The 277,649-nt window shown below is 41.7% G+C and overlaps 4 protein-coding genes, 1 long non-coding RNA gene and 1 pseudogene across 10 annotated transcripts; 3 read left to right on the top strand and 3 right to left on the bottom strand.

Annotated features, from left to right (window-relative positions):
* Nucleotides 1-20,499: 20,499 nt before the first annotated feature.
* Nucleotides 20,500-23,439, bottom strand: LOC124465389. The gene is made up of 4 exons (XM_047017148.1): nucleotides 23,129-23,439; nucleotides 22,663-22,901; nucleotides 22,214-22,398; nucleotides 20,500-21,599 (listed from the first exon to the last, which is right to left on the bottom strand). The coding sequence occupies exons 1-4, from the start codon at nucleotides 23,301-23,303 to the stop codon at nucleotides 21,452-21,454; spliced, it is 747 nt and encodes a 248-aa protein (XP_046873104.1). The 5' UTR covers nucleotides 23,304-23,439; the 3' UTR covers nucleotides 20,500-21,451.
* Nucleotides 23,440-77,152: 53,713 nt separating this feature from the next.
* Nucleotides 77,153-193,849, top strand: erg (ETS transcription factor ERG). 5 transcript variants are annotated; one of them, XM_047017131.1, is made up of 12 exons: nucleotides 77,153-77,440; nucleotides 90,116-90,254; nucleotides 104,916-105,007; nucleotides 139,522-139,739; nucleotides 155,845-156,008; nucleotides 158,549-158,752; nucleotides 160,865-160,945; nucleotides 161,486-161,557; nucleotides 191,766-191,828; nucleotides 192,262-192,318; nucleotides 192,400-192,447; nucleotides 192,696-193,849. In XM_047017131.1, the coding sequence occupies exons 3-12, from the start codon at nucleotides 104,969-104,971 to the stop codon at nucleotides 193,214-193,216; spliced, it is 1,467 nt and encodes a 488-aa protein (XP_046873087.1). In that variant the 5' UTR covers nucleotides 77,153-77,440; nucleotides 90,116-90,254; nucleotides 104,916-104,968; the 3' UTR covers nucleotides 193,217-193,849. The 5 variants fall into 5 exon arrangements, with proteins under 5 accessions (XP_046873087.1, XP_046873086.1, XP_046873089.1 ...); XM_047017130.1 differs by lacking the exon at nucleotides 90,116-90,254; XM_047017133.1 differs by lacking the exons at nucleotides 90,116-90,254; nucleotides 160,865-160,945 and having other exon boundaries at nucleotides 77,154-77,440.
* A 1,214-nt stretch (nucleotides 193,850-195,063) lies between these two features.
* Nucleotides 195,064-197,272, bottom strand: kcnj15 (potassium inwardly rectifying channel subfamily J member 15). The gene is made up of 2 exons (XM_047017140.1): nucleotides 196,971-197,272; nucleotides 195,064-196,585 (listed from the first exon to the last, which is right to left on the bottom strand). The coding sequence occupies exon 2, from the start codon at nucleotides 196,547-196,549 to the stop codon at nucleotides 195,521-195,523; it is 1,029 nt and encodes a 342-aa protein (XP_046873096.1). The 5' UTR covers nucleotides 196,550-196,585; nucleotides 196,971-197,272; the 3' UTR covers nucleotides 195,064-195,520.
* A 52,730-nt stretch (nucleotides 197,273-250,002) lies between these two features.
* On the bottom strand, nucleotides 250,003-254,932 carry LOC124465386. 2 transcript variants are annotated; one of them, XM_047017142.1, is made up of 4 exons: nucleotides 254,816-254,932; nucleotides 253,288-253,354; nucleotides 250,950-251,167; nucleotides 250,003-250,327 (listed from the first exon to the last, which is right to left on the bottom strand). In XM_047017142.1, exons 1-4 carry the CDS (start codon nucleotides 254,930-254,932, stop codon nucleotides 250,319-250,321), a joined length of 411 nt encoding a protein of 136 aa, XP_046873098.1. In that variant the 3' UTR covers nucleotides 250,003-250,318. The 2 variants fall into 2 exon arrangements, with proteins under 2 accessions (XP_046873098.1, XP_046873097.1); XM_047017141.1 differs by lacking the exons at nucleotides 250,003-250,327; nucleotides 250,950-251,167 and having other exon boundaries at nucleotides 251,388-253,354; nucleotides 254,816-254,904.
* LOC124465390 lies at nucleotides 253,645-254,920 on the top strand. The gene is made up of 2 exons (XR_006955790.1): nucleotides 253,645-253,699; nucleotides 254,832-254,920. It is a non-coding gene; the product is annotated as an uncharacterized LOC124465390 (long non-coding RNA).
* Nucleotides 254,933-257,192: 2,260 nt separating the features above from the next.
* Nucleotides 257,193-260,471, top strand: LOC124465347 (annotated as a pseudogene).
* The last annotated feature ends 17,178 nt before the right edge of the window (nucleotides 260,472-277,649 follow it).

The raw sequence follows: 277,649 nt of genomic DNA, 5'->3' as shown, positions 1-277,649 counted from the left end.
AGTCATATCATTTTCAATAAACTCATGCGGATAATTAACTTGTCTAGAACCATTTCCAATAACATTATTCAGTATCTTCCATAGACCTTTAATATTGTTTTTATTATTATCTATTAATTTTCTATAATATTCTTTCTTACTAATTCTCATAATGTTAGTTAGTTTATTTTTATATTTCTTATATTTATGTTCAGCATCTTTGGTTCTAAGCTTTATAAACTCTTTATATAGTGTATTTTTCTTTTTGCAGGCATTTTGTAATCCCTTGGTTATCCATGGACTATCTGAATATTTTAATTTCATTTTAAAAGACACATCATAAAAGACACACCTCTGGGCACTCCCTGTTTGAAATGTTGCCTTCAGGTAGACCATACAGATCAATCAAGGCAAGGACAAACAGACTAAAACACAGTTTCTATCGAACTGCAATCACCACTGTTAATGCTGCCAAAACAATGTGCACAATGTCATGTTTTGTATTATGTAATGACTGTGTGTGGTTGTTCACAGTACTGTCTTAGGTATATTTATTCTTATTTGTTTGAGTAATTTTAGCACTTTAGCAATTTTATCCTTTTTATTGATATTGAGTCAATGAATGATGCACTGACCGGAAGCACTTTAATTTCGTTGTACCTGTGACAATGACAATAAAGATCTATTCTCTTCATTTGTATAGTATGAGATTGTGTTGGGGGCACAGCCTGGCCCAAGGAAAATGGTGTATACTGTAGTTACATGGAGATTTTTCTTAATGGACCCAGTAGTGTTTGTTAGGGGACAATTTATACATTAGATGATTAATAAAACTACCATACTTGAGAAATCCCCAGAACGATATAATTATCTATTCTTGCAACTGGCTGAGCCTAAAATATCAGAACAACGGCCATTTGGTCTCATAAACACAGGTCCTTGTATTCCACACCTACACTGGTACAACATGATGCTAGTGTGTCCACTTCTCTCAGGCAGACAGTCTAAGAGGTCAAACAGTCCAACACATATTTCCTACAATTGCATGACGTCTGACGCGGGGTCTGTCCGTGCGGAGGAGACACCAGAGAAAGAAGACAATATATCTTAATGATTATTTGTATTTTCCCATGGGACCAGTGTGGTTTCATCCCTGTATAATTAATATATCTCATATGTATTTTGTCCAAGAATAACTGGTGGAAGTTGTGGTTCAATGGCAAAATTTACAAGCCAGAAGTATCAGCATTACAACAAGCTGGATGATTATCAATGACATTTTCTGTTTTGAGTACATTTTAATTGAATAGCTATTTCTTGATGCTATATATGAAGGCTAAGAGAATTCATCATGAATTGTGTTGCCGATGATGATGTCTGTGCAGCTCCCGTACCACACTGATGCAACCAGTCAGTATGCTCTCTACAGTGCATCTGTAGAAGTTAGTGAGGATGACTGAGTCCATGCTGAACTTCTTCAGTCTCCACAGGAAGAAGAGGCGTTTACGGGCCGCTTTGACCACCTTGTCAGTGTGAACAGACCAGGTGAGATCATTGCTGATTGTAAGGATGAGATCTCTGTCTCCAAGCAAGCCGGAAGGAGGCACGACAATTAGAAAAAGGTTGACTCGGTTTTATTAGTAACAACGTCGGATCATGCCATCAGTCCATGACAGAGGGATAGCATGAGAGAGAAACAAGTCTCTCAGAGGTCCATTATATACATGAGCTGGCCCATACAGATATAGTAACCACCAAAACATGCCCTTAAACAGTACACATTTCACAACTTAATGCACAGGAGAAATAGCACACAAGTGATGCGTCATAACTCATTGTTTGTACTTTTCTCAAAGATTAAACAGAGCACATTCCCTAATCTATATGGGTATTGTCAAAGGCCCACTGCGTGACCTCTTGACCACAGCAAGAAACAACCTCACATATGTATAGAAAATCTACAGATCACTGATGTTCACCCCGAGGAACTTGAAGCAGCTGACCTTCTCCACTTCGGATCCGTTGATGTGTAGGGGTGCATGCTCTTCTTCCTGCCGCCTCCTATAGTTGCTGACGTTGAGAGAGAGGTTATTGTCCTGACACCATGATTTCAGGTCATCAACCTCCTCTCTGTAGGCTGACACTGTCAGAGATGAGGCCCACGATGGTTGTGTCGTCAGCAAACTTAACAAGGAGGTTGGGGCTGTGCGTTGCCGCACAATCGTGAGTGAACAAGGTTAAGCACACAGCCCTGGGGGGTGCCTGTGTTGGTGATCAGTGTGGATGAGGTGCGTTCACCGATTCTCACCACCTGTGGCTTCCCCGTCAAGAAGTTGAAGATCCACTTGTAGAGGGAGGTGCTTAGTCCCAGGTCCACAAACTTGGAGACAAGTCTGGAGGGGATAATGGTGTTGAATGCTTAGCTGTAGTCAATGAACAGCATCCTCACATACGTATTCCCTTTGTCCAGGTGGGAGAGAGCGGTGTGCATTGTCAGAGCGATGGCATCGTCTGTAGACCTGTTGGACCGGTATGCAAACGGCATTGGGTCCAGGGTGGGGGGCAGCGAGGAGCAGAGGAATTATTTGACTAGCCGCTCGAAGCACTTCATGATGACAGAGGTCAGTGCTATCGGGCAATAGTGGTTCATACATGTGACCTTGGTGTTCTTGGGCACAGGGATAATGATGGTCATCTTGAAGCAGGTGGGGGGTACAGACAGGCTGAGGGAGAGGTGGAAGACGTCACTGAAGACCCCTGCTAGCTGGTCAGCACAGCCCAAGGGCCCTACCTGATACACCGTCTGGGCCAGGAGCCTTGCGAGGGTTGATCTGCGCTGCCTCACCTCAGCTGCAGTTAGTGTAGGATAATGTAGGAAATATGTGTTGGGCTGGTTGACCTCTCAGACTGTCTGCCTGACAGAAATGGACACACTAGTATCATGTTGTACCAGTGTAGGTGTGGAATACTAGGGACTTGTGTCTATGAGACCAAATGGCCATTGTCTCCAGCTACATCCAGCACTGCATTGATGACGTTGTCCCCAAGAAGGTTGTCCGGTCTTTCCCAAATCAGAAGCCCTGGGTTGATGCCGCGGTCAGGGCCAAGCTGAGAGCCCGTACTGTCGCCTTTAATTCTGGGGACCCTGATGAGTACAGGAAGGCCAGATACGACCTTCTGAAGGCCATCAAAGCAGCGAAAAGGGCTTACAGGACCAAGGTGGAGTCCAGCTACCATGGCTCTGACCCCAGGCGCATGTGGAGTGGACTTAAAGCCATTACAGACTACAAAGGGAGAGGCTACAATGAGACCCAGTCCTCTGTCCTACTGCCAGACGAGCTGAACTCCTACGCTCGCTTTGAGAGGGACAGTGACCCCCCTGCAGTGGAGCTACCTGAAGGCCAAGCCAGTGGTGTGCCTACACTAACTGTAGCCGAGGTGAGGCTATGCTTTAAGAAGATCAACCCTCGCAAGGCACCTGGCCCAGACGGCATATCAGGTAGGGCCCTAAGGGGCTGCGCTGACCAGCTGGCAGGGGTCTTCAGTGACATCTTCAACCTCTCCCTTAACCTGTCTGTACTCCCCACCTGCTTCAAGAGGACCACCATCATCCCTGTGCCCAAGAACACCAAGGTCACATGTCTGAACGACTATCGCCCAATAGCACTGACCTCTGTCATCATGAAGTGCTTCGAGCGGCTAGTCAAATCATTCATCTGCTCCTCGCTGCCCTCCACACTGGACCCTATGCAGTTTGCATACCGGTCCAATAGGTCTACAGACGATGCCATCGCTCTGACTATGCACACCGCTCTCTCCCACCTGGACAAGGGGAATACATATGTGAGGATGCTGTTCATTGACTACAGCTCTGCATTCAACACCATCATCCCCTCCAGACTGGTCTCCAAGCTTGTGGACCTGGGACAAAGCACCTCCCTCTGCAAGTGGATCTTCCACTTCCTGACGGGGAGGCCACAGGTGGTGAGAATCGGTGACCGCACCTCATCTGTACTGATCACCAACACAGGCACCCCCCAGGGCTGTGTGCTCAGCCCTCTCCTGTTCTCCTTGTTCACCCACGACTGTGCGGCCACGCACAGCTCCAACCTCCTCGTTAAGTTTGCTGACGACACAACCATCGTGGGCCTCATCTCTGACAGTGACGAGTCAGCCTACAGAGAGGAGGTTGACACCCTGACATCATGGTGTCAGGACAACAACCTCTCTCTTAACATCAGCAAGACCAAGGAGATGATTGTGGACTATCGGAGGCGGCAGGAGGAGGAGCATGCACCCCTATTCATCAATGGATCGATAGTGGAGAAGGTCAGCTGCTTCAAGTTCCTCGGGGTAAACATCAGCAATGACCTCACCTGGTCTGTTCACACGGACAAGGTGGTCAAAGCGGCCCGTAAGCGCCTCTTCTTCCTGAGGAGACTGAAGAAGTTTGGTATGGACTCAGTCATCCTTACTAACTTTTACAGATGCACTATAGAGAGCATTCTGACTGGTTGTATCACAGTGTGGTATGGGAGCTGCACAGACCGGGACCGCAAGGCCCTACGAAGTGTGGTCTGTTCTGCTGAGTTCATCATTGGCAGGAAGCTCCCAGCCCTACAGGACACTTACCACACACGTTGCCTAAGGAAAGCCAGCAGGATTCTAAGAGACTGTTCCCACCCATCCTTCAGTCTCTTTACCCTGTTGCCTTCTGGCAGGCGTTACCGCAGCATCCGGTCGCGCACACGCAGACTGGACAACAGTTTCTACCCAAGGGTCATCAGGCTTCTAAATGGACACTGATATGGACATTTTACTGCACACTAGTCACTTATACACTGTCACTTTCAGCTACTGGTTGCTCTTTCAGTAACATTGCACTACTGTACCTCGCCACCAGGCCCGTTTGGTCATTGACATAGTCACTGATCTGCAAATTTGCACTACTGCACTGTACTCCACTTAGGTTAGATTAGGTTATAGGGTTGTAACAGTTTTTTTTTTTTTTTTTGTGTATTAGGGTTAGTATAGCGTACTATTTATTGTTATCTGTAATTTAGGAAGTTTTAGTGTTAGGGTTAGTATAGTCGTTATTTATTGCTATCTGTATATTTAGGAAGTTCACTTATCTAAGCTCAGCATAGATGTACATTTGTTCTGTGTACTTATATGTTATGTTATGCCAGGTGCTTGCGTTGTCTTTCCTTAAGAATTTCAGTGCCTAGTCTAACCTTGTGTTGTTCTGTGTACCTGACAAATAAAAGACTTGAACTTGAACCATTGTTCTGATGTTTTAGGCTCAGCCAGTTGCGAGAATTGATCATTATATTGTTCTGGGGATTTCAAGTATGGTATTTTATTGATCATCTCATGTATAAATTGTCCCCTAACAAACACTACTGGGTCCATTAATAAAAATCTCCATGTAACTACAGTCTACAGCATTTTCCTTGGGCCAGGCTGTGTCCCCAACACAATTGCATACTATACAAATGAATAGAATAGATCTTTATTGTCATTGTCACAGGTACAAAAAAATTAAAGTGCTTCCAGTCAGTGGATCATTCATTGACTTAAAAATCAGTAAAAAGGATAAAATTACTTAAGTGCTAAAATTACTCAAATAAATATACCTAAGACTGTACCGTAAACAACCACACCCAGTCATTACATAATACATAACATTGTGCACATCATGTTTTGCCAGCAGCAACAGTGGTTATTGCAGTTGGATAGACACTGTTTTAGTCTGTTTGTCCTTGCCTTGATTGATCTGTATCATCTGCCTGAAGGCAACATTTCAAACAGGGAGTGCCCAGGAGTGTGAAGTGTCTTTTATGATGTTCTGGGCATTTTTGAGACAACAGGATCTGTGTAGGTCTTCCAGTGCGGGGAGAGGGCAGCCAACAATGCTGTTTATGACCCTCTGAGCCACTGTACAGCTGGTATACCAAATGCATATGGAGTATGTGAGGATGCTTTCAATGGAGGCTCGGTAGAAGGACCCCAGCAGTCTTTGTGTGATGTTATTCCTGCTGATAGTTCTCAGGAAGTACAGTCTCTGCTGGGCCTTTTTCAGCAGCTCAGAGGGGTTCACACACCAGGATGGGCTGTCCTGTATCTGGACCCCCAAGAAGCGGAAGTCCCGCCACCCTCTACACACTTCACTCCTCACAGGTGAAGTGTAACAAGTTTACTTTGTACGGTGTGTTGGTTGACTGTGTCGGCAAAGAGCACTGCCCAGCTTCCACGTCCAAATCTGTGCCCACGCCATTTTCAAATAGCAGAGCACAACCTGGTGAGCAGCAGAGGTGGATAATGTCAGTCGTCCTGCTTCGCGGAGGTCATCCATGTAACTGCAGTAATGAAAAACAGGACACAAATTTGGAACTACAGTCAAATAGTAGCCTTTGCCTCAGATAGGACAGTGGGGAGCGACAGGACACAAATGTAAAAGAGTGTGCCCTAGCCAGCTGCAACACATGTAAGGGCACCATCACAAACTGTTTAATGACACACATTTTGCATATTCTGATTGGATAGCCAATAACTTGTCATGCAACACCATAACCATATATTGGCCCTTATTGTTAGAACTAAGCTAAGGTAAATGCAAGTTCCATTGTGTAGTAATTGCCATGGTGATTGTTTTGTTAAGGTCTCAAGGCATAAAAATTTCACATTACGAGGTTATTTAACATTAATATGAGTTCCCCTAGCCTGTCTTTGGTCACGCAGCCAGTGGCTAGACATTTGGATAAGTATAAACTTCTAGATAGATAACATTAGCGCTCGCCAGCTAGCAAGCTAGTTTAAGTAATATAACCTACGGGGATCTCTAATACAAGGTATATTTGGCTAACCACCATATTACCATTGTACGAGTAATGTTATTCTAAAAGCGAAATCCAAAAGTTACCTGATGGCATACGAGGGTCTGAGAAGGCGTCTTCGCTGTGCTCTCTTGACATCGAGTGCGTGGTGACGAGAGCTCGGAGTTCTGAAAGACTAGCAACAAGTCCTATCCATCGATAAAATGCCTTCGAGTCTTCTTAAATTCACGTCAATAACACGTATGTGCCATTTCTGAAATCGGTTTGCGTCGATATTTTCTCTGTAGTGCTGTCCTCTGTGAGGGGTAGTCTTCAGCAGCTAATTTGCATGTTAACTAGATGTCTTCAAAAACGAATATGCATGTTAACTAGTTATCTTGTAAAGCTTATTTGCATATTAACTAGATATCTTGTAAAGCTAATTTGCATCTTAACTACATATCTTCAATAACTAATTTGCATGTTAACTAGATATCTTGTAAAGCTAATTTGCATGTTAACTAGATATCTTCAGAAGCTAATTTGCATGTTAACTAGATATCTTCATGACATAATTTGCATGTTAACTAGATATCTTGTTGGCAATAGTTACTAGTACTTATTGGTTTCGGGATATTTCTTGTCGGAATAGTTACTAGTAACTAAAGAATAGTTACTAGTATCTATTCCCGTTTTACTAGTAACTATTCATTAGATACTAGTAACTATTCTTTAGTTACTAGTAACTATTGCCAACAAGATATCTATTTAACATGCAAATTAGCTGCTGAAGACCACACCTCACAGAAGATCGCACCATTTTTTGTATTTTTTGTATTCAGCCAATGAAATCTCCTAGCTCAATTCCCGCGCCTTTCTGGAGCCTAACTATTCACCAGCACAGGCTGATCGGAGACACGTTCATCGACGAACACTAACCAAGACACTAATGAGCAACCAGTTGCAGCTGCAGCAGTGTTTGACCAAGTGTTTAATGCTCTGCAACGTGCTAGGCACGAGTTGACGGTGGCTCCATCGGCAGGGACTTCTGGCACCAACATTTTGACATTGACCAGAAATCTTTTCAGAAGACGTGGAAATCGAGTTCAAGGTTAGTAGCTAGCTAGCTCTATCCAGTTCATTCAGTGGTGGCACAGGCAACTATGTAATTTGGCTAATTATGGCTAACGATAATTACAGAGATCATTATTTTTTTTACTTTCGTTGTACAATATTTCTACCTAAATGCACAAATATAACTAGTTATCGATTCTGACACGTTATTTAGCTTAAGAAATTGTGCAGTGCAGCTTGAAAACCTATCGGTTGGGGGTGCACATGGTGTTCATCCATGACATACGTTAGCTCAGCGATTACAAACTTGTATTAGCCGCACATTTTTTTACATTGGAAAAATCTTGCAGCACACCACCGACCAAAAAGTTTCCAAACTGACACTGTAGCCTAATACAATAACATAATTGGGTGTGCTCAAGGCTTCGGCGAGTAGGCCTACAACCATTGTTCTCTCGTATATGCATTTATTTTCCCACCCCTTAAAAGTTTAGCCTGACGTTGTCATACTCATAATTCTAGTCAGAATATGAGTCTGAGAACTCTCCGTTGGGCTTTGACTACAGGGCGTGTTTCAAACGAGCCTGGAAAACAAATGCCTCTTCGCTCAATTGGATAGATCTACAACCAATCAGAGCAACAGAGTATGTGACGTATGTTAAGCACCGCATAGTTGTTGTCAACAGAACTAAACTACAAGCAGACTTGAAGTATGCTTGAAGAATGAATACAAACGATTTTTGCCGGTGTTGTAAAATTAATTTAAGGGTAGGGAGAGTACTTGTTCACACGGTCAACCTTTTTGAGCGACACAATAAAGGGCAATGCATATACGAAGTTCTCCGTTTAGGATTACAACTCCATCGGGGCCAGCTGATAAATTAAACTTTTACCGAATCCCGTAGGAAGGACGGCAAAAACATATTTTCCATCGACAAATGCCTTGATTGCGTCTCTCTGTTCCTCTTTCAAAATTAATGCGCTGTCGATGTCTTCTAAAACAGACTCGATGGCAGAATCACAACATCCCAGATCTCCAGCGGTAGCCATGTTTGTTCAAAACAAATTCAACTTAAGCGCTCTTTTGTGACGTGGGTGATTACGTTACTGTTGATCATCTGTCCATCATCGTATAAAGCCCGCCCTGGCAATTTCATTGGTTCGCCCAGATTCTGGTTTTCTGTAGTTGGTCCCCAATACGAGACCCTCCAGACCCAATTTCCCGAACAAATTTCTTTTGGGCGGGGAGAAGTTGGGCTGGCAGCCAGGCTATTAAAAGTTGGTCCCGCTGGCTAAACTGCATACGAGTGAACCTAGATATTTAAAACTCATTTGACATGCTGGCTCTAAATTAGATTGCTATAATACCACAGCTGGAAGTTTGCTTTGCAAATTGCCTGACAAGTATTGAAATTATTCATTCATAAAATAAATCTCGATCTTCCTGAAACTTTGATTTAGGCACGTCCTCCAGAAGGGGACGTTCGACTTGGCAGGTGGGCCTCTTTCTGCTCCCAAGACCAGATATCCAGTCTCTGCCATCAACTTCTGCACGTCAGGCTCTAACAAATAATGGATAAGGTACATCATGCACTGTTATTAGGTAGAAGCAATGAAATGTGTTTGACAAAAATGTATATTAACTTGTATGACATTGGTAATACAATAGAATAGAAACTTTTGTAATTCAAAATGATCAAATGGATAATGCATTTGCAGTTTGTCAATCCTTAAAAAAAGATAATGTATATAATCAAACTAGTATTGCAAGCCAACACAGGCATAGTCAATGTAGTGGATGGTTTGTCAGTTTTAGAGAATTGTCTTTCATTCATTTGTTTTCAATATTCTTTTAGGAGTACCAGTGCAGGAGTCAGTGGATGGACAACTGTCCACCATTGAGCTGAATTGGAGTCTGGCAGAATTGAACCACTTTGTTTGTCAGAGATTCCCAATGATTAGCTTGAACCTGGTGGAGTTTGAGCTGGCAAAGGTAGACAAGGGCAAAAAAATCAAAAAGGTCCAAGCCAACTCTGTGAGAGCCTTAAAGAAAGTGATGGGAAAGAGCAGATTCTACATTGTCCCCTGTGCTGAAGTGGGGCAGGTACAGTGCAGTTTCTATTCACTGTATTTGCGTCCAAGTGCATAATTAATAAAATATTCTGATTTGTCTCTTCAGACACAGGATCTACCCATACCACCTGACACCATACATGAAGCACAAGGCAACCCAGCACTTGAGAGGCCTCAAAGTCCAAGAGCAGAAGTCCTCACTGTACCTGCGATAACTAATGATGTAGAGGTAGGTAACTCGCTGTCTTAATTCTTCACTATTGGACTGGATTTCATCAGTGACTATTTATATCAAATCAAATCAAATCAAATTTATTTGTATAGCCCTTTTTACACGCAAGCATGTCACAGAGGGCTTCACATGCGCCCATAGAACTGCCCCTCAACCAACCTAAACCCTCAAGGAAGACAAGGAAAAACTCCCAGAAAAACTCCCACCGGGAGAAAAAATGGAAGAAACCTTGGGAGGAGCAATTCAGAGAGGGATCCCCTCCTCCAGAGACGGTTGGTAAGAGAGAGGAGCAGAACACAAGCTAAACATAGTCATACAGTGTCAATGGGTTTTGAAACACCAAAATCCATTGTTCGGCTTTATAGACGTTGGATGGGACCGGGAAACTCGCTGTTGGCCGTCATGGAGACTGGATTCCGGGTGACGACCTGGTTCAGCGTTGGCAGACCGACGACCAAGCAGGTCCTGACAGCTCAAACCCCCCACACCACAGGGAATGTGTGGGGGGGGGACAGAGAGGAGAGCAGGGATTAGAGAATGCCAGGAGCAGCTAACAGTTACAGTCAAAATAGAATGAGATCCCCACCGGTCAAGTGTGGACTAGTGCAGCAATTTAACAGAGCAAAAAGGGTATTTGATGCAGCCCCACACACCAAAACAACGACAGCCCCCCTCAGTTGGAACATGAAATCTGTTCCAGGGGAAAGAACTCTAAAGTAGGTTATACTTATACGAATAAGGATGAAAACAGCCAGTCCCCCGTTGTCTCCAACTAGTAATAAAAACTATAACAGTAACAATATACAGCAACGGAACTATAATAATAATAATACTAACAATATACAGTAACAGGTTTACTTTATTTGTAACATCTAGCTGGGCAATGTGAACATAAGCTATAATTAAAATTTAAAAGTTACATGTGATACACACATAGGCAAGCACACATCCCAGGTTTACATAGAAAGTACACACATACTTCCCTTTAACAATCATAGAATTGACTAAACAAGAACGTTTTTAATCTAGTTTTAAATGTCGAGACAGTATCAGCTTCCTTAATTGAGATGGGTAATTTGTTCCAAAGAAGAGGTGCTCTATATGAGAACGCCCTACCTCCAGCAGTTTTTTTCTTAACTTTGGGTATTACCAGATAGCCGGCATTTTGAGATCTTAGAGACCTTGCGGGGCAATAGGGTGCAAGGAGACCGGAGAGGTACAGTGGTGCCAATCCATGCAGAGATTTGTAAGTTAGTAGTAGAACTTTGAAATCAGCTCTGGCTTGGATAGGGAGCCAGTGTAAAGAGATAAGAGTCGATGTTATATGATCAAACTTTCTAGTTTTAGTCAATAGTCTAGCAGCAGCATTTTGCACCCGCTGTAAGTTTTTTAGGTAGGTAATTGGGAGGCCAGAGAACAACACATTGCAGTAGTCCAATCGGGACGTAACAAAAGCATGTTTTAGTTTTTCAGCATCATCCTTTGAGAGGAATTTTCGTATTTTGGCAATATTACGTAGATGGAAAAATGCTGTTCTGGTGATTTGCTTAATATGGTACTCAAATGAAAGGTCTGGGTCCATTGTGACTCCCAGATTTTTTACCAGCTGGCTTTGAGATACTTTGACGCCGTCTAAGTCTAAGGTTAGATGGGATAAATTATTTCGGTGTTTTTTCGGACCAAAAATTTGAACCTCGGTTTTATCCGAATTAAGAAGAAGGAAATTTGCAGTCATCCAAGTTTTCAACCCGGAAACACAGGTTTCCATAGCATGTGGAAATTCTCCCGGCTTTATAGACATGTATAGCTGAGTATCATCTGCATAGCAGTGAAAATCTACCCCAAAACTTCTAATTATGTTTCCTAAAGGCAACATATAGAGTGAAAATAACAGAGGGCCTAAAACTGAACCCTGTGGTACTCCGTATTTTACAATGGAGCTCCTGGATGAGCAACCATCATAGTGGACATATTGTGATCTATCAGATAGATACGATCTGAACCACTGAAGTGAAGTACCAGAAATCCCAACATAGTTCTCCATACGTTCCAGGAGAATCTCATGATCTACAGTGTCAAAAGCTGCACTTAGGTCTAGAAGAACAAGGACAGAGCTAAAGCCCGCGTCAGAGGCTAATAATAGATCATTGACTACCTTGGCTAATGCAGTTTCAGTGCTGTGGTGAAGACGAAATCCAGACTGGAGAGGTTCATAGAGCTGATTTGAGGAGAGGTGCTCAGTGAGCTGTTTTGCCACAGCTTTTTCCAAAATTTTGGAGAGAGATGGCAAATTTGAAATGGGCCTGTAATTGCTAAGACAACCTGGATCCAGGTTTGGTTTTTTAAGAAGGGGCTTGATAATAGCTTGTTTGAAATCGTCAGGGACTTGTCCAGTTACAAGAGATTCATTAATAATACTAAGCATGGGCGGTCCAATAATATGGAGAAGTTCCCTACAAAGTTTGGCAGGGAGGGGATCGAGAAGGCAGCTAGTGGGTTTCGAGGAATCTATCAGCTTGATGAATGCTTCCATAGAAATAGGGTTAAAGTGAGTGAGAGTCTCAACATGCAGAATGCTGGGTACAGAGGGAAAATCAGTGTTGATGGCCACTCCTCCAGGACTAGTCTGTAGTTTGTCCCTTATTGCATAGATTTTTTGGTCAAAGAAATCTAAGAAATCATTGGGAGAGAGATCTGAACTAACACAGAGTGTACTTTTCTTAGTGAGTTTTGCAACAGTATCAAATAGGAACTTAGTGTTGTGTTTGTTCTTACTAATCAACTTAGAGAAATATTCTGATCTGGACCTGATGAGGACTTGCTTGTACTCTATTTGGCTGTCCTTCCAGGCCAGGCGGAAAACCTCCAATTTAGTGGTACGCCACTTACGCTCTAATTTTCTAGTGGACCTCTTGAGAGTGCGGGTTTCCTCTGAATACCATGGAGCCAGTTTCTTGTCTATTCTTTTCCTTGGTTTGAGTGGAGCAACAGAATCTAGGGATTGCTGAAGAACCAAATTCAGATCCCTTGTTTTAGCATTTAATGATTTATTCGGGACATCAAGTGCTTCTAGTGCAGCGGGTAGAATACTAGCCAGTTCCAGAGCTGTATTTGGGGTTAAGCAGCGGCTAATAGAAATATTCTGGGTGCCTCCAAGGCTCTGGCAGAGATCCATTTTAAAGGTTACCAGGCAGTGGTCTGATAATATAGGATTGTGGGTATGAACAATGACATCACTAATCTTGATTCCCCGCGTGAGAACTAAATCCAATGTATGCGAGTGAAGATGGGTAGGTTTAGAAACCACCTGAGTGAGACCTGTGGAATCCATAAGAGCAGTAAAGGCCTTACTTAGAGGATCTTTTGGGTCATCGACATGAATGTTAAAATCACCCATAATTAAGATATTGTCAGTGTATGTCACAAGATCAGCACTAAAATCAGCAAATTCCTCAAGGAAGAGGGAGTATGGGCCAGGGGGCCGGTATAGAGTAACTATACAAAACGAAGGAGGGGGGGCAACAGTAGTAGAATTAGTCCTTTTTAAAGTAGTTGGTGGTTTCATACAAATTATCTCAAATGATTTAAAGGTATTGACAGATTTTAGGCTGAGGTTGAAGCTAGCTTTATATAACATAGCAACACCACCACCTTTCTTTGAAACACGAGGGATGTGTGAATACGCAAAATCAGGAGGCGAAGCTTCATTCAGGGGGAAATATTCATCAGGTTTTAGCCAGGTTTCGGTGAAACCAATCAGGTCCAGGCTGCAGTCAGACATCAGATCATTAATCAAAACGGCCTTTGTGGATAGAGATCTGATGTTTAGGAGCCCAACATTCCAGTATGGGTTTTTGGCAGCTTTAGACGTAGATAATACTTCTGAAAAGGTGGCACTGTTATCAGGAAACTGAGTTGGAAGAGCAACGGGTGAGCAAGGCTGAATATATATTAAATTGGTATAATTCCTAATAATTGAGGGCCGGAATTTGGAAAAAGGGCGGGGGGCCGACACCGTCTCAATGGGAAAAACAACATCAGCAACCACCCTGGCTACACTACAAGCTGAGCTATCGGGGCCCCAACAGCTCACAGCATGCCTATCAACATACCTATCAGACTCTCTAAGAGACTGTAGCCCGGCTTGTTCTAGTGAGTGTCAGGTCTGCTTTAGAATAGCTTCAATATTCCTAGACAAAAGAAAAGCACCTCTCCAGCTAGGATGGAGCCCGTCACTTTTCAACAAGCCAGGTTTGGCCCAGAAACGAGACCAATTGTCTACAAATCCTAAACCCTGTTCTGAGCAAAAGCGAGCCAACCAGCGGTTGAGAGAGACAAGCCTGCTGTAGATCTCGTCAGTCCCCCTAGCAGGTAGTGGGCCAGAGACTATTACTCGATGCCGACTCATCTTTTGAGCAAGGTCACATGCCCGAGCAATATTAACCTTCGTGACCTCTGACTGCCTCAGCCTAACATCATTGGTGCCGACATGAATGACAATATTCTCATACCTATCATCAGTGCGTGCGCCATGTGCCTTAGCTTGGGCATTTGCCTTAGCCCTAGTGCTAGCCAGCACCCTAAGATTAGCTTCTATGTCGGTAGCTCTGGCCCCAGGTACACAGTAAACTGTCGCTGGTCCCTCCAATCTAATGTTACGAGTGATGGAGTCACCGATCACTAACGTCTGCGGAGTCCCACTCCCACCATGCTGCAAAGGTGAAACCGGTGGGGCTAAACTTGAGTCCTCACTCACGCTAGGACTCCCTGTCTGTGATGTTGCGCCAGTCGCATCTAAAGTTACTAGCATACGTTCTTCCTCAAGCGACTGAACGCGACTCTCTAATAGAGTCAACTTTTCGAACAAAATGACACATGTAGGACAATGTGAGTGGGTGTGAGACATTATAATTAACTTACGTTAATAGTTTATGCCAGCCAAGATAATTCGTCAGAACGTTGAATTGGCTAGTTCAACAGGAACAGTAGCGTCGAGCTCCAAGGAAAAAAGCCGTGCCGAGTAAACCTATAATTGAGACAGTAGATGTATAGATTACATCGGTAACGACACAATAAATGAATAAATGAAGTAATATATAAAATATAGCAATAAACAAGACAAAAAAGTTTGGGAAAAGTTTGGAGCAGCTCAGGTGCAGCGCGGTAGGTCGTCAGACAGGAAACAGTTCAACTTGCAAAAAAACACATATATATATATATGTGTTTATATATATATATATATATATATTATATGAACACAAGGGAGGTTGGAGGATCAGAGCAAATGCGTAACCACATGTCCTCTTTGCTTTTCTGAATTGCAGGGGTACACCTCTGACTCGTCCAGTCATCATCAGTCTACATCCGACCAGCACTGAGACTGTAGAAAAACTTGAGAGAGCTCAAAGTCCAGGACTGGTTGTACTGCCTATACCTGGAACACCACATGATGTAGAGGTAACTTGTTCTTTCCTAACTTTACATAGAGGGGTTGGAGGACCTATCCAAATACATTTATCTGCTGTGTCAAGGTTTTCTTTTTTTTTTCTATGACTCATTGTTGTCTCTATCCTTGACTCTGGTTTGTTGTAGTAATGTACAACTTGAATTAAAACCCAAGCAATTTCAATTAATTGTTAACTATTGTCATTTAAACAATTGTGTTATAAAAAAGTGTTGTAGCATTTGCTTCCTGGTTTTAATAATTGTCTTAACAGGAGTGGAGGACTGTACGGCAGCAACAAGACATTGAATACAGTCTGTCATTGAGAGCTGACCAAGAAAAGGTATGTTTTTTTTTTACTTTTAACTGTAGGTATTTGCCTTTCCCCTCTGCTCTTCTCCTTGTAAACCAACAGCTGCACCTCCAGTCCCCACAACCTTTTATATCGTGTATTAACTATATACATTATAATTTATTTTCCATAGCTTTCCCCTTAGTAGTTGGTTTTAGGTTGGCTTTGTACCTTAGATTTGTTTAAACTTAACCCCACTTATGTATTCCTATATGTATGCACCTTCCTGCCAACATCAATTCCTTGTCTGTGCAAACTTTCATGGCGATTCAAATTTCTGAAGCTGATGGTTTTTATTTGATGACAGGATCAGAGCAGACGAGCTGTCTGCGACTACGAGGAGAGGCGTTTGAAGGTACTATATCTCCGTAAGCATCTATTCAGTAGAAGGCACATTTTCAACCTGTTACATACTCACTGTCAGACAATAGATGAGAGACTGATGAGGACAACTGAGGAACCTGCTGGTGGCATACCTCTGAAAGTCAGTTTTCAAGATGGCACAATGAAGATCAGACGGTTCCATAGATCTGATACTATGCAGGTAAACATTGTTGAATGTACAGATGTATAAATGCTTCATTTGCTATATTTTTTTTGTGATTCTTCTGGATTTGTCAAATTTGGGATTTTCCAAACAAAAACTATGACCTATCTGAAGCATGTCGATCTGTAAGGTTTTGCATCTCCAATATGAAAACGGCCTTTAAAAGAAAAGGCTGTTTTGACAGAAGGCAAAATCATCCAATTGAGTGCTTAGCATTCCGCACTGTATGAGGTTACCTAATTAAACCTCTGAACACATGATGACATTATGTAATATCATATCAATTTCCTCATCCCTACATATACGTGGTTTGTCCTTGTCTAAATTGACCATCTACTGGTGCCTGCAAGCAGGCCTCATAACTCTGGAAACTAAAAACCTTAACATTTTACTACTCGCCCTCCACTGGTGTGTAAATGAGACTGCGTTACCTGCTACTGACTAGACTATAAATATGGTACTATGTTTCCCACATTTTACATATAGAGCAATTGTATTTTTTTGGTTTAAACAATAGTCTTATATATTTAAAATCTATAAGCACAGCAAGGATTTCAGGTCAAAACGGCAGTCATAAACCTTGATTGTCATTGTACTGATATTTTCCGGGTAGTAAATAAGTACATATTTTTTATTTCAGGCCTTGTTTGACTTTGTTGTTAGCCACAGAGTATTTTTACATCAGAGAAACTACGTCTGGCACCACAATCATCAACATAGTGTCTGGGACTCTTCTGGACCACAACATCACCTCTCCATTGAACCTCCATGTTCGATGGATGGACATGGAGGAAGTGCAGGTGAATAATATAATAAAAGTAGTGGGGTGGGTATTTATCACTTGTGTTTTGGACAGCCTCATTTATGTTACTGTGAAATAAATTTGAACACAGGATTTGCAATGACGCATGTGTAACATACCTTTTGGTATTAAAGCAGCAGTTACAACTTCATTCAATGCTTGTTTAATGCATTGCATGCTAGACCTCAAAGCTCATTTACCAATTTGAAAGTGTGATTTGGTTAACATTTGTTGTGGATAGAACTAAATTAGATTACATTTGAATGAAAATGTACTTTTTGAAAGTCAAGATTTACAAAGGTGTTGTTTTTTGCTCCGAAATCAATGTAATCTACAAGTCTTTCATTTTCGAATAAGAGCCCATACATAAATGCTTATAGATGTAATCTTTTATCTTTGTGTATTTACAACTTATCACTTTCTGAAGACCATTTACAAGCAGCAAAACGGAGTTTCTGCTGAAGTGCCTGATTTGATGGCGGTTGTCCAAAGTGATTTTGGGCCTACAGTGTGGATCTGCAGGGGAAATCTACATAGATTACCTTGACATCATGCCAGAGACTGATATGTCAGAGCCAGATGAGACGCAGCTGTCAGAGCCAGATGAGATGCAGCTAACAGATAACATCGAAATTCAGTGAGTTGTACATATTTTGTTGTAACGTTTCCAGTCTATGGTCAGTTGTTTCTAGATGAAATATAGATTTTGGCATGTGACTTTGAATGCATTTGGGGGGGGGGTGGACTTTACTGCATTTACAATATTAAAATGTTTGCAGATGCACAGAAGATTTTGACTGTTCCCCAAAAGAGATTCTTTTGGAACTTGGGAAAAATATAAACTACAACTTGAGCTGCAGGTTCAACATTAATCGAAACAACGTACTAGATGGTGCATTTAGAGCATTCAACCGGAAATCGTACAATCCATTTAAGAGAATTTCTGTTAAGTTCTCTGATGAAACTGGACATGTTGAGGAAGGAGTAGATTTGGGAGGTCCAAGACGAGAGCTTTTAAGTCTACTGATGGAAGAAATTGAGCGCTCCCCGATGCTGGCAGGTCCAGATTGACAAAAAAACCTTGCTCTTGACTCGATTGGTGAGCCCTTTTGTCAACTTTTTCAGTTAACTTTTTCATTTCAGTAGCACTGGCAAAAGATAGAATGGTTGCCTTGGAAGTTTTGTATAAAATAAAGTAATTTTCATAACATGGCTAATTGGCTATTACATGTAAGACTACTTTGGAGTAATGTTATCATGTCAATTTTACTCTCCAGCTGTCAGAGAAGACAAGTACTATATCATGGGGAAGGCTATATCAGTCAGTATGGTTCATGGGGGGCCATCACCGGGATTCTTTTCTCCCACTGTATTTGATTGTATTGTGAAAAATAACGTCTCACCCACCATTGATGATGTGCACGACTTTGACTTGCGAGCTAAAATCATACAGGTAATTTAATTTATTTTTTACCTGACCTATTCGTGACCTATTCGTGCTAAAATATCTGATTTTGCCAGGTATCAGAGGCCAAGTCCATGGAGGAGTTGCTTTCAGTTGTGTCCTGTCACAGTGACTACCTGTCTAATGCAAGCTGCCTACGAGCTGTAAAATGTCTGGAGGACAAAGACCTGCTTTTGCAGGACATCCTCCAGTTCCAAGTCGTAAACCGACTCCATTGTCCACTCGAACGGTATAAATTAGCATCGTTTTAAAATGTTTAAAAGTGCTGTTTGTCGATTTGAGCTCTAACATTGGAACTAACATTCATTGTAAAGCAACCAGCGTACAAATGCTGTAAATTTAATTTTTTATCCGATGAAAGATATTTATACGGGATAATGATTCCCTTCACTATGCAGTGCCTGGTTACACAGTAACACAATGTGAAATGTTCTTACAGTACACAATTTTAGTTTGCTTTTCAATGCTACATGTTATAATGTGACAATTCAGACTTGAGCTGACTCACCTACTGGATCTATCCACTTTTAATTCTTCAAGGTTCAAGGAAGGCCTGAGGACATTGGGATTGTTGGAGGAGGTTGTCAAACAGCCAGAAGCCTTTCGTCCTCTCTTCTGCAGCCCACCACAGACCCTTAGCTCAGATGGTCTCGATCACCTGTTTGTCATCTGTTTTTCCAGTGCAGGAAGTAACAGACGAGTACAGGAAAACATTGCTGTGGGCTTTTGGAGAGACTACCTTCTAGATGTAGAGGGCAAGTAATAGATCAGTTAGCTTTTTATTTAGTTTACCATAATTTTACCAGGCAAGTTGGGCCTGCCCGTGCATAGTTTGAATGTCACATACATGATCCAAACCCCGGCCACTGTGACGAGTTAGACAGACTACAGCTCGCTGACGCTTGACTTAATACTCTAGTGCATGATTCTGAACACCACTTAAACCTGCACTAACTTTTTGAAAACCCCCCCCCCCCAAAAAAATAAACTGTGTAAATGGTAGGAACTAGTATATTGGAACCAGTGGTTGAAAAATACAAATTTGACTGCCGTATTTTCCGGACTGTAAGGCACACTTAAAAGCCTTTAATTAAAAAAAACTGAGCTTTATAATCCAGAGCGCTTTATATATGAAAAATATCGAAAATGGACCATTCATTGACAGTGCGCTTGATAGTGCGAACAATACGGTCATACAAACTATAGACGACAATAAAATGGCTAAATCGACATCAACTTGAAAATAATGCATATTATGGAAACATTTATAATGTGCATTTTCAGAAATTGGTTATTGTCCCTGTATTACCATGTTCAGTAATAACTAGTATAAAAAAACTAAACATTTGGGCTGACAAGATCACTTTATTCGCTTCCTTATTACACATATTTCTTTCTTTAAAGAAGGTAACTCCCCCTGCTCGTTGGAGAACATTCTAATGTTTGCGACCGGATGCAGTGCGCTACCTGCCATTGGCTTGAAGCCGGAACCATCCATCGAGTTCCTGCACACTGACAGTCTTTTACCTGGGGACACTCAACAGAGGGCGAAGTTTCCAACGGCAAACACATGTGTGAACTGCTTGCGTCTACCTTTGCACAAGGATTACACTGCCTTTAAGTACAATATGGACTTTGGTATTTGCAATACACAGGGCTTTAGTCAAGAGTAGGGCTTAGAATTAAATGGTATAAGGAAACTGTCAATTGGCTTTTTGATTTTTGGTACTGTTCATCTTTAATTCACATTCAAACCAAGCTTTTTTTTCTGAACCTCTTAAAAGTAATTTACAATTGTACAAAAATGTTCAAATAAATGTGACGGAAGGGTTGTACAATAAGTGGTCTTTCTGTTACTATAACATCAGCTAGATCTATCAATCAAGCACATTGCAAGGCAAATCTAAAGAGCATAGACATGCATTAGTCATGTGATTCAAGGCAGTCCCCTGGCTGGCTCATTCAACTTGTTAGAAATTTCAGTGCAGCATGTTTGGTATTTCACTTTCAAGTCCACAATTCCCTCTATGGCCCTCGAAACGTCTTGCTGTTGTTGAATCAGAATCAGAATGGGATTTATTCGCCATGAAAGTTTGCACAGACAAGGAATTTGCTTTGGCAGGAAGGTGCATACAGTAAACTATGTGTGTAAAATACATTGGTGGTTAAGGTTTACATTGAGTTGTTGGACAACTACAGCTGGGAACTGTTCTTCTATGTCGGTTAGAAAGTTGTTAATGCCATGTTGTGCCAGAAGGGCCTCTAAACTGTCCTCCCTATATGGGTCATCACCAAATACGTTGTTGATGGGAGTGCTGTCTGTTGGTCAGCATGCCCTCTGTCCAGATCTGTGAGGGTGTTCGGTTGTTTTCTGTCCTGAGACTGTGCTGATTCCAGGCCTCTCTAAACATGCTAAACCTACGTTGAATTTCTGGTAGATAGGTCAGGTGTAGTGATAGCTTGTGGATGTCATTTTCTGGATCTAGTATGGCAGCATCCTCTAGGCTGTAGAATTCATTGTAGAAGTAGTGTAGAACTTGCAGAAACACGTCTCTCCAGAGGCGCTCTATCCTCTGGTTGTGGACAGATTCCCCTGTTATGTGACTACTGCGCTCTACACCCTGGACAATATTCATAACAATGCTACTTGTGTGTTTTCCCCACCATGATCAGAGTGAACTCTGGATGGGAGTCCATACAGGCATGTTGCTTTCAAAAACTGTAAGTACAGTGACAGCTTTGTTGTTTGTATTACAGTTTAGGTATGTTACTAGGCGTGAGTATCCATCTATGGCTCCATGAACAACTAAGCCCCACCTGTAAAGGGAAAACTATTGGTCAACAACATTTGTACTTTGCAGGTATATACAATACATCTTTAATGGTGCCATTTGTAGAATTTGAGAAGAAACAAACTAGTTTCTCTTTCCAGCTGACCAGCTTATAAATGCTGAATTTCTGATATTTCTGATCAAGAAACCCCAAAAAATGATATGGGATGGTTCCTTACACTATGCAGTGTTTACATACAAAATCACAGCCTAAAATGCATAATTTATATCAAAGCCGGAGCGGCGCATGCCCATTGACAAAAACTATGGACACACAACTCCTGTTCAAATGGCAAAATATGCATAATGAAGGGACATCCCTATTTCACTCTGGCCTTCGAAGACAGTGGCAATCCATTTTTTCATTGCAAAGCTGTGATCTGATGAGGTAGAACAGAAAACCAGCAGGCTCTGGACTTGTAGTTTAAGAGTTTAAAACCCCAGGTGTAGGAATTCACTTACTCATCTGAACATCTTTTTCACCTTTTTTTAAACATCAGGGAATAAATGTTCTACAGCTTTTGGAAGCTGGTTACTGAAGAAGAAAGTACTTTGCTTGGCACTACAGTGCATATTTAATTGTCAAATACAACTGAATACCTGATGAGACGCGTGTTTCCATCCATATGCCACAGACTGTTGGGATATGGCACATGGTATGTTCTTCTTGCCACGGTAGCGCTCCATCTTCGCGCAGCAGCCGCTGGGTCAATATAAGTCAGCATCGCTCTCACTCTCTGTCGTGTTACAAAGAATCCTTCTGCTCGCAGCAATGCCCTCATCATCTGAAACCACAGGCAACTTACACTTATGGTAAAAATGTTTATTACTAAATTGACATGTGTTTTGATACACAATTGAATCTTCATTCCCCAAGGTGGCATTAAACATTAATAACCCCAGGTGTTCTTAAACATTTGAGCGGTAGTGCATGAACACGGTCTATTTATTAATGCAAACAAATAGGCCTACAAACTTTCACAATGAAAACGTGTAGGAAAATGTTACAAAAATACTGATTAGTTATAATACACTTATAACAATGTCACCTCATTTCCAGATCTCGGAAACTGTCTGTGAAGTCTTCTTATATGATCTTCAAGTTCCTCATTGGTTAGGGTTCTTGACCTGGAACTCCTAATTGGTAATCCAAGCGCTCTGGTTTTCTTATATAAAAAAGATGCTGAACATTTCAGCAACTGTCTCATCCGCTTGAATGTGTAGCCTTGACCCACGAGGAACTGTATTTGCTGCCTTGTTATGGCAATTTTAGGTCTCCCTCGCTGGCCTGAGAACATAAGTTAGAGATACAAGTTGGGCAGAGATGGTCAGGAAACGTTAGCAACTAATAAAGACAATACTGTAAAGTCAAGGTAGATAACATTGGCGCTCCACAGTTAGCAAGCTAGCTTAAGTAATAACCTACGGGGATCTCTAATACAAGGTATATTTGGCTAACCACCATATTACCATTGTAAGAGTAATGTTATTCTAAAAGTGAAATCCAAACGTTACCTGAGGGCATACGAGGGGCTGAAAAGGCGTCTTCGCTGTGCTGTCCTGACATCGCCTGTGTTGTGGTGATGAGAGCTCGGAGTTCTTCAAGGCTAGCAACAAGTTCTTGCATTGTCTCAACCGATAAAATACCGTCCAGTCTTCTTAAATTCACAAGTGATGACTCAATCGGCATCACTTAGGCGTGGCTTGTGTTAGCTTGTTGGAAAGCTCTTTCTAATGCTCTGCATTTTCGTCCTTTCTCAAATCGGTTCGTCGATATTTTCTCTGTAGTGCTGTCTTCTGTCTTCTGTGAGGTGTGGTCTTCGGCAGCTAATTTGCATGTTAACTAGATATCTTCAGAAGCTAATTGGCATGTTAACTAGATATCTTCTAAATCTAATTTGCATGTTAACTACATATCTTCTAAAGCTAATTTGCATGTTAACTAGATATCTTGTTGGCAATAGTTACTAGTACTTATTGGTTTTGGGATATGTCTGAATAGTTACTAGTAACTAAAGAATAGGTACTAGTATCTAATGAAAACTTACTAGTAAAACGGGAATAGATACTAGTAACTATTGGATTAGTTACTAGTAACTAAAGAATAGTTACTAGTATCTAATGAAACTTACTAGTAAAACGGGAATAGATACTAGTAACTATTGGATTAGTTACTAAAGAATAGTTACAGTATCTAATGAAACTTACTAGTAAAACGGGAATAGATACTAGTAACTATTGGATTAGTTACTAGTAACTAAAGAATAAGTACTAGTAACTTTAAAATAGTGACTAGTACGTTTATAGAAATAAATGTTAAAACGGCCTGCCATAGATATCCCTAAACCAATAAGTACTAGTAACTATTGCCAACAAGATATCTAGTTAACATGCAAATTAGCTTTAGAAGGTATCTAGTTAACATGCAAATTAGCTTTAGAAGATATCTAGTTAATATGCAAATTGACTTTAGAAGATATCTAGCGTTAGTTAACATGCAAATTACTGCCGAAGACCACACCTCACAGAAGACAGCACTACAGTGAACATATCGACGCAAATTTATTTCAGAAATGGCACACACGTGTTATTGAACAAATTCCAACAAGGCAACATACGCCACGCACAATTTATTGCCTATTGATTCATTACTGGTGAATTTAAGAAGACTCGAAGGCATTTTATCGATGGAGACATTGGAAGAAGGTGTTCTGTTGCTAGTCTTTCAGAACTCGAGCTCTCTTCACCACGCACTCGATGTCAATAAGAGAGCACAGCGAAAACGCCTTTTCAGACCCTTGTATGCCATCAGGTAACTTTTGGATTTCGCTTTTAGAATAACATTACTTATACAATGGTAATATGGTTGGCCAAATATACCTTGTATTAGAGATACCCGTAGGTTATATTATTTAAACTAGCTTGCTAGCTGGCGAGCGCTTATGTTATCTACCTAGAATACCAGGGCTTAGCTTTATCAAAATGTCTAGCCACTGGGTGACCAAAGGCATGCAAGGGGAACTCATATTAATGTTAAATAACCTCTTAAAGTGACATTTGTATGCCTTAAGACCTTAATAAAACAATCACCATGGCAATGACTACACAATGGAACGTGCATTTAGCTTAGCTTAGTTCTAACAATAAGGGCCAATATATGGTTATGGTGTTGCATGACAAGTTATTGGCTATCCAATCAGAATATGCAAAATGTGATTAAATGTCATTAAAGAGTTTGTGGTGGATCCCTTACCTGTGTTGCAGCTGGCTAGGGCACACTCTTTCACACTTGTGTCCTGTCGCTCCCCACTGTCCTATCTTAGGCAAAGGCTAATATATGACTGTAGTTCCAAATTTGTGTCCTGTTTTTCATTACTGCAGGTACATGGATGACCTCCGCAAAGCAGGACGACTGACATTATCCACCTCTGCTGCTCACCAGGCTGCTGCACTGCTTTTTGAAAATGGCGTGGGCACAGAATTGGACGTGGAAGCTGGGCAGTGCTCTTTGCCGTCACAGTCAACCAACACAGCATACAAAGTAAACTTGTTACACTTCACGTGTGAGGAGTGAAGTGTGGAGAGGGTGGCGGGACTTCCGCTTCCTGGGGGTCCAGATACAGGACAGCCCATCCTGGAGTGTGAACCCCTCTGTGCTGCTGAAAAAGTCCCAGCAGAGACTGTACTTCCTGAGAACACAGGAATAACATCACACAAAGACTGCTGGTGTCCTTCTACCGAGCTTCTATCCTCACATATTGCATATGCATTTGGTATACCAGCTGTACAGTGGCTCAGAGGAAAACGCTCCAGAAGGTCATCAACAGTGCTCAAAAGATTGTTGGCTGCCCTCTCCCCGCACTGGAAGACCTACACAAATCCTGTTGTCTCAAAAATGCCCAGAACATCATAAAAGACACACCCCTGGGCACTCCCTGTTTGAAATGTTGCCTTCAGGCAGACGATACAGATCAATCAAGGAAAGGACAAACAGACTAAAACAGTTTCTATCCAACTGCAATCACCACTGTTAATGCTGCCAAAACATAATGTGCACAATGTTATGTTATGTAATATGTAATGACTGTGTGTGGTTGTTTACAGTACTGTCTTAGGTATATTTTCTATGTAAACCTGGGGTGTGTGCTTGCCTATGTGTGTCTCACATGTCACTTTTAAATTGTAATTATAGCTTATGTTCACATTGCCCATCTAGATGTTACAAATAAAGTAAACCGGTTACTGTATCTTGTTACTATTATAGTTTTTATTACTAGTTGGAGACAACGGGGCACTGGTTGTTTTCATCCTTATTCGTATAAGTATAACCTATTTTAGAGTTCTTTCCCCTGGAACAGATTTCATGTTCCAACCGAGGGGGGCTGTCGCTGTTTTGGTGTGTGGGGCTGCATCAAATACCCTTTTTAGCTCTGTTAAATTGCTGCACTAGTCCACACTTGACCGGTGGGGTTCTCATTCTATCATGACTGTAACTCTTAGCTGCTCCTGGCATTCTCTAATCCCTGCTCTCCTCTCTCTGTCCCCCCCCCACACATTCCCTGTGGTGTGGGGGGTTGGAGCTGTCAGGACCTGCTTGGTCGTTGGTCTGCCAACGTTGGACCAGGTCGTCACCCGGAATCCAGTCTCCATGACGGCCAACAGCGAGTTTCCCGGTCCCATCCAACGTCTATAAAGGCAAACAATGGGTTTTGGTGTTTCAAAACCCATTGACACTGTCTGACTATGTTTAGCTTGTGTTCTGCTCCTCTCTCCTACCAACCGTCTCTGGAGGAGGGGATCCCTCTCTGAATTGCTCCTCCCAAGGTTTCTTCCATTTTTTCTCCCATTGGGAGTTTTTCTAGGAGTTTTTCCTTGTCTTCATTGAGGGTTTAGGTTGGTTGAGGGGCAGTTCTATGGGCGTATGTGAAGCCCTCTGTGACATGCTTGCGTGTAAAAAGGGCTATACAAATACATTTGGTTTGATTTGATATTTATTCTTATTTATTTGAGTAATTTTAGCACTTAAGCAATTTGATCCTTTTTATTGATATTGAGTCAATGAACGATGCACTGACCGGAAGCACTTTAATTTTGTTGTACCTGTGACAATTGAATTGAATTGATGTTTATTGGCCATGAAAGTTTGCACAGACACGGAATTTGATTTGGCAGGAGAGCCTACCTAGGCAGCCATCAAAGGCGCCCACCAGAAAGATTACAGCAAAGCATAACATGAGGAGAGAAAAAGGCAACCCCCATACAATGCTCCTAGAGGAGTACAGTATGGGAACAGGCAAAAACCTCAGCACATAAGCCCACAAACATTAACAACACAACATTACACTTGCAATGGGAAAGGGCGGTGGGGTAGACCAGCAGCATCTGGACCTGCGACCGTAATAGGCGCTGGACACAGACAATGACAATAAAGATCTATTCTCTTCATTTGTATAGTATGAGATTGTGTTTGGGGCACAGCCTGGCCCAAGGAAAATGCTGTATACTGTAGTTACATGGAGATTTTTGTTAATGGACCCAGTAGTGTTTGTTAGGGGACAATTTATACATGAGATGATCAATAAAACTACCATACTTGAGAAATCCCGAGAACAATATAATTATTAATTCTTGCAACTGGCTGAGCCTAAAATATCAGAACAATGGCCATTTGTTCTCATAAACACAAGTCATTGTATTCCACACCTACACTGGTACAACATGATGCTAGTGTGGGGGTCTGTCCGTGCAGAGGAGACATCAGAGAAAGAAGACAATATATCTTAATGATTATTTGTATTTTCCCATGGGACCAGTGTGGTATCATCCCTGTATAATTAATATATCTCATATCAGAATCAGAATCAGAATCAGAATGGGATTTATTCGCCATGAAAGTTTGCACAGACACAGAATTTGCTTTGGCAGGAAGGTGCATACAGTAAACATATAGGAATCTTAAATTTAAATATGTGGTCTAACTATACTAAGGATACATATGTACATATGTATTTTGTCCAAGAATAACTGGTGGAAGTTGTGGTTCAATGGCAAAATGTACAAGCCAGAAGTATCAGCACTACAACAAGCTGGATGATTATCAATGACATTTTCTGTTTTGAGTACATTTCAATTAAATAGCTATTTCTTGATGACGCTATATATGAAGGCTAAGAGAATTCATCATGAATTGTGTTGCCGATGATGAACTCAGCAGAACAGACCACATTACTTAAGGCCTTGCAGTCCCTGTCTGTGCAGCTCCCATAACACACTGTGATGCAACCTGTCAGTATGCTCTCTATAGTGCATCTGTAGAAGTTAGTGAGGATGACTGAGTCCACGCTGAACTTCTTCAGTCTCCTCAGGATGAAGAGGCATTTACGGGGCGCTTTGACCACCTTGTCCATGTGAACAGACCAGGTGAGATCATTGCTGATTGTAAGGATGAGATCTCTGTCTTCAACTAAGCCGGAAGGAGGCACGACAATTAGAAAAGGCTTGACTCGGTTTTATTAGTAACAACGTCGGATCATGCCATCAGTCCATGACAGAGGGATAGCATGAGTGAGAAAAAAAGTCTCTCAGAGGTCCATTATATACATGAGCTGGCCCATACAGATGCAGTAACCACCAAAACATGCCCTCAAACTGTACACATTTCACAACTTAATGCACAGGAGAAACAGCACACAGGTGATGCGTCATAACTCATTGTTTGTACTTTTCTCAAAGGTTAAACAGAGCACATTCCCTGATCTATATGTGTATTGTCAAAGGCCCGCTGCGTGACCTCTTGACCACAGCAAGAGACAACCTCACATATGTATAGAAAATCTGCATATCACTGATGTTCACCCAGAGGAACTTGAAGCAGCTGACCTTCTCCACTTCGGATCCGTTGATGTGTAGGGATGCATGCTCTTCCTCCTGCCGCCTCCTATAGTCCACAATCATCTCCTTGGTCTTGCTGACGTTGAGAGAGAGGTTATTGTCCTGACACCATGATTTCTGGTCATCAACCTCCTCTCTGTAGGCTGACACTGTCAGAGATGAGGCCCACGATGGTTATGTCATCAGCAAACTTAACAAGCAGGTTGGGGCTGTGCGTTGCCGCACAATCGTGAGTGAACAAGGTTAAGCACCCAGCCCTGGGGGGTGCCTGTGTTGGTGATCAGTGTGGATGAGGTGCGGTCACCGATTCTCACCACCTGTGGCCTCCCCGTCAGGAAGTTGAAGATCCACTTGTAGAGGGAGGTGCTTAGTCCCAGGTCCACAAACTTGGAGACAAGTCTGGAGGGGATAATGGTGTTGAATGCTTAGCTGTAGTCAATGAACAGCATCCTCACACACATCCTCCCTTTGTCCAGGTGGGAGAGAGCGGTGTGCATAGTCAGAGCGATGGCATCGTCTGTAGACCTGTTTGACCGGTATGCAAACTGCATTGGGTCCAGGGTGGGGGGCAGCAAAGAGCAGAGGAATTATTTGACTAGCCGTTCGAAGCACTTCATGATGACAGAGGTCAGTGCTATCGGGCAATAGTGGTTCATACATGTGACCTTGGTGTTCTTGGGCACAGGGATAATGGTGGTCATCTTGAAGCAGGTGGGGATACAGACAGGCTGAGGGAGAGGTGGAAGATGTCACTAAAGACCCCTGCTAGCTGGTCAGCACAGCCCCGGTGTGGAATACAAGGACTGGGGATTTCTCAGGTATGGTAGTTTTATTGATCATCTCATGTATAAATTGTCCCCTAACAAACACTACTGGGTCCATTAATAAAAATCTCCATGTAACTACAGTCTACAGCATTTTCCTTGGGCCAGGCTGTTTCCCCAACACAATCACATACAGTACTATACAAATGAATGGAATAGATCTTTATTGTCATTGTCACAGGTACAAATAAATTAAAGTGCTTCCAGTCAGTGGATCATTCATTGACTTAAATCAGTAAAAAGGATAAAATTACTAAAGTGCTAAAATTACTCAAATAAATAAGAATAAATATACCTAAGATTGTACCGTAAACAACCACACACAGTCATTACATAATACATAACATTGTGCACATTATGTTTTGCCAGCATTAACAGTGGTTATTGCAGTTGGATAGACACTGTTTTAGTCTGTTTGTCCTTGCCTTGATTGATCTGTACCGTCTGCCTCAAGGCAACATTTCAAACAGGGAGTGCCCTGGAGTGTGAAGTGTGTTTTATGATGTTCTGGGCTTTTTTGAGGCAACAGGATCTGTGTAGGTCTTCCAGTGCGGGGAGAGGGCAGCCAACAATGCTGGTGATGACCCTCTGAGCCACTGTACAGCTGGTATACTGAATGCATATGCAGTATGTGAGGATGCTTTCAATGGAGGTAGAAAGACACCAGCAGTCTTTGTGTGAGTCTGCTGAGGCCCAGTCTCTGCTGGGCCTCAGCAGCTCAGAGGGGTTCACACTCTAGGATGGGCTGTCCTGTATCTGGACTGTGAGGTGTGGTCTTCAGCAGCAAATTTGCATGTTAACTAGATATCTTCAAAAGCTAATTTGCATGTTAACTAGATATCTTCTAAAGCTAATTTGCATGTTAACTAGATATCTTCTAAAGCTAATTTGCATGTTAACTAGATATCTTGTTGGCAATAGTTACTAGTACTTATTGGTTTCGGGATATCTCGTCGGAATAGTTACTAGTAACTGAAGAATAGGTACTATCTAATGAAAAGTTACTAGTAAAACGGGAATAGATACTAGTAACTATTGGTTTAATTACTAGTAACCCAAAAATAGGTACTAGTATCTAATGAAAAGTTGCTAGTAAAACGGGAATAGATACTAGTAACTATTGGAATAGATACTAGTTGGAAACAAATAGTATTTATCTGTAAAGCAGAGCCCCATAGAATACAATTGTAAAAATGTGCAATTTGTTACTAGTAAAACGGGAATAGATACTAGTAACTATTGGATTAGTTACTAGTAACTAAAGAATAGTAACTAGTATCTAATGAAAAGTTACTAGTAAAACTGGAGTAGTTACTAGTAACTAAAGAATAAGTACTAGTAACTTCAAAATAGTGACTAGTACGTTTATAGAAATAAATGTTAAAACGGCGTCTTCTGTGAGGTGTGGTCTTCAGCAGCTAATTTGCATGTTAACTAGATATCTTCAAAAGCTAATTTGCATGTTAACTAGATATCTTCAGAAGCTCATTTGCATGTTAACTAGATATCTTCAGGAGCTAATGTGTATGTTAACTAGATATCTTGTTGGTAATAGTTACTAGTACTCATTGGTTTCGGGATATGTCGGAATAGTTACTAGTAACTAAAGAATAGGTACTAGTATCTAATGAAAACTTACTAGTAAAATGGGAATAGATACTAGTAACTATTGGATTAGTTACTAGTAACTAAAGAATAGGTACTAGTATCTAATGAAAGTTACTAGTAAAATGGGAGTAGATACTAGTAACTATTGGATTAGTTATTAGTAACTAAAGAATAAGTACTAGTGACTTTAAAATAGTGACTAGTACGTTTATAGAAATAAATGTTAAAATGGCTTGCCATAGAAACACAGTCTACTGAAGATGATAATCATGGACATCACACAACCATGGCATCCGTTTCTGAATCTGTACTTTGTTGTGGTATAGGAACAATAAGATTTATCTTTGGGAATGGTGTTACTTATAGTAGGAATTCAGATTTTCAAGGATGAAGATATTAATGTGTTTGCTTCTGATGTTCTGAATATAAGGGTATGTTTAGATTGATGGGAATACATTTGCTTTGTGTATGTTTGTATTTGGTATGGATGCTTTTTACAGATTTTTATTGCATACTTATGTGGATGTTTGATTCAAATTTTTCTTAATGTACTGTTTGGGTTATGGTGTTGTTAAAAAAAAAAGAGTAGAATGTGGTAGAAATTTTTGTCATATGCATAGATGTATGTAAATCTATAAGCTTCTATGGTCATTGGTAAGAGACAGGAAGGATAAATAATTAAGTTGAGTTCAAAGGAATGTGAGGTGCTGATGGCTCTGTGGGCAGCTTGCCCTTGGGGATGGGTGAAGCATCTTACATGGCCTTCTGTCCTCTGGTTAGTGTAAAGGTGCCAGTAGGGTACTCAGAGTCTGGGCGGGCCGCCGGATAGGACGGATTAATTAGCATTTCTGTTGCCTTTATGGTTCTCCCAAGCCCGGCTTGAGGCAACAGCCCCGGTGGATGTAGGTGGTATTGCATTTCTGATTTTCTACCCGACTCGTCCGGTTGTTTTTATTCTATTAACTCCAGTCAACATATCTAAAACTATCTCCCCCAATAATTTTTGTTCGATTCTCGAACCTGGCTCATACTACTAGCTTTTTCATAGAATAATTTTTCCTGATTTTTGCTAAGTTTGAAACCAATCCGAAATGGGTAAACTAGTAGCCCATTTATTTGCTTACGTCAAGAAAAGTTGCCTGGAAACGTGTTCGCGGATACGAACAGGGGACGCGCACAAAAGGGAACATCAGCAAATCGCTGATTTACCTGAGCTGAATGCGAACAAGGAGAAAGGATTTGATAATCTACAGCTACCTGCCTTTATTGTAGCACGTTTTACAAATGGCTGCACATACATGACGGTTGTTTGTAGAGTTTATGTCCGTTATTTTAAAGCAGATTTAACCATTTCGTAATGAACAAATGATTATGCTCACGGCATGACAAACGTAATTAGAGCATCATATAATTAGTTGTGATATCGTGGCATGTTACGGCGTCATTATTGATTGTTGACATGTTATTCTGGAGCAAAGACGAATATGAATAGCCTAATATGTCTGATAGCCACAATATGGTCGTTATATAGTTAACTTTGTCAACACTACAACGATGGCATTAACAATAAGCTAGTAATAGTAAACAACACTCATCATCATTATAATAGTAACATAGGTAGGCTATACAGGCTTAATTTAGCTTGCTTTGCAAAGCTAGAACAACGACAGAGCCAGATATATAAGTTTACAGTTTATTTATCCAACACAATACAGCAGTCAAACTATAAACACGAAGCAAAAAGAACAACGTATAGGCCCTGCACGTATAATACTACAGTACTAATGGTATTGATCTTCGTAACGTTTACATGCATCTGCTTCTTGATCGGGCTTGTACCACATTCTGACAGTTTTCTGCTATGTACGGTGGCCCTGAAGTGCAAATGACACCCCCTAATATGAGTACGTCCCCCAAATGAAAATACTCCCCCCCAATACGAGTCAACTCCCCCCAAATCGGATGACTTGCTCACCTCCCCCCAAAAATGAAAATACTCCCCCCCAATACGAGTCAACTCCCCCCAAATCGGATGACTTGTTCACCTCCCCCCAATACAAAAACGCGCTCCCCCCCCAATACGAGTCAACTCCCCCCAAATCGGATGACTTGTTCACCTCCCCCCAATACAAAAACGCGCTCCCCCAAATGGAAAACGACATTACATTAACTCAAAAACACATTACATTAACTCTGAATGGAAAGGGTAGGTACTACACTTTAGCGCTGATTGGATGCAGTAGGCTAACTAACAAGAAGTAAGAAATTGATCGACATAAGTACAAAATGCAATAGCCTGGCAGAGTTACGTGCACCAGAACATTTGTTTGGCTATCGAAGAATGTAGCAAATAGTAGGCTTCTTAGGCAAAAGTATTTCGAGTTAAATGTAAAAATCGATCAACTATCCTGGTCCACGTTACTCTGTCATTGTGGCATTTCATTCTTTTGTAGTGGACTATTAGTTTTTTTTTCTGAAAAGTCCTGATTCCTTCAACTGCGTTTTTAGCGTGCGCATAGGCTAGGCTACTTATATTGTAAAACGTTAACAGCAGATCTAAGATTATTTCATAGGAATTACCCTGATTAAAATAAAGAGTAGTGTAATGACTCTGAATTGTAAACATTAATGTTTCCTCTTTCCTTCAAATCAAAACGATTAATTTCATGATAATGACAGAGTTACGTGGACTAGTTGTTTGGCTATCGATGTTTACGTTTAACACTGCAATTTATGCTTTTGCATACATAGCCTATGCTACATGCTTCGATACCCAAATAAATGTCCTGGTGCACGTTACTCTGTCAGGCTGTTGCATTTTGTACTTCTGTCAATCAATTTCTTATTTCTTGTCAGTTAGCCTACTGCATCCAATCAGCGCTAAAGTGTAGTACCTACCCTTTCCGTTCAGAGTTAATGTAATGTGTTTTTGAGTTAATGTAATGTCGTTTTCCATTTGGGGGAGCGCGTTTTTGTATTGGGGGGAGGTGAACAAGTCATCCGATTTGGGGGGAGTTGACTCGTATTGGGGGGGGGGAGCGCGTTTTTGTATTGGGGGGAGGTGAACAAGTCATCCGATTTGGGGGGAGTTGACTTGTATTGGGGGGAAGTATTTTCATTTTTGGGGGGAGGTGAACAAGTCATCCGATTTGGGGGGAGTTGACTCGTATTGGGGGGGAGTATTTTCATTTGGGGGATGTACTCATATTAGGGGGTGTCATTTGCACTTCAGGGCCACCGTAGCTATGCCTTAGCTCCAGCTCACAAGCTCGCGAAACGTTTATGTGCATCTGCTTCTTGATCGGGCTTGTACCACATTCTGACAGTTTTCTGCTATGCCTTAGCTCCAGCTCACAAGCTCGCGAGTGGTTGTCGCAAAGTATGACGTATACAGCTAGTTGCAAGCATGCACGAGTTTCGGAACTAGGAATAAGCTTCTGCGCAAGACCGGACGAGTCAGTCTGGAAAGATGGCGCGGTCCATTTAGCGCTCTCGCTTGCCTCACTGCGCCACTGAGCACTTTTCATAGAAATGAATGGGGACGCCATCTTGGAAGACAGAAGTAGCTGTCTCTAGTTATATTAACTCTATGGGTACTCTTCACCCAGTTAAACTTTGCGTGTAACACTTATGTGCATACACTGCTTTTTAGAGGCGGGATGTCGTCACTTTGCCGTAACACAATCGAAATGCATGGTGAGAGATATCGTTTACAACATACATATTACCCAGCAATCATCATTGCTAATCACAAAAATACCAAAGAAAATAAGAACGTATTCATTTCATGGAATCGTTTTTTAATAGTTTCTATAGTGTATATAAGATAAGCATATCATTTTGTTATAGAGTGCTACTATTTTCCCCACAAATAATACCTACCATGATAGAGATAAGTTTGCTCTTTCAGGTGGTTATACTGCATTAGACAGTCTATAACATAATATTATGTGACTGCACCTGCTGCACTCATCGTCTGACTAGGTACAGTTAGTTGGAGGGTCACACGTGTGATGAGAGGTGGGAGATAAACAACGACGATTTCTAACTTACAAAGACGCAACAAAGCAACGTGTTTTCGACAAAAAAACGCTTCTCCGCCTACTGTTCTGGCGGTGAATTGTTTTCAGCACCCCAAGCCTTCGGAGAACCATAAAGGCAACAGAAATGCTAATTAATCCGTCCTATCCGGCGGCCCGCCCATCCGTAACGGAGTCTGAGTACCATACTGGCACCTTAAGATGTCGCCGGATCCATTATCAAAAACAACTGTTGCTACTACTGCTGACTAAGTACATATTTTGGAAACATACAGTGTGACCTTTTGAACTATTTAAATGGAGCATAGTCTGCTCAAACACTCACCCATTGTTTCTCAAAAAACTGACAATAGGCCTTGTCTAACTGTACAAAGAAAACATTGACTTGTCACTTGGCATCGCATCGTCTTGTGTTTTGCATTTGTCTCCGCTCAAAGTGATTCATGCCCAAATTTGGAGTGTAGGCCTATTACATTTTGCATTTGTCTCCGCTCAAAGAGGTTTGTGCACAACATTGGAGCTACTGACTAGAGGCTCCAAATCCACCCATAAAACACTTTAAACTGACAGCTTAAAAAGGCAATGTATTTCAAAGGGTCATAACACAATGTTAAAATCTTAAATTAGTCTTTATTAACAATTCTCGAAATAATTAAAATATATGTAGCCTATATCTAGGCAAACCCTAACCATAACATATTGTTTTTCAATTCTATATTGTCATGAGATTCTATTGTTGATTGGCCTACTTTTGTATGTGAAAAAATAGTCGGTAACACTTTACAATAAGGGTGCATTAATTAGCATTCATTAATGCATTAACTAATGCATGAATCATCATCAGTTAATACATCTCCCCAGAAAGTACTTAATGATGCACTGATCATGAACACATCATTTGGTAATAGGGAGTCACATATGATTTACTATTAATTAAATCTGGAATCATGTATCAATTCCTATTGACATTAACACATTAACTGATAGGTGAAACTATGACTGTTAGTTAACTGTGTGAACTAAAACCCTGAGTTAACCGGGTAAACTAATGGTAATACCTTAATTCATGTGTTAATTACTACAATGGCGGCATCCATGGATTGAGACGGTACTTAATCATTTGTTAATAGTAATGTGCCTCCTCAAGTAAATTCATAACATGAGATACATTCACTAATCATTAACTAATTATTCACTCACCAAATACTTACTTTTTTTCAGAGAGACAACTTTTAAATAAACTCTATCATGAGTTGGAATCCTGCATTACAGTCAAAATAACTTTTTGACGAATGGATGACTACCATGCCGTTTGCAAAACGTTTTATTTCACTCAAACAACACATGCATGTTATGTATCCTTAGTATAGTTAGACCATATATCTACATTTAAGATTCCTATATGTTTATTGTATGCACCTTCCTGCCAAAGCAAATTCCTTGTCTGTGCAAACTTTCATGGCGAATAAATCCCTTTCTGATTCTGAAGTCCACTCGAATTATCGACCAGATCTTCCGTAGAAAATGCCTGGCTGCAACAGATCCTGGACTGATTCATGACGGTGAACTTCTATCTTCGAATGTTAACTTTCCACTATCCCCTAAGCTCAGCATTATACATCAACTTGAAAATGGTGAAAGCTAACAGAGAATAATTTAGAATTTAGAAGACTGACCTCACTCATACAAACTTAACAATGCTTTTTTACCCATTATAGTTATACCTAGAATAGCTAGCTAGTCAGCCAGCTGACAGGCTCTAACCTATCTATTTGAAGACGCTGAGGTCATTCTCGAAATGATCAAAAACAGTATGTACTAAAATGAATGTGGCTAGCAATTTCGTCAAGCAAAAAAACAGAAATAAGTTGCAGAAGTTTGTCTCTAAACTACAGTTTAAAAATCCTCGATGGGACTAAATTGAACCCTCTGTAGGTTCGGCTACTTTTTATACTACAAAATCGCTGTAAATCAAAAGGAGATGCAGTCTTTCGACAGACCTTCCAATCATCACGCAGAAGCCCAGCGTCCAGGCCAGCCCACTCCTCCATTCACCCCAAGCCCCCACCCCTCGGCTTGAAGCAACGGCCCCGGTGGATGTAGGTGGTATTGCATTTACGGTTAGATTTCCGACTCTTCCGGTCGTTTTTATTCTATTAACTCCAGTCAACATATACAAAACTATCTCCCCCCAAAAAATGTTTGATTCTCGAACCTGGCTCATACTACTAGCTTTTTCAAAGAATAATCTTTCCAGATTTTTGCTAAATTTGAAACCAATCCGAAATGGGTAAACTAGCACCCCATTTATTTGCTTACGTCAATAAAAGTTGCATGAAAATGTGCTCGCGGATACTAACAGGGCACGAGCACAAAAGTTCACATTGGCCGATAGCCAATTTACATGGAGCTGAATGAGCCATAGACTTATATTGAATGAGCACAGGGAGAACTGGCTTGAGTTGCCTGCCCTGTTGTAGCAAGTTCAGCAAATGGTTGTCACACATACATGAAATGTTGTTAATATAGTTTATTCCCCTTATTTAAAACAGATTTGATTTTTCGTAAAAACGGTCATGACATGATGGCAAATATATTATTTTAAGCGCGAGCATAGATTGTTGACGTCTTTTTGGAGCAAAGACAAAGATTAATACTTTAACCGGTAACCACAATAGGAAATTATATAGGCCTTTATTTAAATAATATTAGTCTTGCCTTCAGAAGCTTTTGTTAAACACACCTATTATTCTTTTTTTGATCGTGTCATCAAGCCAGACTGCTTTGTGGGACAATGAAGGTCCTCAGTGACTATGTTTCACCCCCACTTATATCTGATGGAAACGTCTTGTAGCCTATATGGTTCTGCGAATATTTCCCTTTCAAAGGCAAATGTTCCTTAAAGTATATTTTAGACACAGTTGTCAAGCTTTTCTTTATTACATTTTTACCAAGTCTTGTTAGATCACGTTATATCCATTAATAGGCGTTTGGTTTTGTAGGATGAACATATAAAACACAGGCCATATTTCTACAGTTATGTCAACTTGAAGGCAGTGTGAATTTCGTGGCATTTCGTTTGAATATAAAGTTGACAGTAAGCTATGGTAAGTCTCCATTATGGAAGATTTCGGTTACCAAAATAACTATTAAGCTTTCTTTGCCTGGCAAGAACAACGACGGAGCTGTTTATGTTAACAGTTTATTTCATCCGATACAATGCGTTGGAAATCATACTCATATTACGAAGAAAAAAAGCAACATATGTGATGAGTTCCATCTAGAATAGCCCTATATGTAGCCCTATAGCCTATTTCTAAAAAATAAGTGAAAGGAATACCATACAGTGACAGAATACATTTCCGTTAAGTTTGCATCATGTGTCTGATTCTTATCGGACTTGTACCCCATTCTGCCCATAAATTCTGCAACTGCAATGCCTTAGCTCACACGCTCGTAACCATATAAATCTATGCTCGCGACTGGTTGTCGCAAAGTATGACGTGTACAGCTAGTTGCAAGCGTGCACGAGGTCTCTGAGATAGGGAAAAAAAGAGCCACTGTTTAAAGCTAGACCGGAAGACACGGAAGTGGAAAGACGGTCTCGCGCTCTCGCATGCCTCACTGCGCCACTGAGCACTTTTCATAGAAATGAATGGGGACGCCATCTTGGAAGACAAAAGTAGCTAACTCTAGTTATATTAACTCTATGAATCACCCCCAGAGACGCTGAGCGTCCAGGGCGGGACATAATTGCAGCATTTATCCAATGAGCGTATATTTTGAAACACTGAAAAATCTCTTCAAAGGAGCCTCAAAAACAATTGAACGTGCTGTATCTAACAAACTGTCTTACTTTCTCTCTCAGAACAACCTGCTTGACCCCAACCAATCGGGTTTCAAGACTGGTCACTCCACAGAGACTGCCCTTCTTTCAGTCACCACTGCCCTCCAGTCTGCCCGAGCGGCTTCCAGGTCATCCGTCATCATTCTGCTGGACCTTTCTGCAGCGTTGGATACGGTTAACCAACAGATCCTGCTCTACAGACTTTCTGAGATGGGCATCACTGGCACTGCACTCCAGTGGATCTCATCCTACCTGTCGGGAAGATCCTACCAAGTCTCCTGGGGAGGCAAACTGTCAGGCCCTCGCCAGCTCTCCACTGATGTCCCACAGGGCTCCGTCCTTGGCCCCCTCCTCTTCTCTCTGTACACCACCTCACTTGGACCAATCATCACCTCCCATGGCTTCTCCTACCACTGCTACGCTGACGACACGCAGCTGTACCTGTCGTTCCCCCCGACTGATCCGGGGATCTCAGCTAGGATTGAGACCTGCCTCACAGACATCTCCGCCTGGATGACCGAGCACCACTTCCAGCTGAACCTCGCCAAAACAGAACTTCTCATCATCCCGGCTAAACCCTCCATTTCCCATGATCTGTTCATCACCCTGGGATCTGCGACGGTGACCCCTTCATCCTCTGCCAGGAACCTTGGGGTTACCATGGATGACGAGCTCTCCCTCACGGCCCACATTGCCGCAGTCACCCGGTCTTATAGATTCACCCTCTACAACATCCGGAAGATCAGGAGATACCTGTCTGAGCACTCCACCCAGCTGCTAGTCCAAGCACTGGTCCTCTCCAAGTTGGACTACTGCAACTCGCTGCTCGCTGGTCTCCCAGCATGTGCAACCCGCCCTCTTCAGAGGATTCAGAACGCAGCGGCCCACCTGGTCTACAATCTACCCAGACGCTCCCATGTTACCCCGCTCCTCATCTCTCTCCACTGGCTACCCATCAACGCCCGTATCAGATTCAAGACCCTGGTACTGACCTTCCGAGCAGTGAACGGGACTGCACCCGACTACATCAAGTCTCTCCTGCAACCTTACACCCCCACCCGTCACCTACGGTCTTCCTCAGACAACCGCCTGGTGGTCCCACCGCTCAAGACTGCCCGGTCCGAACACAAGCTCTTCTCCTGCCTGGCCCCCCAAAGGTGGAACCAGCTCCCCACCTCCATCAGGGACACTGACTGTCTCCCCACCTTCAAGAAAAGGCTCAAGACGCACTTGTTCCCTGGAGTACAACGGCACTTAGGAATGCTTGGCTGGACCTGTTGTTAGTTTCCTCCAGGATCACAATGACTCTCATTGAGTGTCTTGTTGCTCTTGTAGGTTAGTTATAACGAAGTTAAGTCTTGTACTCGCTGTGAAATATTTTACTGTTGATTGTTCTTCTACAGGTACAGTCCCGCACTTTTTTGTGGTTCATGTTGTTTTAATTTGTAACTTGTATAACTGCATGCCCTTATGGGTCTTCCCTTTTGGCACTTGTTTAGTTTTTTCACAATGTATGCTTCATGTTTTGGCTGCTTGAAATGTTTGGGACTACCTCGTAGTTATGATCAGTGACCTATGCTCTTTTGTAAAGCTCTCTCTTGGAAGTCGCTTTGGATAAAAGCGTCTGCTAAATGCATAAATGTAAATCAGTCAGTCGACCTGCTACTATACGCAGCTGATTCTGAACTAATTTGTCTTCGAGATGAACGTGTTCTAACACATTTAACATTTTAACACAATAGTAAATATTTTACCATACATTTTTTGATATTTTAGGGGAAGCTGAGCTTCCTTTTCAGTCTTAAAGAAATCGCCACAGGTGGAAAGTTAACATTTGAAGTTAGGAGTTCACCGTCATGAATCGGTCCAGAATCAAGGATCTGTTCATTTGTCTTTTTCTGTCCAACAGAAAAGACAAATATAAACAAACATCACACATCATACAAAAAATGTAATACAAACCTCACCCAGAACAGACACCCTCCCACCACAACTCCTAGGAGTGCATTTTACTTGGGTGTCAATTAATATCTCTATCAAGATGAGAGATCAAAGGTTGCCAACATTTCTGAAAGTCCCTCAGCTTGTCTTTCAGAATGTAGAGTATCTGTCAAGTCAGTCAGCCAGTGTTTAAAGGCGGGTACCCAGCTAACACAGTTACGTTGTCCTTACGTTGCCGCAACGTCACTCGAGGACCAAACATACGTTGCCGCAACGTCGACGTTGCGGGACCGTGCATCTGTGGGACGCCAGAAAGTAACCGCAACGTGATTTTCCGACGTTGCCAGTCGGTAACCGCGACCTCCTTGCAACGTTGTTTTGTGACGTTGCCAGTCCGTAACCGCGACCTCCTAGCAACGTAATTTTGTGACGTTGCCAGTCCGTAACCGCAACCTCCTAGCAACGTAATTTTCCGACGTTGCCAGTCTGTAACTGCAACGTTAATTACTAACCTATATTTCTCAATTCTATTGCTTATATTTGGGCGGTTCATATGCAGACCTCATTTGCTCCAAATGCTACTTGTTCTTGTATAATAGGCTACATTGCCAACTTCAGGAGGACTATGTCAGAGCTGCCAACTCTCACGGTTTCGCCGTGTGACACACGCATTTCACCCATTTCTCACGCTCTCACGCCACACCTTGTATATCTCACGCTGAAAAGGCAACGCCAAACAAGTAGCCAAGCTAACGTTGTAAACATAAACGGACAACGCACAGGTTAACCGAGTGAAGCAACATTGATGCGCAAACAGCCGTGCATGGCCGCGGGAACTAGGGGTGCTGAGGGTGCTGCAGCACCCCCTGACAGCGCGAGAATTTAAAATGATAAGCAGTGTTTCCCACAGATTAGAAACGTAATTGTGGCGGGGAGGGGGTTGTCAGACCGGGGGGGGGGGGGGGGGGGGGGGGGGGGGGGGGGGGGTCGTAATAATTCCTTCGTTAATAATTCGTTACACAGTTAATTTGTTGTTAATTTGTTACATTAAATATTAATCCAAAATGATTCACACCTTCACAAATTAACAACAACTAACATATCATTTCTGCATTATGCATGTAGCAACGCTAGTGCTAAACAACTATTTAACTGGTCGGCTCCATGACGCCGAGTAAGTAGCTAGCTTTTGAGACTTCTCACCAAAAGAACGAAGGGGAAACTTCGAGTACTGTAAGTCGCTCTGGATAAGAGCGTCTGCTAAATGACTAAATGTAAATGTGAGTAAGGTACCTAGCGAAAAGTAGCCTCAACTTTCCTCGACTTTTAGCTACGGCACTAATGCTGAAGGCTCGCTGATATAGCTGTCGGTCTTACTAGAACGGCATATGTATCCATTGTTGCTAACGTGTGCTGACGTTGTGACTGTGTGCATATGTGGGAAAGACGCATGAGTGACAGAGAGACGGAGGGAGAGCAGGGGAAAGGAAATGCAGCTGAATATGCTGCGTGTTTTAACCTAAATAGCGATAAAAACCTTTTGCGTTTTACGAAACGCAATGTGTGGCGGCCGGTGTTGATTCTGTGGCGCACCGCCACAAATTAGTCTATGTGTGGGAAACACTGATAAGACTTAAAAATCCACCACCGTGGCACAGCTCCGCAGTAGCGGACTGGCAATCGGGAGCACCGGGAGAAGATTAACGATGGAAAACCAGGCTAAGAAACGTAGGGTGGGGCTGAAAAATTAAGAGACAAAGAAATCACCTTCACCAGACAAGGTTTTACCAATTGAAAAACGGCTATGTTTATTTTACATGAAGCTCAACTATTTTGCACTCAAATAAAGGCCCGAAAATTTTGCATTAAGGATAGAACTCTCAAACTCGCATCACATCGAAGAAAATGCTTGCATTAGCAGGGCAGCTGTGGTGGCGTATATGGGGGCCAGTTCTGGTGGCCCGGTCTGGATCAAAGTCCAGGGCCAATTTTTACTTCCAGTTCCTCCCTGCCGCCCCGCAACATTAAGCCCCCGCCAGCACCCCCCTGATAAAATATGTTCCCGCGGCTTTGCAGCCGTGTAAACTCGCCTTTGGGCGGAGTGAAGCTCTCGAAAGCTTCACTCCAAATCTCACGCCAAGGTTTTTGGAAAAGTTGGCAGCCCTGCTATGTTTGTGTGGTGTGTAGCATAACTCAAGCTAATCATAAACAAGGCAGCATTTCCATGTAACATTCAGTCATTTTATTTCAAACAAAGTGCCAAACAGTGAATGAGCATCTTTTGCCAGTCCCCGCTACAGGTCCTGTCTGTTGGCCCTGACAATGAAGCACAAAATAAGTTAGTGTCCTATCAACATAATTGCACGTATGAAAGGGGCTATACAAGTCATAAAAAAATCACATCTAGAATAATACACATCATCAAAAAAATATAATGGGATTCTAGTTTTTGGTCACATAGCCATGTGAAAGTTTGGATTGGGAAGCTGCAATCATGATTCATTCACCTGGCTGGTTTTGAATGGGCTGCCGGGGCGTGTTTGAGTGTCTACGCTGTGAGGAGCTCTACAGCCTACTCTCCCAGTCCCGTCTTCCACTTCATCACAGCATCTGCAATTAGAAGTCATGCATTATTGTGCACCAATTTGAGCGTTGAACACTGTGTGCAAACTATAGTTCATGGCATCTCAAAACACCTACCACTCTCTTTCGTAACTCCAGCACCTTAAGGCGCTCCTCAAGGTCTTGGAGTTCAGGCCACCTGTAGGTCCATCACTGGCACCTCTTCAGTGTCTGCCCTGTAGTCGCCTGAATAGAAGAACCTCTCGCTGGTTCTCCTCCAATATCTCCATCTTCCGGAGCATAACCTGTAATGTGTCTGTCATTAAAGACAAGTAAAACAAATTTACAAGAGTTAGCATGATTGGCATACACTGTGGTTTGTCTAGATTAGCTGTAACATTGATGTAAATAACAAATGTTACCTTGAATGGTTGTATTCAAAGCATTAGTAGCCGCATTAGTACAGTCCCTGACAATAGTCTTGTCACTTATCAATTTTGTAGAAATAACTATTTATAACCTGACTTTTAATTAATAAATTCATTTTTAGAAATGGCTTGTATGAAAGCTAAAACCCTCCCAAATTTTGTTTAATATACTAAAATAAATTTGCTTCACTGAAGAAAGATTGATCATTTAATGAACACAGAAAGGTCAGATTTTGGCAAGACAAAAGTCTTGTCGCCTTGTCATATAATGCACCCAATCTTAGATTACAGTCTTACATGTGATCAATAATTGATCAATCAATTAGTGGGTGTGTATAAAAAGAACCCCAGCACACCAGACCTTCACATCAACTGCAAGTTGACCTCTGACAACATGCCTAAGATTCACCCTAAGACCAAAACGTTGATTGTCAAGAGGCTGAAGACCAGATCCACTGCTGAGGTGGCTGACACCTTCAATGTGTCTCAGCGTCAAGTACAAAGAATTAAAAAAAGATTTGAAGAGACTGGAGATGTTTTTAACAAGCCCAGGTCCGGCAGACCCCGCAAGACAACTGCTCGGGAGGACGGTTTGTTGGCTCAAAAATCCAAGGACAGCCCTTTTTCACTGCAGCAGAGCTCCACCAGGCCTGGTCACCTCAAGTCTCCGTGTCAACCAGGACAGTTTGTAGAATTCTGTCTCGAAATTGCCTCCATGGTCGAATCAGTGCCCAGAAACCAGCATTAAACTAAAGGCAATTAAAAAAACGTGTGGCATTTGCCAAGGCCCACAGCCTGCTAAAGAATGGACACTGGAAAAGTGGCAGAAGGTGGATTTCTCAAATGAATCTTTGGTTGAATTACATCACAGCCGCCGCAAATATTGCAGGAGACATACTGGAGTGCGCATCGATCCAAGATTCACCCAGAAAACAGTTAAGTTTGGTGGCTGAAAAATCATGGTCTGGGGTTACATCCAGTATGGGGATGTGCAAGAGATTTGCAGGGTGAAAGGCAATATCAATAGCCTAAAATATCAAGAAGTATTAGCTACATTCCCAACCACAAAAGGGGTCAAAAAAGGGGAGCAGCAGGATGGTGCTCCATCACATACTTCCATCTCACCAAAGTTCCTCAAGGCGAAGAAGATCAAGGTGCTCCAGGACTGGCCAGCCCAGTCACCCGACATGAACATCATTGAGCATGTCTGGGGTAGAATGAAAGAGTAAGCATGTAAGATGCAACCAAAGAATCTTGATGAACTCTGGGAGGCGTGTAAGACTGCTTTCTTTGCTATTCCTGATGACTTAATCAATAAATTGTATGAATCATTGTTGAACCGCATGGATGCAGTCCTTCAAGCTCATGGAAGTCATACAAGATATTAAATATGGATCTCACAGCACCACAACTAATTCACTGATGTTATGCAACATATTTTTGTATTTGAAGTAAATTATTTCTTTAATTTTCACATTACTCTCTGTAGGCGACAAGACTTTTGTCTTGCCAAAATCTGACCTTTCTGTGTTCATTAAATGATCAATCTTTCTTCAGTGAAGCAAATTTATTTTAGTATATTAAACATAATTTGGGAGGGTTTTAGCTTTCATATGAGCCATTTCTAAAACCAATTGATTCATTAAAAGTCAGGTTATAAATAGTTATTTCTACAAAATGGATAAGTGACAAGGATTTTGTCAGGGACTGTAGTAGAACGGTCTTCGGAAGTTTAACGTAAGAAATTAGACATATATGATGTAATTTCTTTGTAATGATCCAAAATAATGTGTATAAGTGTATATGTGTATTTTTCCAAGTAGGCCAATGACTGGTCAATGCGTGCGATGCATTGAGTGGACAACACGCCGTGTTTTGAGTGGGCTGCGCGCCGTTTACTGAGTGGGCTGGTCTGCCAGTATAACTCCCGGGCCACTTTTCCCCCCCAGTCCGTCCCTGGTCGGAAATATTTAGAACTCCCTCATCTAAAGGTTAAAAAGAATAAACTTATCTAAAAACAGATGTCATGTACAAATTGGAAGAATTAGTGACATGATACTTTTACAGACGCCATTGCTGTGCATGCCGTGACCAACTGTGAACGTGATCAGCCACGCGCTAGCTCCAGAGTCTTTGAAAATTCCGGGCTAAATCCACTATTTTGGGACAAGGTTTCCAAACAGTCCTGAGCGTTTATTTTCACAGATTCTTTTGTGGGTGATTTGTGAGACGCTAAACTTTGATAACATGTATGCATTTTCAGGATTTCAACATAGCTTTCTGGAGGGTTTAACCTAGCTAGCGAAATCCTAACGTAAACGATGTGAATCTGATAGCACATAAACAGGCTAATTAGCCTCTATTTCAAACTTATATGCCCCATCCAATTTCTGAAAATATGTTTATATATTTAAAACTATTTCAGTAAAGAAACTCACCTTTGAAGTAACTTATTTCCAGGTAAAATCCAATGCGTGAAAGACTGTAATATTCTGTGACGACTTGTCTTTGGAAATGAAATTCTTAGGAGTCGCTTACCTTTTGGTCACATTGAACAATTTTGTTTTACAAAATTATTGGAGCACAAATTTGCATTGTGTGTCATACAGCGTTGGTGTGGTATACAAAGAATGTTTGCTTAATCATGTTAAACATGTTATCATGTTATCACACATTGATTGCTTTTGTACATGTTTATAGTAAAGAATGAAAGACTAAATTATATTCCAAATTCAGTCTTTTATTTACTTCAGTTATGTTTCTGCATATGAGAAAATTGATGACCAATGACATGCTGGGGCTGAGCTGCACATGAATTACATGCATTGTCTACATTTATACGTGCTGGGTGCAACATCTATTGTGTGTGATTGAAATTCATATAGACTATACGTTACAAAAGTGTAAGAACTGAGAGCAGTCCAGTGTGATCTCTCCATCTCTGGACTGCACTCGAGATCCGTTGTCCTGTGACCAAAGAGCGACTTAAAGGCAACTTTACCCATGGTACCAAAATGAATGTATTCAGCCGACCAAGGTACAACGTCACGGCAACGTTGTCCACGGGACCACGGGGCTCGCGAAAGCTCGCCCCTCGCACCAAATCTCACGCCAGGGTTTTGGAAAAAGTTGGCAGCCCTGCGCAATGTTGTCCAGGGGACCAAAAAATTACGTAACCAGCCAACCAAGGGACGACGTCACAGCAACGTTGTCCACGTGTCTAAAAATAAGGTCACAAGCCGACAAAGGTACAACGTCGTGGCAACGTTGTCCATAGGACCAAAATATAACGTAACCAGCCGACCAAGGTACAACGTCACGGCAACGTTGCCCACGGGTCTATAAATAACGTAACCAGCCGACCAAGGTACGTCGTTGCCAGAAGGTAACATCGCGGGTTACCAACTGAGCACCTACTGGCAACGTTGCCGCAACGTCATGTGTTAGCTGGGCACCTCTTTCTCTTTCCAGAGAAGTAAGATCAGCTTTTTTGCAGCTATTAGACCATATGCCAGAAGACGCTGTTGTGCTACATTTAATTTCCTTAGATCTTCAGATATTCCCAAAATTATTAAAATAGGTTCTGGCTCTATCTGAACCTTCAAGATCACAGAAAGAAACATATACTAAGAGCATAACTATGTGATACGGTAGCCTCCATGGACTCACATTTATCACACAAAAGTGAGACTTCTGGAAAAATGTTATGCAATTTTGTCTTTGAAAAGTGTAGCCTGTGCAGGATTTTAAATTGTATTAAACAGTGTCTGGCATTAATGGAACAGTCGTGGATGTATTCTAAACTCTCCTCCCACACATTAGGAAGTATAACGGCCCCAATCTCTTTTTCCCACTCCTCTTTTATTTTGTCCATTTTGGGAAGGCACATGCTTTGTAGTGTGTCATACAGTGTGAAATTATGTAACGAGAGTTAGCTAACAGTTTAATAAAACTCTCTAACTTGTCTGCCACTGCCTTCTCGCAGCCAGGCATTTTCTACGGAAGATCTGATCGATACTTCGAGTGGACTTCTTCTTAGAAAGGTGGCCTTGCATGTGTTGTTCGAGTGAAATAGAACGTTTTGCAAACGGCATGGTAGTCATCCATTTGTCAAAAAGTTATTTAGACTGTAATGCAGGATTCCAACTCATAATAGAGTTTATTTAAAAGTTGTCTCTCTGAAAAAACAGTAAGTATTTGTTGAGTGAATAATTAATTAATGATTAGTGAATGTATCTCATGTTATGACTTTACTTGAGGAGGCACATTACTATTAACAAATGATTAACTACTGTCTCAATCCATGGATGCTGCCATTGTGGTCATTAACACATTAATTAAGGTATTACCACCATTAGTTTACCCTGTTAACTCAGGGTTTTAGTTCACACAGTTAACTAACAGTCATAGTTTGCACGATTAACTAAAGTAGTTAACTCACCTATCAGTTAATGTGTTAATGTCAATAGGAATTGATACATGATTCCAGATTTAATTAATGGTAAATCATATGTGACTCCCTATTACCAAATGATGTGTTCATGATCAGTGCATCATTAAGTACTTTCTGATTTATGTATTAACTGATGATGATTCATGCATTAGTTAATGCATTAATGAATGCTAATTAATGCACCCTTATTGTAACGTGTTACCGAGTCTCATCCACGGTTGCTGTAGTTACATTCATGGTAGCCTTTGACGGCTTTGGTTTGGCTCAACACATCGTATTGTGTTTTGCATTTGTCTCTGCTCAACGTTCGTGCGTAAAGTTTGTGCGCAACATTGGAGCTACTGACTGGTGGCTCCAAATCCACCCATAAAACACTTTAAACTGACGGTTTAAAAGACCTAAAGGGCAATGTATTTCATAGGGTCATAACACAATGTTAAAATCTTAAATGAGTCTTTATTAACAATTCTCGAAATAATTAAAATATATGTAACCTATATATAGGCAAACCCAAACCATAACATATTGTTTTTCAAGTCTATGTTGTCATGAGATTCTATTGTTGATTATGTAAAATAAAAAATAAAGGCGTAAATATTAGTGAAAGCCAGGCGATTGCAATGTTGTTTTCAATTTAAAAAAAACATTTGCAATCCGATCCACTTTTCCATGTCGATAAGAGCATTAAAATTTGAAAAAAGAATGGTTGAAAAAGAAATCAAGGGACATTTAGAATAGATAAACATGTGCGATTGATTGAGATTAATCGCGAGTTAACTATGACATTAATGCGATTAATCGTGATTAAATATTTTAATCGTTTGACAGCTCTAGTAAATATATAGCCTACACTTACATGCAATTCATACAAAACTAGAGAGGGTACAATTTCTGGGGAAATTGTAGGGTGTGCTTGTTTGCGTTGGTTGCAGGTGGGTCCGTTTTCCCTTACAGTGATATTTTCAAGCATTTAGCCTACTCATATTGCATAATTAATTAAGAACACCCTTTGAAACAAGTGAACACCCTTTGAAACAAGCTACTGTAACAACATTGTCACTGGCAGTATTTCAGATTGAATTGCGATTCAAACAGTACCGTCTGCTAACTGAAAATAAGCCCCCCAAAACGTAAATAAGTTTGATATAAATTTAGGGGGACATGGCTAATTCAAAAGCAGTTTGCTAGAGGCAAGCTAGCTGCTGTTGCTAGCCACACTTCACTGATTGTTTGAAAGCGCGGGAAATGAGAATGTTTCTTTTGACATAATAATAGCTGTGGCATTGAAGACAGTACTGTAGCCTACTACTACACACTGCCAGTGGGCGAGCCGAGTCTGACTCTGAGGCCAACATCAAAACAAGACGCTCAAATTCCAAGTTTTACAGCTGTCTTTGCATTCGCCATATCTTTAAAACACTGCTCTCCCTTTTGATGTAGAATTGACCCTGGTACGAACTTAAGAAAATACTCATCAGACGCTGATCGACAACAGCTGCCACAATCGTCCATGGAGGCTGACGGGGCTCTCACGTAGCAAACAAATCAAAGTTTTTACAGCAACCTACATTAAAATTTCACCACCTCGCTGTCTTCACAATAGTTTTATCATCAATGTCATAACATTTCCCTCTTTCTGGTTTTTCGTGTAAAATTGAACTATAAAATTACGAAAACACTACTATGACGCTTTCTAGCATTGCTGCCGTCTAAAAAATCGCTTTCTCAACAAAGTCCAATGGTTGGGAATTTTTGGGGGTGGTATTTTTCATTCATAATCCAAGCTCCAACTTACATGCTAGAACGTCTCTATCACCTTGTATCCATGCATCGTTGCTAACGTGTGCTGACGTAGTGACGTGGGCTAGCGAGTACCCTTCGTTGACAGAATGCACTTTTTTGCCACAAAAACATTGTAACCTCCTAAACTGTGCAACGGAACGTAAATCCCAATAGAAGCAACGCAATCGTGACCAAGACGAACATTTTGACACCGACGTTGTCTATGTAGTCCAAATATTGACTGAGCCTTAGGGGCGCAAAAATAAACAATAATAAATAAATATATATGTGAGATAACAATGGTTTGTGCTCTTGCCGAAGGCAGGCACACCCCAATAACGTGACAAAGTTATTGAGTCATCCAAAGTTAATGTAGCTAGGTACATGCTATGGTAGCCTTCGGCAGTTCTGGTTTAGCTCAACAACTTGCTAAACATGGCCATTGTTCTCAACCATTCAAGTGCTAGCGCCGTCCATGCTAATCAGGGACGGCACTCTGAACAGCATGGCTGTCCATCGCCGTCCATGCTACTATGCTCCCTCTAGCAACGGACGTCCCTGCTACAGCATCGCCGTAACATGGCCGTAGCATCGCCGTCCATCGCCGTCCATGCTCTATGCTCCCTATATCGCTGGACGTCCCTGCTAATCCATCGCCGTCCAAAATCAATGCTCCCTCTATCGCTGGATGTCCCTGCTAATCAGGGACGGCACTCTGAACAGCATCGCCGTGTATGATCTATGCTCCCCCTAGCGACTGACGTCCCTGATTAGCAGCATCGCCGTCCGTCCATCCATGCAAAGATCAGCAGCCATCGCCGTCAGTCTATGGACGGCCATATGGACGGCCATGATGCTCTCAGAGATTTAGCTCCTACTGGCTTGGTCAGCACACCATTTCCAGAAAGGATGTGTGTGCGTCTCGCCAAGCTCTCGCGTGTGTCAAGTAGGTTGACCACCTGTCCCTCTTTGCGCTGCATCGCACAGCATTTTCAATATGTGACGTGCGGAACAAGGGGTGAAAATGCTGTGCGACACAACGCAAAGCGGGACAGGTGGTCACCCTGGTGTCAAGGGGCAGGATGAGTCTGTGAGAATTTGGAGCGTGCGCTGTGGAGCAATTCAATTGAATTCAATCATGTATTACATACAAAGGTGAAATTGTTTATGGTACTTCAGAGTGATGTCGTCTTGAACCCTAATAATCAGTCAAAATTATATTAGATTTATTGACACAAAGATATTGAGGCAATGTGGACATTTACATAAATACACCCCTTTCAGCCATTTTGTATTGCATTTCTTATTCAATTTGACCATTTATAAAAACAAGTATTCAACACATCTGTAAACAAATTTAAGTCGATTGGACCTTTGGTTCATGAAGAGAAGGGTTTTGAAGGTTGTACCAAATTTGGACTGTAGAGCAAAATCTATCATGGTGCACCTATGGGTTCTTGAGGCTTTTTTGTTCCCCATGACAAATAAGGCATGTATACCAATTTTTATGCATTTTTGACTAATGGGGCGCTGGGGAAATCACATAGACTTTGGGCGTGTTTTATAGCGCCACCTATAGGCGTACATGGGCCACTAGCCGTCTGGGAGTAATGAGTGACCTGTTGTATCATAGTCCAAATTGGAAAAAATCGGGTCCAGGACTTTTTGAGCTATTGAGCCATTTAGCGGAGAAGAAGAAAAATAATAATAATAGGAATACTAACAAAAACAATAGGTTCCCTCCTACCGGAGGAACCCTAATTATGAGCTTCAGTTTTCCACAACAAATGAGTATCACAGGGATGCAAACGGCGCGCTTTTCGGCGCCTCCCACTTTTTTCACGTCAGTTTGGGTGACTTGTGTGAATCGTGCAAATCCGCAAAGTTTTTTTTAGGGGGGGGTCTGATTATAATTGCACCAAAAGTAATTCTGGATTGCCTCCACCAAACAAGTAAATAGGAAATAAGCAAATCAGCAGTATGCGCGCAAGCGTGAACTAGCCTACTCGTGTGTCTTCTTGTTGCGTATCTTTTACTGTCTATGGCGAGGTGACTCAATAGGCGGATCCGGACCTAAACGCAATACAAGTAAGTTTTCATTGGTGCGTGATTTTGTGCTATAGCCTATATTTTTTTATATAGGCTATAGCCAATATCTATCCAATCTAAAGCTCCATCAGGAATCACTCACTCAACGTTGGCCGCAACCTCTGTGGGTCACGCAGGTTGTGTGTGTCACTCGCAACAACGCAGGCTCATCGATTTGCCAACGGTACCTGTTTCTTCTTTAGCGAAAATCATGGCGAGACAAACCCATAAAGCGAAAAGTTGATTCCAAAAATCGCAAATTTCAGACAGAGTGGGCTGACAAGTATGCATTTGTGCTGCCGGTGGGGATGAATTAGGATAAACATCGAAGGAAATGTGGTTGTTAACTGTCTAAGTGTCCTTGAGCTGGCCACAGCAAGCTCTTCGTTCTGAAGAAAACGGAAGGGGTTGAGTGCAGTAGTATGGAGTACGTGACTGAAGGATACTGACTGTACTATACTTTGCCTGGACAATCACTTTCCCTGTGGCGTATCTGTTTACAGAGTATATTTACATTTAGATTTATTCATTTAGCAGACGCTTTTATCCAAAGCTACTTCCAAGAGAGAGCTTTACAAAGTGCATAGGTCACTGATAATAACAACAAGATAGCCCCAAAGCATTGCGGGTAGCCAAAACAAGCACACATTGTGAACAACCAAAACATAAGTGCCAAAGGGAAAAACCATAAGAGCAAGTAGTTAAGCAAGTTACAATTTAAACAACATGTTGGTGAGGAAATAAAATAGTGTATATGCAGCTAGTTGGTGCGTTGTGTTCGCTCCCGATGTGTCTGTCAGAACACAAATCTTCAAACGGCTTTCTTTTTGCTGATTTATTGCTAGCGGCTACATGACAGTGAAATGAGAGTGGTGCTGAAACAACACAGAACGTAAACAATTACCATCATGCTCCCGACACAGCATATGACTGAATGTAAAGACTAATATGTTACCTGTTATTATTAAACAAGTATTATATTCTATTGTCATCATATCAATGAATTCTGATCGCTGTTGAAAACGAAACTAAACATTCCGTATACAATGATCCAACTTACCAAGACTATTTATAAAGTATATAGATTGAAATATGTTTAAACAACCAGAGGACAACAAACAAACAACCAACAAACAACTTACTTTTGGTGATGAACGCACTCTTTCGGCTACTAAAGAAACGTATAGATTACGAGTGTAAGAAATAAACCCAACCGTCATTCTCTGTTTCTAACTGACTCTTAACTGATACATTTACTAAGACGGTTTCTTAATGGCTGATACCCGCCAGCCTTTCTTACAGCTGCCCCCAAATGTACATGGTATATTTGCACCCTGGAAAGGCTGATTATTATGGTGCCACTGTACTGTCCTCTTCTCCCTCCAGTATAGCTGGCAGAACAACCAACCGTGCAATGGGTCTTGTGTACACCCGCTCCTTGATCTTCACGTCCACTGATCGGACATGACCATCTACGCTGGGATGTACCTTGATGATACGACCAATAGGCCAGAGGGCTCTGGGCTGCTGAGGTTCTACTAACATAACAACTGAATTCTCAGCCAGTTCTACTGGACTGGAGTGCCACTTCTGTTGGGCCTGCAAACTGGGGAGGTAATTCCGGGTGAAACTAGACCAGAAGTGGTCTGCTAGTACTTGGGAGTGCCGCCATCGTCGTCGGGTCAATAGCTCAGTCTCTGAGTAAACAACTTGAGGCAGGGATCCATCTGGCCGCCCCATCAGAAGAAGGTTAGGTGTCACTGGATCAAGGTCAGTGATGCTGGAAGACACATAGCCCAAAGGCTTTGAATTCAGGATACCCTCCACTTCAATGAGGACTGTCCCGAGTACCCGAGTAGTAGTGTAGAGAGCAGTCTTGACAGAACGTACCTCCCGCTCCCAAACCCCACCAAAGTGTGGTGCACCTGGGGGATTAAAACGAAAGCTAATTTGTTGCCGCGCGAGCGACTCCTGCAATTCAGGAGAAGATGTCGTGCAGTTCCTTCTCTGCTCCCTTAAAGTTGGTACCTTGGTCGGAGAACAGTTCAGCTGGTGTCCCTCGCCGGCCACGCAGGATCCAGTATGTGCGGCGTATATCTGCAGACACCCTTTCTGGACCGGGGTGGCATAGACACCTGTCGTAGTCCTGGATCAATAGTCTGGTAGACTGGTGCTTGGGGTCCAGAACAATGGGATGCACAGTAGTCTGGTCGATATCTACCGCTCGTCGCAGTCGTCCCCCTACTCGGTTGAGTTCTCTATCCTTATCCAACTCAGGTGCCAGTGTCAGTAACCGACTACTGGAAGGAATAGGGTTGCCCTTCTTCAGGTGATGGAGCTCACCTGCAAAGCTATCTTGCTGAGCATTCTTGAGGATGAGGGTTTCAGCCTCTCGGTATATTTGAGAAGTCGGATCCCCATCTGAACCTGCCGCCCCGTGCAGAATGTGTGCTGTAGCCTCTAAGAGGTCCTTCCAAGTCTTATACTGGCTCACATTGGGTACAGATGGACCACACCCGGTCGATATGAGGCCACAAAAGGCTGATTTACGAAGCTCAGAGATGTCTTCCCCTGGTGCTGTAGAAGGTTTCACTGGCCACGTGTCTGAACCTTCCAGGAGGAAAGGTGGTCCCTGGCTCCATCTATTGGGCTGCTCAAGCTCTCTCAGAGTCTTGCCTCGTGTAATGTAATCGGCCGGATTCCTTGCCGAGTCTATGTTGCGCCATGTACTGGGTTCAGTGAGCTCTTGAATTTCGGCCACCCTAGTACCCACAAAGACTTTGAACCGGCACGACTCTGACTGTAGCCATGTCAGGACTGTAGTTGAATCAGACCATAGGATAGTCTGGTTGATCTCCAGGGTGAGCTCCCTTTCTAGGAGTCTTGACAGCTGAGCTCCAGTGACTGCAGCACAGAGCTCCAACCTTGGTATGGAGTGCAGTCGCTTGGGAGCAACTCTGGACCGGGCTAGAAGGAAAGACAGATTAATCTTACCCTGGTCATCTTCTGTCCGGAGGTAAGCGACAGACCCATAGGCTTGTTCAGAGGCGTCGCAGAACACATGGATCTCTCTGGTGACTCTGGACTGGCCGATATGTTTCGGTACATAGGGCCTGGGTAGGGTGATACAAGGTAGAACCTGCAGCTCCTCTTCCCAGGTATTCCATGCAGCCGACCATTCTTGCGGGAATAAGCGGGTCGTCCCAGTCTCTTTGCAAGAGGATCGTATTGGGATGCCATCACCTTGTACACATTCCGCAGGGTCAGTACTCTGTAGCTGACTGGCCTATGTTCGTACCTTAGGCAATTAGTTTGGATGTGCCAACAAAGTCCAAGTGCTGATTCAGTGGCACTTGACTTATCTTCGCCAGACTGAGCTCGATACAGTTGGATCTGGCTTCCTTCGGCAGATGACTGACGACGCTTGGCTCATTGCTCATCCATTGTCTGAGGTCAAACCCACCGGATGACAGAAGGGCTCTTAACTTGTCTATCAACTGCTTAGCCTCTTCTGGGGATGGCAGACTCTGTAGGCAGTTATTAACGTAGAAGCACTGTTCTACGGTGTACCCCACGTCATCACCGGGATGACTGTGGTCCATGACATGGCGTTGCAGTGCGAAAGTGGCACAACAAGGGCTACAGGTTGTGCCAAATGGGAGCACCTGCCATTCATAGATATCAGGGGGGTTGTCTTTCTGCATGCCACGCCACACAAACCTTAGAAAGGGACGGTCTTCAGGTAGCAGGCGAACCTGATGGAACATTCCCTTGATATCCCCACTTATGGCCACAGTATGCTCCCGGAACCGCAGTAGCACTCCCAGGAGTGAAGCACCAAGGGTAAGTCCGGGCAGCAAAGACTCATTCAAGTTCAGGCCTTGATACTGGTGAGAACAATTGAAGACAATTCTGTTCTTTCAATTGTGGTGTACCATATGGTGAGGAATAAACCACGATTTGGTGTTATCGTCACGTTCATCTGGGTTGAACCGAGCCACGGAACCGGCTTGGATCAACTTCTGGATCTCCTCACAGTAAGCCGTGGCACGCTCAGGGTCTTTACTGAGTCTTCTCTCAGTGCTCCTCAGGTTCGGCATGACCGACTCTTTCGGGGCATGGAAGGAGGGCATGTTCTTCTTGCATAGTAAGGGGGTAGCATACCGGAGGACCCCATCTACTTCGACTCGGGTGGTTTTAGTCTCCAGCAGGTCAATGACGTATTGGTCCTGCCGAGAACGGATCACCAACTTTTCACTCCGATAAGGAAAGATGTCCATCTGCCAGAGCTTTTCGACATTTTGCCTGAGCTCTTCCCCCTGGGCGGTCAACGCTGTGTAGAGACACTGTTGTGGCCGCAGACCCTGCTTAACTAACCGCGTAGGGCCCTGTAAAGTCCAACCAACCTGGTCCTGACAGCTGCAGGACCCCCTGGAGGACCTAAGCGGACAAGTTCTACAGGAGTGATCAGGTGTGGGTGATCAGCACCAATGAGCAGCAGAGGTTTAGCGCCAACAAACTGTTGCAGAGGGAGTCCAGACAGGTGCTTGTACCTTTTCTGCAGACTGTCAATGGGGTAGGTATGGTCTGCTAGCCCTAGACCAGCTGCGGTGAAGGCCTCAGTAATGATGTAGCTTCTGTTATTAAAGGCTGGACATATGTGAAATGACACCGAGGCACCATGTAGGGTCTGAACGTCATGGCGAATAGTCCTAAGTGCCATGTCCTCTGGTCTTCCCTGCAGTCTAAGTTAACGAGCAGCTGCTGGCAGAAGCATTGTTCGTTCTGAACCATCATCCAGTATGGCGTAAGTATCGAGGCTGCGTTCCCCATGGGTCAGAGTGACTCGAACAACCTTCAGCAGGACGCGGTCGCTGGAAGATGGTTTGTCCAGATACAGCACCTCTGTTGTTGGGCTGACCGGACAGTTTTCTGTCTTTGTTGTTTCCTTTGGTTTCCTTGTGTTGACCTTGTGAAGAACGCTTAAGTGCTTACCCTGGCAAAGACCACAGGGCTTTTTCAGGTTACACTGTGCGGCTTGGTGGGTCCTGGCACAACGCCAGCACCTTCGGTTGGATCGAATCCAATCTACGACCTGGTCTTTGGTCAGTTCCTTAATGGCTATGCACTGGCTAAGGTAGTGTTCAGACTTATTACAGTAGGGACAGTAAGGCGTAGGCTTTCCCTTCTTCTCTACGATATTATTTAGTGCAGCACTGCTTTGCATCTTGGCCTCTGAGCTGTCTTTGGCCCCATGGAGAATGGTGGTGGCCCTTTTCTTCTGCGGTCCCTCTTTCTTAGTCTTGAACTCAACTTGACCACCCACATCTTGGCACCAGGACTCATACTGCAGCCACTGGGAAAAGTCCAGGAGTGTGTGGATAGCGCCTGGTTTCTGGAACATAGCTTGCCTGAAATCTGCTCTCTTCTCCTGAGGTAATTTGCTCAGCAGGCGGGCTACATGTGATCCGCAGTTCAACTCTGCTTCTCCCTCTGGTCCCAAAGGTTGGAGCATGCCTACCAACGACCTGATCTGAAGAGCAAATCTGTCGAAAGCGACTGTATCTCCACGTCTTATGTCAGGCGAATCCCTCGCACTGGCTATCTTTGAAAGAGCAATCTGGTGTGGCTGACCGAATCGTCCATTGAAGGCTGCCATGGTGTCAGAGTAGGGTGTGGGTGAGTTGGCGTCCTCCAACTGCAAGTGGTCCACCAGGATCTGGTACTTGAAGAGCTCTGAACCATCGGCTGGCAGGAGATTATCCAAAGCCATCTTCAATCTGGCAAACTCTCCAGGGTCGCGATGGTTGAATTTGGGGATGGATGGTCTCGGCCCCCTGTAGTTCTGTTCAGCTGAAGCATAGGAACACTGAGTGCAGGCTTGTGGCTCCATCTTTGTTTGCTGCCGTGAGAACCAACCACTGTCAACTGGCTGATTCTCTAGCTGGACATGACCAGTGACTGCTCTAGACTGATTTACATTTACATTTATGCATTTTAGCAGACGCTTTTATCCAAAGCGACTTCCAAGAGAGAGCTTTACAAAAGAGCATAGGTCACTGATCATAACAACGAGGTAGTCCCAAACATTGCAGCAGCCAAAACATGAAGCATACATTGTGGAAAACTAAACCTTGATAATCTTGCCCTGGACTAGGGTAGCCGTATGCAGGCGTCCCAGTGATATGTTATGGAGTGAGAGAGCCTGGTTGCTTGCACGAAGGTTGGAAGGGCACACTGGTGGTCCTCAGTGGTGATGGATCTGGGGATGAGGTAGCTGACATCACTGAGGATGGTTTTCTAGATTCAGCTGCAGATTTTGTGTGCTCTTTCGTGGTTTGAAGTTCCTTTATCATCCTCTCTACCAAGTCTGCAACTGGATCGTGAGGTGGGGTGGGTTGCTCCACCTCATCTGGATCAGGACCTGAGGGCTGTGAATCCAAATCCTGCTCAATGTCCTCCTCCTTTGATTCCTGAATGAGAGGGGGAGAGAAGGCACATGCTTGTAGCTGTTTGCAGTTTCCAAGGGCTCTCTCTCCAGCTGCAGACTCTGGGCTAGCTGTGGTTCAGGCTCTGGGGATTTCTGACTGGGGCCCGAATGGAGGTCAGATGTGTCTTCATAGAAATGATTCCACTCATCTAACGTAGCATCCCATCTTATCTGACTGGTGGAAGAGTCACCTGGAGGAGTGAGGGGTGTCATCTCGGCAGCTCCCTCCGTGGTAGAAAGGAACTTTCCTTCTTGATTATGTTCCATAAGCAGAAGTGTTGGGTTAGGACGTCTCAGGGTCGTATGGTCCACCTGGAAATCCGCTAGTCGTTGAGGCAGACGTGTCTTGCGCTTCGGTCTGGCGACTGGGTCGTTTTGCATATGAATCCGGGAGTAAACACCTCATCCGGCTCAAAGGACCAAAATTGTTGGTGAGGAAATAAAATAGTGTATATGCAGCTAGTTGGTGCGTTGTGTTCGCTCCCGGTGTGTCTGTCAGAACACAAATCTTCAAACGGCTTTCTTTTTGCTGATTTACTGCTATCGGAGTTTCTTACATGACAGTGAAATGAGAGTGGTGCTGAAACGACACAGAACGTAAACAATTACCATCATGCTCCCGACACAGCATATGACTGAATATAAAGACTAATATGTTACCTATTATTATTAAACAAGTATTATATTCTATTGTCATCATATCAATGAATTCTGATCGCTGTTGAAACGAAACTAAACATTCCGTATACAATGATCCAACTTACCAAGACTATTTATAAACTATACAGATTGAAATATGTTTAAACAACCAGAGGACAACAAACAAACAACCAACAAACAACTTACTTTTGATGATGAACGCACTCTTTCGGCTACTAAAGAAACTTATAGATTACGAGTCTAAGAAATAAACCCAACCGTCATTCTCTGTTTCTAACTGACTCTTAACTGATACATTTACTAAGACGGTTTCTTATTGGCTGATTCCCGCCAGCCTTTCTTACAACATGAATCTGTAAGTGCAAGTGAACCTGTAGAAAAAACAAGCAACAGTAAAATAAAAATATAAGATTAACTAAAAATATATATGTATATGCACATATCCCTGTCGATCTCTTACTCCCCTTGCTGTCTGCGCCTGGCTCTCCTTTTCCTTTAAACATATTATTTTCTTTCCGAAAGACATTAATTTGGTGAATGTTATTCATTTCTCAACTTTCTTTTCTGCATTCTCCTGCATCAATGTTCATATAATCATATACAGTGCCCTCCAAAAGTATTGGAACAGTGAGGCGAATTCCTTTATTTTTGCTGTAGACTGAAAACATTTGGGCTTGACATCAAATAATGAACGTGAGACCAGAGATCAGCGTTTCAGCTTTTATTTCCAGGTATTTACATCAGGATCTGATGCACAACTAAGAAAATATCACATTTTGTTTGAATCCACCCATTTGTCATGTGATCAAAAGTATTGGAACAGATATACTTAAAACATATTTAAGTGAATAAGACTTAATATTTAGTTGCAAATTCTTTGCTTTCAATAACTGCAGCAAGTCTGTGACCCATTGACGTCACCAAACTTTTGCATTCTTCCTTTTTGATGCTTTCCCAGGCTTTCACTGCAGCCTCTTTCAGTTGTTGTTTGTTTTGTGGGGTTCCTCCCTTCAGTCTCCTCTTAAGCAGGTAAAATGCATGCTCTATAGGGTTTAAGTCTGGAGATTGACTTGGCCAGTCTAATACCTTCCATTTCTTGCCCCTGATGAACTCCTTTGTTGTTTTGGCAGTGTGTTTTGGGTTGTTATCTTGCTGCATGATGAAGGCTCTGCCAATCAGTTTGGTTGCATCTTTCCTTAAATTGGCAGACAAAATGTTTCTGTAGACTTCCGAGTTCATTTTGCTGCTGCCATCATGTGTTACATCCTCAATGAAGATTAATGAGCCCGTCCCAGAAGAAGCCATGCAAGCCCAAGCCATGACATTACCTCCACCGTGTTTCACAGATGAGCTTGTGTGTTTGGGATCATGAGCAGTTCCTTTCTTTCTCCAAACTTTAGCCTTTCCATCACTTTGGTAAAAGTTAATCTTTGTCTCATCAGTCCATAAAACTTTGTCCCAGAATTTTTGAGGTTCATCTCTGTACTTTTTGGCAAATTCCAGCCTGGCCTTCCTATTCTTCTTGCTAATGAGTGGTTTGCATCTTCTGGTGTAGCCCTTGTACTTTTGTTCATGAAGTCTTCTGCGAACTGTAGATAGTGATACCTTCACTCCTGCCATCTGGAGGTTGTTGCTGATCTCACTAACAGTTGTTTTAGGGTCTTTCTTTACAGCTCTCACAATGTTTCTGTCATCAACTGCTGATGTTTTCCTTGGTCTACCTGTTCGACGTCTGTTACTTAGTACACCAGTAGTTTTCTTCTTCTTCAGGACATTCCAAATGGTTGTACTGGCTATGGCCAATGTTTCTGCAATGGCTCTGATTGATTTTCCATCTTCTCTAAGACTCACAATTGCTTGTTTTTCACCCAAAGACAGCGCTCTGGTTTTCATGTTGTTTTCACCTCTGAATACAGTCTGCATAGACAAAACCTATCTTACCCAATCTGAACCTGAGTGTAGACATTCAGTGGTATTTATTGATTGAATAATGTATGTAATAGGACACACCTGGGCAACAAAACACACCTGTCAGTCACATGTTCCAATACTTTTGCTCACGTGACAAATGGGTGGGTTCGAACAAAAAGGTGATATTTTCTAATTTGTGCATCAGATCCTGATGTAAATACCTGGAAATAAAAGCTGAAACGTTGATCTCTGGTTTCACATTCATCGTTTGATGTCAAGCCCAAATGTTTTCAGTCTACAGCAAAAATAAAGGAATTGGCCTCACTGTTCCAATACTTTTGGAGGGCACTGTATATAATCATGTCCATAATCATATCCACAGGTTTGTTCTCCCAATGTAGAACCTGTTTCTTACCTTCTATCTGGAGTTCAGGAAACAATCCACATATGAACACATGACAAAGTGGCATGGGGATGCAGCTGCTGTAAAATCTGAATGTTTTTTTTTTCAAAAACATCCTAGTAAGTATTTCCAGATAATCTTTAGGATCCTCATATTTTCTCTGTTTGAGATCATACACTTTGCTCCAGTCAAGCAACACCCCTCCAGTATTACTGCCATTAAACACCATCAGAAATCTATGCTTTAAGTTTTCTCAACATACCGGTCTGGAGTTCACCCTCTAACCCTTGAGTCAAATCAATAACCGTAGGTATATTAGCATTGATAGCTATTTGCAAATCTCCTAGAATATGTTGCTGAGTCCTCTCATGTCAGGAAATCCCTTACCTAGCTCCCTCAGCTCAGTCATGGACCATGGGCGTTAAAGGTACAGAGTCTGTCATACATCAGGGCCTGGATATGCAACCATAGGGTTCATTGATACCTGGGGGTTCAACTGATAGTTACAGGCCTTCCTGAATAACCTCACCAATCATATTTGTTGTGATATGAACCTCGACATTCTCTTGTAAGTTCTGTGCTGGCTGCACCTGACCTGCTGCTTCTCCTAACAATGCATTTTCCCTGTCTCTGGCTCTCCTCTGCATAGCCACAGCTATAGACATTACATTACATTACATATATCAACAACATCATCTTCATCGTCGGTAAATAGGCTACAAATCTTAAGTAGACTCTCTTGTTTCCCTTTAGAATTAATGCTACCTTCAGCCTGTTTCACAACTATTGACTTCTCAAAAGTTTTTTTTTACCCTATTAGTCTGTTCAAGTAACTTCATGTTAACATGTTCAAGCATTGTATTGAGTTCCCTCACTCTATGACTTTGTTCAGTCTGATCACCTTTTAACAATTACTTTTCTGTTCATCTCGTCTCTGTCTGAATCAGTTTTAGCTTGATCTGACCGTAATTTCTCAAGACAATGCCACATCGTCTCTTAGATTCAGTTAACCATATCATTAACATTTGCCAGCTGACATTGTTTACACTTCCGACTTGTTTCCTTGTCTTTCAAAATGCCCTTTTAAACTCCAATATTTTTTTTACATCAAACGTTCCCTCCAGCGGAAAACAATGTCTCGGGTCATGATTAATCCACACATGCCATCTCTCAATACTTGACACTGCTTGAATTCCATGTAAATCAAACATATATCGGGCTGGACTAACAACGTCTCTATCGCTCCCGTACTGGAAGCTAGATTACCCATTCTAAATTACAATGTATCTGAATACAAAGCATCTGTAACAGATCTCATAACTGTAGGCTATGTAGCCAACTCTTATGATTTACTGCGGCAAGAATCACACAGCACTTTAGAATATCGTCACAAAATCACATAGCACTGTAGAACAGTCACAATATTGAAGAATAAAAGAACTACAATATCATGTGGTATTTAAACTACAAATATGGCCTTTTTAAAGCCAAATTATCCTCGCCCTCCGGGCGCTCCATCATGGGACACGCCTACAAAGACCCAACTTTTAAGGAACGCGCATAAAATAATTTCCACAACTCTGTTACCTCATAAGTAACAAAAACCACAATTTGTGCTTAAAAGAGACAAGTTTATTCATAAACTGCCAGTCTATCTTTCCCCTTAGTATTTGATAGTGTCCCTCGCTGATCAATAAATGCTAAGCTTGTCAGTTAAAAGCCTAACTGATCCTTTACATTGTCAAAGTATCCCTAACTTGTATAAAACCACTTTACCCTTAAAATGTGGTCTCTCGCATAAAGCCTTTGACCCTAATACATTATGACGGCCCACCTACTGTGCTTGGTCTTAAGAAAAACCCAAAACAAAACTTAATACAGTTACCACTTGTTCAAAAGAGAAAAGCCCAACACAAAACTGAATACAACCCAGTTAAACTTAATACAATTCAAACCAACATAAGATCTCTGTTCAACTAAAGTTTTCAGCTGTAAACATGCATAATAAAAATAACACATACCTTTCCTTGTTTGGTTCACCCCTGGTCTGTATCTGTAAAACCATACTCTCTGTTAACAGATCTTTTTCCTCAGATCAAAAGTATGGTCCGTATTCTCTGTTAACAGATCCTTTGACTCAGATCAAGAATACAGATTATATTGCATACTTTTTCAATACTTCACGCAACCAGGGTTCTTGTATGCTATCAGAGTTTGCCAACTCTGACCTTAGCAAGTCAAATAATGACCCACATTTACTAAACCAAAACTCTAATTTTATCTTCCTCCTGTTGAGGCCTAGCAGACTCTGGCTGCTAAGACCAGGCTCCCAACTGAATGTCACAATAAAAGGTTCTTAAATTGTTTACGTTACCAGCATCGCAGAGGGACAGCAGGCGCACCAAGCAAAAGCAGTCCATGAATGGGGTTTTGGAAAAGGATCTCCTTACCATTTAGTTTTGTGCACCACAGGTTCTGCTTTATACTGGTGCCGCCGTGGGTCTCTCCTGGATCTGGTTCTGCAATCCTGCTGCTCGACAACGCCAATCGATGAAGATAGTGTTTTGTCCGTCTCTTCATAAACGGAGTGACTACGTTCAGTTGAGTTTTGGATTTTAATAAGTATTTATCAATCTGCAGATTGGGAGAGAAAACCAGACCTCTGACAATAAAATGACAACACAACACCAGGCTTAGGTCTCAATCATGTCTCTCTCGGCTCTGAAGGCCGGAGGACCATCTTTTAGGGAGCCAGATGGCTGAGCGGTGAGGGGGTCGGGCTAGTAATCAGAAGGTTGCCGGATCGATTCCCCGCCGCGCCACATGATGTTGTGTCCTTGGGCAAGGCACTTCACCCTACTTGCCTCGGGGGAATGTCCCTGTACTTACTGTAAGTCGCTCTGGATAAGAGCGTCTGCCAAATGACTAAATGTAATGTAATGTTTTATAGGGCACAAGAATGTAAACATAGACAGTCAGGCAGTAATGACGTTGCAACAGTCTCAGAGAAAGAGATTCACAGCTCCCAACACATGACCACTCAGACCAGAGAGTTCATAGTTGGAGCTCTCCTTGTAGTCATGACAAGGAACATTTAGCCAGTACTTTCTCCTGATCCCGAACATCTATTAACCCTGACACATAGACACAATCTACTCTTATTAATAGCAAGCTTACATGAAAACATACTAACTAGTATCCAATGACTAGTTCTATTGATTAGTGAATCATGTAAGCACACAGGAAATCGCAATTTCTTCGACAAGTGAATGTGAAGTTAAAAAAGGCATTACATGCCTGCATAAGTGCACCCATTTTGTTTGTCAGTAGCTGTTAAGAACTTTTAAAGCCTACTGGTTAACAATCAAGATCTGTTCTTTGGATAGAAAACCTACAGAAATTGAGTAAGGAGGCTAGAACAAAACTGGGGTAAGTTGTAAATCCAGTCAGTATTAGGTTAGATTAGGTTGATTTGAATGTAATCAAAGTATAGAGACAGCAGGCACATAAACCACATACGTGTGCATGTTTTCCAGCCAATAATAACACACTAAGCCCAACTTATAAAATATAAACTAGTCATGTAAGATGCTACAGAAAGGTGATTGAAGATGTATGTGTCAAACAAATGACTTAATACAGTGCCACTATAAGGCCTAACTATACATTTAGTTACAAAGGAGTAAATTGGAATATAGTTGCCTTAGCAGCGGTATATCAAGGTTTCTAAAACTGGTTGTTCCCATCCTTGATTGTGATTGGCTATATGGCATTCCATGCCGTTGTAAACTCCAGCATAACCTCACAGGTTGTCCTCATAACATTCTTTAACATTCCATATTAATGCGCATCGAATATTTCAAATTGAAAAAGACGGCAAAGATGTCCATCTGGCTGTTGCGTGGCAACGATTTATGTTGGAACTATACTTTGTAGTAGCGGAAGAATGACGGTTTATTATTAAACTATTTTGTTTTTAATTGTTTTTATTGATGAAACCATATCAAATATTTGTAGTCCCCTTACCTGTTCTAAAATCAAAGTAAACCACGGACTTGCGGGGCTTATTGCTTAAATATATTGAATGTTTAGTCTGTTAGATCTTGCAGTGCATTATTCTGTTAGACCCTATGTGCTGACACCCACAACACCGACCGGCAGTAAAAAAAAAAAAAGAAATAGGCTTTACTAGGTTTGGAAAAATCATCATTTTAGAGAATTAATCCATTGCTTTGCATCTAATGTAAATTAAAAAGTGCCCAACATCAAAGGTTATCCTGAACAGCAACTACAGGGAAGGTGACCCAAATGTATTGGGGGAATTTAGTCAAAATCCTCCTTTGTAATTGTACTCTTACATAAAACACCACACTGTGTCCTTCAAATGAACCCACATGTTCATCTTGATGCACATGGGATTGAAATGTAAATTGCTGTTGCACAAAAGATGTAGAGTGCATGAATGTCCATGAAAAAAATCAACCTTGATATGATAGAGTAGACAATGCCGTGGTCTTACATAAATCGTTATCATCACCCAAGGACGGCATGTCCCAGTTTTCATTTTCTGCTCTATTCAAAAACAACCAGTTGATTCATGCATTCATAAAACAATGCCCCTTAACAGTATTGCTTAATTTCTATAGACCCAGAACAGAGCATTATGACCACTATGAAATATGTTTATATTAGATAACACACAATTAATTTGAGCATGTATTACACATTATTCGACAAAATGAAAATATCAATACATCCTACTGTATATGGAAGCTAGTGTCACAGTGGTAGAGCAAGTAGCTACAGGTCTGCAGAATGTGTTTTGGTTATTCATTGCATCCACTGTTGCTTAGCAACACAAGACCTCTATCACAGCTCCTTGTGTGAAAGGAGAAGGAAGGGAGAGGGATTGAATACAGGCACTGAAATATGTTGAAAAGATGTACCTTTGAAAAAAGAGGTTCAGGGACAGCAATACCTGGCTAAAAATTATTAAAGTATGTAATGAATGTACATAGTTACTACATCAGTACTACATCAACTTCACAAATGTAAGGTTAAAGGTTCATATTCCATCTTAGTCAGACTATTTATTTATTCATTGGGTGGCGGGCACCACCATTTTTCTTTCATATATACTTATTATAATTAGTGGTGGGCCGTTATCGGCGTTAACGTGATGCGTTAACGTGAAACTCTTATCAGGCGATCAAAAAAAATATTGCCGTTAATCTATTCTCAAAGTCGGGTTGGGAGCTGGGTCTACTACCCAAGCTATGATGACTTTCACCTTGATATTTTAGCGCAGATGTAGCCTATACCAAACCAAATTGCACTGTAGGGGGCGAGAACGAGTCTTCGAACCTGTGTGTATGCCTTGTGTATGAAATTACCACATCAAACGCGACGTGCTAACATGGATGCAGCTATGCAGCCGCCGGGTTTGCTTCAGGGAAAATTTATTTTTAGAAGCTTCCTGATGGAAACCTCGACAACACTAAGGTTGTTTGCACCTTGTGCGATGCGGAATTAGTTACTGTACGAGGTCTTCCAGTCTCAAATACCAACTAACCGCAAAGCATCCCTCAGCTGATGCGGAAGATGCCGGGCCAAGCATTGATGTAGCGCAGTTGTTGTCGTCAAACTACTATGTTTGTGTGCAACCAAGGCAAGCCCGTCAGCACAGCTTTATCAGCCAGCTAACTATTCTCCTCGCTCACCTGGCTTGAGAAACCCGTTCTCAAAGACTTACTTTTAGTGATTATTTGGGTAGCACACATATTCTGAATGCCTTCGGCGGAATTCAAATGAGCCATTTTAATCTAGATTTATCTAGATTAATTTCAAGATTACAGTGAGATTAATCTAGATTAAAAAAATGTATCTATGCCCACCACTAATTACAATTTGTGTTATTATTTTCGAAGGATCCATCAATATTTGGACTACATAGACAACGCCGGTGTCAAACGTTTCAAACGTCTTGGTCCCTATTGCATTGTTTGTATTTGTCTTTACATTCCGTTGCACGGTTTAGGAGCTTACAACGTTTTTGTGGCAAAAAGTGCCTTGTGTGCACAAAGGGAACTCACAACGTCAGTACAGGTTAGCAGTGATGCATAGATACGACGTGCATTCGACATGCTAGTAAGACTGTTGCTCAGCAAGTATCATGGTGTACTAGCAAGCATCGTACATTTAAGCAATTCAAGACTTGTATGTACAGTAGTAATGTCACATAAAAAAAAATATTTAAACTAGGGCTGTCAAAGTTAACACAATAATAATGCGATACATGCGATGTAAAGCACCTTGAGCTGCAATTCCTGTATGAAATGTGCTATATAAATAAAGTCTTACTTACTTACTTAACGCGATAAAAAAAAATCTGCGTTAACGCAGGTTTCTTTTTGACCCTGGGAATCACCTGTCGTCACATGACTTTGACTGCCGACGGTAGCTGAATGATGGCGAGTATGGCATTTTATCATTTAACCAATGAATTCTTGATATCCAAAATTCAAATTTTGGACATCAAAAATTCAAATTTTGGATATCAAGAATTTCATTTTGGATATCAAGAATTCAAATTTTGGATATCAAGAATTGCATTTTGGATATCAACAATTGGAATTTTGGATATCCAGAATTGAATTCTGGATACTGCTTATGACTTTCATGTGGGCGGGAGTAGGCAGGCTATGTAAATTATGTTTGCAAAGGGCAAAAACTTTCTACGCTAACTCTGTATTCACACTGCAGCGACGCAAATCGCTTGCCATCGCTCGCCTTCCCACAGTTCACCACGCTGGGGGGCGTTTCAAACAGATCAATGTAGAATGTAGTTCTCTAAAGTCACTGTTGTAGTTGTCATGGCCAAGTGTGCAGACTTGGGTTTACGTAGTTGCAACATCAATCAAAATACAACTTATATACGAAATACAAAACTGTTTAATAAACATACACGTTGAGAAGTGTAAAAACGTATTATATTACTCTGTCTTCTATTAAGTCTCTGCTAATCTGTCGATACAACCAGGGAGTTCCAGCCGGGCTACTACTGTAACTAGCTAGTAGTGATGTGTCGTTCGTGAACGATTCGTTCATTTTGAACAAATCCTTATAAGGACTCGGGAGTAACGAGTCCTCTCAACGAGTGATTCGTTCATTTCCCGACTCGGTCTTTCTACGAGTCTTTGGATCATTTTTCACGTGACCTGCATAGGCTCTGTAGCTAGAGGAAACGAACGATTCGTTCCTTTCCCGACTCGGTCTTTCTACGAGTCTTTGGATCATTTTTCACGTGACCTGTATAGGCTGTAGCAAGAGGAAACGAACGATTCGTTCCTTTCCCGACTCGGTCTTTCTACGAGTCTTTGGATCATTTTTCACGTGACCTGCATAGGCTCTGTAGCTAGAGGAAACGAATGATTAGTTCCTTTCCCGACTCGGTCTTTCTACGAGTCTTTGGATCATTTTTCACGTGACCTGCATAGGCTCTGTAGCTAGAGGAAACGAATGATTAGTTCCTTCACCGACTCGGTCTTTCTACGAGTCTTTGGATCCTTTTTTCACGTGACCCGCATTGTATTTTTTTGTAGAGGAAACAGTTTCCTTATTCCCTTTCGCGTGGCCGCTGTTTTAGTAAGACGTGAATGAATGATATTCGCTCAAGTCATCATACTGACTGGTTTTGTTATTTTCACTTTACATTTACACTTACAGTTTAGTGCAGTGTAATTGTTTGACGTGATAATTAAATGCTAGTGTGATAATACATGACCAAATCATACAAACTCATGATACATTATTTTAATGCAGGAGTTTATTTTGAAATAGTATTTGCTGGTGCACATGTCATGCACTAACCTACAGTGGACGTATAGGGGCTATACGTCCTTTGCAGTGGACGTATAGCCCCCAACCCCCCCCCCCCCCCCCTCCTGAAATGAACAAATGACTCGAAAAAAGATTCGTTCATTTTACTGAACGAGATTCAAAGAACCGAATCAGTAAAAAGAACCGAACTTCCCATCACTACTAGCTAGAACAAAGTTACATAATGTGACGAGAGACTGAATTTGGAAGTAAAAAAATAAGACCAGGAGCACCAAAAACGTCGGCAAACCTGCGCCAGGCCTCATTCTTTTTATTAATGTCTTTGTACAAGTACAGGGACGTATTGTACAGGACTGGATATGCAGCCACACAGGCGATTAGCTTCTCCTCCATCTTAAAAACTGAAAGCTAGAAATGTTAACCATGGTTGCTACGTTACGAGAAACAAGAAAACACTGTGATTGGCCATCGCTAGCGAATATTCGCTCCTCATTTGCATAAAGTTGAGAAAATCTCCACTCGATCGCGTTGCGTCGCTGCCCACAATGCACCACGCAAGCCATTCGCCTGGCTCCATAGAAAATGAATGGAAAACATGTTGTCGCTCGCATCGCGTCGCTGCAGTGTGAACGCACTGTTGAGCGTTGCCCACTGTGGCCATTGTAGACTTTGCAATCCGTTAGCATTCGGTTTAGTTCAACATTGATTTTGAAAATGGATGAAGTTGGATGTTTTGAGACCCCAAAAAACGTAATCATTGTCCTTTTTTTTTTTTATTAATGTATTGTACGTGTAACATAGTTATCTGGGTTCAGGTCAAATTCCACTAAATTGGCAGAACTACGCTATCTACTGTTCAAATGTGTACCTGCTCCGAGTAGCCTATGTTGTTCATGTGGGAGGGAAACGGAAGGCATTGTGTTTTATTATTTCACAAATATGTTGAAAGGATGTGGTTCATAACAAAAGATACAGACATTAATTCCTAGGACTTAGGCATTTCCAATGGGTGTTATTAAGCATTCCAATTACAGTCCTAACTTGGACACGGGATGTCCCATGTACTTAAGTTATTCACTAATCAATAAAACTTTCACAAATCAATAGGAAATGTCATACTAAGGTAATATGTTCTCATGTGAGTTTGGTTTTGATAAGAGTAGATTGTGTGTAGTCAGGTTGAATAGATGTTCAGGGTCACGAGAAAGTCCTGGGTGAACGTCCCTTGTGATGACGGGGAGAGCTCCACCTATGAACTCTCTCTGCCCTGAGTGGTCAAGGGCTGGGAATCTTTCTCTGTGACTGTTGTAACACCATTCATGCCTAACTATCAGCTATGGTGACTTTATTTGGCCCTATAAAACATGATCCTCCGACCTTTGAAGATGGGAGACATGATTGAGACCTAAGCCTGGTGTTGTGCCGTAATTAATATCTGGGAAATAAGAATCAAGAATTGCATTTTGGATATCCAAAATGCAATTCTGGATATACAGAATTTGAATTGTTGATATCCAAAATGCAATTCTGGATATACAGAATTCGAATTGTTGATATCCAAAATGCAATTCTGGATATCCAAAATTCGAATTGTTGGTATCCAAAATGCAATTCTTGATATCCAAAATTCGAATTGTTGATATCTACAATGCATTTGTTGATATCCAAAATTCGAATTGTTGATATCCAAAATGCATTTCTTGATATCCAAAATTGGAATTCTTGACATCCAAAATTTGAATTTTGGATGTCAAGAATGAATTGGTTAAATGATAAAACGGCTTGCCATAGGAGAGAGGGCTTTTAGATGGGAAGTTCCGGTTCAAAAGGTTTGCCAGACGGCCAGGTTGACAAAACCAAAGCTGTGTGTACTGATTGTCAGGCTGAGTTTAGTCATCACCAGAGTACTTCCAACCTAAAATATCATATGCAAGCAAAGCACACAGCTAGCAGCAGCAGCGTTAACAGCAACAGTGTACAGCAGCAGAGTTTGCTGCAGTAATATACGGCAGACAACACTCGACGATGTTAAATTTCAGATTACATTTCCAAAATATATAACAATGTGTATGTTCAATATTGTACAGACTGTGTGAGTGAATAAAACACAATCACAATTTCCTCTTGTTATCCTCCAGTTATTTGAAGATAAGTACGTCCTTTTAATGTTATTTCACCAAGAAATCTTTTATTGGGGTAAAATTTGGACAGATAAATACATTTGCGATTAATCACGATTAAATATTTTAATCTCTTGACAACCCTAATTTAAACTCAAGGTTGTGTGGTGCGTCGCTGTCTTCAAGGCCACAGCCTAAACTTGAAGTCAATCTGTTTGTGAAAACGGCTAACATGCCCTGCGCTAGCACTAGTTAGCTTGCCATAGGCATTTCTCATATGGACAGATGAGGGGAAATTGTGTCTCGTTTTTGCTCATTTAATCCGTTCGACCTCATAATCAATTTCTATCTGCAATGGACCCAAGCACTTGTACCCTCTCTAGTTTGGCATTTAATTTAACTCTGACTCAGGGACGGTCACGTGGGGTTGCACGAGCATCTACAAAAACGAAATCGCAGTGCGGTTTTCTCTTATCTATCATTTCACTTTGTGGTGAATTGGCATTTTGGCGCCCCTTTCAGGCAGCTGCAGGCACCCCTGCTTGCTGAGATGGTGCCATTTCCCTTCGTTTGCTCTGCCAGGTAGTAGCGGTCCTCGTTCCGTGTTCTGTCGGGGGGCGGCCGACGGGGTATGGGGCAGTACAAGATTTCTTCGTCTTGGGGGGGGTTGCAAGTGATAAACTCGCCTGGGGCACACAATGTGCTACGACCGGCACTGGTCTGACTAACTGTATGAGTTCCTACTTAAACCTGGACATCGATATCACATTGCTTGTCCTTGGTTATTTGGGGGAATGGCACTTCCTGAACTTCTGTAATGATTTAGTAGCTTCATTACAGTTGAAGGAGATCCTCATTGTTGTTTGTGAAAATCAGAAAATCTGAGACAGTTCTCACTGAGTCATACACTCAGCACACTCAACACACTCAGCACACTCAACACACTCAGCACATTCAGCACGCTCAACACGCTCAACACGATCAGCACATTCAGCACGCTCAACACGCTCAACACGATCAGCACATTCAACACACTCATCACACTCAACACACTCATCACACTCAGCACACTCAGCACACTCAACACACTCAACACACTCAGCACACTCAGGACACTCAGTCCTGAAGTCAAGGACTTCAAGTCACAGTTTGTGAACAAAACACATGATCGTTTTTCTATGCATATGTAACAGATCTGAAGTATTACAGTTTTTTTTTTCCGCTTTGGTACTATTTTCACAAGTATGTGGTAAAACTTCACAACTGTTAGTGCAAAACTCAAAGCAGATCATCAAAAAGTCAGTTTTTTCAAACATGTAATCACATGTTCAATTGACAAAGTACAATGCACAAAATACACAATCACTTTTTCACCACACCTAATCAGTGTGTCATCAAAGAAATACCTTTCACATGAAGTAATTGTCTTTCACAATGCAATGCTCACGATACTTTTGATATGCTTCTTTTCTAATTTGCGTAAATACATTTGACCAACACTTAATCCAACTGATCTTAATGGTTAATCACTGAACCGTTTGGTAAACCTATAAATATTCATTTCAGCAATAAACAGTATATCGATTTTGAGAACTACAGAAATAAATGTGTTTTTGTACGAACATATAAATTAGTGTAACCACACATGATGAATATTCGTTATTGCTACTTGATTTCAAATTGGGGTAACCACAATTGGTCATTACATGTAGATATATATATGTCAGAGAGGTGGGCATGGGCACCAAGAGAGAGGTCAGAGAGGTGGGCATGGGCTCCAACAGAGATGTCAGAGAGGTGGGCATGGGCTCCAACAGAGAGGTCAGAGAGGTGGGCATGGGCACCAAGAGAGAGTTCAGAGAGGTGGGCATGGGGCCTTTACAGTAAATGTTATGTTTTGTTCTCATTCAGTTACATAACAGAAAGTATACCTATGTTACACGTTTATCAGAAAAATACAGTAGTATAAAAAGTAATTTGGCCAAATGATTGTAGACAATGTCTTCATTGATCCTTCACTTGATTACACATAGTATGGATATTTTGGAAGTTGTAGATATGTAAATGTCAGTAATGTAAATGTATTGCCTAATGTGAAACTATAATCTGTCTTTTACATAGTACTGTAGCATATTACGTAATTTCAGCACTTCTAAGGCCGATTTGAAACATGTATCTTGCATTGTTTGCTGTTGGATGAACTGATTGTTAAAAGTACTAAACTGAAAGAAGATCATACTGTTGTGTTTCGGTGATTAAACCAAATGTTCCTATTACATATTACAATAATCTTGTATTTGAAACAATGACTATGTGAACTGAAAGCATTCCATCGGGTTTTGAAAGAATGACTAGTTGCGTGTGATCAGTTTGGATCTTTGTACTAAGAGTTTTGAAAATGTACACCTTACTTGTGAAAATAGTACCAAAGCGAATAAAAAAAACTGTAGTACACTTTGTCGAATTGATACTGAAATGCTCTATCTATTAGGAAGTCACGCGCTGTATTGAAGACTTCTTCAAGAATGAGTTATCTCAAAACTTTGAGCTGTGACACTTCACCTGTCATACATTTCTATGTGTGTTCATTTAGCAGATCCTTATATCCAAAGTGATAACCAGGATTCAAACCTGATACATCTTGATTGGGGGTCCAAATATTTACCACTGAGCTATACCCATTCCATTTCTTCCATTAAGGGTAGACGCATAAAACCAAAATAGCAGAACCATAGGGAGGCATTCGTCCATCTTATAAAATAACTAAAGCATAGTGGGTACTGACAGCTATACTAATCATTGACAATGATATAAATCTGTTTAATTTGACCAACTTTTTCCTTGAGTGAAAAGTTATTTCAGTTTACAGTAAACTGCATTTGCTTGGCTACTGCTCCCTCTGCTGGGCAGATGAAGAAGCTTAACCCTGCAACACATGTTTGCTGTCTAAATATTCTTTAGAAAAGAGTCATACGAAAAGCAATACTCAGACAGCCATCAATAATAAAATGAAATTGGATTTTCATTTTTCATGTTACACATTTCTTGGCGAAGAGATTGTGTACATACACATGTATAACTACAATACATGACTAAGTTTACTAATACCACCATAGAAAACCTATGACATTCACAAAAACTAAAGGTTTGTTGGACAGAAAAACAGCCCAGTCGAAAGGCTCCGAAGCTGTCTCTTGAGTACAACAATTTTTCATGTGTAATTAGGCAGTGAAATGTGATCCCTGACTGAAGCACAGCAGAGAGAGAGAGAGAGAGAGGCAACCCTGAGTATTGAGTTGGAGTCAATGGCTTCCAGATCTTCCCTGTCTAGACTCGACGTTGCTCTTTCTCCACCCCAACCCCGTTTGCTTTCTCTCTCTCTAATTCTCCATCTGAGAACACAAAATGCCTAGAGGCTGGGAGTTTTTTTGCACCTCTTCTCCAATCCACTACAACCACTCACACACAGACACACAGACAGAAATCCCTTTCCCTCGTAAGTAGAAGGCAGGCCCAGATGTGGTGGTAATGTCTCTCAATCGCTCTCTCCCTTTCTCTCTTCAGACACCACCCGTATCATCTGGGTGAGGTGTATCCTTAGTATAGTTAGACCACATATTTAAATTTAAGATTCCTATATGTTTATTGTATGCACCTTCCTGCCAAAGCAAATTCCTTGTCTGTGCAAACTTTTATGGCGAATAAATCCCTTTCTGATTCTGATTCTGAGAGGGACGTGTCCCAGGGGCTATGACCAGGTCACCCACACACGCACAAACACACACACACTCACACCCAAGTACCCATCACTAAACCCAGAAAAGCGCAGTAGTATATTAGGATCAGCAACCATCACAGTAATTATGGGTGACACAGCTACTGAGATATGATTACTACTACTATAATGTCAGAAACATTAAAGCTTAGTTAAGTAAAGCTACAGTTGCAGATCTAAATCCCTGTGGTTTTGTTGGGATGTCCCAAGACTTGCATGACAGCATTCAATACAAAAAACTAAATACAGAGGGGTCAGATGGCTGAGCGGTTAGGGAGTCGGGCTATTAATCAGAAGGTTGTTGGTTTGATTCCTGCTGTGTTGTGCAGTTGGTGCCTATGTCTTCTCATTTTAAAATACTGCATACAATTCTAATCCTTTTGAAATCCAATGAAATTGACTTCTGATGCACACACATCTGATGTGCAACCAATGACTGTGTTTGGGCCTACAGTAAGTAGGTAGAATAAGTATCCAAAGAGAGGTTTGAGGATGACAGAGTGAAGGAGGAGGAGAAGGCAGAGGCCATTCTGCCCCAAACCTTCTCCCTTTACCCAGACTTGGGGGTATCTGTGTGTTTCTTTCATATTCTACCTTTTCTTCCTTCTCTCCCGTTTTCTGGCAGACTGATGGAATGTCTGGGTGGGTGCAGAGGGGATTGGGCCTTAGCTCGTGGTGCAGCATTCTGAGAGAGGGAAAAAGAGGGAAAAGGGGAAAGTTAGAGACTAGACCACAGAAATGTAAACATGTCTGGAGCTAAAATAACTCAGCTTTCATTGAAAACACCCTTCTGTCACAAGCAGACTTCTGTGTGCTACACCCTGTCCAAAACTGTCACCAAAAGGGCTCCTTGGTCCTGCAGAAGGGGTATTGTTTTGCAAATAAAAACACCTTCTGTATTTTCATGGCAGAACTTTAAACCTTAAAAACAGAACGTTCTGCGCTGAAGTGGATATAATTTCCTCATTTATCTGCTTGTGCATTATATTAGGTAATATTTATCCTTGGTCCAGATTTTAACTATTTGATCAACAAATCAATCATTTTCACAAATGTTCACTTTCAAAATCAAACATTCATGATTAGTATCAAATATAATGTAAAATGTAAATACCTATAGTTTAACAGACAATTTGGGAGCCAGTCTTTTGCAAGCAAGGCTATTATATCTGTTTTGACACTCTTTTAAGATTATTTTCCAACATGAAAATGTATCAATTTACCTGAAATCTCCACTCTCACTTCAATTTGAGGTTTTTCCATTTCTCAACTTCTCTTTTTCAGTTATTTTTTCCACCATAATAATCAATTGTTTTGATCATGTTTTAAGCAAAGGTAATGTTTACATCAAACGTCAAATCATTATTTAAAAAGTGTATCGCAAAAATGATATTCCGGTCGTGAATCTGATATGTTCAGGTAGTAAATCTAAAAAACAAATAGCAATATCCAATCCTGAGCAATTTCCCCACCCTGAATGTTGTTGTTTTAATGTGGAGCAGGCTAAACTGAAATAACGTATACTGTTGGGTCATTATTCTTCATGCAGTCATTGTGACATTTCTACTGGTATTCTGAGATCTCTAAACTACATCAATAAAGTGTTTGTATGAAAGCTTCCCAAAAGGATTCTGCAATAGACAAGCTGTCCCACTGTTCTTCTGATAGAATATACAATATGCACATTCGAAGCCATCAGCTGCTATGGTAAAAAAAAACTGAATAACAAAAAGAAGAAAAAAGGGACACAGATCACACAGCTATGACCAAGGATTCATTATTATCTCCCTACATTTAATTGGGGATTAATCAATGTGTGGCAATTTAGGAATAAAGCACTTTGCCGAGTGTTAGCTCTTAAATTGATGCTACCCCCAAGTTGACAGCTGACCTCAAATAGAACAGAATTTGAACACATTCATAAGGAAATCTCTCTCTCTCACTTTCTCACTTGCTCTCTCGTGTGCGCACATTTAATAGTTGCGTTTTGTATTAGGGGTCTGTTTTCTTGTGAGGTATAGTTTTTAGCAGATGCCGCCTGGCGACCGGCGACGTAGGTTAACAAAGCAGTTCACCATACAAGAAAACGGACGCCTATTTCTTTTTTCCTGCACCTTTTCGACAACTTCATCACCAGCATCGACAACACAGTATAATACCGAACCGTAAGTCAAATTGTTGTTACAACTTAACTTTAAAAAGTTGATGAATGTATATAACGTCGCTTTGTTCACTTAAACTGCATGCACATGTTCTTCAGAACGGATCCCTTTGATATAGGCTAGATCTGGTGACAGGATGGCTGGTATGAAGACAAATAACGAGGTAATGTGACGCTATTGCTGGTCCTATGGCTATTTGGAGGTTCTTCTGTGATGGACAGCTGACAGTAGCCTATACTGTATACGCGCACATGGATTCTTTGTTAAGACACATTTCAAGTATGCCATGGGGGTAAAATAGTCGACGAGTCATAAACACGTAGTGAAACAGTCAGTCTAATGTGTTAAAATTAAGATATTTACTTGTAACTATTTGCCATTGATACTATATTTGAGGGATGGAGGTAGGCTACGTGCACAACTTTTGAAGTAGGCTACACGATATCAGTACAATAAATAGTTATAAACACCGACTTGCAGTTACACTCTTTTGGTCATTTAGTTGAGTAATTGAGTTAGTTCACTTTCACATTTACTTGTTTTGGGCGCATATTTCCCCACCCATTTCCCACTCAGCCATACATTCCCTCAATATTCATATAATTAGTTTGATACTACCTAGCCTCACACCAGCTAGGTTGTTTTGCTGTGAGAGCCATTTATTGTTAATCAACACTAAACAATTATTTTAACAAAGCTACCATCTTCTCTCTGTTACATCATAGTTATTCTATATTAGCAATAACATTTGGCTAAATCTTCCAGAAGATAGTAGTTCTGTCACTTCAAGCATTCTGAGAGTATGGCAACTTTGAGTACATTATAGGCCAGACTACCTGCAGTGTAATGGAATGTTTAAATTGATAACATAATAGTCTGAAGATCAAAAACTTCAATAATTGTGGACAAAATTAAAACAGAATATAATTTACTAATATAATTTGCCATTTTTAGCACTACTGATATTGACATTTGAGTATCACATTATTCTTCTGAGCTACTATGAGTGTGGCAGTTAAGTGTGGCAGTAGACCTGTAATGTTTGGTAAATAAATAATCACATTGTTTGATTGTAAGTAAACATTTTAGTTAGTATAAATTGTGGCCATGGTTACTTTCTATGCCCCAATTTTTTGGGGGGAGATTATTTTTGTTTTTACATTTGACAAATTATGTATTAATTACTGTGCTGTGTCACAATACCTCTCCTTCAACATTTTGCCAATAAACAAGAATGTTTGTGTCATTGATTTGACTTTGCAGGCATAATTAAACAGTTTGCTTCTGTTTGGTAAGCTCATGTCCCAGTGATTTATGTGGTGAGGATCATTTTTGCAACATCTGGTTTGCTCCTCTGTCATATCAAAATGTACATCACCATTCCAAAGGCAACATTTGATGTTGGGTTGCCAGGTCTTTTCCGTATCGAGTGTCGCATTTTCTATATTAGATTTTGACTGAAAAGTTTCCCTTCAGCTGTTTTTCTTTTGTCTGAAAGAAGTGATCTTACAAAGTTCATATAGCATAATCTTTTTCATTCACACCTACAGTACATAATTTCTAACTTGATACTTAAAGAGTGTGAGTGGTGTTACGTTAACAATATTTATTGTTAAAGGTGTGCATATTTTTCTACATTCTTAGATAAATGTCTCTGTGCCTGGTAAGGACAGTTGACCACATACATTTTCAACTTGCCTCGTCACATATAACCCCTAACCACTTGCTATACAATCGTTTTTTAGATACTATGAACAGCTCTTAAGAAGATGCACTGCATTTCTTAAACATCCTTGTGTATAGAGTTGGATTGAGCCTTCCAGTGCTGATTACAGCAGTGCTCTCTGTTGGTCAGAATGGAGTGCACACACACCAGATTGTATCAGACTCAGCAGAGGAAGGGAACTGAGGAGTTTGATTTGTGAAATGTGGACTGAGTCTGATGGGGTTGAACCAACCTAGATAACACCTAGACAACACCAGGAGAACTTTTGAAAGCTGACTCTGCTGTAGTTTGTATTTGGGAGAGAGGGCGTGTCCTCAGTCAACAAGTCAACTGTGCTACAATCACTTACCAAGTTAGATGGACACACACGGTCAGCCAACATTGAATTTAAAAAGAAGAGTATAAATACTTTAATGTATGGTTTTATTTGTAATTGTCTTAGTTTACAATGAGCCATTTGTTTGATATAGAAACATGAAAACAGTATTCGTTACAAATATGGTTTTTGAATGTTCAAGTATTCTCATGCTTTTCACTGACTCTGCCAATGGGAAGGACCTATGATACATTTAAAGAAAACATGACAAGTCAGTAGTGTGTGGGATCATGTGTGAATACTCATGGATTATTATGTTTCTGTGTGCGTGTGTGTGTGAGAGAGAGGGAGAGAGAGAGAGAGAGAGAGAGAGTGAGAACACAGACAGCACATTGTCACTGCTGTCAGTCCAAAGTGGATCCTCACAGCCAGAGATGCAGTCAAAGCACTGTACTGTGTGTTAGTGTTTTTTGTTGTTGTGAGAACAGACACACACACTTGAATCAACACTAGATGTTTGTAAAGTAAAGCAGCAGCAGTGTTGCAGCCATTACTAAATTCACTGTGACACATCAGAATGTGAGCGGCTTCCGTATAAAAGTGGAGAAATGGTGCTTTAGACAATCATAAAGACCAGGCTTGGCTGAACCAGCGGTAAGGAATGAGCTGGTAAACCCCACACTTGGCCAGCACACATTCAACACTCAGGCCTGGCCGCCTAATTTAAAACGTTTGTGTGTGGGTAAGCATGAACATGTGGAGTGTGTGTATATGCGTTTATATCCGTAACACACATTCATGCCAGCTTTGCAACCCCCAGTAAGTTATATTAAACACACCGATGCCCTCTTAACAATCTTGCCCATCTAGCAAACATCCAGACGAACACGGAGTGACCCGCGCCTCTCTGTTTTGTTTTTTCACAAGCTGCTGTTTCTTCGCCTAGAGACTGCAAATTAAACAATCCTGTAAATTTTCCATTATAGGTAGTAAAACCTAATTTTAGATTTCCTACCCGGTGCTGCGTTGTGGCTGATTGCGTGCACCCCAGAGGGGCCAGAGCTTTACTACGATTACGGCTTGCTCGAGGAGTTAAGAAGTATCCTTTACAGGTCGCTCCTCGCCCATTAAATCTTTTAAATGGCAGGTAAAGCTGCTAACTGCTGGATCTATAACCGTGGGCTAACTAGTCTACGGGCCAGTTATCACTGCTGTTTTAGGGCAGCTACCAAACGATACTAAAGACACTAAAAAGTGATGTCAATTTTTTTTTAGGACACCAATTTTGAGGTATGGTTTCTTTATCTTTTTTGTTGCTATTGGTACAACATTCATTCAAAGCTTGCATATTTGTGATTATCAAGTTCAACTGCATCAAAATTCTGAATATGGCCTCCTGTCCTGACTATCAAAATGCCACAGTAGATTTGACCAATGTAGCTTTCACAACTTGTACCAATGTAGCTGCCAACGTTGCAACATGTACATGATCCGCAAAGCCAATAGAGCTTTGAGGTCTGCCCTTGAATTCTGCCCCATTCTTAACTCTGATATCAATGTCAAAGGTCAAACTTGCAAGTTGCTCAATGTCGCACAAAGAGAAAATATGGACATTGATATTTACGCAAGATGTACTCATACAGCTGCTAATAGATTGAAATCATCAGCATTATAAAAAAAATATGTATATGGCTGTCACTGAGACGATGGCAAGATTAAGAAAAAATCTTTTCTTTTTTTAAGAAAAAAAAGAAAGAAAGGTCAACAAGTCCAGTCATAGATGTGTAATGTACTTCGCGTAAGTAAGTGAGTGCGTGAACTAGTACATGAGGGAGAGCTACACCTGCAAGTAATCACAATTTCACCGCCCACACCCTTTTGGACTCACCTCGTTGACCGGCAGCATTAGTGCATTTATGGTACAGGTTATCTTGATCCAGATGTGAGTGCTGAAAGGTGGACGTGTTCTATTAGATTGGTTTGGAAACATAGAGATATGTGAGCTGCCAATGTATCCCTGCTATTTCATATACCACACAGTACCGTGGTCTGGTTTATTCTGTGGGAGGGTTCTATAGGTCTAAAGATCTAAAGTTGGACCTTGTTGTTAACTGTTCTGAAGCGATCTACCAATGACAGTCTGAGTTCTTGCCTAAATGATTGGAATACTCATTAGTTCAACACTCATACTTAATTAATCAGCTGTATATAAATAGTGTTTGGTGCCTGCCGAAGATATGCCCCCCTCCCCTCCTTCACTATTTTGAGGGTTAGAAATACCTTTTGTGGCACAGTCTACTGGTCAACATGAGCTACCAAAATTATTCAGACCTTTAAGTTGTCCAGGTAAGTTGCACTTAATTTCTAACTTTGCCACTGTCTTAAATGTTATTGAGCATTTGCAATTGTCTTTGGTCTATCAAGCATCTAGTATTGTACACACAGGCTATATTACATATACAAAGTATATACACCCAACACTAAAAGTGTCATTTGACCCCAGTAAAGATTTTTTTTTATGTCTTCGAACTGCTGTCTTGACTCTTCATAGATATGTGTGTTTTGTCACCCTGTATTTTTTCATATAAGGCTTATAAATTATAATAATTAGAGACACAGATAGACTGAGACTATTGGGCTCCATGAGTCCTCTATTTGGCCGGTGTTGTAAAGAAAATTTTGCTTGTGGAGTTTGCTATAGTAATAATAATAATAATAATAATAAGACTTTATTTATATAGCACATTTCATACAAGAATTGCAGCTCAAGGTGCTTTACATAAAATCAATAAAAACAATATTATAAGTAATAAAATTTATAAAACAGTTCTGAACACAAGTTACACAGTCTTTGCGGTAATCCAGAACACACAAGCCGCCGTCTTTGCTATATCTCGAGCCACAGTCTTTGTGGTTTCCCAATATAAATAAAAATGACAATATATATACAATATATATAAAACCCAAGCTCAGTCCAGAACCTATGTTGCTCAAGCCTTTTGATTCACTTCGTAATCAATTTAGCCAATGTTTCGCTGTTTTTACAGAATTTTATTTTCTCATCGGAGTCCTTTAAGACAAAATTTGGTTGTTGTTAGTTATAGAAAAGAATTGTGGCAACACATATAATGTGCATTTTTCTCAAGCTTATTCGTCTATAAATAAATTTGTTTATACAATGTATACGCCTTATTTCCGCATATCTTAAATTTGAAAGTGCGTTAAGTTTATCATCTAGACAATATTCCTATTTATAGATGACTGTATATAAATAGTGTTTGGTGCCTGCATAAGATCACCCCCCCACCACCACCCTATTTTGAGACTTTACGGTCTGTATCATTTTGGCAGCTCATGTTGACCAGTAGATTGCGCTTTTTGGAATAGGCACTTGAATCCTTCCATTTATTGTTCATGTACCTCGTCTGCCCCTGTTTCAGTTATTTTCTTTGTTAAATACAATTTATGTCATTATCTGTTGTAAATCCTTTATAAAATAAACAGAATTAAGACAGATTTAGATTCCATTTGAGTGGCTTGTTGAATGTGCAACACGTAGGTCTCAATATAGCTATCTATAAATATATTGGCTAGATGATAAACGTGCTTTCAAATATAAGACGTGGGGCGATAAGAGCGTATAGGCCTACTTTGTATAAACAAACGTATTTATAGACGTATAAGATTACACTACATTTACATTTAGTCATTTAGCAGACGCTCTTATCCAGAGCGACTTACACTACTACAACAACCAACAACAAAATGTTGTCTTAATAAAATAATAAAAAAAATTATAATAAAAAATTAAGAACAGTTAGAACAGTGAATAGCACAGTAACTCCACAAGCAAGCCAGTCGCAGCTATGCAGAAACAGTGTGTGCACGTTCACAAGCAAGGGAGTTAGATTTAGTCAGGAAGTTGATTTTTGGCACAACCCGGCCATACTTTATTGTCTCCACTCTGTTCGCAATGTTTTCCTCCTTCACAATCAAAGTCCCTTTTTTATACTATTGCCTAACATTACATAACAACCCCACTCAATGACATAGAAACATATTTAAGTGAATAAGACTTAATATTTAGTTGCAAATCCTTTGCTTTCAATAACTGCAGCAAGTCTGTGACCCATTGACGTCACCAAACTTTTGCATTCTTCCTTTTTGATGCTTTCCCAGGCTTTCACTGCAGCCTCTTTCAGTTGTTGTTTGTTTTGTGGGGTTCCTCCCTTCAGTCTCCTCTTAAGCAGGTAAAATGCATGCTCTATAGGGTTTAAGTCTGGAGATTGACTTGGCCAGTCTAATACCTTCCATTTCTTGCCCCTGATGAACTCCTTTGTTGTTTTGGCAGTGTGTTTTGGGTCGTTATCTTGCTGCATGATGAAGGCTCTGCCAATCAGTTTGGTTGCATCTTTCCTTAAATTGGCAGACAAAATGTTTCTGTAGACTTCCGAGTTCATTTTGCTGCTGCCATCATGTGTTACATCCTCAATGAAGATTAATGAGCCCGTCCCAGAAGAAGCCATGCAAGCCCAAGCCATGACATTACCTCCACCGTGTTTCACAGATGAGCTTGTGTGTTTGGGATCATGAGCAGTTCCTTTCTTTCTCCAAACTTTAGCCTTTCCATCACTTTGGTAAAAGTTAATCTTTGTCTCATCAGTCCATAAAACTTTGTCCCAGAATTTTTGAGGTTCATCTCTGTACTTTTTGGCAAATTCCAGCTTGGCCTTCCTATTCTTCTTGCTAATGAGTGGTTTGCATCTTCTGGTGTAGCCCTTGTACTTTTGTTTATGAAGTCTTCTGCGAACAGTAGATAGTGATACCTTCACTCCTGCCATCTGGAGGTTGTTGCTGATCTCACTAACAGTTGTTTTAGGGTCTTTCTTTACAGCTCTCACAATGTTTCTGTCATCAACTGCTGATGTTTTCCTTGGTCTACCTGTTCGACGTCTGTTACTTAGTACACCAGTAGTTTTCTTCTTCTTCAGGACATTCCAAATGGTTGTACTGGCTATGGCCAATGTTTCTGCAATGGCTCTGATTGATTTTCCATCTTCTCTAAGACTCACAATTGCTTGTTTTTCACCCAAAGACAGCGCTCTGGTTTTCATGTTGTTTTCACCTCTGAATACAGTCTGCATAGACAAAACCTATCTTACCCAATCTGAACCTGAGTGTAGACATTCAGTGGTATTTATTGATTGAATAATGTATGTAATAGGACACACCTGGGCAACAAAACACACCTGTCAGTCACATGTTCCAATACTTTTGCTCACATGACAAATGGGTGGGTTCGAACAAAAAGGTGATATTTTCTAATTTGTGCATCAGATCCTGATGTAAATACCTGGAAATAAAAGCTGAAACGTTGATCTCTGGTTTCACATTCATCGTTTGATGTCAAGCCCAAATGTTTTCAGTCTACAGCAAAAATAAAGGAATTGGCCTCACTGTTCCAATACTTTTGGAGGGCACTGTATATTAGCAGGTCGACTGACTGATTTCCTTCTCATACATTCCCGTAGTGCCACCGTGCATTTCCCTGTTGAAGCTCAACTTCCATGGACTTCCGTGGAGCTGCTTTGAACAGTTTTTTTCAGTGCTTCGAAACTATACGGTCATTGGATAAATGCGATTATGTCCCGCCCTGGACGCTCAGTGTCTCTGGGTGTGAATGGAAGAGTGGGCTGGCCTGGATGCTGGGCTTCCGCAAGATGATTGGAGCGTCTGTCAAAAGAATGCATCTCCTTTTGACTGACAGTATTTTTGTACTATAAAAAGTAATCGAAGCTATTGAACCTCAGTCCCATCACGGATTTTGCAACTGTAGTTGAAAGACAAACTGCAGAAACCTATTTCTGTGTATTTGCTTGGCGAAATTTCTAACCGATTTTCATAATACATTTCATAAAATTATACACCACGTTCCTTGTTTCAGTTTAACCTCATTTCCACATTTCCTCCTTCGAGATAAATATTGTTTTGTTAGATCGTTCATTAATTCATTCAGTAAGTTAGGCTAGTGTCGTAGGGGTGAACTACATTTACATTTAGTCATTTAGCAGACGCTCTTATCCAGAGCGACTTACAGTAAGTACAGGGACATTCCCCCCGAGGCAAGTAGGGTGAAGTGCCTTGCCCAAGGACACAACGTCATTTGGCGGGGCGGGGAATCGATCCGGCAACCTTCCGATTACTAGCCCGACTCCCTCACCGCTCAGCCATCTGCCTCCTAACTAGCCAGTGAACTAGCCAAATAAATGGAACGTTTTTAGGATTTAGGCCGAAAATGAGCTTCCCCTCTTTGAAAGACCAGCAGCCGCCTCTGCTGTGGAAGTGTGGAGACAGGGAGTCAGCCAGAGAAATACAGTTAGACTGGCTGTCAGATAGACCCCTGTAGAAAGATGGAAAGTCTAAAAGATGTGCTTAGGATGCTATGAGGGTGGGTAAGTAGGGTTATCGGTCACTTGGCAGGTGTGTAGGTAAAGTAAGAATAAATTATTAGACCATAAGCAGAAATCCCGGTAGGGACAGGGGGGAATGACCCTTGCCTGACGTTGTCATACTCATAATTCTAGTCAGAATATGAGTCTGAGAACTCTCCGTTGGGCTTTGACTACAGGGCGTGTTTCAAACGAGCCAGAAAACAAATGCCTCTTCGCCCAATTGGATAGATCTACAACCAATCAGAGTATGTGACGTATGTTAAGCACCGCATAGTTGTTGTCAACAGAACTAAACTACAAGCAGTCTTGAAGTATGCTTGAAGAATGAATACAAACGATTTTTGCCGGTGTTGTAAAATTAATTTAAGGGTAGGGAGAGTACTTGTTCACACGGTCAACCTTTTTGAGCGAAACAATAAAGGGCAATGCATATACGAACAAGTTCTCCGTTTAGCATTACAACTCCATTGGGGCCAGCTGATAAATTAAACTTTTACCGAATCCCGTAGGAAGGACGGCAAAAACATATTTTCCATCGACAAATGCCTTGATTGCGTCTCTCTGTTCCTCTTTCAAAATTAATGCGCTGTCGATGTCTTCTAAAACAGACTCGATGGCAGAATCATAACATCCCAGATCTCCAGCGGTAGCCATGTTTGTTCAAAACGAATTCAACTTCAGCGTTCTTTTGTGACGTGGGTGATTACGTTACTGTTGATCATCTGTCCATCATCGTATAAAGCCCGCCCTGGCAATTTAATTGGTTCGCCCAGATTCTGGTTTTCTGTAGTTGGTCCCCAATACGAGACCCTCCAGAATCTGAACCTTGCCAAAACGGAACTTCTCATCATCCCGGCCAAACCCTCCATCTCCCATGACTTCTCAATCAACCTGGGATCTGCGACGGTGACCCCCTCATCCTCTGCCAGGTTACCATGGATGACGAGCTCTCCCTCACGGCCCACATTGCTGCGGTCTCCCGGTTGTGTAGATTCACCCTCTACAACATCCGGAAGATCAGGAGATACCTGTCTGAGCACTCCACCCAGCTGCTTGTCCAAGCACTTGTCCTCTCCAAGTTGGATTACTGCAACTCGCTGCTCGCCGGTCTCCCATCATGCGCAACCCGCCCTCTTCAGAGAATTCAGAACGCAGCAGCCCGTCTGGTCTACAATCTACCCAGACGCTCCCACGTTACCCCGCTCCTCATCTCCCTCCACTGGCTACCCATAACGGCCCGCATCAGATTCAAGACCCTGGTACTGACCTTCCGAGCAGTGAACGGGACTGCGCCCGACTACATCAAGTCTCTCCTGCAGCCTTACACCCCCACCCGCCACCTACGGTCTTCTTCAGACAACCGCCTGGTGGTCCCACCTCTCAAGACCGCCCGGTCCCAGCACAAGCTCTTCTCCTGCCTGGCACCCCAGTGGTGGAATCAACTCCCCACCTCCATCAGAGACACGGACTGTCTCTCCACCTTCAAGAGAAGGCTCAAGACGAACTTGTTCCGGGAGTACAATGGTACTTAGGAATGGTTTGCTGAACCCAACGCTAGTTTCCTCAAGGTTCACAATGACTCTTGCTTAGACTGTTGCTCTTGTTGGTTAGTGGTAGCTGATTTAAACTGTTGTATTCTTTTTTTAGTTAATCCTATTTTTATTGCTTTCCTACAGGTACACCTGCACTTAGAGATTAATGTTGTGTAATTTTAACTTGTTTAACTACATGCTCTTATGGTTTCTTCCATTTAGCACTATTTTTTGGTTGTTCACAATATGTACTTCTTGTTTTTGACTACCCGCAATGCTGTGGGGCTATCTTGTTGTTATTATCAGTGACCTATGCACTTTGTGAAGCTCTCTCTTGGAAGTCGCTTTGGATAAAAGCGTCTGCTAAATGAATAAATGTAAATGTAAATGTAAACCAACTTCCCGACCAAATTTTTTTGGGGGCGGGGAGAAGTTGGGCTGGCAGCCAGGCTAGAATGACCCCCCCATCCTGGGAAAAAGAGCATTTGTCCCCCCCAATAAATCACTGTAAACATAAGTAAATTTATATAATATTAATCATATACCTTTAACATATTACAATTTAGGCGTGTGTTACAGCAGTAATTTTGGTGTCCCCTCAGGAATTGCTCTTGAGAAAATGTCATATAATTGCCCCCCCCCCAAAAAAATGATAGCAGATTTTCGCCACTGTCTTAGACATTTACATTACATTTAGCAGACGCTCTTATCCAGAGCAACTTACAGTAAGTACAGGGACATTCCCCCAAGGAAAGTAGGGTGAAGTGCCTTGCCCAGGGACACAACAGCATTTGGCATGGCCAGAAATTGAACCGGCAACCTTCAGATTGGTAGCCCGATTCCCTAATCGCTCAGCCATCTGACCCCACAGAAATAATGATAGAAAATGGAGGTGGGTGTGTCAATAGTAGGGTAGGTCAGTCGGTGTGTATGAAGGTTGCTATAGAAAGTCAGCAATACAATAAAAAATATGCCAAAAGATGGAAAGACGTACTGTATAATTAACAGAAACACAAATGGCCTGTAAATTCATGTCTGGTATTGGTCACCTTAGTCTGTCATCTCCACTCACACTTTAACCATTAAAGCACACAATCTAACCAATAAAAATAACATTTTGCACAACGTTCTATTTATTTTGCAGAATCTTTAATCCAAAGCAACATTTACATTACATTACATTTACATTTATTCATTTAGCAGACGCTTTTATCCAAAGCGACTTCCAAGAGAGAGCTTTACAAAGTGCATAGGTCACTGATAATAACAACAAGATAGCCCCACAGCATTGCGGGTAGTCAAAAACAAGAAGTACATATTGTGAACAACCAAAAAATAGTGCCAAAGGGAATAAACCATAAGAGCATGTAGTTAAACAAGTTAAATTACACAACATTAATCTCTGAGTGCAGGTGTACCTGTAGAAAAGCAATAAAAATAGGATTAACTAAAATAGAATACAACAGTTTAAACCAGCTACCACTAACCAACAAGAGCAACAGTCTAAGCAAGAGTCATTGTGATCCTTGAGGAGACTAGCGTTGGGTTCAGCAAACCATTCCTAAGTACCATTGTACTCCCGGAACAAGTGCGTCTTGAGCCTTCTCTTGAAGGTGGAGAGACAGTCCGTGTCTCTGATGGAGGTGGGGAGTTGATTCCACCACTGGGGTGCCAGGCAGGAGAAGAGCTTGTGCTGGGACCGGGCGGTCTTGAGAGGTGGGACCACCAGGCGGTTGTCTGAAGAAGACCGTAGGTGGCGGGTGGGGGTGTAAGGCTGCAGGAGAGACTTGATGTAACATACAAACACTGTTGTACATAATAAGTACAGCAAACAATTATGAACCAATAAACACAGGTAACAGTGTTTCAGGGGTTAGTGACAAGGAACGGTCTATGTTTTAATTAGACTCAGTGCAACAATTACATTCTTTGTCTCTTCTCCAATACTTGATAAAGAGATAGTGAAATTTGTTGCGTGGTTAGTGGTCCATAGGGGAGTGTGTAGCCTGGATTCCCTGTCTGTTTTTAGATTGTATGTGGATGTCACCACAGAAGCCATCAGGCCGCAGGCATGTGTGGGGATAGCAGGTTAGGCTTTAGAACGACACAATGTCGTAGTATGGCTGGAAAGCCAGAGCAGCCAAAGTTATTGGTGCTCATTATACATGTGTTTGTTGTGTTCACTGCATCAGCATGTTCTATTTTAAAGGGGATGATGATTCTACAGCTTGAAAAGCAAACAAGAACAAGAGAAAGCAATCTGTTGCAAGATTGCTTCCAGGACTTCCCACATACAATCAAAGTAGCAGAGGAAAATTATCCTAAATGATGTTTGTCGCTTCAGAGCACCATCAGGGCCTTACACTTGTGTTGTGTGGCAAACACCTCTGGTCTACACAATTGAAGAGTGAGCCAACAACTGAGAGTGCCTGTGCGTGTCTGTCTGCTGCGGGGTGTGTGTGTAAGCCAACCTTTCTTGACAACCATATGTGCCTAATTTGCTGAAAATATGCTAAGTAGTGCAATTCTTTAAGGACTATTAGAGTACTCTCTGATAAGACCACCCGTTCTATTGCTTTGGGTTGGTTTCTCCCGCTGAGCATGCTGAACTTGAAACTTTAATAAGGACTGTTATACTCTTTTTTTTTGCAGAAACACAGTTCTCCCAGAAAAAGGCAGGCAGGCATGCAGGCAGACCTGCAGACAGACAAACAGACTGTGAATTCTCCAGTACGTTTTGCTGTAAATCAACATAGGGACATGCTCCAAGATGCTGGACCATTTTTGAAAAGTAAGAAATAAATTATTAATTAGATACAGATGACTCCAAATACCAGAGATCTTTGCCACATGGGACAAAATGAATCCAGATCCTTTTTAAATCTTTCAAAGGACATATAAATTATAAAGAGGGTCGCGCAAATGGTGTTTTATGTGCATGTGGGTGGGTTAGCGAGACTTTCTCGAGGACTTTAAATAGGGCTTTAAAATAGCCAAAGATAGTATGAGTGGGAGAAGGGATTAACCTCCTTTTGTTGTTTTCAAGCTAATGTAACATTAAAATGTAGAATTGTGGTCAATATTCTAATGATGGCATTGTTGAGAATGTCTCAAGAGGGTGAAGTCATTGTGACCACTAGCTGTCCATGCCCTTTAGCTCAGGTAGTAAATCTAACAAGGTGGTTAGAGGTCATATTTATGAGACGTCATTTCATTAGAAAAACACCAACTGTAATACCAAAATTATTTGACAAACCAGAGATATTTTTATGCAATTCATTTCATTGTAGGTAGCATCTTGCATCAAATCAATTAAAAAATCCTCTGTTCAGTAAACTGTTTTTCTATCAGACAGACTCAGAGCAAAGCACTGGGATAGACATGTGAATGGGAAGCCATAGTGCTGGTAAAGACTGTAATAGAGTCAGAAGAAATTGAACCATTACAAAATAAGTCTGTTACATAACCCACAATTGGTCACTGAATTTTACATATTGATGTGATTTCTAGTGCTAATGTTTTGAATCACCATTTTTCAATGTAATACTTGATCTCAATCTTAGCCACTTAAAAATCCATTACCCTATGATGTCATTTACCACTCTACTCCTTGTCTTGGGGTGTCTTTTGCTCTCTGTAAAGTTTTATTTAGGTAAAGTAAACAGTGCATAAAAGTGTCTCAGGCTGAAATGGCATGCTGCTGTAGGAGCTGTAGTTCTCTTAAGGCCTGCCACTCACTTCACACCTAGGGTTACATGAGCAGGCGGGCAGGATTTTGGGACGACTAGAAATCCCCCATAAATCCTTCCAGAAACATATAAAAGTTGGCATTCTAGTCGGTGAGAGTAGAATGTTTTTTAGGATTCCTCCGTCAGGAGGAACCCTATTGGAATTGTTGATATTATTAGGGTTCCTCCAGTAGGAGGCAACCTATTGTTTTTGTTAGTATTATTAGGGTTCCTCCGGTAGGACCTTCTACAATGTAAATCTTTATAATATTTTGCCATTTTGCGGAGGAACCCGCATCGCCACTTGCAGCTATATTTATTATTATTATTAGGGTTCCTCCAGTAGGAAGGAACCTATCGTTATTGTTGGTATTCTTATTCTTCTTATTATTATTTTTCTTCTTCTTGCGCCCCAATATCTCAAAAAGTCCCCGGTCATACATTTTCTAATTTGGCACATTGATACTTCATCCAAGTGGGTACCCCCACACCAAATATGGGCCACATCGGACCATAGGGGGCGCCACAGGCCACGGCCAAAAGTCCAATTATAAAAGTGATGGTATTTCCACCCCATTGCTCCAATTTTTCTGAAACTTGGTGTGCATGCCTAATTTTTCACGAGGAACAAAAAAGACACGTTGACCCATAGGTCCGCCGGGATGGATTTTCCTGTATTGTGATAATTTTGGAAAACATTCAAAATTCCTCTGCTCTTGAACCAAAGGTCTAATTGACTTCAAATTTGGTACAGATATGTATCATTGACGTATTGAGAAATGTTACGTAAAGCAATTGAATCAAGTACAAAATGGCTGAAAGGGGTGTATTTATGTAAATGTCCACATTGCCTCAATATGTTTGTGTCACTAAATCAAATGTATTTTTGAAGGATGCTTCAAACCTAATAGGCTTTAAGGTGACATGCCTCCGAAGTACCATGCAAAGTTTCAACTTGATATGTAAAAATATGACTGAATTACAGCTGTTTGAACTTGGACCAAATCTGACAATGCTCGCCATTGGAGAAACAGCTTTTTTTATTATCCAGTTATTGAACTTTGTGTATTCCATGCCTGGGAATGACTCAATTGGCAATTGAATCAAAAACAAAATGGCTGAAAGAGGTGTATTTATGTAAATGTACATATTGCCTCAATTTATTTGTGTCAATAAATCTAATATAATTTTGACTGATGTTTTTTCAAACCTAATAGGGTTCAAGATGACATCTCTCTGAAGTACCATGAACAATTTCACCTTGGTATGCCAAAATATGATTGAATAAGAGCTGTTTCAACCTTGGCTGAATCTAACAACACTTACCATAGGAGAAACAGTTAACTTTTTTGTACAGTAACTGAACATTTACATTTACATTTATGCATTTAGCAGACGCTTTTATCCAAAGCGACTTCCAAGAGAGAGCTTTACAAAAGAGCATAGGTCACTGATCATAACAAAAAAACTAAAAACTAAACAAGTGCCAAAAGGGAAGACCCATAAGAGCATGCAGTTATACAAGTTTACAAATTAAAACAACATGAACCACAAAAAGTGCAGGACTGTACCTGTGGAAGAACAATCAATAGTAAAATATTTCACAGCGAGTACAAGACTTAACTTCGTTATAACTAACCTACATGAGCAACAAGTCACTCAATAAGAGTCATTGTGATCCTGGAGGAAACTAGCAACAATACATATGTGAGGATGCTGTTCATTGACTACAGCTCTGCATTCAACACCATCATCCCCTCCAGACTGGTCTCCAAGCTTGTGGACCTGGGACTAAGCACCTCCCTCTGCAAGTGGATCTTCCACTTCCTGACGGGGAGGCCACAGGTGGTGAGAATCGGTGACCGCACCTCATCTGTACTGATCACCAACACAGGCACCCCCCAGGGCTGTGTGCTCAGCCCTCTCCTGTTCTCCTTGTTCACCCACGACTGTGCGGCTACGCACAGCTCCAACCTCCTCGTTAAGTTTGCTGACGACACAACCATCGTGGGCCTCATCTCTGACAGTGACGAGTCAGCCTACAGAGAGGAGGTTGACACCCTGACATCATGGTGTCAGGACAACAACCTCTCTCTTAACATCAGCAAGACCAAGGAGATGATTGTGGACTTTAGGAGGCGGCAGGAGGAGGAGCATGCACCCCTATTCATCAATGGATCGGAAGTGGAGAAGGTCAGCTGCTTCAAGTTCCTCGGGGTGAACATCAGCAATGACCTCACCTGGTCTGTTCACACGGACAAGGTGGTCAAAACGGCCCGTAAGCGCCTCTTCTTCCTGAGGAGACTGAAGAAGTTTGGTATGGACTCAGTCATCCTTACTAACTTTTACAGATGCACTATAGAAAGCATTCTGACTGGTTGTATCACAGTGTGGTATGGGAGCTGCACAGACCGGGACCGCAAGGCCCTACGAAGTGTGGTCCGTTCTGCTGAGTTCATCATCGGCAGGAAGCTCCCAGCCCTACAGGACACCTACCACACACGTTGCCTTAGGAAAGCCAGCAGGATTCTAAGAGACTGTTCCCACCCATCCTTCAGTCTCTTTACCCCGTTGCCTTCTGGCAGGCGTTACCGCAGCATCCGGTCGCGCACACGCAGACTGGACAACAGTTTCTACCCAAGGGTCATCAGGCTTCTCAATGGACACTGATATGGACATTTTTACTGCACACTAGTCACTTATACACTGTCACTTTCAGCTACTGGTTGCTCTTTCAGTAACATTGCACTACTGTACCTCGCCACCAGGCTCCTGTTTGGTCATCGACATAGTCACTGATCTGTAAATTTGCACTACTGCACTGTACTCCATTTAGGTTAGATTAGTTTATAGGGTTGTAACAGGTTTTTTTTTTTTTTTTGTGTATTAGGGTTAGTATAGCGTACTATTTATTGTTATCTGTAATTTAGGAAGTTTTAGTGTTAGGGTTAGTATAGTCGTTTATTTATTGCCATCTGTATATTTAGGAAGTTCACTTATCTAAGCTCAGCATAGATGTAAATTTGTTCTGTGTACTTATATGTTATGTTATGCCAGGTGCTTGCGTTGTCTTGTCTTAAGAATTTCAGTGCCCAGTCTAACCTTGTGTTGCTCTGTGCACCTGACAAATAAAAGACTTGACTTGACTTGACAACAGGTCTAGCCAAGCATTCCTAAGTGCCGTTGTACTCCCGGAACAAGTGTGTCTTGAGCCTTTTCTTGAAGTGTTGAACACGTCAATATTCAACATTGAGAATAGCTCAACGAGCTGGAACGGTAACCTGCAAAGTATAAGGTCGTAGGTTCGAATCCAACTACACTGTTTGAGTCTGTCTTAAATTTGAATATATGTTTAGTAAAACAGGATGACATCGTTCTGAAGTACCATGCGCAATTTCACCTTGATATGTCAAAAGATCATTGAATTACAGCTGTTGAAACTTTCGCCGAATAGAACAATCCATGCTACAGGAGAAACGGCTTTCTTTTTTTATACAGAAACTGACCCAAATTTCTCAGCCTTGCGGGTAGCTCAATGGGCTGAAACGTTGTCCTGCAAAGTGCAATGTTACAAGTTTGGATCCAGCCACAGTCTTTGGCCTGACATAATTTTGATTACTTGTTTAGTTAAACAGGCAGACATCCTTCTGAAATACCATGCGCAATTTCATGAAATTTCACCTTGAAATGTCAACCGTTTCTTAACCTTTGTTCCAAAGCTGACCAAAAACGAATACTCATATCACGCAGTCTGAGCACAGCTAGATAATCAGCGTCAGCACCCTTGGGTACCCAGCATGCAGTGCGGCATGTCAAAAAACGCTAAGACTTGTGGAAAATAGTTTGGTTACAACAGCCTTGCGAGGGATTTCAGTTGTTGTGTTCGTTCAGTTAGATGTTTGTAATGTTATTGTTGGTTAGTTAATATAATCTTGTTGGTCACCCTGATTGTGAATGTTGTGTAGTTTAATCTCAAAAGAGAGTCGGCTACTGTACCTTAACAGATTATTCTTGCAAGCACCTGAACATGAGCTCTGCCCAGCCCAGCCCCGTTGCCCACATGACTACTGTTAGTTGTGCTTTGGCTGAAATTCGGGAAAGACATAAACTCCAGAAGACATTCAATAACCTGTAAAAAGCTAATACGCTGCCCTTTCTATTTATAACATTTCAACAGTTGGTGTATAGCAGAGAGGATAGAGAGACTGACTTATAACCTTATGCTCATGAGTTCCATTCCCCATTCAGCCTATTGTTGTTGGCCAAACATTAAGTAGTTTTGCTCTCTTGTTGTCCAACTCTTGACCTTCTACAATGTACATTTTTATAATATTTTGCCATTTCGCGGAGGAACCCGCATCGCCGCTTGCAGCTATATTTATTATTATTATTAGGGTTCCTCCGGTAGGTAGGAACCTATTGTTATTGTTGGTATTCTTATTATAATTTTCTTTTCCTTGCGCCCCAATATCTCAAAAGGTCCCCGGTCATAAATATTCAAATTTGGCACATTGATACTACATCCAAGTGGGTACCCCCACACCAAATATGGGACACATTCGACTGTAGGGGGCGCCACCGGCCACGCCCTAAACTCTGATCACCAGAACCGCATTTTTCCATCTACGTAATATTGCCAAAATACGAAAATTCCTCACGAAGGATGATGCTGAAAAACTAATACATACTTTTGTTACATCCCGATTGGACTACTGCAATGTGTTGTTCTCTGGCCTCCCATTTACCTACCTAAAAAATTTACAGCGGGTGCAAAATGCTGCTGCTAGACTATTGACTAAAACAAGAAAGTTTAATCATATAACATCTATTCTTGTCTCTTTACACTGGCTCCCTATCCAAGCCAGAGCTGATTTCAAAGTTTTACTACCAACTTACAAATCTCTGCATGGATTGGCACCACTGTACCTCTCCCGTCTCCTTGCACCCTATTGCCCCGCTAGGACTTTAAGATCTCAAGATGCCGGCTATCTGGTAATACTCAAAGTTAAGAAAAAAACAGCTGGAGGTAGGGCGTTCTCATTTAGAGCACCTCTTCTCTGGAACAAATTACCCATCTCAATTAAGGAGGCTGATACTGTTTCGACATTTAAAACTAGATTAAAAACGTTCTTATTTAGTCAATTCTATGACTGTTAAAAGGAAGTATGTGTGTACTTTCTATGTAAACCTGGGGTTTGTGCTTGCCTGTGTGTATCACATGTCACTTTTAAATTGTAATTATAGCTTATGTCCCTGTGGTGTGGGGGGTTGGAGCTGTCAGGACCTGCTTGGTCATCGGTCTGCCAACGTTGGACCAGGTCGTCACCCGGAATCCGGTCTCCATGACGGCCAACAGCGAGTTTCCCGGTCCCATCCAACGTCTATAAAGGCGAACAATGGGTTTTGGTGTTTCAAAACCCATTGACACTGTATGACTATGTTTAGCTTGTGTTCTGCTCCTCTCTCCTACCAACCGTCTCTGGAGGAGGGGATCCCTCTCTGAATTGCTCCTCCCAAGGTTTCTTCCATTTTTTCTCCCATTGGGAGTTTTTCTGGGAGTTTTTCCTTGTCTTCCTTGAGGGTTTAGGTTGGTTGAGGGGCAGTTCTATGGGCGTATGTGAAGCCCTCTGTGACATGCTTGCGTGTAAAAAGGGCTATACAAATACATTTGATTTGATTTTGAAAGTGATGGCATTTCAACTCATTGCTCCAATTCTTCTGAAACTTGGTGTGCATGCCTCATTTTTCATGAGGAACAAAAAAGCCCATGACCCATAAGGTCCGCCATGATGGATTTTCCTGCAGCGTGATAATTTGGGAAAACCTTCAAAATTCCTCTTCTCAAGAACCAAAGGTCCAATTGACTTGAAATTTTGTACAGGTATGTAACATTGATGTATTTAAAAACGTTACTTAAGACAGTTGAATAAAATACAAAATGGCTGAAAGGGGTGTATTTATGTAAATGCAAACACTGCCTCAATATGTTTGTGTCACTAAATCAAATGTCATTTTGAATTATGGTTTTTCAAACCTAATAGGCTTTTCACCTACCAAAGTTTCACCTTGATATGTGAAAATATGACTGTACAACTGCAGTTTGAGCTTGGACCAAATCTGACAATGCTGCCTTATTTTATTATCCAGTTACTGAAAATGCAAGATCTGGGAATGGCTCTATTGGATGAGATGTTGAGCTGGTAAATGTAGGGGTTGTAGGTTCAAAACCAGTCAAAGGCAATATTTTTTTGGGGGGACAAAACTGTTTCTATTCTTCCGGTCAATCCTCCGGTTGTAAAACATAGCCATGAGTGTTTATTTGAGCCCATAACAACACTCCGATCATCTGTTTAGCAAGACTGTGTAAACCACTGCAAAAGCTGAGCCCAGCCTATGATTAACACACTGGTGTTAGTAATTACAGCCAACTTCCATTGGCCACAGGGCTGCTGTCTGTGCTACTGGATGGCTCCCAGATGTGACCAATAGGGACAGAGGAGACAAGATGGCCTATCAATCCTGTCAGTTTTTCTCAATTGCTAAAACACTAAGGGCCCTATCTTGCACCCAGCGCAATTGAGTGTCATTGCTAGTTTGCACTCGACGCAAAGCCGACTTTTCCCTCCACAGACGCACGTCGAAATGACTTTGCGCTCCCGTGGGCGGTTCAGCGAAAAAGGAAGCGTGTTCCGGCGCAAACGTTCCCTGGTGCTATTTTGCAGTTTCCGAAAAAAAATTCAGTTACTGACCAGGAAAAAAGTGGTCTAAAGTCAATGGCGTGTTATTCAGATGCTATTTTAAGGGCGCAAGATTGGTCCGTGCGCACTGCTGGCGAGGCCAGGGTTTTCTTTCATGTAGCTAATTGTGCAGTCTGTTGTCAATACCTTAAACCATTTCCCATGGTATAACACAATTTGCAGATCTTACTTATTGTCAGAAATAATAATCTATCAAGTATTGCACAGTCAGTCGGTGAACAAGTTTAAGAAAGTTTATTGCTTGCGACCGGCCCACAAGGAGACAAAACATCACACGCCATTGTGCTGCTAGCATGTTGTGCTAGCTAGCTATTTAAGCAGCCCCACTCTTTACAGTCATTGGTTAAGACAAAGGCATGCAAATGTTTCATGGCTCTTCTTCATTGGCTCCTTGCGTAGACCTGGTGTGCGTGTGTGCGTGCTTGAGTGTGTGCGTGCTTGAGTGTGTGCGTGTGTGTGCCTTTTGACCCCTGTAAGCTTGACCACATGATTAACCCAACACAGGTAAGGCCAAACATCTTTTATGGCCTCTCCAGTAAGAGAGAGTGGTCAGCCCAGGTCACCTTGTTTACATATGCCTCATGTTACCCAAAGTTCAGATTTGGGGGTAGGCTTCTCTATACACACAAGGAATGCTAAACACATAATCATTTTTATACAGGATAAATGTGTTACATCTTCAATTTTTCCAAAACGTATACTTTTTAGCAAAACTCTAAACACATTCTCATTCTCAAAACACATTCTGCACTCTAATACACATGTCATCCATACTGGTAAACACAAATGGCAACAATCTAATACAGAAAACATGTCATTGACAAAACACAATCACTCAAAATTGATTTCACTTGTTTCAAATGATGTGACACAACCAATATAAGCCAGTTCAGAGAGCAAACAGGTTGTTGAAGGTGGGAAAATATTCCTTGTGATGTCGACGAAGTGCGACATCACAGTCGACGAATTTTGGAAAACCTTCAAAATTCCTCTGCTCTTCAACCAAAGGTCTAATTGACTTCAAATTTCGTACAGATATGTATCATTGACATATTGAGAAATGTTACTTAAAGCAATTGAATCAAGTACAAAATGGCTGAAAGGGGTGTATTTATGTAAATGTCCACATTGCCTCAATATGTTTGTGTCACTAAATCAAATGTATTTTTGAAGGATGGTTCAAATCTAATAGGCTTTAAGGTGACATGCCTCTGAAGTACAATGCAAAGTTTTACCTTGATATGTCAAAATATGACTGAATTACAGCTGTTTGAACTTGGACCAAATCTAACAATGCTCGCCATTGGAGAAACAGCTTTTTTTATTATCCAGTTATTGAACTTTGTGTATTCCATGCCTGGGAATTGCTCAATTGGCTGAGATTTTGTGCTGGTAAGCAAAGGGTTGTAGGTTCAAAACCAGTCAGAGGTATGGTTTTTTATTTTTTATTCTGACAAAACGGTTTCTAGTCTTCCGATAAATCCTCCGGTTGTAAAACATAGCAATGCGTGTTTATTTGAGCCCATCACAACACTCCAATTGTCTGTTTAGCAAGACTGTGTAAACCACTGCGAAACAAACCAGGTTCACCACAGTAGCTAGCTACTGGAGGTCAGATGGCTGAGCCGTTAGGGAGTCGGGCTATTAATCAGAAGGTTGTTGGTTCGATTCCTGCCCGTGCCAAATGACGTTGTGTCCTTGGGCAAGGCACTTCATCCTACTTGCCTCGGGGAAAATATCCCTGTACTTACTGTAAGTCGCTCTGTATAAGAGCGTCTCCTAAAATGACTAAATGTACTTGTAGTCTACGCATGGTAGAGATAATGCTAATGGTTATCTCTAATGAAGTAAAATTGATGATTCATTTCAGTAACCTAAGCCAGGACACATCCCCACTGATGCTAGGCATGATTCGAAATTCCCTTCCATGACAAGTTAAGGCACTCCAAACAACCTTTTATAAAAACTATAAGTAAGTTATTCTTTACAGCAGCAACCCAGTCATCCTGTTGTCCCATTTTTATAGGAAATTTATAAGCAGTTTCAACTTTGGCTGAATCTAACAACGCTTACCACAGGAGAAACAGCTTACTTTTTAATACAGTAACTGAACATGACAATATTCAACACTGAGAATAGCTCAATGGGCTGGGATGGTGACCTGTAAAGTATAAGGTCGTAGGTTGGAATCCAGCCATTATCTTTTGGCCTGTCATCATTTTGATTATCTGTTTAGTTCAATAGGATGACATAATTCTGAAGTCCCACAAACAATTTCACCTTGGTATGTCAAAATATGATTGAATTGGATCAGTTTCAACGTTGGCTGAATCTAACAAAGCTTACCATAGGAGAACTAAGAATTGTAATTGTTAGTTTTATTATTATTAGGTTCCTCCGGTAGGAGGGAACCTATTGTTATTGTTGGCATTCTTATTATTATTTTTCTTCTCCTTGCGCCCCAATATCTCAAAAAGTCCCTTGTCATAAATTTTCTAATTTGGCACATTGATACTACGTCCAAGTGGGTACCCCCACACCAAATATGGGCCACATCGGACCATAGGGGGCGCCACAGGCCACGCCCAAAAGTCCAATTTTCAAAGTGATGGCATTTCCACCCCATTGCTCCAATTCTTCTGATACTTGGTGAGCATGCCTCATTTTTTATGAGAAACAAAAAAGCCTCAGGGACCCATAAGGTCTGCCATGATGGATTTTCCTGTACAGTGATAATTTTGGAAAACCTTCAAAATTCCTCTTCTCTTGAACCAAAGGTCCTATTGACTTGAAATTTGGTACAAATATGTATCATTGAAGTATTGAGAAATGTTACTTAAGGCAATTGAATCAAGTACAAAATGGCTGAAAGGGGTGTATTTATGTAAATGTACACATTGCCTCAATATGTTTGTGTCACTAAATCAAATGTATTTTTAAAGGATGGTTCAAACCTAATAGGCTTTAAGGTGACATGCCTCTGAAGTACCATGCAAAGTTTTACCTTGATATGTCAAAATATGACTGAATTACAGGTGTTTGAACTTTGGCCAAATCGAACAAACCACGCTACAGGAGAAACGGCTTTCTTTTTTTATACAGAAATTGACCAAAATTTCCAGTCCTGTGGGTAGCTCAATGGGTTGAAATGCTGTCCTGCAAAGCGCAAGGTCACAGGTTCGCATCCAGGCACAGTCTTTTGGCCTGTCATAATTTTGATTACTTGTTTAGTTAAACAGGCAGACATCCTTCTGAAATACCATGCGCAATTTCATGCAATTTCACCTTGAAATGTCAACCGTTTCTTAGCCTTTGTCCCAAAGCTGACCAAACACTAATACTCATATCATGCAGTCGGCACCCTTGGGTACCCAGCATGCAGTGCGGCATGTCAAAAAACGCAAAGACTTATGGAAAATAGTTTGGTTACAAAAGCCGTGCGAGGGATTTCAGTTGTTGTGTTCGTTCGGTTGGATGTTTGTAATGTTATTGTTGGTTAGTTATAATAATCTTGTTGGTCACCCTGATTGAGTATGTTGTGTAGTTTAATCGGACCAGTGAATCGGCTGCTCTACAGTCACAGACCTTGCAAGGAGCTGAATAGAAGCACTGCCCTAGCTCAGTTGGCAACATGACTATTATTAGTTGTGCATTGACAGAGCCTGGAAATAGATCAACTCAAGAAGAGTTTCAATATCCTATAAAAAGTAAATACTCAGCCCTTCCTAATTATACAGTCTCAGCAGGTGCTGTAGAGCAGAAAGGCGAGAGAGACTGACTTGTTACCTTATGCTCATGAGTTCAAATCCACGTTCAGCCTATTGTTGATGGCCAAACATGAAATCATTTGCTCTCTTGTTGTCCAAGTCTCGATCTTCTACAGTGTACATGTGTATAATATTTTGCCATTTTGCAGAGGAACCCGCATCGCTGCTTGCAGCTATATTGTTTGATATGATTTTGTTTCTTATTTTATGTATTACATGCTAGTAATAATTTTTATACTGTAACATATACAGGGTTTACAGAGTTTGTGCCTGCAGCAGACCAACATGTGTTTAACATATTCCCTTGTCTTGCAAGGGCACCACTTGGTCTACTGCAGCCTTGATTAATGATCCAATTTGAATTTGTATGTGTTAGACAACTTTTCAGTCATGTGACCGGTGTCCCCATTTTAGTCAGGTTTGGGTGTATATAGGAACACGTTTTACAAATTACTTCGAGTTTTGTTTACGATACAGCTCCGGTGCGTTAGGCGCCTAGTCTTAATTGTGAATACCTTTGTTAACCATTGATCTGAAGGTATGTTTTGTATTTGATGATATTTCATTATCATTGTATTGATTATCCTACTATTTAGATAATAAACTATTATTGTGCATTTTGGCATTACTTGTTCTCCTTGAAACGTATTTATCAAGCTACGGCAGTGAAAACGTTGATCTAGTCTGGTTGATGCGGCTAACTGATTATAAATATAGACTTTTGGAGTAGGTTTTAACTTACAGTTTTTTACGATTGGATAAACACTAAAATCAAAAGTATTACACAATTATCAAAACCTTCACTCAAGTCGCAAAACAACGGCTCTGATTGGCACCACTATGAGCACATGTCCACATCACACTTTTTGCGAAACAATACACACAAGTGATTTGCAAAACACTAAACACACTTGTATGCATTAGACACAGAAGTATATCAAGATGTCACTTCTTTGCAATTCCAAAGCACTGACAGTCAAATTACCACACCTATGTGGCAATTGGTTAAACACAGCCATTAGGTGTGCAGACACAAGATTGCTTAATTGTAGACACACCAATCAGGTTTAAGCATTATAAAAATGCAGCAGGTGCGTTCACCTATCTTCAACCAAAATGGAAGAAATCAGAGGGTGACATTTTACAGCAGGTTACATGTATTTTGTTCTACATAGGATTGAGGGTCTAGCACGACAAGGAAAATGGGCGCCATATTCAACCAACAGCAAGAAAGACAGATTGTTACTGTAACATGGTTCTAGCCAATAATGCAATAAAGCTCAGAGAAATCCAAGCCAACAATATTGGCGACCATGCCATTTTCCATGATGTCAATCAGGTCTCTCTTTCTACATTGGCACGCATCCTGACTAAAAATCAGGTTGTGATGAAACAGATATATCGAGTGCCTTTTGAGCGTAACTCAGAGAGGGTCAAACAGCTGCGGCATGAGTATGTGGAGGTGTGTATTGTTCACTTTAGCACTCTAATGTTGCATACCTTTTTACATGTAAATGTACCGTATACTAAATCTATGCTGAACTACACAATCTAGTTTTACAGATGGATGCTGAGGCAATCCCTCAGGAATTTATATATATAGATGAGGCAGGGTTTAACCTCACTAAAGTTAGAAGGAGAGACAGAAATATAATAATACAACAATAATCTAAATACAACAATAATCTAACCTAAAGTGAATTGTGGTTCCCAAGCCAGGGACACCAAGCGTCTCTGGCCTTTCAATTCACCGCCTACAATAGTGTATATCATTTGATCACTTTGTTTATGATTTGAGAGCAGTGTTTTATTTTGAGCACAGGTAAATCTGTTTTGAGGTGAAAGTTTCATTTTGCAAAAGGATTCAGAGGTTTTGTAAAAAGTACTTGAAGATGAGGTTTTGTGTTTACAGTTTTGAGAAAATGGGTGACTGTTTCAAGAAATGTGTTTTAGTAATAGTGAAAAACTGTAAGCATAATGTCTGAGTTTGTTTAGGCCCACTCTCATAGGGGCAACCCTCACGGAAAGAAAATGTATTCATTCCACAATATATTGAACACATATCTGTACATTTATTTAATGTATATCATTCCATATAATTAGGATTCCCCCGTCAGGAATAGGCTTTAAGGTGACTTCCCCCTGAAGTACCCTGCAAAGTTTCACCTTAATATGTGAAAATATGACTGAATTAGAGCTGTTTGAGCTTGGACCAAATGTGACTATGATTGCCATAGGAGAAACGTCTTAATTTATTGTTCAGTAACTGAACACTGCAAAGTCTAGATCTTGGAATGGCTCAATTGGATGAGAGTAACAGAAGGGTTCCAGGTTCAACTCCAGACATAGGCGTTTTTTTTTTTTTACAAAACAGTTTCTAGTTTTCTGGGTAATCCCGATGTAACTATTATATCAATTTTACAATATTTTGCCATTTTGAAGGAGGAATTCGCCATTGCTGCTTACAGCTATATTTTTTTACATATAATTCAAATATATTCTACCATATATTAAACATACATGTGACACTATATCTTTACGTATATTACCAATACATTTTCCCATGTAAATCGGAATACATTATGGTGGTATTTATAGATTTAAAATTGCATATATTTTGGGATATATAAACAAATATATCATATATTCATGTTGAATATGTTGCAATATATGGAAAACGGCAATCATTGCTGTATTCTGCAACATATTGCAATATATTACATGAATATATATGATAGTTTATAATATATTAGTAATATATTTATCATCAATATATTATCCCATGTATTTCCGTACAATATAATTATTAAATCCCATATATGGACATATATTGCCTAATATATCACATCATATTTTCCAATATTCTGCAATATATTTTCCTTCCGTAAGGGAAGATTTTTGATGGAATGAGAAGGGGGGACATATTCACAAAGGTAAACAAGGGGATGTGTTCAGCGTTGATCCTCAAAGGACCAATCGGCACCAGAGTGGGGGAATTTTATGGGGGAGATTGATGGGATAATACCCCTATGTCATGGGATGCCATATGTGTCAATAGCACAACATTTGAACTCCATGCAACATGAGTGGACATTTTTGTGATTTAAGAGAATGATTATTGAACTATTTCTAATGCCCCCCCACCTTTCTCCCTCTCTCCTTTGCACTGTCTCTCTCCATCCCTCCCCCTGTGTCCCAGGGATGTGTAGTGTGAGGCTGTGTTGTCTAGGTGTCTGATGTCTACCGGGGGTCATGATTCAGACTGGAGCAGATCCTGCCGGACCAACCAAAGTAAGTTCCTCACTCTACTCACTCACATTGTCGAACTACACAGCTCCAAACCTGCCGAATCTTAATTTATGGACTAATTGCTTGACTTTCAATCAAGAATTAAATATATAGTATAGAGCAGGGCTGCACAATTACAATTCAAAGCGGTCCTTTGACTAACATTTTCTCCCCCCAAAGATCCAAACCATTGGGAGGGGAGGGGTGAGGGGTGCTGGTGTTTCTGATTGGCTGGTAGGTGGCATTTAACTCTGACAGCATAAACTCGACAGAAAACCTCCCTCCATGTGCCTGTGCCTCTTCCATAAATGTTATATAGCGGGACAAGTTACCCCTTCTCAGCGTGAGAAATACAAGGTGTGGCGTTTGAGATATGAACTGGTTGAAATACGTGGGTCTTTCCCCCTTTTCATAGCCTAAAATTGTAAAAGAGGTGAAGTGACGTTAAGTTATACGTAACCTACAATGGCTAAGTACAAAACATTAAGTAGTGAGTCTGTTGGAAAAAAGCATGGAAATTATACGTGTGCTTTATATGGTTTATAGCAGGCCTGGCCAACCCGCGGCTCCCGAGCCGCATTCGGCTCTTTGCCTGGTCTCGTGCGGCTCTTCCATTCATATCGAATTTTGTGTTTGTGTTTTTTTAATGTGTGTTCAATGTTCATGTTGAGTTCAATATTTTCATCCCAAGCAAATGCACCTCTGACATGAAGTCAGTCTGTATACATTCACTTTGTATCTAAAATAGACACGCGAAACGTGTTTGGTGTGGACCAACATAAAACTCCACACTGAGCTTGGAGGGAGGGAAAACTTTCTTGTTGAGTAAACAATTGGTGTCAAGTTCGCTCTGAAAATGGCAGGGAAAAAATGCTCAGCAAAACCCAAATATGAAGATGAACACAGGATGTTTTTAACAGATTGTGAGAGTTTATATTTTTTGTTGAACGTAATGGCCATTCTGCCTTATGCCAGGCATTATTAGCACATTTAAAGGCTTCAAATCTTCAGCGCCACTTCAGCTCACTCCATGCTAACATTGACCAGGAATTTCCAAAAGGGACTTAATTTCGCAAGAACAAGGTAATCACTTTGAAAAGTCAGGCAGAAAAGCAGATACAGTTGTACAGTTAATTGTTGTCACGTTAGTCGTATCTTTTCTTAAAGTAGGCTACACAAGTTCCGCATTCTGACACCTCAGCCTCTGCATGGGTTGTACCATGTGAGGGAGTTCTCCCCTCCCAAATAGAGTTGGTTGGGTCCATAGCCCGTCTTTTCCCAAAGGTTTTCTCAGATAGGCCACCGATAGCAGGGCCGGGGGGCCCCTACCGTAACGATATGCGTCAGCGAGGATGGATGGGAGCATGGCCAGAGTGATGGCATCACTAGACAAGGTTTTACCAATTGAAAAACGTCTGTTTATTTTGAATGTAGCTCAGTCCCTATCTTGCATCACATCAAATGTATACGTCCTATGGGGCCCAGAATGTTTACAACGTCTGGCTCCGCGTGATTAACACTGATCGTTAAGCAGTCTAAAAAATGGTATCAATATAAAAATACGATCCCTTTCTGTAATCATGATACCCCCCAGAAAGGTTCACTGCACCCCCAGTCAAAGCAGACTGCATCCGGCTCTGTTTGGTATACAACAAAAGTGGGCCGGTCTTGGGCCTGAATTTCCTGGGCTGAAAAGTGGCCCCACTCCGGCCCTGGTGACATGTACAGTAAATCTGTCTGAGCAGAGGTCTGTGTCTCTCTGTCTGTCTCTGTGTGTGGTATGTATGTGTGTGAGTGTGTGTGAGAGAGAGAGTGAGGAAGGGATGGGGCGATGTTCACGTGTGCCCATGTGTAGGATGTGGCTCTTTGCAGTAACAAGGTAAAAAAAAATGTCTCTTAGTCTCTGACTGGTTGGCCACCCCTGGTTTATAGGGAACATTGAACAATGAAAAGGAGACGTGAAATTAAAGATTCTTTACTTACATTTAAATTCACATTTATTCATTTAGCAAATAAAACGAGTAGCCTCATAAAAGCATGATTCGCTGTTTTTCTGATAAAATGACGTGGTCTCAATGCAGGCAGTCACTGTCTCTGAAATTATACTATTCCTTTAGATCTAAATTCAAATGGTCAATGTAGTCCTTGAAACTATGTTCTAAATGTGCAAATTTTCATATATAAATATTGAATTGAAGGCAATGCACTTAACAAAAAAAAATATGGGAAAGGGTATTCATTTGGACCCCCCCAATGTCTAACCCATGGTTACGCCCTTGCCTGGCATAGAGCCTTAAATAAGACAAACACATATTTCATGTTGGTCGTAGATGGTTGAGTTGAATTTAAATGTTTTTTGTTTGTGTTTGTGATTTTGGCTACAAAAGAGAATGTCCACTACTGCCTCCTGTGTTACTGCCAGTGTTGGGGTAGTTATTCCAAAAAAGTAATAGATTACACATTTTGGTTACTTAAAAAAAAAGGTATGCTTTACTTTACTAGATTACTCACTGCTGAAAGTAAATAGTTACACTACTAGTCACATTACTTTTGGATTACTCCATAACATTACCTGACATGCACTATAACTTACTTGCCAAATAATAATATATTAACCATATATATGCCCAAATCAACTCAAATTCTTATTATAATGAGGACATACACAATGTCTCTCATTCATCCTTTTTAATACCACAAAGCTGACAAAAAAGATGTGAACATCAGCCTTAAAGTTATCAAGCATAACAAGGCTACAGTACTGGCAGTAAACAAAATGTCTCAAAATAAAATAATGCTTAAAACTTTAAATGGAAACATTTCTTTAGAGGGCGATTTCACTGTCGAAACAGGCAACATTTCCTCTACTATGTATGCTGCTACAAGCCTGTTTATCTCTGCCTTCAACCTTGGTTGGAAGTCAAGTCGTGGCTGCTTGGCTGGTGTTGGCAACAATGGCATATGGCAACTTTTTGGCGTCAGTGTCACTCAAGATCCGGGGATCTTTAGTTACTAGTCTTGAGTTAGCATGTTGCCGTTGAAGATGCTTTGACAGATTAAAGGTTGTGTTTGCGGCGGTGGAGAGGTGTTTTTGGCCAGGGCACAATGTACATTGTACAGTTAAGTTTTTGTTTTTATTGCGCAACTAATACGAAGTAATGTGCCTACATCCATCCTTTAAAATACATCCTAAGTGGCTCTGCCATTCTTGTTTCGCCTCTTGAACTCTGGCGCTAAGGTCAAAGTGACGAGTGCTATGCAAACACACACGTACTATAAAGGGAGGTTTGATTTGTTGCTTTTTCTCCTCCCGATATGCAGATCGCAGTAATGCACGTAACGCAATACATTTTTTCATTAGTACCTGTTATAAGATTACTGAAGTTATCAACAGTAATGTGTTACATGACTGCGTTACAGACAAATGTAATCTTATTACAGTAACACGTTTACTTTGTAACACCCCCCAACACTGGTTACTGCGGTGAGATTTCTGATGACAAGGGAGTTCTTATTTTTCTTTCCCTCCCTCCTTCCATCTTCTCTCACACAGCACTGTATTTACTGCTCCTCTCTACAGAGCTGGATAAATATTCATATTTCAGATTCTGGGGGTGTTTGTGTGGGTGTGTGTAAACCTCTGCTGTGTGTCCAATCCATCCATCCCTTTCTCTCTGAACACAAAGTAAATAACCCACAGGTGTATCAGACCAACAAGTGGTTTACTGCAATCTACAGTAGATCTTACCATACAGTGTGTGGGTGTGTGTGCAAGTGTCCACACTGTTGACAACTGTATGTGTGTTTGGTCACTCTACTGTCTCCTTCTGGGGTTGACTGTCTGGGCTGCTTTTCCCATTCTCTTTCAAGTTGAAGGGGTTTAGCTTCTCCTGTTGTTATGTCTTGCCTTTAAAGCAGCCATGACAGCGTACAAGTCAGGCATTCATTTTACTGTAAGTGATAACTGGCAGGTCAGAGACCTTTTCAACACCATAAACTCCTCCTTTCTCCAGGATACTAGACAGAGCAAGGCCAGATGGGGATCCCTCAGGGTCCCAGTGAGCAGGATTGGGTTTCATATCAGTCCTGGGGACCTGGGCTTGAGAGGATATAGTTCATGTATTGTGTGGTGAATGGACCATGAGGCAAAACCTTGGAAAAGTCTGTAGTCATAGTTCCACTGGAATGAGGAATTTTGAAGGCGCAACTGCATGTTTTTAGCAATGAGAACGTGTATTTTCTGTCTCCATTCAAGTGGGTACCGCTACATTTCCATATACCTGCATTTTATCTCTCATTTCAACACAACTGTCATAGAATTGTATTTGGGCAGTTCAATGCACCCTTTTTGCATACAATACCATCTCACCTGCTTATGAAAATAAAGCATCACCATCGCAATATTTCTGCTTACTCAAGTGCAAGCTGGCTGTTCCATACTGTAGGTCAATCATGAACGTAGGTGTGTAAAAGACGTGGTCTTGCAAGTTCCGTCAGAGGCACTGTCCGCGCTGACCAGGAGTCGAACTTTCGCGCCACCACTACCAACTACGCCAACGAAAAGCTAGCAATTTGTTGGCGTGGGTGGCCTGTTACATACTTGAGGAGTGAGTTTCATCACGCACCGGCTACATTCACCCCTCAAATTCACTCCAGCCGGTTAGCTTATGCTAACCTAGCGATCCGGGTCACGGCACCAGTGTAACAGACGTGGTCTTGCAAGTTCCACCAGAGGCACTGTCTGCACCGTCCAAGCGCCACCACTACCTTCTCCTCCGAAATTTAGGGTTAGGGTTAGCACTTTGTTTTTGGCTGGGGGGGATGGGGGGTGGAAGACCCCTTTGTTTTGAAGAAGAGTTGTGTTATGTATATCTTACATAACGCATTTGACTGCAGATAGACTTTTCTCCCTTGCCTTAATGAGTGAATGGAATGATACAAGTTGATTTGTTAAATTATCTCCAAACTGTGTGGATAGACAGCAGCATTTCCGTATCTTTGTATTTATGTAAATCCTAAAGGGTTTTATGAAATTATGTTTGCAGGACTACTGTGATAAACCCTGTAGATTCAGTGTTTCCTTTAGGATTTTTTTTTGCAGTGAGGGCAGGTCTTCCACCCCCCCCCGCCCCCGGCCAAAACAAAATGCTAAACATAACCCTACATTTCGGAGCAGATTAATGCAATAGTCTAATAGCTAATGTAATATTACACATTTTCGTCCTGTTTCCCCTAAAGAAATAAAGTTAGCATACTTAAAGATACCTTACAGCAGGGGTGTCCAATCCTGGTCCTCGAGGGCCACTGTCCAGCATGTTTTAGATGTTTCCCTGCTCCAGCACACCTGATTCAAATGAGTGGTCATTACCCGGCTTCCACAGAACTTGATAACGACCCATTCATTTGAAACAGGTGTGCTGGAGCAGGGAAACTGTTGGAGATTAATACTTCTGACAGAAACATCTAAAACATGCAGGACAGTGGCCCTCGAGGACCAGGATTGGACACCCCTGCCTTACAGTATGTTCTAAATGGCATAAATGCTGCCAATTAATAATTGATGTAACAACTTATTGTAAATGGTCAGTGGCCTATAGGCTATAGCCTATTGATTAAGGTAGGCCACTCGGAAGAATGTACACTGTCTGCTTCATTTGTTCTTGATAGGCTAAGCATTCTGTAGCAAATAATAACAATACCCACTATTTATTCATTAAAACCACTTCAGCATAATAATGCACCTAAAATACAAACGTGAGCAAGGGCAGCAATCGCTATCGAATCAACAGACGTGCAATTTCGCTAGCAGGGGAAGAATACAAACAACAAAAATCACCAGTTAATTTAAATTTGCAAGAACTGTAGACTATTACAATAACAGGCTTAAATACATAAGTTATACGACTTACAGTTCTCAAGGACCCACACGCGCAATCTCAACTGCGCTGTGAAGCATGTGTTGCTATTCTCCGACATACGCTCTAACAATCACAGCTGATAGACTGACATTTTTTTTTTACAGCCCTATTTCTGATACCGTGGCGGCAGAATGTAACCGTGGCGGGCCGCCACTGAAAAATCAACATAGCGGAAACACTGAGATTATCACTTGCCTTTAGTGTAATTTCCCATCTACAAATGTATTACATTAAGACAAGGTTATGTGTTTCAGAGAATGTGTGTGATTTATTCACGGAGCTAAGTATGAGTGTGTGTGTCAATATGAGGATGTTACTGTGGATGGGGCACTTACCAATTGTCTAAAGGTCTAGAGCAGCATCTCATCTGGGATTGCTCCTGTTTGGTTTGGCTCTAGGCCCAAAGCCATTGAGCAGAAACTGCTGATCCTTGTCTACAGTTCTACTGCACATGCAGTACCTACCCAAAACACTCTTGAGAACCCTGTCATACGTGACCTAGCCTTGGTTATAACAAGTAACTGCATGTCAATGGCAACTAGAAGTTACATTTGTGTCAGCAGACAAAAGCTATGGGGCATTATGTAATACTGGACTGCAATTTTATATACAGGTCCATGTCTCTCATCTCCTTCTAGTGATTTGTGATTTTGTTGGCTGGTGGTCATAAACATGTCACTTAAATTGATTCAGAGATTTGTGTTCAGAGACATTTACATTTTGTCATTTAGCAGACGCTCTTATCCAGAGCGACTTACAGTAAGTACAGGGACATACCCCCGAGGCAAGTAGGGTGAAGTGCCTTGCCCAAGGACACAACGTCATTTTGCATGGCCTGGAATCGAACCAGCAACCTTCTGATTACTAGCCCTATTCCCTAACCACTCAGCCACGTGACTCCCTTCAGACTCTAGAGACACAAGGTCTCTAGAGTCTTTAATCTCAAGGACTTCAAACTGTCCAACTGAGAATGGCTGAAGATCTACGTACTCGCTGACTGTCAGTCACTTTAAACAGAAGGGCTCTTTGCATGGCAAATATTTAGCATTGAGCAAATGGAATCTGTAAATTGGAGGAAGAGACGCGGTGTCCTCTCTACACAAAGACAATGTGTGCCTCAATTCTTTAATGTCAGTTCCCAGTTTTACTTCAGATGGTCTGCAGCATCTGTGGATGGACCTGTAGCTCCAATACCATTGGCAAATACAGCAATCAGCCATAACGTTATGACCACCTGCCTCATATTGTGTTGGTCCCCCTTTTGCCACCAAAACAGCCCTGACCCATCAAGGCTTGGACTCCACTCGACCTCTGAAGGTGTGCAGTGGTATCTGGCACCAAGACATTAGCAGCAGGTCCTTTATGTCCTGTCAGTTACGAGGTGGGCCGCTATGGATTGTACTTGTTTGGCCAGCACATCCCACAGATATTTGATTGAGATATGGGGAATTTGGAGGCCAAGTCAATCCCTTGAACTCATTAATCAGTCCCCCCAGGATTTCGCAGGCCTTTGTGAAAGTTGCAGGCAAAAATTCCTGATTTTGCGCTAGCTTTTCCAAATAGTTGCGATGAAAGTTGCTGTGTTTTTTAGGTGTTTGTTAAGATTAAATTGCGGGCGCAAGTGAAAGTTGCAATAAAAAGTTGCGAATTTCCCTCTTTGTAATTTTAATTGAGTTATTGGTTGAAAAATAAGTAATTAATAAACAAACATTCATTTAAGAATAAAACCATTGACAAATGGTCCCCTAAATAACCTTACCAACATGCCAAACAAAAGATAACCAGGACTACAAAAATGTAGCAAAATAGGCTTTACTTATCCACAACATGAAACAGAGACCTATGGATCAACAAAATTCAAGTATACAAAAAAGTCAGTTCAACTCGAAATCAATACTGAAGTGAAGCGGAAGGGAGAGAGTGAGAGGACACTTCTCACTCAGTATTCACTCATGCAATTGGCTGTTAACGGCCACCCGCCCGGCCATCCACATGTGCAGTGTTTCCCACACATAGACTAATTTGTGGTGGTGCGCCACAGAATCAACACTGGCCGCCACATATTGTGTTTAGTATTTTTTTTTTACAATATTTAGGTTAAAACACGCAGCGTATTCGTTCAGCTGCATTTCCTTTCCCTGGTCTCCCTCCGTTTCTCTGTCACTCAAGCATCTTTCTCACATACGCACACAGTCAGAACGTCAGCACACGTTAGTAACGATGCATACCTACGCCGTTTTAATAAGACCAACAGCTATATCAGCAAGCCTTCAGCATTAGTGCCGTAGCTAAAGGTATAGTAAAGTTGAGGATACTTTTCGCTAGGTACCTACGAACATGTCTTAATCGAAGGTTCCCCATCGTTCTTTGGGTGAGAAGTCTCAGGAGCTAGCTACTTACCGGCGTCATGGAGCAGACCAGTGAAATACAGGGCGACCAATTTGGTCGCATATGCAAACAAAATTTGTTCGGGTGCGACAAAAAAAAATCCTAGGTCAGGCAGCGGATGTGAGGAGGTTAGGTGCACCGCTGCGCACCTAACCTCCTCACATCCGCTGCCTCTCCAGGAACAAAGTGTTTGTTTCCAATTTGACGGAACTCACACTCATGGTTGGATCATATCGTGGTCTAAACTAATCAGAGACAGAGATGGGGCAGGTCTTTGCCTCTGATTGGCTGTAGTCCAGATATTCCTGTAGGCCTACACTGTTCCGTGCTGTGTGATTGAAATTACGACCTGAGCACCAGAGAATCAGTTATGGCAGACCTGGCCATTGTACGGCCCGCGGGCCACAACCGGCCCACAGACTGTCCCAATCCGGTCCGCGTGAAGTAAATAAAAAATTAATAAATGTGTTGAGCGGTAGTGAATATGTAGTCCTGAAAGACTAGTGATCAAGCAATTTACATACATACATTGACAAAACTAACGCGGACATAATAAGAACTTGACAGATTCAGTGGTCGCGGGCTGATGGTTTGCTAGTTAAATAACTAGTTACAAATAAAATGAAACACTGATGTAATGATTATTTTAGTTTTTACTGTTACTTCGATATTCTTTTCCTAGTTGACCAACATGTACAATATTTAAACAAATATCTACAGAATATCCTTATTCTTCTGATAACCAGTAGCAGCTGATCAAAATATATACTTTACTGCTTTTTACAATGGGAGAAAATGAATAGTGAGCAGAAACAAGTTCAAGTTATTGTTGATGCGGCCCTCCAACACATTTCAAGTTTCTCATGTGGCACCTTGTCAAAATTAATTGCCCACCCCTGAGTTACGGAGCTGGGCCATGGAGCTAACCCATGGAGCTAGGATTTTGATGCTAGGGAGAGTGGCAAGTGGGTTTAGCCAAGGCCATAGGGCAAGAAAGCCAAATTACAGGTGTTGGCCATCTGAAGGTTATGCTACAGCAAGGGGGGACCCGCTATAAAGGCCAATTTATACTTCTGCGTTTTTACGGACACGCACACAGGGAACGCCCTCTCCGTCAAGGAACTCCCTCTCTGTGCCCTCTCCGAGCCCCTCTCTGAGCTCTGCGTGCACCTCCTGATTTTCCTAACTATCCGTCCATCCGTCATTTTACGGATACCCCTTGAATGTGATTGGTCCGTTTTAAGAACTGCTTGAGTCAGGGGCGGGGTTACCGTGACCGACAATAGAACAGAATCCTTTGACCGCCATGGTTGTAAGTTTTTACAATTCATATTTCAGCTAAACAGTGAATTGCTTTCAGCATGCAGAGCCGTCGGAGTAGTATAAATTCAACCAATCCGTCCGACTCCGTGCGTGCGTCTGTCCGTAATGGAGTCAGAGAAGTATAAATCGGCCTTTAGACTTTGAGCCATGAAATGTTAGGTTTCAGTTCAGGCAAGTGCTTTTAAACAGTAGCACTTTTATTTTGAAATGTTTTATTTTGCTTGCAATGTTTTAGTTTGGCAGCTCAGTGAAGCACTTAAAATATTTTTATTTGTATATACAGTTTAATTGTGCTTCAAATAAAACCAATATTTACCTAGACCTTATTCTTGTTTAAAATCATTTAAATAATATATATGAATGTATATGGAGCGTGATAAAAAGGTGACCTTGTAATTGTGGCGACGCAAGGAACATTTTTGGTGCACCTACATTTTGTGCTGGTGCACCTAAATAAAAAAGTTAGGCGCACTAGTGCAACCAAGTGAAAAAGTTAGTCTGGAGCCCTGAAATAGTTATTTAGCACTAGCGTTGCTACCTGCATATGCAGAAATTATTTGTTTGTTGTTGTTGATTTCGTGAAGGTGTGAATCATTTTGGATTAATATTTAATATAATAAAGTTCTGTGTAACAAATTATTATTAAATAAATTATTTCGAACCCCCCCCCAGGGGCGTGGTTAGACCCTTTTTACTGGGACACTTGCCCCAGTATAAATCTGATGTGCCCCAGTAAAACACAATTTTGAGTTTTAACAATTTACTTTATTAGTCAGTGCATTCATTTAGATTGATAATCCTGGAAAAAATAAACCCAGTATCCCAATCAACGCTTGTAAAAGTGTTTAACCGAAAACACAAACCGATGCATGCAAAATTCCATGTCAGAGCGCTCTTCTGAGCTTGCCAAAAGCCACTGCAGCACGCACACAGAAGTCCAGGGGTCAGACTCGGCACACAAGTCAGAATTGAGGTAGGCTAAGAAAACATTTCAAAACTAAAGATAGTTTCTAAATGATAGGCCTAGTGATCATCTTATTTTGATTAAAACACAAAAACGATATTACATGAAGCGCTCAAATGAATGTGAAAAAATGTGATTCATCAGACCAGACCACCTTCTTCCATTGCTCCGTGGTCAAGTTCTGATGCTCACATGCCCGTTGTAGGCGCTTTCAGCAGTGGACAGGGGTCAGCATGGGCACCCTGACTGGTGTGCGGCTACACAGCCATACGCAACAAACTGTGATGCATTGTGTGTAATGACACCTTTCTATCAGAACCATCAAGGACCTTTTCAGCAATTTGAGCTACAGTAGCTCTTCTGTTGGATTAGACCACACTGGCCAGCCTTTGCTCCCCACGTGCATCAATGAGCCTTGGCCGCCTATGACTCTGTCACCCCTTTTTCTTCCTTGGACAACTTTTGATAGATACTGACTGCTACAGAACAGGAACACCCAAGAGCTGTAGTTTTGGAGATGCTCTGACCCAGTCATCTAGCCTTGTGTATTTTTCCAGCTTAAATTTTAAGGATAAAATGTTTACTTTCATGCCATGTATATCCCACCACACTGACTGGTGCCATGATTATGAGATTATCAATATTATTCACTTCCACCCATCAGTGGTCACAATGCTATGGCTGATGGTGTATACTGTATAATTAACTCAGCTACATCAAACGTCAAAATTACTAATACAGCCTTCAATGATCTCTCCTCTCAATTACCCCTTTATTGAATGGTATCCTAACTCTGAAAGTTAGACTATGTATTTAGGAATGGTGCATTTGGAGACCATGAATATGGGGACCATGTGTTTGAGTATCACCACTTGAGGGACCTCTGTCTGCGGTTGAGGTGTATTTTAGGGACTGTGTGTCTTTCAGTGCCTTCTCCACTCGTCCTCTCAGGCCAACAAGAGAAGAAATGGAACAGACCAGACGCCTCCTCCCCCGTCCTACTGTTCCAAGAAATCTGGCATCCAGGAATTGTATTTGCTCTGGGATCACACCATAGCCCCTTTTTCATTCTTTGTCACTCCTTCTCTCCTCCAGTTTTTTTCTCCCTCTTTTTATTAAGTGTATTTTTTTCTTCAGACCAAATGGGGGAGGACAGAAGACGATAGGAGGGAGGGGATGAGGGGGGGGGTTAATGTGTGTGAGGTGTGGGTTGGGTGGGCGGGAAACAAACCTAAACTTGCGGTCTGGTCACGTTCGTTCCTATTTCTCTGCACAGCCCTGACATGTGGAGCAAAGCTGGGTTAGATAGTTCAGTCGTTTGTTACCCAGCAGCCTCGGCAGGACTGGGGCTGAGGCTGGGGCTAGGGCCGAGGCAGATTGCCAAGTTGTGACCGTGGCTCTGACACACGCTCACATGTGTGCACAGCCCCGGCAGCAGCCTGCCAGGCCAGATGTGCTACTCAGAGTTGCAGCCGGCAAAAGAGACAGGCTCCACGCAACAACACACAGAAGGTAAACTGCACCGCTTTAAGTCCATCTCCTCTGATCTGCCTCATACTCTTCTACAAGCTTCACTCTTCCTCTTCCTTTTATCTATCCCCCTGTTCGCACTCATGCTCTTTATCTCTCACCTTCTCTTCTCCTAAGCATGTACGAAGACATTGTTAGTATTCGTCAGTAGTTTGTATCTGTGTGCAGTTTCTCTTCTATAAGAACTGAATTGAAGCCCACAGTTGGTTTTATATGTTCATGTGTCATTGAGAGATGTATCTATGTCTGTAGAGAGATCACTTCCTGGGCTTTTTTAGGTAGTATAAAATGGCAGGTGTGGAAATAAGAACCACAGTTTAATGATAGATCAAACATTTGTTTTGTAAAATGAAATTACACTCAATTTAATATGTGCATGAAACATTGAGTAGGATCTCAGTATCTGAATGTGGGACATGTCCTGTACTGTGCTGAGGCAAATTATATTTGCCACTTCCAAATGATATTTTCTGGTTCTTAACAACATAGGGAACCCTAAGCCTATGTTAAATGCACTCCACAGCCAGACTAACAGAGTTATAAGATCAGTAATAAAAGACGTAGTCTTCATTTTTATGTTAGCAGTGGCCACTACCTGGCTGGCTTGCTAGCAACAGCAGCAGATTCTACTGCCAGTCAGCAGTGACTGTTTATTTCCACCATCAGGATGACTGATGCTGTCCCACTGAGGGCTCCAAGTACTCAGCACACTGTGTGCAGTGTCTTAGAGTCCAGGCTTAGTCTCAGCTCAGCTTAAAACATTAAGTGCTCCATTGCTGGCATGGACAGCCAGGGACCAAAGCAGAGGCCCTGTCAGAGAGCCAGCCTGGCTGCAGGTTGCACTCAAAAGCACACTTGTTGCGGTGCACCAAATGACTCTGTTGGAGTGTCTGTATAAGGGACAGCCCTCTAGACTGAGGAGAGATGGGTACCACTGCTGGGAAATTGCACTGGTGAAGTTTGGCTTGGTTGGGGCTGTGTTGACTGGGGTTTTGTCGTGGTTTGAAGATGTTACCTCTTGGCGAGTGTGAGTTGTTTGTGCAGTGGCTTAAATTAATTTGAGCTGTGGAGCTCTATTATCAATAAGGTGTTTTGACGTTGTTTGCTTTGAATTTTGAGTATACTTTGTAAAGTACTTGAAGCTGTAAGTTTTACAGCACCGCCTTACCTAACTGTCACAAATGTGTGCTTCAGTATGGGCTTCAAAAATGATACATTTGGACGTATTTGTCTCGGGTGTGAAATCCAAATTGTGGTGATGAATCCATTGTAGTTATCAAAAGTTCTGATGAAAATCTATATGCTTATAAGTCAATACTTTAACATTTTGCACAATTATCATAACCTTAACTTCATATACCAATTGCTCGACCCAATTTGGCACTACTTCACACTCCCTTATCTGCATTAGACTCTGACTTTCCTTGTTTACACACTGATGTCGATTACACATCGCCTTGTTGTCAAAACACTACACACAATGTTCAGTTGTTGCACACACTTCCCAAGTAAAGTCTCAAAGTGTAGCCGGTGTGTGGTGAAACTCACTCCTCAAGTATGTAACAGGCCACCCGCGTCGACGAATTGCTAGCTTTTCGTTGGCGTAGTTGGTAGTGGTGGCGCTTGGAAAGTCAGAGGTGATGAGTTTGACTCCCGTTCGGAGCGGACAGTGGCCCGTATACCTCTGACGGAACTTGCAATACCACATCTGTTACACTGGTGCCGTGACCCGGATTACTAGGTTAGCATTAGCTAGCCGGCCGGACTGAGTTTGAGGGGTGAATGTAGCCGGTGTGTGGTGAAACTCACTCCTCAAGTATGTAACAGGCCACCCGCGTCAGCTAATTGCTAGCTTTTCGTTGGCGTAGTTAGTAGTGGTGGCACTTGGGAAGACAGAGGTGGTGAGTTCAACTCCCGTTCGGAGCGGACAGTGGCCCGTATACCTCTGACGAAACTTGCAATACCACGTCTGTTACAAAAGCATCAACCTACAACACACAAATATTCAAATCTCTAAACACCAGTGGCGATTTCTTTAAAACTGCAAGGGAAGCTCAGCTTCCCCAAACATTAAAAAAAAATCATGGTCAAATATTTACTATTCTGTTACAGTTTTTTACAATCACTTTGACACAAATTTCAGAACCTTGATGTCCTTTTACAAAACTCTTGACAAAAAACTCACAACTGATGATCAAAATGCACATTTTTCAAAACGCTAACGCAATTTTCAATTGCTTGGATACAATACACATTCACCTTAGATCATTTGTTCATTGAACTATAATCATCTGTTCAAAATGACACAACTAAATGTCAAAGTATCACCATTTCAAAATGCAAATTCACACATAACATCTGAAATGTCTGTCATTTCCTTACATTACAATGATCTAACGGTCAATTGATACTACTGCTCAAAATGATAAGTAACTGTTGCATTACTCTTACGTAATGCATAGTTTTATAGGAACTGACAAACAATATTCCAAGTTTAGAAAATGAAAGTTTTGATCCATTGACACCAATTACTATGAAACATTAACAAATTGGACTAAACCATAATGTTTTCAGGTTTGAAAACCAGCAGCACCTGTAGGTACTGCTGGTGCTGCTGTAATGAACTGTAATTGCTTCGTCAATTTATAGCTTTGTACTTGACCCCATACTCTCCCTTCCTTAAACCTATTGAGGATTTGTTCTTCCCATGGAGGTGTACCATAGGCACCCTCATGAACAAGTTACTCTTCTCCAGGCCATGGATGAGGGATACAATTACATCAGGGCAGACCAGTGTCAGGCCTGTATTCGCCATGCCTGGAGATTCTTTCAGAGATGTTTGTCTAGAGTTTTGAAAAAGGACATCAAGGTTCTGAAATTTGTGTCAAAGTGATTGTAAAAAACTGTAACATTTTAAATGCGTTAGGACACGTTCATATCGAAGACGAGTTCGTTCTGAATCAGCTACATATATTACTGTATATTACAGGTCAACAGACTGATTTCCTTCTCATACATTCCCGTAGCGCCACAGTGCATTTCACTGTTGAAGCTCATGGACTTTAATGGGGGCTGCTTTGAACAGTTTTTTTCAGTGCTTCAAAACTGTCATTGGATAAATGCTGCGATTATGTCCCACCCTGGACGCTCAGCGTCTCCTGGGGTGAATGGAGGAGTGGGCTGGCATGGACGCTGGGCTTCCGCATGATGATTAGAGGGTCTGTCAAAAGACTGCATCTCCTTTTGATTGTCAGCAATTTTGTACAATAAAAAGTTGCCGAAGCTATTCAACCTCAGTCCCATCACAGATTTTGCAACTGTGGTTGAAAGACAAACTGCTGCAACCTATTTCTTGGTATTTTCTTGGCAAAATTGCTAGCAAATTTTCATCATACATTTAATACAATTACACACCACGTTGTTTGTATCAGTTTAACCTAATTCCCACATTTCCTTCAGGTTTAATACTTTTTTTTAGATTGTTTAGTCATTTATTCATACAGTAGGCTAGGCTAGTGTCGTAGGGAAAAACTAGCCAGTGAACTAGCTAAATAAATGGAAAATTATGTAGGCCGAAAATGAGCTTCCCCTATTTTCAAGACCAGCAGCCGCCACTGCTAAACACTCAGGTCTGGTGACCAGGACTGCAGCATAAAAATGGCCTTGTGCCTCTGTTTTGTTTGGTGAACAATGGAGAACTTAAAACATATCAACAACCAGAGGAGAGGGGAGGAAGAAGAGGACGAGGAAGAGGATAAGGAAGAGGACAAGGAAGAGGAGGGAAAGGATGACAAGGAGGAGGACGACAAGAAGAAGGAGGATGAGGAGGAGGAAGAGGAGAAGGAGGAGAAGGAGAAAAAATAAGGAGACCGGTCATCTCTAATGAGATTTGGGCCACCGTGGTTGACCATGTGCTCAACCATGGTTTGAGCATGAGGGAGGCTGGCCAGAGGGTCCAACCAAATCTCAGCTGCTCCACATTTGCTGCCATCATTAGAACTTTTAGAATGGAGAACAGGTATTAATTATATTTGCCTTGCAGGACTGAAAGAGAACCAGACTGTGGAGGAAGAACATGCACTTTCACAGCCGAACAGGAGACGTGAAAACAACACTATCACACTCCCCACAGATACAAACCAGGATCCTGGCTGACCATGCCACATTCAGAAACATACAGATCGTCAGCCTTTCTGACCTCTTCACCACTACCAACAACAACAACATCAACATTTCGAGAAAGACGGCGAACGGAGAGAAAGGTGAAGCTACGTTCCTCTACATTTCGTGCATGATGACAATAGGAGTACTGCGAATCCAAACGGCGCTATTGGCTCGCGTTGTTTGTTTGTTTCTGCCGGGCCAGCTCCCGGCATCGACAGCTTATCGTCTTTTTCGACTTCCAGGTCACGACCTGGGAGGGAGGGCGGCGGGATCTCAAGCATGCGCAAAGACGCAGAGTCCAGTTCATAGTCCAATTCACCGTTTACAAGCATGCGATGTCTGAATTATCAACCGACTCGGATCAAGTTATCTCGGGGTGTCGATCGGATTGTAGTCGGACCGAAATTATTCGAACAAAGGTCATTACAAGAAAGGGATGATTCTATTTCAGTACAAATAAGCAAGAAATTCGAATCCATGCAACTACAGTGACTGTACCACACTGTGTTGACCCATCTGCGTCCATACTATAACTTGCATCATCATGCTGTCTGTTTCAGTGGATCCAGGAGCATGACACATCTAATGAGCAATATGAATACATATTCATTGATAAGGTTGGATTCAACTTGGTGAAGAGGAGGCGCCGGGGCAGACATTTCATTGGCCAGCACGCCATTGTTGAGGTCCCTGCCGAGCGTGGTGGGAATATCACTTTGTGTGCTTCAATGGGTTGAGCAGGCCTGTTGACAGTACTGTACTGTTCAGAAATAAAAAAAATGTTGGCGCATATGTGTGCTGTTTTATGTTTGACTATGAAAACATTTGGCCTACACTGAGACATTTTACAAAAGTTGAAATGGCTCATTCTCCAGAGTCATTGTCATTCAAATGGTGTGTTCCATTTCTAGAATTGTGTTTTCAATTTTGCACTGCTGTGTGCTGTGAATGCTTGGTAGTGTGCAGCAAATGCTTATTGTGTGTACTGTTATGAATGGTATGTGTGTGTCATTTGAAAATATGGCTGTGTGTACCAAATGAGACCACGAGTTGCATTTTGTGAACAGGTAAGAGATTTGATGGCAAAGAGTTATCTCGCAAAGGTTTCAGGTGTCAGGTTTAGCATTTTGTGTGTCAGGTTTTCAGTTTTGTGTATGCAGTTTTGAGAAAGCCTTTAATGTTTTGAGAAATGCATGATATGATATAACTCATTTGAAATCAACACACGGACTAAATTTGACTGCCGACTATGTGCCTGCTTTGTGCAGGCTTAGTATATTTATTTTCTGTGACGTGCAAAGGGAGGAATCCTGTCACTCGCTTTCTCTCTCTCTGTTTTCACCTCGCCACGGACATTCTTTCTGCCGGTGATTTCCTGTGCTGTGGCTTCGCCCGCCAGTCTTGTGGCGTGACTCACAGGGAGCTGGCGTGCCAGTGGTCTGGTCGCGGCCAAATCTATCACAGAGTGGCAAGAGTCTGGGTCCCTGCCCTTGATAATACAGGTAGACTAACTGGGATGGTTGACTGGTGTGTGATGTACTGCTCACACATCTGTAGAAAAGGATCTGGAGAAAGAGCAAACTTGTTCAACATGCTGTGGACTCCACCTTAAGAATGCTGTTATCCTTCCTGAGTTTGAAGGTGTCTACATGGGGAAAAACAGGTTTACTGATACAAGTGATATCCAATGAGTGAGTATCTACTTCCATAAATTATCTTTTTATGTATTTTGCTCTTACAAATGTCATACCATTTTCTTTTAGGCACATGGAGAATCTAGATGATATAAATTATATAAATAAGAAGATGAACAACTCTAATTCAGGACAAACCTCTTTCAGGTTAATGGTTGGAGAAACCCTCACTCCCCTCTCACCCCACCCAATTCCCAGTCCTTCAGCAGAGGAAGGTCATGTGGTTGACCACTTCCTGGCTTGCCCACACATCTAGAGTGAGATTATGCCTTCACTCTCACTCTGCACATCACGGCTGCCGTGTGTGACATCGTTTCAAATCTGGAACCAGCTATTTATGGGTTTTTACGTAGTGTACCTTGTAAAGTGTGTGTATTTTCAGATTGGTTGTTTGAACAACATATCAAACCATTATATGTGAGAAGTTCCACATGCCTGGCTGGATATTTTATACATTCTATTTTTAATTCAGAATGTATGCATATGCATACATGTTGCTTCTTAATATTTTTTATCGTGACTTTAGCTCTGTCCTGTAATTTCATCATGTTGATGTAGAGTACCAAGATAGGTCCTCCATCTTTGCAAAATCCAAAAACCTTAACCATCAGCTACCGGCCAGTGTTTTGCCAAGCAACAGACAACCCTCATGACCAAAGGCAAAAAAGTATGTTATTTTTAATATAGCTGTCTAGCCAGGGTGAATCATATGGTGTTTTCTCCTCTCCTTCATTTTCTCCTTTTCTGACATACAGAGACAGGCAAACACACACACCACACTGAAACTTTCTCTCCTTTCCACTAACCATCCTCATTTATGTCTCTCTCTCTCCATCATCGAAGCCAATACTGGGAGAATGCTAAGTGAGCAGGCAATACAGGGCAACAGGATACTGTCAGTCTGTTGGGATCTAGATCCTCAAATGTCCCCCTTTTGCTAATCTAGGCTTCAAAGGCTCTCTGGGTCAGCTGGGGTTCAGTGCTCAGTCAGCTCTTTTCACACTGGTCCCCCTTGGATCCCAGAAGAAGTCACTGCTGAGCCAAGCTGACTGAGTCATAGCCAATTAGCTTAATGTTACAAGCCTACATTTTTGTTTATTGGAATATAATTAACATTTAGCAATACAGTTTTTCACGATTGCTAAAACACATTTCTTGAAATAGTCATCCATTTTCTCAAAACTGTAAACAAAAACATAATCTTCAAGCACTATTTACAAAACCTCTGAATCCTCTTGCAAAATGAAACTTTTGCCTCAAAACAGTTTTACCTGTGCTCAAAATGAAACACTGCTCTCAAATCACAAACAAAGTGATACAAATTCTATACACTATCAAGCAGTCAGTAAACAATACACCAAAAAATAGAAAACACATTGTTCAAAACATATAGTTCTCAAGGAGAAGTAAATTTGTTATCTCAAAACAAATGCCAAATTAATCCGTCATTGTCTTTTGATGAACGAAAACATGTTTTATCAAAGTAGCTAAAAATTGATCAGAAATTACTACTCTGCTTTGCTCTTTTACTGGAAAGTACTGCAGTAGTACTGTACCCTGCATCTCACTACTCACAACTCACTCTTGTCCTTTGTTAATATGAACCTGCAACCAGTCCAAATCTATTGAGCAGTCAGTACTGTTACTGTAACAAAATGGAAAGCACAATGTTCAGGGCCAAACAATTTGTTCATTGTACAGTATATAGTCTACAATGCACTGTACTACTGTATACAATACTAAAAGGGACCAAAATCAAAGGAGTAAACATCAATATCCTTCTTTTTGTCTTCGGGCTGGGTCAGGCCAGAGCACTTCGTCGACATCACAAGCAATATTTTCCTACCTTCAACAACCTGTTTGCTCTCTGAACTGGCTTAAATTGGTTGTATTACATCATTTGAAACAAGTGAAATCAATTTTGAGTGGTTGTGTTTTGTTAATGACATGATTTCTCTATTGGTATTTGATTGTTGCCATTTGTGTTTACCAGTATGGATAACATGTGCATTAAAGTGCAGAATGTGTTTTGAGAATGAGAATGTGTTTAGAGTTTTGCTGAAAAGTCTAAGTGAGATCTGCAAATTGTGTTTTACCATGTGAATCATCTGAATCAAATGTTCAGTGAACTAAACCAATTTGTCAAATCAGACACTTTTGGCAAACCTCTAAACACATTCTCATTCACAAAACACATTTTGCACTGTGATGCACTTGTGCTGCAAAATGGTAAACACAGGGGGCAAACAGTAAACACAACTACAACACAGTTGTCATCTGTAAAACACAATGACTCAAAATTGTTCACACTTGTTTCTAATTTGTTTGGGACAATGTCAGCTTTCACCGTGGTGTCTATATACAAGAATAGTTCAACATCAACCAGCATTTTTTACTGTAAATGTTTACCTTCCACCATACAGCCCTTTTCTCAACCCAATTGAAGAGTTTTTCTCTCTGTGGCAGTGAAAGGTCTATGACCGAAACCCATATACCAGGGTAAAACTATAGGCAATTGAATTGGCCTGTGGTGACATAGGTGTGGAGTGTTTTCAAGGCTGGATCCAGCACACCAGAGGGTTTTTACCCCGTTTTTCATTATTCTTTGTTGACAGTACTAATTTGTGATGGTTACTGTAATACTTTCAAACCAAATCAAATGCACAGTATTTGTATAGCCCTTTTTACAAGCAATGTCACAGAGGGCTTCACATACAGTGATAGAACTGCCACCCAGCCAACCTCAACCCTCAAGGAAGACAGGGAAAAACGAACTATAGAAAAAAAAAAGAAAAAAAGAAACCTTGGGAGGAGCAATTCAGTGAGGGATCCCCTCCTCCAGAAATGGTTGGCAAAACAGGTGCAGAACACAGGCTAAATATAGCCATACATCAGGAAAGTGTCAATGGGTGTTGAAACAGTGTTTCAAAATCCAAAATCTTTTTTTTTTATTTATCTATGTAAATGCATTTACTGTGTATACATTAACAAATTTGTCTTTACATGGAACTAGGTGGCCTGGATGTTGTGTTCTCCATTTTAATGTGTTGTGTCTAATGATTTCTCCATGGTGTTTATATATTGATTTGCTGTGTTTATGATATGACAGCATTGTTTGATTTTGAGCACAGGTTACATGGTTTAGAGGCGAGCGTTTGATTTTGCCAGAAGAGTCAGAGGTTTTGGAAATTGAGTTTGAATATTTGGTTTTGTGTTTACCGTTTTGAGAAAATGGTTGACTGTTTCAAGAAATGTGTTTTAGCAATCGTGAAAAACTATGGTATTGACAACAGACTGCTCAATTAACTACATGACTTCATGCAACTGAGAACTTTGTTCAGCCAATGGGTATGTTTTAGCAATTGAGAAAAACTGTAAGAAAAGTGAATTGCTGTTTCTGTTTTTTGATGGATAGAACTGAATTGATTGCCATGGAGACATTTTACAAATTCAATGTTGTATGTGCAAGAAACAAAAGAAGGTGGTATTTTGTGTTTAAGTATTTTTTAGCTGAACGATGGTAATTAATAAACTGCTGAACGTTTATTAAGTTGAAAAAAAGTAAAAACCGGATACAGGCTCTTGGGCTGTCTGGTACTGGAGTCATTAATTGGTCAACATCAACCATAATAGAATCTTCAAGAATGATCCGTTACGCCACTTAGAAGCCTCACTAATGTGAACGACAGCTCAAAAACACGCTTATAAAGCTCCACAATGGAAGTAGTCATGCTGTAGGTATCTTCATAAAAACCTGTGGCCCCTAGGCATCAGAGGAGAAGAATATTCATTTAACTCTCTATCACCATCTCTCCCCCTTATTTTCTCTCCTCTACCTCTTACTGCCTATTTCTCTCAGATACACGTGTACACACACTCCTGTTCTTACTTAATCTCTTTCCCTCTCTTTCCCTCTTTATCTCACTTTTTCTCTTACTTGTGACCACCTGATCAACCCACAAGGCGACCACAGCAAGACCACAGTACACAAAGTCAGATCTGTTCACACAACAACCGAATCCCCCACCAGGGGGTTACTGGAGACTGCTGACTGCTGAGTTTATGAGCTTGTGCCAGAGTAGGCCCACCTGATAATTAGACAATTTCAATAGTTTGGTCCAAGTTACGTTAGATCATCATATTTGTGTGGAGGGACTGCCAAGACTTGTCCTGTTTTGCATTGTATGAAACAGGACTGCATCCACTGGTTTGATGACAAACACAAATAATTCTATGTGACTATAAACTCCTCAAAAAAAGTTTGGAAACGTTATTTCCGTCGATTATACCTCCGCTTCAATAATAAAAATTGGTATTCTATTTGATATCGTTGGAAAGCCTGATTAGGCCCCTTTATAATGAGGTACAACTTGTAAGGATCGTGCATTCATGGAATGAGAAACAGCTAAACGTGTGGGTAGCGGCCCAAATAAATTGCCCAAAATCCCCTGCAATATTCTTCTGTTGGTATTAACTGTCGTTTTGAGTTGCTTGGTGGATTGGATGATTGCACTCTCCCACAGTAATAAGGAAAACACAACACATATGGGCCCTCATGCTGGTCACCAGCCTGGTCACACACTGCTGTGGGATGGCATCCCATAACTCAACCAGGATTTGTCACAAGTCAGCCAACATGTTTGCATTGGTCACTCTGGCACGTACAGCACGCCCAAGCTGATCGCATGAGGAGGAGGTGCCAAGCTGTTGTGGCTGCGTAGGGATCTTCCACACGCTACTGAGGTCCCTGACAGTTTAAAATGAATAAAGTGTAAAAATGGCCAGTGTTGTTTTTTCCTTATTACTGTGGGAGAGTGCAATCATCCAATCCACCAAGCAACTCAAAACCGAGAGTAAATACCAACAGAAGAATATTGCAGAGGATTTTGGCACAGGCTGGTGCAGTTTTCGCAGCCCTTGGGTGGGATTGTTTACAGTAGATCAGCAGCTAGCATCAGCATCCTTGTGGCCTGTTGCGCCTGTCAACAGACATCAGCATGTGACAACAATGCTACTCACGCTATTCCTCTATTGTTCAACGGCCAACACACTAAACACAACACAAGACTGTCCATGTGCCTGACATCAAGTGTTTAGTCAAAGTCTATCAATCTGGCTTTTGACGCACACAATTCAATAACATAGTTTCCTTAATTGTTGGAATAAGCTATTTATAGCTTAGCCAGACAAAAAAAGATGTCTGTGTGTGTGTGAGTGTGTGTTTGCATGTGTATGTCTGTGACAGGAAGTTCCTGGAGGATGTCGCAGCCCAGCTTCCCAGCCCCCTGCAGACAGAGCACTTTTAGCATGTAGGTTGTGGGACAGGAGGGATGTGATGGGACTTCGGCAGTACATATGGAGGAATGAGTACAGTGGTGCTCTGACATGGTGTGCGTGTTTATGTGTGTGAGTGTGGACCGCCCAAATCTGGTGTGAGAGGGGAACAGGGGTTGTATCTTACTAACTTCCTGCAAGAGACCATAAAGCCGAAAGGCATTTGTGGAGAGCACAACGAAGAGCAAGAGAGAGAGCGATGGAGAGAGATTGACGACACAGTAAGAGAGGAAGAGTGAGAGAGAAGAGAGATGGAGAGAGATTGACACAGTGACAGTGCCAGCACAAGCAAATAGTTCTTCCTCTATTAACACGCGGAACATATAGCCTCTATATGCTCACATTTTTTTATTGACCTCTCTCAATATTGTTATCACATCTTGAAACTGGTGTTTTTGTGTGGGAACATACTGGTTCTTGTGTCCAAAAATCTGATTTTAGACATATTGGGGCCGTATTCTTTGTGTGACCTAAATCAAATGACCTAGTCCTTACAAAATTAAACTGTTTGCAATTACTACTTCCTCTTTGTAATCTGATGCAACGCAGTTTGTAGTTGCATTTTGAAACCCAACTCAATCCCCTGTTGTTGTTTTCGATTGCAACATCTCAAGCAGTCAGAGGAACCAAACATGATCAACGGTGGGATGTTCGATTTTGAACCTGAAGGGGACCTGAAGGTCACAGGTCACGGTGCAGGTGGAGTCCGATCCAGTGTTTGTAATCTGGGTCCCGGGGTAGTCACAGGGTGTGTTTTGACAGAGGGTCAGTGGCAGGATGTGCGAGGCTGTGCTCTGATTTCCTTTCCTTGACTTTCTCCTTGACTTCACCTCCTTATCTGGGTCATTCAGCTTTGTGGAGCTCTCACCTCTGATCCTCTCTGGGAAGCCCAGCCAGGGTCCCAGACACCTTGGAAGGCTGCTCGCATTCCAGCTCCTCTCCTCCATTCAGGCATCGTTCATTCATTGTGATGGTCAGTGTGTGAGAGAATATTATGTAGGGCGTTTAAGCTTAACTCTTTCTTGAGCTGGAGGGTGTGTAACCTAGAAAAGGAGTATTGGATGACCACAGGCTATCCACTCAGCAAGTGTGGAAAAAACAGTTTTAAGTGTGAAGCTCTAATGTGTGTAGTGTTTTTGTCTACAATGCTTTACAAGTGTTCAGTATTTTGTGTTCAGAGTTCAGTGCCAAGTCTTACCATGCAGGCTGGGACTCCCCTCACTGCTGCCGCCTGTAACTGGTAGCCCTCCTGGGGGCCCAAGGCAGGCAAGCGTGTCAAGTATGGACTGTACCATCACACATCTGCATCCTGTCACCGGTTTTAGTGTACAAGTGTGATACACACACACACACCTGCATTGAAGTGCACCCTGGTGTGCATGCTTCAGCAAACACATGTTGTTGCAAACTTTCACAGAGAAACCCACACACTCACACAAACATAAGATAAGATATACCTTTATTTGTCCCACAATGGTGAAATTCGGGATACACACACTCAAACAAAATTTTGACATTTTGCACCTGTCTCCTGTCTCAAAGGGGGACCCTACTGTTAGAGTAGTCTTCTTGGTAACCCCCACCTCCATCTAAAACTTACCCCCTCCTTAAAATCTTCTAACACACCATCATCAAAAATAACAGCATTGTTATTAGCCATTCTTATCTCCTCACTCCCAAATATCCTGTTTCTTCGAGTTGCGGCAGCCAGAACCAATAGAAACCTCTTCCTGCTATTGGCTGACTTCACTTCCCAACGTTAGCACAATCTCATCCGCTCCAAACAACGCTTAGTGGAACCTCAACTAGCTTGCTGTTAAGAAAAAAAAATAACTTGAATTCACATCAGTGAGTTTTTGCCAGGACTCAAACGTCCTGATCAAAAATGGCCAGCACCATCAAGGTGAGTCAATTTTATTGTGCTTTCACTGATTATTATGTATAATTTGTAAATTTTGAATACATGATTTTATATATCGTCTTTAGTTTACTCTGAAACTCAAATGAAGCAGGCTAAGGGAAACACCCTTCTGCCATAGCGGTGACACAAGATTTCCTTTTTCTCCTTTGCAAATTTCCTTTTTCCTATTCGAATTGGTCAGCATAGATTACCCGAATATCAGGGTATTGACCTTATCTGGGAGTGAGGTGATTGGAATGGGTTATCTCATCCACGAAACAACAATTGAAAGAGTGACATTAATCATTAATAACTGAAAACATACTTACAAATGTAGACATTTTTGCAGATTAAAAAAATAAGAACACTATCCACTAACTGCAAGTAAGAATGGTTATAGGACAACATAGGTTTTTCCTTCATAGTTCTAATTCTCATACGATATGAAGAAATGCTATATTAATTGCATACAGAAGTCATTTAGCGGACGTAGATTTTCTGCTAATGTATTTTTTGTGTAATTATTGATACAAAAAAAAATCTCTACAATGCTATATACTTTACAAAAGCTTTCAAACCAACTTGCAATGCAAATCTTGTGATGAAAGGAGCAGTGTTCCCAGAATAATTGACTGAAGTGGTTTTGCAAATTCTTACTCCCTCTCAAACTGGTACAGTAGGTCAGGGATAACCAGTCACCTGGCAACTTAACTGAACATGGCACTCTTAAAAAGATTATCTCACCATGCCAGTGAGAAACTCTTGTCAGGGATAACACAAAGATGTTTTGCAGCCAGTCTGAACTCTTTGTGAACACAAAAAACAATGCCATAATGACATAATCAGTTGTCCTACAAATCAATAGATGTAAACACCAAAGTTTGGGAGCAGAAACCAAATGTTTAGAGAGAGAAACCCACTTCTTTGTGAACCGAGATATTGTTGCGTTGAGATCTCAGGGAGAAAAGGAGAGTAACCGCTGTTTATATATTTTACCCCTTGAATGTCTTTATATGAAAATGTGGAGACCCTAACAAACCCTCATCTTTAAAACGTTTCTTAGTAGAAATTCTAGCAAAAACAAGATTTGTGAGTCTTTTATTCATCGGCATGCAATGCCAGTAAACCTTTGTACCTTTTGAAGAATCTAAGGCTTGCACTACCAAACTATAAGAAAAAAACAGCTTGTTGTCATCTTTTGGAAAGTGCAATAGTGAAGTTCATGTGGAAAGTACTGTCTAGTTCCTCTGTCACAACAGTCCTGGTTAGTTGCACAATGGTTTCACTGGTGTTTAACATTGAGATTGAAACATGTCATAGTCGTCAACGGTCAATTATCAGAAAGTAAGGATTTGGTTTAGTAAGTACTGTCCTGGTTACTACGAAATGTTTGTAATGTGAAGAACATAGTCTGGCCTTTACATACTATATATCTTGACGGCATGTTCCTTGAACTCCTGGAAAGTCAGAGAAATGGGAAAGTTGTTCTCCAACAAATGTTTTGGAAAGGTTCTAACTTAGCATGGTCAGGATTTGCACTTTACAAAAGCATGCATAATTACGTGTAATGGCTTGACTTGTATAAACACTAGGGTCATGGTATGTGGTTGTGGTTTTGTCTGTGTCAGTTTGTGGCCAGTATTTTTTTATTTCAGAACCTTAAAGCGCACTATTGCCATATTTTGACATTAGCCGCTCCAAGTTGCACCCTGAACTAGTTTCATACATCATAAGTGTTCCGTACCACACATGACAGCATAACATACGCTACTACCAAACCAAGACCCTGACAATGATTCATTGCTTGCTTGCTGCAGAGACACCCACTCACTATTGTGTCCGATTTCAAAACAATGCATTTGTGTGTGCCGACATAACTGGTATAATGAGTGCTCGTGTAAAACAGAGCACTACTTTTTGTCCTGTTTGTTAATAATATGAAGCTTTAGAATTAAGTATTTTTTGCTATACTAAAGAGACTCTGACATCTCTGTCAGTTACTAGTGTGACATCCATTCATCCTGTTGTCTAACCACCTGGAAAAGAATGAGTTGAATGTTTGGTGGAATCAGGGAGGGGGCTGCTGAAACAACATGCAAAATGATGCCCCCGATGAGCCACAGGCAGCGCCATTGACGTTACTGGGCGGTTTACTACCCAATGTCCTGTCCTTTTATAAATGGATTTGTGCTACCCTAGCTTTTGCTTTTTTCTCCTGCCTTTCCTCCCTTTTCATTTTCCTTTCCTCGTACTTAACATCCATTTCTTTCTTTCTCCAATTTGCTCTTTCTCTCACTCTACAGGACCCACCCCTATTCTCATTTACTCCCTCTTTTTTTGTGCTCTCATCTTTCTTGTATCTTTCTCTCAACTTTCTTACTTTGTCTTTCTATTTTCTGTCTCTCTCTCCCTCCATTTCCCTTTTGCCTGGCTATTCCATTGGCTCTCTGCAGTTGCAATCCGGAGGCCGATGGACAAGCGCTTCCTTTTGACCTCCCCCTCCATCTCCGATATCCCTCATTATCTGGAACTTTCAATGCAGAAAATGCTTAGAGGGGCTGCTTCCTGTCTTTAGATCCACAGCTCATTAGCATCTCTCCAGTGTGGTAACCTGCAACTGCTTTGTGTGAATAGCTACAGTATCTTTCAGTGGCATAGATTTGGAACTGCCAGAGTTGCTGATACTGGATTATGAGTTACACAGAGACACTGTAGCAATCCTGTGGTTATTTCTCTTAAAATGTGTCCCAATTTTGTGTGGTAAACCTTTCTATTCTTAGAAGGCTAAAGCGCAGTGTGAAAGCATCTCCTTTGTGGAAAAATCTTCTAGGAAATGTAAATATGGTATGTATAATGTATATATCAGTATATATGGACAACATTTCCCTGAACTAAGATTTTGAAAGGATTGAAAATGCTATATTGAAGGATTTTGAAAAAAATGACCACCAACATGTTTGGCAGGATCGTCCAGAAGAATATAACTCTGATTGTTGTTAAATGTGATTTACACAGCATTATATTAGTTGAAATTAACAGTGCACCATATCACTTTTCCACTATAAAAGCTCAATATTTATAGTGGCAATTTCCAATGAGTGCCTCATGGTGGCCAAGGGTTTTTATTTGAGCCAGCTGCCCTCTGGTCAATAGTTCATTTTCCTTCCCAGAAGGCTATTGTGCTGCCTGCTTAGTAGTGTCAGTTAGCTTTTCGCTAAAACACAGTACCTCATGTACGTACATTTACCAATGTAACGTTATTAGCGCCATGGCCAACACGCAGAAAGCGCACACTGTGATACTTCAGTTTCTGTTGTATTTACGAAACCTGCAGGTATTCGGGTAATCAGCGCCTTTCTCCGCCCACTATACCGTACATTGCAAGCATTTAAACGCACAATTGAATGGGCACCCTTCTCTCTTTCTATCATGGATCAGCCACCAAAGTCAAAACAGCGATGACTGTTTGAAATGATCCTGATACCAATATTTGTAATGTAGCGAGGAGTTTAACACGTAATGATTTTGTGTTCACTCAAATTAAAAAAGTGTGATCCTTGTGGCAAAAATCCTTTGGACTATGTATTCGTCTTGCTTGGGTTCCTGCTGCTATTACACCAGGAGGCATCATTTACGCCTGCTTTTAATAGGCGGAGAATTTTCACCGCAAAATAGAGGTGTGCTTTCACAGGCGGTTTTTGTACATACCGAGGAATACATAATTAGGCGCACTTTACGCATCCCCTCCCATCTCTTTATGGGAAACTCCCACTTTCCCCTGACCTTACCGTGAATGCATATGCATGACACGCAAAAGCGCAATTTGCCATTTTCAGTTCCCGCAAAAGGCAGTCTGCACTTTTCCCTCAGTGCGGCATGTTTGTACATACCTCACCATGCTTTTACGCGCAAATTGCTACACAAATACGCCTGAAGTTGGCGTAAAAGCGTTCATGAGTTCAAGAGTACATGAGGCCCAGAGTGCTAACTTTGACTCAGGACCTCCCTTCATGTGTGTTCTCCACAGGGGCGGACTGGGGAAAAAAAGTGGCGCGGGACATTACTGTCAAACCGGCCCACTCACTCAATACACGGCGCGCGGCCCACTCAGTACACGGCGCGTTGCCCACTCAATGCATCGCACGCATCGACCAGTCATTGGCCTACTTGGAAAAATACCCATACACTTAACATTATTTTGGATGATTGCAAAGAAATTACATCATATATGTTTCATTTCTTACGTTGAACATCCGAAGTCTGTAAGAAAACATTTCAGAAGACACTTCAGAAAAATAGGCACCATGAGTGTTAAATACAGATCGCGAGGAGTATAAAACTCAGTCAGCGATTGTAGACTACTTAAGGTCTTCGAGCAATTTATACGTGTTCAAGCTGTGTAATATGGAAAATAGGTGCTGGCGATGTCAGAGGGAGGGCCGGTTGGTGATGGATGTGGGCCGGTATTTTAGATGGGAACATTTTATTTTCCCATCCTTACGTAAAGAAAATATATTCACCAATATATGACTTGAAATGTATTGTAATATATTAATTTCTAATATATTATATATGGAAATACATGCGATAATATATTGATGATAAATATATTATACACTATAATGTGATGTATATATGTAATATATTGCTATATATTGCAATATATTGCAAAATATACAAATTGTTGCCGCTTTGAATACATAATATGAATTAATATATAACATGAATATATAATATATGGGGTTATATATCCCACAATATATGCAATTATTTATTTCTAAATAAATGCCGCTGTATATGGGAAAATGTATGGATAATATATGTAAAGATATAGCGTGACATGTATGCTTCATATATGGTTGAATATATTTTATATATATGTAAAATTATATGGAAAGATATAGATGAAATATGAAAAAATGCACATATAATGTATGTACATATATGGTGATATATACATTTACATGTAGTCATTTAGCAGACAATCTTATCCAGAGCGACTTACAGTAAGTTACAGTAAATACAGGGACATTAGAGGGCAAGTAGGGTGAAGTGCCTCGACCAATGACCCAGAGTCATCAAACCGGCAATTTTCTGATTAATAGCCTTGATTCCCTAACCGCTCAGCCATCTAGAAGGTATCCTGATGATGTTGTCACCGGCAGTATTTCAAATGGAATCGCGATTCAAACAGTACTATCTGCTAACTGACAATATGCCCCTAAAAACATAAATAAGATTCACATTTATTTAGGTGGAGATGGCTAATTCAAAATAAGTTTGCTGGAAGCAATCATTGTCAGTATATACTGTATTTCCAATATCTTTCCATATAATTTTACATATATTGTTATATACGTCATCGTCGTCATCTGCCGCTTGTCCGGGGGTCGGGTCGCGGGGGCAGCGACCTAAGCAAGGAGGCCCAGGCTTCCCTCTCCCCGGCCACTTCCACCAGCTCTTCCTGGGGGACCCCGAGGCGTTCCCAGGCCAGCCGAGAGACATAGTCCCTCCAGCATGTCCTGGGTCTTCCCCGGGGCCTCTTCCCATTGTTATATACATTAAATATATTCCACAATGTATTTTTCTTCCGTAAGGGCAACCCCGTCAGCCCACCGGGGATTCTCCCGGTATTCCCGATGGCCAGTCCGCCCCTGGTTCTCTATGTCTTATCCTCCCAAGGAATGGGTGTCAAGTAGAACTTTGCCTTGCTCCTCTCTCCTCTCTCCATAATTCTTTTTTTTTTTTTGCAATGACGCCAAAGGTTGTGAAACAATCTTTCACTTTTCCTCAGCAAAGAATAATGGGCCGTAGAGGAATTCTCAGTTCTGGGCAATGTTGTTGACTTGGCCAGACCTTTCTTGTTGTCCTAACTAATTTATTTAAAACCATACATTATTATTTTTGCTTTTTTTTATCATGGTGTTGATGGAATATCTTAATCTCTTCTCAAAAGGAACGTGGCATGTTGTCTCAAATCTAAAGTTTTGTTTTGGGTTTATTTTATATTCAATTCATGATTTTCCCCAACATTTTCCATAAAGATTATCACCTAGCCACAATAGGCTACACTGGATACACATAATAGATTCCAATTTGGAAATTCCAAAGCAATTCCCAACAATGGTTTTAATCAACACCACTATCAATGATCTACATAGCAATTGGTTCTCTGCTTTATGGCCTTTTCTATAGGATCAAAGTTCAGGAAGTGTGAAGCTGTCTGGCCCTCCATTAGCCATGAGTGGATATGTTTTTCTTTTGTTTGGGCTGGACAAACAAAAGCTGCATGTGCTCCTAGTTTCACTAGGATCATCAGGGATTTGATCTGGTCTCTTTTCTCCTCTGTCTTCATCCATCCCTCTTGAGCTTCCTCTTTGGTGTTTCTGGATCTAAACATATTAGTTTTTCTCGTATCGCGTTCCCTCCCTTTCATATTCCCTCTGTCAGGTGAGGGTAATGTGGTTTGCAGCTGAGACAATGTATCAGGAAGGACCAGGACCCCACCACATTAATCTGGTTTCCCACACCGTTTCCTTTTCCTCATAACTGATTTGAGGTCAGGCTCTTGACCTGCCTCAAGATCAGGGCGGTTCACTCACACCAATAGGCTCCAGAGGCACTCCTACTACTTACAAATGTGTTTGTGTGTTTGTGTCTGTCGCAGAGGGAAAGAGAGAGAGGTGAGGAACAAGGAGAGAGTGGCTTTGAGAGACAACTATGGTGTGAGGTGCTTTAAAAAGGCAAGGCCACATCCTTTTTTCTAGAGAGGCAGAAAGAGAGAGAGAGAGACAAAGAGAGAGAGAGAAAGAGAGGGATGGAGAGAGAGAGAGAAAGAGACAGACATGAGAGGGATTTGAGAAGCGGCAGGGCAGTTGAAGAAATGTAAGATATCCAGTTTCAGTTTGGTTGTGTTTGACAAGTTTGTGACCAGGGGGCTTCCAGGTAGCGGGTTTAGTGAAAACTTTGAGTTGTTTAACCCTGAAAAGAGGCTTTTGAGAGTTTTTGGCACTTTCTTCACGAGGTGCAGTTTGTACAACTAATTTACTTGTAGCTGGATATACATGAGATTACATCAGCTACATTTCACTGTTCCACATGCAAAATTCACCTGCCATTAAATGAACATCTCACTCTATACAGCATACCATGTTGTCAGAATGTGCAAATCGTTTTTATATTCATTATTCACATAATGTCAGTGTAACTGACAATTACAAAAAAAAGCCTGTAAATAAAAGTACATGGAGAGAGAACTACCAGTAGCTACCATACATAATTCTCTGCATCCATTTCTGCGGCAGCAGTCATTAATGTCTCTTCGTCATCATCATCCTTTGATAAAAAGCATTCTGTTGAGGGAAACTGCTACTACAAGTTGAAATAGGCACCAATTGATATTTAAACTTTGTATCATGTCGAATATGATTAAAACCATGGTCGAGGCTACAATCACAAGAGTAGCCTATAAGCAAAATATGCATTACCTGTTCGTAATATGTTTTTATATAACATTGAACATGCAATTTTATTAAGTACACCACTTTTTCTCCTGTAATATTAACGGACAGTGGGGTTAAATGTTCAATGTATGGACTGGCTATTGCATTCGAATAGTAAATGCATTGAGTCGGCAACAATTGTCTCCCACGCCAATTATAGCTATAGGCTACGCTGCTACAGCCATGTTTCTTTTTTCCGGAATATGTGCTCAGATTGACCATAAACACGAAATAAAACTTATATCTAAAGTGTGGTGAAGTAAGACAACGTTTTTTGTCGTCGGAGTTCCATAGATGTTGGCTTTTGGTAGTATTCATGCACGCGCTAAACTCAGAGTTGCCGTACTCCGAGTTGAGTTAACAAATTCATATAAGCTTTTCTGGAACCGAATTTTCGGAGTTTCCCATGTTAGAGTAACTCAACTCAGAGTTCAGGGTTAATCTCAGAGTTTGTTAAACCCGCTACCTGGAATACCGCCCAGAACCGTATGCTTCACAACACTAAACAATACTGGGAACAAATCTGTTTGTTGTGAGGTTTGTGTGAAAAGGTGTGCATGCGTCATAGACAGTACCGTCGTTCCTTCAGAGTTGAATTCCAGAAAGGACTTTGAAATCAACTCCTCCTGAGCTTAAAAAAAGCACTTTCTTTCCAAGTATTCAGCCGCATGTTTTTACCATGTGAGATGGTGATCTTTCTTAGAAGCTGTGCAATCTCACGCTGTGTATATGAGAAGTCAAACCTTTAGACCAGTGTGGTTTTAGGGAGGATATCCACAGATGAGATAACCCCCTTATCAGCATGGTTGTGGTCTCTGCTGTGGTCTTCTTACATCAGACTTAACAACCTCTTGACCATATTTAAGTAAAAATATATGGTTGACTCCTAGCATTCAAATCTAAAGCAATACAATGCGTAATTACATAAACATGTATTTACTGTAACTTTTTTAAACAAGTTATTCTTTATTCTACTATACATACACAATTTAAAGAACGTAACATTATTAAAACTATTGCAAAAACAATGTCAGTATACATTTGTCCACAGAGTAAGAATAAGGGGACCCCCTCAATGTCAGACCATGAATATATAAACCTGAAAAAGGTTCCTCCCTGACTGGTAGGCGGCAAAGTCAGCCTTGAGATGCCAGTATATGTCTATTGTCTTGTGGGGAAGAAAGCCTGCAGAATTAACTGAATGCCTTTGCTTCTCAAAGTGGTTCCCCTGGGTTAGCATATGGTAGCTAATTTAGCAAGTTTTTGTTGTGTTTGCCAGTTGAAATCTAGTGTTTGCTCAGAGTTGTGGTTTTCAGATGGATATTTACACCGATAATAACATACGGTACATGAATGGTAGAGGAAAGAAAAAAAAGAGTTTTGAATGTATGGCATTTCTGTAAAAATAACAGTAATTGATGTCCCACAATGTACTAATAATCATGACATTCTGCAGCTGTATTATGAAACGTGAGAACTTTAATTCAACTTTTTAGATGTATGATACTATTCACAACTTTTAGTCTTCCAGTTCTATAGCAATATAATTAAATGCATCCAGCTACAGAAAAACTCTTGAGACTCATAAACAATGTGAAACACATTTCACAACAAGCATTGTACCAAAGTATGTGACAGACTGGACTTTACACTCTTTTAGAAGACAGTTGTTTATATCTTCATATTTTGTTGTTTAAATGTATGGCATTAACCTTATTTCAGTTGATTGCAAGCATCTATAGGAGATTATCAGGGTGTCAGTAGATTTGCTAACCAGCATTTTCCCCCCACTTTGCACAGGAAGCGTTGTCGGTGGTGAGTGAAGACCAGTCACTGTTCGAGTGTGCTTACGGAACTTCCCAGCATCCCAAGACGGAGATGACGGCGTCTTCGGCCAGCGATTACGGCCAGGCAGCCAAGATGAGCCCTCGGGTAAACCAGCAGGACTGGCTGTCCCAGCCCCCTGCTCGTGTCACCATCAAGATGGAGTGCAACAGTGGCCAGCTCAACGGAAACAGGTGAGGGGGTGGATAAACTAGTGCAATTGTCATTCGCAGTAACAGTTGTTTATTCGATCTTATTTGTTGTTGTGCCTTAACACAATCTCTTGTTTTGATATCAGATAATAGTAATGAGTAATGAGTGAGAACACTAAAGGTCGATATATGCTTCTGCGTTTTTCGAAAAACGGACACATGGGAACGCCCTCCTCTCCGTGGAACACCCTCTACGAGCTCTCCGTCAGTCCTCGGAGAGCCTCGGAGAGCTTGACGTGCACCTCCTGAATTTTCTAACTATTCGTCGTAGCTACGGAGAGCTACGGAGACCCCCTTGGCTGTGATTGGTCAGTATTAAGAACCGCTTGCGTCAGGGGCGGGGGCAGGGTTGCCGTGATAGCAGGACGAACAGAATCCTTTGACCTCCATTGCTTGTAAAGTTTTTACAATTAATAATTCAGCTAAACAGCTATGTAAATCAGCATCTGAATTCAAATGTGACGAGAAATGGGCAGTGTAGTTGCTGAAAATGTGCGTATTTTATTGATGAAACGGCTCATTTGTAAATTTGCTCCGACTTCTCGGTAATCTAGGTAAATAAACACTCGACGACGTTTAAACAAAAAAACCTACTCTTCTGCCGGTGAATTGTTTTCAGCACCCACAGCCTACGAAGAACCATAAACGCAGTCTATCCGTTCGTATCCGTGCGTATCCGTGCGCCCGCCCAAAGGTAAACGGAGACGCAGAAGAATTTTGGCCTTAAAGGTAGAACCTTAGTAAATCTCTGGAGTTGTGGCACTGATGCATTTCCATGCACTAAAATAACATATTTAAACAAAGGCTACACTTATGACCTTGTTTGAAGGATAGCCTGCCTGGTTGTTCACTGCCCTGTACACTACACATCTGTCTGGACAGGGGAATCCAACTATAGCAACATGATATGATATGTCTGAGTAACATACTTGCCTCATACCATGGTCTGGGTGAATACTCGATTCTGATTGGCTGCAGGGGTTTCCATTATTGGGTGATAACGGACACCTACTACGTCATTGTAGCAAAACTGTCTTTTCACCGTTCTAAATTATGCAGCTGGCTACATAGTATATGAGCCTGTACAAAGTGTCATTAAGTAAACATAACAACATGGATGGAGTTAAAGCCTCCATTTACAATTTTGAAAGACCTTAACAAGCTAACTTGTATTTACAACAATGAGTGACTTCAATATTTATTTTAACCTATTTAAAAAAAAAAACTTTTCTGAATGTAGGCTACCTATGTCTATGTAGGCTACTTTGTCAGTGTCACTTAACCGCTCATCTCACATCCCATTCGCCATTCACTTCGCTAGTCAATCTACTTTAGACAGGTTGCGGCCAACACGACAGTAACCTCTACACATGGCCGATTATTTTCTTCTTAAAAATCTTGATTTTATTTGGGGACAATTACATGGCTCGATAGCTGGCTAGTCTTGTTGTTAAACATACTGTCAAATTCTAATCACTGTTTGTAGAATATGTCAACTTTGATGCGGTCATCTCACATCCATTTGCTATTCAACTCGCTCCACAGGCTGCGGCCATACTGTAGCCTAGTACTAGTATATGGCCGATATTGTTCGTGAATCTTGATATTGATTTTGGGATAGTGACATGGCTGGTTAGCTAACTAATCTTCTTGTCAAACATACTTTAAAATTATATTTACTGTTTGTAAACCGTACACAATGTTATTGCCTTTGAATCTTGCTAGCATTACGTTAGCTAGTTTGGCTAATAGCCAAGGGAAAGCCGGAGTTGGTTCTGTGAGCTGAACGGACTATAAAATATCAGAATTGGCTAACGTTAAAAAACTTTAGATTTCTTTTGCAAAACGCCTGAAAACAAATTAATGTTTGTAAAAAAAAATCATTGGAAAGGGACCATGGTATAAGCGGGATAATGCCCTTCAAGGTGTCCAATATCACCTGATAATGGACGATGCGGAGGCGTAAACCGTCCGACGCACAGCGGAGCTTCCGTGGAGTCAGGGCCGGTGTTTGCGCTATAGGCGAACTAGGCAGCTGCCTAGGGCGCCATGAAGAGGGGGGCGCCAAATACCGAAGTGTGTCCATTAATTAACCGTCCCGCACCACCAGCAGAGGGCGCTGAGGCTGGGTGGGGGGGAGTCTCTCCGATTTATGCTCCGGGGGGGGGGGGGGACATTTTGCCTAGGGCGGCGAAGGTACTCGCGCCGGCCCTGCGATGATATTGGACACCTCGTCAGGCATTATCCCTTACTTAACAGAGAAGGCTTGCTAGTAAACGGAGGGTGTGTTCCAGGGAGACTCCTCCCCCGAGAGGTCAGAGAGCAGCAGCCAGGGTGCTGCAGCCCAGGGTCTACTGCTGGGCTTGTGTGCTGCAGGCGGGCGGCATGCTGGCCACGGTTTCCTGTCCATTGTCTGGCATTTCTATGAATGCTGCTTCAAAACAGGTCTGTCCACTGCAGGCTGCGACGCAAAACCACCAGTGTAAACATTTTCTAATAAACACTGCAGACAGGGTGGATGGGTTTAGCCCAGTTAAGGGTGGGGGGGCATGTTGTTTTACACCCCAAGGCCGCTCATCACTCGTCAGTGACACAGCCTGGGACATCGGAGTGCCTACATTGCCAAACCAAGTCAGGGCCTGACTAGAGGAGAGGAGGGAAAAGAGGGGCCTGACTAGAGGAGAGGAGGGAGCAGAGGTTGCCTGACTAGAGGAGAGAAGGGAGCAGAGGGGGCCTGACTAGAGGAGAGAAGGGAGCAGAGGGGCCTGACTAGAGGAGAGAAGGGAGCAGAGGGGCCTGACTACAGGAGAGGAGGGAGCAGAGGGGCCTGACTAGAGGAGAGGAGGGAGCAGAGGGGCCTGACTAGAGGAGAGGAGGGAGCAGAGGGACCTGACTAGAGGAGAGAAAGGATCAGAGGGGCCTGACTAGAGGAGAGAAGGGAGCAGAGGGGCCTGACTAGAGGAGAGAAGGGAGCAGAGGGGCCTGGCTAGAGGAGAGAAGGGAGTAGAGGGGCCTGACTAGAGGAGAGAAGGGAGCAGAGGGGCCTGACTAGAGGAGAGAAGGGAGCAGAGGGGCCTGACTAGAAGAGAGAAGGGAGCAGAGGGGGCCTGACTAGAGGAGAGAAGGGAGCAGAGGGGGCCTGACTAGAGGAGAGAAGGGAGCAGAGGGGCCTGACTAGAGGAGAGAAAGGAGCAGAGGGGCCTGACTAGAGGAGAGAAGGGAGCAGAGGGGCCTGACTAGAAGAGAGAAGGGAGCAGAGGGGGCCTGACTAGAGGAGAGAAGGGAGCAGAGGGGGCCTGACTAGAGGAGAGAAGGGAGCAGAGGGGCCTGACTAGAGGAGAGAAAGGAGCAGAGGGGCCTGACTAGAGGAGAGAAGGGAGCAGAGGGGCCTGACTAGAGGAGAGAAGGGAGCAGAGGGGCCTGACTAGAGGAGAGAAGGGAGCAGAGGGGCCTGACTAGAGGAGAGAAGGGAGCAGAGGGGCCTGACTAGAGGAGAGAAGGGAGCAGAGGGGCCTGACTAGAGGAGAGAAGGGAGCAGAGGGGCCTGACTAGAGGAGAGAAGGGAGCAGAGGGGCCTGACTACAGGAGAGGAGGGAGCAGAGGGGCCTGACTACAGGAGAGAAAGGATTAGAGGGGCCTGACTAGAGGAGAGAAGGGAGCAGAGGGGCCTGACTAGAGGAGAGAAGGGAGCAGAGGGGCCTGACTAGAGGAGAGAAGGGAGCAGAGGGGGGGAAATAATGGGAAAGTTTTTCTGACTGCTGACTGAGACCCCCGCCACCACATACAACACCCAGCCAATGGCTAGCTGCTGCTGTTGGAATCCCCTAACTCAAAACATCTGTACTTCTGCCACCCCCCCCCATCCCCCAAGTCTCGTCACACAGGTCATATTAATGACACGTCTCGCACACTCTCCAAAGGCCCCACCACCAGACCAGCCCTCCAGCCGTCCTCCACACACACACACACACTCCCCTTCTTCTATCTTTGCAGCAGGCCTCTCTCCACAGGCACCCAGGGAGAGGGTCTAATTTATCTGGCAGTGAGACACTGGGAAAGATTGTTCCAATTAGTGACGAGTCAGGGAGCAAGAGAAAGATTTACAAGGGAGATCAACACTCAGACAGGACTGCTGCTCCTGCTCAGTACCTCCCCCCTCAGCCCACCCCCTAGTTCTCCCCATTCTCTGGAGCTACTATAAGATGGCCATTGCACTGCCAAATAGAAATACAGTATGCGAGCTTCGAGGACAGAGAGTGATCTGAGGGCTGCAGGTGTTTTGATGCACAGGGCATGTGTGTTTGTATGTACATGTGTGTACGTGTGTGTGTGTATGTGTGTATGTGTACTACAGGGGGTTAAGTATTAACCAAACAACCAAAACTATTGCCCTACGGTTTAAAGGAAGAGGGAAACTGAACAGTACATTAACCAAATGATGCCAATACCAATGGAATTACAGTTATTTGACTATGGGTTCAATCAGAGCAAGAATTATCAAAGTAAAGTTAAATGAAATAGATATTTAATAACATTGCAAATGAATTAAATCAATTACAAGGCAAACATTACTAAGTGAAGGTTTAAACTCTCACATACTATACCTTGATTATTGTAAATCAGAGAGAGAAAGAGTAAGAGGTGAGCAAGGAGTAGGAGACAGAGCTGAGGAGAAGCTCTCAGGAGATTAAGAATCAGACCACATCTTGACCCTTACTTATCGTCATATGACTAGCAATGCTACAGTAAGTTACACAATGAGGTGTGAGATCCATCAAGCAGAGACTGTCCTGCAACTCCAGATTTTAGCATATGAGAGGCGGGGGCAGACATCACCCAGCCTTACAGTACGATGTATGGTGGATGTTCAGCCTGCATACAGTAGATCTGTCACTGTGTATAATATCTGGGGAACCCGAATTCAACCCAAACTTTTCTCTCGGAAATCAATCCGCCAACTCTCCAGAATAGATCTTCCTTCAGATCAGGTAACATGCCCCAGCTTTGTTTCTCCTCTTGTGGAGTTATGGTTTAAGGTCTTGAACCAGGAGTTATATGAAGGGAAGGGGCGGGTGATGGAATGTATGCAGTATGTTGATGTGAAGCCAAGGTTGGGTCCTGGGGTGTTGAACTCTAATTATCTGGATATAATGGGCGAGCAGAGGGTGTGGATCCCTGCCCAGAATCTGAAGCATGCGCAAAGACGCAGAGTCCAGTTAATAGCCCAATTCACCGTTTACAAGCATGCGATGTCCGAATTATCAACCGACTCGGACCGAGTTATCACGGTGTCGATCGGATCGTAGTCGGACCTCAATTATTCGAACAAAGGTGTTTACAAGAAAGGGATAATTCTATTTCAGTTCAAATAAGCCAGTAATCGAATCCATGTACATTTACATTTAGTCATTTGGCAGACGCTCTTATCCAGAGCGACTTACAGTAAGTACAGGGACATTCCCCCCGAGGCAAGTAGGGTGAAGTGCCTTGCCCAAGGACACAACATCATGTGGCGCGGCAGGGAATCGATCCGGCAACCTTCTGATTACTAGCCCGACTCCCTCACCGCTCAGCCATCTGACTCCCTAACCACGGTGAGTGGTAGGCAAGGTTGTAATAGGATGTGGGCCCTAGAGCCTTGGTTCATGGCAGATTAGTTATCCTCAGCCAAGGCTGGAGAACAATGAACAATGTTAGCTTGGAGTCACAGGCTGCGCAACGTCTGCCTGCTCACCCAAATTGTTTACTTTTTCTCTCTTTCTCTCTCTGTCCCCGTTTGTTGGTCTGTCACACAAATTGTCTTTATGTCCTTAATGCCTCCATTATTTCTTTGTCTCTTTTCGTTGGTTTCGTATGCTGTTTTTCCTGTTTCCTTCTTAGTCTCACTGAGACTTGTATGCTTCAGTTTGCAACAGCTTGACCACAGCACAGACACAGCTGTAAACAACACACACACACACTACTTTTCTTCTGAGATGTTTCCACACCGACATTGACATCCAAAGGAAAACACTTTAAAACACATAAGTCTAATGTTTCCCTAACAAACAACAGGAATCCTGTCAGTTTAACAGTGCAATATTTTTTTGCGGTTTGGTATTGACTAAAATTTGCATCACATGCTCCTTTGAGTGTGAACTCAACACATTTCTCAATAATAAATAACATCCACAGATTTGTGATATGTTTTTCAATAAGAACATATGGCGACATGGCTAGTTGCCAAACTCGAACGTATGACAGATACTTTGAAATGAGTGCTTGGATAGCTGCAACAGTATGATCTTCTGCAAACTGTTAACCTCAATCAAGCATAGATTGATCACAGAATGGCATTCTGGTCCTTTCCCTCTCCATTGGGTAAATAAATAAAACCAAACCCTTGAGATAAAACATTTCATTAAAAAAAAAAAAAATAGTACTGGCATGTTAAGTTGTTTTATATCATTTTTATATTCATTTTATCCTGAAAAAGGATAAAAGATAAGTGATGGGGCTTAACTTAAAAGTAATAAAGAGTATAACCTTCTTCTTCCTGTACATATTTCATGTTTAGGCCTAGTTTGGCATCAAGGCTTCTTTTGCAATAACTTGAAACTTTACTCTCATGCACAATAGTTTGATTGCACTTTAATTTTAGCTCAAATTGGCAAAAGTTGGAGCATTCCGTGGGATTTTTAACATGTATGTCATCTCTGACCCTTACCTCAACCTTAACACACTGTTCTAATACCCTAATTGATTACGGATGGATTCTTTCCATTGTCTCATTTGATGAGGAGAGAGAATGTCACTGCTCAACATTCAGCAAAAAGTCAATTTTGAACAACCAAACCTTTCCTCAGGATAGCTTTCAGGTGATTAGGTTTATTTTGACAACCTGTGCCCCAGTGATGGGTGTCTGCTGTTTCTGAGGCCCAGTTGCTAATAGTTACAGACATGTGTAAGGGAGACACCCTTTGGGAGTTCCCATTTTAGCCAAGTTGAAAAAAACAAGGTAGTTCATACTGAAGCAATGTTATCATTTCTTTCCAACAAATAAGGTATCAAGGTTTCATTTTAAAATTCCAATCTGGAAACCATATCCTGCTGGTTTTTTCTAAATTCTGCTGTAGAAAACAAGGCGACCACTAAAAATGTGTTATTATTGCCCAGCTTTGGGTCTTTGTTGTCCCTTATTACCTCAAGTGTACTGTTCAAACACAACATTTTTAATAATCCAACTTGGCCAAAGAATAACATTTCTTTTAAGTATATTTTTGAAGTCTGAAGCCTGTCCTCGAGTCAAATGGCTGTCCTGCTTGTAACCATGGCAAGGCCTGTCTCTATCTAGGGCCGGTTGAGGCCAACAGTTGGTTGACACATGACAAACTTTGATCACATTAAACAGTCTCTAAATTGTTCTTATCATAGCTGTGGCAGGTTGATATGAATTCATGTGACATTCCAGCTGTAATCCATCCCATCTGGTGACTGCAACCCTCAGGGAAGTTCTAGCCATCCAAACAGGAGCCTGGGGCCTTACAGGTTCTCCTCCACTTCCTCCTTTTGATTTTGGCAAAAATATGCACTTTTTATGTGGCTTGAGGAAAGCTGCGGGGCAGTGGTTTCTGCCGCAGCTGGGATATACTAAATAATGAGAGGTCTGGATGATAAGAGAAGAACGATCTGAGACTACTTTGTTTTCGGGGGTTTTGGCGAGAGAAAAACCCATCTGAAATGGGTAAACTAGCACCCCATTTATTTGCTTACATCAACAAAAGTTGCCTGCAAATGTGCTCGCGGATACTAACAGGGCACGAGCACAAAAATTCACATTGGCCGATAGCTGATTTACATGGAGCTGAATTAGCCATAGACTTATATTCAATGAGCACAGGGAGAAATGGCTTGAGTTGCCTGTCTTGTTGTAGCAAGTTTAGCAAATCGTTGTCACACATACATGAAATTTTGTTAATATAGTTTATTCCCGTTATTTTAAAACGGATTTGATTTTTTGTAAAAACGTTCATGACATGATGGCAAATATATTATGTTAAGCGCGAGCATAGATTGTTGACAAGTCTATCTGGAGCAAAGACAAAGTTTAATACTTTAACTGTTAACCACAATAGGAAATTCTGTATATTTACATAATATTAGTCTTGCCTTCAGAAGCTTTTGTCAAACACACCCATTATTCTTTTTTTGATCATGCCAGATTGCTTTTATGGGACAATGAAGGTCCTCAGTGACTATGTTTCACCCCCACTTACATCTGATGGTAACGTCTTGTAGCCTATATGGTTCTATGAATATGCCCCTTTCAAAGGCAAATGTTCAAACAAGTATATTTTAGACACACTTCTCGAGCTTTTATTTATTACATTATTAACACGTCTTGTTAGATCACGTTATATCCATTAATAGACGTTTGGTTTTCTAGGTTGAACATATAAAACAGAGGTCGCATTTCGACACTGATGTGAAATTGAAGGCAGTGTGAATTTCGTGGCATTTCGTTTGAATATAAAGTTGACAGTAAGCTATGGTAAATCTGCATTATGGAAGATTTCGGTTACCAAAATAACTAAGCTTTCTTTGCCTGGCGACAACAACGACGGAGCTGTTCATGTTAACAGTTTATTTCATCCGATACAATGCGTTGGAAATCATACTCATGTCACGAAGAAAAAAAGCAACATATGTGATGAGTTCCATCTAGAATAGCCCTATATTTAGCCCTTTAGCCTATTTCTAAAAAACAAGTAGAAGGAATACTATACAGTGACAGAATACATTTCCGTTAAGTTTGCATCATGTCTCTGATTCTTATCGGACTTTCTGCCCATAGATTCTGCCTTAGCTCACACGCTCGTAACCATATAAATCTATGCTCGCGACTGGTTGTCACAAAGTATGACGTGTACAGCTAGTTGCAAGCGTGCACGAGGTCTCGGAGCTAGGGAAAAAAAGAGCCACTATTTAAAGCTAGACCGGAAGACACGGAAGTGGAAATATGGCCGCGCCCAGTCTCGCGCTCTCGCTTGCCTCACTGCGCAACTGAGCACTTTTCATAGAAATTAATGGGGACGCCATCTTGGAAGACAAAAGTAGCTTACTCTAGTTATATTAACTCTATGATTCGAACAGCCCTCACTGATTTCACAAATGCGTTCAGCATCAAGCCTACGGCAACTCCCGAGGGACAAAACACTGTTGTCCATTGTCACATAGAAAGGTCTGCAACAGCAGGTTATCCTCAGGAATTGCAAATTAGCTAAACTTATAGTATATCTAAAATACTTTTGTAGACATAACAATGGATTCTGCCACTAAATGAGTGACTTGGCTTTATTGGCTTGGTTTGGCACCAAGTTATTTATATTTTTCAAGTCCATTTCTGCTTGATTTCTACTACCTTTGTTTGGGTGTGTAAATTCACTTTGTTTTGTAAATAAACTATGCACTGGGTTATTTCTGTAACACAGAAATGCTATTATAAGTCCCTGGTGCTTGAGCTTTTTTTCCCAAAAATATTTAGGATGTTCCAGCACTTATAGACCCAGATTATACTGTAGATATTAATGAAAACAGTGACCCAAGACTCCGGACTATGGACCCCCTGAAGTAGCCTTGGTCACCCCTTGGCCACCCCATGTATAAAACTCTAGTTCCGCCACTGATATTAAATATATTATAAATATTTTTTTTCTGTGTGAGAAATACAATGTGTGGCGGGAGGGCTTGACTAAAGACCGAAATGAGTGACTGTCACTCAATGCGTGACACTTGAGAGCCTTGTGGTTGCATTTTGCGACCAGTTTTGAGACGGTGCAAGCAGAGAATGTCTAATAAAGAGAGAACTCCCACTCTCGGGAAACTTCTGGGTTCTGAACTGGTTGCAGTTCCACTCAAGTTCCATATGAGGGCGCTAACGGTCGAGTGCAGAATGAATGGAGGTCTATGGAGCTATACCCCTCAAAATCCACTTTTCTCAGGATATAATTTTTTGTCTGGTAATTTGAATTCTGAAATCGAAAGGGGAGGCAAAAAAAATACACACCGCGGGGTGTTGGATTTTTTTAAGTCGCCTTTCTGTTCTAAAAAAAACTTTGAAAATGGCATTGACGTCATACACAACGTACAACCAGAGCTACTGCTTGACGGCAAGCTCTGGTTACTTCCACTTTTCTCTCGAGGCATCGACAACACAGCTGACAGGTTAGGCTCTCCCTGTCAATACACATGCTAGAAATAGTTTTGGCTTGCTAATGTTGCTGCTAATGTTGCTAATGCTCTGATGCTCTGACATTCTGGTTCTGCTTCGGATGCCATCAAGCGGGATCTCTGGTCGTAGTCAGTCCTTCACTAACCAATCAGCATTCGTTAGCAGAATGCTAGCGTGTTATGGGCCACAACGACTTACCATGTAAGAAATCAAAAGGACATAAGTACTCGTTCATTCAACTTTTGACTTGTAATTTATGTTGAACATGCAAAAACTAAAATCAAATCTGAGATTTATCAACAACAATCAGGCGAGAGAGACAAATTTAGCCGTTTAGCTCCATAGACTCCCATTCATTTTGCACTCGACCACGATCACTCCCAGTGGAACTCTGGTGGAACTGCAACAAAATTCGGTACAATGGGGCTTAATAGACAACTTTACGCGCCAAAACTAGGGGGCTGCCATAACTCTACAAATATGCAATTCATTTCCGCCGGAAGTGGTTTTCACAGCGTCTGCCGGTGTAAACACAGCGATTTGTCTATGCTAGCTTGGGATCAAGGTTCTACTACTTTGACATACTTGTCGTTTGACATTTACTACTGGATAAGTTGCCAACGTTGTGGCATGTACTTGTGGATAAAGTCGTCGCCATACTTTTAAGTACATTTAGAGTAGATTTATAGTTATAAAGCTTTTGCCAGTCCATCATTTTGGAGCTTTTAACATGGAGCAAAGGAAATGTCAGAAGATGTCTTTTAGTCGGTGATTCATTAGAACATTTGTTGTCTAGCTTTTCAATCTCTCAGCAAAATGTAGGCTAATTATTTGGCTAAAGGATGCCACACGTATCAGACAGAAGTTGTTCAATAAATTCGTAGCCCGACATTAAAACCATTTATGGTCGGTTGACTGATCGCGTTGTTGTACCCAATCAATGGAATAAACACACAGGAACATCATGAACATTCAAATGGTCTTGCCAGTTGTCCTGGCAAAACATGTAGCATAATGTTCTTTATTTATTGCCAGGACACGGTACAAGTAGGCTAGCCTAGGCATACGTAAAATTGAAAGCTAACGCTAATTCGTTTGGAATTTCTAGGCTATACTTGATGCGCTCATGTTGATGTTCAGCCTATTCAATTTAACAACTTCAGAAGGACAAGACAGGCAGTACACTGTTATCCTTATTTATGTTTCAATTGTCACTGCCTGAAGTGCCAACGTATCTATTCTTCCTATTAACCTGGTTATGACTGCTTTAAACAAGCACCGGTTGGCTACACACCTCATGCCGGGCTTATATAGATGTGTGTATTGGCACTTTGAAAGGTTTGAATTATTATATCCACATATCAATGTATAATTATTAAATCCACTGCAACAATAGGACAAAGGAACACCAACAAAATGTGAATATCCTACAAACAATACTGTTGTATAGCCTAACAGTAACAGGCTAGAGGCGATTCTAGAGGCGATTCTAGGTTTTAAAACTGGTCGTAGCACTCTATCCCACCACTCGTTCAGGTGCTTTCTCGAGTGTTTGCAACCAACTACCGCACACGTCGTTCCCAAACCACTTTTCTTCATGTTGTAAATGTTATATCCTCTTTGTCACTGCGATATCAGTGCTTTGTCGGCACAACGGATCTAGCTAGCAAAACAAACCCAGCCCGCCAGAACGGAAGTGGATTGCATATAGGGGAGCAGTTCAGGAAGCAGAGTGGAAACGGCTCATGAACTTGTCTATAGGGAGTGGGCAGGGTCTCCTTAAACAGGCTGTGGTGCAAGCATTGTTTACAAGCACTCACGACCTACAAATTTTGAATTTGTTGGGTGTGCACAACGTCAGCACACGGTAGCAACGACGCATAGATAAGACGTCCTTGTACAGCGATATCAGCGAGCCCTCAGCATTAGTAGCCTACCGTAGCTGAAAGTCTTGGAAAGTTTAGGCTATTTTTCACTAGGTATATATAAACCTAGCTCAAAGTCGAGGAAAGTTTAGGCTACTTTTCGCTAGGTTCCTACGAACATGTCTTACGTAATCTGCCAAACTAGTGGGTTTCCCTTCGTTCTTTTGGTGAGCAGTCTCACGAGCCCTTCTCATGGAGCCGAGCAGCTAAATACCTATTTAGCATTAGCGTTGTTAGCTACTGTATCCCTGCCTGTGTTTGCGCTGTTGCGCTGTTATAATCAGAAAGTATCGTGTCGTGGTATAGGAGGACTGTTTGAAAAGCGCTGCATCATACATTTAAGTCATTTAGCTAAGACTTGCATGTACAGTACGTTATGTAACATTAAATAATGTATTCAAACTCAAGTTTGTGCGGTGCGTCGCTGTATATCAGTTGTAAAATGTCAGTAAAAAAACAGACCCATATGCAACCGACGCAAGCACACACCAGAATTTCCCCAGAAATTGTACCCTCTCTACATTAATAATTGCATTGCAGATCGATATAAGGTGTACCCCAAAATGTTCTGCTTGCGCTCCAAAAAAAATCAGTCAGGGGCTACTGTGCTCCTAGTAAAAAAAGTTTATCTGGAGCCCAATAAGGTATACGCTACTGTGTATTAACGTTGGTCATAATGGTGGTACTTAGAGTCAAATATATATATTTTTTTTTTTCTTTCTTTTTTTAAACTTTTATTTGATCAAGAGGGACAGTATACATTCATAAACATTAAAATGTAAATGCACCCAATTATAGCCAAAAGGCTTTTCCATTGGCAGTCCCTCTGCCAGAGGGAAAAAGGCTATACAATCTAAAAAAGGCATTAACGTATATCAAACATAACATTAACAATAAATAAACAAAATAAAGGTACTGAGGTGGTACGGGGTGTAAAACGTTTGAGAACCACTGGTCTAAGCAACTGGAGAATGGAGACACATGCTAGGATTATGAGCGATTATTGGGGTCAGCCTTTCTGGTGATAAGTCCATGTTGAGAGGTTTACCTTCCAACCAGGGATGTAATAAAGCATGTTTTCTGAGAAGCCCCAGTGACCAAGGTGCAAATTTTACAATGACAATCGGGGGGGTCAACTTTCTCCAGGGCGTAAAGGATACCTCGTACAGCGCAGGCACGTGCTTCAGTGAACTGAAGTCTTCCAATCCCTACAGTATTTTGCTGGTTTAACGTATTGTCTGCAGTATGTTGATGATAATGAATCCAATCCATTCCACAAGCTAATGGGGCATGTACCACACAACAACTGTTGTAGTCAGGGGTCACCAACAAAGTAAAACTGGCAGCAAGTCAGACCCACACACACAATAGCAGTTCATAATTTACGCTCAAACACAGACCCACACAAAGCTGTACCAGAACAAAAGACACTTTCAACATTACGGATAACAATTTATACATTTTTAGACCCCAACCTGTTGTTTTTACCTGTTTTTGTGGGGTCCAAGTCTTAATTTGTCATTCAAACCCGGCCCGTGGGTCAACCTATCATTGAATTCTGCAAACCAAGTCAAAGTTTGAAATAATATTTTTGATTGTACTTGTGAGTGTGATAAAGAGCATATACAGGTTATCTGTTGCAGAACTCTCCAAAGTAACATTATTTTTGTAGTTTTTAATGACCTGTGCGTTTCCCGAAAGCATCGTAAACCTAAGTTGATCGTAGAGTCCATCGTACGATGGATCTTAGTTGTACGGGCCGTTTCCCGAAACCATCGTAGCTAAAGAGGCACTTGAAAATCGTCGTAGATCAACGAGAGCTCCAGACCAGTCGTAGATCGCTAAGTGCATCGTAGCACAGAGACTCAGTGGAGACACGCGTAGGCCGACCATAAAAACTACATTAAACTCATGCTGAAAGTTAATTCCGATGGAAAATAAGATTTATTTGGTCCTCTTTTTACATCAGTTACGCTGGAACTGGGATATTTCTTAGTGAACCATACAAGTTTAACTGCCGAAAAAATATCAGAATCCGGTTTATCCTCAAGTAAATTTAGGTTACACAAAATAATTTGATTTAGTGGGTTTGGCGCATGCAATGAAGGTATTTAAAAAAACAAATGTCAGTCTTATTCAAAATACTATAACATTGAAATATGGCTGTTGTAATGTGCAATAGAAACTAGAAATGAATTAACGTAACGCTTTTACGAGTACAATAACACAACAACAATTGAACATTGAAGATGTTTATTAGAATTATAGGGCTGGTAGCACGCCAGTGGATGAAGAGGCTGGTGGCAGAGCCGAGCCTGATGTTAGGAGATGGTGGCGCCCAGGAAATGGAAAGACTCCACAGGGTTGACTAGGAAGTCACACAGGGTGAAGTCATAAAATCATAAAAGCCATTGAAGATAGCCTAAGTCCTGCACTGCAGACTTGTCCCCTCTGATATGGGGAATTGGATGTGGTCTGAGATGTGGCAAAGTAATGCAGTTGTGACAGCCTGCACAGATCTTGACACTGAGGCCTTGGCGAGCCCATGTCCATCTCCAATAACCTCCAGAAAACTGTCAATGGCATAGAACCTTAACACTGCCAGTAATTGGGTTACAGGGGTCAGTGCAAAGGACCTCCTTGTTAGCCTCTGCAGGTCTGCTTCTATGTGGTTCAGGAGCATCATGATATCATGATGTCATCTGACATATCTTACACTCACAATGAGTATAATTGATCAACCATCAATTAAAGTAGAGTTGATTATTCATGTCAGAAACAATGATTCCATGTTGAAGACATGGGGTATTCATTACTTATGTGTTTGTCATTTGTCACAATGTCATTTGTGGCCAATATGTGATAATTATGAGATTGCAAACATGGTCTTGGGAAGCTGTTGGCCTATGCAAGATTGTAGATATAGTCAGCACTAGAAAATAAGACAGTAAATATGTTGGATTGAGATGCTTGTATTTGTACATTGAATTGTTTAGGATGCTAGCTGGGACATGCCATGTGTGATACCATTCATATGCATGGTTTTTAACCTTATAGTTCAATCAAGTAGTAAATATAGGACTCATATATATATGCCTATGGAAAGTGGAGTACCAAGAAGAGTTAAAAACCAAGGCACAAGTAATTTGAGAAATAGTTGTTTTATGGGAGTTTGTTCTCCCTGCTCCTGCTCCTCACATGGATCTATAAGGTAAACATGTAAGGATTGGACAGGCAACACTGAATATATGATACAATACACAATTCAGCCTTTACTTAATTTAAATAAACATTGTATGCTTTAGGCTATAAGGTAACCTAAATGTGACACTACCTTGTTGATTGGGCAGAAGAATAGGCACAGAAATGGAGGGCCTTGTGAACTTCATCTCTTCAAACAAAAGCTTCCTCACCTCAATTTGGAGACGAGCCCACTTAATTTCCAAGACCTCCTATTGGTATTTAGCATCCTGTGTCGCTGATTGCAAGGTCCTAACACCGGTGTAAAACTCAGATGCAGCATAGTTTGCACGTTCACCTTATTGTCTTTACCTTCATGTAGCATCACATTGAAAAGTACTCAAATAAGTAGCCTATAATAAATGTAAAGTTTTCTATAGCTACAGAAAATATTTTTTTGTGTACCGTAATTTGTCAAATATTTTGGTTAACGTTTTAATTTTAAAGTCTTCAAGTTGCGTCAGAAGAATCACATTTCAGTACAATGGACAGCGTCTTGTTAAGTGCAACTTAAGAGACACGTACGAAAGAAATAACGATGGATCGTTATTTTCATCGTAGAGAACCCTCGTAACAGCTACGATCCATCGTTATCGGGAAACGCACCCCTGATGATCTCATTGTGATCTATTGAACTTGTTTCGTTGCATCATTAAGCTATACAATCGACTCTAACACTGTTTGAATGTGTGTTTGTGTATGTGTGTGACAGGACCTCTGCGGACAGCTGCGGAGGGGGGAAGGTGGCAAAGCTGGCCAGTGGAGGAGGTGGGGCAGAGAGCACAACCCCTGTGAGCTACGGCAGCTACATGGAGGACAAACACATTTCTCCTCCAAACATGACCACCAACGAGCGTAGGGTCATTGTTCCCGCAGGTAACACCACACTTACAGCAACCATGTCACGTAGGGAAAGCATCGTTACAGAGTTTTGCAGTTATTTAGACGTGACAAGACGTGTAATACAGGTACAATACAAGCGTAATATACCCTCCCTCCCTAATAGGCAAGACATTTTGATCTATTCTACTCTATTGTAGCCTCGTCTAGTTCGGTCCAGTAAGTGAGTCGCATTCTGATAAGAAGAGTGTTTCTCCACTCTCATATGTCAAGAGGAGGGACAACTTCCTCTAATCTGCAGAACAGAAGCCCCCAGCGTTAGTTGCTGAGTGCGCTGTTCCTAGTCTAGACCATTTCCTAGGAGGAGAGAAGGAGCAGGGGGGAGAAAGAATTTGTCTACCAAAGGCAGAAAGGTATTCTTATCAGCTCCCGTTTAGATGAACACACCTACATTCTGGCGCCTTAGTTGGGAAGAAAACAATGTTGGCCAAAGTTAGTCAGCCAAAAAGAAAGCCTTGTACTCTCCTTGTTTTCAAAGTAAATAGATTTGAATATTTTGTACATAGTTTCATATATTGTTTTTATTATTACAAGACTATTATACTTACAGTATTACACATTACTATTGAGGTTGATACTTGAGGTTGAGTAGAATCATTTTTGTCCCATCTTGATCCTTGACTCCACCGCAAGATGGAACAATAATGCCGAATACAGTCACCAATTTTTTTTTGTGGAATTTTCCCACAGTGACTGTTAGCATCGACTATGTAGCATTTTCACAGTGTCCACTCTCAACGAAACTGGGCTTCAGCTGCTGTTTCTCTGGCGTAGCGCAACTTCCTATTCAACTGAAGCTGACAAGGACAATAACGAAGCATGTTAAGAACATCCTGTTTTTGCTGTTCACTTAGGGCAGGACAATAGACGCATGCTGCTCCACAGAATGGAATGGGAGGTCGCCGTCAAACTGTATCTTTGCTCGACGTATGGGAAATGCACAAGACATTCCTAATATGTTAGTTTTCAGGGGGAGTGGTATTTCACTTTAGTGATTTGGCATGTAGTCGCATATCTGCCCAGCTGCCCACATATAAGGATGGCTTTTCCATAACGTGCGGGGTCGCTTATTCCCTGTCTCACTGATGCATTTCCTGCTGTTAAAGTCACTGTTATACAACCCACCCTACATACTGTCCCAAAGTTACAGTACCGTCCGGGACTATGTTTTAACCAAGTAAATAACATCCAAAAATTGGAAGGAGGGGAAACATATTGAACATGGTCTACTTGCAGACGCCTCTCAGTTTTTCTCTTATCAATATGAACTTCACCTTATCAAACTCTTATCAACAAGAGCATTGTTGAAGCATATTTCTGGTATAATCCTAGCCCTTTATTGTTTCTTTCCTTTCTAAATCCTGTCCGCATTAAGACACAATCACTACCTAAAGCAACATCTAGAACATTGTTTGAACGGTTAAGTCCTCTGATATTGCATCATGATCTTAGGACACATGGAACGGCAGTGGTCCTCCTTCTGCATTATCCCTGCTATCCCTCACTCGTGCCCCCATGTAGCAAAACAACTCTCCCAGTTAGCGGTACCCTCGAGTCTCTGAGCCTGTGGAAGTGCTCCAGTTGAGCCTGGCCAGATGCCATCAGTCATGGGGAATCACCAGGGGCTTGTAGTCTCCTCCAGCCCCTGCACAAAGCAGCTCCAGTTACAACAGTCACACACTGCTGCTGCTAAATATGGCAGGGAGGTTGGGGGAAGACGAGGGGAAGAGGCAGACGACTGTGTTTTGTTTTTGTGACCGTCAGCCATATTTGGATACTGCTAAGGTTGTTACAGTAAGTGTGTGAGCGAAGTGAGGGGGGAGGGGCAATCTTGTGGGTTCTTATGTGTGGAAGATTTGGTGAGACAGCAATTGTCTGATCTTAGGGAGATATTAAAGTAATGCACTCAGAACACCATTTCAGCCAAGTCAGAGAATCCTGCCCACTCAATTCTGAAGAAGCGATAATGACCACCTTTGACAAGTTTCTGAGCGTGCCTCTTGAGTGCAACTATTAACCTTACCTTTAGTCTTTACCATCATTTGCCTCCAATATAGCGAGATTGGGGGCGTTCCCGCAGTGGCGGCGCCAGATAATTTTTTATGCAGGTGCTGAGGGGGTGCTAGATCATTGACAGGGGGAGCTGCGCAATTATATATATATTATATAAATACTACCAAGGCCAGAGTGGGACACATTTTCAGCTGGAGTGTTATGGCCAAAACCTAGATTTATGAAGTGACAGATCTTTCTTTTTTTTCATGGCTTTTTCAGTTCCTCCTGGCATCATTTTCCCATCCATTTTATCATTTGCGAATCAGCTTAATCTTGCTAACTCCCTCCACAACAATAAATGATGGTTTAAGGTTCTCCCGATGGCCACTCCGGGCCTGATCACTAATACTAAATGAGCAGGGGGTGCTATCGGGGTGCTTTAGTCTTTCTTGGGGGTGCGTTCCCAACATTCTTCGAAGACACACATTCACATACCCCCACCCCACCCCCCCCGCCTCCAGACCCTACTCTGTGGTCCACGGAGCATGTGCGCCAGTGGCTTGAGTGGGCAGTGAAGGAGTACGGCCTGCTGGATGTGGACACCGCTCTCTTCCACAACGTGGATGGCAAGGAGCTCTGCAAGATGAGCAAGGAGGACTTCCAGAGGCTCACGCTCAGCTACAACGCTGACATCCTGCAATCCCACCTGCACTACCTCAGAGAGAGTGAGTTCCTCCACTCCCGCCCCCCTCCCCCCACCTCCTGCCTCTCCTCTCCGTCCGCTCTCTGTCCCCTCCCTGCTCTTCCTCTCCTTACCTGTGCCTCCATCTCAACCTCCACAGGCCTGTGGAATTATGGGCATTTGAGGAGGAAGGGACCACGAGGGCATACTAGAAGGCTGTGACTAGTTATTATTATTTATTTTTTAATATATATTATTTTTAAATGAAACAAAAAAGCTGGTGATATTCAAATATTTTACCTTCAATTGTGTGCTGAAGAATAGTATTTGAATTAGGTGCTGGGCTTTGACCAAGGCCAATACACAGGGTTTCTTAACTGCATCGGAGTTGCCTCACCCTGCCCCAAGGTAACTTATTGTACTGTTTCTGTAGCTTGTCAAAATAAGAGTAAAGGTTAGATTCTACAGCCTTCCAGTAGCAAGCCTGTGCAGTCCTGTTCACAGTCTCTGCATCACATCAAGCTCTCACTGACATTTTTTTTTGGGGGGGGGGGGGACTTACAACACACTGCTGTGCTGCAGAATGAAGGGTCCCTGACGTCACCTCCCACTGCCTGCCTGCTGCTTTGGCTGTACAACTCTATGCTTCTTACTTGCGCTCCTTGGCCAATCCTATGTAGCTCTTTGCACAAACACACGCACAATCATGCTGCATAGAGGATCAGATCAGGCTCAAGTTTATGTAAAAACACAGCTAATGGTGGACATCTAAGAATCACATCACATATTGGCAGATGGGTATAGAACACTTATCTGGTTATAATCAGAAAATGGCTGTCAGACCAGATTTTGGAGAGGATTTTGATTATCTCTGACATTCTTTGTATTGTCTTCCAATACAGAGGAGTCCAATATCCACTTGCTCTCACTGAGACGAGGCCTCCAACAATCCCTTCCTCCCCCCATAATGACTCCTCATGTTTGTTTTCTATCAGTGTTGGTTTGGGTAGCGATCACGCCACTCCAGATGTCCTGGAGAGGTGACTGATGGGTATTGCTGGCTGGCAGACAAAGAAAGAGAAGCAGCAAGCAGGCATGCACAGAGAAAGACAGGCAGGGAGGTAGGTCTTCAGGCAGGTCAACAGACATGCAGGGATGTAGTTCGACAGGGAGACAGGCAAACTTAGAACCAGAAAACCAGACAGCCTATAGGCAGATGTACTGTGGAGTAAAATTGTCTTCTTAACTTCTTCTGTCCCTATATTTACATCTGATATGACCAGTACTGCAAATTACAATAAAAAGAATTGACTGTATATTTACTAGGACACTTATATGGTGACATTTTGTTGTTTAAAATACATATTAGAAACCATAAGGGATTTTACAGGAGTTAACAGAGATGTACAAAAGTAAAAAACATAAAAACAAATCACAGCCTGAGAAGGAAAGGACTTTCTTTGGCTTTAAGCTCCTCTCAAATGGAAAAGACACCAGGGATGAGGGGTAAAGGGAAGAATGACCTTACAAGCTTTCCTTTCACCCCATCCCTTCCTCTCTTCTCCTTTGTTCTTGGCAGCAGCCCCTGCTTCTTCTCCTGATATGTACACACGTTTGCCGAATTCATCCTGGAGGAGGAAAAATTGTGAAAAGCAATGGATTCTCACGGACGTATGTGGGCACGAGTGACTAACTATTTATTTGGGCTGGCCTTCCGTGCAATTGTCTGTTCCTCCCAGTCTGGCGACGTGTGCCACACTCACACAAAAGTTTTTCCCTCTCTTTCTCTCTTTTTTCTTTCTCTCTTTCTCTCTCTATAGCAACCCCCTCTCTTCCCTTCACTATGTATTTTAGCTTTAAAAAAAATCTTTCATACAGCTTTTGTCTCCGATGCCATATTCCTCTCCTTCTCTTATCTCACTCCTCATCCACTCGCTATTCCAGTCAGTTTCCTTGTTGCTAGCCTGTTTGACATTGCTGCTTTCAGGACAGCTTCTCCATAGTGCATCCCTCTCCTGGGTTCTCACAGTAAGAGCCATTCCGGCTCATAATGCCCATCGCTCCTCTTTCCACACATCCAAGGATGTTTTTATTTATTTATTTGGGGGGAGTTGGTCTCTTCTTTTTTCAAAAAAAAGAATGTTTTATTTCTCAGCTCCACTTCCTCACTTGACTTCCGATGATGTTGACAAAGCCTTACAAAACTCGCCACGGTTAATGCATGCTCGCAACACAGGTAAGGAGACCCCCCCTTCCTCCACCTTCTCCTCCTCTTCCACTCCTTCCCTACATCTGGCTTGGCCTCCGCCACCACACGCCTTACCGTGGCACCCACTGTAGGACATTTACTGGCCATCTATACAGTTCATTCTTCACACTGTATACAGTACGTGCAGCATACTGCTTTTCTGTTCAAAACAACATTGTGATCAAAGTTGTTGCTATGCTACGTTATAAGTGTGAGCCTTTACGACTCTCTTCTTCCTGGGTCTGTTGTCTTTTGTGATGTGTATCCATGTGATGGGACCACAGAGTGGTCTTTTAGAGACAGAGATAAATGCATGTGCTTCAGTATAACCTTGATCCATAATGCTGTAATTGCCTGTGCACCTCACACACTTGATATTATGTAATATTAGCCCCAACCCCGCGGATATACTATTCGCCCATACAATTAAAATGTCAGCATTGGGGCAGTGTATCATGAGATGTGTCATGAAGGTTTAATCATAATTGAAATTATTCATTAATAAACACTCTTGTTCACTCTCGGTAGGAGGGGCGAGTTTCATCTTCCCCAACGCTCCAGTTTATCCCACTGACTCCCCCAGAGTGCCTGTCAGGGCAGGTGGGTCTTTCAAACTAATGTTACACACAAAATACAGGACAAATACGGCGTTTTGTTACTTTTTTAGACATATATATTAACTGTACATATGGATATGTATCTAGGAATACACGTTTTGTGCATTTGTACATAATTGTCTATAACTGTCTACAAGTGTTCTAGAGATACCATCTCTTGTTTGTATCTCAACATGTCAGAATCCACATTAAAATAAAGCTACTTTCGTCAGTTTTCTGTGTTGAGGTTGCGTGTAGAGTGGGAGGTCTTTGGCAATCCAGCACCATTGCCTCAGACCAACGTGGTGAACCACAGTAATGCTCTCCTCCCTCTGTGTGTTTTTATACCGTCCTCTAGGGGGCATGGTGGGTAACTGCAAGGCAGGCAACAAGTTGGGGAGCCAGCTAAATCCCTCAGAGCGTCATGGATGTCCATATGGACGTCCTTGCTAGGGGGAGTTTGGCTGCCTGATCTTTGCATGGATGGACGGACGGCGATGCTGTTCAGGGTGCCTTCCCTGATTAGCAGGGACGTCCGTCGCTAGGGGGACCATAGATCATGGACGGCGATGCTGTTCAGAGTGCCATCCCTGATTAGCAGGGACGTCCGTCGCTAGGGGGACCATAGATCATGGACGGCGATGCTGTTCAGAGTGCATAGAGCATGGACGGCGATGGACGGCGATTCTGTTCAGAGTGCCGTCCCTGATTAGCATGGACGGCGCTAGCACTTGAATGGTTGAAAAGGATGGCCATGTCTAGCAGGCTGTTGAGCTAAATCAGAACTGTCAAAGGCTACCATAGCATGTAGCTAGCTTCAGCAACTTTGGATGACTCAATAACTTTCGTCACGTTATTTTGTATGAATTGCATTTAAATGTAGGCTATATATTTACGCCTTTATTTATTTTATTTTTTACAAAGTAGGCCAGTCAACAATAAAATCTCATCACAATACAGATTTGAAAAACAACCATAATATATTTACGGTTATCCTAGATATAGGCTACATATATTTTCATTATTTAGTGAATTGTTCAAAAAACTTGTTTAAAGATGTACATTGCCTTTTCGGTCTTTTAAGCCATCAGTTTAAAGTGTTTAATGGGTGGATTTGGAGCCGTCAATCAGCCACTCCAATTTTGCGCACAAACCACTTCGTAGCGGAGACAAATGCAAAACACAAGACGAAGCGATGCCAAGTGACAGTGGCAGTTTTATTTACGTACGTAAGGGGAGGCCCTCAACATCCCTGCTGTTGGCCGTCTGTCCAATGCGAAAAAGGGCCTATAAAGTTTTGTTTCTGCTATTGTAGAGTTGAAATATACAGTGTTCGTTTGTTAGTTATAATCAGTGTTGTGCCTGAACGCGTTCATTGAACGAAAGTTCATGAACTCGTTCATAATTTTGGTGAACGCGAACTGAACGTACTGTATTATTGCCTTATGTACGATACTGTGAATGCGTTCATTCTGGTGTCTGTGAATGGCACGTTCACTCTTTTTAATTTCATTCAATAAGGTGCCAGATTTCTAGAGACTTCCAGGCAAAAAACACGCCGTTAACTGTCCTGTATCCAGGGTTGCCCAACCAGTCAATCGCTGCGTGTGCTTTCTTCTACTGTCAATGCCTGGCAAGTGTGAGAGCGCCGAAGTTGCGTAGAGGCCGAGAGGGGTATTGCAGACAGAACAAATGAGGGAAGGCTGTCCCTTCAATGCGAATGTTGGATAAGGATTAAAAATGGGATATGAAGATGAAATTTGACACATAGTTTCAGCATTAAACTAATAAAATAATTGCTGTCTCTGATTCTATATGGGCTGTGGAAATAATTCAAAATTATATGCATAAATGTAAATGTAAATTATAGCTCGCAACATATTGGAGCTGTGAACTTAGTTTCAAAATGTTGAATTATGAACTATGAACTGAAGCAGTTCATTTTGAAATTTGTGAACTATGAACTGAACTAGTTCATGTAAAAAGTGAACTTTCCCAACACCATATTTTTGTTTGTAAACATTCAGGATGGTGCACAATGTGGTGGCATTAAACTGGGAAAGGATAGCATTTATAACGGCAAAAGGACCACACGGATCATACAAATAGTTAGATTTAAAAAGACCAAAAAAGTCGAGGAGGACAGCCTTTAAGAGAGCAAGCGATTCCCCATTGATCTGTAGCATCAGAATTTTGATATGGGTCACGAAAATCTTGAAAAGTGAGTGAGAATGTCGCCCGGTACAGACAGCATACTGTAGTCGAGCGGCAACCATGTCTTCACGTCATGTCACAGAGTTCATAATTTTACAGTTTTACAGTCAATTAAAAAAAGGTTGAGCAGGGCAGCTTCAAAAGATATGGGAATTCTGCTTTTAGCCAGCTGGTCCTATTATTTTACTGATTTGTTTAAACTGGAAATCTGAGTGAGAATGCGTCCCCGTTACACTGTTTTTACTTTAGCCTCAGTCAGACTCGTCGCTCACTGGCAGTGTGCACAATGTTGTATTTCACTCCATTCTACACCAGAAACGTCAGGGAGGACTGAGTTTTGTAGCTACGAGCCTGCTGAAGATAGCCAGCGTATTGGATTATTTTTACTGAGCCTGTTTCATTCGTCATTTGCCTGAGAAAGCGACCTCCGTTAGCCAGGCTAGTTTTGCCCGATCACTTGGTCAGGCTATTTAAAGGTATCGGGGTCAAAATACTTCAAAACCTAAAATAAGTTAAACCAAAATGTACTTGTCCAAAGGACAACTGCCTCAAAAAGTTAATGTCAAGCCCTGTAATGGACAGAAATATATGATGACCTGATCGACATTCCATGTGTATTATACCCGGGAGAAGTTCGTCTATTGCAACCGACATGCGCAGTTCAGCCGCTTGACAGTCGTGTGACGTATGGTGAAAATTGGTCCATTATCAGAGCCTGTTAAAGGAAAGCCTTGCCACTCCCTATTAAGCCCCATTGTACCGAATTTTGTTGCAGTTCCACTGGGAGTGATCGCGGTCGAGTGCAAAATGAATGGGAGTCTATGGAGCTAAACGGCTAAATTTGTCTCTTTCGCCTGATTGTCGTTGAGAAATATCAGTTTTGATTGTAGTTTTTGCATGTTCAACATGGATTACAGGTCAAAAGTTGAATGAACGAGTACTTATGTCCTTTCGATTTCTTACAGGGTAAGTCATTGTTGCCCATAACACAACAGCATTCTGCTAACGAATGCTGATTGGTTAGTGAAGGACTGACTACGACCAGAGATCCCGCTTGATGGCATCCGAAGCAGAACCAGAATGTCAGAGCATTAGCAACATTAGCAACAACATTAGCAAGCCAAAACTCTTTCTAGCATGTGTATGGACAGGGAGAGCCTAACCTGTCAGCTGTGTTGTCGATGCCTCGAGAGAAAAGTGGAAGTAACCAGAGCTTGCCGTCAAGCAGTAGCTCTGGTCGTACGATGTGTATGACGTCAATGACATTTTCAAAGGCTTTTTAGAACAGAAAGGCGACTTAAAAAAAATCTAACAACCAGCGGTGTGTATTTTTTTGCCACCCCTTTCGAATTCAGAATTCAAATTGCTAGACAGAAAATTATATCCTGAGAGAAGTGGATTTTGATAGTACGGTGGCCCTGAAGTGCAACACACAACGGCAAATAGCAAAACACAACAGCAAATAGCAAAACACAACGGCAAATAGCAAAACACAGGGAAATAGCAAAACACAACGGCGAATAGGAAAACACAACGGCGAATAGGAAAACGCAACGGCAAATAGGAAAACGCAACGGCAAATAAGAAAACACAACGACAAATAGGAAAACACAACAACATTAACTTCTGACGGAAAAGGTAGGGCCTATCTAGCAGAAGATGGACCCTCCTGATTGGACAGACGGACTGTCTGTCTTTTGACAGGAAGGAGAACGCCTATTTTGAAAACATGAATCCCTCGAAAATACTTTCTCTATTTGCAAGAATGATTTTGATGCAAGGCTACATACGAAGTGATAGTTGATATGTTGTCAACTAATCACAACATCAGGATGAGTATAAGAACTTGAAGTCACGTTTGTAAATAAGTTATAGTTATCGGTGTTCGTTGGCATACAAAGTTAGTCTTCTCTTATTAGCGTAGTTAGTGATTAGAGCTAGCAACAATTAATTGCAGATCAAGGGTTCCTATCGTCCAGCTAGCTCTCAACGCTCGGCAGAAAATTCAGGCTCACACACTAAAAACAATGACCCCCTCACTGGACATATTGTATAATGAAAAAAATGTATAAATGCAATTGGTTGCCTTGTACATTCTGTTCTATCTACCAAACTCCTTGTTTTAAATTGAGCAGTTGCTGGTGTGATTGCTATCTAGATTAGATTAAACTTGCATCAAGTAGGATACTACAAATATAAATGTTCAAGTTCAAGTCTTTTATTGTGAGGTGCACAGACCAACACAGGGTCCGACTGGGCACGGAAAGTCTTAGGACAAGAAGCAAAGCAACCTGGCATAACATAAGCAGTGATGGGCAGTAGCTTCGCTACTTGTAGCGACATACTAGCTTAACTACATTTGTCAGTAGCTTGGCTGGAACGTCGCTATTTATAAAAACTAAGTAACTTTTCAGTAGCTAAGCTCTTTTATTGATCAAGTAGCGCAGTAGCGTCCTTGAAAGCTAATTTCTCAACAACAAAAAAAGCAAAGCACGGAAAAAGCATCTCACATATCCGTTCTGCAGTTCACGTTACAACCGATCTCACTAGAACTGAGTACAGCGAGGGCTATGATCGTCTCATCTCCACTCACACAGTGAGTGGAGTCTGACTAGATAACAGCAATTGTCATTAGCATTTTGGATTAGGCTATTGTTCCATAAATATATCTTAACATATTTTAGCCTTTATCTGGCTGACAATTGTGTTGATCCCTAAAATGGTATTGACTTGGCATGCAGTTTGTTTAACTGAAAGTAGCTACTAATGTATCAAGCTACTTTTGACAGATTTTTGTAACTTGCTAAATTTTTATGACAGCTTCTCTGTAGTAAAGCAAAAGTGTTTTCCTATTTGCTGTTGTTTTTCTATTTGCCGTTGTGTTTTGCTATTTGCCGTTGTGTGTTGCACTTCAGGGCCACCGTACCATAGACCTCCATTCATTCTGCACTCGACCGTTAGTGCCCTCATACGGAACTTGAGTGGAACAGCAACCAGTTCAGAACCCGGAAGTTTCTCGAGAGTGGCAGTTCTCCCCATAGATATATATATACACACTAGATGTCTCATCCGCGTTGCTGGACAACGGAGTTGAATGTCCGCACTTTCTAGAGTCAACTCGCTCACCCATAACATTGTGTTGATGCTACATGTACTTTTTAAATGACCATAACCTGCTCAATTTTCAACCGATTTTTTTACGGTTTGGTTTGTTATCAACGTCAGAGATGTCGTTATGCCACTGCATACTTCTATTATATATTAAAAAAAGAATATTTATAAGTATGCCGTGGCATAACGACATCTCTGACGTTGATAACAAACCAAACTGTTTAAAAAACGGTTGAAAATTGAGCAAGTTATGGTCATTTAAAAAGAACATGTATCATCAACACAATGTTATGGGGGAGCGAGTTGTCTGTAGCAAGATGGCCGCCATGTGCGGACGTTCTAGAGACATCTAGCTTTTATATATACGGCGCCGCCGTAAGACATCTAGCTTTTATATATATCTATGGTTCTCCCTATATTAGACATTCTCTGCTTTTATGTTGTTGCTATGGCCGGTGGCATGTTGATGACGTGTGGAGAGAGTGATGGAGTGGAGAAGTGTGGAGAAAGAAAATAAATGGAGATGGTTATGAGCTCCAAGAGTTATCAGTTCTATGAGTTTTTGTCTAATGCTACGAGATATTCAGGCCTTACACTTCGGATGCTACACTATCATTATTGAAAAACAATGTCAATTTATGATGCTTTAATAACTGTAGACCTTCTGGCTCAATGCTAACTTTACCGTGTAAGATAACATGTCGCCGGATCCATAGTCAAAAATTACTTTTGCTGGTGCTACAAGACTAAATGCATATTTTCAAAACTTGACTTGTCGCATAGCATAGTATTGCAACGTTTAGATTTGTCTCTGCTCTAGTGGTTTGTGCGCAAAATTGGAGCGACTGACTGGCGGCTCCAAATCCACCCACAAACACACAAACCTATATGTAGCCTATATCTAGGAAAACCCTAACCATAATATATTGTTTTTCAAGTCTATATTGTCATGAGATTTTATTGTTGATTGGCCTACTTTTGTAGCCTTTGTAAAACAAATAAATAAAGGCGTAAATATGTAGCCTACACTTAAAAACAATTCATACAAAATAACGTGACAAAAGTTATTGAGTCATCCAAAGTTGCTGTAGCTAGCTACATGCTATGGTAGCCTTCGACAGTTCTGGTTTAGCTCAACAGCCTGCCAAACATGGCCGCCCTTCTCAACCATTCACGTGACGGCCCTCTGAACAGCATTGCCGTCCATGATCTATGCACCCCCTAGCAACGGACGTCCCTGCTAATCAGGGACGGCACTCTGATCAGGCAGCCAAACTCCCCCTGGACGTCCATGACGCTATGAGGGATTTAACCCCTACTGACAGGTTGCAAGTCATCATGAATGAACATTAAGGGCCCTATTTTAACAATCTGAGTAGTATCAAAGTATTAAAACGCGAAGCGCAAGTAACTTTGAGGGCGGGACACCGGCGCTGTTGCTATTATACCGGCGGGATAAATGACTTTGCGCCTGGTGCAAATCTAAAATGGGTTGGTCTCACACATTGTCTTCAGTTGAATACCGGTGTAAAGGGATTTCCAAATCATTTAATTCCAAATGCATTTTGAGTTTAGTGTACACAACAACCCAACTATTTAGCTAGCTAACTTTAAACCACTACGACCTCGATACACAACAAACTATGTCAAACTGATCACTTTAGAGTCTGGAGCTATTTTGGCCGTTTTTGAGTACCTTTGATTTGGCCTTGATATACTACATAAAGCAATTTTTATCATACCAATGTTTGGTATCTTTTTTTTCATGACCTGTTAATTAAGTTTTTCACTTTGGCATACTTTATCAACATACTGGACCCAAACACACAAAAAACACAAGCCCCGTATGGGAAATTTATGTTTTCTTTTACCATAAAACACACACACATGCTCAACCAAGCATTTCAAAAGTTTGAAATTCAAGCACAAGTTGCATATGTGAACATATAAAGGTAAAGTTGAGATATATTCAAGCTATATATAACTATTTACAAAGAAAGCAGGTGCCTGTACTACGAATCAAGATTTGGCGTTAGCGAGGTAACTTCAGGTTCAACCCAGGGTTTTCTGTACTACAACGGTGGATCACTTGTTACCGGGGTAGATTGCCATGGTAACACATGCTAAACGGCTAACCTACGGTGGCCCTGAAGTGCAACACACAACGGCAAATAGCAAAACACAACGGCAAATAGCAAGACACAACGGAAAATAGCAAAACACAACGGCAAATAGTAAAACACAACGGCGAATAGAAAAACACAACAGCAAATAGGAAAACACAACGGCGAATAGGAAAACACTAAGGCAAATAGGAAAACACAACGGCGAATAGGAAAACGCAACGGCAAATAGGAAAACGCAACGGCAAATAGGAAACGCAACGGCAAATAGGAAAACGCAACGGCAAATAGAAATACACAACGGCAAATAGGAAAACACAACGACATTAACTTCTGACGGAAAAGGTAGGGCCTATCTAGCAGACCTTCCTGAGACAGACTGTCTGTCTTTTAACAGGAAGGAGCGGTGAAAAACACGTTTGAATGGTTTTCGACGGGACAGACAGCAGCACTATCTCCATTTACTGACATTTTCTGTATACTAACACATAATATCAACTGGTTACTGGTGTGTTGCATCATGTATATGTCTCATACTTTATTAACAGTCATGTATTACATGATTAATCTAATAGGCAGCCATATTGTGAAGCAGAGCTAGAAATGGCTATGCTAGCTGCGTACTGTAGCCTTTTGATTGAGGACTATTGTTCTACTGAACATTTAACTTTCGACTGTTGAAGTGAATGGGACATGTTAAACACGTTTTTTTATTCATCAGCCCACTTACAATTTACAACGTTAACAACGTGTTACGTTCTGTGTACTTATATGCAGTGATGGGCAAGCTACTTGATGTGTTGCTCTTGTAGGTTAGTTATAACGAAGTTAAGTCTTATACTCGCTGTGAAATATTTTACTGTTGATTATTCTTCTACAGGTACAGTCCTGCACTTTTTGTGGTTCATGTTGTTTTAATTTGTAACTTGTATGCTCTTATGGGTCTTCCCTTTTGGCACTTGTCACAATGTATGCTTCATGTTTTGGCTGCTTGCAATGTTTGGGACTACCTCGTTGTTATGATCAGTGACCTATGCTCTTTTGTAAAGCTCTCTCTTGGAAGTCGCTTTGGATAAAGGGCAATTCCAGCGTTATGGATGTGACATTTGTACTCAAAATTACGAGAAAATTGTCTCAGTAAAACAAAGCTTCTTACAATATTTAAATTAGTCATGCATATTCTGAAAGTACTCAATGGGTAGAATAGAGGAGGAAAACTATTTTTTGCAAAAAATATTTTTCTGACAAAATTATTACAAAAACACCTGCGTTACGGATGTGATGAGAAATGGCAGTCATTTTCTGGAGACTGTACTTTTTTCTGTAACTCTGTGAACCCTTAAGTCTAATGTAGAAAGTTTGATATTGACATGATCATGGAGTTTTAGGTGAACATAAAAATATATTTTTTTAAAACATGCAGTCTTTTATGCAGAATTTTATGAGGAAAAACCTGCGTTATGGATGTGACGTGTCTGAAATACACGCAGAATCTGTTGGGAAATCAAGAATCAAACTTTCACAGCGCTTTTCTCAACATCAAAAATAACTTGTGAATTAGTTTTAACATTAAGAAAACCATCTGAAATGTCACTGGAGATTTTCAAGATGGCCACCAAAATAGCATTGATAATGGCATTTTGGGCCCTATTTTAACAATCGTAAGTATCAAAAAGTGAAACGCAAGTGACTTTGTGGGCGGGACTCTGGCGCTGTTGCTATTATACCGGCGGGATAAAGGACTCTGCACCTGGCGCAAATCTAAAATGGGTTGGTCTGAAGTAGCTACATTACTCATAGGTGTGGTTTAGGCGTAACGTGCAATAAACCAATCAGAGCAACATCTCATATTCCCTTTAAGAGCAGGCGCGCTTGTTTTCTTGAGTTGTGCTTTTAACTCAAGCTGAGCATACACAATGCTCTATCATTCCCTTGTCAATCAGGAAAATGCTAAATGGTAACATTTTATTGAAAACTGGAGTCAATTTACCACGTTCTTGAAATGGTACAAAACGGCCATTTGACAAATGTTTTTTTTGCATGAGTGCACAACTTGCATATTATGTAAAAGAGTGCAATTGTCTATACATTTAGTTCAGAGTGGTTACATGCAACAAAATATAGACCTAAGTGAACATTTTAACAATAGTTATATTTGTGTGGGCACAACTTTTTTTTTCTATGGTAAGGGTGACCTTTGCATGGAATTGCCCTAAAAGCGTCTGCTAAATGCATAATTGTAAATGTGTAGTGAGCTTCACTACACAGAAGCTGTCATAAAAATTTAGCAAGCTAAGTTACATAAATCTGTCAAAAGTAGCTTGATACATTAGTAGCTAGCCTACACTCAGTTAAACAAACTTCATGCCAAGTCAATACCATTTTAGTGATCAACACAATTGTCAGCCAGATAAAGGCTAAAATATGTTAAGATATATTTATGGAACAATAGCCTATTCCAAAATGCTAATGACAATTGCTGTTATCCAGTCAGACTGGCCGCGCAGGCACTGTGTGAGTGGATATGAGACGATCATAGCCCTCGCTGTTAGTGATGGGAAGTTCGGTTCATTTTACTGATTCGGTTCTTTGAATCTCGTTCAGTAAAATTAACGAATCTTTTTTTGAGTCATTCGTTCATTTCAACGGGGGGGGGGGGGGTTGGGGGCCATACGTCCACTGCAAACACGTATGATATTCTCATGTAGGTTAGTGCATGACATGTGCACCAGCAGATACTATTTCAAAATAAATTCCTGCATTAAAATAATGTATGTTTGTATGATTTGGTCATGTATTATCACATTAGCATTTAATTATCACGTCAAACAATTACACTGCACTAAACTGTAAGTGTAAATGTAAAGTGAAAATAACAAAACCACTGACTTGAGCGAATATCATTCATTCACGTCTTACTAAAACAGCGGCCACGCGAAAGGGAATAAGGAAAGTTTCCTCTACTAAAAAATACAATGCGGGTCACGTGAAAACTGATCCAAAGACTCGTAGAAAGACCGAGTCGGGAAAGGAACGAATCGTTCGTTTCCTCTAACTACAGAGCCTATGCAGGTCACGTGAAAAATAATCCAAAGACTCGTAGAATCGGGAAATGAACGAATCACTCGTTGAGAGGACTCAGCATTTACAGGAAACTAGTAATGAAAACATTATTTGACCTACTATTGGTTTCATGTTGATATGTTATCCCTATTAACTGGGGTGTCTCCCTTTAACCCTTTTGTCCTTGGGTTGCTTTGACACATTTCCTAATCCTTTCCATATCAGAAATTGGAGTTTCTTTCAACCAAAACCTTTCAAACCAAAAATAACAATGGGTATCTGTACAAAGCTCTTCACAAGTGATACATAAATGATAATTTCACTAGTTTCATTCACTTTTATAGCATTTTTCAAAATAATAAATAGGACATTGACAGACTGAAGTGGTGAAAACCCCCACAAAAGATTCAAAAGGCACAACAAAAAAGCCACAAAAAGGTATAAAAAGATCAAAACGTAGCCAAAAGTTTAACAAATACATCTTCATGTGTTCTCCCTCCCCTAGGAACACAGAAAAATATGTCAGTGTAACTAAGTTTAGTGTCATTCATTCAGTCATGTACTATCTATTTTTCTGTCTCCAGCCTTGTTTTTTTTTTATTAAAAGCCTCTTATGATCGAGCTCCAGGGTTCTTTTATACAGGGCCCTCACATTGTCTGCTCCAACCTGAAACAAATGAAGAACATTGTCCCTTTGCAAGGCACACTTGGAGAAAGTTGAAGGTGTCCATTTGACTACTGTGGTTCATTGCTTATACCTTGTGTCTTTGTCTTGGCCTTGAAGTGGAGGCCCTAGGCTCAGGGGGAGGAAGAAGTTCCTCTTCCTGCTAAGTTTAACACCATAGCAATTTAATCAATTGAGTCATATTTGAAATGAGCACTTTAAGGACTTGTGTCTTATCTTGAGACCACCACCATTAGTACGTCATTACAGACACTTCAATCACAGCCACACGTTCACACACTCTCACCATCTGTGTTGCAAGTGGTAGATAAAACCCAAAATGAGCAGGCAGACATAGTTTCCTGATCATCTAGGACAGAGGTGGGGAATGTCCGGAAATCATTTGGTCCGGCCCGCCATGGCACTGCAGGAATTGAAAATTGTAGGATACAATTCGAAACACTGAAGGCCATGGTTGCACTTGATGTGGGCTAATAATGTTTTTGTCTTCACATCTTGAACAAAATCTATAAATTACTTAAAAATAACTTTGCCACACGCATTTATTAACTGATAGGCTAAATGCTGAGCTTTAAGATAAAATGGAAAGATAACCATGACTAAAATGGGGATTCACTGAAATGACTAGTATTGCACAGATCCAGCACTGACTTTTAGATCAAAAGGTGACCCAAACTGCACACTTTGCTTGGCAGAACAGTCATTTAAAATTGCTCAGCATGACTATCATTATTATATTACGCATATTTCCAATTAACATAGTCTGCCTCCACAGATCCAGAGGGGGCTTGGACAGTGACAGACTGTGGCTGTGCCAAGTGTTGTCACAGCCTCACTTTGGGAAAGCATGCTCTACTGGGAACATTAGGGGACACTGTTGGGCACAGCATCTAATTGTCTTCATTGGAAAGGGCAACATTTTGGACCCTGTATAAAGGGGCACTTCATAACAGCACCCTTTTCCATTGGAAGTAAAGGCATGGGAACTGTCCAATTTAGGCCATTGTAAGGGCACCTTATAGGGTACTGCATCACATTTTCTATACTATAAAGGAACTCATTAATAAACACCCTCTAAACTCATCTAAATGGGCTTTTTTGACATAGTTTAAAATAAAAAGCCTACTATTAATTAATACATCATCCAGTAGCCCAACTTTTTAACATGGTTTTTGTGTCGGGGAAATGGAGGGCAGATTTAGGTTTGTTTTGCAATTGTAGGCCACTGTTAACAATTATATTGCTATGATAATTATACTCGGATAATTTAGATTGAGAGATAGGCCTATGCCTGATGCCTAAACATTTGAAATCACAAACTAACATCCATACATTAACGGCTATGGTGTGTAGCCTATCAAAGCATTGTTCATCATTGTTTAATGCATTAGGCTAAATGTTGTAGGCTAATTAAGTTGATTTCTATCCTTGTTGAACATATTGAACAGATGAGAATAAGAAAATGAGAATATAGGTGTTAAAACATGGTTTTCCCGTTGGATCAGTGTTACAGGAACGTTTGGTTAAGCACCAAGTCACGCTAAGCCCGACAGTTAGTCTTACCCTGACCAGACTAGTTTTGCAGCCAAAGTTGCCATAGTAACCGAGTTCGAACTACGTTGAGCTAGCTTTATGGAACCGAATGAACTAGAAATTAGTCAGACTAACTGACATTAGTCTGGCTTATTTGGTAAACTCGCTTAATGGAACAGGCCTCAGGGGGGTGTTCCATCAACGTCAATTAAGGAAAAGCGAGACTTATTTCGCCAAGTCTCACTTACTTTAGCGAGAGTCCCGTTCCATTAAGGTGGATTATTCTAGTTCCAAGGTTCGGAACTAGCCTGATCTGCGTCAGGCTAAAAGTCAAGCTAACTAAAATGTGTTGCAAATAATTTCAAACAGGCGGAAACAGAATCTCAAAAGATAGTTCCGTCGAGTAAATTCCTGCGGGCAAAGCACTTTAGTCTGTGTTCGGAAACGTAAATTCTGACTTTTTGAAGTGCATACATGAATGATTAACGTGTTTAGGCCTACTTCATCTCCCAAAAATATATTAATTTAAATACACAAATTAAGAAATAATGTAACTTTATCTGTTTTCAAAAGCCATTGGTTAATTGACATAAAATAAGGCCTTAGAAACTAAGCAGAGCGTCAAGACAAGTTACAATCAATTATGGCGTATCCGTTATTTGACAACCCTGTGGTGGATGAAGGTGCTCAGATTATACAAAGAGCGTTTATCCCACCAGCCCCAAGAGTCTTCAGACCAGAAATAATGCTTCCCTGACCAGTATCTGTGGAAGAAGTATAGGTTCAGCAGGCCCAGTATAGTTTATCTAAATAGATTTAATTGTAATTCTTAAAAAAAAGAATACATATATATATATATATATATATATGTATAAAATGACACTTTAGCAACTCTTAAGGATGGCAATGAACACATAAGAGCAGCCTACCATTTACATTTATTCATTTAGCAGACGCTTTTATCCAAAGCGACTTCCAAGAGAGAGCTTCACAAAGTGCATAGGTCACTGATAATAACAACAAGATAGCCCCACAGCATTGCGGGTAATCAAAAACAAGAAGTACATATTGTGAACAACCAAAAAATAGTGCTAAAGGGAAGAAACCATAAGAGCATGTAGTTAAACAAGTTAAAATTACACAACATTAATCTCTAAGTGCAGGTGTACCTGTAGGAAAGCAATAAAAATAGGATTAACTAAAAAAAAAGAATACCGTCCTTCATAGAAAGTAATAGAGAGGAAAGTAGACTATAAAGGAGGGTGGTAGACTGCAGTTTATGTAGGTATGCCTAGACCATGTAGTCTGCTGGAATCACACACAAGGAAGCAAATTACCCACTGTAGCCAAGCCTTGACACTGTTCAGTCTGTCTGCATCTGTCTATGTCTTTGCATGTGGGACGTTCTTGAACTATGCCAGGAAATATGAAGGGTATACTTTGCTCCAAGCAGTACCCGAATATTATCATCAGTTTTTCAGGTAATCTTGAAACACAAAGAATCAAGGAGACTTTTTATTCAATTGTATAAAGTATTTTCATTGTTTAAAGTAGCCTATATGTTGACAAGCCTCTATATTACCTCTCCTCTGGCTTCCCCAATATTATAGGTGCAATATACTGTCCCCATGGGTGTATCCAGGCCCAGTGGAAGACTCAGGGGGTGACTACCTGGTGCCCCCATGGTTGAAAGTGTTTCTAAAATGCCTTTGAGTGGCCAAAATTTGACCAAGTGCCCTACTGTCTGCCATTCACATTGTGAAATATGCTTGAGTGCCCAGGATGACCCACGCAATAAATGACAGTGTGCCCTCTATAAGTGTAAAAACATGTCTTAATGAGTTCCTTTTTAGTATAGAAAATGTGATTCAGTACCCTATAAGGTGCCCTTAGAATGGTCTAAATTGGACTGTTCCCATGCCCTTACTTCCAATGGAAAAGGGTGCTGTTATGAAGTGCCCTTTATGCTGCCCCTACATTACAGTGTCCCAAATGTTGCCCTTTCCAAAGAAGACAATTAGATGCTGTGCCCAACAGTCTCCCCTAATGTTCCCAGTAGGGCATGCTTTCCCAAAGTGAGTCTGTCACTGTCCAAGCCCCCTCTGGATGTGTGGAGGCAGACTATGTTAATTGGAAATACTCATGATATAATAATGATAGTCATGCTGAGCAATTTTAAATGACTGTTCTTCCAAACAAAGTGTGCAGTTTGGGTCACCTTCTGATCTAAAAAGTCAGTGCTGGATCTGTGCAATACTAGTCATTTCAGTGAATCCCTATTTTAGTCATGGTTATCTTTCCCTTTTATCTTAAATCTCAGCATTTAGCCTATCAGTTAATAAATGCGTGTGGCAAAGTTATTTTGAAGTAATTTAAAACATTATTAGCCCACATCAAGTGCAATTAACCATGGCTTCTTTCAGTGTTTTGAATTTTATCCTACAATTTTCAATTGCTGCCACGGTCTCTTTTGGGCTAATATTATTCTCAATCTCCTGTTGAGAATATCTGCCATAGGCTTGCCTACTGTCAGAACGGTTTCAGACAGCTCATCAAATTACGCTAATTATAAGTAGGCCTGAATGCATAAATATATATATGTTAAGTCGATTTGGTAGGTCTACAATTTACGCATGTTAACGGTCGTAATGGTTTGACAAGTTGTCTCCCTTGCCATGTTAATTGTGGCAACATTGCCCTTTTTGGGTATAACTCCCAAAAAACTCTTAAAATCAATTTACGCTGCTGAAACAACACCCCTCTGCTGCTTTACGCTTTACTTTTTGCGACATAACTCCTCTTTTCGACGATCGCCTGATCTGGGCTGTCTAAGCTTATTGAGGTCTAGCTTGAATTAGCGTTGCCTGTTAGTGGAACGGAACGTTAGTGGAACGGCTTGAGGCTTAAGTCTAAGTTGACGTTTACCCAAGTGAGACTTATTTGTGTAAGCGCGAATTGCGTTAGCGACGTTGATGGAACACCCCCCTGGTCAAACTACAAACATCATAACACACTCAAGGCTATCAAGCCTTATGGTTCAATATCATTTGTTTCCAAAATGTGGGGAGGAAGAATATCAGACAAGGAGATCAGTGCACCGTCTGACTTGTACACTAACATCAATTCAGGAGATAAGGTTATGGCAGACAGGGGTTTTTTGATTGTTGAAGAACTGGCTAAATGTGGTGCCACACTGGTCATGCCTTCATTCCTTAAGGCAGGGGTGTCAAACTCATTTTCACCGAGGGCCACATCAGCATTATGGTTGCCGTCAAAGGGCCAGTTGTAACTACGATGTAATGTCAGTAACGATGTAAAAACATGGTGTTTTTGTTGTAGCTTTTGTGAACATAGGGCCTATTATGCTGCAATTGAAGCCCAGCTAACAAAATGACATCCCCAGGACGTACCCTGAACGTCCCCGAATGTTATCAGGACGTCGCAAAGGAACGTCCCCAGGACTTTTATTTCTAGGGTCCCCTGAAAGTCCAGGGGACGTCGCAGACAAACGTCCCCGTGACGTCCATGTAACGTCCTCATAACATTTAGGGGACGTTCAGGGGACGTTTGTCTGCGACGTCATGGGGACGTTCCCTTGCGACGTCCTGATAACTTTCGCATACCAAATGCAGAATCAATTTCTCAACCTTAATTTATAGTCACATTTATACATTTAATGGATATTTGTTGTATAAAAAGTATAAAATGCATATTAGCCTATAGTACAAAACTAAACTGAATGTGTTCACTTAAACTCAGCAAGGTAATTTGACATCTTTATTTTTTTAAATCAACTTTAAGTATAACAGGCTGCTGCTAAGTATTGTGTATTGTAACTTATTATGTGTATGCTTGTAGAAGAAAAAACACGATTTATAGTATAAACAAACACTTTATTTAAATACATTTAAAAAGCCTGAATTAATTTTCTTATATTTTAATTGTGTCAACCCCTCCTCATTCCCTCCCTACTCCTCCTAATCGTCCTCCACCAGTTCGTCCGGAATCAACACCTTCGACATGAATTAGCTACAGTTAGACAGCAGATCAAATGCAAAGAACATTAAGTGGAAGTGTATCTTATCCATATGCTCCTGGAGTTATTTTTAGGACCGTAACAAGTGAAACGGAAAGCATCCCTGTGTCGTAAATAATTATTCCAGTTCCCGTGTATAGTGAAAATTAATCAGAGTGTCGAAGTGAGGAAAATCCTAAGTCCGTACAAGTCAAAAATAAACTAAGTCCAAAGGTTGAAAATTATTCCAAGTGTAGACAAGTGAAAAATAAACTAAGTCCAAACGATGAAAATTATTCTAAGTGTTGACCCGTCAAAAATCAGGCTAAGTCCCAACGTTGAAAATTATTCTAAGTCCAAACCAGTCAAAAATCAGGCTAAGTCCCAACAGATGCACTGAAACTCAGAGTATTGATGCAAAGGTTTATTCCAACACAGGGTAAAAAAAGGTATCCAAGTGAGTAAGCTCCCAAGAGCAGACTGGCAAGTTCTCTCCAAACGTCCTCTTATATACTGTATTTTCTGCCTATTATTTGTGTCATTTTTTGCTATTGGTACAACACTGTTGGTCACAGATACATTATGCATCCTCACAATATTGGTACCTTTCTGTTGATGACCATTTCTACGCTTCGTCACCCAATTGGCCCCTATACTAGAGTTTCTGATTACAGAAGTTGTGTCACGTTGGCATCTCTGTCCTTACATAAATCTGACCATGTCCAGGCTCGTGTTGGGTGCACACATATCTTAGACTTTCTTCTAGTTGGTATGGGATGCTTGTGCTTTATAAACATAGAAAATCCCTTGACACAGACCTAGGCCTGACCTGGGTGACAGTTTCAGACTTGGTTTGGAGGAGTTTTCCTGCAGCTTGGCCCTGTGTACGTTCTAATTTACGGCTAGGCCTCTGAATTCCTTAGAGTGGTACTCCCCTATCTTCCTTTGCTAAAACCAACATTTCACACCTCTATTGTTTTTACTCAGTCAGAGCTTAGCATCACATTTCCCATAATACAACTTAGAGTATAATATAAGGAATAATTGAGACATTCACTTTTCAATTAGATAGTTCCATAAATGTAACCCATCTCCATCATTTTCAGCAGGGTGACGTAATTTTCTTCATCACCTGACCTTCAGTATCCAGATATTTACAACCATCTAGCTAGTGCTAATCAACTTTCCTTCATCTACTCATCGTGAACATTTGTCCGACGTAGCATATGGTAGCATATATAAGCAAGTAGCAAATGCTACTTTTCTTGCAAAACGTCTTGGTTTATTGTAGCTCTACTGTAGTCTAACTGTCCAAAAGTAGCTTGCTACTCTATAGTAGGCCTACAGTAGAGCTAACGCTACTTGACTAGCTAGAGCTGTAGCCTTCACCTGTCCAAAAGTAGCTTCAGCTGTTTTGTATTTTCTGTATCCTTAAAGAGACGACACCACTAGTGTGTAGGCATCCGATTTAAAGCTAGCTAGTGGTCCCATTATCGTCCACCTAGCTCTCGACGCTCGTTAGCAATGTTACTAAAATGTCGTTATAATACAAATTAAAAACGTTATGTCACAACATTGTACTTTAATATATAGATACACACCTATAATATAACATTTCGGTTTTGAAATCCAACCAGGATATGCCTAGAAATGTTACTTTACTGATTTTAGCAGTTAGCCAGGGGGTCCCCTTATCGTACACCTAACCACTTTCAATGGAGCAATGTCAGTTTGACGCTGCGGAAGGCTGATGCTACACATACGGTTTGAGAGCGTATTTACATACTCAAATTTCAAAGTAAGAAGCTGTAATTTGGTGTGCAGCAATATAAGATGTGTACATATCGATGAGTTACTTTCTTTCGTTGCTGCTGCATATCTTCTTTAAGAAATTAACGGAAGAAACGGTTGTGGATGATAATGGGGCCCCGAACGTTGGAGATTTAGAGTGGACGATAATAGGGCCCTTTACACTAGTGCTATCGAGAACATTAACTACTGTACGTTGTTAACTACTGTACAAATTAAGATGATACTGTACGACGCATCAATTTAGCCGACTTCGAAAACTAGTGCCAACTCAAATTGGCTAGAAATTAATACACATTAATTTTCGATATGGCTATTTCACGTTGGATAAACATACAATACATAGATAGTAGTTTAAACATTGTATTAAAACATATTTACCTCAAATTCTGTCCTTCAGGTGGCCCACGTTCACAGGAGTGCGCTAAATCTTATTCTAAACTAGCCAACTACACAAAAAACACTATTAAAAACACAAAAACAAAGAACTAAACTATCAACACTAAAACTTAAGTTGAAGATATATCTACACAAATTGATTATCGAACGGTATTATAGCTATAAATGAAGGATGCGGGATCAAAAAGTTTTGCTGTCTCTCAACGACTTCGACTTCACTCAACAACAGGGTTCACTACACGAGCGGTGACGTCCGCAAGGAACATTTCTAGAGACACAACTGGTGCTTGGATAGGCTGGATCCAGCTTATATGCCTGGAACGTCCCAAATGTCCCCCAATTTTTTTTTACATAATGTCATATCATAACCAACCAGGGACGTTCCTAGGACGTTCCTGGAACGTCCCGAATGTCCCCGATTTTTATTAAACATAACGTTGTATCATAACCAACCAGGGACGTTCCTAGGACGTTCCTGGAACGTCCCGAATGTCCCCGATTTTTTTTAACATAACGTTGTATCATAACCAACCAGGGACGTTCCTGGGACGTTCCTTGAAAGTTAAAAAATAAATGTCTAAATTGTGACCTTTTAGGAACTTTAATAACGTCCTAAGGACGTCTTGGGGACGTCCTAAGGATAACGTCACGGTATGACCTATAGGGGACCAAATAGGAACGTCACCGAACGTCCCCAGGACGTCCCTTGTTAGCTGGGATGGCGGATTTCGCGCTCCATAACACCAACAGCAGAACGGTTATCCAAATAACAAAGAAGTGTACAACACTCGCGTTACAGCGTTTGTATTCACACACACACACGATGCCATCTACCTTTACATTAGCGACAGTAACTCAGCTGGCTTGTAGCCCTGTTGCTGTAAGATCAGTGACGTGCAGTCAGGGTAGGCAAGGTAGGCACTACCCTGCCAAAATTCAAACGTAAAAATGTTTATTAAGTAATTGTATTTAATAAACTTGTATTTGTATTTTTACTGATTATTCTTGTGATTTATATATGCAATATGTGTGTTTTGTTTAGACGTTACGATGACAAATGTAGCAGTTACGCATAATCAAATACAACAAAATGGTATAATAAGCAGTGCTTTTACTGTCCATTCATTGCGGACGACAACGGAAAACTCATGTTGCGCATGCGCACTTCGATCCTGTATTCTTTAACATGTACGTCGAAAAGCACAACCAGAGAATGTCTAATAAAGAGAGAACTCCCACTCTCGGGAAACTTCCGGGTTCTGAACTGGTTGCAGTTCCACTCAAGTTCCATATGAGGGCGCTAACGGTCAAGTGCAGAATGAATGTAGGTCTATGGAGCTATAACCCTAAAAATCCACTTTTCTCAGGATATAATTTTTTGTCTAGTAATTTGAATTCTGAATTCGAAAGGGGAGGCAAAAAAAATACACACTGCGGGGAGTTGGATTTTTTAAAGTCGCCTTTCTGTTCTAAAAAAACCTTTGAAAATGGCATTGACGTCATACACAACGTACAACCAGAGCTACTGCTTGACGGCAAGCTCTGGTTACTTCCACTTTTCTCTCGAGGCATCGACAACATAGCTGACAGGTTAGGCTCTCCCTGTCAATACACATTAGGGATAGGCATTCGACTAAATAGTCTTAATCGATCGTCGGGAGAATTAACGATCGATTGTCGATTAATCATTAAAATTGTTATATTAAAATGTACTATTTATAGGCTATATTAAAATGCGGTGAAAATAGAAAAAACAGCGTGTTTCCGCATTGAGATCTGTAGCTATTACAAGAAAAACAACTATTTCTGTAACTCCTAGAAGCAGCTAGAAGCCTGTGCTCAAACACAACTGACCCTCGTTTTTTTTCGGCTAATTAACAAAGCTTCATAAAAACCTTTGCCCTCAACAATACTTAAGGGTAGCATATCCATCTCGATGGACTTGCAGATCCGTTGGGTAATTTTCTCTGCTCGTTGTGCATCGCAGCTCCTAGCACAGCACCGAGAGCAGGATGCACCGCCACTAACCAGGGTCGGATTTACGTTCTTCAAGTGGTACATCATTTGAGTCGTGGAGGAGTTGTATTTATACTCAGCTTTGCAGTGTTGGCAGTGAACAAAGTAATTTTTTAGTCAATATGGTCTCACGCTACACTTCGCCGTGAACTCTTCATGTTTACTTTTGAAATACATGGAAACTCGCCGGTAACTGAGTAGGCATGTGGCGTTTTGGTAAAATGTTTACTTGCTGCCACATAGCGAAATCCATTGCATTCCTTCAAGACTCACACTACGCAACAGAACACTCATTAGTTTTATCGATGAACAAATAATGTCATCGACTAAATTCTTAATGATCGATAATCGATCGTCGATTAATTATGCCCATCCCTAATACACATGCTAGAAATAGTTTTGGCTTGCCAATGTTGTTGCTAATGTTGCTAATGCTCTGACATTCTGGTTCTGCTTCGGATGCCATCAAGCGGGATCTCTGGTCGTAGTTAGTCCTTCACTAACCAATCAGCGATCGTTAGCAGAATGCTAGCGTGTTATGGGCCACAACGACTTACCATGTAAGAAATCGAAAGGACATAAGTACTCGTTCATTCAACTTTTGACTTGTAATCTATGTTGAACATGCAAAAACTACAATCAAATCTGAGATTTATCAACAACAATCAGGCAAAAGAGACAAATGTAGCCGTTTAGCTCCATAGACTCCCATTCATTTTGCACTCGACCACGATCACTCCCAGTGGAACTCTGGTGGAACTGCAACAAAATTCGGTACAATGGGGCTTAATAGGGAGTGGGCAGGCTCTCCTTAAACAGGCTCTGGCACAACTCTGCTGTGCCTTTGCACGTAAATATGTTATGCCAGTAATCATCTACGTTACGTATCAAACATGGACCAATTAAAATCGAGATATTACTGGAAATTTGCGCAGCTAACGTCATTACACTGGCTACGTTGTATGCGTAATCCCCGCAAAATTCAAGTCAAAATGACAGCAGCGGTGTCTGCCGACATCAGAGTTGAGGAATTTCTCCAAGCTCGATTTTATTCAAAAAAGGAGTTAATAGCAAGAGGGAGGTCTACGCCAGACTTAAATGGACTACTGCAGCAAAAGGGACAACCTGTTTTCGATCTTTTCAAACAGACTGGTATGAAAAGATTGGCTATGTGGCTGTGCTAACATTCAGCGGCTGTAAACTACTGCCTACTGGATTTACTGTTTTGACATATTAGCCTAACAATAAATTAGGTAATCTGGTTTTCATAACTCAGTGCCTACCCTCTTACTGACATCACCGCACGTCACTGTGGAAGATGCCTTGAATTTGCCCATTCTCATCTGATCACCCTGGTTTGCAGAGGTGCACGCTCATAATAATTTCAATGAGGGGAAAGGCGGATATCGCGCGCGCCATAACACCAACAGCATAACGGTTATCCAAAAAACAAAGAAGTGTAGCTACAACACTGGCGTTACAGCGTTTATATTCACTGATACACTTGATGCCATCACCTTTACATTAGCAACGGTAACTCAACTGTTACCTGCAGAGCTAATGTTACAGCCACATTCTAAAGGTAGCAAGCTAGGGAATCATATAGGCTACAGTAACGCAACAAAATTATATAGCGTTAGTTAACTTACTTGTCCAAGGTTTTTAGCTTGACCGAGGTGAGTTAGTAACGATCCAGAATTTAATTTCAGCAAGGCCAGCTTTGTGTTGGCTCAAGTTGAGGAAACAGTAGTGGCTGAAATGTTTGGCGCAGACATACAAAACTTTGGGAAGTTGTGTCGGCACATTTCCAGAGAAAATAAAATTAACCCTCTGGTGCATAGCGGTCACTACAGTGGACAGCTATTCAAAACTCTGTTTCTTGTGCATGGGTTTTGGTGGTTTAGTTGCACATCATTCACTCTAGTGGACGCTTTTGCATCATCCCATACACTGCTACCCATTGGCCAGTTGTTCTAAGTGAAACAAAACTCTAAGTGAAATTCCAAGATGGCCGACGAATTTAAAAAAATGCTATCCTTCTATATAAGTAGACAAGCGTAGGTAAAAAAGAATATTGTAACATAAAGTAACTACTAAGGAGCAATGCTATTGTAAAATCTTCTAAGTATTGCTTTTATTTTGGGAGGAAATTACGATTGATCATCTGTCCACTAAATTGGACATCATGCGTCAGAGGCTTTAAGTCACCCACGATTTATTCCAGTACTGCAACGTTGATTTTCGTGAAAATACTTGATATGCAACAACTTTTTGGGGTGTCATAATTTGATATATGTTTTTTTTACCTGCCTGTTGGTTCTTGCTCCAACAACACTCATTTGACTTTATTCTACACTAGTTACCTGGTCAACCAGCTAATTATTAGATTCAGGTGTGCTAGATTGTTGGGGCTAAACCCTACAGGCAGGTAGCTCCCCAGGACCAGGGTTGGAGACCCCTGTAATTGATGTTTTTCACACCTGATTCAAATGATTGAGTTGTTATCTAGCTCAGCAGAAGCCTGATAATGACCATTCGTTTGAATCAGGTGTGTTGGAGCAGGGGAAACATGCAGGGCAGGGATGTCCCTAAGGACTAGGTTTGAGAACCACTGGCCTACAATAGTGGTTCTCAACCCTGGTCCTCAAGTACCCTCTGTCCTGAATGTTTTAGATATTTCCCTGTTCCACCACACCTGATTCAAATGAATGGGCTGTTATCTGATAACGGTAAAAAGGGAGCGGGAAGAGGCTGAGGAGTCATATTTCATTGCATTTCATTGAGAAAGATGGTAAAAATGTGACACAATAGTTTTAACAGCATAATATATGATTTTTCTTATTGATTTGGTTAATCCATATTTCTTAAACTTCTTATTTTTTTACAACCCTGACGCATGGTGTCCACCTGAGTGGACAAACAATATTTTGTATAAAAATGTGTGTATCAAATAAATAATGTTCAACTTCATTTTTGTATGCCTAAAGAAGGCAGAGGGTTAAGATACTGGTTGTGCAGAGGCTTGGATGAAGTAACAAAAAAATACTTTTGTTTTGATTTGTACATCTAAACACTGAGCAACTGTTATGTTTCGTTCGTGTTGCTAGCCATGAAGTCTCTCCAGGAAAAATCGATATCGCTCTTGCCTTCGCACGATCGTAGCTCAGTTTTCCATGGGGGGGCCGGATTATCAAAGCAGAGAGAAGGGCAGTAGCCTGGCTGCATGTGACGTCACAAGGAGCAGATTTTCAAACAGAGCGTTTGGGCCATAGATATATCTATGGTTTGAGCCTTCATTTTCTCAAAGGCGGAGAAGAACACCCAGGGCTTGGTTTACACCTATCGAAAATACTAGCCACTGGGGACCAAAGGCAGGCTAGGGGAACTTATATTAATGTTAAATAACCTCATAAAATGAAGTTTACATGTCATGTGACCTTTAATAAACTATCGTGTTCTTCGTGGTACATCAACTAAACCAAAATGAAGCAAGCCTGCGTGCCTTCGCTAGTGTGAACTATCCACTAGGTGGCACTATTAAGGCATTAGGCCTACTTACAGAAGGCAGAACAACAAGGAAGACATGAAGAAATGGTTAACTTTCTAAAAGAGTCGTTATTTGTGTTGGAATAAAAGCCATTGTAGCAGAACGGTGTTGTCCGCTTTCTATCAAAAGTAAATGCTAGGCAACACCTGAAACACACCGTGAGAAGACTTTAGAGCTAAAAATGCAATATAATAAACAACTTCGGTCGCGGTTAATAAGCTATATTAAGTTAGTATATTAAGAATATTAACTCATTACTAATATTAACTACTTAGCCTGCTAACCGGCAAGTAACGAACGGTTCACAGCCGAGGAGACCTACCAGCGGCCTAACAATGACGGGGGGGCCCGAGTGCAGATCTCACCAACGGGCCCCTTAACCGACCTATCGACAGGCGAAATTATTGAGTGTTGAGCTTAGCGAGGCGCATGGAAATGTACTTATTATCAGTGTTGCGTCTGAACACGTCTAGAACTCGTTCATAATTTTGGTGAACGTGAACTGAACGTAGTCTACTGTTTTCCTGCCTGAAGAACGATACTATGTAGTGGACGCATTCATTCTGGTGTCTGTGAATGGCACGTTCACTCTTTTTAATTTCGTTTAATAAGGTGCCAGATTTCTAGTCTTCAAGGCTAAAAACACACCGTTAACAGTCTTGTGTCCAGGGTTGCCCAACCTGGCCCAACCTGTCAATCGCTGCGTGTGCTTTCTCTCCTTTCTTTCTTTCTTTCTTTCTTTATTCCACTGTCAAAGTCTGCCAAGTGTGAGAACGCCGAATTGCGTAGAGGCAGAGAGCGGTATTGCAGACGGCAGCCACATTTTGAAAAAAAGAACTGAACAAACCTAGTTCATTATTTGGAGCTTTGAACTTAGTTCAACATTTTGAATTGTGAACTCTGAACTAGTTCATGTAGAAAGTGAACTTTCCCAACACTGCTTATTACAATCACATTGTGAATTGATTGGTTAATGTTTGATTTTATTTTTGTTAGCTAGATAGATTAACGTTTAGCCTATCTAGCTTTAGCTATTTTCCAACAACATCCTGCACACTGTTTTCAATATCTAACCTGGCTGCTGCCTTATGCCTGTACGTGCATTTAATGACGTTTAATAGCCATATCTAAATGCATTCAATAGGCTATACCAGACAACGTTAGCCTACCCTGGTGGCTGAGTTTCACTCATTGCTGTTGGGCTGTGGGTCAGACGTACCGTCCTCTTGAACACCTCGCCACAAATCCAAATGAAGATAATTTTGCCAGCTTTGCCACCCTTTCATCCTGCTGTTTGCGTAAGTGCCACTTCCTGTAGCCACTTTTGTGTTTGATTGAAGGGCATGGGGTTGCCTACTTACCGCAATTACTCAACACGCAACGCAATGCAACACAACAGGATGGCAAACGATCACAACGAGTGGGTGGGCTGTAGAATCTTTGACAACATATTACCCAGACAATATTACTTAATAGAAACGAGATTCGTTTCATTCAGCAAATGGCAAATAAGGCCAAATTAATTATTTGCTGTTATTAAGACTGACTATTGGTAAAATATTTATTGGGCAGGTGAGAATAACTGACACCATAATTGAGAAATGTTTGCGAATTGATCGGACTGGATCATATGTTAACCTTTCGGTGATCGCGAGGGTCTCGGTCAGTTCTTCAGGTAGAGTTCTCACTTGAGATCGAGGACGGGCCCCCTTTCGCCACGGGCCCTAGTGCAGCTGCAGTCCCTGCACTCCCTATAGTTACGCCACTGAGACCAACGTTCTCGTCAGGGCCGTAAAAGATAGAGATAGGCTATTTAAAAATTGTTTAATTGTTAGAATTAGTTTAACCATTGTAGGCCTACTTTTTTACTTAATTTAAGACCCGTATATGTTTATTGTTTGCACCTTCCTGCCACAGTAATGTTTGTGTGACAAACATCGCGAATAAACCGAATTTAGATTCTGATTGGGATGGGAGAAGAAACCCAACCCAATTAGCTTAGGTTAAACAGGCGTGGGAGGAAATTGCCACAATTGTTACAAATCAAGTTCACATACATAGAGATTTCTCATGAAAATCTTTTTAATCATTGACATGAAAGAAATGTAACACAGCCATACAATAAATCAAAACAATGTAACTTTGAAGGAAGAAGACCCTGGCCTCGCCAGCAATGCGCACATGCCAAGCATGCGCCCTTAAATAACATCTGAATAACGCGCCATAGACTTTCGACAAAGTTTTTCCTGGTGTGTGGCGGAATTGTTTTCTGAAACTGCAAAATAGCACAAGGGAACGTTTGCGCCGGTACACGCCTCCTTTTTTCGCCTGTCTATGGAGGGGAAAGTCCGCTTTGTGTCGAGTGCAAACTAGTAATGAAAATTAGGTCAATGACGTATCAATTTACTCTTTAAAAGCTAATTAGTTGCAATATATTTCAGTACATTCAAATAATAAATATAATTTTATACTTTGGCATCTCAAACCTCCAGAATGTCAGGTGGCGCAACTGTCCATGCAAATAAGGGGACTAAGAAAACGATTAAAAAATATATTTTAATGATAACAAATTCAAAATAAAATACTTTGGCTTGATTTTATGTTTGAAACCTTTTTAATGAACCACATTTTTTTTAATACCAATAGTTTTTAAGCCATTGAGATAACTGAAGAACTTTTGTCCGGTCATTTGTATGTTCTCAAATGTCAGAGTGGCACAACCGTAAACATGGGACTTTTATTGTGAAGTAAACAGGTTAAACAGTAAACAGGATATTGCATCATCTAGAGCAGGGGTGTCAAACATACGGCCCGCGGGCCGGAACCGGCCCCCAAGGAGGTTCGATCAGGCCCGCAGGATCATTTGAAAGTGGAAAAAATGCATAAAAGACATGGAATTAATATTTTTAATTCGCTGCAATTCATGGATTATCCGCTAAGGGGCGCACTCTTTCCATCAGAGTAGAAGACAAGCCGCATCACTGAGATAGACTGAAAACAGCAGACGGTATCAATGCGCCATCTGCTGCTTGTTACGACGTTGTTAATACCTTGGTCTCTACTAGGGATGGGCGAACGATGCCTTGTGAAGCTTTGGTGGTTTCTTCCGGATTGTGCCGGCCCAAAGAGCCGAACTATCGGCGCTTTGAAAATGAACAGCGTCATCTAGCAGCCGTTTAAACTGGCTGAATGAGGCGTAGTGGTTGTCTCCGACGGTAGACTACCCTACGTTATTCAATATTTAATTAAGGCTACATGTGTTCATTTTGATCTGATATTAGTGCTCACACATTAAAATGTTGTGATACATCCGTAGGCCTTTAGAATTATGTCATTTTCTCACAGTAAAAATTAAAGAATATCGTACGAGATTCACTGGACTGGGGCGCGAACTTGGGATCCCAGATTCGCATTAACAATATGTAGTCGTACAACGCTTTAACCAACTACACCACCGAAGAGATCATTACTTGTTAAGCGGTTGGACGGACTTTATACGATATGGTCTTTATATCAATTAAACTAGATAACACAGAAGAAAGACATGATATTTTGGTTATTTATAGCAGAGTATGGTATAATTTTAATGGTCCGGCCCACTTGACATCTCCCTAGGCCGTATGTGGCCCACGATGCGAAATGAGTTTGACACCCCTGATCTAGAGGAACTCAAATGACCCGAGTTAGTGAGTGAAAAGGTTTGTAGTCTCTCTCAAATATTGATAAAAATAGCTACTTTCACCTCATAGGTAGGCTGGTACACTTTCCATGTCAGGTGGTACAAACAATGTATCACAAGGAAAACATTTTTTATATAAAACTCTTTCCTCTATTTAAAAGTGATGTGTATTAATTTGCTAGCAATGGTGAAAGCTAAAACAGGCGTCCAGGTAGAAACCTGTTTAATTTGAAATTAGTTGCAAAAGTCAGGTGGCGCAACCAGCGTCAGGTGGCAAAACTGCTGCTTTGTTTACTGTATATTGGTACACATGCCATATGGACAATTCCATGCAAAGGTCACCCTTACCATAGATAGACCACAAATATAACTGTTGTTAAAATGTTCACTTAAGTCTATATTTTGTTGCATGGAACCAATCTGATCAAAATGTATAGACAATTGCACTCTTTTACATAATATACAAGTTGTGCACTCACGCAAAAAAAAAAACTTTTTCAAGAATGGGGTAAATGGACTCCAGTTTTCAATAACATTTTACAATTTTCCTGATTGACAAGGGAATGAAAGAGCATTGTGTATGCTCAGCTTGAGTTAAAAGCACAACTCCTTAAATGCATTAAGCCTTTATGAGTCAGTGAGTTCCATGGCCAAGTCACGTCCGTAACGTTTTGTAGAATAAGTTTATGCTATTCAAACCGTGCCGATGCTACAACATCCAAAGTTTCTGTGCAAAGCTTATTTATACCAATGGTTAGTTTAATTAACAAATCTTGCCCCTTTGTTGCTTTTAAAAACTCTAATGATGTGTTATATGGACGCAACGTTACAGACGCTACACAATGTTAATTTTCACAGTATACTGTTCACAACACAATGTAAATGTTCTCAAATGAAAAGCTGAAAAACGTGTTTCAGTAAAGAGGACATTAGTAATCTCTGAGCCAGAGCCTCTTAGTTCACGGTACACCCAGCTAACTCATGCAGACTGGGACTGCTTTTGGAAGCACACATAAAATGGGATATTAGCTCTCTACCAGTGTTTAACAAACTGTTAAAAAAAAATTAGAAATTTGTAGTCAAACATGACTACATTGTTGTTAAATCACAATTGCAAAAAATAGTATGTAGTTATTACATAATATTGCATTCCATTTTCCATGAATTTAATATTAAAAAAATCTAGGAATACTTTTTATGATGCTTATTTTAAATGTATTTTATGATTAAACTGAAGCTGATGTTTATTTTCCATTTAATCAAACTAAAACATGAATTTGTTGTTCAATCCATTACAATGTATCAATGTAATCTATTGCATCTATTGTATAGTGATGTATCCTGTTTTTGATCAATTTACTACTTTTACTTTAATAGAAACTGTTGACCCTAACACTTATTGTGTATTTTAAAAAAGAAAAAATATATTATTCAGCATATTTTCTGTCATTCCTAATGTTGTCAGGTGGCACAACTGAAATCGTCAGGTGGTGCGACCATGTAAAATATTAAATTCATCCAATTAATAACAAATTAACAAATGGTTGATATATATGATGTGAATAGCTATTGTACTGAATGCATTCATTTGTAGATTTGTAGAATAATTCTTTTGTCTTTAAATGTGAAAATCGGATGCTAAAGAGTACTAAATACTGGGCCACTAGAATGCAATGATCTTAAATTGTTATAAATACAAAACACCAACTCAAAATTATAATGTGTTAGGGACTGTAGACATTCTAATGGATACTTGTGAAAAGAATTCACTTTAAATAAATAGTTGTAAAATAAATATATATTAACAAATATTTGGTTGCGCCACCTGACATATTTTGGTTGGTGTTGCTTAGACACAGCTGCTCAAGATGTAAAAATATGCATGAAGTCCATTTTGAAAACACTTGATAAAAAAGCTTTTTTTGAAACCTTATTTGTCATTGACCCACTTGCGTCGTTGACAAAGTCAATTGCGCTGGGTGTAAGATAGGGCCCTAACTGTGTTTGTAACTTTACAGACTTGTCATACGAAGCATCCAGAAGGTCTGGATGGCCTCCACAAGCTGTGCCTTCTACCAAAGGTTTGTATTTAGATATTCATTTAAACGTCAATAGTTGTAGCATATATATTGCTAATATATTCTATAATGTATATATTTACATTTATGCATTTAGCAGACGCTTTTATCCAAAGTGACTTCCAAGAGAGAGCTTTACAAAAGTGCATAGGTCACCGATCATAACAACGAGTTAGCCCCAAACATTGCGGGAATATATGCATTTATATTCATAAATCTGCAATTAACTGTGAAGGAAATGTTTTAAAATGCAAAAAAGTGGGTGCAGGAGGTTCTGAAAAACCGACACACTTAAATGTAAACAAAACCTTGAGGGAGGAATCAAGTAACAGGAAATTGTATACCCAAAGATAAGAAGGAATTTCAGCGCTCTATACACATGGAAACTTGCCCTCAAGGAAACACTGTTAATATTTTGGGAACTTTATCCTTCAAGGTTCCCAGACATCCCCTGCCATTGTGACCAAAACAGAGGAACAGAGGCCACAGCTAGGTAAGGTGCTTTTTTGTAAAAAATGACAAAAAATAAGGAAAACCTTGGTTATTTTGTAATGCATGCTTTTCCATCTCTCAGATCCCTATCAGATTCTGGGACCAACAAGTAGCAGGCTGGCTAACCCAGGTAAGTTGATGTTTTGACAGTCAAAGGCAGTCAAAAATTGCTAAAGGGGAACTCCAAATCAATGTTCTCATCAATTAATTATTCTATCTTTAGCATGTCACATGTAGAAACATATTTGATATTTATGCATATAAATTGAATGTACAAATATATTGTGGATATTAACATCACATTTATAAAATGGGTTCAGTATTTGGCATTCTGCATCAGTCCATATTGACTGTTTAGACTTCCTGTCTCTCCTTCAGGTTCTGGTCAGATCCAGCTGTGGCAGTTCCTGCTGGAGCTTCTGTCAGACAGCGCGAACTCCAGCTGCATCACCTGGGAGGGCACCAACGGGGAGTTCAAGATGACCGACCCAGACGAGGTGGCGAGGCGCTGGGGCGAGCGCAAGAGCAAGCCCAACATGAACTACGACAAGCTGAGCCGCGCGCTGCGCTACTACTACGACAAGAACATCATGACCAAGGTGCACGGCAAACGCTACGCATACAAGTTCGACTTCCACGGCATCGCCCAGGCTCTACAGCCCCACCCCCCGGAATCTTCTATGTACAAGTACCCTTCTGACCTGTCCTACATAAGCACCTACCACCCCCACCAGCAGAAAGTCAACTTTGTCACGCCCCATCCTCAGGCACTCCCAGTCTCCTCTTCCAGCTTCTTTGCCACCCCCAACCCTTACTGGAACTCCCCCACAGGTGGTCTCTACCCCAACACGAGGCACCCAGCGGCACACATGCCCTCCCATCTGGGAACCTACTATTAGACCTACCAGAAGGAGGTCATTCAGGGTGCTACATTAATGGTGAACCTGAATAAATAAACTGGATGAAAACAAGGCAGAGATGGGGCTTAATCCGCCTTTATCAAAGGGGAAATTATCAACAAAGAAGAACGATGGAAAGTAGGGTAAATGCTGTAACACTAGGACATGAGCTGAAGAGGAAGACTAACGTTTTTTAAAGGAATAAGAGAAGGGATAAGAGAATGTAAATAAATAACGATATAAGTCGATGATCAAAATCGATGACCAGTGGTATAGAATGCTTAAACGAACAGGCATTATGGGAAGTATGGGACATATGGGAAAGGAAGATTAGTAAAGATAAGTAGACATACAAGGTAGTTGTAAGTGGACAACATTACAAAATCAAGTTATTTTAAAATAAAGAGCGATACATATATAAAAACATACAATAGCTGCATGAATAGTTACTTTTACACATGCGTTTAAACTATTAGACCACCTTATTTAAAGAAGTAAACATATCAAAGATTGTAATGATAAAGGGAGATGAGAGAAGGTGAGAAAAGGATTACGGGCGTTTGTGATACTTTGTGTGCACAGATTGATAAAGGATGGGTAGCTGTTGAAAAACTGTGAACAAAGCACGTACAGGAACCACCTTTGGTAAATCAGTGCAAGATGGGCATGTTGCATGACCATGTTTTGGGCCATGGCACTATACAGTATACACAGGTTTAATCTCTATGGTTGGGACTCACAGGACAATATGAGATCAAAGGCGTGAGGGCAACGAGTACCAGAATGACAGTGAATATCAGAATGAATGGCTGACTAGCGACACTTAATATGTGAAAATATTATTATTCCTTTGTATATAAACTGCCATGGCTTATCAGTATTATAATGCATACAGTATGTCATTCTTGGATGTAAAGGGAAGCTTTATTACTTGACTGTTATTCTTAGAGTTGACCTTGAAAACATTCCATCAGTGTTGTATTTGGGAAATTTGAAGACTAGAAAAAAAACTGGAATATGCAGGATTCGTATGAAGTTGTGTATGACCTCAATCCTTTAAGGGGGAATTGAGAGTTTTTTTTGACCAGTGCCTTACCACAGAAACTCAATTCTAAATAGATTTTACAAAAATTGCTAAAGATTTTTTTTTTTTCTGAGTCGCGAACGCTGTGCGTTTGTTAGATTGAAGTATTCAAGTCAGTGTTTTATTTCTTTTTATATTATAAATATATAACTTATGCATTTATACACTACGAGTTGATCTCAGACAGCCTAAGAGACACAATGTTTTTTCTAGAAATAGAGATGAAAAAGCCATGAAATGGACCAAAGTAGGCAATAAGAAATTCAAAAACATTCTTGCCTTTCAGCATTAAGCTTTGTATACAGTTTACATACATAAACAATATTTACTTATATACAACTGATTGTGTTGGCCAGGCAAGATATGGCAGATCAGTTGGGTAGAACACCTTTAAGCTGACAAATCTTGTAAAAACATTTAAACTGGACTGAAATACTGAGATTTATGATGTAAAGAAAATATAAAAATGGTATACTTTGATAGATTTTTCTACTGTGTAATTTCTAATAAAGTATTTTCAACCAACATACTGTCCCTTTTATGTATATTTCAAAGGTCACAGGTGAGGTGGTGTTCTATCCTGCATGACAAGAAAGGTTGCCAGGTGCCATTGTTTAGACCCGATACAGTAACTGCGTGCCAACAGTGATAATCCTCACTGGCCCATCAGCCAATTGTAGCCACAACAACAACGAGGAAGAGAGCCATGTGACCTCAAAGCTGTGTATGTGGGTTGTGTCTATAAAGGTTATGAAACATATAATTTTAAAGACAATGGTTTATTTAAAAAAAAAACATCAGATCCATTATCTTACAAACATGATTCATTCTACACCCATCTGCCTTTTACAGTCAAATAAAATAAATGCAACTATCCAAATGATCTGTTACAATTTTACTATATATCTATTTTCATGTAATCATATAGGATATATAACGATAATTTGTTGTAATACAGTAACAATTATGAATTAATTCAATTACAATTGGAATCCAGCACCTGAAACCCAGTTCTGGTTTTGCTCTTCTTTGCCTTCTTTTGTTTGGCTTCCAGACTGTACTTTCACTCTGCAGATGAATATCTTCTTTTACTCAGAGATTTTAACCGGACAACTGATGAAACACGACAGAAATACACACATTCATTTTGAGATTGAATTGAGAACAGACTAGCTATTGTATAACAGTCAGAAGTTTAATTTAGTCTAGTGTGCCCCTATCTATTCTTTCTTATACTCTTCCTCAAGCTTCAGTTTCTCAGTTTTATTGCAAGTAATGATGATTGCAGGGTCGATGCTCCCCTGCACCTTGTCAAAGTAGTTAAAGTCAGCAACATATCGTCCACCGGGTGTGCTGAAAAGCACTGGCTTGAACTCGCAACCCCACAGAATCTCCTGAGGAATGTACGAGGTGCGGCTCTGACATGTGGCGGCCGTGGACTCCATGGTTGCGTTGAGGGTCACCAGCAGCTCAAAGTCACGCGTTTTCAGGTTCTCAGCAGTCAGGCCCTTCAGAGGGCTGCTCTCATCCAACACGTGATAGAAGGTGAGCGGCAGGATAAGGAAGGGGCAGTCTCCGCTGGAGTCCATGTAGAAGTCCACGCTGGTCTGGTGTATCAACGTCTTCTCGCCCTCTTCGGTAATGTTGGGGCTCAGCAGTTTGCCTGTTAGCTGGCACTGAATCAGCAGGCTCTTCCTCATGTTGGCCACCCGCACCATCAGACATGTCTTCCCCTCATGACGGCACACCACTGCCCACTTGCTGAATTTTATGGTTTCCGCCCGCTTCTTCGGGCGTGCCAGCTTGGCCAGGAAGGCGCCCGTCACAAAGATCTCCGCCAGGCCAGTGATGACCAGCTGTGCCACCAGGGTGAAAATGGCGAGCGGGCACTCTTCAGAAATGTAGCGGAAGCCGTAGCCAATGGTGGTCTGAGATTCCAGGGAAAAGAGAAAGGCACCTGTCAAAGTCTCCACGTTCATGACACAAGGAGTGTGATTGGAGGGCAGCTCAGAGTTAAAATCGCCATTGCCCATGCCAATGAAGAAGAAGATGACGCCGAAGATGAACCAGGTCATGACGAAGGTGGAGGCAAAAAGAGTGAGTTTATAGCGCCATTTCATGTCTACTACTGTGGTCCAGATATCGTGAAGATAAAGTTTGACCATGCCCTCCACATTGTCAATGCGCACATTGTTATGGCCGTCTTTGGACACAATCCTTCGGAGAACATCTGTCTTCTTGATAGTCATATTTGGTCGGTTGGTAATTCGACCTTCTGTCTTATCCTATCAGGATTGTAGACAACAACAAACACAGTGCACATTGGGTCAATACACTTATCATAACAACTTGTCCGTGATTAGAACATAATTATAAACATTAATCAAATGTAAACACACAAAACAAGTTTTCCTTCTTAGAACAAAATGGGGGACGGACAAGGTCAAGATCTGTCTTTCAAAACATGACACAGCAACTTCAGCAACAGAACAAGCTCAAGAACTTTTTATTTTACTTATTGCTTTTCAAAGTTAATAAGCATATTTTGCAGTTATAAATTAACCCAGCTCCACTAACACACTTGGAAAAGAACTATTTGGTCTCAGAAAAGTTCTTAAAAGTACAACCAATATTGTACTTTGGAATGTAAAATGTACAAAACATACTCACATGTAGTGTTGTTTCTCAGTTGCTACTCAGGTGTGCGTTCACTTGTCCCTAAACAAGGAATGAGTAAGGTGAAACTACTTAATAACACCCCTCCTAGAGAATTTCACAATGTCCTTCTCCTGTCTATTGTCCCTGCCTATGCGCATTGAACTTTAGCATGATCATATTTAGGACACAGAGAAAGACAGAGAGAGTGAGAGCAGAGGAACAAAGGAGAGAACTGCCTGCACAGGTAATAGTTCAGCTTTTGTTGTGGACAAACTCCACCTATCTGTTCCACCTGACGGGGCTTTGAAAAACGTTCACTCTTTCTGTTTTCTCACTTGTTCATCTATTTGTTTTGAAGTTCCTTTTACAGTTGTGGCTTTATACATGCCTGCATTTACTTTGTCCGCCACAAACTACTATTGGTAGTATGCTGTTGTGGAAGTGTTCTGAAGGTGTGAACTTAGCTAAATCATGTTGTAAGGTAGTTTGATGTAACGAATGTCTCTTTTTTAGAGGAAAATGTGCTTAGCAGATACTGTAAAAATCATCTTCATGGCTAGTCTTGTAAACGTAGCAAAATATCAATGCAAATCTTAAGTTAACATCCGTTACACAACAGCGAAACCACATCCTTAATCAACAAAAGGTTTTAGCAAAATATCTTTATTATTTGTAAAGACCAGTTACTTTTCCAGCACTTCTCTACACTAAACAGTGACCTTGGGTTGTGTTACAAGATGTGAGGATAAGACCTCACTGCGTTTGTCATTAACCCAGCCAGGGGCAAGGGTGCCTAGAGGAAATGGACAGCCAACACAGGCAGTTTGATAGTCTCTTAGCTGTCTGTCTTTCTTTGTGAACACTTTTTCTCCTTCTCTGCATCTTTGTTTAGCCTGCTGACTGGTTAATCACATTCATTGTCTTCCCATTTAATATTTTGTTTTCCAAATAGATCCAGTATCTGCAGGGACGGACTGGGAGTAAAAATAGGCGCTGGACTTTGATCCAGACCGGCCCACCAGAACCGGTCCCCTATACGCCACCACAGCGAACGCCCTGCTAATGCATGCAAATTCTGTGCCTGATGTGATGCTAGTTAGGGACTTCCACGCTTAAAGGTCACATGACATGAAAACTTCACTTCAGGAGGTTATTTAACATTAATATGAGTTCCCCTGCCTGCCTTTGGTCCCCCAGTGGCTACAATGTTCGATAGGTGTAAACCAAGCCCTGGGTGTTCTTCTCCGCCATTGAGAAAATGAAGGCTCAAACGCGTCTCAAGAAGCCAGGCTACCGCCCTTCTCTCTGCTTTGCCCGCCTAGATAATCTGGCCCGCCCATGAAAAAGTGAGCTACGATTGTGCAAAGGCAAGTGCGATATCGGTTTTTCCTGGAGAGACATCATGGCTAGCAAACAAACAAACATAAAAGTTGCTCAGTGTTTGGATGTACAAATCAAAACCTAAGTATTTTTTTAGTTTCTTCATCCAAGCCTCTGCACAACCAGTATCTTAATTTTATTTTCGTTGGAAATGCGCCAACACAACTTCACAAAGTTTTGTATGTCTGCACCAAACATTTCAGCCACTACTGTTTCCTCAACTTGAGCCAATACAAAGCTGGCCTTGCTGAAATTAAATTCTGGATCATTACTAACTCTCCTTGGTCAAGCTACAAACCTTGGACAAGTAAGTTAACTAACGCGATATCATTTTGTTGCTTTACTGTATATGGTTACCTAGCTTGCTACCCTTAGAATGCAGAGCTTCCAACTCTCACGGTTTTGCCGTGTGACACACGCATTTCACCCATTTCTCACGCTCTCACGCCACACCTTGTATATCTCACGCTGAAAAGGCAACGCCAAACAAGTAGCCAAGCTAACGTTGTAAACATTAACGGACGACGCGCAGGTTAACCGAGTGAAGCAACATTGACGCGCAAACAGCCGTGCATGACCGCGGGAACTAGGGGTACTGAGGGTGCTGCAGCCCCCCCTGACATCACGAGAATTTAAAATGATATAACTTAAAAATCCACCACCGTGGCGTGGCACAGCTCCGCAGTAGCGGACTGGCAATCGGGAGCACCGGGAGAAGAATAACTATGGAAAACCAGGGTAAGAAACGTAGGGTGGGGCTGAAAAATTAAGAGACAAAGAAATCACCTTTACTAGACAAGGTTTTACCAATTGAAAAACGGCTGTTTATTTTACATGAAGCTCAACTATTTTGCGCTCAAATAAAGGCCAAATCATTTTCGCTATGCGCGCTCGCTTTAAGGATTGAACTCCCTAACTCGCATCACATTGAACACAGACTATGCTTGCATTAGCAGGGCAGCTGTGGTGGCATATAGGGCCAGTTTTGGTGGGCCGGTCTGGATCAAAGTCCAAGGCCAATTTTTACTCCCAGTTCCTACCTGCCGCCCCGCAACATTAAGCCCCCGCCAGCACCCCCCTGATAAAATATGTTCCCGCGGCTATGCAGCCGTGTAAATTCGCCTTTGGGGGGAGTGAAGCTCGCAAAAGCTCGCCCGGGGGGGGCTACCAAATCTCACGCCAAGGTTTTTGGAAAAGTTGGCAGCCCTGAGAATGTGGCTGTAACATTAGCTCTGCAGCTAACAGCTGAGTTGCTGTTGCTAATGTAAAGGTAGATGGCATCAAGTGTGTGTGTGAATACAAACGCTGTAACACCACACACTGTACACTTCTTTGTTATTTGGATAACCGTTATGCTGTTGATGTTATGGCGCGCGCGATATCCGCCTTTCCCCTCATTGAAATTATTATGAGTATGCACCTCTGCAAACCAGGGTGATCAGATGAGAATGGCTAAATTCGAGGCATCTTACAGCTACGAGCCATTGCGCTACATCCGTTGTAAACATTAGCGCATGTTGACGCCCCTCACCTCCTCATTAGCATTTATAGCTACAGACACAGAAACAGTGCGTTTTGAGGAAAGCTCATTGAGGGACTGCTCGTAGTGGCTGTAATTATGCACCAAGGCTGAATTTCGGGAAAGATACTTCAGTTACAGTAATAGGGAACCACTAAGGCCTATATAAAAGCATCCAAAAACAGCATATCATGTGACCTTTAATGCGAGCGCGCATAGCTCGCGAGCAAATTCTTTTGGCTGATTTTTATTAGTAGTAAAAAAATGTAAGGCAAGCGGCCCTCCGGCCCAGAAGTGATCGGCCCATCGGGAATTCTCCCGGTGCTCCCGATGGCCAGTCCGCTACTGAGTATTTGGTCACGAGTGATGTGGCTCTGTCAGCCGACAGCTCTAGTAGAGGATGGAACATTTTCTCTCATTAACTTTAAGAACATTGCCTCAGGACCATGCTTTTTCAGATATTCTACTGATGACTGTAGAGTAGTTACAAATTCATAAAGGCAGTTAATAACTTATGCATCAAGTGCAGGGGTCTTTCCACACACACACAAACACACGTATAGCCTACACATATAAACAGAAACTCACACACCACTACCATCACACACACTAAACAGCATGGCCTGGAGCAAAGACATTTGCAATAGTGTCTTTATCTAAGTGGGAGAGATGAATAGATCATCAAATTAAATCAATTGTTTTGTCGGCATTTGGTGGAGCTCCGCGGTGCTGGCCTTCACATCTATTTTATAGGTCACAGGCATAGAGTTAATACAACTAAAGTAAGCTACTTTTGTCTTCCAAGATGGCGTCCCATTCATTTCTATGAAAAGTGCTCAGTGGCGCAGTGAGGCAAGCGAGAGCGCGAGACTGGACGCGGCCATCTTTCCACTTCCGTGTCTTCCGGTCAAGCTTTAAACAATAGGTGCGTTCGACATGGACTGCGGCTGCATGAAACGACCAGCGAGAGTAGCCGCTTGCAGTCGGGGAGGAGTTGAAAACGGCTCTGTGAAGTCGGACATTCCAGCTTCTGGTGGTTTGCTGCGTTGATGTCAGTCATGGCAAGATCAAGTGCTGTTTGCTTACTTTACTTTATTTATAATTTAACTTGGTCTTTCCGTTAGTGAAGAGGCTGACAAAAACGTTTTCTTCAATACATTTTTATTTAATTAAACTTTTTTGAGCGTTGGCGAAACTGAAGGTGTCCAAATATTACAAAACACGCGTCAAAGTTGTTGTGTGTGAGTCTGGCCAATCATGAATCATGAATAGCTGTGTCGTCACTTGAATCCGTGCAGTTGCTCTTGAGAAAATTGCTCTTTTTTCCCTAGCTCCGAGACCTCGTGCACGCTTGCAACTAGCTGTACACGTCATACTTTGCGACAACCAGTCGCAAGCATAGATTCATATGGTTACGAGCGTGTGAGCTTAGGCATTGCAGTTGCAGAATCTATGGGCAGAATGGGGTAAAAGTCCGATAACAATCAGACACATGATGCAAACTTAACGGAAATGTATTCTGTCACTGTACAGTATTCCTTTCACTTGTTTTTTAGAAATAGGCTATAGGGCCAAATATAGGGCTATTCTAGATGGAACTCATCACATATGTTGCTTTTTTTCTTCGTGATATGAGTATGATTTCCGACGCATTGTATTGGATGAAATAAACTGTTAACATGAACAGCTCCGTCGTTGTTCTCACCAGGTAAAGAAAGCTTAATAGGGCCTAGTTATTTTGGTAACCGAGATCTTCCATAATGCAGACTTACCATAGCTTACTGTCAACTTCATATTCAAACGAAATGCCACGAAATTCACACTGCCTTCAATTTCACATCAGTGTCGAAATTTGACCTGTGTTTTATTTGTTCAACCTAGAAAACCAAACGTCTATTAATAGATATAGCGTGATCTAACAAGACGTGTTAATAATGCAATAAATAAAAGCTCGAGAAGTGTGTCTAAAATATACTTTATTGAACAATTGCCTTTGAAAGGGGCATATTCATAGAACCATATAGGTTACTAAGTTTCCATCAGATGTAAGTAGGGGTGAAACATAGTCATTGTCCCACAAAAGCAATCTGGCTTGATGACACGATCAAAAAAAGAATAATGGGTGTGTTTAAAAAAAAGCTTTAAAGGCAAGACTAATATTATTTAAATACATATCATTTCCTATTGTGGTTAACAGTTAAAGTATTAATCTTCGTCTTTGCTCCAGATAGACATGTCAACAATCTATGCTCACGCTTTACATAGGCCTAATATATTTGCCATCATGTCATGAACGTTTTTACGAAAAATCTAATCTGTTTTAAAATAACGAGAATAAACTGTATTAACAAAATGTTATGTATGTGTGACAACGATTTGCTAAACTTGCTACAACAAGGCAGGCAACTCAAGCCATTTCTCCCTGTGCTCATTCAATATAAGTCTATGGCTCATTCAGCTCAATGTAAATCGGCTATCGGCCAATGTGAACTTTTGTGCTCGTGCCCTGTTAGTATCCGCGAGCACATTTGCAGGCAACTTTCATTGACGTAGGCAAATAAATGGTGTGCTAGTTTACGCATTTCGGATTGGTTTCAAACTTCAAAAAAATCTGCAAAAAGCAGGAGAAAATATTCTATGTAAAAGCTAGTAGTATGAGCCAGGTTCGAGAATTGAACAAAAATTATTGGGGGAGATAGTTTTGTAAATGTTGACTGTAGTTAATAGAATAAAAACGACCGGAAGACACGGGAACCTAACGGTGAATGCAATACCACCTACATCCACCGGGGCCGTTGCTTCAAGCCGAGGGGCGAGGGCTTGGTCACAGGTGGAGATAAATTTGCCCCAGACAAAAGGGTAAAACTGAGTCTTCCATCTTGATCTCCAATCTATCGTTAAATTGGGTTCTACTCCCCAGAGATGGGGTGGAAAAAGCGGAGGTACATTTAGTCATTTAGCATTTAAATGGAACTGAAATGAAAGCCATGGCCTATATGCGCCTTTGGATTTAAAGATAAAGCCAAGAGAATTCCCCTCCCTGAAATGAGTCTCTGCAGATTGGGATGTCTGACACACTAAAAAAAAATAAAAAATCTTATAAAATTTTCTGTGAGAGACCACAAACATGAGGACAAAAATCCTAGAATTAACCGTTTTAGTGTGTGATGTGCCATGATGTGACAAAGACAGCACACCACGCACAAACAGATTTTTAACTTATGTCCTGACTGTGAACACAAGAAATGGGCAAAATCTCTCGAGATTTAAGGGTGCTATCACACCTATTAGTCCGTTTGCTTGGTCCGAATCAGTTAGCCTGACGTTGTCATACTCATAATTCTAGTCAGAATATGAGTCTGAGAACTCTCCGTTGGGCTTTGACTACGAGGCGTGTTTCAAACGAGCCTGGAAAACAAATGCCTCTTCGCTCAATTGGATAGATCTACAACCAATCAGAGCAACAGAGTATGTGACGTATGTTAAGCGCCGCATAGTTGTTGTCAACAGAACTAAACTGAGAGGCAGCTAAATCTTTACTGACTAAACTGCAAGCAGACTTGAAGTATGCTTGAAGAATGAATACAAACGATTTTTGCCGGTGTTGTAAAATTCATTTAAGGGTAGGGGGAGTACTTGTTCACACGGTCAACCTTTTTGAGCGAAACAATAAAGGGCAATGCATATACGTATATATATATATAACTTATATATACATATAAGTTCTCCGTTTAGGATTACAACTCCACAAAAGAAAAGGAGAAACCACAATGGCCACTGGGTTTTCATTGTGTCCCATCTTCTTCGCATCCATCGGGGCCAGCTGATAAATTAAACTTTTAGCGAATCCCGTAGGAAGGACGGCAAAAACATATTTTCCATCGACAAATGCCTTGATTGCGTCTCTCTGTTCCTCTTTCAAAATTAATGCGCTGTCGATGTCTTCTAAAACAGACTCGATGGCAGAATCATAACATCCCAGATCTCCAGCGGTAGCCATGTTTGTTCAAAACGAATTCAACTTAAGCGCTCTTTTGTGTCGTGGGTGATTACGTTACTGTTGATCATCTGTCCATCATCGTATAAAGCCCGCCCTGGCAATTTCATTGGTTCGCCCAGATTCTGGTTTTCTGTAGTTGGTCCCCAATACGAGACCCTCCAGACCCAACTTCCCGACCAAATTTCTTTTTGGGCGGGGAGAAGTTGGGCTGGCAGCCAGGCTACGAATCAGTGGATGAGTTGCTACTTTGTTGCATTTATCATTAGGTCTGGTTAGTGTTCACACGGTCAGGTTTTAAGCGAACCAACGTTTGTAAAAATACAATGACGTTTGTAAAAAACAATGACACGCGGTGGCACAGGTTGTTAATCTTTTGGGCAGAAAATGATTTAGGGAAAATCACTTCCTTATCACGAAACAACAATGGAGCAACAGCAGCGTATTGAGATTGCAATACTATCTTTAATTGTTATGACCACGCTTTTTGGGTCGCTCGTTGTTCTTTTCTCAGGATTATATCCAGGTCATCAAACCATGGGAATAATGTTTTTTCGTCCGACGAGCTACCACTTTTCCATAGAATATCACACGATCATTATGTATTGATGTCTACGTTTTTTTACTTTCAAACGACATTCGTCCACTGTGCATAAATAACCCTTTATTTCAGTAGGCCTATATCACTAAATACTTTAAATACCTCGCTATTCTTATGTGTCTCCACAAGTATCTCTGCAGTATGATCATCAGCCCATATTTGCAGAAGAGCTTTCACTTAATCAGTTCCCCACGTTTTCCCTCAACAAATTTTGCTGCTAATGAGTGGCCGAACTAGCCTGGCCCTAACCAGACCCTCGTACATTTCATTTGTACAGAGGGTCTGGGATCTCTCGATTGACAAACGTTAACTTCCTTGAAGGCTGGTTCTCTGTTGAAGTTTAAAACTAATGGATCCGCCCAGAGCCACTCTGATTTGCCATAACCAATCGCAAGCGTTCGCCTTAGCCAACTCCTTCACCACTGCTGTAACGGAACTAGCTGCCGTAGCTGGAAAATCAAACTTTTCCCGAACCCCGTGGGGAGGAGGGCAACATCATCATGGCCACCAACAAAACTCAGCAAGGAATGATCTTGTTCCGGCTTTAACCTATATTCGGCAGCGTTGCCACAACCGCAGAATAGTTTTGCTCGCATCTTTCGCAGCCATCACTGAACTACTCAAACAAGTGCACGACATTAACGTCATCGTTCTCAGCCACTCCCTTTGTTCGCTGATTGGACCTACAACATTTTTTTGTTCTGGAAACCGACTTGCCGAAAAAAACCCGAAAAAACTAAAAGGTTGCTGTTGCCAGAAATCGATTCCATTGAACTTTTAGCTGCGCCGTGACTGCGTTATGGTTCCGTCTTCTCAGCATGCTTTCTGATTGGATATTGTTTCGTTTCACGTGATAATCTCCAGAGCGTGCGCGGGTTTGTCATTGGGGTTCCCCCACACATCAGGATTTCTGATCGTAAATGTTCAACATGTTGAACATTTACGATGCGCAATCGGGGCGCCTCCGACGTCCTTCCGAGCAGTTTCGGTCACTCTTAACACACCTCACACACCAAGGGAACATCTGATAAAATAATCTGCCATCAAGACAATCAGGACATTACCTAGGATTGTCGGAAGGGGCGATTATGGAAGCAAATCAGTGCCAAAATGTTTTGAATTTTAAAAGGCATCGAATACTTAATATTGAAATTTAAACAACACTGAATTCTCATCTGAATATATTTCAATGTAAAATTAAATTCAGGTTGCTCAAATTCGAGCCAAAAAAATTCGATCTTAAAATTTCAACCATAAAAAACTTGACCCTATCAAATACGATCCGAAAATTTTTGAGCCGAAAAAATTAGAGCCCCAAAAATTCGAGCCTATCAAATTCGACCCGAAAAATTTGAGTTAAAAAAATTCAAGCCTCAATGCAATCGAACCAACTTCTGACCTATCAGAGCACAGACCTTCAGTCAAACACTCCGAGGAAGCGGGAAACCTTCAAGCTGAAGAAGAAGAGGAAAAGTACGATGGCTACCCGTGACAGCAACCAGGCTTCGGTGAGTCAAATTTCGATGTGATCACATTTTATTTTATTTATATAGAGCATTTCATACTAAAAGAAAACGCAAAGCGCTTGAAGCACGGTGGCCCAGTACTGTATGGAACCCCACATGCTAGCCAGTTGATCACTTTTGGGCCAGTACTAGTATGATCCGACTGGCCAAGACAATACTAGCGACCGTTTGAAAATACCTGTTCATTGTTCAGTTTATATTATATTTCATAAAACCTTTCCTAAGATTTTACTGTTTTCTATGAAGAGAATTTAGAAAAGTATAGTCAAACTAAGTAAACTTTGGGCAAGACTTACAACTAATTCAAGGCCAGTTGAATTTATAAGTGATGACCTGGAGTCAGTGTGCGAAATACGGGGGGGTTCGGGGGGGCTCGACCCCCCCGATTGACCCATGAGCCCCCCTGAAAGCCTCAAAAGTAAAATTTGAGGGGGGTCTCAAATTTTGTAAAAAATAAATAAAAAATATGTTTTTTATATATGTTAATGGTCACTTTAATGTTTTTATGCTGCTCACCATGTCCAATATTCAGAATTCAAAATAATGAATGGCTAATTGCTCCGAAGACGCAGCAGGTGCTGCGGAAACTTTAACTACTGCTGCTGCTAGCAGCAATAGTGACTTGCCGGCTGGTTGGACACTGAAGCAGGTGGGCGAATGGAAAGATCGCAACGCTTGGCTTGACATTAAGGCAGGAAAATTGGGGTGTTTAGTCTGTAGAATTGCAAAAACGTTGCTACTGTCAGAAAAGGGACCGGGTGTACACCTCGCAGAAGAATGGATCAATGGTGATGTTACGAGCTCTGAAGCAAAGAGGCTACGGAAGAAAATATACAAACACAGGGACAGCCAGGCCCACGCAAGGTCAGTGGAAATAGCGCAGGTGAAAGGGAAAGACACCCTTCCGAACACGTTCATTGACATACAGTCCGAGTTACTCAAGACAACAACAGTCTCGTTCAGAACAGCTTACACCGTGGCAAAAGAAAGGCTATCCTACAGAAAGCTCAACCCACTAATGACAATGCAGGAGCTAAATGGAGCCGAAGTTGGTAATATCCACAAATCTGACCATGCATGCGCAGAAATAATCAGTCACGTTGCCAAGGAAATGCGCCGCAAATTTGTCTGCAGTGTGAAAGAAATGGATTCACGGGTGTCAATCACAATTGACGAAAGCACCATTCATGGCAGGGCCTATCTAATACTCTACGTAAGATGTGATGTCAGCGGCAAGGGGAATGTAGAGAATGTTTTCCTGGATCTAGTGGAACTTACAGATGGGGTCGATGCTGAATCCATTTTTAACTCGATGATGGCGAGTCTACTTAAAGCGGGAATGGATGATGCATTTTTGAAGACGCACCTGATAAGCATTGCCACCGATGGAGCTGCGGTGCTGACAGGAAAAGCCAGTGGGCTTGTCGTTAGACTCAAGGAAAAGTTTCCGAACGTGCAGTCTGTTCACTGCCTGGCGCATAGATTAGAACTGGCTGTCAAAGATGCTCTTAAAGAAGTGGCTGGCACTAATCGGTTTGAGTTCTTTATTTCAAAGTTATACTCCCTTTACAATCAGTCAACCAGGAACGCCAGGTTGCTTAGAGAAGCAGCGGCCGAGCTCGACATGGAAATACTGAAAATAGGTCAAATATTCACCATCAGATGGGTTGCCAGCAGCTTTAAAACAGTTAAGGCAGTATGGAAAGATTTCCCCGCACTAGCACACCATTTCAAAACAGCTAGTGAGGACACATCACGCAATGATCTTGAAAGGCAAAAATATAAGGGACTTCTGAAGCACCTTGCTAACTCAGGATTTGTGGAAGATTTGGCTGTCATGAAAGACATCCTGCGTGAACTCCAGGGCCTGTCTCTCAAGCTGCAGAAAAGAGAAATGTCACTAGTGGATTCAAGTCTCGCCATCGAACAAACTATTAATGTTTTGGCGACCATGAAGACGTCTGGTGGGGGGAAATCAACCAAGAAGGCCGAACAGTCCGTCTCATCTGGCCTTTTTAAGGGCGCAGAGCTGAGTGAAGGCAGGGCGAAAATAAACAGCTCTCGGTTTTATGAATCAGTGATCGCGTCTCTAACTAAGCGATTACCGGAGTCAAATTTGGTCATGATGCTCAAAGCTCTTGACAAGCGTTTTTGGCCAGGAGAGCAGGAGGATCTGCTTTTGCATGGTGAACCAGAAGTACACAGCCTTGCGAAAACGCTTGGATTACCAACCAGAGAGGCCGTGGAGCAGTTTCGAGATTGGAAATTGCAGGGCACTGCACCGGGGAAAACATTGGAAAGTATGCACATAGCAAGTCGCACGTATCTCCCCACGTCAGCTGAGTGCGAACGAGGCTTTTCCGCAGTTAATAACACGGACAACCAGAAGCGCAACAGGTTGCGCGAAGACAGCCTGTCTTCACTCCTGTTTGTGGACCTCAACGGACCTCCTCTGGACAAATTTGACACAGTTCCGTTTGTCAGAAGCTGGATTAAAGCAGGACATCGCCTGTCTTCATCCTGGAAACCTGGACGGCAACCACAAGAAGTTGAGCCAAGGCATCTTTGGTCTATTTTAACTTAAGGTAAGAGAGAAAGAGCAAGAGAATGAGAGAGAGAGAGAGAGCGAGAGAGAGAGCGCACCCGCTGTGGTGATGTTTGGCTTTTTGTGGGCTGTCTGCAAGTGCACGGATTGCGTGCCAGTCTCCGATTTATTCAGCGGCATTTTTCAGTTGATTGCTCTGTAAGTGCGCCAGATTGGTGCCAATTATTGTCGTTTCTGCATTGTATTCCACAACGTTGCCTCTTAAAACAACGTGTATCCAAACAACTTTAGCCAATGCAATGTCAGTGAATAGGCTACTATGTCGGATTATCAAAAAGTGTTAGTGTGTCCGTGTGTGATGTCATGTAGGCTATAGACTGGAAAAAAAAAAATCGGGAGATGGGGACCCCCCCGAATATGGATGGGTATTTCGCACACTGGGTAGGTGTATATACCTGTCTGTAGTATTTTAGGGAAGGTGTTTATTTTTAGTTAAGTGGAGTCAGTAGTATCGTAAGATTAATTGATTTAGGGATAATGGTCAGAATGGGTGAGGCTGCGCGGATAAAAGGGCAGAGCAGAGCAGGTGGAGGCAGTGGGGACTAAGGGGAACAGCCGACCACACCTCTGTAATTATTATTTTATTAATAAAACCTTCTGGGATTGATTCTAAAACCTTGAATCACTGCCTCCAAGTTTTTGTCACCGCCGCAAAGTTGGCCATCCTACACTCTCTCTTTCTCTCTCGCTCCACGGGGCCGAAAATCAAGATGTTCCACTTGGCTCTCCCCCTAGAGGCCTGGTAAACTTCCGTTGTGAAAACTGGATGCAGCATTTTTGGTTTGCGTGCTTTGGTTTTTGCAACGCCTTTATGTACTGCAGCATTTTTGGTATGCGTGCTTTCGTTTTTGCAACGCGGATTTGCAGCGTGTTTATGTATTTGATTGTGTTGTGTGTATTTGCAGCGTGTTTGCTGAATGCTGCACATGTGTTGTCAAATTTATGAAGATGTTTTCTTAATTTGCTTGTGTTTTGTCTATGCATGTGATTGCATATGTCGGTCACCGGTGCTGTTCGCCCTGTCGGGGCTTATTTTCCCGATAATGACCGGCGTTTTATACATTATCCCTTACTTATTGCACGGCTATCTAAATTTAAGATTCCTATATGTTTATTGTATGCACCTTCCTGCCAAAGCAAATTCCTTTTCTGTGCAAACTTTCATGGCGAATAAATCCCTTTCTGATTCGGCTACTTGCCAACAAAAATAACTTAACACAGTGTGTCTTTTTACAATGTATTTGTTACCATTCGTATTGTTCATTAGCAGAGAAATAGTTCGCCAAAGACGTTGAACTTCATAGACGTTGAACATTCTTTAGGCTTCAAATCAGCTGACGTCGCTAAGCAACAGAGTACGCTGGGGTTGAAAAGTTACCGGACTACTTGCGGAGTGCTACGAAAGATGTGAATCCGAGGCAAAAAGGCCACTTCCCTTGACAGCGGTCAAATATGCAGATCAACGGTCAAATATGAGAGGGAAGCCCCATTCAAGTGAATGGAGCATTCTACAGCATTAAGAACAGCCGTGTAATAAGACATAATAAAGTTTAGCCATAGCTGTGGCATTGAAGACAGTACTGTAGCCTACTACTACAAACTGCCAGTGGGCGAGCCGAGTCTGTGACTCAGAGGCTAACGTCAAAACAAGACGCGGTCTCACTGAAATTCAAAGTTTTACACAAATAACAAAAATATGCTGACCCGCTGGCTGTCTTCACAATCGCCATATCTTTAAAACTCTGCTCTCCATTTGGATGTAGAATTTACCCTGGTACGAAATTAAGAAAATACTCATCAGACGCAGATCGACAACACTGTTGTCGACACTCGTTGACAACACTGTTGTTGCTGCCGCAATCGTCAATGGAGGCTGACGGGGCTCTCACGTAGCAAACAAATCAAAGTTTTACAGCAACCTACATTAAAATCTCACCACCTGGCTGTCTTTACAATAGTCATATCGTCATAACATTTCCCTCTTTCATTTTTTTCGTGTAAAATTTAAGTATAAAAATAGCAAGGAAAATGCTTCTATGACGCTTTGTAGCATGACTGACGCCTAAAAGACTAGGCGGTCTCACGGGCGACCTGCACTCGCTCAAATTACAAAGACTTTGACAACCTAAATCAAACATCTGAGATTTCAGCTCCACTCGAAATCGCTTTCTCAACAAAGCCAAATGGTTGGGATTTTTTGGGGTGATATTTTTCACTTGTAATCCAAGCTCCAATTTGTGTGCTAGAATGTCTCTATCACGTTGTATCGTTGCTAACGTGTGTTGACGTGGTGACGTAGCTAGCACAGATTACCCTTCGTCGACTAAAGGCACTTTGTCGCCACAAAAACGTTGTAACCTCCTAAACTGTGCAACGGAAGGTAAATCCGAATAGAAGCAACACAATCACTACCAAGACGAAACTTTTGACACCACCGTTGTCTATGTAGTCCAAATATTGACTGAGCCTTAGGGGCGCGAAAATAAACAAAAATAATAATAATATATATCTGAGATAACAATGGTTTGTGCTCTTCGAAGGCAAGCACACCCCAATTATTTGTATTTATTTCAGTGCCCAAAAGCATTTGGTCAATTCTGAGTGCATGTCCACGGCATGTAATACTAGTGACGAAGGCCCAAGGGCTGAGAATGTTGCTAAAATAGATTACACATTGTGACGGGAAACAGTAACGTTAACTTAGATATTAATCAGGGAATTAACGCACATCAAATTGCAATCTTAAAATTGTCTTCCAGCGTATAACTAACCAAATAAAATGTTGTTCGAGATCGCTCCGCTGAACCAGGAAATGATATGCCGTGTCTGCCAAAGCTATCGGGCTCATAAAGTGGGAGGGGATCGGTAGAAACGCAGAGTTTGGCATGGAAAACCTGCTAGCGAGCAGGTTAGTTTCACGGAGTAAGTTACCATGGAAACTTCCCAAAAGGTTTCGTTACCTCTCTTTCTGGAACGTGGAACTCAGATTATGCCTCTTTTCAGGGTTAAACAACTCAAAGTTTTCACTACCTGGAATACCCCCCTGGTCCTCAATTGTTTGATACTATACCAGTATATAGTATACTTAATTAAAAGAGTATGCCATACCAAAACTAGCGTTCAGTCCGTTTATATGGTATGCAATCTGTGATTTTTTTTTGCTTTGGAAAAGTGAGCTCATTCATTCTCTGGGGTCACACTTGAAATGTGGGTCTGTAAACTGCGGGTGTCTCCAGAGGAAGTGCGACCTTCTGCGCTTCCTGTCTTTGGCAGCAGCGTGTCACCCTCTGTGACTCGGACCCTCTCAGGCAGCACCGCGGGAATGCACTGAACCATTTTGGACCAGTTTTGCTCCTCTTACTCCTCAGTCATGGCTGATGTGCCTTTTTCCCTCACATGTGTCTGTCTGCTTTGAGAAACGGAAAGCAGTAGAAGGGGAAAAGGGGGGAAAAAGGGATGAGCAAAGCAGCAGGAGTACAGGTCCCTCAGTTTGCCTTGACCTCCTCTTCTCCTACTGTACATTATCTATTTAGCTGTGACTATTTAGCTCTCTAGACCTTCTGAGTGCAGACAGATGTAGATTTCAAAGGAAAATATATAAACAATTTCTAAAATGACCAGAGTTCCTGTCCACATGCACAGTAATACAATCACTGAACAACATAATCCTAGTGAAGTAATATAGTTCTACGTTGGTACTTGGTTGCACTTGCTCTTGAAACGGAAGCATATCTGAAACAGAATTGTTTCTTATGGGAATTTTGACCGTGCATACACTGCTCTGTACTGTACTGCTTGTACTGAACGAGTTTTCATTACATATAAGACCTGTCTATGTTTCCAGATTCCTAGGGACATTTGGAAAACGTTATTATTCCACTGCGTTTGGAATGGTTTCACAGTCTGGGTAAGTAAGTAAGACTTCATTTATATAACACATTTCATACAAAAATTGCAGCTCAAGGTGCTTTACATAAAATCAACAAAAATAATAATACAAGTGATAAAAGTAATAGATCTAAAACATATAACAAACCAGACTAGCCGCACTTTATCTGCGGTCTCTCGAATCTGTCTTAGATCCGAGCTGCCACTTACAGTTTCCACACATATAACAACCCAGACAAGCCGCACTCTATCTGCGGTCTCTCGAATCCGTCTTAGATCCGAGCTGCACTTGCAGTTTCCACACATATAACAACCCAGACAAGCCGCACTCTATCTGCGGTCTCTCGAAACCGTCTTAGATCCAAGCTGCACTTGCACTTTCCACACATATAACAAACCAGACTAGCCACACTCTATCTGCGGTCTCTCAAATCTGTCTTAGATCCGAGCTGCCACTTACAGTTTCCACACATATAACAAACCAGACTGGCCGCACTCTATCTGCGGTCTCTCTAATCCGTCTTAGATCCAAGCTGCCACTTGCAGTTTCCAAACATATAACAAACCAGACAAGCCACACTCTATCTGCGTGTGTGATATGTCTGGGTATATATGGTTGTGTGATGTATTGCACATTCATTTCACATCTAGTATTGAACCAATAAGGGCCCAGGGGAGGAGAGGGTGCCCAACTTTAAGTTCCTGGGGGTGACCATGTCTGAAGACTTGTCCTGGGGTACTCACACTGCCTTAGCTATCTTAACAACGCCTCTATCTGAGGAAACTGAGGAGCGCCAACATCCCGAAACCACTGATGGCAAACTTTTACAACTGTGCCATCAGCAGTGTGTTAACGTATGGTTTCTTAGTGTAGTTTTCCAGCTGCACTAAGGCTGAACAGCAGGCACTCCAACGGGTGGTAAAAACTGCGGGGAGAATCATTGGGACGACTCTCCCCGAGATCAGCACCATCTACGCCACCCGCTGTCTGAGGAGAGTGCACAACATTCTGCGGGACCATCACCACCCAGCTCACCATCTGTTCCACCTGCTGCCCTCAGGTAGAAGGTACAGGTCCACACGGGCCAGAACATCAAGACTGACCAACAGTCTGTATCTTAAGGCTGTGAGGCTTCTGAACAGTGCCCCCCCCTCCCCTCCCATTTCTGCCTTCCTCTCATGGACAGTAACCACATCCACCAATAACAATGAACTGGACTTTGCATTGTTGCACAAATAACAAAATACTCGCTTTGGATAAATGCGTCGCTTTGGATAAAAGCGTCTGCTAAATGAATAAATGTAAATTTAAGAGTCACTTGAAAATCCTTGAAGATTAACAAGAGCTCCAGACCAGTCGTCAATCGCTAAGTGCATCGTAGCACAGAGACTCAGTGGAGACACAAGTAGGCCGACCATGAAAACTACATTAGACTAAAGCTAAAAATTACTTCAGATGGAAAATAAGATTATTTTGGTCCTCTTTTTACACCAGTTACGCTGGAACTGGGATATTTCTTAGTGAACCACACAAGTGCTGAACAAATATCAGAATATGGTTTATTCTCAAGTAAATTTAGGTCACACAAAATAATTTGATTTGGTGGGTTTGGTGCTACGATGCACTTAGCGATCGACGACTGTTCTGGAGCTCTTGTTAATCTACAAGGATTTAATTTGATTTGGTGGGTTTGGTGCTACGATGCACTTAGCGATCGACGACTGTTCTGGAGCTCCTGTTAATGTACAAGGATTTTCAAGTGACTCTTTACATTTACATTTATTCATTTAGCAGACGCTTTTATCCAAAGCGACTTCCAAGAGAGAGCTTTACAAAGTGCATAGGTCACTGATAATAACAAGAAGATAGCCCCAAAGCATTGCGGGTAACCAAAACAAGAAGCACACATTGTGAACAACCCAAAAATATGTGCCAAAGGGAAGAACCATAAGAGCATGTAGTCAAGCAAGTTACAATTAAACAACATGAATCTCTAAGTGCAAGTGTAACTGTAGAAAAAGCAAGCAACAGTCAAAATAAAAATAAGATTACAACAGTTTAAATCAGTTACCACTAACCAACAAGAGCAACAAGTCTCTAAGCAATAGTCATTGTGATCCTTGAGGAAACTAGCATTGGGTTCAGCAAACCATTCCTAAGTACCGTTGTACTCCCGGGACAAGTGCGTCTTGAGCCTTCTCTTGAAGGTGGAAAGACAGTCTGTGTCTCTGAAGGAGGTGGGGAGTTGATTCCACCATTGGGGGGCCAGGCAGGAGAAAAGCTTGCGTTGGGACCGGGCGGTCTTGAGCGGTGGGACCACCAGGCGGTTGTCTGAAGAAGACCGCGGGTGGGGGTGTAAGGCTGCAGGAGAGACTTGATGTAATCGGGTGCAGTCCCGTTCACTGCTCGGAAGGTCAGTACCAGGGTCTTGAATCTGATGCGGGCCGTGATGGGTAACCAGTGGAGGGAAATGAGGAGCGGAGTAACGTGGGAGCGGCTGGGTAGATTGTAGACCAGGCGTGCCGCTGCGTTCTGAATCCTCTGAAGAGGGCGGGTTGCACATGCTGGGAGACTGGCAAGCAGCGAGTTGCAGTAGTCCCACTTGGAGAGGACAAGTGCTTGGACAAGCAGCTGGGTGGAGTGCTCAGACAAGTATCTCCTGATCTTCCGGATGTTGTAGAGGGTGAATCTACACGACCGGGAGACCGCAGCAATGTGGGCCGTGAGGGAAAGCTCATGGTAACCCCAAGGTTCCTGGCAAAGGATGAATGGGGTCACCGTCGCAGATCACAGGGTGATTGAGAGGTTGTGGGAGATGGAGGGTTTGGCCGGGATGATGAGAAGTTCTGTTTTGGCGAGGTTCAGCTGGAGGTGGTGCTCGGTCATCCAGGCGGAGATGTCTGCGAGGCAGGCCTCAATCCTAGCTGAGATCCCCGGATCGGTCGGGGGGAACGACAGGTACAGCTGCGTGTCGTCAGCGTAGCAGTGGTAGGAGAAACCATGGGAGGTGATGATTGGTGATGATTGATGAAGTGAGGTGGTGTACAGAGAGAAGAGGAGGGGTCCAAGGACGGAGCCCAGTGGGACACCAGTGGAGAGCTGGCGACGGTCTGACAGTTTGCCTCCCCAGGAGACCTGGTAGGATCTTCCCGATAGGTAGGATGAGATCCACTGGAGTGCAGTGCCAGTGATGCCCATCTCAGAAAGTCTGTAGAGCAGGATCTGTTGGTTAACCGTATCCAACGCTGCAGAAAGGTCCAGCAGAATGATGACGGATGACCTCGTAGCCGCTCTGGCAGATTGGAGGGCAGTGGTGACTGAAAGGAGGGCAGTCTCTGTGGAGTGGCCGGTCTTGAAGCCCGATTGGTTGGGGCCTTATGCGCATGAGTTCAAATCCCCATTCAGCCTATTGTATTTGGCCCTTCATGTAGTTGGCCCTACATGAAGTAGTTTTGCTCTCTTGTTGTCCAACTCTTGATCTTCTACAATGGGATTTAAACTCATGCGCAATTTTTATTATATTTTGCCATTTTGCGGAGGAACCCGCATTGCTGCTTGCAGCTATATTCCTATTATTATTATTTTTCTTCTCCGTTAAATCGCTCAATAGCTCAAAAAGTCCTGGACCCGATTTTTTTCCAATTTGGCCCAATGATACAACAGGTCACTCATTACTCCCAGACGGCAAGTGCTCCATGTACGCCCATAGGTGGCGCTATAAAACACGCCCAAAGTCTACGTGATTTCCCCAGCGGCCCATTACCTCAAAATGCCAGAAAATGTGTATACATGCCTTATTTCTCATGGGGAACAAAAAATCCTCAAGAACCCATTCAGTCTGCCATGATGATTTTGCTGTACAGTCCAAATTTGGTACAACCTTCAAAAACCTTTTACTCATGAACCATAGATCCAATCGACTTAAAATGTGTTCCAGATGTGTAGAATACATGTCTTTACATAGGGTGACATGGAATAAGAAATGCAATACAAAATGGCTGGAAGGGGTGTATTTAAGTAAATGTCCACATTGCCTCAATATCTTTGTGTCAATAAATCTAATCAAATTTTGACTCATGGTTTTTCAAACCTAATAGGGTTCAAGACGACATCACTCTGAAGTACCATCAACAATTAAAAATATAATTGAATTTGAGTAGTTTAAACTTTGGCTGAATCCAACAACTCTTACCACAGAAGAAACAGCTTACTTTTTTATGCAGTAACTGACCATGACAATATTCAACATTAAGAATAGCTCAATGGACTGGGATAGTGACCTACAAAGTATAAGGTTGTAGGTTTAAATCCAGCCGCAGTCTTTTAGCCTTTCTTAAATATGAATAATCTGTTTAGTTAAACAGGATGACATCATTATGAAATACCATGCGCAATTTCATGCAATTCCACTTTGAAATGTCAACCGCTTCTTAACCTTTGTCCCAAAGCTGACAAAAGCTAATACTCTGCCCTTTCTACTCATACATTTTCAACGGTTGGTGTGTAGCAGAGAGGATAGAGAGGCTGCCTTGTGACCTTATGCTCATGATTTCAAATCCCCATTCAGCCTATTGTAGTTGGCCCAACATGAAGTAGTATTGCTCTCTTGCTGTCCAACTCTTGACCTTCTAGAACGAACATTTGTATAATATTTTGCCTTTTTGTGGAGGAACCCGCATCGCTGCTTGCAGCTATATTTTAACTTTAGTTTTAAAAAGGCAGGATATAGGCTATGCAGACATAGGCCACAACAAATGCCCTTGCCTATTTTAACCATCATCTGTCTGTTCTTATCATTAGCAAATCTGGCGATGGCTTTGTTACAAAATATCAATCTCGTTGTCCCTCTTGATGCACAGCAGCGCTAAGTTGGACAGGCGCTCCTCTCCCATTCTTGATCGCAAGAAACTCTTTATCAATTTCAGACGGCTGAAAGTCCTCTCTGCCTTAGCACTGCTTATCGGAACTGTCAAGCAAATGTGATAGAGAATGGAAAGGTTGGGGAAAGCACGGTCCATGTCGTCAATAAGAAATGGTAGGATGCTGTGTGTGTTTAGTTCATGTTTTTCAATGCTCAGCTCACGATAGTAGCCTACGAAATGTAACACATTCGTCAACCACATCATCGGCCATAGACAGATCCTCCGAATAGAACTCCGCAAGCCCTCTAACTTTCCGAGCAGCATGGGGGTGACAAAAATGTTTCGGAAAATGTAGGCCTATATATATTTAGTAAAATTGTCTGCTATGGATACAATCAACGTTTTGTTGCCAAAAAGAAATTATGAAAATAAAAAAAAACAAATCGCCCACCCCTCTTTCGCTACTGGGCGGATGTCTTTTTCTTACCTTGTTTTTACTAAGCCCGTAAGAAACATTTCAGAAAAAAATCTGAAAATGTTTGAGAACGAGGCCCATTGTTCTTCCCTTTGGACTTGGTTTCACAATGTATGCTTCATGTTTGGCTACCCGCAATGTTTGGGGCTATCTCGTTGTTATGATCAGCGACCTATGCACTTTTGTAAAACTCTCTCTTGGATGTCGATTTGGATAAAAGCGTCTGCTAAATGCATAAATGAATATGGGTAACACAATTTTCATTATCTGGGAAATCACACCCTAATCTTTTGATACATTTCCTTCTCATGTAATACACTTTCCCCTACATTCAGCCTAATAACATACTCCAAACTAACACAATTTACCATCATTAGGCTACAGTGTCTTGGTAACGGGTGCAAAATACTAGATTTTAACTAAACTTCCATTCAGGGATATGACTGCAGATGCATTGATTACAGAGAAGAATTATATAGACATTTTCAAGTCCAACCGTAATATCTGTAGGTTGCCACCTACACTCAGAAGCCAATACTACTTAGAAACCCTTTTAAAATCAAACACTCTAAAAGTAAGGTTATACAATTTAATTGTATGACTTTAATCAATTCCAATATGCCTTATGTGTTACGGTGTGTGGTGGGGTAGGACCCAAACGCAGGAGAGTAGCCAGACATTGCCTCAAACAAAGGGTTTATTAATTTAAATGGGAAACAGACAGGGTCAGTAGCGGTCCTAGCACATTTGGCGCCCTAGGCAAGATTTATCACCAGCACCCACTCTTCATGCCGCCAGCACCCCCTCTTCGTGCTGCCCTAGGCGGCTGCATATGTCGCCTATAGGAAGGACCGGCACTGGACAGGGTACTCACGTTAACAAGGGTAAGACAAAGATTGGACACAAAACAGGAACCTAAAATACACAGAACCAAACAAGACACAGGTGGACATGATAATACAAACAAGAATTGAAACCACTGAATGAAACACAGGTGAAGACAATGGCAGACACGGACACAGTAGGGCAGGGCAAAACCAAAAACAGGGGGTCACGTTTGTGGCTGTGACATTATGCCTTCCCAAAGGTGGGTGACTGTATTATCCTAGACTCCATGTACTGTTTGAACTGTACATGGGTTGTGTGTATGCAGTCCCAGGGTTATGTCACAGGTGTTGGCCTCTGGGAACACCCTTGGTGCTGGGGGAGGACCAGGGGGACAGGGAGCTGCCGGTGCTGGGGGAGGACCAGGGAGATGGAGTGAGGCAGAAGAATTGAATATCCAAGACAGTGCCAATACACACATCTGTATAAGCCCGACATGAGGTGTGTAGCCAACCAGTGCTTGTTTAATGCTGTCATAACTGGATTCATAGGAAGATTAAATAAGAACTTCTGGAAGTGACAAGCCACGGTAATAAGGATAACAATGTATTTATTTAATAAAAAGTGCTTACAAAGAAACAGTTAGTAAATTAGTAGTGTAGGGAATGGGTGTGGGATCAGTGCAAGGTTCGAGTGTAGAGAATTATTACAAACTAAAAAGCAAACAGTGATGATGTTCCTGCTAGTAATGGAGAGAACCCAACTTGTTAGGGCACAGTGTTTTAAGGACCAAAGCACAGATCAAAGGTGCCCCTGCAGCAATCACAGCTCCTCTACCTGCCTGCCATCCTGCAACAGAAACAAAGACACAGAAACAGAAGACAAGGGAGAGGAAACAAACATTGCACATAGAGCCCCGTACTCCATGTCCCTATCCGCCCCCCATAGTAGCTAGGAGATCACTATGATTGACAGGTGCATTCACTTGTTGCAGTAGGCGTTTGAAGTATAGTCAACAGAGTAAACGGGCTGAAATTTCTATTTTTATCAATTGCAAGAAGAAATAAAGTTGCAAACGTTTTTTGTTTTTAATAGTTGATACATTACATGCGCTCAATACTTCGCTGATTCAAAAGTGCGAGAACCTACCACTTTGAAAAGTAGTGGGGCAAATGCATGCTCGCCACACGTGTGCCGGCGGCTCTGACTGCACTTATTTGTCTCTGCACCCCTTTTTAGTATTGCTGTTGTGACCACCAACTTCATACTAATAGCTAACTAGCTAACCAACATTTAATTTGATAGTAGCTCGCACAAGCATCCTTAGACCTACTTTACTTACGTATTAGTTGTTACAATTGTTGTCATAATTTCCCATCGGAGATCCAAGCAAGCAGACTTTAATTTTGGAAAACCAGACGCTGATTGAGCCAAACCAGGCGTTAATTTTGTGTGGTTTGCTAGACACGTCTCAAAAATGGAGATGAAATTTACGTGTGTAAATGGCAACTTGTCACGTGACACGTTAAATGCATGCGTTCATTTGGACGTGTGCTTTTGGACGTGTCACGTGACACGGTAGAATTCGAGGCGAAAAAGACACCGACTTTGTATGCAAGTCGGCGTTAATTACGTGTGGTAGACACACGGGGGCATCTTAATACTTGCCCACTAGGCTTGCCATATGCATATGTGAGAAAGATATGTGAGTGACAGAGAGACGAAGGGAGACCAGGGAAAGGAAATGCAGCTGAACGAATATTTTTTGTTTTAACCTAAATATTGAAAAAAAAAGAACAAATTCTATATGTGGCGGCCGGTGTTGATTCTGTTGCGCACCGCCACAAATTTGTTTATGATTGTGTCTACTACCGCGCACTTTACAAAGTACACTGCAATACAGTGCACTGCAAAACAGTGCACTTACATATTCAGTGCACTCCGTCGCTGATAAGTGCTGTCTCAAATGGAACACTTAAGTTAAACACTTGGCGGAAGTGACGGACGCAAATCTGCTTGCGACACCCGCAAAACCTGCCAAAATGAACGCGTTTCTCCACCCCAAGTGGAAAAAGCTGCCGAAAGGGCTCCTCCTCTTCCACTACGGAGCCATGATGGCGCCCGTTTAGGGCGAGTCGTGTCCATTGTTGTACACTGTTTTTTTGTACCGTTTACAGTGCGCCATCCAGGTACATCCAGGGAATTCTGCTGGTTTTGTGAGTGAAGCGCCCTAAGCAGTGAAAGTCAGTGCTCGAAGTGCACAAGTGCGCGGTAGTAGACACAGCTTGTGTGTAGAAAACACTGAGCTGCAGAACTAGTGAGTCATTTCATAAAGGTACTATGCCACATTATCTGTAAGTACATTTCAAAGGATGCTTGCAAGCACAAATCCAAACAAAACAAAATTGTTGGTTATATTTCTTATCAATCTATTTTAGATTATAATTAATGTTGGAGAAGTAGGACATTCTGCATATGAAATTTTAAAAGATTTTTAAGTGAGAAAATTACATAGGCCTAATCTAATGGATACTGTGTGGGCCTAACCATCTCTTTAATTATTGTAACGCGAAAACTCATTTTTTAGCACACAAAACGTTCAATAGCCTGGTTTAGGTTATCATTTCTTCTTAATCGTAGAATCAACTATCAGACCATTGCTTATGGTCTAAAGAGTTCCAATTTTTTTTATAAATTCCACAGTCACTTTCCCTGTTGTGATCCTTGAAACAGTTGTGATTTGTCAGAATGGTTGGAATAATCCATTTTACCCAGAGTCTCGACTTATGTACAACATATTGTCTCGATGTAATGGATTCCTCAGCCAATTCCTTTTTGTTGTAACAGCATGTTTGTGACTGGGAAGGCGGTTTTCAGTTGATAAAGCGATGGATTCTCGTTTGTCCATTAATCACTTTGTGAAGGTTTGTCCTCAATTGAAGTGTCTATTGGTTTTCAAGTTTAGCTCTCATTTAATTACAGAGGTGGCAAAAGTATTCACATTTATTACTCAAGTATAAGTATATATACTAGGGTTTAAACATACTTCTGTAGAAGTTGAAGTATCAATTCAAGCTTTTTACTCAAGTAAAATTATAAAAGTACTGGTTTCAAAACTACAAAGTATAAAAGTAAAAAGTAGTAATGTAAGGGGAAAAAATGCCATTAAGGACAAAAGCTTAGGCACAGGGGTCTATAATGCACAACCGCACCTTCCCCCAAAAAAGCATTTTTCCAAAGGCCATAATGACTTGTTATATTGAAATGTTAATGGAAAAAAAAATGTGGGCTGACCATTGACAATGAACGCATTTTAGTAGCCTACCATATATGTGTAGCCTACTACTTAGCATTAACACGTGTTTCATGGAGCAGAAGATATGATGACTAACTAGTTGCCTATAAGTGTTATAATGGTGCAAAAAGTCAAACTTCAGAGGCATGTTATCAATAGCCTTTATTCGAATTAGACGGCGAGCTTGTGAAAGCCATTAGCTCGTGGTAGCCTAGGACAGGGCTCCCTGGCCGTACAGGTACAGCCAGGGATGTAGAAGGGTTGGCTAATCGAAGGGTTGGCTAATCTTCCTAGCATCGCTGGTGCTTGGTCAGGACATTTTGCTCGAGTTCTCTTGAGTCTTTGCCGCGGACATCTTCATACGCTACATACGTCTGCTATTTCCTTGCTGGAGTTTGACGTGATTTGTGTCATGTGCAGGTGATGAATCATGTACAAACCAATAGGGTGTCGGAATGGCATATGTTTATACTTCTTATCCAACCACAATCAAATTCACTCTGTCCGGATGGCGCAATCTTTCTGGAAAGTTTATCTTTAAGTGTGTTTTTGAACGATGACAAATAAGCAGAATGAAAACAAGCCAAACTGATATTGGAGTAACGAGGCTATTTTGAAAATGGAAGGAGTAGAAAGTACAGATAATTGCGTGAAAATGTAAGGAGTAGAAGTAGAAAAGTCGGCTGAAAAATAATTACTTCAGTAAAGTATAGATACCCAAAATTTCTACTTAAGTTAGGTGACGAAGTATTTGTACTTGACACCCAGTAGGGGGGGGGGGGCGCCGAAAACCCCAGGCCCCGCACCGAGCGGGCCCCCAATCTCCGTTTATTTTTTATTTATTTTTTCATAATATATTTTTGGCAACTAAATGTTGATCGTATCCATAGCAGACAATTTTACTGTATTATATAATTTACTGTATTAATATATATAGGCCTACATTTTCCTAAACATTTTTGTCACCCCCATGCTGCTCGGAAACTTAGAGCGTTTGTGGAGTTCTATTTGGAGGATCTGTCTAAGGCCGATGTGGTTGACAAATTTGTTACATTTCCAGTGTTACAGTACCGTGAGCGGAGCATTGAAAAACATGAACTAAACACACACAGCATCCTACCATTTCTTATTGACAACGACATGGACCGTGCTTTCCCCAACCTTTCCATTCTCTATCACATTTACTTGACAGTTCCGATAAGCATTGCTTAGGCAGAGAGGACTTTCAGCAATCTGAAATTGATAAGTTTCTTGCGATCAAGAATGGGAGGAGCGCCTGTCCAACTTAGCGCTGTGCATCAAGAGGGACAACGAGATTGACATTACGTAACAAAGTCATCGCCAGATTTGCTAACGATAAGAACAGACAGATGATGATTTAAATAGGCAAGGGCATTTGTTGTGGCCTATTTCTGCATAGCCTATATTCTGCCTTTTTAAAACAAAAGTTAAATGATGTGTTTGTGTTTCGACCTGTGTGTAGGCTATTAGTTTGATGGTTTTGAATATCCCAAAACATGTCAGTTCGGAAAAGAAAAGGATTATAGTCTAATGGAATTTTAGTTCAATTGTAGCATGCCGACTGTAGGTGGCCTACTGCAGTGCGCGTCACGCGTCATGGGAGCTTGGTTCGTGCATATAGCTCGACCCAAATTGTTGCTGAAAGAATTGTTATAAAGGCCTACGTTTGTTTATTATAAGTTGTCACTGTTAGGATGACTATATGCTACTGTCTTTAACCTAATTTTGGAGGGCTTATGACCTCTTTGTTGAATTTGAATGTATTTGGTAAATTGACAGATCATTAAACCCATTGTATGCATGGATTTGTGTAGGCCTACAGTATGTGAGAGATTCTAATGAATGCTGAATGCGAGCCTATACTGGCCTACATTTTGATTTCACATTATGGGCTATGATGACTGAACACATTTATTATAGGCTAATATGTGCTGGTCACAATAGAGGTTGCCATTGGTTACTTGTTATTAGGGAAACCTATTGTTTTTGTTAGTATTCTTATTATTCTTATTAGGGTTCCTCCGGTAGCAGGAAACCTATTGTTTTTGTTAGTATTCTTATTATTAGGGTCTTGTAACCTTATGCTCATGAGTTCAAATCCCCATTCAGCCTATTTTAGTTGGCCCAACATGAAGTTGTTTTGCTCTCTTGTTGTCCAACTCTTAAACTTCTACAATGTACATTTTTATAATATTTTGCCATTTTGCGGAGGAACCTGTCCCGCTGTGCGTTGTGTCGCACAGCATTTTCACCCCTTGTTCCGCACGTCGCATATTGAAAATGCTGTGCTATACAGCGCAAAGAGAAACAGGTGGTCAACCTACTGACACGCGCAAGCTTGGCGAGACGCACACACATCCTTTCTGGAAATGGTGTGCTGACCAAGCCCCACCCTCACCCTCATTTCGCTTCCAATCGCAGCTCACCGTTACGAATATTTGGCGGCCATTGTTGTTTTCAACTGGAATCACCTGAAAGCCGTGTTGGAGGCAGCCACGTACGGTAAGTCCTATTTTTACACATTTTAAGCTAGAATCAATGATTGGGTTCGTGAAAGTACACTACTTTTGAATGATGGTGAAGGTTTGAGCACTTTGAGACCTTTAAATCGTGAGTTTGAAGTGACGGAAAACCGAACTCGAAAAGTAGGTAGTTTTTCCCTCTGTGTAATTAGTGAATCACAGCATCTCGGCAAATTCATCAGAAAGGTAGAGGAGGGCAGCTTTTAGGAGAACAAGCGATTCCCCACAGACCTGTCGGTTCAGAATTTTAATTTGGCTCGTGAGAGTCTTTGTAATAAGCCTATGCGCCAGGGAGACCGCATAGGCTTAGGCGGCAGCCATGTTTTGGTTGCGTCATGTTCATAAGTTCACAATTTTACTGTTCGGTCGACACCAAAAATGTGTTTGTTACCAAACCTCGAGGAGGGAAGCCTTTAGGAGATGTAGGAATTGTGCTTGTAGCCAGATGCTCCGATTATTTTTGTGATTTGTGGAAAACTGCGTCCGGGGGTACATTGTTTTGACTTAGCCTCAGTGACAGACTCGGCTCGCTCACTCACTGGCAGTGTGTAAACGATATTGTAGTTCACTCAATTTTACTCCTAAAACGTCAGGGAGGGCTGTTTTTTGTAGACAAGAGTCTGCTGAAGATAGCCAGTATATAGGATCTTTCAAAACAAGCCTATTTCATATGTAATTTTCCTGAGAAAGCGACCTACGTTAGCCAGGCTAGTTTCACTCGGTCAGCGTATTTAAAGGTCTCTGACAATCGGAATCACTGTTTACAGGCAAAGGGCGAGTTGGTCTTTGGTCAGATGTGTATATTGACCAGTTTAGAGCTAAATACTCTTGCCAGAGCCTGGAATCGAGCCAAATGTTTGGAGTGACTTTGCATGGCCGGGTCTCCATCAGTTCAACACATTTGGATTTAAATTCAAGTAATGCCATTGCATTTCACAGTCAAAACTGTAGTTTATGTCAAGTGTCGATGTAAAAAGCTTAATTTTTCACAACTGACATGGATCTTTTCTTCACTTTTACAGGTCTGGAGGGTCATGCAGAGGCATGCTCAACAAAAAATACGGAGTGTAACAGAGGATGCCCCGCAGCCTTCACCCCCACCAGTTTGCCTACAGAGCGAACAGATCCACAGGAGACGCAGTGGCGGCAGCACTCCATGCCGCTCTGTCACACCTGGAGCAGCAGGGGAGCTATGTGCGAATGCTCTTTGTGGATTACAGCTCTGCATTCAACACCATCCTCCCACACAAACTAGTGATTAAGCTGGGGGACCTCGGGCTCCCTTATACCACATGCAGGTGGATCAGCGGCTTCCTCACTGGCCGCAGACAGTCAGAGTGGGCCATCACACATCCACAGCCCTTAGCCTCAGCACTGGCTCCCCCTGTGTGCTCAGTCCCCTGCTCTACTTCCTCTACACACACGACTGCACCACTGTCCATCACAGTAACACCATTGTAAAGTTTGCAGATGACACCACAGTGGCGGGGTTTATCTCTGGGGGGGATGAGCCCACCTACAGAGAAGAAGTGGAGCGGCTGTCGGATTGGAGCACGGCCAACAACCTTCTCCTTAACACTGCAAAGACAAAATAACTCATAATAGACTACAGGAGAAAGAAGACTGAGATCACACCATTGACCATCAGCCGGATCAGTGTGGAGAGGGTGGCAGACTTTCACTTCCTGGGGGTCCACATACAGGACAGCCTATCCTGGAGTGTGGACACCTCTGAGCTGCTGAAAAAGGCCCAGCAGAGACTGTCCTTCCTGAGAATACTCAGGAATTGAGGAGTAACATCACACAAAGACTGCTGGTGTTCTTTTACCGAGCCTCCATTGAAAGTATACTCACATACTGCATAGGCATTTGGTATACCAGCTGTACAGTGGCTCAGAGGAAAATGCTCCAGAGGGTCATCAACACCGCTCAAAAGATTGTTGGCTGCCCTCTCCCCGCACTGGGAGACCTACACAGATCCCGTTGTCTCAAAAGAGCCCAAAACATCATAAGACACTTCACATCCTGGGCACTCCCTGTTTGAAATGTTGCCGTCAGGCAGACGGTACAGATCAATCAAGGTAAGGACAAACAGACTCAAACACAGTTTTTATCCAACTGCAATAACCACTGTCAATGCTGCCAAAAAATAATGTGCACAATGTCATGTTATGTTTTAAGTGATGACTGTGGATGAATGACATGGGTGTGTTGTTTATGGTACTGTCTCAGGTATATTTATTCTGATTTATTAGGTTCCTCCGGTAGGAGGGAATTCTCGGTATTCTTATTATTATTTTTCTTCTCCTTGCGCCCCAATATCTCAAAAGGTCCCTTGTCATAAATGTTCTAATTTGGCACATTGATACTACATCCAAGTGGGTACCCCCACACCAAATATGGGCCACATCGGACCATAGGGGGCGCCACAGGCCACGCCCAAAAGTCCGATTTTCAAAGTGATGGCATTTCCACCCCATTGCTAATTCTTCTGAAACTTGGTGTGCATGCCTCATTTTCCATGAGAAACAAAAAAGCCTCAAGGACCCATAAGGTCCGCCATGATGGATTTTCCTGTACAGTGATAATTTGGGAAAACATTCAAAATTCCTCTTCTCTTGAACCAAAGGTCTAATCGACTTGATATTTGGTACAGATATGTATCATTGACGTGTTTAAAAATGTTACTTAAGGTAATTGAATCAAGTACAAAATGGCTGAAATGGGTGTATTTATGTATATGTCCACATTGCCTCAATATGTTTGTGTCACTAAATCAAATGTATTTTTGAAGGATGGTTCAAACCTAATAGGCTTTAAGGTGACATGCCTTTGAAGTACCATGCAAGTTGGTTTGAAGTACCATGCAGTTTCACCTTGATATGTCAAAATATGACTGAATTACAGCTGTTTGAAATTGGACCAAATCTGACAATGCTCGCCATTGGAGAAACAGCTTTTTTGATTATCTTTATTGAACTTTGTGTATTCCATGGTATTAATTTTTTTATTCTGACAAAACAGTTTCTAGTCTTCAGATAAATCCTCCGGTTGTAAAACATAGCAATGCGTGTTTATTTGAGCCCATCACAACACTCGAATCATCTGTTTAGCGAGACAAGTCAGGTTCACCACAGTAGCTAGCTACTTGTAGTCTACGCATGGTAGACATAACGCTAATGGTTATCTCTAATGAAGTAAATTGATTGTTCAGGTGGATTCCTTGTCTGTTGCACAAATTCATTTCAGTAACCTAAGCCAGGACACATCCCCACTGATGCTAGGCATGGTTTGAAATTCCCTTCCATGACAAGTTATGGCACTCCAAACCGTTGTCCAATTTTTATAGGAAATGTACAAGCAGTTTCAACTTTGGCTGAATCTAACAACGCTTACCACAGGAGAAACAGCTTACTTTTTAATACAGTTACTGAACAGGACACTATTTAACACTGAGAATAGCTCATTAGGCTTGGATGGTGACATGTAAAGTATAAGGTAGTAGGTTGGAATCCAGCCATTATCTTTTGGCCTGTCATCATTTTGATTATCTGTTTATTTCAATAGGATGACATCATTCTGAAATACCATGCACAATTTCATGCAATTTCACCTTGAAATGTCAACCGTTTCTTAACCTTTGTCCCAAAGCTGACCAAAGCTAATACTCTGCCCTTTCTATTCATACGATCTCAACAGTTGGTGTGTAGCAGAGAAGATAGAGAGACTGACTTGTAACCTTATGCTCATGAGTTCAAATCCCCATTCAGCCTGTTGTTGGCCAAACATGAAGTAGTTTTGCTCTTTTGTTGTCCAACTCTCGATCTTCTAAAGTGTACATGTTTATAATATTTTGCGGAGGAACCTGCATCGCTGCTTGCAGCTATATTTAGTTATTGTTGTTTATTTTAGTAATTTTAGTACTTTAGTAATTTTATCCTTTTATAGATTTTTAGGCCAATGAATGTTGCACTGACTGGAAGCACTTTAATTTTGTTGTACCTGTGACAATGACAAATAAAGATGTATCTATCAGGATGCAACAGAGGATGCTGTGAGCAACACAGACCCCTTGCTGGACTACCCCTCTCTAGCTGGACAGCTTCTCTTCAGCCCTGACCCCAGGATGGCTTCATCCAGTTGGCCTGCTCTGCCTGCCTGCAGGCTCTGCTTGCCACTGTCTGCCAGCCCTCCAGAGACAGACAGTACAATACAAAATGGCTGAAAGGGGTGTATTTATGTAAATGTCAACATTGCCTCAAATCTTTGTGATACTGATTATTTATTTAGTTAAACAGGTGTCCAGGTACTCCACAGTATGACTAGCTGTATAGTCAAAATAGTAACGGTAATGTTTAATTCCGAGGGGATTCCTACACAATAGCTAAATCTGGCTCTTTTTTCATTTAACTGGCAAGTTTTCCTTTTACATGGTAGTTGCTATGGCTCAGGGGTATTGACAATTGCGGTGGACATTTGAAAATGAATACACCCAAAGCTGCAAGAATGTAGTAAGTATTTATTGAATATAGCTTTTTGCAGAAAGGACCTGACACACACAGCGTACATTGGGTAGTCTGTCGGCATCTGATGAAACATTCTCCAGAGACAGGCTTTTTATACATGGAGATACAGTTGTAGCCACCTGCACACATCAGTGTCTTGTTCATATTATTAGCACAAAGTATCAAAACACAAGGCTACAGTTTTCTCAGAAACTTTCTAGAAAGTCACTAAATTATATATATTCAATACAACAGCTTGATTGATGGAAAGATTAAAATTTCTTGTTTAGAACAGACAACAAGTCAGTCTTTTCAAAGGTCTGCAATTTTTTTAAATGTTTAGTTTAATTGTTTATTTTATAGTTAATATAAAGGTGAATTGCCTTTCGTAATTAACAACTATAAAAGTCATGATTTGCTTGCTCTATAGAAAGTCAACAAAATTGATCGTTGGTTTCACTTGTTGCTTGTCTACCCTTTTGGTTTCCCATTTACTATGTAGTCTACTGTTGGTATTATAGGCTTGTGTGCTGTCAGTTATGTGTTTACTGCCTTTTTTCTTACTGTGCTGCCACATGCCAAAGAAAAATGTAATGTATGCATTTGATGAATAATAAAGTTTTGTTGTTTTACTATTTGATTTGATTTAGTTTTATTTCAGACATATCCACATACAAAACAAAATGAAAAGCATGGAAATACAACAAACAAAAACTATGTTTTCACAAAAAAAAAAAGAAAAAAAAAAATGTATCTGTGTTGTTGAGATATGCCTGAAAAGGAGCAGGAAGAAGTTTACACTTATTTAATCCTGCCCCTTTCCTCCACACCACACTTGCCATTTACATACAACCCAATATACTATAAATCTTTTATATTTTATATATTTATACAATGCATATATCTATATTTATATTTATAAACAATCAATATATCCATATCTACATACATATCTATACAATCAGTATTTATATCCATATAATTATAATTTCCTTCTTAATGCACACCCTCATCCCTGTACCTTATGAAAATCATTGATTTGAACCTTCTTTTAAACTGGATCATGTTTGGACATTGCTTTAGCTCCGTGCTCATCCCATTCCACAGTTTCACACCCCCAATTGAGATGCAATGACATTTTAAAGTCGTGCGTACCGCCAGTGTCTTAAAGTTGAACTGTTGCCTCAAATTGTAACCCCCCTCTCGGTCAAAGAAAAGTTTTTGTATGTTACCTGGTAGCAGTTTATTTCTAGCTTTGAACATGATTTGTGCAACTTGATATTCAACCAGGTCATTGAACTTTATGATACAGGAATGTAAAAAGAGGAGGTTGGTGTGATCATAATATCCAGCTTTGTTGATTATTCTAATGGCTCGTTTTTGAAGTGTGACTAGTGGTTGCAGTGAGCTTTTGTAAGTGGTCCCCCAGACCTCCACACAGTAATTTAAATAAGGTAAGATCATTGAGCAGTTAAGAATATGCAATGATTTGTGATCCAAAATATGCTTTGCTTTACCCAGGACTGAGATGCTTCGTGACAGTTTAGATTTAATATGATTTATGTGAGGTTTCCAGCATAGCTTGTGGTCTATTGTCACACCCAATAATTTATTTACATACACTCTTTCAATATTAACACCATCTATCTTGACATTTACATCACTATTTAAATTACAATTTCCAAACAACATGATTTTAGTTTTGCTTAAATTCAATGATAATTTATTATTGTCAAACCACCTTTTTAATTTGCTCATTTCAGATGTAATTGACTCCAGAAGCTGCTGCAAGTCCTCTCCCGTACAAAAAATATTTGTGTCATCTGCAAATAACACAAATTGTAAAATATTTGATGTTTTACACATGTAATTTATGTAGAGAATAAAAAGAATTGGCCCTAACACTGACCCGTGGGGGACCCCACAAGCAATGTCCAAACAAGCTGACACGTATTTACCCATCTTCACAAACTGTTGCCTGTTCTGTAGATAGCTCCTCAGCCAGTTTAATACAACCCCCCTGATACCATACCGTTCTAATTTATTAATTAATATATCATGATTTATAGTATCAAATGCTTTTTTAAATCAATAAAAACACCAGCTGCATATTTCTTTTGGTCCAGGGAATTTGTAATCTTTTCAATTAGCTCAATGACTGCTAATGAAGTGGATCGGTTGGGTCTGAATCCGTATTGGCTGTCAGTTAGTAAATTGTGTTTATTGATGAATTTATTAAGTCTAGCAGCAAATACTTTTTCTAAGATTTTTGAGAATTGAGGAAGCAGTGAAATAGGCCTGTAGTTTGTGAAGTGGTGTTTGTCTCCAGTTTTGTACAGCGGTATGACTTTTGCAATTTTCATTTTTCTTGGGAATTTACCAGTTTTAAATGATAAATTACAGATGTGCGTCAATGGCTTCGAAATTCCGTGAATTACCTCTTTGACTATTCTCATATCAATGTCACCATAGTCAGTAGAAGTTTTATTTTTGCATTTATTGACAATCTCTATAATTTCACTCTCTTCCACTGCTGTTAGAAACATTGATTTTGGATTAATGTCTATGAAATCATTAATCCTGTCATCAGATCTCACAGGAACAGGTATTTTTTCAGCCAGTACTGGTCCAACATTTGCAAAATATTGGTTGAAGCCATTTACTGCATCATCCATATTATCAATAGTCATATCATTTTCAATAAACTCATGCGGATAATTAACTTGTCTAGAACCATTTCCAATAACATTATTCAGTATCTTCCATAGACCTTTAATATTGTTTTTATTATTATCTATTAATTTTCTATAATATTTTTTCTTACTAATTCTCATAATGTTAGTTAGTTTGTTTTTATATTTCTTATATTTATGTTCAGCATCTTTGGTTCTAAGCTTTATAAACTCTTTATATAGTGTATTTTTCTTTTTGCAGGCATTCTGTAATCCCTTGGTTATCCATGGACTATCTGAATATTTTAATTTCATCTTAATTTCTTTTATTGGGCAATACTTATCATACAACAATTTAAATATCCCCTAGAATATTTCATAACCTTTATCAATATTTTCTTCTTTATATAATAGTTCCCAATTTTGATTTAATAATTCATTTTTTAAAGTGTTTATTGCCTCTTCTGTCCGTACTCTTCTGTACTTGAATGTACTCTCCCGTTTTTCCCCTTTTTCCCTCTTGTAGTTGTTATTGTACACAAGAAATACTGGCAGATGGTCACTTATGTCATTGATCAACACGCCACTCTTGGTTTTACTCTCTAAAATATTTGTAAAGATATGGTCGATCAATGTCGAACATGTTGATGTTTTCCGAGTTGGCTTGGTGATCAATGGGTACAACCCTCTACTGTATAGCATCTCCAAATAGTCACTAGCTGGTGCTTGTCTATGCAGACTCAACAAATCAATGTTTATGTCCCCACACAAAATATACATTTTCTTTTTGTTAAGCTGACACAACACTTTATCTAGATGTTCATTAAATGTTTCTATTTTTGACCCAGGTGTTCTGTAAATACATGTAACAACAGCATTCCTCTTATTTTCCATATCAATCTCCACTGTAACACATTCAAATAAATCAGTAATGGCTGTTGTCATACATTCTACAATTCTGCATTTAAAATCAGTGGTCACAAATAAGGCAACACCGCCTCCCCTCTTATCTCTTCTACTGCAATGATGCAGTTCATAACCTTCCATACAGAAATCTACACCTCGATCTTCATCAAGCCATGTTTCTGACAGCGCTATTACTGAAAATGTATGTTTAAAAGACCTTATGTATTCCTGGATCTTGGCAAAATTTGCATACAAGCTCCTACAATTAAAATGTATGACTGAAAAATTGTTATCCAGGCCATACTATGTCTGGCCATTAAATCCATAGACATAATAAAGAATGTCTATGATTAAATCATTAAGTGACCTAAAAACAGGTGTGAAGCCTGGTCATTTCCGGTTATTTTCTGCCACGAGGTACGAAGGCAAACAAGCATCTAAGAGAAGCAACTACTAAATCAAAGTAAGTCATCACAAATTATGCATACAACTTAAATATATTATATATATATAGTCAACAGTGAATGAGTTTGTTAGGCTACTAGCGTAAAGTTAAGTTTGGTAATAATTTCAGTAGACCCTAACCGTTGTTTGGCCAAACGAGAACTGAACGTTATGAACTAGCCTAGCTGTTGTTAGGTTCAGTTTTTCATGTTTTTTCCGCAAGATGATACAATCTCAACGTTTCATATGTTAAAGATATAATTTAAAGAGGCACATAGTAGTACTATACAAATTTATTCGAAGGGTAGTGAGTTAGGTAGTCTGCGTTAGTCATTAAACTGAGTAGGATACCTGTTTAGTAGGCTTTGCATACATACATGTGCCATCGAAACCCAGAAACCACAGAGCCCTCCGATATATCAAACTCCAATTTGCCCCCTGATTGTAACTTATGTCATAGAGTTATATCCGTGATTCAGACTGTAGCCTGTTGCAACATTTCTTAAACGGTCTTAACAGCGGAGGTATTGTAGTCGAAAGGGAATGGGTCTCAATTGTTTCGTTACCCGGGCTTGCATGATTAAGTTAATGACTCGTGTATAACGTTAGCTAGCTTGTAGCCGTGGAGTGCATTTCATTAACACAGTGAATGAACTAGTTAGTACTGTTTAACCAACACGGTTGAATATAGTAGGTTTAGTTTGATTTGTTGCCAACGTGGGACAACTGCACAAGACTTCTCAGACATCACTCATGGTTCCCAACAGTTGGTGTGTAGCAGAGAGGATAGAGAGACTGACTTGTAATCTTACGCTCATGAGTTCAAATCCCCATTCAGCCTATTGTTGTTGGCTTATTGTTGCTTCTACATTGTACATTTTTATAATATTTTGCCATTTTGAGGAGGAACCCGCATTGCTGCTTGCAGCTATATTTTTGACTGATCATCACTCTGAATTACCATAAACAATTTCACCTTGGTATGTCAATATATGATTGAATTCAAGTGAAATGCTCCACAGTGCGCACGCTCCAAATTCTCAGACTCATCCTTGACACTAGGGTGACCACCTGTCCCGCTTTGCGTTTTGTCGCACATCATTTGCACCCCTTGTCCCGCACGTCGCATATTGACAATGCAGTGCAATACGATACAGCGCAAAGAGGGACAGGTGGTCAACCTACTTGACACGTGCGAGGTTGGCGAGACGCACACACATCCTTTCTGGAAATGGTGTGCTGACCAAGCCCCCACCCTTGGTCTTTAGCTCCTGTTTCATTTTGCTTTCAATCGCAGCTCGCCGTTACGAATATAAATTCTTTTTCGGCGGCCATTGTTGTTTTCAACTGGAATTGCCTGATAGCCGTGTTGGAGGCAGCCACATTCGGTAAGTCCTATTTTTACACATTTTAAGCTATAATCAATGATTGGGTTCGTGAAAGTACACTACTCTTGAATGATGGTGAAGGTTTGAGCACTTTGAGACCTTTAGATCGTGAGTTTGAAGTGACGGAAAACCGAACTCGAAAAGTAGCTAGCTTTCCCTCTGTGTAATTAGTGAAACATGTAGCAACTTGGCGAATTCATCAAAAAGGTAGAGGAGGGCAGCTTTTAGGAGAACAAGCGATTCCCCACAGACCTGTCGGTTCAGAATTTTTATTTGGCTCGTGAGAGTCTTTGTAATAAGCCTATGCGCCAGGGAGACCGCATAGGCTTAGGCGGCAGCCATGTTTTGGTTGCGTCATGTTCATAAGTTCACCATTTTACAGTTCGGTCGACACTAAAAATGTTGAGGAGGGCAGCCTTCAGGAGATGTGGGAATTGTGCTTTTAGCCAGATGCTCCGATTATTTTTGTGATTTGTGGAAAGTGAGACTGCGTCCCGGGGGTACATTGTTTTGACTTTGCCTCAGTGACAGACTCGGCTCGCTCACTGGCCGTGTGTAAACAATATTGTCTTTCACTCAATTTTACTCCTAAAACGTCAGGGAGGGCTGCTTTTTGTAGACAAGAGCCTGCTGAAGATAGCCAGTATATAGGATCTTTCAAAACAAGCCTATTTCATTTGTCATTTGCCTGAGAAAGCGACCTACGTTAGCCAGGCTAGTTTCACTCGGTCAGCCTATTTCAAGGTCTCTGACAGTCAGAATCACTGTTTACAGGCAAAGGTCGAGCTGGTCTTTGGTCAGATGTGTATATATTGACCAGTTTAGAGCTAAATACTCCTGCCAGAGCCTGGAATCGAACCAAATGTTTTGAGTGACTTTGCATGGCCGGGTCTCCATCAGGTCACCACATTTGGTCTTTACAGTTTTTCACAATTGTTGACACACAAAAAGCAAAACTTTGGCACAATTTTCACAACCTTAACGTCATGTACCAATTGCTCGACCCAATTTATCACTACTTTACACTCCCTCATCTGCATTAGACTCTGACTTTCCTTGTTTACACACTGATGTCAATTACACGTCACCTTGTTGTCAAAACACTACACACAATGTTCAGTTGTTGCACACCATTCTCAAGTAAAGTCTCAAAGCATCAACCTACAACTCACAACTATTCAAATCTCTAAACACTCAGGTCTGGTGAGCAATTTGCTATCAGGACTGCAGCATAAAAAGGGCTTTGAGCCTCTGTTTTGTTTGGTGAACAATGGAGAACTTAGAACATATCAACAACCAGAGAAGGAGAGGGGTAAGAGTGAGAGGAGGACAAGGAAGAGGACAAGGAAGAGGACAAGGAAGAGGACAAGGAAGAGGACAAGGAAGAGGATGACAAGGAAGTGGAGGAGAAAGAAGAAGCAGAACGGTGATCTCTAATGAAATTCGGGCCACCGTGGTTGACCATGTGCTCAACCATTGTTTGAGCATGAAAGACGCCTGCCAGAGGGTCCAACCAAATCTCAGCCGCTTCACAGTTGCTGCCATCATTAGAAACTTTAGAATGGAGAATGGAGATAAGAATTATATTTGCCTTGTGTACTGAAATATTGCATATCAATAGAATACAGTGTGCTCACTGTATTTGTATTTTGCAGGACTAAAAGAGAACCACGACCATGCCACAGTCAGAAACATCCAGACCATTACCCTCTCTACACTGTACCGTGTTCTCCGCAGGAATGCCATGCGGATGAAACAGGTATACAGGGTCCTATTCGACCGGAACACATCAGGGAGGAACGGCAAGAGTTTGTAAATCCCATACATTCAGCACTGATGCATGTATTTCACCTGTAATGTGTCTCACTGTACCCCACTGTGTTGACCCATCTGTGTCCATACTATACAGTAACTTGCATTATCATGCTGTCTGTTCCAGCAGATCCAGGATCATGACACAGCTAATGAGCTATATGAATTCATGAATACATATTCATTGATGAGGTTGGATTCAACCTGGTGAAGAGGAGACGCCGGGGCAGAAATGTCATTGGCCAGCGCGCCATTGTTGAGGTCCCTGCCGTGCATGGTGGGAACATCACTTTGTGTGCTGCAATGGGTTGAGCAGGCCCGTTGACTGTACTGTACTGTTCAAAAAATATAACTTTATTTGCTGCATATGGGTGCTGTTTAATGTTTGACTATGAAAAAATGTGGCCTACACTGAGATATTTTACAAAAGTTGAAATGGCTCATTCTCCAAAGTCATTGGCCAGGTTTCCCAGATTCGTTAAGAAGATATTAACGCTCAGAGCTTCTTTGGATCGTTCTAAGAACGCTCTAGAACGCTCTTAGAACGTTCTTAAGAAGCTCTTAGCGTTAAGAGCTTCTTAACGATTCTGGGAAACCCGGCCATTGTCATTCATATGGTCTGTTCCATTTTGAGAATTGTGTTTTCAATTTAGCACTACTGTGTGCTGTGAATGCTTTTTGTGTGTACTGTTATGAATGGTATGTGTGTGTCATTTGAAAATATGTGTGTTTGAACCAAATGAGAACACAAGTTCCATTTTGTGAACAGGTGAGAGATTTGATAGCATTTTGTGTGTGAGGTTTTCAGTTTTGTGTGTGCAGTTTTGAGAAAGACGTTATTGTTTTGAGAAATGTGTGTTAACAATTGTGAAAAACTGTAATTTACACCTGTAGACACCCTGTGAAGCCCCCCCCCCCACTCCAGAGACAGTTGGTGACAGAGAGGCGCAGACATTAAGTTAAACATAGTTATGCCTTAAGAGTAGAGTAAAAAATAGAGACTAAATGTGTAAATGGATGTGAAACTCAGTTCTCTGAGTTGGTGCATGTCAGTTTAGGCAAAGGTTGTCTTTTAAACCTCTAGGTTTACAGTTTTTCTCCATTAGTTTGGCTCATTTCATGAAACAGAAATGACATTCTCAAAACAACACATGCAAACCTCCAAACCGCTGGGCACTTGTTCACAGCAGATTGGAATTTTTCATTCCTTTAATCAAATTGCAATTGTATTAGCTCATCCTTGTAAATGACAAGTGCAATTGCCTACAGTTTGCACACATTTCAAATTATTTCGTACATCTTTGAAATGGTTAGGTATAATTGCCTTCAATAAGGCCAACTATCAATTGAAAATATCTTGCTGGTCTAAACTGACTGTTGTTTCTCAGTCAAGTGGTTGTTCTCTGCAAAACATATTGGCATAATTTCCTTGTGTACATCATCACCTGCACAATAGTTCACTCCACTGTCAAAGTCTTTCAGGCACATAATACCATGAAAAACATGGTTCACATCCGATCACCAATCACACAGTAAGTTTAGTTAGCTGACAGGAGCTATGCAGCAGTATAAATGCTTCCATCAAATATATAGAGCTTGTCCCAGGCCAGCTCGGGGGAAACATCACTGATTGTGCTGCCATTTCAGAGAATGGTGTAGTCACCCACATTCCCAGTCTTGGCCCATACAATACCCAGACACTCCTGGTGTCCTTGGACCGCCTGCACTCCAATCTTATCCCTCTACATGAGAGGGGTTTGGTAGGGCCTCACTTTCTTACATTCATCATTGTGTGGGACAATGAAAGCTTCCACCGTCGCCCACTCATCAGGGTTCACTGCCCATCAAAGAATGCTGATGGTGCTCATATCACCTGACTCCCCATTCCTTAGTCCTATCCAGGAGGTTTTTTCTGCATGGAGGTGGAGGGTTTATGAGCATCAGGCTCAAAACCAGAGCTCCCTGCTCCAGACAATGGATGCTGCTTGTGATGATGTCACAGCAGATCAGTGTAGGGGATTGTTGAGGCATGCACAACGATTCTTCCCCTGTTGCATCGCAAGGGAGAACGTCAGATGTGATGTCAATGAAATCTGTGGCCAGACAGACAGGAGCGCGAGGATGAGCAGGAGAGTGAGGACAACTAGTGAAACTCCAGCTTTGCGTTACTTTCTTACTGTATGTGTTTCCTTCTGGCCATGAAATGCACCCTCTGCAACTCTGACTAGGAAAGGGTCACATGCCTGAAAAGTACCGTGGTTACTCATACTAGTCCCCTCAGTGTACAATAGGAATCATTTGATGCTGGGATATACAGAACAGACAATAGAGGAGGTGCATTTCATGCCGGGCTTACTGTAATGCACCCCCTGCTAACTCTGACTAGGAAAGTGTCACTTGCCTGAAACTTACTGTGGTTACTCATACTACTAGTATAGGTTCTACATAATGTTAGTCTTGATGTGCTTACAGTATTGTATGAAAGTATATTGTGCTGTACACATTTTACAGTAACCATGATGTATGGCAATTACAGTAACAATTTCCATGGCAGTGTGAGTGCAATATGTAATGTGAAACCTTGTAGGCTACTCTTGAATTGCTGTAATCTTTTTTCTGTTTGATACACATTTACATTTAACATGTATTCATTTAGCAGACACTTTTATCCAAAGTGACTTCCAAGAGAGAGCTTTACAAGAGTGCATAGGTCAATGATCCTAAACAACGAGATAGCCCCCAAAACATTGTGGTTAGCCAAAACATGAAGCATATGTGGCCCGGTAATAGTCAGACCAGACACAGGAATGTAAAGATTGTTTTAATATTTATTTGTGGGTTTGATTCCCTGACTGCACTTATTAAGTACAGTATTAATCTTTAAACTTGGAGGAGCTTTCCGAAACCGAAAAATACTAATTTCCTAACTTAGCTGAATGTAGGCTATACGATAAGTACAAAATAGGCAACAGTATAAGCAACAGTAGTGGCTCTTTTTGGAATGAGAACATGACATGGCATGACAAACCCGAAAGACACCACAAACAATATCTCCCCTGCTATTCCGCTGTTTCAGCTCACACGCAGTCACCATACGACGGTATCGGAAGCTAGCTCTTCCAGTATTCTACCCGCGCTAACTTTATGACGTGAAACGTGATTTCACCACCCTCGCGAGCTAACCGTGAACTGCTCTTAAGGTGACAGTGTAACCCCAACCAAGAAGCCGCTATCCAAGCAAATAAAACAAACAATGGTATTCAACAGCTCAAAACAATCCCTACCCCTTGCTCACCTGGCTACATTCTCCCCTGCTTCAAGTCAACGTCCTCGGTGACTTCCTACATAGCCTACACATTACTCCTTTAGATTTGCGATATGCAGAACCATGCCCGCCAACACCTGAGAGAGTACATCTGGACTAAAAGTCACTGCATTGCTTGCTGACCTTGGTAAGTTAAACGGGTTTCTGTTTATCCCTTCGGTCGTCCTCTGACTTTTCCGAGGTGGGGGAATGGGCGTGTCTACTCTAAAACTTCCTTCCCTCCTCTTCCTTGGAACAGGTACAGGCTGTACTTCAGGTTCCTCAATGGGTAAACACAGGCTCTTCGGCATGGGATGCATGTTAGGCGGCGATTCCACCAGCGGGTTGCCGTCAGGAACGTCATTCATCTCCTGTCCCAATGGATCCTCACCCCCGAGCATGTCTCTAGGAACCTCCTCCTGATGCCTTCCTGCCTCTTCAATCACCTCAGGTTCCCGATTGTCCACTTGCCCAATCACTGGGTACCTGACTTCCTCGATCAAAACAAACTCTGGATCCATGGAGTCCATTTCTAACTCCAGCTCCAAGGTAGGTTCTTCCAGCGGAGGCGCGGCAGGGCGACGTTGCCTTGGCATAGGTATGGGCCCCGCACACGGTTGCAGGTTGGACCTGTGCACCCTCTTCACCGGCCCCCCCTCCAGCGGCTCAACTGTATATGTGGTCCCTTGAATGTCTATGGCTTTGTACACAGTAGCTGACCAGGCATCCTGGATTTTGTTCCTTCCTGGCGGTCGATAGCGAAGATACACCCTTTGCCCAACTTCTACAGGCGCACAATAAACTTTCCCTTGCTGCTGGGCCAGCCTGTCTGCAGCCTTCCTCTCAGCACACTCTCTTGCTTTTGCGTGTGCATTTTGGAGGCGTTCCTGGTGTTCAACCAACAAGTCATGTTGGCCATCCTTCACTTGCTCTTGGCCCAGCATTGCATCAATAGGAAGGTGTGGGTGGACTCCAAACAGCAGATGGTAGGGTGAATAACCTGTGGTCGCGTGTGGCGTGACGTTATACGCATACACAAGCTCTTCCAGATGTTCAGGCCAACGGCGTTTCTTTTCAGGTGGAAGTGTGCGCAAGAGATAGAAAAAAAAACCTCCCTTAACCCTGCCGTCCTCCAGAACTACAGACCGGTATCATTGTTACCCTTCTTCTCTAAAACAATTTAACGTGCTGTATCTAACCAACTGTCTAACTTCCTTTCTCAGAACAACCTGCTCGACCCCAACCAATCGGGCTTCAAGACCGGCCACTCCACAGAGACTGCCCTCCTTTCAGTCACCACTGCCCTCCAGTCTGCCAGAGCGGCTTCCAGGTCATCCGTCATCATTCTGCTGGACCTTTCTGCGGCGTTTGATACGGTTAACCACCAGATCCTGCTCTCCAGACTTTCTGAGATGGGCATCACTGGCACTGCACTCCAGTGGATCTCATCCTACCTGTCGGGAAGATCCTACCAGGTCTCCTTGGGAGGCAAACTGTCAGGCCCTCGCCAGCTCTCCACTGGTGTCCCACAGGGCTCCGTCCTTGGTCCCCTCCTCCTCTCTCTGTACACCACCTCACTTGGACCAATCATCACCTCCCATGGCTTCTCCTACCACTGCTACGCTGACGACACGCAGCTGTACCTGTCGTTCCCTCCAACCGATCCGGGGATCTCAGCTAGGATTGAGGCCTGCCTCGCAGACATCTCCGCCTGGATGACTGAGCACCACCTCCAGCTGAACCTTGCCAAAACTGAACTTCTCATCATCCCGGCCAAACCCTCCATCTCCCATGACCTCTCAATCACCCTGGGATCTGCGACGGTGACCCCCTCATCCTCTGCCAGGAACCTTGGGGTTACCATGGATGACGAGCTCTCCCTCACGGCCCACATTGCTGCGGTCTCCCGGTCGTGTAGATTCACCCTCTACAACATCCGGAAGATCAGGAGATACCTGTCTGAGCACTCTACCCAGCTGCTTGTCCAAGCACTTGTCCTCTCCAAGTTGGACTACTGCAACTCGCTGCTCGCCGGTCTCCCATCATCCCTCTTCAGAGGATTCAGAACGCAGCGGCCCGCCTGGTCTACAATCTACCCAGACGCTCCCACGTTACCCCGCTCCTCATCTCCCTCCACTGGCTACCCATAACGGCCCGCATCAGATTCAATACCCTGGTACTGACCTTCCGAGCAGTGAACGGGACTGCGCCCGACTACATCAAGTCTCTCCTGCAGCCTTACACCCCCACCCGCCACCTACGGTCTTCTTCAGACAACCGCCTGGTGGTCCCACCTCTCAAGACCGCCCGGTCCCAGCACAAGCTCTTCTCCTGCCTGGCACCCCAGTGGTGGAATCAACTCCCCACCTCCATCAGAGACACGGACTGTCTCTCCACCTTCAAGAGAAGGCTCAAGACGCACTTGTTCCGGGAGTACAATGGTACTTAGGAATGGTTTGCTGAACCCAACGCTAGTTTCCTCAAGGATCACAATGACTCTTGCTTAGACTCTTGCTCTTGTTGGTTAGTGGTAGCTGATTTAAACTGTTGTATTCTATTTTAGTTAATCCTATTTTTATTGCTTTCCTACAGGTACACCTGCATTTAGAGATTAATGTTGTGTAATTTTAACTTGTTTAACTACATGCTCTTATGGTTTCTTCCCTTTAGCACAATTTTTTGGTTGTTCACAATATGTACTTCTTGTTTTTGACTACCCGCAATGCTGTGGGGATATCTTGTTGTTATTATCAGTGACCTATGCACTTTGTAAAGCTCTCTCTTGGAAGTCGCTTTGGATAAAAGCGTCTGCTAAATGAATAAATGTAATGTAAATGTAAAGAGATTGTGTAACGTTCTGTTAAACCTCTCACACTGTGGGTTCCCCTGAGGATGGTGCGGTGTTGTATGGGTCTTCTTCACTCCATATAACTTGCAGAGTTCAGCGATTACAGAACTCTCAAAATTCCTACCCTGGTCAGAGTGTAGGCGTTCTGGCACCCCATACTTCATAAACCACTCTTTCAGGATGACTTTGGCAGTTGTGTCTGCTTTCTGATCTTGTGTCGCAAAAGCTTGACTAAACTTAGGGAAGACATCTGTCATGACAAGTACATTCTCGCGACCATCTGTGGCGCGCTCGAGCATAGTGTAGTCCACGGCGACTACTTCAAGTGGGCGAGTAGCCAAGAATGGAGTCTGGGGTGCACGAATCTTAGGCTGCGGCAGTTTAGTTAGCACACACCTCTGGCACCTCTTCACCCACTGCTCCACATCCTCATGCATACCATTCCAGAAGCATCGCTGTCTCAGCAGGCCCAGTGTCCGTTCTATGCCCTGATGCCCCATTTGGTCATGCACGCTTCTAAGCACCTGCTCCTTGAGGCAGATTGGCAACAATAACTGGTGACACGTTCCAAGATGAGCATCCTCGATCACCCGGTAGAGGATCCCATCCTTGTCTATGATCCGGGGCCATTGTTTCAACAAAGAGCGTACAGGTTTGGACAGACCCATCTTCTCCCGTTGGGTAGGTTCCCTCTGTCTATTCCAAAATGTTCGCAGTCCTCCAAGTGTGGGGTCAGATGCTTGAAAACTCTGTAATTCCCTTTTGGTGTATCCAGGTAATGTGGGGGTGTTATCCAGGGCTGGTTCGCTGATCACTGACTCTTGTGCCTCGGACACTTGCAGCTGTCTGACCTTGCAACACCCAACCCCCGCCGCTACTAGATCCTGGTCTAGAGTGGTACATGTTCTGAGGATGTCACATATGGCCACACACCCGTCGTACTCCGCATCTTCACTGTCTGGGTCTGGCTCGTCAGTTGCTGGTCGCATAGAGAGAGCATCGGCTGCAGAATTGCACCGGCCGGGGCGATACTTCACATCAAACTCAAATACAGCCAGCTGAGCAACCCATTGCTGCTGAATGGCTCCTAACTTAGCAGTGGAGAGGTGACACAAAGGGTTATTGTCTGTGATGATGGTAAACTTGGACCCTAAAAGATAACTCCTAAACTTCTCTGTGACCGCCCACTTTAACGCAAGGAGTTCCAGCTTCATGCTGCTATAATTTCGATCATTCTTCTCAGCCCCTCTGAGCCTCCGACTCGCATAGGCTATGACTTTCCTCTTCCCCCCTTGAACTTGATACAGAACTGCACCCAAACCTGGACCACTAGTGTCTGTTTCCAGTATAAATGGACTGGTAAAGTCTGCATAGCCAAATGTGGGAGCACTAGTTAGCTTTCCCTTGAGCAGCTCAAAAGCTTGTAGACACTGTGGTGTCCAAGCAGAACATAACAACTGACTAGCTCTAGCCTGGCTACTCTCCTTCATACTGAGATTTACAACATCGTGCATAGGCCCTGCAACTTGGGAAAAACCCTCAATGAACCTCCGATGGTAACTACAAAATCCAAGAAAGGACCTGAGCTCTTTTACAGTACTAGAAATAGGCCATGCCTTCACTGAACTTATCTTGTCAGGGTCTGTACTTATGCCTTGAGCTGACACTTTGTGACCAAGAAACCTAACCTCAGGCTGGAGGAAATGACACTTTTCCACTTTAACCTTCAGCCCTGTCTCCCTCAACCTCTGTAGAACTGTCTCTAGCCTTAACAGATGATCCTGGAATGTTGGTGAAAACACAAGCAAATCATCCAAATAAATCAATAAAATTTGGAAGACTAGATCGTTCATTGTAGCCTGCATAAGGCGCTGAAAGGTTGCGGGCGCATTGCACAACCCAAAGGGCATTCTCAAGTACTCATATAGGCCAAATGGCGTGGTAAACGCTGTCTTGTCCCTATCGCTTTCCCGAACCGCCACTTGGTGGTATCCGCTTGCAAGATCGATTGTTGAAAATAACTCTGCACCGCTCAGTGCATCCAGACTTTCGTCAATGCGAGGCAGTGGAAATGCGTCACGCCTGGTCTTCGAGTTCAACCTCCTGTAGTCTACACAGTCTACACAGTCTTAGACTTCCATCCGACTTGCGCACCAACACTATTGGTGAGGCGTAGGAGCTTGAACTCTCTTGGATCACTCCTCTCCTCAGCAGTTCCGAGATATGTTCCCTTACCTCCTTGTATTGATTGGGTGGTATTCGCTGGTAGGGCTGGGAGACTGGTGTTTCGTCTACCAAAGGGATTTCATGTTCAACTCGATCTGTGTATCCCAGATCCTCCTCCTGAGCTGCGAACACATCTGCATACTTCGTCAGCAGCACTCCAAGCTCTGCCTGCTGTGCTGGTGTCCCTCCTAGGTGGAGTCGGTCCAGTAGGCTTCGTATGTTACCGTTCGATTCTTTATCGTCCCTCCGGTTTATAGTCACTTCTTCATGGTTAGCGGAAATACGCTGAAACTTCACCTCACAGGGGTCACCCTCAACACATTCACACTGGCTAAGCATACCTAACTTCACTTTAGCGGGTAGCCAGATACCCTCCGGTGAGAAGTTAATTACGTTGACTGAAAATACATGACTGTTGGCCGATACAACAGTAGGAACAACTATTAACCCACCGGGAAGTGGGATATTACCCGGCTCAAACAGAAGGCTGGAGTCTCAATCAGACTGTCTCCTGGCGCCCCTTGTATTGACCATGGTAACAGATAGTGCGGGTACATACACCTTGTGTTTGCCAGCCACACGAGCAGTGGACACCTTTCTAATCAGTTCTGCCTCTTGCACCCGGTGGAACGCCTCTCTCCAAGTAGAGCCCAACTCCCCTTCTAAAGTTGTGTCAAACTCTGAGAGTACCAACTGCCTACACCGTTTGGTGATGTTCATTCCCTAAGTTTATTCCAATATTCCCAGGTGGAGATGAGTCTGACTCCTTGGTGTTGTCTGTCTTTGTATCATCATCTTTGATTATTAAAAACCCACTCTCTGGAATGGTGAGCCCCATCACTTGTATGTCTAACTCTACGTAGCCCAAGTTTGTTGGCTGCTGTTATTCTAAGCCACTTAGTCCTCATGTCCTCACCTTCCCCATGAAGATGGTCTCTGAAAAATCTTTCTGTCAAAGTGCTTACATTACTTCCTGTGTCTAGTAGGCATCTAAAAGAAATGCCACCTATCTGGATGTCTACTTCTGGACACTTGCCTACAGCGTTTTCTAAGAAGCGCTCTTTGGTTAACAGATTCTTTGAGCCTTCTGACTTTCCTCGCATTGCACAGCTCATAGCAATGGAGGGGTCCCGTTTCCCTGCACCGCCGGACTACGCGTAACAGTAGATTGACTTCCTGGCCCACGCGTGGGACACTGCCTAGCCATATGCCCCACACCCTCACAACGTAGACATATAGGCTGACCATCATTTGTATACTTTGGTTTCACTCTGGGTCTATCACCCTTACTACCACCTTCGGCACCGGCAGTTTGCAGAGAGAGTTCACGGACGGCATTGGTTAGCTCGCCAATCGCTTTACCCTGTTGCGCAATTATTTTGACTACATCCTGCAAAGCCATTGTCATGTCAATCGGTACATTACTTGTCAAGTTGACCCTTCCCGAACCCTCCTCTGGGCCACCAACTGCTAGATTTCTGTTTCTTGCCACATTAGAGCTACGGGGGTGGTCTTCAAGAGTCCACATCAGCGCTTCCTCTCGTACAACAAACAAGTCAGACCTAGGCCTCTCTCTAATAAACCTACGCAATTCACGCCGTAGGGTGGAGTCACGCACACCTTCAATGAACTGGTCTCTAAGTGCTAGCTGTGTATCAGCTACTGCGTTAGGGGATTGTTGGAGGGCCAAAGTAAGTAACAGAGAGCACATGTGAATAATCCCTCAAGTCTTCCCCGTCTAACTGTCTGCGGGCATAGAAAGCATGTAACAGTTGAGGAGTAGTGCGCTTCTCTCTAAACGCTTCCCTCAAGTAGAAAAACAGATCACCAGCTTGCGCATCCTGTCGCCCCATACGAAGCTTGACCTCCTCTAGAGCTGAACCCTTTAGCAGTGATAGAATAAAGTCTACTTGGTCCTGCTCTCTAGACCCCTCGCTCTCATCACCCGTTCAACCTCTTCTATAAACTCATCCACAGTGTGCATGTCTTTCCCAGACTCCGCACTAAAAGGTACAATCAGTTTTTTCCTTGGAATGTACACAATAGACCTAGGCTGAACATTACTCAGATTGGCAATACTTGACATTACTGCATCATGTTTGCTACTCAGATCCGAAATCTGTGACTGCAGTTGTACCAAAGTGTTAACTCCACCCTTGAACAAAGAAGCAGGTGGGTCATCTCCATCATGGCTCGTTCCTGCCCTAGGAGCAGCCACATCATACTCCTCTTCTGACATTCTGAAGTGTCTCTTACTGTATCTTTATTATAACAGTATAGTGCAGTCCGCAATGTCTCTGTACAACAGTATAGTGCAGTCCGCAATGTCTCTGTCCAACAGCTCTAGAAGACTGAAATCAGGTAATCCAAAGATCCACGGCGAAGATGCAGACACCCCTCTCGTCCTGGAACACCAGCCACAACTCACAAGCAGCTACTCCAGGAACACCTTGTGGCAGTTGTCGCACTCGATGCTGCTGGGACTGGACCCTTCTTCACCACAACTGTTGCTTATACTCACTGTCTCTATCCAACTACAACCTCAAAACTAACTAGAAAAGGCATTTCCTGCTGAAAATGCGTTGGAATGCTGAAATCTGAAATTATTTTTTTTAAATGGCTGAAAATACAGAAATGAGAAAATACCTGCAAGCTGAAATTAATTAAAAAAATGTGTGACTCACTCTAAAGAGGCAGTGTGGTAGCTGAACTGCATCATCTCACAAAGCTAAGTGCTTAAATACAATGCGGGAGAATAAGTTTGAACGTTGTGAAGCAATCGAAGAAAAAGTTGAATTTCAAGAGGCAGTGTGGAAGCTGAACTGCATCATCTAACAAAGCTAAGAGCTTAAATAGCCTACATTGCGGGAGAAGCTGAAAGTTGAACTGTTAGAAAAAGTAGGCTAGCTAGTTGTAACAAGAATATTATAGTTTTAACAGCTTAAATTAGTTGGGATAGTAATATCAGTAGCAGATGTAGCCTATCATTGAGTGCGTTTACTCAGCTTTCTTAGTAGGATTTAATGTGTTAATTGAATGAAACATACAACATACAGGAAGACACGGCAACACTTTTTTGCTGAAGGATGATGGTGCAAGTTTTGTCCGTGGAGCTTACAACGATTAATAAAAAGAATCATGTAGACGTGTTTAAGTAGGTCGCATAACTAATTACTAGGGATGGGACGTATGGCACTGACGCATCGATGCTTGTGTCGCAAAACCAATACGCAGTTTCGAAAAAGTGGTTTGGAGCTTGTGTGAAATGACGATGCCACGTGATTGATGACGTTCAATGCTTCAGACGTCACAATTTGGTTCAGAGTTGTGGCTCACTTCTAAACCTTAGAAGAGGGAAAGAAACCAGTGCTTGTCGTCTTAATAGGAGGCGAACACTACATTGGCAGAAGCGCAAACAGTTATTTATAGAGTACATAGTTATTATTAGAGGACGATTAGAGAATTATCATTAGCAGACGAGAAGTAGGTTATATTAGCATAAGAGTATAGTTCAGGAGCAGAAGAGAAGTAGGTTATATTAGCAGAAGAGTATAGTTCATTAGTACAGTTGAGAAGTATTAGCAGAAGAGCAGAAAGTAAAAGACGATAGAGTATGGATGCTACCGGAGTAAGCATGCCTTTTTATATTGCACAAGCACACCCCCACTGTCCCCACAAGTAGCCTATTCACAATACATATCACAAATGTAAGGAATGAGACAGCTAAGCAGAGTGGTTGTGTCAGAGCCATAGAAAAAGAGAGTTGCGACACGCTTTGATCTCGCCGACACGTGATCACGTGGTTCATGTAGCTCGCTGTAGTTCCAAAAAGCCCCACTGCTGTCAACTTTTTTGAATGGTTTTCAATGGAGCTGGCCAACGGAAGTCGCTTTCTCAGGCAAATTACGAATGAAACAGGCTCAGTTGAAGAAATCCGATATTCTGGCTATCTTCAGCTGACTCTTATCTACATTAGGCAATCCTCGCTGACGTTTTTGGTGAACAATGGAGTGAACTACAACATTGTGAACACTCACTGCCAGTGAAACGCAGGAAAAAAGCTAGAGCTTTTTTCTCACGTGGTTCCGGTAGCTCGCTGTAGTTAAATGAAAACCCACTGCTGTCAACGTGTTTGAATGGTTTTCGGCTGGACCGACAGCAGCACCATCTCGATTCACGGATATTTTCGGTATATTAACACAATATCAATTGGTTACTGGTGTGTTGTATCATGTATGTATGCTACTTTATTAACATGTATGTATAACATTAACTTATAATGCATAACGCAATATTGTGAAGCAGAGCTGGAAATGGCTATGCTAGCCTATATTGTTCCACTTAACGTTTAACCTTCGACTGTTGAAGTAAATGGGATTTGTTCAACTTTTTTTTTCTTCATCAGCCCACTTACAATTTACCACATTAACAACACGTTTGTACTTGATGCAAGTTGAATCTAACCATGATCACCGGCAACTGTTCAATAGAAACAAATTGAACAGAATATACAAGGCAACCAATTGCAATTCAATAAAACATTTTATTGTACAATATGTCCAGTGTTCTTCCACTCCTTTTGTTTGTAGTGAGCAGGTGATCTTAATGTCTGCTTTTCACAAAACTTAGACCGCAGTAGTAGATGCATCTAGTTGAGCTAACTAACTAGCTAGCTATTGAGTGGACCTGAAATTCCTGCCGAGCGTTGCTGGACGATAGGGGACCCAAGGCTTTAATCTGCAATTCATTGTTGCTAGCTATAATCAGATGTACTGTAGGCTAATAATAGCAGATTCTGTAAACTGTGTATGCCAAAGAACACCAATAATTAGAACTAATTTGACAGACTATAAACCAACGAACTTTGGTTGATACACATGCTCTTTGGCTAGCTACAGTAAAAGTGTTGCATAGCTCTACTGTCTAGCGCAAACTGCATTTAGAATCTAACAAGCTATAATCTAACAAGCCATAATCTTACAATACATTTTCTCTACAGCTGGCTATATGAAATACTACTAATAACAATTGATTTGTGGTGGTTGAAATATGAAAAAATGCAGGATTTTCATCAATTTACCAGCTCACTTGCTTCGGACCCCATAAGCCATCCCAGATAGCAAAAATCATCTGGCCCAGATCCGGGCCAGAGCCTCCATAAAGTCTGGGCCAGATCCGTAAAACGGACTCGGGCCGGTGTCCAACGGCACAATGGGCCAATACCGGCGCGGATCCGTTTTACGGATGTGGTTCACATCCGGACCGACACTGGGCCAGTTCCAAAACGGCAACGATTATTTAGGTTATATTCCCCATATATGTTAGTTCACGCTCAATATAGTTCTCAGTAAGAAAAAAAAAAACGAAGATTTTCAAATAAAATACTTTTATTAATTTTCAAGCCATTAGTTTAAATATATGTACATTCTCAAATTTTAACATAACAAAAAACACAAATGTATAAAAATACAAATAATAAAAAATACAAATCTTTTATTAAATCAAATCAAATGCATAAGAGGAAGAAAACCATGTCCTAGTTTAATGATTCACTTTAACAATACTAAATGCACACATAAAACAGGAATGAACAATGAGTTAGACAGAAGACACAAACTAAGAGGTCTCCTTGGCCATCGCCCTGTCTTTGCGGCCGCCTCCCCTGTCAGATGCCAGGTTGAACCATCTTATGGCGCAAGAGTCAATCTCACTGTCCGGTGCACTCTGATGATTCTTCCTTACAGCTTCTGTTGAGGGAGTTTGTCCATAACTTAATAAAACTGTCACTAACAGATATTCTGAATGTTCCACTTATTCCAGCTAATTCTTCATTGCAGTGGTTCTCAAACCTTTCCTAAGGGACCACCTGTCCTGCATGTTTTAGATGTTTCCCTGCTCTAACAAACCTGATTCAAATGAATAGGTCGTTATCTAGCTCTGTAGAAGCCTGTTTACGAACATGCATTTGAATCAGGTGTGTTGGAGCAGGGAAACATCTAAAACATGCAGGACAGGTGGTCCCTGAGGACAGGTTTGAGAACCACTGCTCCATTGTTTTGACAGCTACTTCACTGTATTTTACAATACTTACTGATTAACAGAGTTAAAAAAGGTTTCTTCTTGATCAAAAGACAAAATATTTGCTACAATTATGCACAGTTTTGTTGGCTCATGAAATCAGGTCTAAAAATGTTGTTTTGTGAACTCTATGAAGTTTGCAATTCTGCATCAAATGCTGGGTTTATCTGAACAGAACCCTGCACTCAACACCAGCTAAACAATGTTAAAACCCAGTAGACTAAACAGCAGTGATGGATGTCGCCTTAAAGGTGATGATGTAAAAAGACAATGAAGTTGTTGGCTTTATACCATGTTTTGCTTAGCATGAGAATTCCTTGAGTCTTTCAGCCACTCCTCCAACTCCTCCACTTCAGACATGGTGGCCAGTGGGAAACTCATATTGTCCGGCATCTCAGCCACTGGAGTTTCTGTACCCACTCTTGCAGCAAGACTGTTGACAGCAGCAGCAAGTTGCATTTGTTGCTGCTTGATGTGTTCCAGCAGGGTCAGGATGTGCAGCTGAGCCGCTACAGAAAGAGTTACAATACATGTTCTAAGAAAATCTGAGCCCATAGGATAGTTAAAGAACCTTTCAATTTTTGAGAAAACTTTGAATACTACATAAATTCCTTTCACAGATTGAGTGATGTTATGTAAAACACAGATATCTCTGCCTATAGCAAAAACATTATCGCCTGTGGCAACTTTCACTGTCCATTCTTTAGTATGTAGCTCTCTGTACTGTGCTTCAGCTTGAAGGCCATCAGGAACAGGTCCAACATAATGTTGCCTTCTTAGACCCTCACGACAACCAATGCTGCAGATCTTTTGAACCTCTGATAACCTTCGTACTACCTGATCCTGGACTACCTCTTCAGTTTATGAAGGTAATTTTCAAATGGAAAAGCAGAGATAGTGTCCAAACAACCATGCACATCTGCATCTGCAGACAGGTGGACCAAGGAATGGACATTATACACTAAGGCATCTCTGCCGTACAGCTCCCCAAAATGACTAACAAATGTGGAGAGCAGTGTGTTTGCATATGTACTATACATATGGACTAGCTGTGGACTGACAAGGATGGAAATACCTGTAGATAACAACATAAAGTTGTTATATAAATTACTGTCTAAATATGGTTCCAGAACAACAGGGCCTGTATACAAGAGAAATTGTCTGAACTCTGTAGCTTTCCAACGATCTAATTCTCGAAGGGATCATGGTTTCCTTGCAAACTCTGCTGGTATATACCTACGCATCTGAGTTAGACTTTCTGAAATCCTGTCAACAAGACTAGAGGACAAACGAAACATCAGAGGGCCCCTCAGCCAAATGTTTAGCAATCGTCGCATTACACCTAAACATGCAAGGTGCATGTAATCAAGGGGAAACCGAGTTACCATACCAACATCTAAATTAGAAAATCCATGAGGTCCTTCATGGTGATGATCCTCATCAGCTCTCTGTGAAAATGATGAGTCAGTCCGTAACATGTAATTATTTAAAGGGTAAGTCATTCATCTGTTAATGTAAACACCTGGCTGGGAACATTTATCACATCCGTGATATCCATTGTGAGCCTTTGTGTTTTTTACAAATGCCCTAGCAGGTGTATCACACACAACAGAAACCATTTCAAGGAACACTTTTTTCCCACTGAAATCAAAACCTCTCTGTAGCTGTTGTAACTCACATGTGAAGTCTTGCAAAAATTCTTCAGCTGGATAAGGTTTTTTACTGCCACAAAAAATGCCTATGACAACAGGTTCCTTCATTGGAACACTTAACAGAAGTCCTAAAATAGGCCAAAACTGAATATTTGTGCTTTTAAACAGTGGTAACCCATCAATATTAATCTGCAGCTTGAATTTAAAGCCATCAGCAACATTGCGTATATGTTGAGATAAGGTGTTACGAAGCGCTGCCAAGATACCTGTATAATGATACAACCCACCACATTTTTCTTGTATTTTGTAATTAATTTCTGTTTTGAGGACAGTCCTAGCATCTTTTGGCAGTTCTGGGTGGTACACCCTCAACAGGGTAAGGAGGGCTGTGAGCGCGACCAAAGAAATACTGAACTGTACAGCCCAATTGGCTAAGCTGTCCAAAAGGCTCACATGCTCTTCATCAGTGTCATCATCAGACTCTGAAACCATTTCTTCTCCCCCCCATTCTATGTCTGTGTGATGGTCATCTGAATTGTCATCCTCCACTTGAGGAGTAACGCTAGAGTCACAATCATGGTTGCCATCGCTGTCATTGGTGTTGTCACATGGGTCTGCCCTGTTTTCTACCGCCTGTTCTGTTAAATGAGAGTCGTCTGCAATGTCATGGAGTCGTTTTTCTAATGCAAAGCGTGCCCTCCGCCTGACTCCGGAGTCTGTTAATGGAGGTTGCCTCCTTTTCATCTTCTCTCTAAAATAGATTCTGACAGAAATACATGTTTTAGGGTCCATCTGGGGTTTAACCCCAGCCCTCTACTGATCTTTATTTATTTATTTTCCACTGTATATGTGTGTGTATCAGACATTTATCTGAATAACAACAAAGTTAATACAAAAAAAACTAAACAAGTTAACACTTTTTACTCCTTATACCCATAAATATTGTAACACATTGTATGTTTGTGTGTTTGACTCACCTTCCTGTTGTGCTGAAGACGTGATGTGTGACTCCTTTCTGTTACAGTATTCCAGATAAACCTCAAACTGAAAGAACATTTTTTACATGATTAAGATTATTATTGTTTTAACAAATGAATACGATCAGATATTATTTCTCAGATCAGAATCAACTAATTAAATGCCGTTTCAAATTATATGGTGAAATAATAAAATACAATGGAAAGTGCATGATTTTTGATTGGCCGATTGACTCTGAAAACTAGCTATTCACAAGCAACAACTTGCTTCTGAATGGTCATTTCAAGTAATTGACAGTTGCCGTTGCCAATGCTCACCCATATCCTGTCTGGCTAAAGATCCTACTGTAGGACTGTAGAGCTACAAATGAGCAACGGACAGCGACGTTGAAGAGAACTGTTCAACATCGAGGTAAGCGTGATAATATAATAATATAAATAACATGTGCAACAAGTCATATTTAATTAAAATGATGGAACACAGTGTATTTGTTACGTTTGTGTCGTAGCTCGCTAACTATGGCATATCTGGCTAATGTTCCGTTAGTAGGACCGAGCTACAGTAGACAAAGCTAGAGCTAACAGTACATTAGTAGCTCGAGCTAGCACTATAGCTACTGGTTTATTTTATAGCAGTTCTTCCAGTCGTGGTTTTACAATAGCTTTTAAAATTGTAGAATGGACAAACCAATTGGTAATTACTATGTATATATACATATAACAAGTTGGTAGCTACAGGTCTATCCATAAAGAGGCATGCCCGGCCAGTAGAAATAGCGTTAGCTTAGCTCTAACAATTTAACAGAGCACACCACTGGATCGTATTCGATGTAGCTATATTGCTAGCGCCATCTAGCTACAGCAGCTAGTATACGCACTGTATAATGAGATGTACACTTACATTAAGTCATTTTTAGTTACAATAATATTATAAACTTCTATCTACTTACTCAACGTTACTTTTCAAAAGCTGGTACTGTATCGTTAGACCACCTAGTTTGCTGGTGTCCTCTAACTGCCACAAATAACGGCTTGTGTCCGAATGTTTAGCCACAAATTCACGAGACAGCCATCTCGTGCGATCAGCTTGCCCCTTGTTGATTATAACTGGACAAAAACATTTACAGTACTTGTTTGTACCGGTTTAACGTTGTTTTTATATACAGTTTGGGATGTAAAGTAATATACGAGGTCTATCGGTATACTGCAAAAGTAAATGCTTAACTGATAGTTGCCATGCACTTCTAAAAGTCTAACAGCAAATGTCAAATTATGTCAAAAATACCTTTAAGTCATGAGTTAGCTTGGCTATTTAACCAACTAAAGACCTCCTTAATTACCAGAGGAGGCCTGTTGGATTACTCCTCCTCTTCTAATGTTATGTTCTGATTGCCAGTGGGTTGTTGTTTATGGTGACTCTTATTTAGCATGTAATGGGCAAATATTTAACATGGTTCTGTAGCAAGATGAGTTTAATTTTCTTGGCTGTTTCTGTAAGAGCATCTGCTAAATGACTAAATGTACTTACTACTTTTATTTTCCAGTGAGCAGAGCGTTGAAGATTCTTCCTGGTGATCTGCTGCCCATCATCAACAGTGTTGGGGACTTCTGTGTGCTTCTTCTCACTTCCTGCTATAACAACCATTCTCCATTCCACAAATATAGCTGTTGTTTCTACTCATTTGTCAATTGTGTACAGCAATCAAGTGCCAAGAGGGTGTGGGTTTTCATTCAAACAACCACTATACCAGCTGATTTTACAATTGAATTGCTGCTCTTTATGAAACGGGAGCCACAAAGTGAAATCAGATGGTGTAGTCGTGCTTGGTTACGTAAATGTTTTTCAAAGTTATGTAAATGTTTTTTTAGCACGGTAGGCAATTTGGTGACAACCTGGCTGGTGTGTCACTGACTATCCAATGTTATCAATCCATATAGCCTCCCTATTATAATTGCACATCCTCATTACAATTTCCAGAGGGCTTCTCTCATAAGCTCCGCTAAGGATATCCCTCCTGGAATATGCACATTCATGTTTGTTAGTTCAGACTGTCAATAAATCTGCCATCTTACAAGTTTAATGCAGTTGACTGGCTTGATATTGCACAGGTTTTGCATCCCTTATGTAAGAGCCATTTTCATTGGTTTATATTTCACATCAATTTGCACACACTGCAACACTCATGGGAATGTAAAAATGTTTGTTGATGGAGCTTGATGGACACATGTACTTGCATGTTCAATGGAAGAACATTGTGATCAATAAGGGCCATCAAAACACGGACAACAAGGAGTCTGTAATTTCAACTGCCAGCTACGGAGCGGCGTAAGGTAGAAGAAAGCGCGTCAGGTAGTTATAGGCATAGACAGTTTTAAGTCTGTATAGCAGCCCCTAAGTGGCCTTAAGTTGTAGTCTTGGCCATTATACATAAACTGACTTTTTAATCACACATTGTGGTGCTAATTGTGTGTTATTGTTTGTTTAACCACCTACATGTGGCTGCACCGAGTTTGCCAACCGTGGTTTCTGATGTTGTATTATGGGGTAGAATGGTGTATAATTGGCCTTGTGTATATCAGGGTGAAGGCAATGAATGCAGGTAGGCCTATGAGTGTGACCATTGACATTGTCTTACAATACAAAGTGTAGCACACAATGAGGGTTAAGGAAAATGTTCCGATGACACAGGTTATTACTGGATAAGAGTCGGCTAAATGACAATGTTATCAACGTAGACTATTAAATATGCAAGCTGTCTTTTAAACACTCGATGTCCAATACTTTTCATGTCTGGGAATGTGTGAAAGGTGTTTGAAACTCGATTAAGACGTCGTCAATGACGAAAATAGACTGAGCAAATTTTAGTGTAAAATTAATGATAGAGAAATGTCCGAATCCGTTCCAAAAACGGGCCAGTTCCGTAAAATGATACTTAGAATGTAGCATTTGTATCAGATCTGGAACGGATCCGCAAAACGGATGCGACTGTTACGCGGATCTGTCGGAACTCAGCCAGATCCGGCGCGGAATCAGCTGCTATCTGGGATATATGGCTCCAACAGCTCCAACTGCATTTAGAATCTAACAAGCTATAATCTTACGAAAATGTTTATCTTAAGTTGGCCATATGAAATACTACTCATAACAATTGATATGTGGTGGTTGAAATATGAAAAAATGCATGATTTTCATCAATTTACCAGCTAACTTACTTCGTAGACACTGAAAATGAATGGGGTTCAACGGTGGAAAATACAATGTTTGGAACTATAGGTTGCATGAGACACGCTTAACTTCCGCATTCCTCGATAACAATGGGAGTCTATGGAAGTGTCGCAACTCTCTTTTTCTATGGCTCTGGGTTGTGTAAGCTACCACTCTGTATCAGCAGTCATTTAATACTTCCATACACTTAAGCAATCTACCGCCCTTATACTGTTTGCAGAACATTACAAAGTGTGGTGTAGACCAGTACATCACAGTAAAACATATTTATTGTATGAAAAATACACAGTTCTCAAATACACATGTATGGTTTTAATGTGTGATAACTGGGCAGAGTAATTAAAACATGTTAATCCGCTGGTCCACTAGGTGGCAGAAACCCTCTGTTGTTACGGTTGAGTTAACCTATACTAAGCACAGAACAAGTTCAGTCGGGAATGTGTCTCTGTTGGCCATGTTGAGTGTGCTGCATACTGTGTTCGCCAACAAAGAAATAAAGTTCCTTAAATGTGTAACAAGAAGCCTCCGGGAGTTACTAAATAAATGGCGACGAGGATAAACTAAAGCCGATGCCTCGTGGGGATACAGCGGATGCAAGCGAAACAGTAAGACTCTATAAAGTTGCTACGTTAGCATGAGCGGATCCGACTCCAAGTCAGACGTTACTCCGAGAATAATCATGGCGGCGGCCTTGGTAGGGAGCACCGCTCCGTTCGACAGTGAGACACAGACGTGGGAAGAATATTGTGAGGTTCTTCACCATTTTTTTGAAGCTAACGAAATCACAGATGCAAGTCGGCAGAAAGCTATATTTTTCAGTTCAGTGGGAATTCAGACGTACAGCCTCGTGAGGAACCTTGTCAGTCCCGCCAAACCAGGAGACAAGACGTTTGCCGAGTTGGTCAAGATTTTAAAGGAACATTTCAACCCCAAACCCAGCGAGATTGTGCAGCGGTTCAAGTTTAATTCCAGACAGAGGAAGCTTGAGGAAACAGTAATGGAATACATCGCCGTGTTAAGGAAGTTAGCACTGGACTGCAGCTATGGAGACAAGTTGTCGGAGATGCTACGCGACAGACTGGTTTGTGGGATTGGAGATGACCGCATTCAGCGCCGACTGTTGTCAGAACCGGATTTGACATTTGAGAAAGCACTGAAGCAAACTGACAGTGAACCAGATCTCAAAACTGGAGCAGTATCCAATTCCCAGAATTGAGGACTTGTTTGCCATCCTTTCAGGTGGAAAGAAATTCACAAAGTTAGATCTGAGTCACGCCTACCACCAGATTCCATTGGATGAGGAAGCAAAAAAGTATGTAACTATAAATACACACAAAGGCTTGTTCACATACAAAGTGTTACCTTTTGGAGTTTCATCATGTCCGGCTATTTTCCAACATACCATGGAGGGACTACTGCAGGGCATCCCTCGTGTGGCAATCTTCCTGGATGACAGCCTGCTGACGGGAAAAGACGACAAAGAGCACCTGCAGACTCTGACCATGGTGCTGAAACGGCTACAGGAGGCTGGTCTAAGGCTTAAGAGGACCAAGTGTGTGTTCATGAGTGAGGAAGTGATATTTTTGGGTCAAAGTGGATGCAACAGGACTGCACCCAATGCATGAGAAGGTGGAAGCGATCAAAGAGGCACCCTCACCTTCAAATGTGACAGAGTTAAAGGCATATCTGGGACTATTGAACTATTACAACAAGTTCCTACCAAATCTGTCTACCGTCCTTACACCGGTGCACAAACTGTTACAAAAAGACACAAAGTGGCAGTGGGGAGATGCACAACAAGCAGCCTTTAACACATCAAAAGACCTCATGCAGTCAGCTCAGGTGCTTGTGCATTACGATCCAGAGAAGGACATTGTGCTGTCATGTGACGCGTCACCATACGGGGTAGGTGCCGTTCTGTCACACCACATGCCAGATGGAACTGAAAGACCCATTGGTTTTACCTCACGAACACTAAACACAGCAGAGAGGAACTACTCACAACTGGATAAGGAAGGTCTGTCAGTGATGTTTGGAATACAACGCTTCCACAAGTACAATTATGGACGGAAATTCACTATAGTGACAGATCACAAGCCGCTGTTGTCACTTTTCAATGAGATGAAAGCAGTGCCACAAATGGCCTCGCCCAGGATCCAAAGGTGGGCTGTAACACTGAGAGCCTACGAATATACAATAGTGTATAAAGAAGGAAAACATCACAGCAATGCTGACGCTCTCAGCCGCCTTCCTTTGCCAGATACACCTAAAGTGTAGACGTCGGAAGAGAGGGTTCTCATGCTGGAGAGCTCTGACATCACGCTGATGACAGCTGATCAAGTGAAAGCATGGACAGACAAAGATCCAGTACTGTCGAGGGTGCGAGAAATGGTTCACAACGGCTGGTCAGCAAAAGACAAAGGGGAGGAGTTTGCCCCTTATGAGGTGAGGAAACTTGAACTGAGTATTCAAAATGGCTGTGTGATGTGGGGGTCGAGAGTGGTTGTGCCAAAACCAGGCCAAGGAAGTGTCAAGAGACAACTTCATCAATGCCACCCGGGAGTGTCCAGGATGAAAGCATTGGCTAGGAGTTACGTATGGTGGCCGAAGCTGGACAAAGAGGTAGAGGATACGGTAAAGGCCTGTACAACATGTCAGGAGCATCGCAACGTCCCGGCACCAGCTCTGTTACACCCCTGGGATTGGCCTGACAAGCCCTGGAGTTTTATTCACGTGGATTATGCTGGACCGTTCATGGGGAAAATGTTTTTTGTGCTCAAAGATGCACATTCAAAATGGATGGACGTGTATCCAGTGAAATCTGCCACTTCAGCCACCACAATTGAGTGCCTGCGAACCAGTTTCAGTAACCATGGACTGCCTGAGTTGTTGGTGTCTGATAATGGCACTTGTTTCATCAGCACAGAGTTCAACGTGTTTCTAAATAAAAATGGAATCCGTCATGTGACCTCTGCACCCTACCATGCCTCCAGTAACGGGTTAGCAGAGAGAGGGGTACAAACATTTAAGAGAATGATGAAAAAATGTCCAGAAGGCACGCTGACAGCTAAAGTAGCCAGAGTGTTATTCAGCTACAGAGTGACACCTCAAACTACAACAGGCCTTTCTCCAGCAGAGCTGCTTCTCGGGAGGAAACTACGTTGCACTTTGGATTCCATACACCCAGACCTAAACAATAGAGTGCAGAAGAAACAGGAAAGACAAATGAAAGATCACGACAAAAAGGCAAAAGAACGCTGGTTTAAAACAGGAGATTCAGTGCTGACCCAGAACTTCAGTTTTGGACCCAAGTGGATGCCAGGAATCATTGAGTCAGTGACGGGACCAGTGTCATACAAGGTGATGTTGGGTGATGAGAGAATAGTGAGGAGACATGTGGATCAGATCCATGCTCACCACCAGAAACCAGGAAGAGGAAATGAAAAACAACAAACTGTGTCAACTCAGCCCAACACAAAAGATGAAGCATGGCTGGATACTGAGGAGGTTGCGCTCAGGGGTGACCAGTTGGAAGAGCCAGCAGCAACAGCAGTTGTAGGAAGTTCAGACCAAAGTGCTGTGGCAAACCAAACTCCAGTGAGGAGACTGGCAAAAAGGGAAACTTAAGTTGCCCAGTTATCTTAAAGACTTCAAATTGAACTAAGAGAACGAGACTCGTTGATAAGTGTCCCTTAATATGGACACCTAACCAAACAGGACAATAAACTGATGTTTGTGTTGTTAGAATGTTCCTAAAAACAAATGTTTGTATAACCTGCTTAAGGAGGGAGGGATGTGATAACTGGGCAGAGTAATTAAAACATGTTAATCCGCTGGTCCACTAAGTGGCAGAAACTCTCTTGTTACGGTTGAGTTAACCTGTTTTGCGGGCGGGCCCGAAACACTGTCCCCTCCTCCCCCAGTTATTACGCATTAAAAATCATAAAAAAATGTTTTCGAGTAGTACACGTTATACATCGTTGGAAAGCTACGATTCTTGTGCTTCCATTGAAATAAACCAATTCAAGCTCAACTTGCAACAGAAAGTAGCGTCAACGTCTTTGTCCGGTGACCGTTCATTCAACAATGCCAGAGAAAAAAGTTGTACTTACCTTCGATTACTTAGGAATGTCCAGGTATGCACACAACTCATCAAAACCTCATCTGCTTACATTCCCAAGGGTCCAAAGTATCAAACCATGTCGAGTAGTTGTCCAAACAAAGAATTATATCCAAGATCTTGTTGCTTCATTGTTACTTCGTAAAAAAAAAAAATTCTGTCTCTCAACGCACTTTAGCTCATAGCATGAGATCTGGGTCAAGTAGAAACACGGGGATAGTCTTAAAATGTCCGCTACACTCTGACCTTTTGATAGACACCTTGGTTTAGCCAATAGGAGCTTCCATGCCCCGGTGACAGTCCTCTAAAGCCAACTAGGTCTCTGCGTCCAGCCCGCCCCCGCCCCCTCTACACGATTTTTTCTAACTGGCTTGGATTGACTCTGAAAAGAGCTAGTTATCCTTGTAGCTTAGCGCTAGCTGTAAATGGCGATACCCCATATGCCAGGTTTTGTGGAGCCTTCAAAATAAAAGTCGATTGCGCAATATGTCAGTGTTCTTTGTGTGCCAATCCTGGGAATCAGATAAATCACTCCAATGTGTTCATGCTTCAGTTTTTGTGTTTCAGTAATACTAATGAGGGATTTAGCTGTTATATATGATAGTTCTAAGGACCACCTTTCATTAGAGATAACAATTATACCTTTTTATCCTAAGAATTTGACCTTGGTTAGAAGGGTCATTCTGGAGTCTCCAAAAGGCCCTTTTAGAAAACGTCTGGATGTACTCTTATAAAAACATGTGTCAAATATGAATATATTGTGGTATTATGTTTGACTTTTGATCTGAATTGGGTAAGGCTTCAACCTGTGGTCCAATTCTGTCTTCCAGCTAATACCTACCACCTCTAGGCCTCTTCAGGCCTCTGTTTTCAAAACAAAATCTAGGCGGAAAAAGAAACTTTCACTTTCCTTGTGTTCAAGCTTCTATTACTCAACACCAGTAGGACTGAAGGGGGTCCTGACAACAAGGAACATAACTTCAGAGTGTCAGCTTTCAAAAGAGTCCATTTACATGCATGTACTCCAAATGGTTCAAGAACAGCAGTCAATTTACTTTGGGTTTGCTGTTTAGGCGTTTTTAGGCACATTAACAGTCTCCCAGAAAATGTTAACCTATACTAAGCACAGAACAAGTTCAGTCGGGAATGTGTCTCTGTTGGCCATGTTGAGTGTGCTGCATACTGTGTTCGCCAACAAAGAAATAAAGTTCCTTAAATGTGTAACAAGAAGCCTCCGGGAGTAACTACAATGAATGAACACGAAAATTAGACCATCAAGTAGGCTTACAAAAATGAACGACATTGAATAAATAACGAGGCTAAGTACCGCCAGAAACTACTGGTACATCGCATTCAGTTGGTTTAAACGGCTGCTATAATTTTAGCTGACCACTAGATTTCACTGTGCTCTCCAATTTCAATGAGTAGAACAAAACAGTAGCCTACCATTAGCATAGTAGTTAGTAAAAGAGATATTAGCAGCATCTGCAGAATTAGTCGTTGTAGTGTGGCATAAGATATAGCAGTATCATTAGTGGTAGTAGTTGTGTTGTGAGGCTCTTAGTCTTTTAATGAGACGAATTGACTGAATAGCTAGTCTTGTGTCTCCACTAATCAGCTAATACCAATCACCTGTGTAAGAGACTGGCGCGTGTTTGTGTGGTTGCCAGGGTGATGGTGCAGCTATGGCTGCTTATGTGCTGAGGGCAGAGAATACCAGAAATTTAGCTAGAATCCACACCTCAAAAAAGTTAACCTAGACGCAAAACTATACGTCCAATCCAAGAAATAAAGATATTTACCGAGACCCAAGACTCTCCCGAAACCAGAGATGTTCTTTATACAGTGCCCTCCAAAAGTATTGGAACAGTGAGGCCAATTCCTTTATTTTTGCTGTAGACTGAAAACATTTGGGCTTGACATCAAACGATGAATGTGAAACCAGAGATCAACGTTTCAGCTTTTATTTCCAGGTATTTACATCAGGATCTGATGCACAAATTAGAAAATATCACCTTTTTGTTCGAACCCACCCATTTGTCACGTGAGCAAAAGTATTGGAACATATGACTGACAGGTGTGTTTTGTTGCCCAGGTGTGTCCTATTACATACATTATTCAATCAATAAATACCACTGAATGTCTACACTCAGGTTCAGATTGGGTAAGATAGGTTTTGTCTATGCAGACTGTATTCAGAGGTGAAAACAACATGAAAACCGGAGCGCTGTCTTTGGGTGAAAAACAAGCAATTGTGAGTCTTAGAGAAGATGGAAAATCAATCAGAGCCATTGCAGAAACATTGGCCATAGCCAGTACAACCATTTGGAATGTCCTGAAGAAGAAGAAAACTACTGGTGTACTAAGTAACAGACGTCGAACAGGTAGACCAAGGAAAACATCAGCAGTTGATGACAGAAACATTGTGAGAGCTGTAAAGAAAGACCCTAAAACAACTGTTAGTGAGATCAGCAACAACCTCCAGATGGCAGGAGTGAAGGTATCACTATCTACTGTTCGCAGAAGACTTCATGAACAAAAGTACAAGGGCTACACCAGAAGATGCAAACCACTCATTAGCAAGAAGAATAGGAAGGCCAGGCTGGAATTTGCCAAAAAGTACAGAGATGAACCTCAAAAATTCTGGGACAAAGTTTTATGGACTGATGAGACAAAGATTAACTTTTACCAAAGTGTTGGAAAGGCTAAAGTTTGGAGAAAGAAAGGAACTGCTCATGATCCCAAACACACAAGCTCATCTGTGAAACACGGTGGAGGTAATGTCATGGCTTGGGCTTGCATGGCTTCTTCTAGGACGGGCTCATTAATCTTCATTGAGGATGTAACACATGATGGCAGCAGCAAAATGAACTCGGAAGTCTACAGAAACATTTTGTCTGCCAATTTAAGGAAAGATGCAACCAAACTGATTGGCAGAGCCTTCATCATGCAGCAAGATAACGACCCAAAACACACTGCCAAAACAACAAAGGAGTTCATCAGGGGCAAGAAATGGAAGGTATTAGACTGGCCAAGTCAATCTCCAGACTTAAACCCTATAGAGCATGCATTTTACCTGCTTAAGAGGAGACTGAAGGGAGGAACCCCACAAAACAAACAACAACTGAAAGAGGCTGCAGTGAAAGCCTGGGAAAGCATCAAAAAGGAAGAATGCAAAAGTTTGGTGACGTCAATGGGTCACAGACTTGCTGCAGTTATTGAAAGCAAAGGATTTGCAACTAAATATTAAGTCTTATTCACTTAAATATGTTTTAAGTATATCTGTTCCAATACTTTTGCTCACATGACAAATGGGTGGATTCAAACAAAATGTGATATTTTCTTAGTTGTGCATCAGATCCTGATGTAAATACCTGGAAATAAAAGCTGAAACGTTGATCTCTGGTCTCACGTTCATTATTTGATGTCAAGCCCAAATGTTTTCAGTCTACAGCAAAAATAAAGGAATTCGCCTCACTGTTCCAATACTTTTGGAGGGCACTGTATGTCTGTGCGTTCAGAAATACGGCTCTACCGGCAGTTTATAAATCTTGTTATTTTTTGTTGTCTGTGACGAATTTGTCACCAGATTTGCATTGGACTCTATGGGGCGAGAGTTGGACTTTGTCTCGCTTTTGTGGGGCTCTGAATAAATGTGTAAATCTGTTGGATTCCACAGACAACTGTCTACGACCAGCACAAAATTAGTTATCTATTGATCCAAAAACGAAGCATGAAGATTAAAAATTGTGGCAATGCTTGCAAACTAGAAATATGTTTTCAACGACATCTGAAGCTCCCCTCCACTCTAACAGTGCGTTCACACTGCAGCGACGCGATGCGAGCGACAACATGTTTTCCATTCATTTCCTACGAAGCCAGGCGAATCGCTTGCGTGGCGCATTGTGGGTAGCGACGCAGCAGAGTTCAGATTTTCTAAACTTTATGCAAATGAGGAGCGATTTTCGCTAGCGATGGCCAATCGGAGTGTTTTCTTGTTTCTCGTAACGTAGCAACGATGGCAAACATTTCTAGCTTTTTAGGTTTCAAGGTGGAGGAGAAACTAATCGTTTGTGTGGCTGCTTACCCAGTCCTGTACGATACATAACTGTATTTGTACAGAGATGTTAATTTTAAAAAAACAATGCATGGCGCAAGGTTTGCCGAAGTTGTGGGTGCTTGTACCTGTCAGTTTAGTCACATTACACTACGTAACTTTGCTCTGTGGTAACTAGCTAGCTAGCCCGGCTGGAACTCCCTATCGTATCGACAGATTAGCAGAGACTGAGGAATATAGTATAACGTTTTTTACACATGTCAACGTGTATGTCTATTAAACAGTTTTGTATGTTGTATACAAGCTGTATTTTGATCGATGTTGCAACTACGTAAACCCAAGTCTGCACACTTGGCCATGACAACTACAACAGTGACTTTAGAGAACTACATTCTACATTTATCTGTTTGAAACGCCCCCGAGCGTGGTGAACTGTGGGAAGGCAAGCGATGGCAAGCGATTCGCGTCGCTGCAGTGTGAACGCACTGTGCGTTCACACTGCAGCGACGCGATGCGAGCGACAACATGTTTTCCATTCATTTTCTATGAAGCCAGGCGAATCGCTTGCGTGGTGCATTGTGGGTAGCGACGAGACAGAGTTACAGTGCGTTCACACTGCAGCGACGCGATGCGAGCGACAACATGTTTTCCATTCATTTTCTATGGAGCCAGGCGAATCGCTTGCGTGGTGCATTGTGGGTAGCGACGCGACAGAGTTGAGATTTTCTCAACTTTATGCAAATGAGGAGCGATTTTCGCTAGCGATGGCCAATTGGAGTGTTTTCTTGTTTCTCGTAACGTAACAGCCATGGCAAACATTTCTAGGTTTCAAAGTGGAGGAGAAACTAATCGTTTGCGTGGCTGCTTACCCAGTCCTGTAAGATACATAGCTGTATTTGTACAGAGATATTAATTTTAAAAAAACAATGCATGGCGCAAGGTTTGCCGAAGTTGTGGGTGCTTGTACTTTCAAATTCAGTTTAGTCACATTACGTAACTTTGTTCTGTGGTAACTAGCTAGCTAGCCCGGCTGGAACTCCCTATCGTATCGACAGATTAGCAGAGACTAAGGAATATAGTAAAACGTTTTTTACACATGTCAACGTGTATGTCTATTAAACAGTTTTGTATGTTGTATACAAGTTGTATTTGATCGATGTTGCAACTACGTAAACCCAAGTCTGCACACTTGGCCATGACAACTACAATAGTGACTTTAGAGAACTACAGTCTACATGTATCTGTTTGAAACGCCCCGAGCATGGTGAACTGTGGGAAGGCAAGCGATGACAAGCGATTTGCGTCGCTGCAGTGTGAACACACTGTAAGCGTTTCAGTCTGCACTCTAGGCTTTCTCGTACACACCCATGTAAATCTCAGAAACTATTTGAAAAAGTCATGAAACACAATCAGTGATATAAAAAAAAGTTGAATAGATATCAAAAAGATGAATTATTTAAAAATTGTTTAGGGTTTTGTCAACATTTTAAAGTTTAAATGGTGGCTGTAGCTGAAAGATTGAGGAAAAAGAAGGATTTGAAACTTGAAGAAGTTTAAGAGGATTGAGAGGATAAAAAAAAAACTCAATTGGAAAACCATGTAAAAATTTGATGAATATTTATTTATATTAATTCAAGCATAAGAGGTACAAAGCTGAAAAGTCATAGCGCCCATGGCCTGAAACTGCTGAATTTTTTGATAGCTGAACGGTTTTAATAGCTGAAGATTTGAAGGCGCTGAAAGGTTGCGCGGAAGAAATAGAATAATAATATGAAGAAGTTGAAAAAAGATTCAAAGAAAATATTGGAATGCTGAAGCAGCATTCCAACAATTAATCGATCCCACCGCTGCCACCAAAAGTCTGTGGCCCGGTAATAGTCAGACCGGACACAGGAATGTAAAGATTGTTTTAATATTTATTTGTGGGTTTGATTCCCTGACTGCACTTATGAAGTACAGTATTAATCTTTAAGCTTGGAGGAGCTTTCCGAAACAGAAAAATACTAATTTCCTAACTTAGCTGAATGTAGGCTATACGATAAGTACAAAATAGGCAACAGTATAAGCAACAGTAGTGGCTCTTTTTCTACTGGTGTACAGTCTGCGCGCCAAACCACACATGGAAACATGAAAGACACCACAAACAATATCTCCCCTGCTATTCCGCTGTTTCAGCTCACACGCAGTCACCATACGACGGTATCAGAAGCTAGCGCTTCCATTATTCTACCCGCGCTAACTCCATGACGTGAAATGTGATTTCACCACCCTCGCGAGCTAACCGTGAACTGCTCTTAAGGTGACAGTGTAACCCCAACCAAGAAGCCGCTATCCAAGCAAATAAAACAAACAATGGTATTCAACAGCTCAAAACAATCCCTACCCCTTGCTCACCTGACTACACATACATTACAGTATTGTTGCTTGCTTTTCTACAGGTACACTTGCACTTTTGAGGTTCATGTTGTTTAGTTGTAACTTGTTTGGCTACATGCTCTTATGGTTCTTCTTTTTGGCACTTACTGTATTTGGGTTTTTGACAATGTATGCTTCATGTTTTGGCTACCCGAAATGTTTGGGGCTATCGCGTTGTTATGATCAGTGACCTATGCACTCTTGTAAAGCTCTCTTGAAAGTCGCTTTGGATAAAAGCATCTGCTAAATGAATACATGTAAATGTAGATTGAGACACATTGTATTCTGGATAGAAAACATCTACTACAGTAACTGTAGCACAGTGCACATTAGGGATATTTCTAAGGTTCACTGCCATACTGACAAAACATCTAAACATTTTGACCTGCAGTGTATACACAATGCCAAAGGGACTTTTCATTTTGGGGGCACTGACTATTTGTATGAGAAAAGGATTTAGTTTTGACTGATAAGTTGTCTGTTTTAGGAAAGAGATGACCCTTTGCAGGTGTTCCATGGTGTTTTGCTGAACCATCTGGGTTATTTTGGCAAATGTATTTAAAGGTTTGAGAATTTTCTCTTTTTTCTCGAGAGATGAGCCAAAGCAAACGAGAAGGAACTTTTCATTTTGGGGGCACTGACTATTTATATGAGAAAATGATTTGGTTTTGAAGCATGAGTTAACAGTTTTGGGTGAGATATGACCTTTTGAAGGTGATCTATGTAGTTGTGCTGAACCAGATAGGCTATTTCACTAAATGCACGTGGAGCTTTGAGAATGTAATTTCTGTTTCAAAAATTGAGCCAAAGCAATCGAGAAAAACTGTAAAAATAATGGTCAGGTGGTCAGATGGCTGAGCGGTGAGGGAGTTGGGCTAGTAATCAGAAGGTTGCCAGATTGATTCCCCGCCTTGCCAAATGATGTTGTGTCTTTGGGAAAGGCACTTCACCCTACTTGCCTCGGGGGGAATGTCCCTGTACTTGCTGTAAGTCGCTCTGGATAAGAGCGTCTGCTAAATGACTAAATGTAAAAAGAATGTCTGAAAGGGGTGTATTTATGTAAATGTCCACATTGCCTCAATATCTTTGTGTCAATAAATCAAATATAATTTTGACTGATCGTTTTCAAACCTTTTTGGGTTCAAGATGACATCACTCTGAAGTACCATCAACAATTTCACCTTGGTATGTCAAAATATGATTGAATTTGAGTGGTTTAAACTTTGGCTGAATCTAACAACTCTTATCACAGAAGAAACAGCTTACTTTTTTATACAGTAACTGAACATGACAATATTCAACACTGAGAATAACTCAATAGACAGGGACAGTGACCTGCAAAGTGAAAGGTTGTAGGTTTGAATCCAGCCGCAGTCATTTAGCCTTTCTTAAATTTGAATATCTGTTTAGTTAAACAGGATGACATCATTATGAAATACCATGCGCAATTTCATGCAATTCCACTTTGAAATGTCAACCGCTTCTTAACCTTTGTCCCAAAGCTGATTAAAGCTAATACTTTGCCCTTTCTACTCTTACATCTGCAACAGTTGGTGTGTAGCAGAGAGGATAGAGAGGCTGCCTTGTAACCTTATGCTCATGAGTTCAAATCCCCATTCAGCCTATTGTAGTTGGCCCAACATAAAGTAGTTTTGCTCTCTTGTTGTCCAACTCTTGACCTTCTACAATGTAAATGTTTATAATATTTTGCCATTTTGCGGAGGAACCCGCATCGCTGCTTGCAGCTATATCTGTTATATCAGAGGGCCCCCCAATCAGTTTCCGCCCCCCCTGAGATACAACCCTTGCTCCGCCCCTGTTGACACCTCTGTTTAATTATTACCTTCAGGGAGACATCAGAATCAGAATGATTTTATTAGCTATGATTGTTTGCGCAAACAAGGAATTTACTTTGGCAGGGAGGTGCATACATTAAACATATAGGAATATTGAAACTTAAATATGTGAAATAACTATACAAAAGGAGCAAAGTCTAGCTAATACTAAGGGGGGTCTAGCTAATGCCAAGGGGAATAAAAAATAAAATATAAGTGGCCCTAATTTACAATCTAACCTAAAAATATAGATAGTGCAAACGATACAATAGTGCAAATTGAAATGTGCAGGGTGTCATTGTGCAGATTGTGATTTAAAGTCAATGTGAGTCCTTGGCCTTGTTAAAGAGGCCAACAGCGGATGGGAAGAAACTGTTCTTGTGGCGTGAGGTTTTGGTCTTGATGGACCGCAGCCTTCTGCCGGAGGGGAGTAGCTGGAACAGGGAGTGTCCAGGGTGGGAGGGGTCAGCCACAATCTTCCTCGCTCGCCTCAGGGACCTCGAGGTGTGCAGTTCCTCGAGGGAAGGCAGATTGCAGCCGATCACCTTCTCAGCAGTGTGGATGATACGCTGCAGTTTGCTCTTGTCCTTGGCAGTGGCAGCAGCGTACCAGATGGTGATAGAAGAAGTGAGGATGGACTCAATGATGGCTGTGTAGAAGTGCACCATCGTTGTCTTTGGCAGGTTGAATTTCTTCAGCTGCTGTAGGAAGTACATCCTCTGTTGTGCTTTTTTGGTGAGGGAGCTGATGTTCAGTTCCCACTTGAGGTCCTGGGAGAGGATGGCGCCCAGGAAGCGGAAGGACTCCACAGTGCTGACTGGGGAGTCATCAGGGTGATGGGGGGTGAGTGGGGCTGTGTTCTTCCTGAAGTCCACAACCATCTCCACTGTCTTAAGAGGATTGAGCTCTAAGTTGTTCTGGCTACACCAGGTCACCAGGTTGTCCGCTTCCCACCTGTAGTCAGACTCGTCCCCGTCAGAGATGAGCCCAATAAGGGTGGTGTCGTCCGCAAACTTTAAGAGTTTGACAGACGGATGATTCGAGGTGCAGCTGTTGGTGTACAGGGAAAAGAGCAGAGGAGAAAGGACGCAGCCCTGAGGAGAGCCGGTGCTGATGGACTGGGAGTCAGAGACTTGTGTTCCCAGCTTAACGCACTGCTTCCTGTCAGACAGGAAGTCTGTGATCCACCTGCAGGTGGGGTCGGGCACGTTCAGCTGGGAGAGCTTGTCCTGGAGCAGGGCGGGGATGATGGTGTTGAAGGCAGAGCTGAAGTCCACAAACAGAATCCTGGCGTAGGATGCTGGGGAGTCCAGATGCTGTAGGGTGAAGTGGAGGGCCATGTTAACGGCATCATCCACCGACCTGTTGGCTCTGTAGGCAAACTGCAGTGGGTCCAGGAAGGGGTCTGTGATGGATTTGAGGTGGGCCAGCACAAGGCGCTCAAAAGACTTCATTACCACAGAGGTTAGGGCGACAGGTCTGTAGTCATTAAGTCCTGTTGGCCTTGGCTTTTTGGGCACAGGGATGATGGTGGAGGACTTGAGACAGGCTGGCACATGGCATGTCTCCAGGGAGGTGCTGAAGATGTTTGTAAAAAACATGCTTGGCCTTTCTTTGTAGGCCTTGGGGAATTCACTAAAACACAGAAAATCTATGAAGTCAAGGATTTCTTTGACAATTGGATCTCTTTGAAATTTTCCTCAATCATTCTGCCCTCAGATGTGAGAACTCTTTGGCTGAAGATACTTTCAGATATTTTCAGCTAGTAAAATGTTGTAATGATCTGCTTGCTATACAACATATTCAACCTACCTGTTTCACAACAGACAAGTTTATTGTCAGTGTAGAGGTATATTAATCAATAATCAAATTAATATATGACATACGATTGATATTTTGGTTTGGTTTATTTCAGACAAACAACTTAGTTTCACACAGTTGAGCTGGCAAACAAAAGCATATTTACAGCAGTCAGAAACAGGTGTAGGCTGAAGCTCATGGTTATAATGCCTTTCCTTTATGAAAACATCTCATGTCTTAATAAAATGAATATAAATAATTATTGTCTTACATCATTATTATGTTGACAATCAGATCTGAACAGAATACAAAGCATTAATATTTCTTATGCATTAGAGTTGCACAGTCCAAATACAACAGTAACACAATACAACAGTAATACAATATGGATTGGTACAGTATGTCCTTGGCTCTTAATGTCCAAGACCATTTAAATGGGTGACTCGGTGCCCAGGCCTAAGTGTAAAAGATGCTCAGCCATGTTGATGGGTTTGTTTTGATTATGTCTGTCTTCTCTGCATAGGATCATGGTCCAGTGAATCAGATCCAAGAGTGCCGGATTTTAGATGAATGCAAGAGACTATTTCAGTGACTTAGGTAGTAGGATGGCGCAATCAGAAGCGTTTTAGGGAGTTTATGAGTTTTTTTGCATGTACTCTAGTTTGTGTGTATGCAGATGTGTTTGTTAGTCTTTTATGTGTGTATGTTTCAGACCTACACTTGAGAGGTGGCTGTGCCAGTCCGTTTCAGCATCCTGTTGCGGGAAACAGGCGTGAGTATTCATATCTCAACCCTACGGTCTCAAAATGGCTCCAGGTCGAACCCTCCTTGCAATATTGATGGTCACAGTGGCACGTCCGATTTTGCCAGTATGTGGAGGCAACATTAGGACTCACTACTGAACTCTGTTGGTCCAAACGATTGTAAGTCCGGGGATCTCAGCTAGGATTGAGGCCTGCCTCGCAGACATCTCCGCCTGGATGACTGAGCTCCACCTCCAGCTGAACCTTGCCAAAACGGAACTTCTCATCATCCCGGCCAAACCCTCCATCTCCCATGACTTCTCAATCACCCTGGGATCTGCGACGGTGACCCCCTCATCCTCTGCCAGGAACCTTGGGGTTACCATGGATGACGAGCTCTCCCTCACGGCCCACATTGCTGCGGTCTCCCGGTCGTGTAGATTCACCCTCTACAACATCCGGAAGATCAGGAGATACCTGTCTGAGCACTCCACCCAGCTGCTTGTCCAAGCACTTGTCCTCTCCAAGTTGGACTACTGCAACTCGCTGCTCGCCGGTCTCCCATCATGCGCAACCCGCCCTCTTCAGAGGATTCAGAACGCAGCGGCCCGTCTGGTCTACAATCTACCCAGACGCTCCCACGTTACCCCGCTCCTCATCTCCCTCCACTGGCTACCCATAACGGCCCGCATCAGATTCAAGACCCTGGTACTGACCTTCCGAGCAGTGAACGGGACTGCGCCCGACTACATCAAGTCTCTCCTGCAGCCTTACACCCCCACCCGCCACCTACGGTCTTCTTCAGACAACCGCCTGGTGGTCCCACCTCTCAAGACCGCCCGGTCCCAGCACAAGCTCTTCTCCTGCCTGGCACCCCAGTGGTGGAATCAACTCCCCACCTCCATCAGAGACACGGACTGTCTCTCCACCTTCAAGAGAAGGCTCAAGACACACTTGTTCCGGGAGTACAATGGTACTTAGGAATGGTTTGCTGAACCCAACGCTAGTTTCCTCAAGGTTCACAATGACTCTTGCTTAGACTGTTGCTCTTGTTGGTTAGTGGTAGCTGATTTAAACTGTTGTATTCTTTTTTAGTTAATCCTATTTTTATTGCTTTCCTACAGGTACACCTGCACTTAGAGATTAATGTTGTGTAATTTTTAACTTGTTTAACTACATGCTCTTATGGTTTCTTCCCTTTAGCACAATTTTTTGGTTGTTCACAATATGTACTTCTTGTTTTTGACTACCCGCAATGCTGTGGGGCTATCTTGTTGTTATTATCAGTGACCTATGCACTTTGTGAAGCTCTCTCTTGGAAGTCGCTTTGGATAAAAGCGTCTGCTAAATGAATAAATGTAAATGTAAGTCATCTGTAGATGTCACAATTAACACAAACGTCAGCTATAACCCCAATATGTCAGCACCTGTACCTGAAGTAGGCGCAGAAATTAAAAAGCTACCCAATGGGAAGTCGTGCGATGCTGACGGCTTATCAGCTGAGCATTTAAAGCATGCGGGATCTCGGTCTACCGTTCTGTTGTCCCTTTTGTTTTCGGCCATGTTAGTGCACGGCCATGTCTCCCCTATCCTACTCAAGGTAATTCTTATTCCAATAATCAAGAAACAAAATCTTAATCCTTCTATTAAGAATAATTATCGTCCCATTGCTATTTCTAGCCCCATTTTTTTATTGTTTGAATCACTTTTGCTCAACCGCCTGGAGAAACACTTGTCCAGCGAATCAAGTTTGTTTTAAAAAACATCATGGTACAGACATGTGCATTTTCACTCTTAAGGAGATCATATTGTACTTTAAAAGACGAGGCTCTAACATCTTCATCTGTTTCCTTGATGCCTGTAAGTCAGAGGTCTTCAACCCTGGTCCTCAGGGACCCCCTGTCCTGCACGTTTTAGATGTTTCCCTGCTCCAACACACCTGATTCAAATGAATGGGTCGTTATCTAGTTAGGCAGAAGCCTGTTGACGACTATTCATTTGAATCAGGTGTGTTGGAGCAGGGAAACATCTAAAACGTGCAGGACAGGGGGTCCCTGAAGTTGAAGACCTCTAAGGCATTCGATAAGGTTAACCATTATGCACTGTTTCAGACAGTACGTTTAGTACGTACCATTGTATATTGGTTTTATAGGTTATCCTTCAGGGTACGCTGGGGGACTACTGTGTCCACCAGGGGAGTCTACTGTCTCCACTACTGTTCAATACGTATGTTTCGAACCTTACTGGGAAGCTAAATGCCGCCAATGCTGGCTGCTTTATTGGGAATGTCCCTGTTAATCATTTATTGTATGCTGATGATATTTGCCTGATATGTCCGTCGGTAAAGTCTCTGCAGAAACTGATTCATATTTGTGAGGCCTTTGGTGCTGAAAACGACATGACTTTTTGTGATAAAAAGACAAACTGCATATATTTTCCCGGTCACCGATGTCGCCTGCCAGGAGGCGAAAGCTGACGCATTCTTTTGCGGCTCGCCTCCTGGGGTCTGGGAATGACATAGTTAGGTTCCTGTTATCCTCAGACGCTTTTTCCAGGAGCCAGTTTTGGAGAAACTACTGCTACACTGTACATAGGCCATGTGTTGTTTTTAATTAAGCATTTTTTAGATAAGGAGATTAATGTCTCTTGTATGTAATGTATTCGTGTATGGGCCATTGCGCCTGAAATGAACAGTAAATAAATAAAAATATCTGTTTCATGACCAGATCAGACGTTCACACTACAGATTGACACAAAGCTCTGAGCTCTCTGACAGTCAATGTTTGTGTGAAGTTAGCATTTCAGAGAGGAGAGAGGGGTGCTGTCCCCATTTTATTAAACGACACCCCGTCTGAAAATAGCTCTGTAACTAGAATGTGAAATTGTTGTTTTTTTCCTTTTTTATTCAGGTAGTCTGACTCATACAATGTGGCTTATCGAATTGAATGATTTGAATAATGCACAGGTTAATAAATCCAGGGAAACCTGTTATGACTGGCCTCACAGAACAGTGTGGCTGGCCTCAGCCGTATCAATCATTATGGTGTTCTTGTATCATAATTAGTGCTGTCAAACGATTAAAATGTTTAATCGCGATTAATCGCATTAATGTCATAGTTAACTCGCGATTAATCACAATTAATTGCAGATTTTTATCTATTCTAAATGTCCCTTGATTTCTTTTTGTCCCATTCTTTTTTCAAATTGTAATGCTCTTATCAACATGGAAAAGTGGTTCGGATTGCTTCGTGCAAATATTTTTTGTTATTGAAAACAACATTGCAATCGCCTGGCTTTGACGAGGGGGCGGAGAATTCGCATCATCTGTGTGCCTGGCCATCAAGTGGTATTTCAGACTGGACGTGCTGCGATGATAGCTCAGTTTACAACGACAAAACACACAGATCACTTTGGTCTTGTCAATGGAACCATTTGGCAACTTTTTAAAAGTAAACTTTCCATTCAGAATCTTATTGGCATCCATTTCGGCGTCTCGCGCTCGCGATCCACTCAAAACGTAACGTTAACCTACTACCAGAGAATGTCTCATATCCGTAAACGGGCTCTGCTACTACGCTTTAGCCGGATCGCAAGCCAAACAAGTGTGTGGCGTGCCTGTTGTTTTGTTTCCGGTCTAGCTAGATCCGGTGTGGTGTTGTAGTTTTTCTAACTTCGGTAGTTGTTGCAACAGCATGTGAAAAAAAACTACAAAGTTTGCTAGGCCAAAAAGAGCGTTAATCGCGCGATAAAAAAATTTACGCCGTTAATTTGGGTTTGCGTTAACGCCGTTAATAACGCGTTAAACTGACAGCACTAATCATAATACATATTTATGGAAAACATTGTCTGGAAGTAGCTACAGGTTGGGGTGGGGAAAGGTCAAATTCAAAACAGATCAAACATTGGGTTGTTTCAGAACACATACAGTAAGCCTGAGTCATACCTCCGTTTTTACTTTCTCTATGCACTCAGGCATACGTGTGCACACGCTCCTCTCTTTTTAGAATTGTATATGCCTGTGGTAGGTAAGGGTAGGTAAGAGTGAGAGAGTAGACCCTTAAAGTATACCTATGTGCCTGTTTAAAATGAAAAAGTTAGAATTCTTTAAAATCGCTGTCAGAAAATCTTGCTCGACTTTGCCTTTTAGCCTCTGAGCTTTGAAAGTTTCTGGAACTTTTTACTGGTTTTGCCAGAAACATATTTCCATCTTTCTTTCTGTCTTTTGAAACAACCTTGAGTTAGCCGAATCATACATTGATTTTCTTTTTTAAAGATGAGCCAAAACAGAGAAAGGTTTTGTGAATCGGTAACAGCATCTTGACCAAAGTTTGGACTGGTCCTGGTTGGGTTCCAGCAAAGCAGGCCTGCTTCAGGGACAGAGAACCTGAAGAGAAGACACCTGATGTCACGGTTCACACGGCGTCTGAGCACCGATCTGCGTCACAGGAATATTAGAAGCAACTGTTTTATATTGACTCTCGTGCACTTTCATCCCGAAACGCAGACTCTTTGCCTGCTTTATCACACCTGGCTGACCTTGAGTTCCCTCACAGCAGGCACCTGCTCTAACTAACCACCTCCATTGTTATAATCAGCCTGCTGACACACACAGCATGAATATTGTCTGATTGACAGCCCCTCATCTTTAACATTTAGAACTTCTCTTCCCCCTCTCTCTTTCTCACTGTCTCTTTCTGAAACTCACACTTTCTTTTGTATATGACACACAAGTTTTGAGGAGAACAAGAAGTTCAGTATTTTTGTGTAAGCAGAGAGAAATCTTTATAAGATGTATTGGATTTAGTGTGCTTTTGTGAATAGTTGTCTTTGTAACACTGTAGATTGCCTTTACACTGTAAATCAATATGTGATTATGCTTAAATGACATTCTGAGTGTGTGACATTCTGAGTGTATTTGATTGAGTGGATTTTGTGTGTAAGAGAGAAAGAGCTTATGTTTACATGCATCTGCAACATCTGTGCTAGGAAATAAATACTGTTTGAATAGATTCTGTGGTCTCTAGATCCCATGGATTTTCCGTAAATAAGACAAGAGATGTTCAAATAGCAGGAGCTCACATGAGAAGGCATACCATATATTTAGCTAAATGCCCACATCAACTTAGGCAACAATTCAGTGTTTACACTATCATTTTATGATTTTTCAGAATACAAGCATCCCAACAAACCCTTGTCATTAACAGTTTTCCCCTCATAGCAATAATATGCAACATTTTCATCATCTGTCCACAAGCACTGTCAAACAAATGGATCATCTTCTTGCCACACTGGATTCCATCTAAATCCCCTCACCAGACTCGGATGCAGACTAAGCCTGTCGCACTTGCTGTCCAGGCCTTTCCCTTCAGTCTTGCAAAGCCTCAGTCAAGCTGCTGCTAAATTCTACCTCCCCATGGGAAGCCTATGGAAATGGGTTCCCATAACAAGCCGTCTTCAAAGAGTTCTCTGTCTGTTTTGGCACACGCTCGCTCACTCTATTTTGCGACTCACACAACTTCATAATGGGAATGAGACTGGGCTGAAATGAACCTCTCTCTCAGCTGTGTTGGATGTGTGTCCCCAAACACACCTAATGTATCTCACTCTTTTCCTCTTTTTCTCCATCTTACTTACACAAAGACAGACTGGAATGGCTTTTTCTTGTGACTTTTGCAAACCATTCTGATCTTTCCTTACAGTACATTCTGTTTTGCTACAGCTAAAGAGAATGTACAATAACATTTGTGAGCCCATGATGGTTCATGTGGCTGGTTGTCTACGGTCCTTCAGAATATTCATCCCAAGGTGAAGGGGAAATGAATGGCAAAACAACAGTGAGAATGACTCAAACCTTTTTGTCTTAAAACTTTAACCTTCCATAACATTTAATTATATTAGTCTGTTTTTTTCACTTACGCTCACAGACGTTAACAATTTTATCTTTAAAATTGTGGAATCCCCTTCCCCTAATACAATCATGTTTTGACAGTGTAGGATGAGAAATAAGTATATAATATATCTTATTCAGAGCCCCTCAAAGGTTACATTACATTACATTACATTTAGTCATTTAGCAGACGCTCTTATCCAGAGCGACTTACAGTAAGTACAGGGACATTCCCCCCGAGGCAAGTAGGGTGAAGTGCCTTGCCCAAGGACACAACGT

The sequence above is a fragment of the Hypomesus transpacificus genome, unplaced genomic scaffold (assembly GCF_021917145.1).
Source record: "Hypomesus transpacificus isolate Combined female unplaced genomic scaffold, fHypTra1 scaffold_48, whole genome shotgun sequence".
NCBI classification, from domain to species: domain Eukaryota; kingdom Metazoa; phylum Chordata; class Actinopteri; order Osmeriformes; family Osmeridae; genus Hypomesus; species Hypomesus transpacificus.
Note: the sequence above shows the minus strand (reverse complement) of the source record. Positions and strands in the feature narration are given on the sequence as shown.

Coding starts and splice junctions, on each gene's coding strand:
- kcnj15 (XM_047017140.1), bottom strand. CDS start 196,549: ATGACTATCAAGAAGACAGATGTTCTCCGAAGGATTGTGTCCAAAGAC.
- LOC124465389 (XM_047017148.1), bottom strand. CDS start 23,303: ATGCCGATTGAGTCATCACTTGTGAATTTAAGAAGACTGGACGGTATT. Junction 22,399..22,662: donor TTCCGAGATCTGGAAATGAG/GTGACATTGTTA, acceptor CTGTGGTTTCAG/ATGATGAGGGCATTGCTGCG. Junction 21,600..22,213: donor GGAAACACGCGTCTCATCAG/GTATTCAGTTGT, acceptor TTCCCTTTACAG/GTGGGGCTTAGTTGTTCATG.
- erg (XM_047017130.1), top strand. CDS start 104,969: ATGATTCAGACTGGAGCAGATCCTGCCGGACCAACCAAA. Junction 192,319..192,399: donor GGAACAGAGGCCACAGCTAG/GTAAGGTGCTTT, acceptor TCCATCTCTCAG/ATCCCTATCAGATTCTGGGA. Junction 192,448..192,695: donor TAGCAGGCTGGCTAACCCAG/GTAAGTTGATGT, acceptor TCTCTCCTTCAG/GTTCTGGTCAGATCCAGCTG.
- LOC124465386 (XM_047017141.1), bottom strand. CDS start 253,102: ATGGACCCTAAAACATGTATTTCTGTCAGAATCTATTTTAGAGAGAAG.